The sequence below is a fragment of the Mesoplodon bidens genome, assembly GCF_964165515.1.
Source record: "Mesoplodon bidens genome assembly, chromosome: 1".
Taxonomy (NCBI): Eukaryota; Metazoa; Chordata; class Mammalia; order Artiodactyla; family Ziphiidae; genus Mesoplodon; species Mesoplodon bidens.
In genome coordinates, this window is record NC_138176.1 from 191,661,284 (window position 1) to 191,949,641 (window position 288,358).

Consider the following 288,358-nt stretch of genomic DNA (forward strand, 5'->3'; position numbering starts at 1 on the left):
TGTGCATGAAAGGGACGTGAAAAGCTGGCTTGGAAGATGAGTATTGAGGGAGAGTGGGAAATACAAGTGACCAAGTCACAATCAAACCTGAAACCCAAGGCGGGATATTTGTTTGATTTAATAAAAGAGAGATTCATCATAGATAACTTGATAGCAAGTGGAAGACATTAGGAGGATGAATTTGGCATATTTATGATCGTCAGGAGCTTGGGGAATGGAGTTAGGAGTGACTTGGGTTAGGAGCTGGATTGCAGAAGGATGTGCCATCCTGCAGATGGGGAAAAGAGAGAAGCCTGTTGCAAAAATCCAGACATAATATTTAGTGAAGCTAGTGATAGGAAGAGAGAGGAAGGGAAAAAAGCAAATTGAATAGATTTGTCAAAGGCAAATAGATAAACATGAAAAGAAAGAGTTCAGGGAGAGAGAGAAATGGAAGATATTAGAGAGAGAAAAAAATAGCAGGAACTGAAATGCCAAAGCTTATGGGGCACTGAGTCCTAACTGGTGTTAAAAACAACTTTATGTCAAGTTTTAGAAAGCATGTAACATTGATTAATTCAAGGTCCAGTGCAAATACCTTCTCTAAGAAACCTTTCTAACCTTTTTACATTAATCAAGATTTCAACAAAATGATTGATTAAAAAACCTTCCTTCTTCTGAACTCTCATCACTCTTTTAATATGATTCTCTTATAAAATAAAAAAACAAGAGCCATGTTTTATTCTTTTATGATGTCCAGTGCTTATCATGGTACCTGGTACATTTAAGCAGTTCAATAAGGGCTTGCAAATCGATGAATGAGGTAGGAAAGTGTGGTTTTCCGATTACAGGTGAAAGAATCCTTACTAACATTGATAGAGCTAAAAATTATATTGCTGAAAGGAACTTTGGGAAATCATTTCATAATTCGAATTCTACCTGAGAAAATATAATCTAACATTTTGTAACATTCTTGGAAAGTGATAATTCAGCCTCTGCTTAAACAACTTTAGTGAAGAGGTAGTTTACTAAATTTTGGGGTCGGTAAATTGTTTCAAACTTCTTCCTGTGTTGAGCCCAAAGACTCCTTATTAACTCTACTCATTGCTATTAGAAATGTCTAATGGCAAATTAATGGCAAATGGATCAATTCCTGCCATTATTTAACTATAGTTATTATGTTTGCTCAACACCCATTTTTTCCCCTTAAATGTAATATTCTTCATTCTTGCAACCCTTCTCCGTGTTTACTAGTTTTGAGATTCCAGTCACCTGGGTTGCTCTTCTCTAGGTAGATTCTGGGTTAATGATGACTCCTTTTAATGGTGGCAATTTTAACACATCACTTCTGGTCTGGTTCTGGTTGTAAATAGTCAACAGAACTAGAAACTTACTTTTTTTTTTAAACACTTAACTTTTTAAATTAATTAATTTATTTTATTTATCTTTGGCTTCGTTGGATCTTCATTGCTGTGTGCGGGCTTTCTCTAGTTGCGGTAAGTGGGGGCTACTCTTCATTGCAGTGCACGGGCTTCTTATTGTGGTGGCTTCTCATTGCAGAGCATGGGCTCTAGGCACACGGGCTTTGGTAGGTGTGCCACACAGGCTCAGTAATTGTGGCTCACAGGCTCTAGAGCACAGGCTCAGTAGTTGTGGTGCCCAGGCTTATTTGCTCCACGGCATGTGGGATCTTCCTGGACCAGGGCTCGAACCCATGTTCCCTGCATTGGCAGGTGGGTTCTTAACCACTGTGCCACCAGGGAAGCCCTAGAAACATTTTCATGGACACAATCTTTCTAAAAATTCCTCCTGATGCTTTGTTAACATTTTAGAATTCATATTGAGCTTGTTGTCAAACTTCTGACTCCTCTTTGTATGTGCTGAGATTTGTATGACTGTTTTTCACTATTAGATTTCATCTTTTTATATCCTGCCCATTATCTTAGCCAAGTAGTGATTTTGAATCTTAACACTATCATTCAACATCCAGCATATTCTCTATACCTTTCAGCTTATATATATAACCTCATACAAACTATTGATGAAAATATTAAATATGATGGCATCAAGATTCATGTTTGTTTTGCTTCCCATTGCATTTCTGACATCTAGTACAGTGTTTGGTAAATATTAGATTTTTAATAAATACTTTTGAGTAAATGAATAGCAGAGTTCTTCCTTTAGTCAACTAATCAACACTTTTAATGTACTCTCATTTTACCAGGTATAAACTATGTGTAAAATTAATAGCCAATATTCCTCCATATTTCTTCCAAAGGTAGAATGACGTGCTCTTTCAAATCCACTGGTTTAACTAAAAATAATTTTTGGGTAGTAGGTATTTTAAGAAGCACTGATTCCAGGAGATAGGCAGGAAAAGAAGGGGTAAAGGATCATAAGTGTTTGGGAGTCTCCTTATTAAATCCCTCCGGAGGTCCAATACACTTATCTTAGTAAAGACTATAGTAAAACCTAATAAATAAATCAGTTTAACTTTGCTAAAGTCAGAACCTCCCAGATTTATTTACCATGGAATCTTTTTTTCTTGTTAATAGCTATTAATATCTAGTAGAACTAGTGTACCATGGAACAGGTTCTGGAAGATGCTAATGTACAAACTTCTCTCAGTTAAAGTGAAAATGAAATTCATCAGGAGTGATTTGCTCTTCTTAAGCCCATCTTGAATTTTAACAGTCACCCATTCACTCTTCATGTGCTCACAAACTGGTGCTTCAAATAAGCAGAATAAGATGTTAAAAAATTTGGCTCGAGTTGACATTAAGCCATAGATTTATAACAGGGTTTCCACTCTGGCTTTGTATCATAATTACCTGTTAAGATTTTAAAGAAATGTATATGCTTGCAATTCAGCTTGGAGTTCATGCTTCCATAGGTGGATGGGGATGGGCGGGGACAGAGATACACAGGCAGAGTTACTAAGTCCTGGGGTCATCCACTGCTCTTTCCTTGTTGTAAGTTGAGATATCACACTTTCCCTGTCATCCAGCACTATTCCTGTTTTCCACACAAACCCTCAGAGACCTCTAACAATGGCTGGCAGAGACTCAAACACATTTAGAACAAGGCTCTCTGTTCTTCCCATTTGTCTTGGTCTTCAATTCCCTCATCCCAATATTTGCTCTATCTTTTCCAATCAATCCTTTGCCTTGACTTAGAAGATAAAAGCAAAATAAATATTGAGTAGCTCTGCTTTCTCTTTGTCATCTGTCAATATTATTACATTGATCCCAAGTATCATATCTATGCCTTCCAAAACTAAAACAGCCCCTTTGTTTCCTTTGGCATATTTTGCAAGTTTCAATACATTCTTGGGATTCAGCCTTCTTGAATTATTACTCACCCTTCTCAAATATTCCCATGTCTCTATTCTTTCCTCATTTTATATATGTAAACAGATGCAACAATTTTTGAAATGAAATTTTATACTGGTATCATGAAAGAAGCATTAAAATATTTTATGTTCCTTATTAACACTACCAGGAAACATTTATTAAGTATTCTTTGTTTGTTCATTCATCTATCATTGTAGCATTATGTTCTATGTCTGCTACAGGAAGAACAGGGTAAAGAAAAACTGGAAAAAGAGAATTGATCACAGAAATAGTGACCAATGTACAGCTTAGGGAAAAAAGTTGCTTTAAAATCCCTGTTATTGGCCACCAAATAATTAAATAGAAAAATTGTTTATATGATTTTTTTTTTACCTATCAAATACATCCCCACCATTACCTTCAATCAAGGTCAGAAGTTGTTAACATGTATTACAAGAACTTTTGAGTTCTGACCTCTGATTCCTATATATTTTATTCATTTCCTGTTTCATTCTCTCTCCATCCATTTTCCTTCACTAACTTTCACCAGATGCCTGAATAATTTTTTCTTGTCCTTCAAGTATCAACTTAGACAGCATTTTTCATGTGAAGCACACCCTGACGCCAAAGCTGAGTGTCTTTCCCTCACACCCCTATGAAAGTGAATACTTCTCTATTCCTATCATTAATGGTCTGTTTATCTCTTTTCTTTCTCACTGGGGCATTAGGGCTTGTGTTTCATTTATTGTTGTATCTCCAGCACCCAGGACAGCGCCTGATACTGTATTCAATAAATACACATTGAATGAAAGAAAGAAGAAAAGAGGGCACTTCTCTCTATATCTTGATCTTCCTGATAAAATATGACTTTGGGTATATCAGCAGCTTGGAGCCAGAAAAAGCTCTCTTTAAGCATCCTCAGCAACGAATGCAAATGGATGTTCTCAGCTCTCTAGCTGCAGACAATATGAGAGACAGGAAGTATATTGTGTGTTTTTTCAGATCCCAGCTGGAGCTGACAGTGCAAAGACTTTCAGAAAATAATTTTGCTATTTGTAAACTGAAGGAATGCAATATGGAAGTAAATGAGGAAGAATAAATATGGAACTACACAATGTGGTGTTAATAGTCACTGTTGGGGAGATAACTGTACTGTAAAAAGCATGATGATACATAAAGGATAAAACCATTAATTTTTCTCCTCACAAAATAATCCAAATCCAGAGCTATTCCATACATTAAATGATGAAATCTGCTCACCACAGCTTTTTGAAATTTTGTTTAGTTTATGTGAATTTTCCTTCTGCCTTATTCATGAACTCATGTGGTGTAGTTACCCTTCATAGGGGAAATGTGGCTTGATTTCACCACCAGAAATAAACTGAATTCAGATATAATTTGGAAAAAAAATGCACGGTCCTTTCCAAAATATAAATACTTAATATTAGTACTCACAGGAAAACATGAAATCTTGAGACTTATAATTCATAAAATATGAATTGACACTCCATTTAGACTACCACAAATTTGAGGACCAGAGTATTTTTGAGATTTGTTTTAAGCCTGGTCCATTTTAATTTCTAATAATAAATATGAAGTTGCCTATTTCATTTATATCTCCTGCTGTGAAATAAGCTGCTCTATGCAAGAACTCACACTGCCATCTATGACTCAGGAATCATGAGCTCAGGGTCTCTAGAACTAGGGCCCTGTCCTGCACCCCTCTGTGGCCTCAGCTCCCAGCCCAGAGACTGGTACACAGAAGGAGCTCAATATATGTTTATAGACTCAGTGAATGATGTCTTTTATTGTTCAGTGTTTGTGCATCACAGTAGATTCTTGCTGGAGTTATTGTGGTCCCTGTAGGGTTCTGCTTAACTTCCACCCCAGGAATAAACACAGGTTATATTTCTAATAAATATTTACATCCAAGGCTCTTCCTCAGTCTCTGGTTTCTCTTGGGGGTACTGTGCCCATCCTGTGACCACTGGTTTCAGCTTGCTTAGAGAGATCCTTTCCCCTCAGGAATTAAGAAAGCAAATGCTATAAGGTTCTCTGGGGATGGCTCAAAAGCTAAATGATGCTTCCAAGTGCTGCCCATGTTCTCTCACCTCTGCCCTTCTCCATGCTTGCCTTCCTGGCTCAGTTCCCCTCTCATGCCTTCAACATGGGTTCTGCTTTCTGCACAAAAGCAGAAGGTATATGTTCTTCTCTTGCCCTTTTTCTTCGACTTAGTATACTCTTTTGGGTTTGTCCCGTCTCCTATACTCCTGGTGTGGCATCATGGTGCCTCTATTGCCCTCTCCCTTTTTAAGTTCTTCTTTCTTGGGCTCCATATCTTTCCTTCTGTTTCATCTCTATCCACTGCTCCATCCATTGACTCCTTCAATGCTCTTTTCTTACTGTCACACAACTCCCTTTAAAGTCAGCTTCCAGTTGTCAGTGTCTTCTAATGAAGCATATTGAATTTGTATTGTAGCCGTTTTAATACACAGTTGATAGTCTTACAATATAAAATACATTTGGTGTTAAAAATCAATGTTCATCTATTTCATCTACCTGCAAAAGATACTTTACAAATCCCCATTTATATTTGATCCCATATAGTTGTGATGGCTGTTCTAGTCTAAGTTAACTCCTCCCAATGCATCATCATTATTTTGGAAAGGGGAAATTTATTACATTTCCTTTGAGAAAGGCCACATTAAGAGGAAGTTTCTTTGAAGTGGATAATCCAGTTTAAAAAAAAAACAGTTATACAGGTTATAGAACTGTATCTGAGATACCAGTGCAATTTTCTGAGATTTAATTAATATTCTAAATTAGTGCCTGGAATGCTTTATGTGTGGGTTAAGGGAAGACACCATTGAAATCTTGGTTGGTGCAAGGATTTATGGGTGTGTAAGACACAGGGAGTTTATTACTGCTGCTATATCTGAGGTGGATGCTTTTAGAAGCAGAATTTCTGGCCAAAAGCTACATCACATACTCTGGCAAATATGCTTCCTTATTTTGTCTCTTGATTCTTCAGTCCAAATGAATCCAAATTAATTGTATTTTTATTGATTTTATTCATTTGGCTTAGCAGAGTCATCAGAAAGGAATCATTTTTATTTTTATCTTCATTTTGAGATGTGTGTCAAGGCCACTTGTAAAATAAAAGGAACCAGATTAGTGGTGTTCAAGGTATCATTCTAAAGTCTTGAGTAGTAAACAGGGATTTAGAGAAAAGCTGCATCCAGGGTAGAGGTGTGCTCACAATGCTGCTTTCTGTTTAAGAACAGCCGCACGTTGACAGAGTACTGACTTAGCTCCTGATTTATTTTCTCCTCCTAGAATATGTGTGAATAGATTTCGTATCTCAAACTGCTTGGGCTTATCCAAACTTTCCTGGATGTTCTCCGTTTTCATTCCCATATCCTTATTGAAACCTGGTGGGGAAAAGTAAATGAAAAATAATAACAAGTGAAGATTTAAAAACCTGATACCAGTGAGAGTCAATGAATATCAGGCAAAGTATTATTATTTAAAAGTAGGTAAAATAGGAGGAAAAGAATGGAGAGTGACTCTAGCACTCCACGGAAGGTGGGGTGAAGATTAGGCTAGTGAATGACTGGAGAGAAAAAGATTTGGAAATGTTAAGTGGGAGACCACAAGGCCAGAGAAAAGTCACCTTGCTGCTTTCAAGGGGAAGTGAGGAAAACACAAGCGTGCTTGCTTAGGCTAAAGAGAATTTGCCTGTAGTGGGGAGAGAGAGAGAGAGAGAGAGAGAGAGAGAGAGAGGGAGAGAGAGAGAGAGAGAGTATTAGAATGTCAATGTATACACATAAAAAATGCACTGGAAATAACAGTATTTTTTTCTACTCCTTTTTTGTTTTGAGTAGACCAAGTAGGAATTGGCACTTCCAGTAAAGGTAGAAGGTAGAGAACAGTAAGAGGGCCAGCACAGATACTCAAAATAGTGTCATCTAACTCTGTGACCATCTAGTTAGCATCTCAATTGAGTCCCTCTTAGGTTGTTGTCCTCAAACACAGATACTGATACTATGAGAATACTGGGAAGTATTCCTGGGGAAAACTAATACAGGGACTGGGAGGTGGGAGCACGAAGGGAGAGTGGTTGAGCAAGATGGTGGGAGCAAAGTTCCAGAGGGAGAGCTAATCCCTCAAGGGCCTCGAGGCTAGTATGGTCACATCTCAGAATGGTCTGGTTAAGGGGAAGAGAGCTTTGATGTTTATATATCTAAACCTGTGGTTCTCAACCTGAGATGATTCATCCCCCAGGGAACGTTTGACAATGTCTGGAGATATATGTAATTGCCACGCTGGGAGAAATGTGATACTGGTACCCAGTGGGTAGAGGTCAGGAATGCTAAGCATCCTCCAATGCACAGGACAGACCCCTCCACCCCCACCATAAATAATTATCTGGCCTCAAGTGTCAATTGTGCTGGGGTTGAGAAACTCTGGTCTATGCCTGTCAGTCATTGGTTCAGGTCTACCACCAGGATGGACACTTAGGGTCCCACGACGACTTTCTGGCAGCTTGAGGGCAGCAGGTGCTGGCTCTTGGGAGTGAATATCCACCAAGAGTTCATGAGCATGAAGATGGCAAAGAAATCATAGGGAGCATGGGCAGAGCACTGACAGGATATGTTACAGAAGCCTGGCAAATAATATCTCTGTCTTTTCCAACCTCACAACCTTCTCTATCTCAACAGTCATCCGGGTTAATATATTGGGACTGCGAACACTGCCTTTCTTGATCGATGTCATTCTGAAACCAGGAATCAAAAAACGCAAAACACTATCATTGGGTTGGATACATAACTTGAGCTACCTCTCTCAATGCCAAGGCAAAATGTTTCTTGACATTCTCTTTCTGACTTAAATAATGAGCCACTATTTCACTCATCTTTTGCTCTGCGGCCAGGCTAATATCTCCTGAGAGTATTCTAAATTGATACTCAGTAGCTTTCTAAGGTCATTTAAATTCTTAATGAAAAGTCACTCAAGGCTATAGTACAAAATAAATACATTGTTATTGATCATGCAATAAGGTATTAGGCTAATTTAATAGTGCTTCTCCCTGAGAGGTACTTAATTCACCAGTATAGTCATTTCTTAGCCATCAGAGATCCTGCTGTTTTTCATGGCCTAGAAATAGTTATCTCTGATTTGCTGTGCTCCATGTGGCCACCTAGATATTCCAGGATGCCTCATCCCTGTTAAACTTCTTTTCCCTGTCGGCAAAGTGCAGTGACAGAATAAGGATTCATTACTCTTGAAATGACCCTTTCCACAATATCCTCTTTTTATCTCCTTAATCAGCAAAGTGGTGCTCTGAGGACTGGCGGGTTCACCGCCGAGAGGCACATTTATTACCGAGACACAAGCTGAATAATTGTGTATTTACCAACTTCAATTTAACCTCACAACTTGGCTGTCTCTTTCGACAAGGTGAGAAATAAGACCAAGGTCCTCCTCTCCCTGTAGCTCATCAATAACTATTCTCTCTCAACCAAAACTATTTTCATCATCACCCTGGCATGCATGATTTGCTTTAGCACACAGTTTTTATCTTCAAAAGGAAAAGGTATTGTTGTCTTGGCCAAAGCTTTAAGTCAACTAAAAATAGGGCAAAGGAAGGTAGCATTCCTCCCGCTGCCCCAGGAAAATGCAAGTCTATGTGCAAGGGAAGAAGAGATTTATTTATTTAGTTAGTTATTTAGAGAAGAACTGGCTAGTGGCATGCTTCAGGTCAATACATCACTTCTCTCATATGAAAAATAAATGGAAAATTATAGTAAAAATATGATATTAAAAAACATGTGTGCTCTTGGACTTCATAATTACTAAGGAAATAGTAGAAGTGTGCAGAGACATAAGTATAGGTGGATTTATTGCAACATTACCTTCAATTAAAAATTTAAAAAAATAACTGGAATGTCCATTAATAGATGATCATGGTGAATTCATACAGTGAAAATTAAATGCACCTCTTAAAAGAGTAAAGTAAGTCTATGGCAGCTGACATGGAGAGTTGTCCATGATATATTGTCCAGTGAAAAGAGAGAGTTTTAAAGATCACCTGTATAGATAGTTCCCAATTATATAAAAGAAATTTTTATTTGCATTAAAAATCTGGATGGTTATTTATCAAACCATTAACAGAGTTTTCTCTTGTAGGCAGGATGACATTGGTACTCAACCAGGAACAATTGTGTGTCTGGCAATGACTGGAGACCTGTGTGTTTTTCTCACAACTGAGGGTGGTGCTACTGGCATGTAGTGGGTCGAGGCCAGGGAGCTGCTAAGCATTCTACAATGTACAGGACAGCCCTCATTATGCCAATAGTGTCATGTTTTAAAAACCCAGGATTAGAGAGATTTACACTTTCTATTTTTATGCTCTTTGGTGTTGTAATTTTGGGCAAAAATCTTGCTTTCCTTTCATTTTAATCAAATTAATAAAATATATCCATTTTGAGAAAAAATCCCTGATTATAGCACAGTTCATTTCTATGTAGATTTCAAGCATAACACAGGTCAAATTATGTAACCTTGTTGAGGTAATTCTTAGGTCATTGTATATTGTGGATATTGTTAGCAATAATAAAAATATGTGTCATAAAATTCTATCCTTTGAGGAGGTAGAGTGGAGATGAAGGAATTAAAGGAAAAACTAACTGAACTTCAGGTAACTATCTTAATTATTTTTAGAGTATTATTTCATGCAACATATGTGTAATCTCCTTCCTGACCTGTGGGCTTTCCTCCTTGCCTGTAGTTGCTATGTTCATAAGATGCATACTAATTTAAATAACAGTCAAATCATGATCTATATAGAAAGATGTTTACTGCAGCACTGTTTATAATAGAAAAAAAAAGGAAACAACCTAAGTTGTTTCTAAGTTGTTCTAAGTATGTCAAAAGGGGAATGTCTAAGTAGATTTTGGTATATTTATACAATGGATTACTAGGCAGTCTATTAAAAAGAAGTGGATCTATATGTTCTGACACAGAATGAGATCCATGACATTGTTAAAGGAAAAGAGCAAGTTGCAAACTAATATGTCCAGTATGATCCTCTATTATAAATAGATACATATGTAATATATGTATCTATATCTATATACTTATGTGTTTATTGTGTGTGTGTGTGTGTGTGTGTGTGTTATAACTATGCCTGTTACAAATACAGGTAAAAATTCAGGAAGACTTTACACCAAACTTTTAAAAGGGTTACCAAGATCTTAAAGTTGGATGGGGGGATTATGGATGTGAGTATGGGTGATTTTACTTTATTGTACTTCTGTAAATACATACATACATAGGTAATTCCTAAACCAATGGTGCCTACCAAAGCAACTGTAATTGTTTTTTGGACAATATTTGCTAATAAAACAATCAGCAGTCTAACATATAAATTAACTATGTAAGTTGAATTTTCATTGAAATTTTGTTTAATATATACAAGTTATTAAACTATATTAAGAGGACAGGTATAGAAATTTAGTAAATATGCTGGATTGCATAATTCTTGCCTTTTTTCATCTAGGCACCACAAGTGGGTTGAGGTGCTATTTATTAGAGGAGACACTGGGTATGCTTAGCATGATGAAAAAATAGTAATAGCTAATGCATACCCAGTTTCACTACGAGCTAGGTAGGCACTGTTCTATGTGCTTAATTGTCACAACAACCCCATTCAATGAGTTATATTTTATCCCTATTTTACAGCTGAGCACACTGAGACACAGCAAGGTTAAGTAACTTGCCAAACAAATAAGGAGGAGATCCAGGATTTGAATCTAAGCAACCTGGTTTAAGTTTACCTGTATGAATCATTAAATGATTACAAAGTCCAGATTACCTAAAACAAAATTCAGTGTGACAGGTCATGCAATGTGATAAACCTGGTGCTGTGATGACACAAAAGCCAGACTGGAGCCTCACTGTAACCCTCCTACTTCAAGCAGCACTAGACCACCAGAGTAGAAGCTCCTTTTATGAGCTCAGAAAGTGAAAGGACAACATGTGAACCCTACAAACACTATCACCTACCCACCCACGCTTCAGGTTTGGTTTTAGGAAAACCTTTTATTCTTTTATTTGGCCTGGTTGAGGCAGAGTCTCTAGCAGCACAGAAGGTAACAGTGATTTAGAAAGACTGAGGTAGAGCCTTCCAGTAGGAGGAGTTGAACCAGGAGAACTCTGTCATCACCCCAATCAATATTCCTCCTTGTCAGCAGCAACCCCAGACTGGCAGAGACAAATTTTTTCTCTGAATTCAGTATGGCATCAAAGTCCTAAATGATGCATAGAATTCTGAGGCCAGCCCTCTGGGCTTAAATGTTATAATCAGAGTCAGGGCAGGCGCCTTTCACCTCAAGAGTGTGACAGGCTAGGGGTCTTACTTTTTCTTTTTTGGAAGGGCAGCACAAACATACTTCTGAAAAGACTTTCACAGTCCCCCACTGTGAATAGAATTTCTGTAACTCTGAAGCTTATGGAGGCAGATCATACAAAATACCTTTTTTCTCCACCTTTCTGTTCTTCTAAGTTTGGCAGGAAAACTTAATAATAGTCTGTAGGTGGTCTTATGAACTGAATTGAAAAGGGGAGCTTAAAGATGGTTTACGCTTGTTAAGCATGGGATGGTCCCCAACTTTCAAGAATACCACACTAGTGTTTGTTTTCTACTTTAACAAATGTTGGTATTTCTGAATTTCATCCTATCTTCTGAAAAATATAATTAATGGAATTTGGTGAAAACAAAGAGTAGGAAGGTTAATTAGACAAACTTAGGCATATCATTCTGCAGTATTTTTTGTAAATATGGTGCTGGCCAATTTGGGTCTTCCCTAAAACTCCTATGTTGAAGCTCTACCCCCAGTGTGATGTTATTTGGAGATGGGGCCTTTGGGAAGTAATTAGGTTCAGATGAGGTCATGAGGGTGGGCCCTTAAAATGGGATTAGTGTCTTTATAAGAAGAGGCACCAGAGACCTTCTTCCTCTCTCTTTCTTTCTTCACCAGTGTGCACTGAGAAAAGGTCATGTGAGGACACAGTGAGACCTTGTTGGCACCTTGATAATGGGTTTCCAGTCTTCAGAACTGTGAGAAATAAGTTCCTGCTGTTTAAGGCCCTCAGATTATGGTATCTTGTTGTGGAAGCCTGAGCTGACAGACAGTGCTCTGATCACTTCGCATTTTTCTGCTTATTGAATGAACTTTTAGTCAATACTTTTCTTATTATGCTAAGAAGATTTTATTTTCTGTTCCAATAGACCAATTTGAAAACCAGCCTTATATTGGTAGTGTCAGTATGACTGTAGAATTGTGGCCCAGTGTGAGAGGGTTTTAGATAGTCATCGTGACAATTATTCCTGACCTTGGCTCCCATTGCATACACTCAGAAAATGCCCTTATCCTTTACTGCACATTACCTTAAATGTCTTAATACATCTTAGTTTTCTAGCTCAGTTAGTCTGTCAATGTATTTTTTTTTTCTTTTTCCTGCGGTACGCGGGTCTCTCACTGCTACAGCCCCATCCGCTGTGGAGCACAGGCTCCAGATGTGCAGGCCCAGAGGCCACGGCCCACGCGCCCAGCCGCTTGCAGCATGCAGGATCCTCCTGGACTGGGGCACGAACCCTCATCCCCTGCACCGGCAGGTGGACTCCCAACCACTGCGCCACCAGGGAAGCCCTGTCAATGTATTTTGATATATGTGACCACCGAATTTGCCTTTGTGTAGAAAACTGGGAGTTGTAATCTTTAATCAAAACTTAGCAACACTGAAAAGTTGTTCTAAGAAGAAACTTTAGAGCCCTAAATAATTTTGTTATTAGAGAATGAAAAGCAAAGAAACCTTGTACTCATGGGGTAAAGAAAAAAAAACACAAAAGGAAGTTGGGAGAAGATAAAAGATGAAAGGAAAAACAAAATAAATGAACAAAAAAAGAACAAAAGGGGCTTCTCTGGTGGCCTAGTGGTTGGAAGTCTGCCTCCCAATTCAGGGGACGTGGGTTCGAGCCCTGGTCCGGGAAGATCCCATATGCTTTGGAGCAGCTGGGCCCATGTGCCATAGCTGCTGAGCCTGCACATTGGAGCCTGTGAACTGCAACTACTGAGCCCATGTGCTACAACTACTGAAGCCTGCACGCCTAGAGCCTGTGCTCCACATCAAGAGAAGCCACCACAATGAGAAGCCCATGCACCACAATGAAGAGGAGCCCCAACTCGCCGCAAGTAGAGAAAGCCCATGTGCAGCAACGAAGCCAAATAAATAAATAAATAAAAATTTTAAAAAAGAAGAAAAAACAGAAAATTGAAATACTGATTCTTTGAGAAAACCAATGAAATTGATAAACTTTTTTGAGAATGATTCAGGATAAAAGAATGCAAGCAGGCAAGTACAATGTCATGAATGAGAGACATGACATGAACACAAATACAGGTGCATTTAAAGTGTTATAAGAGAATACTACATTCAACTTCATGACAGCAAATTTGAAAATCCAGATACTTCTTAGCAAAACATTAATCACAAAAATTGATTCAACAAGAAGTGGAACCCTTGAATTGTCTGATAAATCTGGGGAATATTGATAACTGAGAAAAGATCTACCATTAAAAAAAGGCAAAAGATTTATACAGTCTGAAGAGAAACCAGAGTATCATAAAAGAGCTACTAGGACAAGATGGGTTCCAGCTGAGTTATATCTCACCTTAAAGAATAGATGATACCTGTGTAATTGAACTTATTGCAAGCTATTTAAATGATTGATAAGCCTAATGAAATATTTAAAGCCAGAATAAATTTTAATTTATTTTATTTATTTTTGTCTGTGTTGGGTCTTCATAGCTGCATGCGGGCTTTCTCTAGTTGCGGCGAGCAGGAGCTACTTTTCATTGCAGTGCGTGGGCTTCTCATAGTGGTGGCTTGTTTGTTGTGGAGCATGGGCTGTAGGCACACGGGCTTCAGTAGTTGGATCTTGCAGGCTCTGGAGTGCAGGCTCAGTAGCTGTGGTGCTCTGTGGCATGTGGGATCTTCCCAGACCAGGGCTCGAACCTGTGTCTCCTGCACTGGCAGGCAGATTCTTAACCACTGGGTCACCATGGAAGCCCGAGAATATCTTTCTTTTTTCCTGAACATTTTTATTGGAGTATAATTGCTTTACAATGGTGTGTTAGTTTCTGCTTTATAACAAAGTGAATCAATTATACATATACATATATCCCCATATTTCTTCCCTCTTGCATCTCCCTTCCTCCCACCCTCCCTATCCCACCCTTCTAGCTGGTCACAAAGCACCAAGCTGATCTCCCTGTGCTATGCAACTACTTCCCACTAGCTATCTATTTTACATTTGGTAGTGTATATATGTCCATATATACACTACCACTCTCTCACTTTGTCCCAGCTTACCCTTCCTCCTCCCCATGTCCTCAAGTCCATTCTCTAGTAGGTCTGTGTCTTTATTCCCGTCTTGTCCCTGGGTCTTCATGACTTTTTTTTTTTTTTTAGGTTCCATATATATGTGTCAGCATACAGTATTTGTTTTTCTCTTCCTGACTTCACTCTGTATGACAGTCCCGAGGTCCATCCACCTCACTAAAAATAACTCAATTTCATTTCCTTATGTGGCTGAGTAATATTCCATTGTATATATGTGCCACATCTTCTTTATCCATTCATCTGTCAGTGGACACCTAGGTTGCTTCCATGTCCTGGCTATTGTAAATAGAGCTGCAGTGAACATTGTGGTACATGACTCTTTTTGAATTATGGTTTTCTCAGGGTATATGCCCAGTAGTGGGATTGCTGGGTCGCATGGTAGTTCTATTTTTCATTTTTTAAGGAACCTACATACTGTTCTCCATAGTGGCTGTATCAATTTACATTCCCACCAACAGTGTATGAGGGTTCCTTTTTCTCCACGCCCTCTCCAGCATTTATTGTTTGTAGAATTTTAATGATGGTCATTCTGACCAGTGTGAGATGATATCACATTATAGTTTAGATTTGCATTTCTCTAATTATTAATGATGTTGAACATTCTTTCATGTGTTTGTTGGCAATCTGTATATCTTCTTTGGAGAAACGTCTATTTAGGTCTTCTGCCCATTTTTGGATTGGGTTGTTTGTTTTTTTGATATTGAGCCGCATAAGCTGCTTACAAATTTTGCAGATTAATCCTTTGTCAGTTGCTTCATTTGCAAATATTTTATCCCATTCTGAGGTTGTCTTTTTATCTTGTTTATGGCTTCCTTTGTTATGCAAAAGCTTTTAAGTTTCATTAGGTCCCATTTGTTTATTCTTGTTTTTATTTCCATTTCTCTAGGAGGTGGGTCAAAAAGGATCTTGCTGTGATTTATGCCATAGAGTGTTCTGCCTATGTTTTCCTCTAAGAGTTTTATAGTGTCTGGCCTTACATTTAGGTCTCTAATCCATTTTGAGTTTATTTTTGTGTATGGTGTTAGGGAGTGTTCTAATTTCTTTTACATGTAGCTGTCCAGTTTTCCCAGCACCACTTATTGAAGAGGCTGTCTTTTCTCCATTGTATATTCTTGCCTCCTTTATCAAAGATAAGGTGACCATGTGCGTGGGTTTATCTCTGGACTCTCTCTCCTGTTCCATTGACCTATATTTCTGTTTTTGTGCCAGCATCATACTGTTTTGATTACTGTAGCTTTGTAGAATAGTCTGAAGTCCAGGAGTCTGATTCCTCTAGCTCCGTTTTTCTTTCTAAAGATTGTTTTGGCTATTCAAGGTCTTTTGTGTTTCCATACAAACTGTGAAAATTTTTGTTCTAGTTCTGTGAAAAATGCCAGTGGTAGTTTGATAGGGATTGCATTAAATCTGTAGATTGCTGTGGGTAGTATAGTCATTTTCACAATGTTGATTTTTCCATCCAAGAACATGGTATATCTCTCCATCTATTTGTATCATCTTTAATTTCTTTCATCAGTGTCTTATAATTTTCTGCACACAGGTCTTTTATCTCCTTAGGTAGGTTTATTCCTAGATATTTTATTCTTTTTGTTGCAGTGGTAAATGGGAGTGTTTTCTAAATTCCACTTTCAGATTTTTCATCATTACTGTATAGGAATGAAAGACATTTCTGTGCATTCATTTTGTATCCTGCAACTTTACCAAATTCATTGATTAGGTGTAGTAGTTTTCTGGTAGCATCCTTAGGATTCTCTATGTATAGTATCATGTCATTTACAAACAGTGACAGCTTTACTTCTTCTTTTCCAATTTGGATTCCTTTTATTTCTTTTTCTTCTCTGATTGCTGTGGCTAAAACTTCCAAAAGTATTTTGAATAATAGTGGTGAGAGACGGCAACCTTGTCTTGTTCCTGATCTTAGTGGAAATGGTTTCACTTTTTCACCATTGGGGACGATGTTGGCTGTGGGTTTTTCATTTATGTTGAGGTAAGTTCACTCTATGCCTACTTTCTGGAGGGTTTTTATCATAAATGGGTGCTGAATTTTTTTGAAAGCTTTTTCTGCATCTATTGAGATGATCATATGATTTTTCTCCTTCAATTTGTTAATATGGTGTATCACATTAATTGATTTCTGTATATTGAAGAAACCTTGCATTCCGGGAGTAAACTCCACTTGATCATGGTGTATGATTTTTTTAATGTGCTGTTGGATTCTGTTTGCTAGTATTTTGTTGAAGATTTTTGTGTCCATATTCATCAATGATATTGGTCTGTATTTTTCTTTTCTTGTGACATCTTTGTCTGGTTTTGGTATCAGGGAGATGGTGGCCTCGTAGGATGAGTTTGGGAGTGTTCCTCCCTCTGCTATATTTTGAAAGAGTTTGAGAAGGATAGGTGTTAGCTCTTCTCTAAATGTTTGATTGAATTCGCCTGTGAAGCCATCTGGTCCTGGGCTTTTGTTTGTTGGAAGATTTTTAATCACAGTTTCAATTTCAGTGCTTGTGATTGGTTGGGCATATTTTCTATCTCTTCCTGGTTTAATATTGTGAGGTTGTACATTTCTGAGAATTTGTCCATTTCTTCCATGTTGTCCATTTTATTGGCATAGAGTTGCTTGTAGTAATCTCCCATGATCCTTTGTATTTCTGTAGTGTCAGTTGTTACTTCTCCTTTTTCATTTCGAATTTTATTGATTGAGTCTTCTCCCTCTTTTTTCTTGATGAGTGTGGTTAAGGGTTTATCAATTTTGTTTATCTGCTCAAATAAACAGCTTTTAGTTTTATTGATCTTTGCTACTGTTTCCTTCATTTCTTTTTCATTTATTTCTGATCTGATCTTTATGAATTCTTTCTTTTGCTCACTGTGGGGTTTTGTTGTTCTTCTTTCTCTAATTGCTTTAGGTGTAAGGTTAGTTTGTTTATTTGAGGTGTGTCTTGTTTCTTAAGATAGGATTGTATTGCTATAAACTTCCCTCTTAGAACTGCTTTTGCTGCATCCCATAAGTTCTGGGTCATCGTGTTTTCATTGTTATTTGTTTCTATGTATTTTTTAATTTTGTCTTTGATTTCTTCAGTGATCTCTTGGTTACTAAGTAGTGTATTGTTTAGCCTCCATCTGTTTGTATTTTTTTAACAGTTTTTTCCCTCTAATTGTTATCTAGTCTCATAGCGTTGTGGTCGGAAAAGATACTTGATACAATTTCAATTTTCTTAAATTTACCAAGGCTTGCTTTGTGAGCCAAGATATGATCTATCCTGGATAATGTTCCATGAGCACTGGAGAAAAATGTGTATTCTGTTGTTTTTTGATGGAATGTCCTATAAATTTCAGTTAAGTCCATCTTTTTAAATGTATCATTTAAAGCTTGTGTTTCCTTATTTATTTTCATTTTGGATGATCTGTCCATTGATGAAAGTGTGGTGTTAAAGTCCCCTACTATGATTGTTTTACTGTCAATTTCACCTTTTATGGCTGTTAGTATTTGCCTTATGTATTGAGGTGCCCCTATGTTGGGTGCATAAATATTTACAATTGTTATATCTTCTTCTTGGATAGATCCCTTGATCATTATGTAGTGTCTTCTTTGTCTCTTGTAATAGTCTTTGTTTTAAAGAGAATTTTGACTGATATGAGTATTGCTACTCTAGCTCTCTTTGGATTTTCATTTGCATGTAATATTTTTTCCATCCCCTCATTATGAGTCTGTATGTGTCCCTAGGTCTGAAATGGGTCTCTTGTAGACAGCATATATGGGTCTTGTTTTTGTATCCATTCAGCCAGTCTATGTCTTTTGGTTGGAGTATTTTATCCATTTACATTTAAGGTAATTATCAATGCGAATGTTCCTATGACCATTTTCTCAGTTGTTTTGAGTTTGTTATTGTAGGTCTGTTCCTTCTCTTGTGTTTCCTGCCTAGAGAAGTTCCTTTAGTGTTTGTTTTAAAGCTGGTTTGGTTGTGCTGAGTTCTCTTAGCTTTTGCTTGTCTGTAAAGGTTTTAACTTCTCTGTGAAATCTGAATGAGATCCTTCCTGGGTAGACTAATCTTGGTTGTAGATTTTTTGCTTTCATCACTTTAAATATGTCCTCCCACTCCCTTTGGCTTGCAGTGTTTCTGCTGAATGATCAGCTGTTAACTTTATGGGGATTCCCTTGTTTATTATTTGTTGTTTTTCCCCTGCTGCTTTTAATATTTTTTCTTTGTATTTAATTTTTGACAGTTTGATTAATATGTGTCTTTGTGTGTTTCTCCTTGGATTTATCCTCTATGGGACTCTTTGTTCTTCCTGGACTTGATTAACTATTTCCTTTCCCATATTAGGGAAGTTTTCAACTATAATCTCTTCAAATATTTTCTCAGTCCCTTTCTTTTTCTCTTCTTCTTCTGGGAGCCCTATAATTTGAATGTTAGTACATTTAATATTGTACCAGAAGTCTCTGAGACTGTCCTCAATTCTTTTCACTCTTTTTTCTTTATTCTGCTTTGCAGTAGTTTTTTCCACTAATTTATCTTCCAAGTCACTTATCCATTTTTCTGCCTCAGTTATTCTGCTATTGATTCCTTGTAGAGAATTTTTAATTTCATTTATTTTTTTGTTCATCACTGTTTGCTCTTTAGTCCTTATAGTTCCTTGTTAAATGTTTCTTGTATTTTCTCCATTCTATTTCTAAGATTTTGGATCATCTTTACTATCATTACTCTGAATTCTTTTTCAGGTAGACTGCCTATTTCCTCTTCATTTTTTAGGTCTGGTGTGTTTTTACCTTGCTCCCTTATGTGCTGTGTGTTTCTTTGTCTTCTCATGTTGCTTAACTTAATATGTTTGGGGTCTCCTTTTCACAGGCTGCAGGTTCGTAATTCCCATTGTTTTTTGTGTCTGTCCCCAGTGGCTAAGGTTGTTTCAGTGGGTTATGTAGGCTTCCTGGTGGAGGGGACTAGTGCCTGTTTTCTGGTGGATGAGGCTGGATCTTATCTTTCTGGTGGGTTGGTTCACGTCTGGTGATGTATTTTGGGGTGTCTCTGACCTTATTATGATTTTAGGCAGCCTCTCTGCTAATGGGTGGTGTCATGTTCCTGCCTTGCTAGTTGTTTGGCATAGGGTGTCTAGCACTGTAGCTTGATGGTCGTTGAGTGGAGCTGGGTCCTGGCATTGAGATGGAGATTTCTGGGAGATTTTCACCATTTGATATTATGTGGAGCTGGGAGGTCTCTGATGAACCAATCCTGGACTTGGCTCTCCCATCTCAGAGGCACAACCCTGACCCCTGGCTGGATCACCAAGAGCCTGTCATCCACATAGCTCAGAATAAAAGGGAGAAAAAAGGAAAGAAAATGATAAAATAAAATAAAATAAAATAAAATAAAATAATTAAAATAAAAATTAAAATTTTTTAAGTAATTAAAAAAAAGAAAGAAAGAAAGAATGAAGAAAACAACCAAACCAAAAAACATATCCACAAAGGATAACAAGCACTGAAAACAATATTAAAAAAAAAAAAAAAAGGACACACAGAGCCCTAGGGCAAATGGTAAAAGCAAACCTATACAGACAAAATGACACACAGAAGCATATGCACACACACTCACAAAAAGAGTAAAAGGGGGAAAAAATATATCCTTGTTCCCAAAGTCTACCTCCTCAATTTGCGATGATTTGTTGTCTATTCAGGTATTCCGCAAATGCAGGGTACATCAAGTTGACTGTGGAGATTTAATCCACTGCTCCTGAGACTGCTGGGAGAAATTTCCCTTTCTCTTCTTTGTTCGCACAGTTCCTGGGATTCAGCTTTGGATTTGGCCCTGCCTCTGTGTTTAGGTCACCTGAGGGCATCTGTTCTTCGCTCAGACAAGACGGGGTTAAAGGAGCAGCTGATTCGGGGGCAGTTGCTCACTCAGGTTGGGGGGATGGAGGGGTACAGGGTTCTGGGTGAGCCTGAGATGGCAGAGCTTGGGGTGATGCTGCACCAGCCTGAGGCTCTCTGTGTGTTCTCCCAGGGAAGTTGTCCCTGGATCACGGGACCCTGGCCCTGGCGGGCTGCACATGCTCCCAGAAGGAGCAGTGTGGATAGTGACCTGTGCTTGCACACAGGTTTCTTGGTGGCTGCAGCAGCAGCCTTAGAGTCTCATGCCCGCCTCTGGGGTCAGCGCTGATAGCCGCGGCTCACACCCGTCTCTGGAGCTCCTTTAAACAGCAGTCTTAATCCCCTCTTCTCGTGCACCAGGAAACAAAGAGGCAATAAAAAGTCTCTTGTCTCTTCGGCAGCTCCAGACTTTTTCCCGGACTCCCTCCCGGCTAGCTGTGGTGCACTAACCCCCTTCAGGCTGTGTTCATGCAACCAACCCCAGTCCTCTCCATGCGATCCAACCTCCGAAACCTGAGCCTCAGCTCCCAGCCCCCACCTGCCCTGGGCTGGTGAGTGCTGGGTGGCACCGATCCTGCATGCGGGAATCTCTCTGCTTTGCCCTCTGCACCCCTTTTGCTGCGGTCTCCTCTGTGGCTCCGAAGCTTTCTGCCTCCACCACCAGCAGTCTCCACCCGCAAAGGGGCTTCCTAGTGTTTGGAAACCTTTCCTCCTTCACAGCTCCCTCCCTATTGCAGGTCCCGTCCCTATTCTTTGGTCTCTGTTTTTTTCTTTTTTCTTTTGCCCTACCCAGGTACGTGGGGAGTTTCTTGCCTTTTGGGAGGTCTGAGGTCTTCTGCCAGCATTCAGTAGGTGTTCTGTAGGAGTTGTTCCACATGTAGATGTATTTCTGATGTATCTGTGGGGAGGAAGGTGATCTCCACGTCTTACTCTTCCGCCATCTTGAAGCTCCTCCTACAGAATAACTTTTTAAATATCAAAATCTGATAGAGAGATTGTGAAAGATGACTCAGACTAATCTCATAAAGATCTAGAAGGTAAATTTCTAAATGAAATGTGGATAAATAGATTTTTGTATAATTAATTTCTAGAATGTGAGGATAGTTCAATATTAGAAAAATCTAATATGTAATATATTAGTAAATTAAAAGAAAAATCCTATGGTATAATTAGACACTGACAGGAATTTGATAAAATTATTAGTGTTTATAAAAACACTAAGTAAAATAAGAATAGTAGGAAACTACCTAAATATAACAAAGGCTATTTACTTTTAAAAAACAACTAGTATTCTAAATATTAAAACCACTTCAATTAAAATGAGCAACTAGGTAGATGTGCTGGCAGTCTTTCTCACACAATACAATCCTGGAGGGTCTAGGTAATGCAATAGAGAAGAATAATAAAACATTTGCATTAAACATTAAAAATAGATAGAATTAATTCTTTCTGTTAATATAAATACATACCCAGAAAATCTAAGAAACTCTAGTAAAATGACCTATTTGGATTAATAAGATAACTTATAAGTTCACTGAGTATAAGATGAATTTACAGAAATCAATAGCTTTTCTCTATTGTAAACATTAAAACCTAAAAGAGAACAAATTTATTTACAATAGTAATTAAAACAGTAAAATATTAGAGAAAACATTTAACAAATAAGGCCAGTACCTATACTATGTAGACCATAAAGAGATAATGGAAGGCCACAGAACAAGATTTGAACAACTTGGAAGATTTGTCATGTATTTGGTTGGAAAAATGTAATGTCGTGTATTCCGATTCTCACAATATTGACATATACATTTAATGCAACTCCACTAAACATCATAGCAGATTTTCTGTGAGGTATGAGAATTAGATATAAAATTATTTAAAATTTTACGTGGCAGAATAAATCTATGAGAACAGACAAGCAAAATTTAAACTAAAAAAATAAATAATAAAAGAATAGTGATGGGGAGAATTGGTAATAGATATTAGAAGATAATAAAATAATCACTCTAATAAGGAGAATATGATTTTTCATAGAAATAGACAAAAAAAGTCCTGTGGGACAGAATTGAGAATACAGATATAGATATGACTCTATATAAAAATTTAATATATATTTAATATCTAAAAGAAATGGATATTTAACAAATGATGCTAGCTCAACTAGAATAAAATTCAAATAAAACTGAATTGAATTCTTTCTTATGCCATATATAAAAATAAATTCCTGATGGACTGAAACATAAACGTAAAGCATAAAATAATTAAAGGCCTTCAAGAGAATGAAGTGGAGTACAGAATTCCCTCTCATAGTGTCTGTTCAGTCAACAACTTAGCCATGATGGCCCTTCAAATATTATAACACTTTTAGGATGGCTTTCTCACCCAAAAACATACAAAATAAGTGAACTAACAGAGGTGATATTTCAATTATGGTATCAGGCAGAACACCATTTACTTGACACAGTAGTTTTCAGAGAGAGCATCATGTGTAATAGATTTGAATTGTGCATCTTGTTTGGATGCACCCAAAATACTTTGCCTTGCATATACCCATCAAAGGAGAAGGATGAAGGGGTAGTATTTCCTACATATTTTCAATCTGTCATGAACATATATCATTTCCGCATTTTGAAATGTTCTAGTTTCCCTTTTATGTTTATCTAAAGGTGCTTTTCTGGACAATTTGAGTAGAAGATAATCATGAACTTCCCCAAAGTTTTAAATATTGGTGGAGACAATGGGAAAGAAAGGAGAAAACAGAGTCTAAAACATACATATATTTTATGTGTGAACTATATTTACCTTTCAAATTGTTTATGATGATGATTATTATTTTAAATAGTTGAAGGTTTTTTTTTTTTTTTTTTGACCATGCTGCGTGGCTTGTGAGATCTCAGTTCCCCAACCAGCGATTGAGCCCAGGCCAAGGCATTGAAAGCCCAGAATCCTACCACTAGTCCACGAGGGAGCTCCCTTTTTTACTATTTACATATACTTGTTTTCACTGTTTACTGAATATGCTTTTCTATCTGTGAAAGTTATTAGGGTGTCTCCTGAGTTGTAATAAAACCCTTCATCATTTCCCCCCTTAAAATTAAGGGAAATAGTTTTATTGTGGCAAAAAAACACATAATATGAAATCCACATTCAATAAGATTTTAAGTATATGTCCACATCTTCGTGCAGCAATCTCTAGAACTTTCATCTTGCTTCACTGAAACTCTGTAACCTTTAAACCACAGCTCCCCACTCCCATCTGCCTCCAACTCCTGGTAACCCCCATTCTACTTTTGCTCCTATGTGTTGGAATGTTGTTAATGCAATGTTGTTTTTTTTTTTAACATCTTTATTGGAGTGCAATTGCTTTACAATGGTGTGTTATTTTCTGCTTTATAACAAAGTGAATCAGCTATACATATGCATACATCCCCATATCTCCTCCCTCTTGCATCTCCCTCCCACCCTCCCTATCCCACCCCTCTAGGTGGTCACAAAGTACCGAGCTGATCTTCCTGTGCTATGCAGCAGCTTCCCACAAGCTATCTATTTTACATTTGGTAGTGTATAATGTAATGAGTTTTTAAATGTGACAGGATTTTTTTTAAAAAATTAAGGTTTTAAAATCAGAAACAGGCTTATATGTACAATACAGGTAGAAGTGAGGGCAAGGTGAAATAATATTCTTAATATTAACTGTAAACCTAGAAGCTAGAAAAAAAATAGGGACATATTTACCAATTTAAAGCTTATGTTTAGAAAAGACACCATAACCACAGACAAGGGATTGATTTTATAATAATATTTGTTTAATACAGATGACAAAAAGCTGTCATTTATATTATGTAAATAACTCTTATTTTTTTAGATTCCATATATATGTGTTAGCATACAGTATTTGTTTTTCTCTTTCTGACTTACTTCACTCTGTAGGACAGACTCTAGGTCCATCTACCTCACTACAAATAACTCCGTTTTGTTTCTTTTAATGGCTGAGTAATATTCCATTGTATATATGTGCCACATCTTCTTTATCCATTCATCTGTTGATGGACACTTATGTCGCTTCCATGTGCTGGCTATTGTAAATAGAGCTGTAATGAACACTGTGGTATAAGAAGCAGCCACATAGCGCAGGGAGGTCGGCTCTGTGCTTTGTGACCACCTAGAGGGGTGGGATAGGGAGGGTGGGAGGGAGACACAAGAGGGAGGGGATATGGGGATATATGTATATGTATAGCTGATTCACTTTGTTATAAAGCAGAAACTAACACACCATTCTAAAGCAATTACACTCCAATAAAGATGTTTAAAAAAAGAAAAAAACTCTTACAAATTTATAAGTAAAAGGACAAGCCACATAGCAACGACAAATAGGTAGAAGATAAAAATGTACTATTTATAGAGGAAGAAATGCAAATGGTTAAGAAACATATGAAAATATGCTGAGGGATTCCCTGGTGGTGCAGTGGTTGAGAGTCTGCCTCCCGATGCAGGGGACACGGGTTCGTGCCCCGGTCCGGGAAGATCCCACATGCCGCGGAGTGGCTCGGCCCGTGAGGCATGGCCGCTGAGTCTGCACGTCTGGAGCCTGTGCTCTGCAACGGGAGAGGCCACAACAGTGAGAGGCCCGCATACCGCAAAAAAAATAAATAAATAAAATAAAAATAAAAAATAAAAATATGCTGAAACTCACTAGCTGAGAGGAAGATACAAATTATAGTAAAAGTGAGCTATCATACTACACCTAACAGATTCACAAAAGTTTAGAAAGTGAAAACTAGTGCTGGTGAGCATTTGGGAAAAGTTTATCTCCTGTACTGCTGGTGAAACTGAATCACAGTAACTTTTTGGGAAAATAATTATTAAAAAGACAACACATATTTCCTTCAACGTCCACTCTTAGAATCTATCCCACATAAATTAAAGCACCAGTATGAAAGGATATATGCTCCAAATTTACATTAGCTCATTGTTTATTCAACAATAAGTTAAAAACGAAGCAAGTGACTATCAATAGGGAAATTATTAAATTTTCATACTCATGCCATGAATGTTATCCAGCTTATATTGAATTAAAGCTATGCCAGTTGACCTGAAGAAATTCTATGCAGTATTGTGGAATGAAAAAACCATGAGGCAAAAGAATGTGAATGATGCAGTCTCATTTTTTTGGTAAAGTTGTAACACATATTTATGTGCCAATGTGTATGCATGTATACATATATATTCATGTATATGCATTTATACATGTTTGTATATGATTAAGTGTACATGGAGAAAAATACAGACGACACACTCTAGGTTGTTCATATAGGTTAATTCGGAATAGGGCTAAGTGGGAAAAGACTGTGTTTTTAAAAAGTACCTGTGATGTATAGCAAGGATGCCTCCTGTGGTACATAATGGTCAACGCTGACTTAACTAGCTTAAACAAAAAATATACATATTTAAAAAAAATTGTTTAATTTATTTATTTTATTTATTCTTTTTTTTTTTTTGACTGTGTTGGGTCCTCACTGCTGCACGCAGGTTTTCTCTAGTTGAGGCAAGCAGGGCCTACTCTTCATTGTGTTGCATGGGCTTCTCATTGTGGTGGCTTCTCTTGTTGCGGAGCATGGGCTCTAGGTGCATGGACTTCAGTAGTTGTAGCACACAGGCTCAGTAGTTGTGGCACACGAGCTTAGTTGCTCCGCAGCATGTGGGATCTTCCCAGACCAGGGTTTGGACCTGTGTCCCCTGCATTGACAGGAGTATTCTTAACCAGTGCACCACCAGGGAAGCCCAATGAAGATACATATTATTTCAAGTAACAAAAAATGTTGAAGTAGGGTAGACTCAGTTTGATTAATTCCAGGGATAAATTATGTTTTCAAGGAAAAAGATACCTTTGTCTTTCTACACTGTCATCCCCAGGATGTTGGCTTTGTTCTTGGCTATCTCTCCCTGAGGCCATAAGATGACGTTCAAAACTCCAGGCACCACATGCAGTCATAAACATGTCCATGGTTTACGTTTATTTTTAGAAATGAGGAAACCTGTCCTAGAAGCCTGCCCCAACATCAATGGCCAACAAGGACTATGGAATGTTCAGTACTGGTTTTACTGAACAGATTTACCCTGAGGCTTTGGATGGGATTCCCATTTCTGAAGTGTGGGGCCCTGAATAAAACTGGGTTAGGGTTTGCAAGGAAGCAGAGAGAAATGCCTATCTGGCAAGCAATAGTGCCTGCTACATAAGACCTAATCCAATATGTAGTGATACAGAAATGTATGTGCTTGTGCATTGTATGAATACATTCATACAATTAAATCTCAAAAAGAGAGCAAATCTCTTCACTGAGAAAAATCATAACAACTGTTCAATGTATAATTTTAGAAATGCAGTATGAGGGCTTCTTTGTAGAGCTTTCAAATTTCAACCCAAATGGAGAAAATTTGCTAGAAAACATGTAACTCCACCACCATGAGAAAGAATACTACAATGTTTTTGTGTCACTTAACTGTGTAAGAGGTTTACCATTTGCCCCACCCCAAAACAAGCAAGCCATTAATCTTCAGACAATACAAATGGCTTCCCCTCTCCCTCTTTTAAAATTTATTTAAGGAAAGCTTGGTAGCGTCTCATCAATCCCTATGCAATGTGTAGGATTATACATTGTGAACCTATTGTGTTGACTTTTAAGATAAGAGCTCTTAAGGATTTTTAAACCATCAAGCAGTATCCATCAGAACAAATAAATGAGACATTGCTCTATTCTTTTCAGGCAGGATACATTCTGTGCCCTATCTTTTCCGTGACCTACAAGGTTTTAGGAGAAGAGCTTCCAGAGTTTTATTGGCAAAGCCACTATTAGGACTTCCCTCTCTCTTCCAAGCTCTTTGAGGGTCAGCCTTAAAGCAAGCATTAAGCGAATGGCTAATGGAATTAAAGGTATAATAATAGAAGGATATAGTGAGACAATTGTATTAACAAGAAATAAATCATATTGAATGTAAGGTAAGTGTTTTTTAATTGATTGATGGGAAGGATGCGCCACAGGTTTTGTCGGGGACTAACAGCCATTTACCTCCCCATCTACAGTAAAAAGCCAAAATGTAGAAAAAAGATAAGAAAATTATGCAGTGGGAAGATAAATTATTCAGAGAAGATGGCCATTTTGTGCTGACATCACTAATGTGAAAAGGCATTAAATCTTTGACACTAGCTTCATTCCTTAGGAGCTGTGGGGTTAAAACAGTGTTTTGTACTAGAGATAAAAACTGAAATGACTACTCCTGAAGCTTTCTTCTGTGCCATGGCTTCTAAGGTGACTGGATACCTGAGGAAATAGCCAGTTCTGTGCTTTCCAAGTTGAATACCAGTCTTACACTTTGAAAGCTTACACTTTGAAAGTGCCTCTGTCTATATTATTATAACAATCTAGTTGTCAATATTTTTCACACAGTTGGCAAAGCTTATGTGCCCTGATGTCAAGGATAGAGAGCTACATGGAAGACATTTTAAGTACTATTGGGTAGAGAAAAAACTTGATGCTGAATTTCATAACTAAATGCCTTTATTGTACTCTCACTATTACCAAGTTCCCTCTTTGATTTTAGCTCCTCTATTTAGTCACTAGGACAGTCCACTTTAGACCAGCCATCCTCTAGAGACTTCTTATTGTAAGATTTGGATATGAAGTAGAATGAGTAGATTCAGTGTATGTGTGGGCAAGGGGCTGTGCTTCTTGAAACAACTACTTTGAGAATTACTTCAAATCTGCCCCCTTACCCCCATTACAGATTTTTTCTGCCTCAGATTACTTTATTAACTAGCTTAATAAACTGTAATCCAGGAAATTTATTCTCCATAATGTTAGAAACAACATGTAACACATATCAACAAAGAAATCAGTATCTCTGAACTTTGGCAGTTCTAGTTTTGCAGGGACATTTAAATTATTTGGTCTTTTTTTTTTTTTTTTTTTTTTGTATTGTTGGAAGGGAGTAGGGCTGACAATTACTGGACACCTGCTATGAGCCAGGCACAAAGTTAAGCATTTTGTAGACATTATTTAAAATTTATCCCCCACAATTATTCTTTGCAGTAAGTATTATCATTTCACAGACAAGGAAACCATAATTTAGAGGGATTAAGCTCAGATTGCTAATTAGAGGTAAGGGGTAATATTAGAACCCAGGGATGCATGAGGTTGCAAAGCCTGCGCTGTCTCCTCATACCAGACTATGGCAGTGGTGTTTTGAAGCTCTATGAAATATTGCAGTTGAGTGGAAGGTCTGACTAAGATCCTCTGAGGTTCTTCCAAACGTGATTATCATAGATTGGGTTCTCTGGAAGCAGATGTTAAGAAGTTTGGGATGCAAAATATTTATCAGGGTGAAAAAAAAAGGAGAGGAAACAGGATGGGGCAGAGGAAGTAGCCAAACTGCAATGCTAGTCCAACAACATTTTGGCCAACCCTGTGAGGAACTTTGGAGTAAACATTGCATCTGAGCATCCTGCAATGGGTTGAAATGAGCTGTCCTTTGTCCCCTGACCTTGCTTGGTCAAGCTGCTCTAGGAAGGGTGTGATCTGCAAGGAGGCTTGAAAGCTCCAGGAAGGAACTGAACAAGAGCCAGCAAGTCCTTCCTTGAAAGCGGATCTGGACCATATCTGTGTCTATCTCTCTTGTAACTTCAGAGTTTCTATAATGGGCAAGGAAATGGTTTCCTTTGTCATTGTTTTAATTGTATTATCCAATGGAATAGGGGATATGTGATGGTGAATTTGGATAAAGAACTCAGGCTTGAATTCTTTACATATAGCCTTACTCATTTTCTTCTGAAAGAGTTGGAGAGTTTTACTCTGATTTTGTGTCCAAAGACCAATGACTCTTCCAACTATCCCTCCTGATTTCTATTTCTTTCCATTGCAAAGATCAAGTTGATCGAATTTATCTTTGTTTGGCATTACTTATATCTTCCACATTTTTTCTGAATACTCAGTCCTCTTCTTGGCTGACTCAGTTATCTGTATCTTTTATATTTACTGATCTCAACATAGTTGAGATAGTCTATAGTTTTGTTCAATCGACTTTCATTTCTACTACAAATTTTAGCCAATAAGAACATAAATTTAAAAATATCCTCCCTAACTACTTTTTATGTTATAATGGCCTATGTATTAAAAAAATTGCTTATCTATGTAGTTCTCTAGATATATTTCATCATAAATTTGTCTTCAGCCAGTATTATGACCATGTAATATGACATAGTCACTACAGATCCTCCTATTGATAACCTTTGTGAAATAAGGCAGGAGTCATACTTCAGTTCTTCAAGGGTCACCACTTGCTCCATCTGAAGTACTATTTTTAATTACCTTCTAGAATTTTTGTTACTGTAGCCCATCATCCTATTTATCTTTTCTGACTTTGTGGTCAGTGTTTTCCTTGTCTAAAGCATCCACCAAGTTTACGTAAAGTTTGTTATTTCGCTGACAATATTCTTCCAACACTAATAATCTCAATGGCTGTCTTGATAATTCAACATTTTTTCTTAAGAGTATGTACCTTCTCTCATGTGTCTTCTTGGAATATGCTTATGGTGGGGAGATTGGCAACTTTCCCCCTCTTTCTGGCTCCATCATAGCTAAATTATGACTTATATGAATGTAATCATCCCAAACCATTTCCATGGTAACAAATCACCTTTAAGACTAATGTAGCACTATATGATTCTGGTAGGATTCAGGTAAACAAGGAAGGGAATTAAAACTTTTATATAGAATAATGGGAAAAAACTGATACCAAAGGTAGAATTGACTCTTTGTTAGTGGAGGGAAGTTTCATTTCTGTTTGACTTTAGACCAGGGTCTTATCAACCTCCATATTGTTGACATTTTAGGTCAGGTAATTTTTTGGTGGGACGGGAGGCTGTCCTCTGCACTGTAGGATGTTTAGCAGCATCTCTGGTCTTTAACCATTAGATGCCAGAAGCACCACTCCCTTCACTTGTGACAACCAAAAATGTCTCAGTATTCTCAAATGTTGCCTGGGGAGCAAGATTGCCCCAGATTGGAAACCACTGGCATAGACTATACTTCTCGGGGGTGGTAGTTTGGGAGAGGTAAGAAGGAGGAGTTGTAGAGCGATTTGTAAAAGGAAGAATTTCTGGAAGGCAAGGGAAAGTCAAGTCTGAAGTAGGGGGCATTGTCCATAGAGAATTTCGTTTCTCACATAGGTTTAAGTCTTAAACTACCATTCCACTGGAAATTCAATAGAAAGTTCAAGTGTACTAGAACTTTAATCTTTTCCTTCTCACACTGTAATTTTCTGAAATTTCCTTAACATTTTAATAAAGATATTTGCATTTTACTGAACAGCTAGCACCAAGTCTTGGAGACAGTCTGATTCAAATATGAGAAGAGGCTCATGGGTTTTATTATGGTGGGGGTTCAACCCTAGACCAGTCAGCTAGGGTCAAGGGAGGTTGCTCTTTGTATCATGTAAGTTTCTGGTGCAACCATGTGGCTGAGAATAAGGAGAAGCAGTTCCTAGAATAAGTATAATATTAAATTAAATTTATTGGGTTCTTACTATATGCCAGGAACCATATTAATCATTTACTTGTATCATTTCATTTAACTCTTTTAAAAATTTATTTATTTATTTTTATATAGCAGGTTCTTATTAGTTATCTATTTTGTACATATTAGTGTATATATGTCAATCCCAATCTCCCAATGCATCACACCACCAACCCCCCACCCTCCGCCACTTTCCCCCCTTGGTGTCCATACGTTTCTTCTCTACATCTGTGTCTCTATATCTGCCCTGCAAACCAGTTCATCTGTACCATTTTTCTAGGTTCCACATATATGCATTAATATACGATATTTGTTTTACTCTTTCTGACTTACTTCACTCTGTATGACAGTCTCTAGATCCATCCACGTCTCTACAAATGACCCAATTTCGTTCCTTTTATGGCTGAGTAATATTCCATTGTATATATGTACCACATCTTCTTTATCCATTCATCTGTCAATGGGCATTTAGGTTTCTTCCGTGACCTGGCTATTGTAAATACTGCTGCAATGAATATTGGGTACATGTGTCTTTTTGAATTATGGTTTTCTCTGGGTATATGACCAGTAGTGGGATTGCTGGCCCATATGGTAATTCTATTTTTAGTTTCTTAAGGAGCCTCCATAGTGTTCTCCATACTGGCTGTATCAATTTAAATTCCCACCAACAGTGCAAGAGGGTTCCCTTTTCTCCACACCCTCTCCAGCATTTGTTGTTTGTAGATTTTCTGATGATGCCCAATCTAACCAGTGTGAGGGGATACCTCATTGTAGTTTTAATTTTCATTTCTCTAGTAATTAGTGACATTGAGCAACTTTTCATGTGCTTTTCATCTTTATGTCTTCTTTGGAGAAATATCTATTTAGGTTTTCTGCCCATTTATTTTTTTTAAATAAATTTATTTATTTATTTATTTTTGGCTGCATTGGGTCTTCATTGTTGTATGCAGGCTTTCTCTATTTGCAGCAAGTGGGGGCTACTCTTCATTGCAGTGCATGGCCTTCTCATTGCAATGGCTTCTCTTGTTGTTGAGCACAGGCTCTAGGTGTGCTGGCTTCAGTAGCTGCAGCACACAGACTCAGTAGTTGTGGCTCACGGGCTCTAGAGTGCAGGCTCAGTAGTTGTGGCACACGGGTTTAGTTGCTCCACGACATGTGGGATCTTCATGGACCAGGGATCGAACCAGTGTCCCCTGCATTGGCAGGTGGATTCTTAACCACTGTGCCACCAGGGAAGCCCCTGCCCATTTTTTGATTGGGTTGTTTATGTTTTTAATATTGAGCTGCATGAGCTGTTTATATATTTTGGAGACTAGTCCTTTGTCCATTGATTCATTGGCAAATATTTTCTCCCATTTTAAGGGTTGCCTTTTCATCTTGTTTATAGTTTCCTTTGTTGTGCAAAAGCCTTTAAGTTTCCTTAGATCCCACTTGTTTATTTTTGTTTTTCTTTCCATTACTCTAGGAGGTGGCTCAAAAAAGGCCTTGCTGTGATTTATGACAAAGAGTGTTCTTCCGATGTTTTCCTCTAAGAGTTTTACAGTGTCCAGTCTTATATTTACGTCTGTAATCTATTTTGAATTTATTTTCATGTATGGTGTTAGGGAATGTTCTAATTTCATTATTTTATATTTAGTTGTCCAATTTTTCCAGTACCACTTATTGAACAGACTGTCTTTTCTCCATTGTATATCCTTGCCTCCTTTGTCATACATAGATTAGTTGACCATAGGTGTGTGGGTTTATCTCCGAGCTTTCTCTCCTGTTCCATTGATCTATATTTCTCTTTTTGTGCCAGTACCATATTGTCTTGATTATTGTAGCTTTTTAGTTTAGTCTGAAGTCAGGGAGTCTGATTCCTTCAACTCCACTTTTCTCCCCTCAAGATTGTTTGGCTATTTGGGGTCTTTTGTGTCTTGATCCAAATTATAATACTTTTGTTCTAGTTCTGTTAAAAAATGCCATTGGTAATTTGATAGGGATTGCATTAAATCTGTAGATTGCTTTGGGTAGTATAGTCATTTTCACAACATTGAGTCTTCCAAGCCAAGAACATTGTTTATCTCTCTATCTGTTGGTTCCATCTTTGATTACTTTCATCAGAGTCTTATAGTTTTCTGAGTACAGGTCTTTTACCTCCTTAGGTAGGTTTATACCTAGGTATTTTATTCTTTTTGTGGCAGTGATGAATGGGATTGTTTCCTTAATTTCTCTTTCTGATCTTTCATCATTAGTGTATAGGAATTCAAGAGATTTCTGTGCATTAATTTTGTATCCTGTAGCTTTACCAAATTCATTGATTAGCTCTAGTAGTTTTCTGGTGGCTTTCTATTTAGGATTTCTTAAATCCTAAATAGATTTAGGATTCTCTATGTATAGTGTCATGTCATCTGCAAACAATGACGGTTTTACTTCTTCTTTTCCAACTTGTATTCCTTTTATTTCTTTTTCTTCTTTGATTGCCATGGCTAAGACTTCCAGAACTATGTTGAATAATAGTGGCAAGAGTGGACATCCTTGTCTTGTTCCTGATCTTAGAGGAAATGCCTTCAGTTTTTCACCACTGAGAATGATGTTTGCTGTGGGTTAGTCATACATGGCCTTTATTATATTGAGGTAAGATCACTCTATGCCCACTTTCTGGAGAGTTTTTATCATAAATAGGTGTTGAATTTTGTCAAAAGATTTTACTGCATCGATTGAGATGATCATATGGTTTTTATTCTTGGTTTGAGTTCCATAGGCTAGAGGATTGTAGTTCTTCTTGCTTCTCTCATTTAATTCTTAACTATGTTATGAAGAAGGTAATGTTTTTAACTCTTTAAATTTATATAGATAATATAGAGGCTAAGTGATAGTAGACAATTGTGTTAGTTAGGAAAGATATGATAGAAATTATATTTGATGCCAGACAACTTGATATTAGAGCCCATATTTGTCCCCACTGGACTAGACTCCTTTCCAGAAGGCAATGTGGTGGTGCTTGGCAGAATATCCTTTAAGTGTTCATTACATTCATAAACCGCTAATCCTGGGTTATATTAGGATAAGAAGTCCAGCATTATTTCAAACATGATAATAAATTCCAATAAGGTCAAATCGTTGAACAGTTGTCCTCAATTATTAATGAACATCACATGCATGTATTTAATATGATATCTTTTATTAAAAAGCTAAATACAAATATAGGTTTTTGGTTATGTATACATATCTTGTTGAAAATAGCATCTTAATGTTATAATGGAAACTTCAACTTGCTAATAACAAAAAGGAAGAGGAAAATCTGGAGAGAGGGAGGGTGAAAACAGGGAAAGCTCTGGCCCCTTTGTTGGTCTTCATTGTGTTTCCCTCCTCCCCATCATACTCTTTTGACATTAAAAAAAATCACATAACTTACCTTGTAAGAATAGAATATAGTCCCAATCAATTGGCTTTCAACCATGGTACTATAAGATCCCCTACCAATTGGTATTCTTATTTCAGATACTGACATTTTCTCCCACCATATAACATTCCTTGAGATGTTAAACCTACTTGTACCTCTCATATATATTTCTAGTCTTAGAGCTAATACAAAGGCTGCTGGTCATTTCTCTCCCCTTCCTTGCTCCATATTCTGTCATCAATCATCTGCCTTCAAAATTTGATCTTAGACTATGGTCCACAAATCCTTGTTTTCCAGTGTCCTGATGAGAGGTTAAGGCAACACCTGAGAGCTGAGACAATGGTGGGGATTGAATTTAAGCAGTGAGAATGGGACTGTAGCCTTGGGAAATGTAGAAGTGTTGTCAAACAGCTGAAGTGGAAAAAGCACTATGGAGGAAATAAGAGAAGAATAAGATGAGAAACATAGAGGCCAGGGAACAAAGATGTGGGCCCAGTCATCATAGTTTCTGATTTTGAGGAGTCAAGGGACAAATATTTTATGGTACTACAAGCCATTTGGAAATGACTGATTATGGCTATAAAATTAGCTAAGGAATCAGATAAAGCCATGAAGGGAATGGGAGATTGGGAGAAATGGTATGGTGTGTGGCAATATAAAAGATGGAAAATCAGGATATTGAGGTCAGCAGGAGGGTATTCCAAGTATGAGATATTGGAAGTAGAACAAAATTATCCCCATGTCTCACCCCTGCTGAGATGGTGGGAAGCCCTGACTCTTACAAGAGGAGAAGAACTAGATGAAAATTATGATTTGGGTGGTTAGACCCATTTCCCAGTATTCAGTGTGGCTCTTGTCTTTTTCCTTAGAGGTTCAATGAGAAAAATTATCCTTAATTGGTTAAATATTTGAGGTTTCATTTCCAGGCCCATCATCCATTTCCTTCTTGTACACTGAAACAATATACAGTGTGATAATTTTTTTGTTTTTTTTCTGTACGCGGGCCTCTCACTGTTGTGGCCTCTCCCATTGCGGAGCACAGGCTCCGGACGCGCAGGCTCAGCGGCCATGGCTCATGGGCCCAGCCACTCCGCGGCATGTGGGATCTTCCCGGACCGGGGCACGAACCTGTGTCCCCTGCATCGGCAGGCAGACTCTCAACCACTGCGCCACCAGGGAAGCCCCAGTGAGATAGTTTTGTAGTTGAATTTCCAAGTTTAAGTTCTGTTTCCTTTATTAGCAGATACCCTTAGCAATTTACATGAAAATTTGAGCCTCTGTTTCTTCATATGTAAAAAGGATAAGGCATTAGCTTCCTTACAGAAAAGTTCTAAAGATAAAATAATATTTGTGAAAACCATTTTGTATATTGAGAAGTTATTATTGCTTTCCTTTAATATGTCAATTTCTCTTTAAGATAGGATTGGCTGACATTGCAGAGTTGTCTTTCTTATTCCCCTGTATATACTCAGTGCCAAATATACTGACTGAACCATAATGAGTGGCAAACCTTTGTGGAATAAATGTATGACTTGATTAATAAATGAAATTTACAATAAAAGTATTTGATACATAATTGAATATGGCATTGAGGCAGGGCATCTTGGATCTAACCCAAGGAACTTTAGTAATTTTTAAAGTACAAAAAGGATTTTTAGTTTAAGATATACTGATCTTTTAGGCAAGAATCTGTAGGAAAATGTTAAAGTAAAACTTTGAGTGCTATCAAAAATTTAAAATCCTTACATGAAAGGCCCTGAAAATTGTTTACTTAAGTTTTATGTAACTTATAGCTTCTTTTCCTTCTAGGGGACCATTCATTATTATGGGTCAATCTGGTGACATCACAATATCTGGCTGTTATACTAAATTGACTGTAAGAGTTCTTAATTTTTCTGGCTAATTCTTAATGTCATTTCCTGTGAATTAATTTAGCTTTGCTATTAACTAAGATTTCAGCCTGTCAGTGCAATCTTGCCCATTAAAGACAATAACCCTGGCAAGCTCTGAGGTACTATGCTTAGTTCTCCTTTGAGACAACTCTCCTTACATCTTTTGACATATTACTAATTTACAGAATCATTTATTGTCCAAAGGTATTGATTTATTGGACTTCTTAAGACTTCTATGGTCAATTCTAACCACAAAAATTTTGCTTTTAACAAAAGGAAGATTTGGTGAGACGAGTTGAAATATAGATGGTAGCAATCTAAGCTGAAGTTATGCTATTTTTTAAAATAGAAGAATAGACTATATGCAATCTTACAGGAATGTTTTAATATTTAATATACAAGATCTGTAATTTTTCATTGGTAATTGAAGCTAAATCTGAAGCATTAAAGAATTAACCACAGCAAACCGAATTTTCCAAATGAAAGATGATGTCTACAGTTGAGTAGAACTTTCTGTTGATTAATGCAATAATGGGAATGGGAGTGGAGGAAAGTTCCCTGAATTTTAATATATTTTCAAATGAGGTTTTGCATTGCCTAAAATCTGTAATAGTTAGTTTATTGAGCTATGGGCTCATGGAATAAAGAAATTGGATTTAAATGATGAGCTAGTAAATCTGCTACTTGATTCTATTATAGCTAAAGAATTTATACATTATGTTTTCCTTTAATACTATGTAGAGATTGCTGTGTAGTGGTTAGAATCATGGACTTTAGAGCTAGCCCACCTTTGTTCAAGTCGTGCTAACTATATACAATGGAGATGATGATAATAATAATAGTATTTATCCCACAGGACGTTGTGAGGATTAAATTTATTAATAAATTCAAAACACTTAGTGTCTGGCACAAAATAAGAGGAAAAAATTTGTTATCTATTGTTATTTTGTTCATGTGGCATCTGAATTAAACATCTGCAGGGCTGGTTTTCTTTTGGCCACTTTAGTGTTCTGCCTGTTCTGTGGATTGGAATGGCCATGCGTCATTTACTCAATTTCATTGTTAGGTTGACCAAGAACATGCTTTCTGTCACTGAATTCATAATATTGATAGAACCAGATTTGCAAGTAGCTATTACCTTACAACTCACTTCTAAAGTCTTATTTTGTAGATAGCTTGTTTCTTAGTTGTAGATACTACAGAAACCTATACTGCATGGTGCTAGGGTCATAGGTAACAACATTGATGAAGACTATTTTTAAATGTGGTAAAGAAAGAAAAGTCTTTTTGAAGCCTAAGATAAGCCAGTCAGATAAGATTTTAGAAACTGGGGAGTACCTAACAATGTTTAAACATGGCTAGGTTATTCCAACAAAGAAATATTAGTTGCAATGAATATTTACTGAACTCAGTGGTTGAGAGAGCTTAAACTCTTAACACAATGCCTGGCACATAATAGCCACTCTATACATTTTTGGTATTAATACAGCATGCTCTGGGCTAAGTATTTTATATATATATTTCTCATATGACTTTGTGATGAAGTAAACTGTTTTCTCCTTTTACAAATGTGGAAACTGAGGCCTAGAGAGGTTAAATAACTTGCCCCAAATCCTGTATGAGTAAGTGGAAGAACACAGACTTTAATGCAGGCCTGACTCTGAAACCCAACCTCTTATTCATATGCAGTATTGCTTCTCAATGCTTTGCGACAGTGTGGGGGAGAGCTGTAGTTGGCTTGGTAATTGCTAAGGAAGCAGTAATACACATGTAGAGACCTCACAAAAAACAGTGATGCTGTAAGTGCTTTGTTATGGCTCTGGCAAGTTTCTTAGCCTTTCCTAACTTCAGTCTTCTCACTAATAAAATAGATATAATAATGTGTACCACATAGGATTATTGTTAGGATTAAATGAGGAAACATATAAAACATACAACATATAGCAAATCCTCAACTGATAATTTTTTCCCTTCTCTTTCTCTTCTTGTACTAGGCACTGGCCATCTATTGCATGAACTGTTGATAAAATGTCTGCTGGATTCTATCTTCCAATTGACAAGTTACTGTTAAATCATTTTAGTGATATGATGAGGGGGGAGAGAGAGAGAGGGAGAGATGATAGATAGGTAGATGCCATTACAGTGGTGGGAAATTCAAATAAGAGACTCACTCAGTAAGGGCTACTCTAATCACAGTCCTGAAAGGATAGTACCCCGTTTCCCCACCATTCAACCAGATGAGGATCCATTTGGGTAATGACAAATCTCTAGAGGTTCCATAGCTTTAGTTACAGAGCCTTGGCTGTAGGAGGCATCCAGAACATATTTGTTGCTTCATTGATTCAAAGAAGAGGAAAGGAACAAGTTATTGGCTGTCTTGAATTCATGTAAAAAATCAATTTTTCAATTTTAATAATCCAATTGAGGGAGGTCATTTCTTTTTATATCTCCTGTAATTTTATAGCACATTGATCTTTGTTTAGATGATCAGAACATTTAGCCAGTGAATAGTTAAAGCAACCATCTGGAGTCTGAGAATCTATTTAAGATTAATTTAAAAACTTGAATTTAAGTGGGAGCTTCAAGATGGTGGAGGAGTAAGATGTGGAGATCACCTTCCTCCCCACAAATACATCAAAAATACATCTACATAAGGAACAGCTCCTATAGAACACCTACTGAATACTGGCAGAAGACCTCAGACTTCCCAAAAGGCAAGAAACTCCACATATACCTGGGTAGTGCAAAAGAAAAAAAGAAAAAAAAAAACAGAGATAAAAGAATAGGGATGGGACCAGCACCTCTGGGAGGGAGCTGTGAAGGAGGAAAAGTTTCCACACACTAGGAAGCCCCTTCACTCGTGGAGATGGCGAGTGGGCATGGGGGGGGGAACTTCAGAGCAGAAGGAGAGCTCAGCAACAGAGGTGCAGAGGGCAAAGTGGAGAGATTCCTGCACAGAGGATCAGTGCCAACCGGCACTTACCAGCCTGAGAAGCTTGTCCGCTCACCTGCTGGGGTGGGAGTGGGATGGGAGCTGAGGCTCGGGCTTCGGAGGTCATATCCCAGGGAGAGGATGGGGGTTGGCTGTGTGAACACAGCCTGAAGGGGACTAGTGCACCACAGCTAGCTGGGAGGGAGTCCGGGGAAAAGTCTGGACCTGCCTAAGAGGCAAGAGACCATTGTTTTGGGGTGCACAAGGAGAGGGGATTCAGAGTACCACCTAAATGAGTTCCAGAGATGGGTTTGAACCTGGGCTCTCAGCACGGACCCCAGAGGTGGGCATAAAACACTAAGACTGCTGCTGCAACCACCAAGAAGACTGTGTGCAAGCACAGGTCATTATCCACACATCCCCTCCCTAGAGCTTGTGCAGCCTGCCACTACCAGGGTCCGGTGATCCAGGGACAAATTCCTTGGGAGAACACACATTGTGCCTCAGGCTGGTGCAATGTCACCACGGCCTCCGCTGCTGCAGGCTGGCCCTACATTCCATACCCCTCCCTCCCCCTGGCCTGAGTGAGCCAGAGCCCCCTAATCAGCTGCTCACTTAACCTCATCCTGTCTGGGCAGGGAACAGATGCCCTCAGGTGACCTACATGCAGAGACGGGGCCAAATCCAAAGCTGAACCCCAGGGGCTGTGGGAACAAAGAAGAGAAAGGAAAATCTCTCCATGCAGCCTCAGGAGCAGTGGATTAAATCTCCACAATCAAATTGATGTACTCTGCATCTGTGGAATACCTGAATAGACAACAAATCATCGCAAATTTGAGGCAGTGGACTTTGGAAGCAACTGTAGACTTGGGGTTTGCTTTCTGCATCTAATTTATTCTGGTTTTATCTTAGTTTAGTATTTAGGGCTTATTATCATTGGTAGATTTGTTTATTGATTTGGTTGCTCTCTTCCTTTTTCTTTCATATATATATATATATATATATATATATATATATATATATATATATATATATATATATTCCCTTTTCTCCTTTTGTGAGTGCATATGTGTACGCTTCTTTGTGTGATTTTGTCTGTATAGCTTTGCTTTTACCATTTGTCCTAGGGTTCTGTCTGTCCTTTTTTTTTTCTGTTAGTAAAGTTTTTAGTGCTTGTTACCAATGGTAGATTTGCTTTTTACTTTGGTTGCTCTCTTTTTTCTTTCTTTCTCTCTTCTTTTATATTATTTTCTAATTTTTTATTTTTAGTAATATATTTTTTATTTTAATAACTTTATTTTATTTCATTTTTCTTTCTTTCTTTCTTTCTTTTCTCCCTTTTCTTCTAGGCTGTGGGGCTGGGTGTCAGTCTGGAGCATCGGAGGTGGGAGAGCCGAGTTCAGGACATGGATCTAGAGACCTCTTGGCCCCATGTAATATCAAATGGAAAAAGCTCTCTCAGAGATCTCCATTTCAACATGAAGACCCAGCTCCATTCAACAACCAGCAAGCTATAGTGCTGGACAACCTATGCCAAAAAACTAGCAAGAGAGGAACACAACCAGACCCATTAGCAGAGAGGCTGCCTAAAATAATAATAAGTTCACAGACACCCCAAAACACACCACCAGATGCAGTCCTGCCCACCAGAAAGACCAGATCCAGCCTCATCCACCACAACAAAAGCACCAGTCCACTCCACCAGGAAGCCTACACAACCCATTGAACCAACTTTAGCCACTGGGGGCAGACCTGGAAAACAATGGGAACTATGAACTTACAGCCTGTGAAAAGGAGTCCTGAAACACAGTAAGTTAAGCAAAATGAGAAGAAAGAGAAATACACAGCAGAAGGAGAAAGGTAAAAACACACCAGACCAAACAAATGATAGGAAATAGGCAGCCTACCTGAAAAAGAATTCAGAGTAATGATAGTAAAGATGATACAAAATCTTGGAAATAGAATGGAGAAAATACAAGAAACATTTAAAAAGGACACACAAGAAGAGCAAACAAACAATGACGAACAACACAATAATTGAAATTAAAAATTCTCTAGAAGGAATCAATAGCAGAATAACTGAGGCAGAAGAACGGATAAGTGACCTGGAAGATAAAATAGTAGAAATAACTACTGCAGAGCAGAATAAAGAAAAAAAGAATGAAAAGAATTGAGAACAGTCTCAGACACTTCTCGGACAACATTAAATGCACCAACATTTGAGTTATAGGGGTCCCAGAAGAAGAAGAGGAAAAAAAAGGGGACTGAGAAAATATTTGAAGAGATTATAGTTGAAAACTTCACTAATATGGGAAAGGAAACAGTCAATCAAGTCCAGGAAGTGCAGAGAGTCCCATACAGGGAAAATCCAAGGAGAAACATGCCAAGACACATATTAATCAAACTATCAAGAATTAAATTCAAAGAAAAAGTATTAAAAGCAGCAAGGGAAGAGCAACAAAAAACATACAAGGGAATCCCCATAAAGTTAACAGCTGATCTTTCAGCAGAAGCTCTGCAAGCCAGAAGGGAGTGGCAGGACATATTTAAAGTGATGAAAGAGAAAAACCTACAACTAAGGTTACTCTACCCAGCAAGGATCTCATTCAGATTTGCCAGACAAATTAAAATCTTTACAGACAAGCAAAAGCTAAGAGAATTCAGCACCACCAAACCAGCTTTACAACAAATGTTAAAGGAACTTCTCTAGGGAGGAAACATAAAAGAAGGAAAACACCTACAATAACAAACCCCAAAAATTTAAAAAATGGTAATAAGAACACACATATCAATAACTACCTTAAATGTAAATGGATTAACTGCTCCACTAAAAGACATAGACTGACTGAATGGATACATAAACAAGACCTGTACTTATGCTGTCTACAAGAGACCCACTTCAGACCTAGGGACACATACAGACTGAAAGTGAGGGGATAGAAAAAGATATTCCATGCAAATGGAAATCAAAGGAAAGCTGGAGTAGCAATTCTCATATCAGACAAAACTGACTTTAAAATAAAGATTATTACAAGAGACAAAGAAGGACACTTCCTCATGATCAAGGGATCAATCCAAGAAGAAGATATAACAATTATAAATACTTATGCACCCAACATAGGAGCACCTCAATACATAAGGCAAATTCTGTCAGCCATAAAAGGGGAAATTGACAGTAACACAACAGTACTAGGGGACTTTAAGACACCACCTTCACTAATGGACAGATCATGCAAAATGAAAATACATAAGGAAACAGAAGCTTTAAATGATACATTAAACAGATGGACTTAATTGATATTTATAGGACATTCCATACAAAAACAACAGAATACACTTTCTTCTAAAGCTCTCATGGAATATTCTCCAGGCTAGATCACATCTCGGGTCACAAATCAAGCCTTGGTAAATTTAAGATAATTGAAATTGTATCAAGTATCTTTTCTGACGACAATGCTATGAGGCTAGATATCAATTACAGGAAAAAATATGTGGCAAATACAAACACATGGAAGCTAAACAATACACTACTAAATACCAAGAGATCACTGAAGAAATCAAAGAGGAAATCAAAAAATACCTAAAAACAAATGACAATGAAAACACAACAATCCAAAATCTATGGTCTGCAGCAAAATCAGCTCTATGAGGGAAGTTGAGAGCAATACAATCTTACCTCAAGAAACAAGAAACATCTCAAATAAACAACCTAAAGCAATTAGAGAAAGAAGAAGAAGAAGAACAACAACAACAACAAAAACCCAAAGTTAGAAGAAGGAAAGAAATCATAAAGACCAGATCAGAAATAAATGAAAAAGAAATGAATGAAACAATAGCTAAAATCAATAAAAGTAAAAGCTGGTTCTTTGAGAAGATAAACAAAATTGATAAACCTCTAGCCAGACTCATCAGGAAAAAAAGGGAGAAGACACAAATCAATAGAATTAGAAATGAAAAAGGGGAAGTAACAACTGACATTGCAGAAATACAAAGGATCATGAGAGATTACTACAATCAACTATATGCCAAGAAGATAGACAACCTGGAAGAAATGGACAAATTCTTAGAAAAACACAACCTCCTGAGACTGAACTAGGAAGAAATAGAAAATATAAACAGACTAATCAGAGGCACTGAAATTGAAACTGTGATTAAAATCTTCCAACAAACAGGAGCCCAGGACCAGATGGATTCACAGGTGAATTCTACCAAACATTTAGAGAAGAGCTAACGCCTATCCTTCTCAAACTCTTCCAAAATATAGCAGAGGGAGGAACACTCCCAAACTCATTCTATGAGGCCACCATCACCCTGATACCAAAACCAGACAAAGATGTTACACACAAAAAAAGCACAGACCAACATCACTGATGAACATAGATGCAAATATCCTCAACAAAATACTAGCAAACAGAATCCAACAGCACATTAAAAGGATCATACACCATGATCAGTGGGGTTTACCCCAGGAATGCAAGGATTGTTCAATATATGCAAATCAATCAATGTGATACACCATATTAACAAATTGAAGGAGTAAAACCACATGATAATCTCAATAGATGCAGAAAAATCTTCCGAAAAAATTCAACACTAATTTATGTTAAAACCTCTTTAGAAAGTGGGCATAGAGGGAACTTACCTCAACATAATAAAGGCCATATGAGAAATCCACAGCCAACATTGTTCTCAATGGTGAAAAACTGAAACCATTTCCACTAATATCAGGAAGAAGGCAAGGTTGCGCACTCTCACCACTTTTATTCAACATAGTTTTGGAAGTTTTAGTTACAGCAATCACAGAAGAAAAAGAAATAAAAAGAATCCAAATCAGAAAAGAAGAAGTAAAACTGTCACTGTTTGCAGATGACATGATACTATACATAGAGAATCCCAAAGATGCTACCAGAAAACTACTAGAGCTAATGAATGAATTTGGTAAAGTAGCAGGATATAAAATGAATGCACAGAAATCTCTTGCATTCCTATACACTACTGATGTAAAATCTGAAAGGGAAATTAAGGAAACACTCCCATTTACCATTGCAACAAAAAGAATAAAATACCTAGGAATAAACCTACCCAAGGACACAAAAGACCTATCTGCAGAAAATTATAAGACACTGATGAAAGAAGTTAAAGATGATACAAACAGATGGAGAGATATAGTACATTCTTGGATTGGAGGAATCAACATTGTGAAAATGACTATACTACCCCAAGCAATCTACAGATTCAATGCAATCCCTATCAAACAATGAATGGCATTTTTCACAGAACTAGAACAAAAATATTCACAATTTGTATGGAAACACAAAAGACTCCGAATAGCCAAAGCAATCTTGAGGAAGAAATAATGGAGCTGGAGATATCACGCTCCTGGACTTCAGACTATACTACAAAGCTACAGGAATCAAGACAGTATGGTACTGGCACAAAAGCAGAAATATAGGTCAATGAAACAGGATAGAAAGCCCAGGGGTAAACCCACACACATATGGTCTCCTTGTCTTTGATAAAGGAGGCAAGAATATACAACGGATAAAAGACAGCCTCTTCAATAAGTGGTGCGGGGAAAACTGGAAAGCTCCATGAAAAAGAATGAAATTAGAACACTTCTTAACTCCATACACAAAAATAAACTCAAAATGGATTAAAGACCTAAATGTTAGGCTGGACACTATAAAACTCTTAGAGTAAAACATAGGCAGGACACTCTGTTATATAAATCACAGCACGATCCTTATTGACCTACCTGCTAGAGAAGTGGAAATAAAAACAAAAATAAACAAATGGGACCTAATGAAATTTAAAAGCTTTTGCACAGCAAAGGAAACCATAAACAAGATGAGAAGACAACCCTCAGAATGGGAGAAAACATTTGCAAATGAAGCAACTGACAAAGGATTAATCTCCAAATGATACAAACAGCTTTTGCAGCTCAATATGAATAAAGAAGCATCTCAATCCAAAAATGGTCAGAAGACCTAAATAGACATTTATTCAAAGAAGATATACAGAGTGCCAAAAACACATGAAAGGATGCTCAACATCACTTATCATTAGAGAAATGCAAATCAAAACTACAATAAACGGGCTTCCCTGGTGGCGCAGTGGTTGAGAGTCTGCCTGCCAATACAGGGGACACAGGTTCATGCCCCGGTCCTGGAAGATCCCACATGCTGCAGAGCAGCTGCGCCCGTGAGCCATGGCTGCTGAGCCTGTGCGTCTGGAGACTATGCTCTGTAACGGGAGAGGCCACAACAGTGAGAGGCCCGTGTACTGCAAAAAAACAAAAAACAAAAAACTACAATGAGGAATCACCTCACACTGGCCATCATCAAAAAATCTACATACAATAGATGCTGGAGAGGGTGTGGAGAAAAGGGAATCCTCTTGCACTCCTGGTGTGAATGTAAATTGATACAGCCACTATGGAGAACATTATGGAGGTTTCCTAAAAATTTTAAAATAGAACTACCATGTGCCCCAGCAATTCCACTACTGGGCATATACCCAGAGGAAACCATAATTCAAAAATAGTCATGTACCACAATGTTCATTGCAGCACTATTTACAATAGCCAGGACATGGAAGCAACCTAAGTGTCCATCAATGGATAAAGAAGATGTGGCACATATATACAATGGAATCTGACTCAGTCAGGAAAAGAAACGAAATTGAGTTATTTGTAGTGAGGTGGATGGACCTAGAATCTGTCATACTGAGTGAAGTAAGTCAGAAAGAGAAAACAATACTATATGCTAACATGTATATATGGAATCTAAAAAAAAAAAAGCTTCTGAAGAACCTAGGGGCTGGAGAGGAATAAAGAGCCAGACATAGAGAATGGACTTGAGGAAATGGGGATGGTAAAGGGGAAGCTGGGACAAAGTGAGAGAGTGGCATGGACATATATACACTACCAAATGTAAGATGGATGGCTAGTGGGAGGCAGCCACATAGCACAGGGAGATCAGCTTGTTGCTGTGTGACCACCTAGAGGGGTGGGATAGGGAGGGTGTGAGGGAGACACAAGAGGGAGGAGATACGAAGATATATGTTTATGTATAGCTGATTCACTTTGTTATACAGCAGAAACTAACATACCATTGTAAAGCAATTATATTCCAAAAAATATTAAAAAATAAAATAGAATAAAATAAAAATTTGAATTTAAATTATCAAAGACTAGATCTGGGCATCATAAAGGATTTTTTTTCATCAGTACCTGTTTGCTTGATTTCTTAAATGTACCAAAAACCTTAAAATTTTCTATGCAAGTGGTGAATTTCAGGTACATATTTTAAAAAAAAATTCTCAGAGCAGATTCGCTATTGGCAATACAGCAAAAACCATTTTATCATCTATTTAAAAAGTTAATATTCTGCGTAGTGAGGAAAATTGAAATTGATGACTTCAGTGATGGATATAGGTTTTCCTGGTGTATAAGAAGATGACATTGTATCCATTTCTTTAAATGCATGTATACAAAATTTTTAAGAAAAAAAATATATATTTTGTGTGTGTGTGTGTGTGTGTGTGTGTGTGTGTGTGTGTGTGGTATGCGGGCCTCTCACTGTTGTGGCCTCTCCCGTTGCGGAGCACAGGCTCCGGATGCGCAGGCTCAGCAGCCATGGCTCACGGGCCCAGCCACTCCGTGGCATGTGGGATCTTCCCGGACCAGGGCACGAACCCGTGTCCCCTGCATCGACAGGTGGACTCTCAACCACTGCGTCACCAGGGAAGCCCAAGAATATATTTTACAATTAAGTTTTTTTCAGAGCTCTAACTGAGCTTTGTGCTTATTTTTCTAGGAGCTAGGAAGTTTGGAACTAAAAGTAAAAACAGCGAAAAAAGTTTGTTGTAAACTTTTTCCATATGTAGGTAGTTGATTTGTAATAGTCCTGGTGCACCACCTAGTTCTATGCTGAATCTTCCCCACAGTTGGTTTGCTTTGTTCCCCAAATTGCAATCCAGTTATCTGAATAATAGCTATTGTTTCTGAGTACTTACTAAATGTCAGTTATATTTCTTAGTTCTTTTCATAAATCAAATCATTTAAACTCACAGCAGCATTATAGGTATTTTTCAGATGAGGAAACAGTTCCAGAGAGCATAAGTGACTTGAAAAGGACTATATGGGTAGCCAGCGGCAGAGCTGGAATTTTACCCCAGGTAGGCTTGCCTTTACAGGTTGTCATTTGCTTCTTTATTACACAGCCTCTGAAAAAGTCAGGTGCTGACCTCCACCTCAAACTCAGCATTCAGGGAACTTACTCCAGTTGTGTGGACCCTCTCGAGTGACGTATGTGCGAGGAAGAAAAGCGGACCTTCCTTTCCTTGGGTCAGGTCTCGGTCAGCTGTGTATCTGCTGGCACCACTGGGGCTTGGACAGCAATTCATTCTTAAAGTGAGCTGCAATTGCTTTTTTCTATAGCAAGGTTCATACCTCAGCCTGTCCTTGTTAAACCACCTGCATACCTTTTCTCTTCTTGGGGTTTTGGTGGTGATTAACTACTTGACTTCTGCAAAGACAAACTGATTCCCACTGACAAAGTAGTTGGTCACCTAGAAAACACCCTCCTGATGCTGTGTTAAATTCACCATTCCCTTCCCTTTTTTATTCCTATGAATTGAGAGCCAGTGTAGTGATGGAGCAGCAGGGATGACAGGACATGGGGACATTGCCAGCTGTCTCAATAATGACCCTGCTACTTTGCTCAGTCATCAACTCTTTCCTGATGCTCTCCCAGGGAAGCAGCAGGCCCTGAGGTCTCAGCCTGGGAGAGAGGTGCAGAATGAGGCTTCATGCTGGGAGTGAAGATTATGCTTTGAGTGGCATTCCTGCAGAGGCTTTAAATGGTGCCAATTTGGGATGGATTTGTCCTGGAGGGTTTGGTCTGCTAAATTCCACCTTCTCTTTCAGTGAACATCGGTGATTATCTCTGAGTGCCCCTAGAGGCAACTTCCCACGTTTCAGATACATGTGGCTCCATCCAGCAGCTCATTGCTCTCAGCTTGTTTATCGTGGGCCGTTCACTCTGCCTTCCCGATCGCTTTATCTTCCTGAGCCATTTACGCCACTTGTGCTTATAGTCTCAGATTCATGCTGAAATGCTTTGAAAATACAAGGGAAAACAAAGGTTTAAGTCAGTGGGTAGGGAAAATCACTTAGACATCTTTTGACTTAAAAGCTGCTATAAAAACTTATGTCACTATTATTCCCAAGGCTTAAAATAACCTCACTGACACCATGCTGGATAAAAGGTGCTCAAGTTCACAGCGTGGCTTGGCTGACACCAGTTAGAATCATATCCAAGAGAAAAAGCATGACGGATGGATCAGCTCCTGGTGCAGTATCTCAGCCTTGCTTGCTTGATAATTGTCAGGTAGAGATTTCCTCATGCCATAAATAGAAAGCTATTTATTTAACTTTTCTGTGAAAGAGAGAACTCTGGGATTATCTACTGTTCCAAATGCCCCCTGGTAAGTAAAAACAAATGGAATCCAAATTAAGTTGTATATTGTCATCTCTGGTATTTATGCAATTTGTGTGAAAATGTTGGAAACAGATCCCCTTGGATGTTTTTGGCTCTAGGCATGTTGTATAGGCAATAGTTGATTATTTTCTCATTAAACACAGTGTTAGCTTCTTGTTCCATTTACTCCCAGAAGGCAGAGCAGCAGCAGAAATGGAGTAGAGACTCTGGGGAGATGAATGGAAGGACGAAGAACTCTTGCCCTCTTCATTTATTCTATTTACAGCAATAGATTCCTCAGATCCTTCCGATGGGAATGAAACTGGAGATATATTAAGAGATAAATAGTGTTTTTATGAGGAAAGGTCAAAGACTATAGAGAAGAAAAAAATCAGGAATTATTTTTTTTTACTATATTAATCATTGTTTTAGAGAGGTTAAGCCAGAAGAATTTGCAGCAGTAGAATTAAATAGAAATGGCATGCATTCATTTATTCAACAAGCATTTATTGAATGTCCCACTGTGTGCCAGGCACTAGAGTGGATGAAAAGACTTAATGTTTGCCCTCAAGGAATGTGTAGCTCTGAATAGATGAACATTAAATGAATGGTAAACAATAAGCATCTTGCATTTCTTTCTTTCTCTCTCTCTCTCTCTCTATATATATATATATATAATTTTTATACATATATACATATATAATATACATAATATACATATGTAATACACATGTAATTTTTATTTTTGCCCAGACAATAGAATTGAAAGCTAAATACAGTTGTCCCTTGGTATTCTCTGGGGGTGGGCATTGGTTCCAGGACTTTGCAGTTACCAAAATTTACAGATGCTCAAGTCTCTTATATAAAATGGTGTAGTACTTGCATATAACCCATACACATCTTCCTGTATACTTTACATCATCTCTAGATTACTTATAATACCTACTATAATGTAAATGCTATGTAAATAATTGCTGGCACATGGTAAATTCAAGTTATGCTTTTTGAAACTTTCTGGAAATTTTTTCCCCAAATATTTTCAATCCATGGTTGGTTGAATCCATGGATGCAGAGACTATGATATGAAGGGTCGATTGTAAATAGAATCAGGTCTTAGAAACCTTAACTTCTCCACCTATAAGCCTCCACCCTCTCCGCCCTCACCCACCCCCTGTCCCCTTATGACCTAAACCACACAGGTAAAGGTTTTGACTTAAAAGGTACTCTAAATGCTCATTTCAAAGTGCAGAATGTTATAATAGGAGCTTAGTGCTCTAAGACACTGTCTCAGGAACCTCTTTAGCCCTTCACTTGGAGAACCCAATCAATGCTGGTGTTGTCTGGAAAGGTGCACCTTTCCATCTGGAGCTAGTTTTTTTAGTTTCTTGAAAGCCTTACTTGGCTCTCCTGTCTTGTTTTGCTTTGCTTATATTTTTTAAAATTCATGACTTTATTGTTATTTTCCCCCCTGCTTTCACTTTCATCAGGCAGTTTTTTTTTAATCATCGAGAGTTCATTTGGCTGATAGTACCAGATAATTTCATAGTAGTTTAATGAGACAGGGTTTGTTTATTTCACACAATAAGAAGTTCAGGGTAGGTCGTTCAGCGCTGCTATGATACTTCAGTGATGTCATCAGGCACGAAGCTTCTTCTATAGTTTGCTCTGTCATCCCTTCTATGTATGCCTTTATCCTCTTGCTTATGTGCTCATGGTCACAAGGTAGCTGTTGCACCTCCTGGCCAAATGTTTGCATTCCAATCAGAAAGTTGAGGAGAAAGAGAGAAGCAAAGGGCTATGCCAGCCAAATGTATCCCCTAACTTTTTTTTTTTTTTCAAATCAGGAGATACCAAGGCTCTCCCAGAAATCCCACCTAATAAAAGCTTATATCTCATGGTCAATAAGGCAGGCTGGGGCATCTGGGGATGGAGGTAGGTGTTGGGTTGCTAACCAGCGAAGGAATGGCTACACTGTGCCCTTAATTCTTCTTCTTCTTCTTTTTTTTTTTTTAAAGAAAGTTTCTAAAAAAGACCCTTTTTTAAAAAAAATAATTTTATTTATTTATTTAATTTTTGGCTGCGTTGGGTCTTTGTTGCTGTGCGCGAGCTTTCTCTAATTGTGGCGAGTGGGGGTTACTCTTTGTTGTGTTGCGCAGGCTTCTCATTGCGGTGGTTTCTCTTGTTGTGGAGCACGGGCTCTAGGCGCATGGGCTTCAGTAGTTGTGGCTCATGGGCTCTAGAGCACAGGCTTAGTAGTTGTGGAGCACAGGCCTAGTTGCTCTGCGGCATGTGGGATCTTCCCAGACCAGGAATCGAACTTGTGTCCCCTGCATTGGTAGGTGGATTCTTAACCACTGTGCCACCAGGGAAGTCCCCCTTAAGTTCTTAAACTGTAATACATGCTGTATTCAAAATTCTAGGGGTAGCCTATAGGGAAAACCTGATAAAGGATTGGGGAAAGCAACTCTGAGGTGAATTAATATTAGACCTAGACTAATGTTGGTACATGACGGTGTTCTCTCATCTAACCAAAAAAAGTGATTTCCAAAAAAACATCAAAACTTTTTAAGGAAAAATTTATTGGGACTTTTAAAAAATAAGGTTCTTGAAACTAAAAGGACATAAGCAAACTTTCTTCAAGTTTCATCATAGATTCCTATAGGAACCAACTAAAAATAAAAAGTAAATGTGAAGCTGGTGAACTTAAAAATATCTGAGCACTGATTTCTGTTAGTCTCAACCTTGATTTCTTTAAGGTTCAGGGGATTAGGGTTGTTGTAATTTTCTAACACATAATATTAATAATGTTATCAATAATGTATCATAACCAGAAGATACACATTTGCTGATGAAATGAACTGCTACTTTTTCTTCAAAATTAGATGAATCATAACGATTCGCCTTTCATTGCTAGAGTACAATGAAATCAACAAGAACGTTTAATTTTCTATTTTTGGCATTATTCCAGATACCTTTGTTATAAAAGCATTTTCACAAGGCTTTATTTACCCTATTAAATTTACAAATGTGAAATTTTTATAACCTGTATAGTATCCTTCCCTCCTCCTGCATCTGACTTTGTCTTTCTTTGCACCAAGAAAGATAATGCTTTAAGACTCAGAGAGATTAAATTTGAGAGTGACATCTTCTTGTGCACTCCCATCCATCACATCAGAGAACCCAATTATCTTAGTGATCATTGACTAACTACTGGTAAGAGAATCTCTAAAATGTTGTCCTTCCAAACCAAGTACAAAGTATAAATAAAGCTTCCAACTAACTAAAGCAACCTACAGTTTCAGCCTCTATTTGCAAAGAGATCCTTTAAAAGTTTGCTGCTCTGTTTTACTGCTTACTTTTTCAACAGAACCAATACCAGGGAGTGATCACTTGTGCACTGTGAAGAGCTGCTAGTGCTTGTAATGACTGCTGCATATCACCATGCTTACATGTACTGTTTCACCTCTGGCCTCACAGAGGGGGAATTCAGCAGGTCAATCAGAGGGAGATAACAGAGCCTTCTCTATGACAAGAGTAAAATAAATTCAGGGCCTCTAAGCAAAGAAGGTAGGGTGAATTTTTCCTCATAGGACATGTATGCCTACAGTCATGCAAATTCAGACCTATAGGACTGATAGGTTTATTTGTACTGAACCATCAGGAATGAAACTTTCCAAATCTCAGCTTTGGTAATTCTTTTCCCCAAAGATCAAATAAATCACTTTGGGAGTGAGTGAGGGAAGGAGAGAAGAGAAGGAGTTTAAGAACTGAACCTTGGATAGAAAGCCCAGAGATAAACCCATGCACATATGGCCACCTAATCTATGACAAAGGAGGCAAGAATATACAGTGGAGAAGAGACAGTTTCTTCAATAAGTGGTGCTGGGAAAACTGGACAACTACATGTAAAAGAAAGAACTTAGATCACTCCCTAATACCATACACAAAAATAAACTCAAAATGGATTAAAGACCTAAATGTAAGGACAGATACTATAAAACTCTTAGAGGAAAATATAGGAAGAACACTCTTTGACATAAATCACAAGATGTTTTTCGATCCACCACCTAGAGTAATGAAAATAAAACCAAAAATAAACAAGTGAGACCTAATTAAACGTAAAAGCGTTTGCACAGCAAAGGAAACCATAAATGAAATGAAAAGACAACCCTCAGAATGGGAGAAAATATTTGCAAGCAAAACAACTGACAAGGAATTAATCTCCAAAATATACAAACAGCTCATGCAGCTCAATATCAAAAAAACAAACAACCCCATCTAAAAATGGGCAGAAGACCTAAATAGACATTTCTCCAAAGAAGACATACACATGGCCAAGAAGCACATGAAAAGATGCTCAACATCACTAATTATTAGAGAAATGCAAATCAAAACTACAATGAGGTATCACTTCGCATAGGTCAGAATGGACATCATCAAAAATTCTACAGACAATATATGCTGGAGAGGGTATGGAGAAAAGGGAACCCTCCTACACTGCTGGTAGGAATGCAAATTGGTACAGCCTCTATGGAGAACAGTATGGAGGTTCCTTAAAAAACTAAAAATAGAGCTACCATATGACTCAGCAATCCCACTCTTAGGCATATATCTGGAGAAAACCATAATTCAAAAGGATGCATGCACCCCAGTGTTCATTGCAGCAGTATTTACAATAGCCAGGTCATGGAAGCAATCTAAATGTCCATTGACAAAGGAATGGATAAAGAAGATGCAGTACATATATACAATGGAATATTACTTGCCATAAAAAGGACTAAAAGAGTGACATTTGCAGAGATGTGGATGGGCCTAGAGACTGCATACAGAGTGAAGTAAGTCAGAAAGGGAAAAACAAATATCGTATAATGTTGCCTATATGTGGAATCTACAAAAATGGTACAGCTGAACTTATTTGCAAAGCAGAAATAGAGTCACAGATGTAGTGAACAAACATGGTTACCAAGTGGCGAGAGGGTGTAGGATGAATTGGGAGATTGGGACTGACACATATACACTACTATGTATAAAATAAATAATTAGTGAGAACCTACTGTATAGTACAGGGAACTCTACTCAATGATCTGTGGTGACCTAAATGGGAAGGAAATATAAGAAAGAGTGGATATATGTATGCGTATGACTGATTCACTTTGCTGTACAGCAAGAAACTAACACAAACTAATGCAACTATACTCCAATAAAATTAATTAAAAAAAAGACCTGAGACATGGGGCATAGTGACATTTCAAGGTTGAGAAGGGAAGGAATATTCAGCAATGCTGTATTTCTTATAGTTTAAAATAAGCAAAAGTTCATTGTTTGTAAATACCTAAGGCTTTAGTAAGTAGGTTCTTATTACAAAGGAGGCATAGAAAAGTGCAGTGATGCATCTGACCCCTAGAGCAAGTGAAAGATGGAATTAAGCTTAGAACTTAGGACCATGGTTCTATCTGTTAAGAGTGATACAGTATCCATTTTCTTATTTGTGATCATCTATTTTTTGTGACAAGCACATCACTGAATTATTAAAAACCCCCATCATCTCCTTACTTCAGGTCTCTTGAAGAACATTGATGTTCATAAAGTCATTTAACAAAGACTTATTAAGTCTCTGCTTGTTCTGAGCATGGTGTAAGGTCTGAGCAGATGAAGATGAATCAGACATGTCCCTTGAGATGTGACCTTTAGGAGCTCACATATGGAAGAGGACTCAAGGACAGACACAGAGCAATGATTAAAATACAGAGTGATCTGGACCCCAGTGAAGGAGATGTAGACTAGAATAGTGACGTGGTGTAGTAGAATGGTGACAGGCATGAACTCTGACATCAGACTCCCCAGGTTCAACTCCTGGACTCAGCTTAGCAGCACTATGACCCTAGGCAATTAACTTAGTCTCTCTGTGTCTTAATTTCCTTACTTGAAAAATAGGTATAATAATAGTACTTACTTCTTCTGTGGGGAATAAGCAATGCAACATATCTAAAGTACTTCCAACATTGACTGGTACACAGTAAGTGCTATGTGACTATTTTCATAATTGTTACATGGAAGCCCCAAAATAAGGGAGAGCAACTTTCCTCTAGTGGTGAAAATTTCATAGACTAGATGACATGATATGGGTCATGAAGAATGAGCAGAAGTTATCAAAGAGGGAGAGGGACACTCCAGGAAGACAGAGAAGCAAGTGCAAAGGTACAGTAACTCAGTGTGGCTGATGGTCCCTGGGTCTGGCGTGTGGGACGGAGAGAAGTTGAAATTAAAGTTATGGTATAGGCCTCATATGCCATGCAAAGGAGTTTGGACCTTAAAATCCTATACATAAAGAAGAAACTGAATCCTCCTAAATAAGAGTCACAGAATCTGATTCATGTCTCTGAAAGCTCACTATGGAACCATCATAAAAAATGGATTGGTCAATATTGTGAAAATGACTCTACTACCGAAAGCAATCTACAGATTCAATGCAATCCCTATCAAACTACCAATGGCATTTTTCACAGAACTAGAACAAAAAATTTCAAAATTTGTTTGGAAAAACAAAAGGCCCCGAATAGCTAAAGCAATCTTGAGAACGAAAAACGGAGCTGGAGGAATCAGGCTCCCTGACTTCAGACTATACTACAAAGCTACAGTAATTAAGACAGTCTGGTACTGGCATAAAAACAGAAAGATAGATCAGTGGATCAGGATAGAAAGCCCAGAGATAAACCCACGCACATATGGCCAACTTATCTTTGATAAAGGAGGCAGGAATGTACAGTGGAGAAAGAACAGCCTCTTCAATAAGTGGTGCTGGGAAAACTGGACAGGGACATGTAAAAGTTTGAGATTAGATCATTCCCTAGCACCATACACAAAAATAAGCTCAAAATGGATTAAAGACTTAAATGTAAGGCCAGAAACTATCAAACTCTTAGAGGAAAACATAGGTAGAACACTCTATGACATAAATCACAGCAAGATCCTTTTGGACCCACCTCCTAGAGAAATGGAAATAAAAACAAAGATAAACAAATGGGACCTAATGAAACTTCAAAGCTTTTGCACAGCAAAGGAAACCATAAAGAAGACCAAAAGACAACCCTCAGAATGGGAGAAAATATTTGCAAATGAAGCAACTGACAAAGGATTAATCTCCAAAATTTATAAACAGCTCATGCAGCTCAATAGCAAAAAAACAGACAACCCAATCCAAAAATGGGCAGAAGACTTAAATAGGCATTTGTCCAAAGAAGATATACAGACTGCCAACAAACACATGAAAGAATGCTCAACATCATTAATCATTAGAGAAATGCAAATCAAAACTACAATGAGATATCATCTCACACCAGTCAGAATGGCCATCATCAAGAAATCTAGAAACAATAAATGCTGGAGAGGGTGTGGAGAAAAGGGAACACTCTTGCACTGCTGGTGGGAATGTGAATTGGTACAGCCACTATGGAGAACGGTATGGAGGTTCCTTAAAAAACTACAAATAGAACTACCATATGACCCAGCAATCCCACTACTGGGCATATACCCTGAGAAAACCATAATTCAAAAAGAGACATGTACCAAAATGTTCATTGCAGCTCTATTCACAATAGCCCGGAGCTGGAAACAACCTAAGTGTCCATCATCGGATGAATGGATAAAGAAGATGTGGCACATATATACAATGGAATATTACTCAGCCATAAAAAGAAACGAAACTGAGCTATTTGTAATGAGGTGGATAGACCTAGAGTCTGTCATACAGAGTGAAGTTAGTCAGAAAGAGAAAGACAAATACCGTATGCTAACACATATATACGGAATTTAAAAAAAAAAAAGTCATGAAGAACCTAGGGGCAAAACGGGAATGAAGACGCAGACCTACTTGAGAATGGACTTGAGGATATGGGGAGGGGGAAGGGTGGACTGTGACAAGGCGAAAGAGAGGCATGGACGTGTATACACTACCAAACGTAAGGTAGATAGATAGTGGGAAGCAGCCGCAGAGCACAGGGAGATCAGCTCGGTGCTTTGTGACCGCCTGGAGGGGTGGGATGGGGAGGGTGGGAGGGAGGGAGATGCATGAGGGAAGGGATGTGGGAACAGATGTATATGTATGACTGATTCACTTTGTTATAAAGCAGAAACTAATTAAAAAAATAAATAAATAAACTTAAAAAAAAAAAAAATGGATTGGAAAGGTGCGAGTTTGGAAGAAAAGTTCAACCAGCATTTGTTCATTGATTACTAAGTTCTGGGCGTCCGAAATAAAAATATGTGTAGGAAATTGCCTCTCCTTTTAAAGATCTGGAACCTATCTGAGGAGGCATTGATAATACACTTAAAGCTAGTATAGTTTGATAAGTGTTCTTCTATAGTATGACTGAAGCAATATAAGAGCACTAGAGAAGGAAAATTAATTTTGCTAGGGAGGTTGGAGTAGGTATAGGGATCAGGGCACATTCCCAGGGAGATGGCACATTAATGCATAATCACATGGTGTGTTCATGGACTAGAACACATCAAGAGTGGTTTGAGATAGCACGTGACTGGAGAACAAGTAGAAAGGAAAAGTGAAAGTTTGAATGCCATATAAATTAAGGTTGGCCTTATTTAATGGGGAGTATGGAACTACTGAAGATTTCCAAAATGTGGGAAAGGCGTTATAGCTGTGCAAGAAATCTTGGGCTTTAGAGACTGACAGACTTGAGTTCAAATCCCAGTGTAGCAATTGCAAATTGTGTGACCTTGGCAAGTTCACAAAACCTTTCTAAGCCCCAGTTTCCTCATGGGTCTGATTATAGGGCCTACTCTGTCTTGTAAGGTTTAGTGAGGATTAAATGAGTAAATAAATAAATGGAAGGTACTTGGAACAGTGCCTGGGAAGTACTTACCACTAAGTAAAGAATTGTCATTATTTTAGTTATATCTGTGCTTTTGAAAGGTAGTTCTGACAGGGGCGTAGTAGCAGAGAGATTAGAATCAGGAAGACTGGTTAGGAGGTTGTAAAAGTCCAGGCAAATAGAGTGGGCAGCAATGGGCAGGGGCAGTGTCTCTGAACAGGCAGGATTGGATGTATATGAGGTACATTTCAGTGACAGAGGGGACAGGGTAGAGCTGATTGGAAGGTGGTGGGAGAGCGGATGGTGAGGAAAAACCGAGAGTGAGGTTTTTGCTAAAGATGACTCAGCTTTTTCATCTGGGTGCTTAAACAGATGGTGAGGCCATTACTTGAGATACCAAACAGGAGAAACTGTAGGTTTGGGAAAAAAAAATTAGATTTATATGAGTTATATGTAAACAGCCAGATGGAAGGAGTGGGGTGGGGGACAGATGGAAGCACAGATCTAGAGAAGAGAAGAAGGGTATAGCTGGAGAAAGATATTTTGAAATGATTTATATATAGATCAGGGGTCAGCAAACTTTATCTGAAAAGTGTCAGATGGTGAACCTTGTAGGCTTTGGGGACAATATAGTACCTGCTGCAACTACTCGACTGCCATCTTAGTACTGTAGCAGCCAAGTACAAAACCTAAATGAATGGGGGCAGCTGTGTTCCAATAAAACTTTACATAATAGGCTGCTAGCTAGATTGGTCTTTGGGTTGTAGATGGCTAACCCCTGTTATAGGTGGTAAGGACCCAAGAGTGGATGAGCTTGTGTAAGGACAGAGAGTAGACCCAGTTGGAGAGAGCTGACGCTGGAGCACAGGGAAGCACCACCACTCAGGGTGGATGGATGGAGAGGGGCCAGTGAAGTTATGGTTGGGGGTGGGTTGTCCTAGCTATAGGTCTCCTTAGTATCTTTTTCATAGCACAAGGATTTGTTGAAGACACTGCAACTAAACATTCATGCCCTGTTTAATTAATCTTAAGGGAAGGCTTGTCGGGATGTGGTAAAGAAAGGGAGAGTGATGTTAGCATTTTAACAAGTGTTCCAGAATGCCCACTTTACGAGGTTTAACCTCACATGTCCTGAACAAACTTTCATTATCCCTCATCTTTTTGTCTTACATTTTATATTCCCTTCCCCTCCCTATTCTTCCAACGTTTCTTCTTCTCCTCTCTCACTCCCCACCCTGATGTGCCCACCACAATACCAGGTGGGTACGATGATAATCATCGAGCTGGCTATTATGAGCGGTATAAACAAATGACAAATCTCTGGGTGCAGGAAAGGTAACAAGAGGCTGATCAGTAGGTCTAGTTATCTTTCCTTCATGTTTATTGCAGTCTGGTGCAGTTATTTCTAAGGGCCTGACATTGATCGACAGCTTCTATTAAGGCCTATCCAGGGCAGCTGGATTGAACAGATACATTAAATAAAGCAGTTATTGCTTTTCATTGCCTTTCTGTAAAATATCACTGCTAAATAGCTTCTGCCATCAGATGCAGTTAGGTACATGGTTTTAATTTGAGGGACTGCTTTATAACACTGCACAATTGACACTGGCCTTTGTTTCCCCTACAATAATGATTGTGTACATCCTGGAGAATTGATGGGCTGTCCTTTGAGGTGGTGTTGGGAGAAGGCGGGAGGATGAGGCTCTGGCTTTGTTGTTCTCCCTCTCTCTCTTTTTATACATGCCAGGTTTGTCACTTGTTTGCAGCACGGGCAGGAACAATGTCAAGCGAGGGCCCTTATCTCAGGATGTTGTAATGTAGGGACTGTAAGCCTTCGCCTGGAGACAAGATAAGCGCAACCTTACAAGCCTGGAGGAAGCCAGGGTGGGGGGTTGGTGTGTGACAGGGACAACAATGGAGAGCTGTCGGCGCCTGTTACAGCTCTTTCTCGTGCCACAGGAATATATGCATGTGGAACGGCGCATAACAAGCGTGAACATAAAAGTCTGGAATGTTCGTCTAATAATGATGTATTTGGAACAGGATTATGCTGCCCAATGATATTCTTGTTTTATCTCTGGGCTAAACGCTGGGGCAGCTGTGTGCTTTGGCACAGTCTTCTGTCCCTCCTTTTGTGTCCTGCATATTAATCTTTTATTGAAGTAATTAAATGTGTGCTTAATGGCAATGGGCTGGCAGAATGAATGTACAATTGAATTAGCAGTTATGATTGGGAGCATGCTACAAAATGAACTAAATGCAATTACTGTAGGCATTTCTTTCTCCAATTCAAATCTGACTACATGACATGACTTAATTAGAGGTGGTTAGATACACTTACTCCCTGATCCTCTAGTGGGCTGTTTGAATTTCGGTTAGAGATGCCACCCACCCCTATAGTTGCCCCTGGCCCTGCACATATTCAGCCTGTGCTCAGCAAAGACTCCTTCCAGATCCAGCTCTCCTGCCATCAAGATAAGGTGTGACTTTTCATAGACAAAACAGGAGCTAATGGAGACATCTTCAGCAGGTTCTCCTTTGGTAAAATCTCTGGTGATCACTGGTCCAGCTGTTTGTTCAGGTGAGTGAGGGCCAAAGTCACAGCAAGACCTGGCATACTTTGTGAACTGAGAGAGGGCAAGTGCCCCTCTATCAACAGCAAAACTTTCCTTGGAGAACGAACTACACTTTAAACCCTTAGTTTTCAGCCACTGACGTGACTCCTGGGTAGAGGGCCACCCCTGAGTTCAGAAGCGTCCAGCAGAGGAGATCTGAGCAGATTGTTAAGTTCTTGAGGTCATACTTAGGCAAGTACTGAATGTGGGTAACACATTGCTCCATGGAGAACTCTAAATAAGAAGAAATGCTAATGTGTTGTGCCATCTTTACTTAGAGCTTTTGTAATGACTCCTAAATATTAGTTACATTAATGGTTACATCCTGGCTGCACAAGAGAATTCTCTGGAGCATTTTAAAAATACTGATAGCCAAGCCCCACCCTTAGATATTTAATTGTCTGAGATGGGCTCAGGATATTGCTAGGTTATTAAATCTCTCAGATGATTCTAATTATACCAAGGACTGAGAAGCACTAACTTAGAATAACTTTACTTTTAAAATTTTATTAATTTGCTCTCTTACCTCTCTTTTTACAGTGCTCCTTGGTGCTCTACAATATTTTCTGGGAGGGAGAGGGAACTTGAGTGACGGTGAATGTCAGCAGATCATAATGGGGTAATAGATAATACTTGCCTTAATCTGATATACAAAGCTATAGGTTCCTCTCATCCCTGTGTTGAACCCGGGGCTACTTTGGAAACACAGTGCTAGGATTTATAATTCTATCAATTCTTGACCTCCCAGATCTGTCCAGCAAGCAAGGCCTCTCATTAGTCGTGCCCCCTGTTTTGCTTAGAGTTATTTACCAAGAGGCCAATCAATATTCTATGACCAGACAGTTGGGATGTGAAACTCTCATCAATCCATTCCATTTTTCTTTTCTCAAAATGGTGGATGGAAACAGGAGGGACAACTCCCTTTAAAATGGAAGACAAAATCTATTGTCACTTTTGAACACCTAAAATATACATTTTGTTTTATTTTTTTCAGAGCGTAATGAGGCAGGGTCCCTGGTCAGTGAGAGCTCCTGGGTCTATTTTACAGCCTTCCTTCTCTTTCCCAGGGCCATAAATGAATCCCTTTCAGCCCTAATGACCACAATGACTTTCCTCGATCATGTTATTGCTACTTTGGCACATTTATTGCTTTCACATGCACTAATGGATGAGTTTGGATATGTTAACAATTTATATATCATTTGATCCTAAAAAAGAAACCCAACCGAACTAACTTAGCCCTCATGATTGAGTAGCTTTTAAGGAGTATAAATGAATTTAATGCTTTAGAAAGAGCTTCTGTAAATTATGAACATGACACCTATTACATTAAGCTGCATTAAGCATTAATACATCTTCATTACTGGCAGGTTGCCAAAACCTCCAAGGTTGAAAAAGCTGCCTGAAAATGTTCAATGTGACAGTCATCTAGGCTAAGATTGATGGTTCTTTTTGGGGGTACGTAAAGGATATCTATTGACTAGGTCCCACTTCCACTTCCAGACAAAGATATGTCAGTTGTGTCAACCAGAGTTCCCCAAAGGCTGAATTTAATGGCCAGGCAAGAACTTCTGTACCCTACTTGTGCTATTCAGTTGCCATTACTGGGAGAGGTTCTTGAGTAGGGAGATGCCAGGTGTTCCAACCTTTTAAGCTAAAAGATTGAATGGGGGGCATAATGTTTCTTCCTCTGAGAGTTACATGTAATTCTTACTATCATCTCATAGTATGAAATTATTAACAACACTATTGGTAATAATCATTACCTTTTCTTTTTTTAAAATTATTTTTTAAATTTTATTTTTGGCTGCATTTGGTCTTCATTGCTACGTGCGGGCTTTTTCTAGTTGCAGCGAGTGGGGGCTACTCTTTGTTGAGGTGTGTGGGCCTCTCATTGTGGTGGCTTCTCTTGTTGCCAAGCATGGGCTCTAGGCGTGCGGGCTTCAGTAGTTGCAGTACGTGGCCTCAGTATTGTGGCACCCAGGCCCTAGAGTGCGTGGGGTTCAGTAGTTGCGGCACATGGGCTCAGTAGTTGTGGCATGCGGGCTCTAGAGCACAGGCTCAGTAGTTGTGGGGCATGGGCCTAGTTGCTCCATGACATGTGGAATCTTCCCGGACCAGGGATCGAACTTGTGTCCCTTGCATTGGCAGGCGGATTCTTACCACTGCGCCACCAGGGAAGTCCGAAGCTACCTTTTCTTGACTATTTAGTATGTACCACCACTGATAAACTATTTGTATACTTTCTGCCATCTAATCCTCTTAATGGTCCTGAGAGTTAAATATTATTATTTATTGCCCAAGGGTACAGTATTAGTTTTCTAGGGCTGCTATAAGAAAATATCACAAACTGGTGACTTAAAATAGCAGAAATTTATTTTCTCAGAGTTCTGGAGGTTACAAGACTAAAATTAAGGTGCTGGTGGTGTCATGCTCTCTCTGAAGTCTCTAGGGGAGAATATGTTTCATTCCTTTATCTTAGCGTCTGGTATTGCTGGCAATCCTTGGAATTTCTTGCCTTGTAGATGCCTACTGCCAATATCTGCCTTGGTCTTCACATAGTTCTCCCCTTGTGTGTCTGTCTTTTCTTCTTATGAGCAGATCAGTCATATTGGATTAAGGGATCATCCTACTCCAGAATGACCTCACCTTAACTAATTACATCTGTAAAGATCCTATTTCCAAATAAGGTCATATTCTGAGGTTGAGAGAGAGAGAGAGAGAGAGGTGTCCTGGGTGGGAAAACAACTAAACAATTGTGACACTTGTAGCATATTCTGTGTGACAAGAACAGTGGGTTATAATTGGGACTGCTAGAGTCTTACTAAATGTGGACATGTGTCTTAGGCTCTCAGAGATTCTATAGGCTTAGCTGTATTCTAAGTCATTTTGAGTGAGGTTATAAGTTAATGCCTTCAGTAACTGTAGATCTTAACATGTGCCTTGAAAAGTCCAGGAGTTAGTTTGACCCTAAGTGTGTGGTCCATAAGCAAAGAAATTATTTCTTTTGATGAGGGCAAAAATCTCCAGCAGAAGTTGGTTGAGCAGAGGTCACTGTATTTGACAAAACATTTATTCAGCATTTGCCCCACTGATGATAAGAGGATGGGCTCCCTGACTGACAGGAAGAGACAGAGGAAAATTAAACTAGGTTACAGGTGCACCGATAGAAACACGTGTGGAACATAGTGAGGCACAGACGAGGAGGTGACCTGGGGAGTTAGACCAGACTGCCTGGACCACCCTGGTTCAAATCTTGGTTCTACCAGTTTCTGGTTGACAGTTTAAGGTAAGTTATACATGACCTTTCTAAGTTTCAGTTTCTTAATGCATAATTGGGATAATAGTATTGACTTTATAGTGTTATTTTAAATATTAAGTGAGAATTAATAATGCCTTTTTTTGGTCATGAGTGGCAAACATGTTGCAGTTAGTTAAAGCATAAAAGGGAATTTGTCAGCTGATAGGACTTGAATGTCCACAAGTACATTTGGCTTCAACCACAGAACATCCAGGTGTTCAACGATTCCACCAAGATACTGTCTTCATCTTTGGTTCTGACTTCTTCATAGACCTCATAGGTTTTCTCATTGCAATGGCACAAAAGGCCTAATAGCAGTTCTAGGCTTTTATCCTAACAGTGGGAAGTGAATACTGCTTTACTACTTGTTCCTGAAAAAGTCCTGTGTAGGAATCTTGTTGACTAGACTTGGAAAATGTTATTCATCCTTGACCAGGAGTTGAGAAGGGAGGTGGGAACAGCCACTGGGGGAGCAGTGGTTGATGCTGGGCAGGTGGAAAACACATGTGTACAATGTAGACATGGAGAACACATGACTCTTATAGCCTCTGGGAAAGTTATCTATTACTTATTGCCTATTATTATCTGTAACTATTATTTAAACCAGCCCTACTAGGTGCTAATCCTGTCCCTAAGTAAACCTGGGCTTCCAAATATGGAGGCAGTCATCAATAGAATGTGATGAATAGTTGAATTTGAGATAGAGAATTAAAAGAGCTCAAAGTGTTCATTTCGTAAGAAAAAAGTCCAAAGAGGCACAAATTTCACCCATCTCTCAGCTATTTGTTCCATAAAATATAAAGAAGAAAAAAGGAATTATTGAATTATGTTTCAGTGTAGTCATGCTTTTTTCTTCTTAAACAACTTTATTTTTCCATTATAGAAGGAAAAATACCTCAGTTATGTAGTTCTTAGTATGTGCCAAGCACTGTTCTAACTGGTTTATTTATATTAATTCATTTAATCCTATGAGATTGGTTCTCTTATTGCCATTTCACAGAGTGAGACATTTGAATCATAGAGAAGTAAGAACCTTTCCTGAGGTCATGCAACTAGTAAGTGATAGAGCTGGGATTCCAATCAGGCAGTCTAGCTTGGGAGACCATACTCTTTACTAATATACTATATATGCTCATTTCAGAAAGTGTGAAAAATATAAAATAGCAAAAAGAAATCTCTCCTTATCCTACTGATGAAATACAAATACTAATAATTTAGTATATTTCTCCTCTTTTATTAAAAAAATTCATAGGTTATATATTTTTGCATTGTTAGAATTAAATTGTATGATGTTGAATACTTTTGTATTGCCTTAATTTCCTTACATTCCATAAACATTTCCCTCATTATCATATAGTTATTTTAAATAGTTTTTTTCTTACTTAAGAAACCAACAACATATTTAATGATTATGATGAATTAGATAAATTCCATTATAATTTCATGGAAATATGTTTTACTACTTAGTAAATAGTACAGTCAAATAACTGAAACCATAATGACAGAAATTATTTGGTTTAATTACTTCAAACAAATAGAAAACAATTGGTAATTTATACATCCCCTTACTTCCTTTTCCAGCAGACAGTGGGCCTATCTAAAACAGAACTTGGCTAGCCATCACTGATGTTAACTCTACTTACTTCTCTACAAAATACTAATGAGGCAATTGTGAGGTTTGACAATGTCACAATCTTTGATGAATTTCTATATCCTAAGTTTTCTATATGTTGGTATGGTGAATAATTAGTAGCTTACTTAAAAAAAATTTTTATTGGAGTATAGTTGCTTTACAATGCTGTATTAGTTTCTACTGTACAGCAAAATGAATCAGCTATATGTATACATATATCCCCTCTTTTCTGGATTTCCATCCCATTTAGGTCATCACAGAGCACTGAGTAGAGTTCCCTGTGCTGTACAGTAGGTTCTTGTTAGTTATCTACTTTATATGTAGTATCAATAGTGTACATATGTCAATCCCAATCTCCCAGTTCATCCCCCTCCACCCCCTCTTTCCCCTTGGTATCTGTGCATTTGTCTTCTACATCTGTGACTATTTCTGCTTTGTAAATAAGATTGTCTATACCATTTTTACAGATTCCACATATACGTGTTAATATACGATATTTGTTTTTCTCTTTCTGACTTACTTCACTCTCTATGGCAGTCTCTAGGTCCATCCACATCTCTACAAATGACCCAGTTTCATTCTTTTTTATGGCTGAATAATATTCTACTGTATATATGTACCACATCTTCTTTATCCATTCCTCTGTTGATGGACATTTAGGTTGTTTGCATGTCCTGGCTATTGTAAATACTGCTGCAGTGAACATTGGGATACATGTGTCTTTTTGAATTATGGTTCTCTCTGGGTATACGCCCAGTAGTGGGATTGCTGTGTTACATGGTAGCTCTATTTTTAGTTTTTTAAGGAACCTCCATACTGTTCTCCAAAGTGGCTCTATCAATTTACATTCCTACCAGCAGTGCAAGAGGGTTCCCTTTTCTCCACACCCTCTCCAGCATCTATTGTTTGTAGATTTTGTGATAATGGCCATTCTGACCGGTGTGAGGTGGTAACTAATTATAGTTTTGATTTGTGTTTCCCTAATAATTAATGATGTTGAGCATATTTCATGTGCCTCTTGGCCATCCATATGTCTTCTTTGGAGAAATGTCTATTTAGGTCTTCCGCCAATTTCTTGACTGGGCTTTTTTTTTTTTTTTTTTTTGATATTGAGCTGCATGAGCTGTTTGTATATTTTGGAGATTGATTCTTTGTCAGTTGCCTCATTTGCATGTACTTTCTCCCATTCTGAGGGTTGTCTTTTCGTGTTGTTAATGGTTTCCTTTGATGTGCAAAAGTTTTTAAGTTTAATTAGGTCCCATTTGTTTATTTTTGTTTTTATTCTCATTACTTTAGGAGGTGGGTCAAAAAAGATCTTTTTGCCTATGTTTTCCTCTAAGAGTTTTCTAGTGTCTGGTCTTACATTTAGGTCTTTAATCCATTTTGATTTTATTTTTGTGTATGGTGTTAGGGAGTGTTCTAATTTCATTCTTTTACATGTAGCTGTCCAGTTTTCCCAGCACCACTTATTGGAGAGGCTGTCTTTGCTCTGTCGTATATTCTGGCTTCCTTTGTTGCAGATTAGGTGACCATAGGTGAGTGGGTTTATCTCTGGGCTTTCTATCCTGTTTCATTGACCTATATTTGTATTTTTGTGCCAGTACCATACTGTCTTGATTACTGTAGTCCTGTAGTATAGTCTGAAGTCAGGAAGCCTGATTCCTGCAGCTCCATTTCTTTTTTTTTTTTCTCATGATTGCTTTTGCTATTTGAGGTCTTTTGTGTTTCCATACAGATTGTAAAATTTTTTGTTCTAGTTTTGTGAAAAATGCCATTGGTAATTTGATAGGGATTGTGTTGAATCTGTAGATTGTTTTGGGCAGTATAGTCATTTTCACAATATTGATTCTTCTATAGAACAAAAGAAAAAAGATAAAAACAAAATAGAACAAAAGAAAATAAAACAAGGAAAAAACACAGAACAACACAAAATTAACATAGATATAGAAATATAAAAAAATTAAAAATATATTAAAAAACTATTTAAAAATAAAAACAAATAATAATAAACAGAACAAAACAAACAAAAAATAGTCACAATTGTATTTTCCTGGGGTCTCAGCTGTCAGTGTTCTTGCCCACACCGTGAGTCACAGCCAACCTCTGCCTCCCCAGGAGACCCTCCAAAACCTCTAGGTAGGTCTCTGGTCCCTTTGTGGGCACTGTGGGTGCAGCTCAGACTCTGACCTGGCCCAACTCTCATGTGTACTAGTCCCCAAAGTCCACAGCTGCTAAAGCTAGTCCAGTTTCAGTTGTGGGAACACTTGTTGTCCATTCAGATATTCCATAGATGCAGGATTTACCAAGCTGATTGCAGGGATTTAATCGGTGGTTTGTGCAGCTGCACTGAAAGATTTTTGTTCCTCTTTCTTAGTTGCCCCACCCCTGGGGCTCAGCTGTTGTTTTAGCCCCACCTCTGTATGTGGGCCACCCACAGGACTCTGCTCCCGAGGCTGCCCTGAAGAGGACAGGGCATGGAGGTGGCACAACTGCCTGGGTCGTGGGGACCCCAATAGTGACACGTACATGGGAAAGCCAGCAGCCAAGGGTGTTAGAGATCTGGCCCTAGTGGGATCCTTTTCTAGCACCTGGCAGCCAGCACAAAAAGGTCAGCCCTGGTGGGGCAGGGGTCTGGCGTGTGGGTTGGGGAGAGAGGCTACGATGGCGGCTCCATCCCCTGCACATCACTCAACAGTGGCACCTTGTTTCTGTGGCAGTCTGTTTCCTCCACAAGCATTCCTGGTTGCAGGTTTCTTCCCTCCCATCCCTTCAGGCTGTCTCCTCACAGCCAACCGCAGTCCTACCCCTGGGTTTTCTCCCCAATCCCCACATTCCTGCTCTCAGCCCCCATGTGCACCGGCGGACACACGTCCTTGTCTGGGGAGCTCAGGGCTGTGGCACAGACCGTCTATATAGGTCTCACTCTGTCCTGTCTGCCACAGACCAGCCGCTTCACCCTTCTTTGACAGCCTCAGATGCTCCCCTTCTGTCCCAACTAACTTCCCTGTGGGTGAGGTGGCTTCCTCGGATGCGGGAAACTCTCCTCTGCTGCAGCTCCCCCTGGGGTGCAGATTCCATCCTGCTTCCTCTCCTGTTCTTTTTCCTTTCTTTCTTTTGTCCTGCCCGGTTATGTAGGGATCTTTCTTGTCCTTTCCAGTGTCCAAAGTCTCCTGCTAGTGCTCAGCTGGTGTTCTGTGAGAATTATTCCATCTGTAGATGCATTTTGGAGAGAGATGAACTCCGCATCCTCCTACTCCTCTGCCGTCATGGTTTCTCTGCTTAAATAGTGTTTTTAATGCCTGTTTAATATTTTAGCATGTAGATATGTAAGAATCGACTTCTTTTTTATTGGATTTTAGATTATTTCTAATTTTTTATTCCAAAAACAGCTCTGCTTGATTTTTTCTTTTATATTTTAGTATTGGTTGACTTGCCCTAACAAACATGTATTGGTTTCATGAATATGATTATGAATAGAAGTATATACTATAAAAATAAACTTCTGTAATGAGCTCACAGATTTTGATATCAGACAGATGTAGTTTGAATCTGATCTGGCAACTCAACCAGATGTATTACCTTGGATGGGTTATTTAATATTTTTAGGTTTCAGTTTTCTGACCTATGAAATAGCAATTAAGATAATACATGACATTCCTAGAACATTATGAGTCAAGAAATTATTAACATTCTATTCATAGATTTTCTTGTTGATTGTCTTTAGGAATCAACATTAAAACATTTTTTTTTGTTCTAGAAAAAGAAAATTCAGAAAATATAACAAGAAAATAAACATCTTGTGTAATAGTGCTACTTACAGTTAATCAATGTAAACATTTTCTTGTATTTCCTCCTAGTTCCTTTTCTATGGATGTATATATATGTTTAATATATATGCTTTTCTATGTATATAGATGTTTTTCTATGCATATATGTGGTAAATAATAGCAGAAATTAAACTATATATAGATTTGAATTTCTGCTTGTTTCAATTAACTTTATAATATACTATATTATCATATTATTAAATATTCTTAAGCAACATGATTAGTATAACATCTTTGAAATATGTCATGATAATAAATTATTTATTTATTGTTATTTATTTATTCATTCCCACTGCTTTTGCAATAATGCAGTGAAGAATTTCCATTTACAGAAATCAATTGTCTGCATATCTCCTTGTTTTTTAGTTTCTGAGTTCAGATATTGGGTTTTCAAAGAGGCCTTCTCTGCCCTGTCAAATTCTGGTGAGCGTTCCTGCCAGCTATATTCTAGTATATTACCCTTTAAAATGTACCTGAATTTATCTTATTCATTTATTACTCTTAATTCCTTTTGTTATCTGTCTTCCTTGTCTTCATGGGAACAGGAGCTCTATCTCTATAGTGCCCAGAGAAGTGCCTGGAATGTTGTAGAGCTTAGTGATTATATGCACAGGCTCTGAAGCCATTCTACCTGGGTTCAAATCCTGACTTGAGTATGGTGCTCCACCTCCCTTAGCCTCCATTTTATTGCTTCTGACATAAATAACATTTGATTGCCTCACATGCACTCTGTGAAGCAACAGACTCTACCTCATATGGTAGCTGTGAAGATTAAGTGACTAAGCACAAGTAAAGCATTTAGAACAGAGGTTAACACAGGATCAAAACAGAAACGTATATAACAATTCATAATATGTGCTGGGCACTGTTCTAAGCATTTTATAAATGTTAATTATTTTAATCCTCACAACCAAATTATGAACCAACTACTATCATTATTCTCATTTTCAGATGAGGGAATAGAGGCATAGAAAAGTTAATTGACTTGCCCTGTTAGACAATATTTAGACACAAGTAATCTGGCTCCAGTGTCCATGATCTTAACCACTACCTTTTAATGCCCAAAGCACTTACTAAATATTAGTTGCTATGGTTAGAGTAAGCACTTAATATATGTTAGAAAAAGAAATGAAATAAAATATCTGATTAATATCTTAGGACTTAGTTCTAGAAATAGAATTATTAAATGCTTGGTTTGAAAGAAATTATTGAGCACATGGTAATTAATATTTTCCCAGTTTTATTGAGACATAATTGACATATTTTACAGTACATAGTCCAAGGTATACAACATAATGATCTGATAGATGTATATATTACAGAATGATCACCACAGTAAGTTTAGTTAACATCCATCACCTCACATGGGTAAAATTTTTTTCTTGTGATGAGAACTTTTAAGGTTGACTCTTATAGCAGTCATCAAATATACAGCACAGTATTGTTAACTATATTCACTATGCTGTACATTACATTCTCACAACCTATTTACATTATAATTGGAAGTTTTTACCTTTTGACCACCTTCACCTGTTTCACTCACCCCTACCCCTTAATTCCCCACCTCTGGCAACCACCAGTCTGTTCTTTGTATCTGTGAATTTGAATTTTTTAGATTTGACATATGAGTGAGATATAGTATTTATCAATATCTTTCCCTACCTGACTTATTTCACTTAGCATAGTACCCTCAAAGTTTCATCCATGCTGTTGCAAATGTCAGTGATTCCCCCCCCCTTTTTTTCTGATGGCTGCATAATATTTCATTGTATATAAATGACATATTTTCTTTATCTATCCAGTGGATGGACACTTAGGTTGTTTCCATGTCTTGGCTATTGTAAATAATGCTGCAGTGAACATAAGAGTGCAGATATCTTTTTGAGAGAGTGACTGTTTCTTTGGATATATACCCAGAAGTGAAATTGTTGTATCATCTGTGGTTCTATTTTAAAGTTTTTGAGGAATCTCCATACTGTTTTCTATAGTGGTGGCACCAATTTACCTTCCCACCAGCGGTGCTCAAGGGTTCCTTTTTCTCCACACCCTCGCTGACACTTGTTATTTCTTATCTTTTTGATAATAGCAGCCCTAACAAGTATGAGGTGATATCTCACTGTGGTTTTGATCTGCATTTCCCTAATGATTAGTGACATCAGGCATATTTTCATGTACCTGTTGGCCATCTGTATGCCTTCTTTGGAAAAATGTTTATTCAGTTCCTCTGCCCATTTTTAAAATTAGATTCCTTTTTTCCCAGTTATTTAGTTGTATGAGTTCTATATATATTTTGGATATTAACCCCTTATCAGGTATATGCTTTGCAATTCCCCCCCCCATTTTACAGGTTGTCTTTTCACTTTGCTGATTGTTTTCTTTGTTGTGCTGAGGGGTTTTAGTTTGACGTAATTTTACTTAGTTTATTTTTGCTTTTGTTGCCTTGGTAATAAATACCTTTTAAGCTATTAATGTGTGTTTCCAAAAAGATACTGGAGGACAGGGAACATGTTAAGACATCTTGAGGTCCCAAAGCCAAGTATACATCATACACCACTGGATGCTCAGTAAATGTTTAACAAATGTGTGAATAAACACATGATTTCTAAAAGGTTTATATCAGTATATACTGTCACACAAAATATTAAAGTATGCTAATTTTACCAGGTCCTTTTTGAAAATAAGCACCATAATTTTCTTATCTTTTTCAATTTGATAGGCAAAAGAATAATTTATCATTTTTCCTTTGCATCTTTATTCTTCAAGTTCCTTAATTCAACAAATATTTATTGTAGGTCTACTTTTGTTGGGAACTGTTTTAAGTATTGCAAATATAGTAGTTAGTAAGATCCCTGAATAATACTCACATACCTCCACATAGGTTTGTTATGATGATTAAATAAAACAGTACAGGAAAATATTTTACAAAAATGCACCACAGCTGATTGGGGCAGGTAGGTAAAATTGCATATATGTGTGCCTACCCTCAGCAGTGTTGTTGTGCTAGGGAGATGGAAGTTGGAGTTTAGATCTTACAAGATGGAGTGGCTCAGGTGAACACCCTAGGCTTTCATTTGAGCTCCCTCAATAGATACGTGTTAAGAGTAAAGGCTACATCTTGAGAGTAAGGGAAAACCAGGAATAGAACAGCCCTCACAATGATAGATACCTAGCTTTGACTGCAACAAGGTAATCTGCCGTTACTCTGCATATTAGAAGAAATTAGATCTTTTTTGGTGGTAGATAATATCATCTGGAACCTAAACATTTTCATATACAATGTTCAGTGAGCAATCACAAATACCAAGAGTGTCAAGAAACAAGATCAAATAATTGAAAACCAAGAGAAGAAATAAAGAATAAAAGCAGACCCATAGATGATCCAGAAATTTGTCATTAGACATAGACTTCTATTTTATTTTTTGTTTCCTTAATTAATTAATTTGTTGAAGTATAGTTGCTGTACAATATTATGTAAGTTACAGGTGTACAATATAGTTATTCATAATTTTTAAAGGTTATACTTCTTTTATAGTTATTATAAAATATTGGTTATATTTCCCATGTTGTACAATATATCCTTGTAGCTTATTTTATACCAAATAGTTTGTACCTCTTACTCCCCTACCCCTATATTGCCCTACCCACTTCCCTTTTCCCACTTGTAACCACTAGTTTGTTCTCTATATCTTTGAGTCTGCTTTGTTGTTGCTATATGCATTAATTTGTTGTATTTTTTATATTCCACATATGTTATATCATACAGTATTTGTCTTTCTCTTATACATAGACTTTTAAATAACTATGATTAATACATTCTAGAAATAGGGGAACAAATGTTATATTTGAACAGAACACTTGAATCTACAAAAAAATCAACAGATAGAATACATTAATGGAAAAGTTAGATGACTTCCAAGTAAAATTTACAGTTTGTTAATAGTAATGTACCAATGTCAGTTTCTTAGTTTTGACAAATGTACCATGGTAATATAAGATGCTAACAATTGGGGAAACTGGATGAGGGATATACAGGAACTCTCTAAAATTATTTACTTATCATATATTTCATATATTTCAAATTATTAAAATATAAACTACATGAGGGTAGGAATGTTGGCTTGTTTTGATCATTGCTCTTTCTCTAGGCCCCACCTGAGTAGTGCCTGACTCATACTAGGTATTCAATGAATATTTTAAAATCAAATTAGTTTTTATATTAATATGTTTGTTTTTATTTTTATTATCTTTATAATTTATTTATTTTACTTGCCTTTAGTTTATTCTATACTTCTTATAAATTCTTAAGTTTGATGCTTATTTAGATGATTAATTTTTATATTTTCTGCTTTTCTGATATAGATTCTTAAGCCTTTAAATTTCTCTCTAATTTCCACATTGTCATAACTTTAATATGGAAAATTTCCATTACTATATTATTGCAAATATTTTCTAATTTCCATTAGAATTTCTTTTTTGACCAAGAGTTGTTTAGATTTGACTTTTTAGAATTTCCAAAGACACAGGCTTTTTCTAGTCATACTTTTGATACTGATTTCTAACTTTTTTGCAATATAATAGGAGAACATTTTTTTTTTTGGTTAATGTTTGCTTAATATATATTTTTCTAAAATTTTACTTTCAAACTGTGTCATCTGTGTCCTTAAGTTTTGGGCATATCTGTTGAATAGCATATAGTTGGATATTTTAACAAAATCTAGTCTTACAATCTTTGTTTTCCATAGAGTTTAATCTATTTAAGGGTATATATTTATCATTTAATTTTGTGTCCTCTATTTGTTCTACTTTTACTTTTTTATTATTATTTTTTTTTCCTTTTTTACCCTTTTGAGAATTGATAGTTTTTTCCTTCTTCATTCCTTGCCCCCATTTCTGCTAGTTTGGAAGTTCCTCACTGAATCAGCTGACCTTTATTCCCCTCTACATTTGACAATAAATTCCTGACCTGATGCCCCAATTCCCCCTACTATTTTTGTGTGTCTTTCCTATAAGCAATGAAATTCTTCTATGTAATTATGATACAATAATCAAAAAAATCAAGAAATTAACATTGATACATTACCATCTAATCCCCAGACTACATTTAGGTTTCATGTGATGCTCCAATATGTCCTTGAGATGCAAATGACCCAGCTTAGAATCACATATTGTCTTCATTTGTCATGTTGCTTTTGTCTTCTTCAGTTTGGAACAGTTCCTCAGTCTTTCCTTGATTTTCATGACTTGAACACTTTTGAAGATTTAGGATGTCCCTGAATTTGGATTCATCTGCTGCTTCCTCATGATTAGATTCAGGTTATGCATCTTTGGCAGGAATACCAAGAAGTGATGCTGTGTTCTTCTGATTGCATCCTGTCAGGTGGCATGTCATTTTGATTTGTCCTGTTACTGATGATGATGTTCACTAGACTAAGGAAGTGGCTGCGAGTCTTTTTTTTTTTTTTTTGCTGTACGCGGGCCTCTCACTGTTGTGGCCTCTCCCATTGCAGAGCACAGGCTCTGGACGCACAGGCTCAGCAGCCATGGCTCATGGGCCCAGCCGCTCTGCAGCATGTGGAATTTTCCCAGACCGGGGCACAAACCCGTGTCCCCTGCATTGGCAGGTGGACTCCCAACCACTGCGCCATCAGGGAAGCCCCTGCCAGTCTTTTTTACTATAGTTACTCTAGGCCTGGCATCAAGTCTAGCTGGAGAGAGTTACAAAGGCCCAGGGAAGGTTATCAGATGTCAGGCAGGGTATATAAGTTGTCAATATACAGGTAATCAACACTTATATCATCCTTACAAACTGTACGGGTACTTTAAAATACCTTAGGTCAATAATTTTCTCTCCTCACGTACATACAATTGTCCAGTTTTTCGTTTCCCTTGCATTTTTACATCAGCTTTCTTTTGGGTAGTATTTGTCTTGTATACCCTTTTGCATCTTTTAACTTTGACTTTTCTGCCTGTGTCTTAGATTTGTGGTTTCTAAACAGTTATGTAAAGTTTTTATTATTTTTTCACTTCTTATATCATCAACGAATAGTATCAAATATTCTTTGGAAACTTTGCTGGGTTTTGGTGATTGTCTTTTTAATGGTTGATTTTATAACTAATTTTTTTTTTCTTTTTGTGATACGTGGGCCTCTCACTGCTGTGGCCTCTCCTCTTGCACAGCACAGGCTCTGGACGTGCAGGCTCAGTGGTCATGGCTCACGGGCCCAGCTGCTCCGTGGCATGTGGGATCTTCCCGGACCGGGGCACGAACTCGTGTCCCCTGCATTGGCAGGCGGACTCCCAACCACTGTGCCACCAGGGAAGCCCCCCTAACTAGCTTATTTTTAATTGTCTCTTTCTTTTATCTACTGACTCCTTATAAGATCAGTTACAAAGTTAGTACATTTCCACTTACTACATTCTTTTCTTCCTCCCTTCTAATACCTGGTTCTGATCAATTATATTATTTTACTAGTTTTTTACTTTGTATTTTTATGTGTGCTTTTACCATGATTTGTTGATTTGTCAGCATTAAATTTTATCTATTGATCCCTGGCTTAAAAGGATTGTTTCTCCATTCATCTTTTTTTTTTTTTTTTTTTTTTTTTTTTGCGGTAGGCGGGCCTCTCACTGTTGTGGCCTCTCCCCTTGCAGAGCACAGGCTCCGGATGCGCAGGCTCAGCAGCCATGGCTCACGGGCCTAGCCGCTCTGCGGCATGTGGGATCTTCCCAGACCGGGGCACGAACCCGTGTCCCCTGCATCAGCAGGCGGACTCTCAACCACTGCGCCACCAGGGAAGCCCTCCATTCATCTTTTGATTGGTTGAAGTTCCTTCTCTAGTAGTTTCTTCAATAAGGACTCATGGGAATTGTATTCCTTGAGTTCTTGCATGTTAAAGTATTTACCCATTGCCTTTTACTTGAACCCAAGTAAAAGAATAAAATATTTGAATCATGTGATCTTTTCTCAAGGAATTAAATGCATTACTCTACCACCTTTCAGCATTTCATGTTGCTGTTGTTAATGTTGTTTATGGACAATCTGGTATTTTTCTCCTTCCAGATGACTTGATCTGTAGAGTCTTTTCAATTTTTATTGAACCTTGACGTCCAGTCATTTTACCTGGACATTTACCATGTTAATCATTGTGGCAGATATTGTCGATTGCTTCATAAAATTCCATCCCAGCTCTCTTTAATCATTCCATCTATGAGAGATTGCATATTCTTGAATTCCCTGAAGCTCAGGTTCTGCATGTTATTTAGCTGCCACCAAGGACCCATTTGAGGTTTGAAAAGTGGAAGAGGGCAAAATTTCTTCTGCTGCTGGCATTTTTGCTGGAAAACCCAGTAATTCAGGCATTTGCTTATTCTTTAGCTCTAGTACCAGACATGTCAGTGGAATAACCGTTTGGATGCATGGCTCATGGCTGACTGTATGTGCTAATAGAGCCAACAGTTATGGCAGTGACTTCCTGTTATGGATGAAATGTTTGTGTCCACACTCAAATTTGTATGTTGAAATCTTAACCTCCAATGTGATGATATTAGGAGATGGGCCTTTTGGGAGTTGACTAGGTTGTGAAGGTGAAGCCCTGGAGAGTGGCCTTATTGCCCTTGTAAAAGAGACCCTAGAGAGCACCATTGATCCTTCTGCCATGTCAGGACACAGTGAGAAGACAGCTGTCTATGAACCATGAAGCAAGCTACCACTAGGCACACAAACTGCCAATATCTTAATCTTGAAATTCCCAGCTTCCAGAACTGTGAGAAATAAATGTTTGTTGTTTAAGTCACTCAGTGTATGGTGTTTTTGTTATGGCAGCCCAAATGGACTAAGATACTTCTTGATCTCTGATCAGGGCAAAGGTGGTGTGTAGACTAGTGTCTGCACACTAGGCAGCTCCTTCATGAATTCTCAATTTCTTGATCATGGTAGAAGTTGCAGCCTCCTTGATGGGCCAGTTCTGTGGTGTATTCTAGAAGTTATTCCTGAAAGGTCAGACTAGAGATTACTCTTCTATAGCCCTTTCAATTTTTATTTAAGGAGGTAATCCCCATGTATTAAATTATTCTTAAAAGAGCCCAAATATTTAATGTTATCTGCAGTTGACCCTGTTTGATATAATTACTCTGTGTCATATTTCCCTGGGATTTGGTGTGGTCTTTCAGTCTGTCGAAGAGTCAGGTCTTATTCTTGGGAAGTTTTCTTGAGTTAAATTGATATATATTCTTTCTGTGCCTTTTCTTTTGTTTTTGAAGATTTCAGTTCTTCAGAGACACCAGTTACCAATACATTAGATTATTTTTGTCTCTTATAAACATAATGTTTTCTCTCTAATATGTTTTAAACATCTGTTCACTTTTATTTAATTTTGCTTATTTTTATCCCATCTTCCATGTCCTTTACTCTTCTTTAGCAGTTTGTACTATTCTCTGTGCTGTTTTCAATGCGATCTTCATTTTTCTGATATTTTTTCTTTTTACTTTTTTTCTGAGGTCTGCCAACTCATGTTTATGTTCTTTTGGCTTTCCATATCTTCCTTGAGCTATTATATTTCTTTTTGAGCTCTTGTTTTGATACAGCTAATTATGTTATTGAACTTTTAAAACTTTGGGTAATGTATTTGGTTATGTCATATCTAAGATAATATTAATTAATTAATTAATTAATTAATTAATTTTTGGCTGCGTTGGGTTTTCATTGCTGCATGTAGGCTTTCTCTAGTTGCGGTGAACAAGGGTTACTCCTGGTTGCGGTGTGCAGGCTTCTCATTACGGTGGCTTCTCTTGTTGCAGAGCACAGGCTCTAGGCGTGTGGGCTTCAGTAGTTGCAGCATGCAGGCTCTAGAGTGTAGGCACAGTAGTTGTGGGCTTAGTTGCTCCATGGTATGTGGGATCTTCCTGGACCAGGGCTCAAACCTGTGTCCCCTGCACTGGCAGGTGGATTCTTAACCACTGCACCACCAGGGAAGTCCCTAAGATAATAACTTTTGAGTGTTTCTTTGTCATTATTTTAAAAATCTTTCTTCTTTTTTTAATTCTATTTTTGTATAGATTCTGTGCTGATTACTTTTTTAAAGTTCTCTATTTTTAAAAGTGTTGAATATTTCTTGGAAACACTATTTTCAGGAGTTCCGGGTGGGAGACTGGGTAGGACAGCATTCCTGATTCACCACGTAGATTCTGTATATGCCTTCTTCCAGACTTGATTGTTCCCCAGCTGGTGGAGATCAGCAGCTGTAAGTCTGCTTACAACACAGTCTAGCTTCCATCTCTCTCACTGACATACGGCTTTCGACAAATATCTGTGCTCATGTGACTTCTTGTTGAGTTTCTTTTTACCTGCTTCTGTTTGTTACCAAGGGACATTTCCACCACCAGCCTTCACTCCCTGTTTCTATTGATCCAAACGTGGGAACGTTAGTTTTTCCTCCTTAGGTAAGCTGTTCTCTGGGGTTTTGTTTGAAATTCACAGCCATAGGCTTTTTTTATTTTAATTTAACATCTTTATTGGAGTATAATTGCTTTACACCATTGTACAGCCATAGGCATTTTTTCTCATATTCATTCAGCACTCCTCACTGAGCATCCTTGATTTTAGCAGCCATGCTCACATATTGTGGTTTAGGGTCACAGATTTCTCCTGGTTTTGTAGAAAATGGCATTTGCATTTCTGGTTTTTATTCTCCTACTTTTGCAGTGGTTTGTGGAAGTTTTGAATAGATTTAAGATCCATGGTACTTGCTCTAAGAGTGATGCATTAGATAAGGTGTGATCATAAAGACTGGAAATGAAACTAGCTTCAAAATACATGCACTAAAATCCATCTTATCTTTATATATAAAAAAATCATTTGTCCTGTAATATAACAGAATTTGGGGAATTCTGATACTCTTTATATTTATATTCTCTTCTTTTTCTCCTCTTTTCTTTTAGGACATTAGGTGTCCAGAATTGAGTTAAGCAGACTCCTCATTTTGTTGCACACTGTGACCATCTGTCCAACCAAGCCTCTCTTTTGTTTTATTTTATTTCATAATTTTCCCTTTGATTCATGATTCCCTCTCCAATTCCTCTTCCTTGCTCTACCATCACTCACTCTATTTATTCAATTACTCTTCTATAGTTTAAATATCTGTGTATATTATTAATTTGCTTTAATGCTAATGGGCTATAAATCTCATTTTGTTTCTTATATTTTTGCCAAATATTTAACTTTTCAGATCTATTCATGTTGCTCTGTTTGCACTAACTTATGACTGCTACCAGTATTCATTACATGCATTTACTTCGATTTACTTACACATTCCCCTAGTGATGAGTACTTAGGTTGCCTTTAACTCTTTGCTGCCACAAACAACAATCTAATGAGTGTACTTGTATTTGTCCTTATTTGGAACTTGAGTATACTATATTCAAGATAGCACAAGTCATTTAAAATGGTTGTTGCATAAATTTAGGGATAATATGTACATAATGAGAACAGAGTAGGCACTTGGTAAATAGTAGTGATTATTACTCCTTTAAATTTATCTATAAAGTGAGGAGTCTGGATAACTTCATCTCTAAGTTATAATTCTATTATGCATCTCTGGCATGAAACATGCTAACTGCAGGTACTTCAGCAACGTATTTTGTACACACATACATATACATTTACCTCCAGGCAGGATTGTTTCTGTATCAGAAGAAAAATCTGACCATTTTGAGGAAGTGGGTGGTTGGTTGTTTTTTCCCATGAGAAGTTCATGGTCCTTCAATAGTTTAAATTTTGGTTGTTCATTCAGTTGAAATTAAAATAATGACAAATAATGCTAGTACTTAAAGAGCTTTCTAAGCCTCTGTTTTATTTAAGAAATAGAATAGTACATGAATACTAGTGTCCCATTACAAAAAATACCATCACTTTTCATTTAAAAAAAATATACAGTATGTGAAATTCATACATTTAAAATATATTATATGTAGACACATGGGCTCTGTTTTCTACTTTATAGTAGAAGGAATGAGTAAGAGTGGTTCTTAATTAGTCAAGACCTTGCTCCAGAGGTTGAACTTCCAGGCAATTCCTCTGCCTGATGGATCTTGAACATTTGTTTTCTCCAGGTCTTCTTGGCTGAGTGCATATAAAAAGAAAAAGAGCACCAGGCTTGGAGTCAAAAAACTAAGGTCTAAAATTTGACTTTGTCACTAACTAGCTACATGACAATGGAATGAGCCACTTAAGTTCTTAGAGCGTCAATTTTTCTCATCCATAAAATGGGGGTAATTCTTGATAATCTCACAGGGCAATGGGGCTCAAGCAAATCATCTAAGTCTTTGGACCTCTCAGTTTTTGCAATTTGAAGAAAACTTGGGTGAATCTTTCAAAGAGTATTGTAATGCAAGAATTCTAGAAACCACATTATATGTGAAGGTAATTGCAAAACTGAAAAATGCTACACAAAAGGGATGTCATAAACATTCAGGTCCTCAAGGCATGGTTAGCTCTCTTTGTCTTTTGTTATGTAATTCATACTGAGCATCACGCAGCACTAACCACGTAAATGCCAAGTAAATAGATTGTTCAAAGTACTTGGTTATGCTGGGAAAAACCCTGATGATGACTTAAGGAAGGTTTTTATTCACTTACTAGTCATTTCATATTATTTACATTTTGGTTCTATTCCTGGTATTGCCCTGAATTTTCTCTGAGTTGCCCTTGTATTTCCTGCTTTCTACCTTCTGAACCAGAATAATAGATAATTGTAGCAAACAGTTAACAAGTATTTATAAATTGAATGGGTTTGATTTCTTTTTTCCACTCATTGAAACTTAGGGTAGTCCCACTTTGAGATCTACTGGTGTTAAAGATGCATATCAGTTATCAAGCGGCGTCTGTCCATCCATTCATTTAATGTTGATTGAGTACCTATCGTGTATAGGCACTGTGCTAGGTTCCGTGTATCAGTGATGAATAAGAAAAGGTCTCTATTCCCTGAGCTCACAGGATAGTGGAGAGACACACATATATTTACAATACAGTGTACTAAGTGTTATAAGTACTCTCAGGTATGAAATAGTAGAGGCAATCAGTTGAGGAGCAGTAATAGTCTGGGAAAACCAGGGAAGACTTTCAAGTAGAGATGAAGTCTATTTGTATATTGAGAGTTAAACTGGAGTGTAACTAAAAGAATGGTGGGGGAAGAACAATTTGATTAGAACCTTGAATGTCTCTCTGGAAGAGTATGACCATGGAGTAGCCAAGGAACTTAGCAGCTGCAAGGTGGAGCCAGTGACTTATTTTGAGTGTGCAAGTGAGGAATGCTTATAGTACAGAGAGCATGAATTTGAGGGTCAGTAGGCTGGGTCTGACTCCAATATCTGCCACTTTCTAGATGCATGTAACCTTAGAAAGTTACTCAGTCTTTCTGTGCTTCAATTTTGTCATCTGAAAAGTAAAAAATTAATTGTGTATACTTTATAGATGCAGAGTGGGATTTATATGAGATAGTCAATTTAAAGTGCTTAGATTAGTACCTTACATGTAACAAGTGATCGAAGTATTAGATATTATTATTATGAAGGCATGATAGGAATGAAGTAGAAAATGTAGTTAGGGGCTAGAGACATGAGGAGTTTGGATTTTGTTCTACAGGTAATGGTGAACCTTTAAAGGAATTTAAGCAGGGAAAAGATATGGTCAGATTTGTTGTTTAGCAAGGACTCTAGCTCCTGTGTGTAACATGGATGAGAGGTAATGAGATAAAGGTTTAGTGCAGTTTGTTCATTCACTCACTTATTCAGCAATGAGCTGATTGAGTGTTAACTCTGCACCAGGCACTGCTGCTGCACAATCATTCAGATGAAAGATGATGGGGTCCTGAATGGAACAGAAAGAAATGAGGATGGAGAGGAGGAGGGGGACCTGAGAGACATTTAGAAGAAGGTGTACCAAAACTTGATGCCTGATTGCATGTACAAAAGAAGATGTCTAGATTGATTTCTGTTTTTTGTGTGAGCTTTTGGGTAGAGGAAATATCTATCTGGTTATCTGGAAGTATCTGGGGTAGGAGCTAGTCTCGTGAGGGAAGGAATATGGAGCCTGAATATGGAGATGATAAAGTCATGGAAGGTGCTGCCCAGTGGGTAGAGTGTGGTGGGCTGCTCTTTAAGCTATTATGCTCTTTAAGCTATTGGCAGCCGGGAAAGGGAATTGAGCAAGAACAATCCCTAGAGGAAGGTCAAGGAGAGAGTGATAGCTAAGAAGAGATGGTCAAATGTGTGAAGAAGCCAATAAAGATAAGAACAAATAGAAAATTTAGATTTGATTAAGACCTTCAATGTTATAAGAGATCTAGGGAACTATAATTTCAGTGAAGAGGTGGAAGTGGAAGCAGGGTTGTGGTGAATTAGGGAGTGAATAGGAGGTGAAGAAGAGGGAAGTGTAGAAGGATACTAGTGTTTCAGGCAGTGGCTCTTAATCAGGCATGATTATAGTCCCCAGGGAAGGTATTGATCCTGCAGTAAGTGGTGCCTCCCACTCTTCACTCCATCTTAGCCCTGCGGGCCACCTGTCCAGAGAACCATCACCATTTCTGGTCTGATAGGAGGAGAACCACAAATGATAGCCTAATTTCTCTCAGAATGTGGGCCAAGGTCATAAGAATGAGGGGAGGAAGTACAAGGGTTCAGAATAGCCCTTGAGGGGAATGTGAGTGGGAGCTGACTCAGGACAGGTTGAGAAATAGTGTTGAGAATTCAGCTGAGATCAGAAAACGTAAATTTGCAGTGGCATTAATGTGTAGGGTCGTGTGAGTCTCTCCAGCTGTGCTTGGCAGTCTCAGTGTAGGCATAGAGGAGATGGATTCCTGGAGGAATCTGGAGTTGGAGGTTGGCAGGGGGTGCATGGCAGAAGGCACAGGGTTGAGGAAATTGAAGGTGCTGAGGAGAGAGGTTGAAATGATGCACCATGGGGTCTTGCCTCAGTAGGGAAGGTAATGAAGCCAGAGGGTGGCTGATGGACTACTGGAGAATGGGAGGATCAAGGGAGTGGGGGTCTCATGGAGGTCAAGATGCTGGTGAAAAACTGGAATAGGGTGTGAGAGAGCTGAACTTCCTTCTCTTCATCCCTATTTCCGCATGGCTGTAATTAGTTAGTGACACTGTCATGGCTCTCCCTAGTGTATATTTTAATGACTAAAAACGTTATTACAAATGGGCATTAAATATGCCATTAAAATAGTTCTGCTCTACATTCGAGCATGCTCAACAAAACATACCAGACTCAATTGACTATTGGAGTGAGAAAGAAAGGGGAAATATAGGGAGCTAGCCAAAAAAAACCCCAAGTCACTTTTTGTAAATTGCTTTAAACCATTAAATAAATTAAGCTGCTCTGGGGTATATGCACTCATTTCATGGAGTTCCAATTTAGCAATTACTGTATCTGCAGCAAAATCAATAAAATTTGCATCCACAATTATACAGAGAAAACATGTCCACGGGACTTCAAGATTGGGTCTTGATTCAGAAAATATTCTTAGATAAGGTCAACTAATAAAAATGCACCAGCTTAAACACTGAACTGTGGTTGGTAAAATTTTTTCTTTTTGATATTTTAATCGATTGTAATACATGGTTCAAACATCAAAACGATATGAGGCATGTGCTGAAAAGTCTCAGTCCCACCTTATCCCTATCCACCTAGTTTCCCTTTCTCCTGTTTTTATTCCTCCAGTGTTTCCTTATGCCAATCCAAGCAGATACAAACATGAATGTCCTTATTCCCTTGCCTTTCTTGCTTAGAAGTTTTCATACTATAAGCACTATTAAGCATCTTGATTTTGTTTCCCACTTAACAATGTATGCAGATATCTCTCTATCAGTTAAAAACATTAATTTTTTTTTTTTGCAGCTGTATAGTGTGCCATGCCGTTGATTGCCATAATTTAACCAATCCTGCTTCGATAGTTATCGATCCTTTTTCAATGTTTCATAAAATAGGTTACTTTGTATGAGTCTAAGCATATCTGTAGAGAAAGTCTCAGATGTATGATCTCTGAGTTAAGGTATAAATGCATTTGTAATTTGGGTAGCTTTTGCCAGATTCCACTCCAAAAAGATTTGCACTTTCACTAGTTTTCACTAGTTGAAAGTACTTATTGGGGTAACTAACTTAATATTAAGTTTAGCTACTAACGATACACTTTAAGGTCAAAGTAAGGTGATTTTTGAAAGGTTGGAAGGTTATTGTGAAAATAATGATCATCATGAACATAGGGCTAGGGTTGGTGTTAGTATTTCATTCTGAACCAAATCTATGAGATTTCTTGTGATGACTGAGGTAGGCATAGGGTATGACAATGCTGCATCACCAACTCTAACATTTGTGGAGTGCTTTTTAATTTACAAAGTGCTTCAATATTTAGTTATTTAACATATATTTATTAAGTGCCTACTATATGGTAGCCAGATTAAGAATATGATTATTGCTTCTCTCTTTCTTTTGCACATGCAGAGGTCCTCATAATTTGCTCACATGTACCCATTAAGAGATTTTTGAAAAATTTCATATCCCCTTATATATTTTAAGTGCAAATAGAATAGTTTAAAGGGTATATTCCCAATGTATTGTAAATATGGGCCTTTTAAATAAAATATTGTAAATATTGTGCCTTCATATGACATTGTTAAAAATTCATCAAATGTAATCTAACTACTGATTTGATATCCACCATCACCTATTTAAAAATATACAAATAAACTCTCTTTTTAACAGTCTGAATATTTACATCATTTATTTTTCTTTAGAATTCATATTTCCATTCCACTTCACCCAGAGAATTTTATCTTTATGTAATACATTTTATGCTTAAAAGTCTCATAGAATATTGTGTCATAATTCTCTGCTACAAAATAAGTATACATGTTGACATTTTAATTAAATGTTTTCCTCTAACCATCAAGTTGTAAATGTTGAAACACTATTGACTAAATTATTATTATTGTTGTTAATAGTACACAATTGGTTAAAAAAATATATTACACATTTTAATGAATAATTTAAAAACAGACTTTTTTAAATTGGGGTATCGTTGTTTTACCATGTTATGTTAATTTAAAAACAGACTTTTATCGAAAATGCATTTTTCTTATATAAGATGACTAGGGCTGTATTTTTTAAATTGTTCAACTAAATTTTAGTTTAATTGAATTGTGGATATCTCAGCATTGCTAGAATGAGACAAGGTTCAGCATAATTTCTATTCTTAGTTTTTATTTTTATAAATGAAAACACTGAAGTACTTGTTTAGTAAATGAGAAGACAGGAAGCAAGGAAGTTTTAATATAGCAACATTTCTCAATTGTCTGAAATTCTGGCATACACCCAAACCAATAATCAAAAAGTATTTTTAATGATCCATTAGCTGACAGTTCAGTTAGGGCCTCCTTCAATGTGGCTGAAAGAAAAGAATTAGAAACAGTGTTATTAACAACCATAAATATTTTCCAAGTGTCTCTTTGTTTGGCACCCTTGAGGTCTTTATGCCCTGGGGTCATGCACCTTGGGTAAGATACCTTTTTTTGTAAGAAGGGAGAAATGAAGGAGGAAGTGAGAAGTAAAAGCTTGTTCTTTTTCAGTAAGCTTTCTCTCAGGCAAAATTAATTTTAGGAAAGAGTATATGTAAATTGAGGATCTGGAAACTAATTCCTTTAAAACCTCCCCTGCACACCCATCCCTTGGAAAGCCCTTTTGTGTTTCTGAAGGTGCACATATACCAGTTTAAAGACCCCTGGTGTATCTGATCTCCTGTAGAACAAGTTCAAAACCAGGTTACCAGGTAGGTGGAAGGCCGGATCAAGGAACAGCAGCAAATGTGGGCTTCCTGCTGAGAAACCAGGCAGGATGAGAGTGAAGAGGAGAAGGAATTTCACTTTGACAGTGTTGTGGACTTTTTATGTGGTCTAGTATGTGCATCCCATAGTGAACCAGGTCTATTTAAAATGACTAGAACAAAACATAATATCACCAGAAAGTGTATTTTGTGTTATATTATAATCACTTATTTACATGCCTACTATATATGTTACGGTCTGAGATGGCCAAGACTAAGAAGTAGTATCCTAGTTAAGAACACAAGCTGTGGAGGCCTAGCGCTTTGCCTTGAACTCTGATTCCAACTAGTTTATGAACTCAGGAAAGTTATTTAACTGTTCTAAGTGACAGTTTTCTGTGTCTGCTAATAATTACACCTAGTCCATGTGCTTTTGTGAGAATTAAATAAAATAATCTAAGTAATATTCAGTATGTATTCAGCCAGGAATGCTAATTCAGCTAAATACAAGTTAATAGGGGGAGACAGCTATGCAAACATATAAGGGCCATAAAGTGTTATACAACAGATGTATGAGGTCAGTATCATTAATCCCGTTTTACAGATTCAGAAGTGGAAGAAATTTAAGTTATGTGTTTAAGATTACCAACCAGTAAGTGGAGAGCACACACCTGACTCAGAATGTTGGACCCCTCATAGCCTCTTCAAGTATGTAAAGGCAGCACATTGCTGGGTCCTATAGACTAAAATGTTCCTGTGTCATTTAGGCTGAGAGAACAGTTCTGGACGCTCAGTCAGCACCAGCTGCCTGCAGCCAAGCCTTTTGGTCCTTGGCCTGTGAATGTCTTGCCATCTCTGTAGGCCAGGGAGAGCATCCTCCTATGCATGAAGGGCATTCCAGGGTCAACAAAGTGCTTCAAGCTCCATAAAGAAAGTAGCTATATAAAGGGTGTGTGTGGGGGGGTGTATCTCATTAAGATAATAAAGCTCAAAAGCCACTTTTAAAAAGGGAGGTCGCCTGGAGGGTTACCAGGAAAAGCCAGATGCCCCAGATGTGCTGTTTAACCTCCAGTTTTCATAAAATATACACATACTATAGGAATATATCTTTAATTATTTTACTTTTAGAAAATGATGACTCTAACATTGTTTAAATAAATTAAGTCAATTCTTATTATTAGAAGCAAAGTGTCTTGCATTTTACAGGTGCTGAGGCTGGTCGGAATGGATTAACCAGGAGGCTCATTTAAACGTCTCGCCACTCTTGGCCAAACTGTATAAACTCTTTGAGTAGGATACGGTTCCAAGCGTCTACTGTTGTGCATTCATAGTGGAGAGCACCTCAGTGTATTTCCTTGTTTTGAATAAATTGTGGTATTAAATTCACAGCCTTCCTTCATCAGAAAGGGAAAATGATTTGACCCTCACATTCCTCAGAGCTGAACTCAAACTTTGGAGACACACTTCAAAGCTCTGTAAATAATATGAGTAACACTTTGGACCCTTCTGAGGTGGGAGGGATATTCCCTTTCTGAAGAACACCCAAGTCTTTAAAAAGAAATGGTCAGGTTTAAATATCTCACTGTTTTTCTTGTTTGAGGCTCCATGCTGAGGATTTTATTTTCTTTTGCAAAGCTTATGCTGCCCAAGCCCTTTTCTCAGAGGTCAGCTGGCGTTGGTGCACAGGGCCTGCTCGAAGGTTCACTGGAGCAAGTTTATTTGTAGTGCGACTGGGGGCGGGTTGAAGATTCCATTATGATGCAGGAGGCTCCCCAAGTTTGGAATATCAATGGCACTTCAAAGGGCTGGAGCTGCGAATTAGCAGTCGGGCTTCTTCTCAGGCCCCAGAATAGAATAAAATAACCCACCAAGAGATGTGTTTTAAGATAGGTAATGGGAATAATTTCCTTCAAGGGCTCTAATTGAAAAGTAGGCACCCCAGCTCTTCATCGATGGCCTCTTTCTGGGCACAGGAGACTGTCATGGATTTTGCCGAAGCCCCTCAAGGCTCCCAGACTGAAATCTTAAATGTAGTACTGGACACCTCCCCAGTCTGACAAATCCCCTCACTTCCATCAATATTAACCCTTATTGAAAAGGGTAGCCTTAGAAAAAGGGTAACTCAAAACTCTTTAGCTTAATTTATTTATTTCCAAAATGTCAAACACCATATTGATCACAAGGTTTTCTGAAGTATTATTTTCTCTAAAATCCCATCCCCTTGTCTTTCTCCATCTCTGTCTGTCCTGTAGCAAAAATAGGGGAGAAACAAAGTTAGGGCTTTTTCTCCTCAAGTCTCCAGTATGAGTCCCAATCTGGCTACAGTCAGGCAAACAAAACAAAACATACAGAACCGTGAGCCCTCTCATACTTTTGCTATATGATTATGTTTAAGTAGCTCTAGAATGATCAGTTCAACTCAGAATACTTAAGACTTTACAGCTCTAGGAATTACCACCTGTGCTGTGCCTGTGCCTCTCTCTCCAATTGTGTTTAAGAGAAAAAGAAAAACACGCACAGTGAGGGGGCCTTGGATTGCCAAGTACAATGGTTTATGCCTGGCTAGTGGTAATGGTCATGGTTGTTTCCCCAGCCCTGGTATTTTTCTAATGCCTTGAATATAGTTTTGGCTGACACCCTCCTCCCCTTTAGGAAGGGGCTGCACCTTCAAAGACAAGACAAGAGAATGGAAGTGTCCTGGACTGGGACTTATCTACAGGTGTGGTGATTACTTGACCACCCTGGTTCTTGATTTTCTCCTTGCCTTGAGGCTTTCTGTTGGCTGGAGTTGAGTGGCAGTGTCCCCTATACTGGAAAGCCTCCTTTAAATGGGGCTGCTTCTTGTTTTCATTCATTTATGTTATTTGTCTGGCTTCTGTGGGCCTTTTGATTTGCAGCCTCTGCGCCAGAATCTCACCTCTAGACTTTCACTCTGCTGGTTTTACCTAGAATGCTCATTCTCTCTCTTTACTTGGCTGACTGAATAAGATCCTGAAGGTCTCAGTCTTTGTTTTCAATCATCTGGGAAGTTTTCTTGACTTTCCCAGCCCATCCTGTGTATTCCCTTAGCATTCTGTGTCTTCCCATTATAGCTCATACTATGCTGCCTAATTATTTGTGAGTTCCCTCACTGGGCTCTAAGTTTTATGAGGGTAGAGATTACATCTATTTCATTCATTTTTTATGTCCTGAGTACCTAGCACAGCACCTGGAATCTAGTAGTTGCTCAACAAATTCTTTTGAATTAATTAATTAACTAATCAATTTATTGATTAATATGAGTCTTGAATCATTCCAAATTTCAGGGGAACATTAAACAAATGTCTCCCAATATTTATTTTCAAAATTTCCAACATATTGAAAGGTTGAAAGAATAGCAAAATAAACAGCCTTATAGCCTCCACTTAGATTCAACAATTTAAAAGATTTTTCATTCATCTAATTCTATGTAGAAATGTATGATTTTTGCTGAACTATTGGAAAGTAAGTTGTAGATATCATGACATTTTACTGCTAAAGACTGCTGCACACATCTTTTCTATAAAATTAACAACTTTATTGAGGTATAGTTGATGTATTAAAAACTGTGCATATTTATTGTATATAATTTGATGAGTTTGGACAAATGCATATACAGTGAAACCACCGTCCAGTCAAGGTAGTAAATATATCTATCACCTCTAAAAGGTTCCATGTGTACCCCTTTTGTGTGTGTGTATGTGGTAAGAACACTTAATGTGAGAACTACTCTCTTAATAAAAAAATTTAGGTGCACAGTACAGTACTGTTAACTTTAAGCATGGGTTTGACTACTTTAGAAAACTTATATAAGTGGAATCATGCAGTATATGTCCTCTGTGACTGGCTTATTTCACTTAGCATAATGTCCTCCAGGTTCATCGATGTTGCATATGACAATTTCCTTGTTTTTTTGTTTTTGGTTTTTCTTTGCGGTACGCGGGCCTCTCACTGTTGTGGCCTCTCCCGTTGCGGAGCACAGGCTCCGGACGCACAGGCTCAGCGGCCATGGCTCACGGGCCCAGCCACTCCACGGCATGTGGGATCTTCCCGGACCGGGGCACGAACCCGTGTCCCCTGCATCGGCAGGCAGACTCTCAACCACTGCGCCACCAGGGAAGCCCTCCTTGGTTTTTTTTTTAAGGCTGAATATTCCATTTATATGTATACCACAACTTCTTTGCTTATTTGTCTATAGACTTTAGGGTTGTTTCCATATCTTGGCTATTCTGAGCAATGCTGCAATGAACATGGGAGTGCAGATACCATTCCAAGATCTTGATTTCAATTCTTTTGGATATATACCCAGAAGTGAGACTGCTGGATAATAGGTAGTTTTATTTTTAACTTTTTGAGGCGTCTCCATACTCCTCATGGTGTTCCATACTTGTATCATTTTGCATTCCCATCAACATTGCAAAAGGTTTACAATTTCTCCATATCCTCGCCAATCCTTATCTTTTTTTCTTTTACAATAATAGCCATTTTAACAGGTGTGAGGTAATATCTCATTGTAGTTGATTTTCATTTCCCTGATGATTAGTTAAGTGGACCTTTTCAAATACCCATTAACCATCTGTATATCTTCTTTGGAGGGATGTCTATTCAAGTTCTTTGCCCATTTTAAAATCTGGCTACTTGTTTTTTGCTGTTGATGTGTTGGAGTTCCTTGTGTATTTTGGATATTAACCCCTTAGGAGATATGTGGTTTGCAAATATTTTCTCCCCATTCTCTAGGTTACCTTTTTATTCTGTTGATTGTTTCTCTTGCTGTGCAGAACCTTTTTAGTTTGATGTATTCCCACTTGTCTATTTTTGTTCTTATTGCCTGTTTTTGCATACATCTTTTAAAAAAAGAACAAAAATTTTTATTCTTCCATGTAACACCATACCATTATTATCCCTAAGAAAATTCCTAATTTCACAATGTCATTTAATATCCAGTTCATATTCATATTTCACTAAATGTCCCTCCAAATGAACTTTTAAAAAATTGAGGTGAAATTCACAAATTCAGATAACATAAAATCAACCATTTCAAAGTGTACATTCAGTGGCATTTAGTACATTCACAGTGTTATACAACCGTCACTTCTAATGAGTTCTAAAATATTTTTGTTCTCCCCAAATGGAGATTCACCCCATTAGGCAGTCATTCCCCATTCAGCCCTCTCCTGAGTCCCTACCAATTACTAATGTACTTTCTGTCTCTATTGATTTATTTATTCTGGATATTTTATATAAACAGAATCATCCAATATGTGACATTTCATGTCCTTCTAAATTATCTTATAGCTATTTTTTTAAAGAAATGTTAAATATGAATAGAAATAAAAGCTATCGATGCACTATTCCTTCCTTTAATGATCATTTAAAAATAAGATTTCATTTTGATCTCAAGCCTACCTGGGCACCCCCTTATCTACTACCCAGTTACAACAAAGAAAAATATCCATGTGTGCTGAGATACATGTAGTCTGCAACTCAGGAAAAGGGGCCAGTGATTTTGCCCCAACCTTTTGTGGCTCTTAGGTTATTAGGAAAGGCTGAACTTAGACTATGAACTAGTCTCCATAGTTACTGTAAAGATGCTGGTCTGTGGGAGGGAGAAGTGGAGACACTCACTGGCTGTGATTATAGGCACAGCCTATTGTCAGGTTAGCTCAGATTGGTGCAGGTGGTAGTAATATATTTGTTTAAAAGGAAGTATATTTTTTCAGGACTAATTCTATATGACCAGCATGAATCATAATTCTACATGACCAGTCTGAAACAGTTATCTTCCTTGCTTCAGTTGCCAAAGATATATTCTGCAATATTCTTTGCTCTATAAAGGAAAGCACATTTGAGAGATACAGTAATAACCACTTCCCCTCTTAACCCGCCTTCCTCACCCACCTTATTGTGCTTTCCCAGGGTGACTTCCTGTGCTCAATAGTAATTTCAGCAGACTCCTTTGGCTGAGCACCAGCTCAGGACTCACCTGCACTTTTGTTACTGGGCATGACAGCTTGAAAGAGTGGCAAGAGGTCCATGCGTTTAGAGGAACTGCTTGCCTTAGCATTTAAAATTCTACTGAGCAAATTTCCATGGCTTTAAATGACTGTATGTGGTTTGTAGGTCCAGTGTATATAGCAAGAAGGGCAGATACTTGCTATCATGCGCCCACCTCCTTGTTCTTCTGCCCATGATAGATGTTATTAGTTGGTTGCAGAATTTTTCCTCTTGAGCTTAAGCACGGCCCCAGGATATTTCTCAACAAAGGGTTCCAGGGAACCATTCAACTGTCCTTTGCAATCAAGAGGAAACCTCTTTTTCTTCCTATTTCTGTGACACAGTCTTCCCAGTTCTCAGTTTGTCAGAACAAACATGTACTTTTAGCGTTACAAATTAAAGCGTATCTCCACAGGAGGCCAAGAGTGTTTATGTTTGTTGGTTGAACTCCCATCTCCAGTAAGTCTTTAAAATGCTAATTCTACAGCTTGCTGTAGTAAAATTTATAGTAAAAATAATTATGTGAGGAGGTAGTGTGATACATAATTAATATTCAAAAGTAGACTTCCATAAATTTACACACCAAAATACTTCACCTCCCTAGAGATCTGATACTGAAAGTGATGTGGCATATCTTTTCTAAAGTAAAATTTATTATTGGATCTTGTTTTTTGAGGTCTCACTAAGTAACAGTGCAGCATTGCACACCCTGTTAAGCATGGAAATCTGTGAAGGGATGGGAGAGGGAAAATCTAAGCGCAAAGTGAAAGAGAAGTTTGGGTGGATCTTTTAGTTCAGAATCAATTGAGGCCACTTTATTCTGCTTCTTGGTACTTGGACTCCAGCCACTAAAGTTTATAGTAGCCTGTTTCCTGAAAACTGATATTTTCATGAGAGCAAGAGCAAGAGTCTGTGACCTGAAGTGAAATAAAAATGAAGTTTTTAGTCTTCCCAGGAGTCCTTTTAGTGTTGCTAAGTTGTGCCTTGGTTTTAGTTGCTGTGTATTTGATGAGTAATTCCTGAAGAAGAAATACAAATTTTAATTTGATTGAACCATAGGGTCAAAGAATTCTTTGTGGAGAAAAAATTCCATTTATTTTTTCCCTTTCTTTCTTTTAATCTATTGACTTGTGTTATTTTGCTGTGCTTTATTATCTTTATAGACTACCTGAAATCTATTTTTGGACAAACTAGGATATAAATAAATAATAGTAATAACAACCACAATAAGATACTATTTATGGAATGCTCACTTTATTTTAGACTCTGTTCTAAGCGCTTAACAATACTATTTTATTTTAATCTTCCCCTAGTACTGTGAGGAAGGTATTTTTATTCCCATTTTATACAGGGGGTACACTGAATCTCAGAGAAGCTATATGTCTGCTTAACAACTAATTGGGAATTTGAACACAGATCCTCCTGACTTGGAAGCCTGAATCCTTAACCACTGCACTGGACTTGTCTATATGCAAATGGCTGTGGTCCTTTGTAATTGTGTTTTTCTTCAAGTGCTGTCTGGATCTGCATAAACAGTTTGCTTATTTCTCTGAATCTTCCACTGGGAGATGAATCCCATTGGTTTTACCAGGATTACTCTTTTAAGATATGCTCTGATTTCAGACATTCTACTTGTTCACTTCTGGATATTATTATGTTAAAATAAATTTTGGAAAGTAGTTGATCTGACTCTACTATTTGCTAAAAAGCATTTACATCTAAGTTTGTTTACTATAAAAAACACCAAACCTTGATAGGACAATGCCAAGAAGAGTAATAAAATAACTCTTTATGGGGTATTTTCATTTTCACACTGTCTATTAGCCACTTTGTTTTATGTGGCCAGCAGATGTTGGGACTTACAGCACCTGCTAAGACAAGTTGATTCTTTATGACCGAAGCCTGGTCCCATCTCCGTGGGATTTTATGTCCCCCCTGCTGCCTTGCTGGGGCCCAGTGGAATCTGTGCTCTCAGTTCATTAGTGTAACCAGAGTCTGTGGTGGGTCTTGGATTCTCCATTCAAGAGGATCTGCTGGGCCTGCTTTGATAGTGCAGCCAAGCAACTGCTGGTTGCAATGTAAAAAATGCCAGAGGCTTCTTTTCTGTGTAGAAAAATCATCTGAAAGCCCAATAGCAGGAGAAAAGCACACGTTTTCTTGCTATAAAACCTTAAAAACAAGTTTAGGAAAGAGGGCTTAGAGAACAAATGAGCCCTGTTTCTGTCTGCCCTTGCCTAGATGAATGAACCTGCATTTGGGAAAACTGCCTCTTTACTTTTTCACTCATGGAAGAAACTTTTGACACAGGTTTACAATACCTTGTGAATGATATGCCAACCTATTCAATTTTCTTCTATTAGAAGTCATGTTGGAAAAGCAATTAAGATTATATCTCTCCATGAAAATGCAATGAAAACCTGAGGCAATATCTGAATTGCAAGTGACTTTTCCCCACTTTGGTTATCCTGGATGATTGTTTTAATGTTCCACTTTACTTTTCATTTTTATATGACCATTACCAATGAAAAATTAATAATTTCATCTCAATTTCTATTTCCCTTTTCTGCTTAAAGAAGCCTTTACATGAAATGAAGGAATTTTAGATTATATGTAGGTGCAGGATTACAGTGAATAAAAAGACAACTCCAAGAATTATTTAAACATGATTTTAAAGGGAACATATTAATGTACAAATGTTATGAAATCATAAGGTGAGCATTTAAAATAATGACTAGGGAAAATTTTAATTTATCATTCTTCAATCACATTTCTCATATAGTGTTTTGCAAGATAACTAATTTAATTCCTGTTTTTCTACCATATGTACTCAATGTTATTTGTGGCTAGGAGGGAGTATAAAGAGAGACAAGGAAGAGTTGGATTAAAATTTGTGAAAAGGGAATGAAGTTGGTGACTCCATCCTCTTTCCCTCCCTACCCCATAATTTTACTTTCTGGGGCAATAAAGGGAGAAATACATTTGAGCTCTGGGGAAATTCTATCAAGTTTAGTAGGCTTCCAGGCAGAGCACTCTAGTTTTGTGGGATAACAGTGTCAGGAGAATCTTAAACAGAGAGATTTTGTCCTTTATAATTTTTATCATGGTCTCCTAGCATATCCAATTGATCTATTATTACAAACTTGCCCACCATCTGCATGGCATCCTTCCACCATGATAAGATAAAGAGACACTTCCACTTGAACAAAAGCTGTTACTTAAATGTTCTTTGGTTGAGGTTTGCTTGTGTTTTTAAATAATGATGTCTTCTCTCAGTCTTTTAGATCTAAGGACTAGCCCTATTTATCTAGCATATAAGACTCACTGTGTCTTTCTTGTTCACTGCTCAAAAAATGTAGAATGGCAGAGAAGAGTCACATCATAAACTAACACAAAAATTTCTAGAAGAACTAGGGGAAAAGGAGAGTGAAATATGCTTATGTTGTTCAGTGGTACAAAGGTTTCTTTTGAGGGTGGCTTGCTGCCTGCCACCTATATATCTCTCAAAGATGATTCTAGTTATAGTAGACCTTGCCAGGGATGGATAAGAGTGGTTAAAGTAGTAATGTGTGAACTCAGGTGATGCTGAGGAGGTTTTTTTCTGAACTTGTGCTTGTATGAGAGAAAAACATGACAATTGTTAGTTTTTCCCTAAGACTGAAATAAGATAATTTTGCAAAATAATCACTGATACTTCCATTTGCAATCCGATACATAAATTATTAACATATAGATTTTTATGTTTTTCAGAGGGCAGGGAGGATCTAGGCAGTAGTTAATTATACATTACTACAGTTTCTCCAACAAATAAAGTAGACCTAATTGTCTTGTTGAAACTTGTTTGTGTTGAAGCTTTTGGAGACCAAAATTAAGGATATTAGGGCAATGTCCTTGGAATTTCTTGGACAAGTTCTGGCTCTGCTTTTGCCACTAATGAATATGGACAGTTGCTTAACTTTTTCTTTATAAAGCAACCACTCATGCTTTATTTATCAGAGAAGCCATACCATAGCAATAAAAATAAACAAAACAAAAATAAATAAACAAAACAAAACACTGAAACAAAATAATAATCTATTGCATTTATAATAAATTGGAAAGCAGATTAGTCTTGGACAATTTTACAGATGTGAAAATGAAATGACCAATAAATTTAAAGAAAATAAAATTAAACTCCAGGGATTAAATAAAAGCAAATAAGCCATTTATCATTTTCTTCACTTATTCGTTAGGAAAAGAGTTTCAAAAATAATAATGACTATTGTTGATTAGAGTGTGCCAGAAATTAACTTTGAGGGAAATTTTGGGGGGAGGACACTTGGCGATTTAAAGGTGTTTTACCACTTAAACCAGCAATTTCACTTTTAATAATGTATTTCAAGGAAATAGAAACAAGCACATAGATTTATGTCTCTTGAGCACAGTGCTTTTAATAATAAAATATTGAAAATAATTAGTCCTACAATAGGTGAAAAGTAAAATAATTGACTGCATATTCATACTCTGAAATACTATGTAGTTTTAAAGAATGATACAGTAAAATAATACTCAATGCCATGGAAAAGTTCAGAGTATATTCCTATGTGAAAGCAAAAACAGGTAACAAAACAATATCTAAAGCATAATTCTGAGATAGCCTCATCTACCAGAGGGCAGACAGCAGAAGCAAGAAGAGCTACAATCCTGCAGCCTGTGGAACAAAAAACATATTCACAGAAAGATAGACAAAATGAAAAAGAAGAGGACTAGATACCAGATGAAGGAACAAAATAAAACCCCAGAAAATCAACTAGATGAAGTAGAGATAGGCAACCTTCCAGAAAAACAATTCAGAATAATGGTAGTGAAGATGATCCAGGACCTTGGAAAAAGACTGGAGGCAAAGATCGGGCAGATGCAAGAAATGTTTAACAAAGACAAGAAGAATTAAAGAACAAACAGAGATGAACAATACAATAACAGAAAGGAAAATACACTAGAAGGAATCAAGAGCCAAATAACTGAGGCAGAAGAACAGATAAGTGACCTGGAAGACAGAATGGTGGAAATCACTGCCACAGAAAGGAATAAAGAAAAAAGAATGAAAGGAAATGAAAATAGCCTAAGAGACTTCTGGGACAACATTACACCCACCAACATTCGCATTATAGGGGTGTTAGAAGGAGAAGAGAGAGAGAAAGGACCAGAGAAAATATTTGAAGAGGTTAGTTGAAAACCTCCCTAACATGGGAAAGGAAGTAGTCAATCAAGTCGAGGAAGCACAAAGAGTCTCCAGCAGGATAAAACAGAGGAGAAACATTCCGAGACACATAGTAATCAAATTGACAAAAATTGAGACAAAGAAAAATTATTAAAAGCAACAAGGAAAAAGCGGCAAATAAAGTACCAGGGAATCCCCATAAGGTTAACAGATGATTTCTCAGCAGAAACTCTAAAGCCAGAAGGGAATGGCATGATATATTTAAAGTGATGAAAGGGAAGAATCTACAGCCAAGATTACTCTACCAGGCAAAGATCTCATTCAGATTCCATGGAGAAATCAAAAGCTTTACAGACAAACAAAAGCTAAGAGGATTCAGCACCACCAAACCAGCTCTACAACAAATTCTAAAGGAATTTCTTTAAGTGAGAAACACAAGAGAAGAAAAAGACCTACAAAAACAAACCCAAAACAGTTAAGAATATAGTAATAGGAACAAACATACAGATAATTACCTTAAATGTGAATGGAATAAATGCTCCAACCAAAAGACAGAGGCTGGCTGAATGGATACCAAAACAAGACCTGTATATATGCTGTCTAGAAAAGAACAACTTCAGACCTAGGGACACATACAAGGCTGAAAGTGAGGGGATGGAAAAACACATTCCATGCAAATAGAAATCAAAAGAAAGCTGGAGTAGCAATACTCATATCAGATAAAATAGACTTTAAAATAAAGAATGTTACAAGAGACAAGGAAGGACACTACATAATGATCAAGTAATCAATCTAAGAAGATATAACGACTATAAATATATTTGCATCCAATATAGGAGCACCTCAATACATAAGGCAAATGTTAACAGCTATAAAAGAGGAAATTGACAGTAACACAATAATAGTGGAGGACTTTAACACCTCACTTACAGCAATGGACAGATCACCTAGACAGAAAATAAATAAGGAAACACAAGCTTTAAATGACACAATAGACCACATAGATTTAATTGATATTTATAGGACATTCTATCCAAAAACAGCAGATTACACTTTCTTCTCAAGTGCTCATGGAACATTCTCCAGTTTAGATCACATCTTGGGTCACAAATCAAGCCTTGGTAAATTTAAGAAAATTGAAATCATATCAAGCATCTTTTCCAACCACAATGCTATGAGATTTGAAATCAATTATAGGGAAAAAACACAAACACATGGAGGCTAAACAATACGTTACTAAATAATGAAGAGATTACTGAAGAAATCAAAGAGGAAATCAAAAAATACCTAGAGAAAAGTGACAATGAAAACACGACAATCCAAAACCTATGGGATGTAGCAAAAGCAGTTCTAATAGGGAAGTTTATAGCAGTAAAATCCTACCTCAAAAACTAGAAAAATCTCAGACAATCTAACCCTATACTGAAAAGAATTAGAGAAAGAAGAAAAAACAAAACCCAAAGTTAATAGAAGGGAAGAAATCATAAAGATCAGATCAGAAATAAATGAAATAGAAACAAAGAAAAAAAATAGCAAAGTTCAGTAACACTAAAGGCTGGTTCTTTGAGAAGATAAACAAAATTGATAAACCTTAATTTTAGCTAGACTCATCAAGAAAAAAAGGGAGAGGACTCAAATCTATAAAATTAGAAATAAAAAAGGAGAAGTTACAACAGATGCCACAGAAATACAATGCATCATAAGAGATTACTACAAGCAATTCTATGCCAATAAAATGGACAACCTGGAAGAAATGGACACATTCTTAGAAAGTTATAACCTTCCAAGACTGAACCAGAAAGAAATAGAAAATATGAATAGACCAATCACAAGTAATGAAACAGAAACTGTGATTAAAAATCTTCCAACAAACAAAAGTCCAGGACCAGATGGCTTCACAGGTGAATTCTATCAAACATTTAGAGAAGAGCTAACAACTATCCTTCTCAAACTCTTCCAAAATATAGCTGAGGGAGGAACACCCCCAAACTCATTCTATGAGGCCACCATCACCCTGATATCAAAACCAGACAAGGATGTCACAAAGAAAGAAAACTACAGGCCAATATCACTGATGAACATAGATGCAAAAATCCTCAACAAAATCCTAGCAAACAGAATCCAACAGCACATTAAAAGGATCATACACCATAATTAAGTGGGGTTTATTCCAGGAATACAAGAATTCTTCAATATACGCAAATCAATCAACGTGATACACCATATTAACAAATTGAAGGAGAAAAACTATATGATCATCTCCATAGTTTCAGAGAAAGCTTTCAACAAAATTCAACACTCATTTATGACAAAAACCCTGCAGAAAGTAGGCATAGAGGGAACTTTCCTCAACATAATAAAGGCCATATATGACAAACTCACAGCCAACATCGTCCTCAATGTTGAAAAACTGAAAGCATTTACACTAAGATCAGGAACAAGACAAGGTTGCCCACTCTCACCACTATTATTCAACATACTTTTGGAAGTTTTAGCCACAGCAATCAGAGAAGAAAAATAAATAAAAGGAATCCAAATTGGAAAAGAAGAAGTAAAGCTGTCACTGTTTGCAGATGACATGATACTATACATAGGGAATCCTAAAGATGCTACAAGAAAACTACTAGAGGAAATCAATGAACTTGGTAATGTAGCAGGATACAAAATTAATGAATAGAAATCTCTGGCATTCTTATACACCAGTGATGAAAAATCTGAAAGTGAAATTAAGAAAACACTCCCATTTACCACTGCAACGAAAAGAATAAAATATCTAAGAATAAACCTACCTAAGGAGACAAAAGACCTGTATGCAGAAAATTATAAGACACTGATGAAAGAAATTAAAGATGATACAACAGAGGGAGAGATATACCATGTTCTTGGGTTGGAAGAATCAACATTGTGAAAATGACTCTACTACCCAAAGCAATCTACAGATTCAATGCAATCCCTATCAAACTACCACTGGCACTTTTCGCAGAACTAGAACAAAAAATTTCACTATCTGTATGGAAACACAAAAGACCACAAAATGCCAAAGCAATCTTGAGAACGAAAAATGGAGCTGGAAGAATCAGGCTCCCTGACTTCAGACTATATTACAAAGCTACAGTAATCAAAAGAGTATGGTACTGGCACAAAAACAGAAAGATAGATCAATGGAACAGGGTAGAAAGCCCAGAGATAAACTCAGGCACATATGGTCACCTTATCTTTGATAAAAGAGGCAGGAATATACAGTGGAGAAAGGACAGCCTCTTCAATAAGTGGTGCTGGGAAAATTGGACAGGGACATGTAAAAGTATGAAATTAGAACACTCCCTAAAAACAGACACAAAAATAAACTCAAAATAGATTAAAGACCTAAATTTAAGGCCAGACACTATAAAACTCATAGAGCAAAACATAGGCAGAACACTCTATGACATAAATCACAGCAAACTCCTTTTTGACCCACCTCCTAGAGAAATGGAAATAAAAACAAAAATAAACAAATGGGACCTAATGAAACTTCAAAGCTTTTGCACAGCAAAAGAAACCATAAACAAGACCAAAAGACAACCCTCAGAATGGGAGAAAATATTTGCAAATGAAGCAACTGACAAAGGATTAATCTCCAAAATTTACAAGCAGCTCATGTAGCTCAATAACAAAAAGACAAGCAACCCAATCCAAAAATGGGCAGAAGACCTAAATAGACATTTTTCCAAAGAGATATACAGATTGCCAACAAACACATGAAAGAATGCTCAACATCATTAATCATTAGAGAAAAGCAAATTAAAACTTCAGTGAGATATCATCTCACACCAGTCAGAATGGCAATCATCAAAAAATCTAGAAACAATAAATGCTGGAGAGGGTGTGAAGAAAATGCAACCCTCTTGCACTGTTGGTGAGAATGTAAATTGATACAGCCACTATGGAGAATAGTATGGAGGTTCCTTAAAATACTGCAAGTAGAACTACCATACGACCCAGCAATCCCACTCATCGGCATATGCCCTGAGAAAACCATAATTCAAGAAGAGTCATGTACCACAATGTTCATTGTAGCTCTATTTACAATAGCCAGGACATGGAAGCCAGGACATGGAAGCATCAACAGATGAATGGATAAAGAAGATGTGGCACATATATACAATGGAATATTACTCAGCTATAAAAAGAAATGAAATTGAGTTATTTGTAGTGAGGTGGATGTACATAGAGTCTGTCATACAGAGTGAAGTAAGTCAGAAAGAGAAAAATAAATACCATATGCTAACACATATATATGGAATCTGAGAAAAAAAAAGGTAATGAAGAACCTAGGGGTAAGACACAAATAAAGACACAGACTTACTAGAGCATGGACTTGAGGATATGGGGAGGGGGAAATGTAAGCCGTGAGGAAGTGAAAGAGTAATACTGACATATATACACTACCAAATGTAAAGTAGATAGCTAGTGGGAGGTAGCTGCATAGCACAGGGAGATCAGCTAGGTGGTTTGTGACCACCTAGAGGGGTGGGATAAGGAGGGTGGGAGGGAGGGAAATGCAAGAGGGAAGAGATATGGGAACATATGTATATGTATAATTGATTCACTTTGTTATAAAGCAGAAAGTAACACGCCATTGTAAAGCAATTATACTCCAATAAAGATGTTAAAAAAAAAAAGAATCTGCCTGCCAATGCAGGGGACTCAGGGAATCTTCCCTGGTCAGGGAAGATCCCACCTGCTGCAGAGCAACTAAGCCCATGTGTCACAACTACTGAGCCTGTGCTCTAGAACCTGTGAGCCACAACTACTGCGCCAGTGTCATGCAGCTACTGAAGCCTGCACTCCTTGAGCCTGTGCTCTGCAACCAGAGAAGCCACCACAATGAGAAGCCCGCACACTGCAACAAAGAGTATCCCCTGCTCACCACAACTAGAGAAAGCCCACATGCAGCAACAAAGACCCAATGTAGCCAAAAATAAAAATAAATAAAAATATAGATAAATTTCTTAAAAAAAAATGAGCAGAAGACCTAAATATATATTTCTCCAAAGAAGACATACAGATGTCCAAAAGGCTCATGAAAAGATGTTCAACATCACTAATTATTAGAGAAATGCAAATCCAAACTACAATGAGGTATCACCTCACACCAGTTAGAATGGGTATCATCAGAAAATCTACAACAACAAATGCTGGAGAGGGTGTGGAGAAAAGGAAACGGTCTTGCACTGTTGGTGGGAATGAAAATTGCTACAGCCACTATGGAGAACAGTATGGAGGTTCCTTAAAAAACTAAAAATGGAATTATCATATGACCCAGCAATCTCACTTCTGGGCATATATTCAGAGAAAACCATAATTCAAAAAGTCACATGCACCCAATGTTCATTGCAGCACTATTTACAATAGCCAGGACATGGAAGCAACCTAAATGTCCATCAACAGAGGAATGGATAAAGAAGATGTGATACATATATACAATAGAATATTACTCAGCCGTAAAAAGGAATGAAACTGGGTCATTTGAAGAGACGTGGATGGACCTAGAGACTGTCATACCTAGTGAAGTAAGTCAGAAAGAGACAAACAAATATATTAATGCATATATGTGTAATCTAGAAAAATGGTACAGATGAACTGGTTTGTAAGGCAGAAATAGAGACAGAAGTATGGACACCAAGGGGGTAAAGCGGGGGCAGATGTTTGGAGGTGGGATGAATTGGAAGTTTGGGATTGCCATATATACACTAATATGTATAAAATAGATAACTAATAAGCTGCTGTATAAAAAATAAATAAATAACATAAAAATATTAAAAAGAAAAAGGAAATTAAGTAGAAAAAAAGAAAAAGAAAACAAACATGTTTCTGCAAGACAAAAATTATTAGCAAGCGTATGCTGTTGGTTAGAGAATATTTAGTGTAATAATTAAAGAAGACATCTTTAATGCTTCCTATAAAAGAAAAAAAATGGAACATTGTTCTAATTTTGCAGAAAAAAATGCATAGGAAAATTATTGGAATGTTAATAGTGGCTAACTTTGGGGTACATGCATTATTATGCATAATTTTTTCTTTATTTGTGCCTTTATGCATTTTCCAAGTATTCTGCAGCAAACACATTATTTACTATGTAATTTGAATAAAAATGAATAAATGCTATGAAAAATGGTCTGGAGATCTGGTTACCTGGTGGGAAATAGCTTAAACTTTCTGGATCTGAGATTGTAAAATGAGCCCTTTTAATAAACGAGCCTACAGTTAGCTCTGTGAGTCTGTGATATCAGGTTTTTGAGTAGTAGTAACATCTCTGTTAATATCTTTGTCACTTTGGCTAACAGGTATTGAGGGAGAAGGTAAAAGGTATTATTCATTTTTAAGCATTTGGCATATTTCCAAAACACTGAATCAATTTAATGTAATTACTTTTTCATAATTATAATTTCAGAAGTGTTTCAACTTCAGTTTCAACTTTTTAATCAGCTACCTATATTCCCTGCCTGTGAACTTGGGGCTTAAAGGATAGTAAACAAAAACATTTAGGCACACTGGATTCCTGCTACTTAAAGAAAATCTGTGGAGAACACTTATTTGAAGTAAATTCTTCTCTGATAATAGAAGTAATTGCCACCAATGTCTATTATGTTAGTTGATTTGCTCATACAAAGTTGTTTAAGTGGGGCCCATTGGCATTCTGGAGTTATCAAATTCCTCTGAATGGCTGTTGGCCACAAGCTACAGTGTCTTCTTCAGGAGATCCAGTGACAATAACAAGATGGTGCCTGGAATGTGTGGTCAAACTAATAATTGTGCTTTGTCACAAATTGCTGGTGCTGTGAGTGACTCTCTTTTCACCTGTTGTGGGTAGCTTTGAGAAATTTATTACTGGAGTATTTTTTTTTCCTGAGGCTCAAGCATATTTTTATTTGCATTTCTAGATTGCCTGTGCCTCTCTTGAATTACAACTCTTCTTATTTCAGGGATGACTGTATTATTCTTTTTTTTTGGCCATGCCAGGCAGCATGTGGGATCTTAATTCCCCAACCAGGGATCGAACCTGCGCCCCCTGCAGTGGAAGCGTGGAGTCTTAACCACTGGCCCGCCAGGGAAGTCTGGGGATGTGTGTATTATTCTGATAGGTAATGTGATATGTAAAGTCTTTATCCCAATTTTGAACCATCAAAGAAATTATTTTAAATAATATTAAGAAAGGATTAGGATAAAAAGAATTGTTTTTGCTTAGAATTTTCAGTCTCTCTCTTATGTTTCTGAATTACCTCTATTTTTTATTCTGCTAGAAGTTAGGAATGTACATATAGTTTTTATTAAATTTTTAGTTAGCCATTTAGTTTTCATCCTTCATGTCTGTAGACTATTGATTTTTTTCAGTTCAAGGTCTCAGGTAACATTCTCTGGCACATAACCCAGCAGTGTATACTGACATTTCCACTGAAGTGTGGAAGAGCAACCTCTGAGATGCCTCCTGAGAGCTTGGTTTATTCCAGGTCTCAGCTGGGGCCAAGGCTGCAAGAGGTAACAGTAGCATTTTGATTGAACCAGAGTTTCTACACTGCATAGATCCAGGAGCTGAAACCAGTCATCAGCCTTATACTCTCAGTTACCCCTGACTGACTCAACAGGACTGGGGTAGGGAAGAAGAAAGGGGAGGAAAATAAAAATGGTGCTGTGCTGAGGGGAGCATTCTCATAAACTGAATTATAGATTTTGAAGTGTAGAATAACATCAAGAAACATGAAGTGTCTGAGATTTTGTCCTACATACAAGCTAATGTGTTAGTCTGTCATAGTTTTATGGATGTTGGTAGAAGATACAAGACTACTGGATTGGAGACAAAGGACCTTATTACTCACAGCAAGCACGTAGGATGGACTTCAGGTTCTTGTTCATTCCTCTTGGCCCCCAAGTTCCAAGGAGCCCTTTGGAGGCTACACGCTGCTCACACAGTGGGTTTGTGTCACAGCATAAGAACCCCGAGCTTAGCAAATTCAAGTCTTTTATAATAAGCTGCAAGCACATTGCCCAATCTTTGCCCTATAATATTTTTATTATACTGGACAGTTAGTACATTTGTCCTTTGTTCTGGATGGAGACAATATCTGTATCTCTCAAGGCTCTTCACTATACAAACGTCCATAAAAAGATAATCTAGAATGAAAGCCAGGTTAGGGTCTGTGTTCATAGGGTGTGAAGCATGAGAAACTCATAGAAAATTATCTCCCAACAAGTAAAACTGTTAACCTGTTGACTGAATGTGGTAAAAGACATATGCTGTGCTTGAAAAGAGAAAATACTGGCCAGTCAAGGGCCAAATCGAGATTTACAGTTGATTCTTCTTTTTTTTTTTTTTTTTGCAGTACGCGGGCCTCTCACTGCTGTGGCCTCTCCCGTTGTGGAGCACGGACGCTCAGGCTCAGCGGCCATGGCTCACAGGCCCAGCCGCTCCGTGGCATGTGGGATCTTCCCGTACTGGGGCACGAACTCGCGTCCCCTGCATCGGCAGGCAGACTCTTAACCACTGCGTCACCAGGGAAGCCCTACAGTTGATTCTTAACGTTTGTGCAGGCTAATAACCTCCCAGAAGACTACAACCCCACCTGAGCAGCAGCATTTTCATGGGAGCTAATAGAAAAAGACAGGTAAGGTCATGGGCACTGAGGCTCAGACCTCAGTGTAATCACCTCTCACATTTTAAAAATGAGCAGTGCTAGTATCTTCTAGTAGAAAAGATTGCCTCATGGCTGTATCAATTTATTTCTCATAAAAAAAATAAACTTTTCTATTTTTTAAAACCTGAAGTTGTTACACTTACATATGTTTTTTTTAAAACACTAGGAGCAATAGCATGTTGTTTATATCAGCTGTTATGATGAAAATACTTTCTTCCTAAGGCCTCCTTGTGTTGTTTGAGGATGGAGCAAATATAGGTGGAATATATAACAGATCAAAGGTTAATCCTAGGAGGCACAGAGACCTCTCCAACACCTTTGAAATGTTTGTGATTTTTCATTCATTCATGTACTTACTGTTTATAGACTCTGTTTCAAAAAAGTATTCAAATAGGATGACAGGAAATGGCAAAATGACCTTTAAAATAAGAAAAAGAGAACACATAGTTCTCTAAGAAATTAAATTACAGGTAATTGCTATCACAGGTTGACCAGTAACTGTGTACTACAGTGGTCATTGCAGCATTATTTATGGCAGCAAAAAAAAAAGAAAAAAAAATGGTAAAGACACTGAATATCCCCAAATAAGGAATAGGTTAAATAAGGGTTTCTCAGCATTGGCACTGTTGATCTTTTGTGTTGGGTAATTCTTTCTTATGGGATCTGTCCTATGTATTAGTAGCATCCCTGGCTTTTCCCCTCTGGATGCCAGCAGCATCACCCCCAGTCATAACAGTCAGAAACTTCTCTAGACACGGCCAAATATTTCCTGGGGGGCAAAATTGTCCCTGTTGAGAAATACTGGGTTAAATAAGTATATGAGTTATACTAAATTTCTAGGGTTGCCATAACACATCATCACAAAATGAGTGGCTTAAAACAGTAGAAATTTACTCTTTCACAGTTCTGGAGTCTATAAATCCAAAATCCAAGTGTTGGCAAGATCAATGCTTTTTGGAGGTTCTGAGGGAGAATCAGTTACATGTCTCTATCCAATCTTCTAGTAATCCTCGGAGTTCCCTGGTTTGTAGATGCATCCCTACAATCTCTGCCTCCGTTTTCACATGGCATTCTCCCCTATGTGACTGTGTCTCAATATTCATCTTTTTTATAAGGACACCAGTCATGGATTAGGGACCATTCTAATCTATGACCTTATCTTAATTACATCTGCAAAGACCCTATTTCCAACTAAGGTCACATTTACAGGTATCAGAGTTTAGACTTATACATATGTTTCTGAGGGACACAATTCAATGTGCAGCAACAGTGTACTTTTAATGACTTTTTGAGATGACTCAAGGTTTTTCAGTGTTTTTGATGCTGAATTATCACTCAATTATTGCTGATAGTTTTCATTTAGAAGTAGAGGCATCACATGTAGGTAGAGCATTTCTCAATTGTCCTTGGAAAAAAGCTGTGGAGTCACCATGAGCTTGAATGCAGATTCTTTAGACTGAATGGTAAAATATCTTAGCTCTGTAAATTGGGAGATCTTTAATAGATAGTGATTTTTTGAATTAATAGAAATACTTTTTACTCTAATGTAAACTTCATTTGGTTGGTTCTTCAAAACTTTTGCAGATCTTGAGATGAGGTATGTGTATTCTTTTTCTAAATATTTGTTATCAAGACATAGTGAGACCAGACCAAACCAGGAGAGACTTGTCTTTGACTTCTTCTGGAGAAAAATATGAAATAGTTTGCCTGATTTTGGCACAGTGCTACCTAACACACATACTCCTGACTTTGGGAAATACATGGTCAACACTTGTGATCAACTTGCTTGGGCCATGAACACCAGGCCAAATCCTCTGAGTGAAGATAGGCATTTTCTCAGAAAAACATGGGTTTTAGTCATTCTGGGAAGAAAGACTATGGTGTCTTGGAGTTGGAGAGGGAAGATATTACTCTTTCTCTGAAGTTAGATGAGGAGGTGGGACTCTGGGGATGGAGATGCATAGAAATTTCTGTTGGTGGCCCCTTCCATGTGGAGAATCCTGGAAGAACCCACCTGGTAGTAAATCATTCTGTACTGAACATATGTTAACCATAAGCTTTCATTAAAACTCTGTAATATTACATCCTGATTTTATCTAGACTTTAAGAGCTTGAAGGGGGATATGTGTTCACTGTGCAGACAGAGGAATGAAGGAGCATGTCTTCTCCACCCAGCCTTGATCCTCTCCTCTAAGCCTAGTTGATGATGGCTATGCTACTCCAAGGGGATGGGGCCCAAGTGTCTTTGAGGGCTGGTCTGTGCCAGAACAGAGAGTAGTGGTTGTGAACCAGTTAAGAAAAGAAGCATAGGCTATGACAACAAACAGAACATTTTCAGGAACAGGTAGGCATTTTGGGGAATTCCCAGATGTAGTGAGTAAGAAAATCTGAATATTCTGCATGGCAGGTTGGGGAATTAGACAATGTTATTTCAGCATCTTAGAAAGAGTGACTTTTGAAAGCTGGGGAACTTGGAAACACGTGAATTAAATACATTATGATATTCCCATATGATATATCATTCAATGATTTAAATAATATTACTGAAAATAGTTGATAACTAACATACTTTTTTGATATAATATGAAGTTAAGCAAGACCATAAACTGTATATGAAATTTGATTCTAATTTTGTTTGCTAAAGCACTGCGAGAAAGAGCCACACCAAACTGTTAACACTGATTACTTAGGAGTTTATGGAGGAGTTATAGGTGACTTTTCTTTCTTCTTTTAAATTCTCTAGTTTTCCAACATCTCAAGCAGGGAAAAAACTGCATTGTAGAAAGCAAAATTTAGTTCTGCTGGCCAAAGCAGAGCGGAAAACATAGTGAGTAATAGCATTTTTATTAGTGCTCAAGCTAGTGTTTCTGGTAGTTACTGAATAACAGTCCTGAGGAGCTAGGTGTTCTCTCACCTGCCAGATGTGGAGGCCCCATATCTCTGGGCTCCTGAGGTTACTGTTTGTGTCACACTGTGACTCTGATGTGAGCACTCTGCAGCCTCCTTTACACTTGGCTTCTACCTTCTTCTTCCCCTAAGGGAAAGTTAGCTTTTTTGTAGGCCAAGTAGCCACCCAGAAGCTGTAATGGCAGGCCTTACTACCAGCGAAATCCCACATGACAAATTCATCCTTTGTGCTGATACAATTGACTTGTCACCTCATTTTTACAGCTAATTAGCTCTTTAGTAAGCGAGGGCTAGTGTCAGAGGTCATCTGATACCTGATTCTGGTAAATTGACCGTAAATATTACTGTCCATCTGTATTTGCTGTTCAAAACACTGCTTAGTGAACAGATTTTAGATTCTTTTTGTAGGAGACCCTGCTTATTTTTGTTGGCAAGATAAAGTTTCCAGATAATGCTCATGAAACTTATCATCCCTGAAGTTATCTGGGGTTGCTGCTCAATTAGCCTTTTCAATCGGTCATGCCACCCACAGGGTGGGGATCAGGGGCTGGGGGAGCAGCCACACAGTTTCCAACTTTTCCCAGCGGTTCTTTTGTTTCCTTGTCTAAATTAGAGTCACTGAAGGAACCCTTGTTCTGACTTTGTCCGTCACTATTAAAACTTCTAGGAACATTTTATTGTTTTATAACAATAACACCAGTAATGCTAAGAGCAGCTTGTAATTACTGAGAGGGTCATTCTATGCCAGACACTGTGCTCAAAGTTTCGTGTGCCTTAAATTCCAGCATTCCCGCAAAACCCTATTTGGAGATGTTTTTAATCCCTAAATAGTGGAAGAGGAAACTAAGGATTGGAAAGTTAAAGTTTTTGTCATACAGATAAATAGAAAATCAAGGCTTTGCTCCAGTCTGCCTGACTCCGAAGTAGATCTTTCAACCCCCAAGCTGTATAGCCTTATGGATCTCATTATTAATGTGACTAGAAAGTTAAAGTACTAATTCTGAAAATATCCATGGCATGAAGTGTGTATGTGTGTGAATCGTCATTAGTTATAGGTCATTTAGAGACCAGAATTATCCAGACAATATGGGAGAGAACAATAAAAACAAATTAGAGATGGCCCTAAGGTCTTGGTTTCGAAGGGAGCCATGAGTTATCTGGAATGAGGTTGGCAATCAGAGATGAATTGGGGCAAGTCTGGTGAGCCGTGTTTTTTCTTTTGGTTCCACTTAGACACTCAGGGGAAGCATCTATGGACAAAGCAAAAGGCAGTACTGCTTTCAGATGAAACAGGTGAAAAGGACAAGCTTTTAAGGTCAATGAGAATGGATAGAGGACAGATTCCGGTTGTGTTCCAAAAATGCTGGTGAACTCATTTCTGCATAGCCAAGACTTAGTTGTTTCTAAACCCAAAATGTAATTTCAGAGAATTTAGCAGATTTCTCCACTCCCCTCCCCTCCTACATCCCTAGCTCCTTCCTGAAGGAGCATGGGTAATAAGAGAGTCTTCTTGGAAGGCATATTAAAAGGATTAGGCCATTGATCGCTAATGAGATGTCCAGGATTTAGTAACAAGTAGACAGAATCTAGGACCTTAGTTTAGCCCAGTTTATGCAGAGATGGCAATAGAAATCGAAGAATACAGTGACTGCAATTTCCTTTGTGCTAGGTTGATCAGATATATTAACACCATTTGATAATAATAAAGATATAAAATGAGCAAGATTTTACTTTTTCCCTAAAGCAGACCAGAACTGGATGTAGCTGACTGCCATGGAAATTTAGATTGTAGACTTAAAAACATGAGAGGTTAGGTATGCAAATATGGGACTACAGTATAATCAATCAGCCAACCCCTAAGTGTATTGAATAGCCTTGAGTAATAGGGTCAGCACTGTGTGTAATGCCAGATGATGACACAGTCTCTGTCCTTATCTAGGGAGACAAAGAAGGTATAGAGCAGACAAATGAGAGAACCAAACACTTTGTCATAAAGTACCTGTTGAAGAAGAGGGACTATACAGGGGAAAGAATTTTAGAAGGCAGCTGGATTATAAGAAAGAGAATTTGATTTCTGTGAAATGAGGGGCTCAGAGATGGCAGTCTCTAAGGTCTTCCCAAAGCTAATATTCTAATGTAAAGGAGGAATCTTTGTGGGCCTAAATCACTGAGGGAGATGTCCCAGAAAAAGGGGGCAAGAAATGGTCATGCATGGACAGTGTGTGAGTGAGTGAGTGTGTGTGTGTGTGTGTGTGTGTGTGTGTGTGTGTGTTAGGGAGGGGCAGTTTTGGAGGTGTGAGGTTTATGAGGAAGGGGAGGGGAGGAAGGGGAAGGATGGGTTTAGAACTGTAAAGGCTAGAAATGGAGAGGTGCAGCACCTCAGATATGACAGCAGAGGCCAGTCATTGTAAGTCTCACTTCCTTGATGTGAAGCAAGTGCACAGTTAATCAAGCCGAAAGCAAGTCATCATTTTTGATTCCTCTCTTTCCCTTACTAATCACATCTAAGTCCATCAAGAATATATACTCATATCGGTTGACTTCTCTCCCTGTCTATTACCACCAACTTACTGCCAACACCTCGCTCTGGGGAGAAATCAACAGCCTTGTGACTGGTCTCTTTGAATCTATCTACTTTAGTGTTGGTCCCCTACCATAGCGTCAGAGCAATCTTTAAAAATTATCAGCAGATCCCGTCACTCTCCTTCCTAAAGCCCTCTAAGGTCTTTGGATTGTACTTAGAATAAAGCTACTTCTCCCCCTTGTCGTTGCTTCATCTACAGGGGCTATACACCTCAGCCCAGCCTTCCTCATCACCCTCATGTCTTCATGGTCCCTTTCTCCTGGACTCATTGGCCTTATTGTCAGGCGTTTCTAGTACACTCTTGCCTCAGATTCTTTACACTTGTTCTTCCTTCTCCCTGGAATATTCTTCTCCAATATCTTCATGGGGTTTTTCACCCCCTGTTTTATTCAGGTCTATACGCAAAGGTCACTTTCCTAAGGGTCTTTCTTCAACCTGTTGTCAAAAGTGGGCTCCCCCTTTCCAATCGTGCTTTATCACAGTACCCAGTTTCAGTGATTCCATAGTATCATTGAGAATGACTTTGTGTACTAATTGACTTATTGCCTATTTCCCCCACTGGAATGTAAGCCCCAAGAAAACAGGGACCTATTCTGCATTGTTCATCTCTGTTTCTTGCCCCTGTAACAGGTACCCAATGCTTGTTGGATGAATGAAAGTGTTTAAGTAACCCATAGGAATGAAACACTGATATGGTACTGTGGTTTTGAGCACTATGGATCAACTATCAGGCAAACCTGGTTTCACATCCCCGGTCTGCCACTTTCTTGGCAACCCCATGACCCTGGGCAAGTTATATAATCTCTGTAAACCTCAGGTGTAAAATGAGGAGGAAAGTGGTGTCAACATCACTGGGTTGTGAGGTGTATTTCATGCAATAATATCATTAAAGCCCTGAGCTCAGTGCTTCATAGAATTAACTTCTTATTTCTTTTTACATTTTACATGCCTATGGTCTTCCTTTCTTTAGACCATGAAAGTCTAAGTTTCCTTTGACCAGAGAAGGACAATGGTATGTAATATATAAAGGGATTTCCCTCCCTTTATTCCTCTTTCTCCCTCTTTTCCTTCCTCCCTTCCCTCCCTCTCTCATGTTTTCTTATTCTTCTTTTCCTCTCATCTTTCCATCTCTCTCATTTATTGATATAGATGCATATGCATTTATAGCCACATGCTAATATTATACATTAGATAAATTTAAGTGTGATAGAAAGCTCCTTTTATTGTTGTTGTTATTATTAAAATTACTTTGTGAAAAAGCATATGGTTGAATAATATGTTGACTGTTAAATCTGCCCTTCAAATAAAATATTTTTTAATATATTAATAATCATTTGGATAGTACTTTGGGTTATAAATTATACCCAGTAGCATTATTTAATATGATTTTATTTGATTCGATATAATTGTCACATTCACACAAGAAAGCGAAAAGCTCAGGGCAGTGATGGAATTGTGTCCCCCCCAAAAAAAAATGTATGTCTAAGCCCTAAACTCTGATGTCTGTGAATGTGACCTTATCTGGAAATAGGGTCTTTGCAGGTGAAATTAATTTAAAGACCTGAAGAAGCGATCATCCTGGATTTAGAGTGGGTCCTAAATCCAATGACTAATGTCCTTTTAAGAGAAAAGAGAGGGAGGTTTGAGACACAGAGACACACAGGGAAGAAGGCCATGTGAAGAGAGGCAGAGATTAGAGTAATGCATTTAATTTTTAATTTTTATTTTTTAATTAATTTATTTATTTGGCTCCATCTGGTCTTAATTGCGGCATACAGGATCTTTTGTTGTGGCACACAGGCTTCTCTCTAGTTGTGGTGTGCAGGCTCCAGAGCACATGGGCTCAGCAGTTGCAGCACAAGGGGCCTCTAGTTGTGGCACGTGGGCTCAGTAGCTACAGCATGAGGGCTTAGTTGCCCCGTGGCACGTGGGATCTTAGTTCCCTGACCGGGGATCAAACCTGTGGCCCCTGCATTAGAAGAAGGACTCTCAACCACTAGACCACCAGGGAAGTCCCAAGTCAAAGAAAGTCAAAGATTGCTAGGAGAAAGGCATGGCATGACTTCCCCTCAGAGCCACCAGAAGGGTGGACACTTTGATTTAGCACTTTCAGCCTCCAGAACTACAGAGAATAAATTTCTGTTGTCTTAAGCCACCAAGTTTGTAGTAATTTGTTACAGCAGCCCTAGGAAACTAATACATTCAGTGAATTCACAAATGTGCAATACCGAGCCTAGAGACCATCCATAAACCCAGCTGGCAAACACTTAAGACAAAGGCATTTATACAGATTTTTCCAGGCTGGAGGCTGCCCTGATCTTAACAAATCTGACAAACCAAATCTGCCTTGAAAATGTACTTTGAAATTGTGCACTTCTATCTCTACAGCTTGCTTCCTGGCCCATTCATTGACCTCTTTTACATGGACCCTGAAAAAAATCTTCTAACTGGCACTCCTCCTTCCAAACATGGCTCCTACAAGTCCACTCTTCACATGGCAAGAATGGATGGATTGTCTTGAACCCTTAATGGGTCATTTTATTCTAAGTACAGTGAGAAGTCATGGCCTTACGGTTTCAATAGCTTCCCATGGAAATCAGAGTAAAATACCCTCTTCCAACCATGACCTCCAAGGCTCTTCATGACCTGGTGTGTGCCTTCTCTCCAAACCTATCTGCAGAAGATGCTTTGCTTACTGTGCTTCAGCTTTCCCACAGATCATACAACCAAAGGAGGGAAGAAATCATATCAGTCTTGTTCATCATTGCATTTTCAGTGCCTAATGAAGTCCCTGGCACTTAGTCGATACTCAAAAGATATTTGCTGAGTTGGTAGTTGAATAAATAGATGGCTTAAGGAAGGTCTCCACTCCTTTGTGAGTCTCCTTTTGATATAGCCCAGGAGTCTTTTTGATAGGAGTGCATTTGTTTTAGCAGATACTTTTGCTAGGATACTTGTCGAATCTATATATAGTCACTGTAGTAGTTCTTGCACTTGAATAGCCAACCTAGGAATGGAGCCAATTGGAATGGTAAAAAGGATATTTCTCATTAAAAATGAGGATTGGGGCTTCCCTGGTGGCGCAGTGGTTGAGAGTCCGCCTGCCGATGCAGGGGACACGGGTTCGCACCCCGGTCCAGGAAGATCTCACATGCCGCTGAGCGGCTGGGCCCGTGAGCCATGGCTGCCGAGCCTGCACGTCCAGAGCCTGTGTTCCGCAACGGGACAGGCCACAACAGTGAGAGGCCTGTGTACCGCAAAAAAAAAAAAAAAAAAAAATGAGGATTGATAAATCTTCCCATTTCTCCAAAAGCTGTCTCTTCATTTTCATTTTTCAGCCATCTTTTCCATGGCCTATGAATCGGTTCTTTTCTGTTTGTCAGGCCTCCCTATCCTCCCCCCAATCCCAACTCTAACTTGTTTACTCATTGCCCCTGGGGCTGATCATCATGACAGATTTCCCGGGTTTCCTGGTCAGCTAGTCTCTGTTCTCTTTGGCCTGTGAGAGGTACTGGCCTGGCAGGAGACTGGAAAGGCCGGAAGAGAGAGGTCAGGGTATTTCTCCCCTGCTCCATCAGTGCTCTAGGCATAGTCTCTGGTATTGGCTGCATCCCTCTAGGACTATAGTTCCTGTCAGGATACTTTTTCTCCATGGTTCCAGCACTCACTGAGCTCTGGAGACATTATTTCTTCTCCTTGCCCTTTGGAACGAATTCTAGGTAGTAACAGCTTTCCGCTAGTGCTGGTTTCCGGGCACCTCACCATCCTTTGGTGATTCCCTTAACTCTGTCCAAACCTTTATAAAGAGTTTCTTCATTAAAACCTCTTGAGCCACCTGCGTTGGATTCCTTTTTCTGTTGGAAATGGACTTTTTTTTTTTTTTTTTTTTTGCTATACGCGGGCCTCTCACTGCTGTGGCCTCTCCCGTTGCGGAGCACAGGCTCCGGACACACAGGCTCCGCGGCCATGGCTCGCGGGCCCAGCCGCTCCGCGGCACGTGGGATCTTCCGGGATCGGGGCACGAACCCGTGTCCCCTGCATCGGCAGGCGGACTCTCAACCACTGCGCCACCAGGGAAGCCCTGGAAATGGACTTTTAACACTCTATTAACTATTAGGACAGGGGAGTAAGGTTCTAGGGTTAGACAATATGTATTTTTCTTGGCTCATGACTGGTTTGCAGCTATCATCTTGTCCTGATTGATTAAAGTTCATTTTCACCTTCAGGCTAAGGTAAGAGGAAATGCTCTTTGCCAGCCACACAGGCCAATATGAAGTTGAATTAGTTGAATAACCATAGCTTCCATGTCATAGAAAAAATCCAGAATCCATTTCACAAATTGCCTTCATGTACTGTGGCAGAAACTGTTAAAGTTCACCCAATATCCATGAGTTTGACTTAGATTGGGGCCTTGTGATTGGATTCTGGCCAACGGGAGGTGGGGGTCACTGATGCAGGCCAATTTCAGGGGTAGCCTTTTAAGAGACCTCCCACTGTCCTCCCACTTATTCCTCCTTGGCCACAGTGACCTTGGAGGCCAATGTACAGATGGTCCAGTTACAAGATGGAGGAGGGCTGCTCAACATGCTTCAGACTTTGAATGACTGGCAAATACACCTTTATTGTGTTAGTCACTGAGATTTTGGGTTACCTTTGTTACCTCAGACCTGCCTAGTCTATTTTGACTCATAGGTATATAAAGTAGATTTATTCATCTCTAGTATCTTAAGCTTTTGGGGGGCCCAAATCAGCAAGAGAAAACACCTGATGTATTACTGCCTCTCCCTGACACCAGGGTCACATTAGATATGGCTGGTCAACAAGAGCACACTTCCAAGGTGGGCCCAGGGTGTCTTCTGGATCATTCTCCACACAGAGTTCCAAACAGACACTGCCAACCAAGAGGTAAAACCTATTCTAGGTTCTGTTCTTTGTGGTGAGCTTTATTTTGTGCTCTATCTAACCACTTACTGGGTTATAATTTTGAAATCTTTTGTTATTTATTTTCATTATGGAAAATAAGTACTATTTTCATAGTCCATTTTCAGTTTGATTTGTTTGTAAAATTTTGTGTGCTACCTTATTAATATTCATTAAGCCCTCACCCTAGAATCAAATAGCAAACCTTAAAGAAATTCCCGAGGGGAGTCCTTCAAGATGATGGAGGAGTAAGATGTGGAGATCACCCTCCTCCCCATAAATACATCAAAAATACATCTACATGTGGAACAACTCCTACAGAACACCTACTGAATGCTGGTAGAAGACCTCAGACTTCCCAAAAGGCAAGAAAATCCCCATGCACCTGGGTAGGGCAAAATAAAAAAGAAAAAACAGAGACAAAAGAATAGGGAAGGGACCTGCACCGCTGGGAGGGAGCTGTGAAGGAGGAAACGTTTCCACACACTAGGAAGCCCCTTCACGGGCGAAGATGGGGAGTGGGCCGTGGGGAAGCTTCAGAGCCATGGAGGAGAGTGAAGTAACAGAGGTGCAGAGGGCAAAGCGGAGGGATTCCTGCAGAGAGGATCAGTGCTGACCAGCACTCACCAGCCCGAGAGGCTTGTCTGCTCACCCACTGGGGCAGATGGGGGCTGGGAGCTGAGGCTTGGGCTTCGGAGTTTAGACCCCAGGGAGAGGACTGGGGTTAGCTGTGTGAACACAGCCTGAAGGGGGCTAGTGCACCACGGCTAGCCAGGAAGGAGTCCAGGAAAAAGGCTGAAACTGCCAGAGATGCAAGAGACCTTTGTTTCGGGGAGTGCAAGGAGAGGGGATTCCTTCCCAGTGAGCCCACAGAAGGCAGAGCACCACCTAAATGAGCTCCAGAGACAGGTGTGAGCTGCAGCTATCAGCTTGGACCCCAGAGATGGGTATGAACCACTAATGCTGCTGCCGCTGCCACCAAGAATCCTGTGTGAAAGCACAAGTCACTATCCACACACCCCCAGGAGCCTGTGCAGAACGCCACTGCCAGTGTCCCATGATCCAGGGACAACACAAGGCATACCTCAGGCTGTTACAATGTCATGCCGGCCTCTGCCACCTCAGGCTCACCCTGCATTCCAATTATGACTACCTTACCCCACCCACCCCCTGGCCTGAGTGAGCAAGAGAGCCCTAATCAGCTGCTTCTTTAACACCCTCCTGTCTGGGCGGGTAACAGACTCCTGAGTGTGACCTACACAAAGGCAGGGCCAAAACCAAAGCTGAACCTCAGGAGCTGTGCGAACAAAGAAGAGAAAGGGAAATTTCTCTGTGCATCTTTAAGAGCAGCAGATTAAATCCCCATAATCAACTTGAAAAATCCTGCATCCGAAGAATACCTGAATAGACAATGAATGTTCCCAAAATTGAGGTTGTGGACTTTGGGAGCAACTGTAGACTTGGGGTTTGCTTTCTGCATCTAATTTGTTTCTGGTTTTATGTTTATCTTAGTTTAGTATTTAGTGCTATTACCATTGGTGGATTTGTTTATTGGCTGGGTTGCTCTCTTCCTTTTTTTTAATATATATATATATATATATATATATATATATATATATATATATATATATTCTCCTTTTTCTCTTTTTGTGAGTGTGTATGTGTATGCTTCTTCATGTGATTTTGTCTGTATAGGTTTGCTCTTACCATTTCTCCTGGGTTCTCTCTGTTCATTTTTGTTTGTTTGTTTTTCTTCTTCCTTTACTTCTGAGCCATTTGGCTGGCAATGTCTCGGTGCTCCAGCCAGGTGCTGGGCCTAAGCCACCGAGGTCAGAGGACTGAATCCAGGACATTAGACTACAAGAAACTCCCTGGCCCCATGTAGTATCAATCGGCAAGAGCTTTCCCAGAGATCTTCACCTCAACACTAAGACCCAGCTCCATCCAAAGGCCAACAGCTCCAGTGTTGGATGCCCCATGCCAAACAACTAGCAAGACAGGAACACAACACCACACATTAGCAGAGAGGCTGCCTAAAGTCATACTAAGTTCACAGACACTCCAAAACACACTACAAGATGGTCCCCACCCACCAGAAGGACAAGATACAGCCCCACCCACCAGAACACAGGCACCAGTCCCATCCACCAGAAAGCCTACACAAGTCACTGAACCAACCTCACCCACTGGGGGCAGACACCAAAAATAACGGGAACTACAAAACTGCAGCCTGCAAAAAGGGGACCACAAACACAGTAAGTTAAACAAAATGAGAAAACAGAAATGTGTAGCAGATGAAGGAGCAAGGTAAAAACCAACCAGACCAAACAAATGAAGAGGAAATAGGAAGTCTACCTGAAAAAGAATTCAGAATAATGATAGTAAGGATGATGCAAAATCTTGGAAGTAGAATGGAGAAAATACAAGAAATCTTTAATAAGGATGAGAAAGAACTAAAGAGCAAACAAACAATGATAAACAACACAAGAAATGAAATTTAAAATTCTCTAGAAGGAATCAATAGCAGAATAACTGAGACAGAAGAACGGATAAGTGACGTGGAAGATAAAATAGTGGAAATAACTGCCACAGAGCAGAATAAAGAAAAAAGAAAGAAAAGATTTGAAGACAGTCTCAGAGACCTCTGAGACAACATGAAATGCACCAACATTCAAATTATAGGGGTCCCAGGAGAATAAGAGAAAAAGAAATGGACTGAGAAAATATTTGAAGAGATTATAGTCAAAAACTTCCCTAACATGGGAAAGGAAGTAGTCAATCAAGTCCAGGAAGAGCAGAGAGTCCCATACAGGATAAACCCAAGGAGAAACATGCCAAAACACATATTAATCAAACTATCAAAAATTAAATATAAAGAAAAAATACTAAAAGCAGCTAGGGGAAAGCAACAAATACCACACAAGGGAAACCCCATAAGGTTAAGAGCTGATCTTTCAACTGAAACATTGCAAGCCAGAAAGGAGTGGAAGGACATATTTAAAGTGATGAAAGAGAAAAACCTACACCCAAGATTACTCTACCCAGCAAGGATCTCATTCAGATTCTATGGAGAAATTAAAAGCTTTACAGACAAGCAAAAGCTAAGAGAATTCAGCACCATTAAACCATCTTTACAACAAATGCTAAAGGAACTTCTCTAAGCAGGAAACACAAGAGAAGGAAAAGGCCTACAAAAACAAACCTAAAACAATTGAGAAAATGGTAATAGGAACATACATATCAATAACTACCTTAAATGTAAATAGATTAAATGCTCCAAGCAAAAGACACAGACTGGCTGAAGGGATACAAAAACAAGACCCATATATATGCTGTCTACAAGAGACCCACTTCAGACCTAGGGACAAAATAGACTTGGAAATAAAGACTATTACAAGAGACAAAGAAGGACACTACATAATGATTAAGTGATCAATTGAAGAAGAAGATATAACAATTGTAAATATTCATGCACCCAACACAGGAGGACCTCAATACATAAGGCAAATGCTAACAGCCATAAAAGGGGAAATGAACAGTCACACAATAATTGTAGGAGACTTTAACACCCTACTTTCACCAATGGACAGATCAACCAAAATGAAAAAAACAAAAACAAAAACAAAAAAACCCACAAGCTTTAAAAGACACATTAGACCTGATAGACTTAATTGATATTTATAGGACAGTCCATACAAAAAACACAGAATACACTTTCTTCTCAAGTGCTCATGGAATATTCTCCAGGATAGATGAAATCTTGGGTCACAAATCAAGCCTTGGTAAATTTAAGAAACTTGAAATCATATCAAGTATCTTTTCTGACCACAACGTTATGAGACTAGATATCAATTACAGGAAAAAAAAAACTATAAAAACTATAAACACACGGAGGCTGAACAATATGTTACTAAATAACCAAGAGATCACAGAAGAAATCAAAGAGGAAATCAAAAAATACCTAGAAACAAATGACAATGAAAACACAATGACCCTAATCCTATGGGATGCAGCAAAAGCAGTTCTAAGAGGGAAGTTTATAGCAGTAAAATTCTACCTCAAGAAGTAAAATAATTGCAAGTAAACAATCTAACCTTACACCTAAAGCAATTAGAGAAAGGAGAAGAAGAAGAACAACAACAAAAAAACAAAGTTAGCAGAAGCAAGGAAATCATAAAGATCAGTTCAGAAATAAATGTAAAAGAAATGAAGGAAACAATAGCAAAGATCAATAAAACAAAAAGCTGGTTCTTTGAGACGATAAAAAACACTGATAAACCATTAACCAGACTCATCAAGAAAAAAAGGGAGAAGACTCAAATCAGCAGAATTAGAAATGAAAAAGGAGAAGTAACAACTGACACTGCAGAAATACAAACGATCATGAGACATTACTATAAGCAGCTATATGCCAATAAAATGGCCAACCTGGAAGAAATGGACAAATTCTTAGAAAAGTACAACCTTCCAAGACTGAACCAGGAAGAAAGAGAAAATATGAACAGACAAATAACAAGCACTGAAATTGAGACTGTGATTAAAAATCTTCTGACAAACGAAAGCCAATGACCAGATGGTTTCACAGGTGAATTCTATCAAACATTTAGAGAAGAGATAACGCCTATCCTTCTCAAACTCTTCCAAAATAGAGCAGAGGGAGGAACACTCCCAAACTCATTCTACGAGGCCACCATCACCCTGATACCAAAACCAGAAAAAGATGTCACAAAAAGAGAAAGCTAAGGCCAATATCACTGATGAAAATAGATGCAAAAATCCTCAACAAAATACTAGGAAACAGAATCCAACAACACATTAAAAAGATCATACACCATTATCAAGTGGGGTTTATCCCAGGAATGCAAGGGTTCTTCAATATGTGCAAATCAATCAATGGGATACACCATATTAACAAACTGAAGGATAAAAACCATATGATAATCTCAATAGCTGAAGAAAAAGCTTCCAAAAAAATTCAACACCCATTTATAATAAAAACTCTCTAGAAAGTGGGCATAGAGGAAACCTACCTCAACATAGTAAAGGCCATATATGAGAAACCCACAGCCAACATCGTCCACAATGGTGAAAAACTGAAACCATTTCCTGTAAGATCAGGAACAAGACAAGGTTTCCCAGCTCTCACCAGTATTATTCAACATAGTTTTGGCAGTTTTAGCCACAGCAATCAGAGAAAAAAAAGAAATAAAAGGTATCCTAATCGGAAAAGAAGCAGAATTGTCATGGTTTGCAGATGACATGATATTATACATAGTGAATCCTAAAGATGCTACCAGGAAACTACTAGAGCTAATGAATGAATTTGGTAAAGTACCAGGATACAAAATTAATGTATAGATATCTCTTGCATTCCTATTCACTAATGATGAAAAATCTAAGAGAGAAATTAAGGAAACAATCCCATTTACCACTGCAAAAAAAAGAATAAAATACCTAGGAATAAACCTACCTAAGGAGACAAAAGACCTGTATAAGACAAGGATGAAAGAAATTAAAGATGAAACAAACAGATGGAGAGATATACTATGTTCTTGGTTTGGAAGAATCAACATTGTGAAAATGACTATACTATCCTAAGCAATCTACAGATTCAATGCATTCCCTAACAAGCTACCACTGGCATTTTTCAGAGAACTAGAACAAAAAATTTTACAGTTTGTATGGAAACACAAAAGACCCTGAAGAACCAAAGCAATCTTGAGAAAGAAAAATGGAGCCGGAGGAATCAGGCTCCCTGAGTTCAGACTATACTACAGAGCTACAGTAATCAAGACAATATGGTACTGGCACAAAAACAGAAGTATAGATCAGTGGAACAGGATAGAAAGACCAGAGGTAAATCCACGCACATATGATCACCTTATCTTTGACAAAGGAGGCAATAATATACAATGGAGAAAAGGTACCCTCTTCAATAAGTGGTGCTGGGAAAACTGGACAGTTACAGGTAAAAGAATGAAATTAGAACACTCCCTAACACCATACACAAAAATAAACTCAAAATGGATTAAAGACTTAAATCTAAGTCCAGACACTATGAAACTCTTGGACGAAAACATATGCAGAATACCCTATGATCACAGAAAGCTCCTTTTTGACTCACCTCCTAGTGAAATGGAAATAAAAACAAAAATAAACAAATGGGACCTAATGAAACTTAAAAGCTTTTGCACAGCAAAGGAAACCATAAACAAGATGAAAAGACAACCCCCAGAATGGGAGAAACTATTTTCAAACAAAGCAATGGATTAATCTCCAAAATATACAAGCAGCTTATGCAGCTGCATATCAAAAAAAAAAACCCAACCCAATCCACAAATGGGTGGAAGACCTAAATAGACATTTCTCCAAAGAAGATATACAGATTGCCAGCAAAAACATGAAAGATGCTCAACATCACTAATCATTAGAGAAATGCAAATCAAAACTACGATGAGGCATCACCTCACACCGGTCAGAATAGCCATCATAAAAAATCTACAAACAAGAAATTCTGGAGAGTGTGTGGAGAAAAAGGAACCCTCTTGAAATGTTAGTGTGAATGTAAATTGATACAGCCACTATGGACAACAGTATGGAGATTCCTTAAAAAACTAAAAATAGAACTACCATATGATCCAGGAATCCCACTACTGAACATATACCCTGAGAAAACCATACTTCAAAAAGAGTCATGTACCACAATGTTCATTGTAGCACTATTTACATTAGCCAGGACATGGAAGCAACCTAAGTGTCCATAGACAGATGAATGGTTAAAGAAGCTGTGGCACATATATACAATGGAATATTACTCGGCCATAAAAAGAAATGAAATTGAGTTTTTTGTAGTGAGGTGGATGGACCTAGAGTCTGTCATACAGAGTAAAGAGAGTCAGAAAGAGAAAACAAATACCATATGCTAACATGTATATGTGGAATCTTAAAAAAAAAAATGGTCATGAAGAACCTAAGGGCAAGACGGGAATACACACACAGTCCTACTAGAGAATGGACTTGAGGACACGGGGAGGGGGAAGAGTAAGCTGTGAGGAAGTGAAAGAGTAATACTGACATATATACACTACCAAATGTAAAATAGATAGCTAGTAGGTGCAGCCCCATAGCACAGGGAGTTCAGCTTTTTGTCCACCTGGAGGGATGGGATAGGGAGTGTGGGAGGGAGATGCAAGAGGGTGGGGATATGGTCATATATGTATACATATAGCTGATTCACTTTGTTATACAGCAGAAACTAACACAACACTGTAAAGCAATTATACTCCAATAAAGATGTTAAAAAAATTCCCTTTGGAAAAGTTAATAATATCCCACTTAAAATATACATTTCAGTAAATATATTTGTGTTTTAAGTCAGATTCCAATCCCTGATATAAATCTCTATTTGGAAACAGTTTTATTTATTCATTTATAGAATTCCATGGTCCCAATATAAAAACGACTAAAAATCAAATGCACTGACTTTTGGTTCACAGAATCCTTTGATCTTATCTGGAGCTGCTGAACTCAAGTGAGAAAAAAGTGAGCAAAAACTCAGAAAAGATCTCAGAATACAGATCCTCTTTACAACTAGTTTCGCCCTTATACTTTGTTGGGGAAGAAGATATTTTCCTCAGTCCTTCTAGGTTCTTCTGACTGGTCTAAGAATAAATGAACATGAGACAGATTAACAGGAGAAAATCAACCAAAAGTTTAATGGCATGTATACATGGGCTAGATCTAGGAAAACTGAGTAAATTGCCCAAATGGCCAAAGCCCTCACCTTAAATGCCATCTTCAGCTAAAGACAAAAGAGGATTTTGTTAGTTTGGGATTTCAAAGGAGAGGAAGGCAATTGACATAGAGATAGAAGAGCAAATGCTTGGTAAAAAAAATGCTTGCTGAGCTATGCAGAGATAGTGGGACACAGAGAGGTATTTTAGCAAACAGACCTTGCTAGGTTCTTCCCTGTCTACCACACCTAGTTCATACCACAGTTATCTTTGGTGATACCTCTATGTACAATCTTTAGGCAGTTAGGGCAAAGGGCAAAGATTCTTCCTGAATGTTTTAGGCCTTGATTGATTCCAGCTCGAAATAATCTGCATGCCAAAGAGATATTTTGGGGTGGGAAATTTGCTCCCTTACAACTTGATATATGTCTAGAGAAAGATTTTAGTGTGTTAATTATTTCTAGAACTATTATGCACCAACTTGTTCCTAGAATACATTTATAGAAAATGGATCCACTTCCCACTATAACAGGAATATTAAGGATTCTCCTATTTTGGGTATCCCTCAGTTTCTTTTTTAGTATTTCTAAATATCTTTTAAAGTATTTTATTTAGTTTTGCTTCCTTTCTTAGTATTGTAATAAAGGAGAAGTTGGCTAACATTTGGGTGGCCATGATCAATAGAGTCTTCAATAGAGATTGACATCATTTCATGGAATGCTTGGAGGGCAGAGAGCAGATGTGGCTCTGGGCTGTCCTCACCAACCAGTCTGTTTTTGGTTCACTTATTTGATGTTCACAAGTGAAAAAAACATATGAACTGCTAAAAATAAGTTTGAACTTCACTGTCTTAATTGGTTGTCCAAAGGGCTTGTATTATAGATAGAAGTCAAAATTATTTCAGATAGTTACTGTTGCCCTAGGGTTCCACCCATTCAATTCCCACAAAAAAGACACAGCACATCCTGGTCACTTGAAGTTCTAACTTTTGAAGGAATTTCTTATAAACATGGAATCTGTCTTGCCAGATCCCTTGATCCACATTGAGCTTGTGTTCACTAATTAAGACTCAGATATCTTGGATAATCTTCAGACGTCAAAAAACAAGATCAAGAAATTACATTTGATTATCTTGCCACTCAGGTGTTCCTGTTCAAGCGTTTCCTTTGTGTCACTTTCTCCTGATCTTAAACCTGATTTGAAATCATGCCCCATCTGTAGATTCTGATCATCCTTGTCGTCTGCCATCACTGATCAATATCTTTGCTTTCTACTTTAATTTTCTCCCAGGTTTCTTCCCATTTGAAATCTATACCCACACTTTTACCCTCCTCTGCCATAGTCAAGTCTGTGCCTCTGGTTGCCTTTTTATTGAGCTGTTCCAGTCCTTAAACAGAATGGACTTAGAAACATAGACACTCCCTTTGAAGAGAGTAGATCAGAGTGTCTGATTAAATTCAGAAAGTTAATAAGAGTTTAAATATAGAATCACATAACTCTAGGTCCTCAACAGCAAAAATGTGAGCTTTCCTGACCTTGAGTGTGAGGTCACATTTCACAGTAACTAATTATTTCATCCTGGCATGACTCAGGATGGGCCATTAAAGGTAAAGATCCTTTGTGATGACCTAGATGGTTGGGATAGGGAAGGTGGGAGGGAGGCTCAAGAGGGGCATATGGGGATATATGCATACTTATAGCTGATTCACTTAGTTGTACAACAGAAGCTAACACAACACTGTAAAGCAATTATACTCCAATAAAGATATATATATATATATATATATATATATACACACACACACATATATATATATATATATATATATATATATATATATATATATATATATATATATATGTAAAGAAACAATTGTTTAACCTTCCTAACTGGCTTCTCATTCCTTGATTTATGAACATAGTTATTAAAAGTAATTTCTCATGTTCAGAGATTATTGTTCCTTATTTAGGAACTCCACAGCCATTTGTATTTAGGGAAGACTGGTCTTGCAGCAGTATTTCAGTTAACCATCATGTCCAGAAAATAATAACATCCTGGCATCACCATCTTACTTCCTAACTCTGTGATCTTTGATAAGTTTCTGAATATCTCTGCCTCAGTTTTCTCACAACATGAGCAATAATAATATTCTAATCTTTAGGACTGTCATGAGGATGAAATGAGATAACCTGTGCAGAATGCTTAGTACAGTGTTGGTACAAAGTGGGCATCAATAAAAATTAGCTATTAGTATTAGTAGAAGTTAGTAGACTTGAAGAACTTTTTACGATAGAGCAATGAATGCCAGATCTTCAGGCAGACTATCTAGATCTTGCAGGCCACTGGTGCTGGATTTAACTCCAAAAGTGAAATAGCTGTCTAATAGCTATCCGAGATGAAGAATGAGGGTAGTCATTACCAGCTGGATATTTCTTTTCATTTAAGAAAAGAAGCAGAAAAACTAGAAACCAGTGATTCAAAATCATCAACAATATAATACCAGTTAGTATTTGGAAAATGATGAATTTGTCATATCAGGCAACCATTATGCCTGTTCCTCCGGTGTCAGAAAGGGAGAAAATCCCCACTTAACTCTTTACTCACTTTATGTGTGGTTTTTCTGTGATCTCCAAACTCACAAAATCTTTCCATGTTATACAGTTTATGAGAAAATTGTTTGTTCATGCTGAATAAAATGGAAAAATATCTCAATGAATGTCATATGTGAGGATCTCTTTTAGAGCTCTCAGTGCTTTGCTGATTTTTAGTTATAGTATTACAAATGGTGCTTCATGTTTAGCTTCTGTTCTCATGACACTTGTATTCAATTCTCCTCTGTTGGGTAGCTGTTTATTGCCCATATTCTGTTTAGAAAGTTAACATCTCCTTTCTCACTCTGCTGTCCTGGGTTGGTGTGGAAAGAACATGGACACTGGAGACTGGCAAGACTAGGTCCAACATCTGGTTCTAACTCTTACAGGTTGGGTGACCTTGAGCAATAACATAAATACTTGAAGCCCAAGTTTCCTCATATGAAGTGAAGGTACTTCCTATACTTCATAAAGTTGTTTTGGGAAATTAGGTCTCGTGTGTGTGATGTGTAATATAAGTAATTGTTGCTCAATGAATGTTAATTTTCTCCCCTTCTTTCCTCCATTTGAACAGTTTTCTCCTGGTCTCTAACTACTTTTAGAGCCTAGATAATCCCAGAGAATCTTTCTCATGTTCTTCCTGCCATTCCTGGTAGATGAGCTAGAGATGATAAAGAGAATGAAAGAAAAAGCAACAACTGATGAACCCCATTCATTCCTAACCTCCATCTAATTCTGGATGCCAGTGACATTGTATGATGATATGAGCAGTTCCTGGGCCACTCTGGCACTATTCAAACATTTACATTTCTACTGTGTGTAGTGTGTATGTATCCAAATAGGAGCACATGCAACTATGTCATGCGTGAAAGCTTAATTCAAAAGAAAGGAAGTTATGGCCCTGCCGTCCACTCCCAAGGTAGCTGAGGACCGAGGCTCACACAAAGAAGATGATGGAAGAACTTTTAAAAAGCATCAGACAAAAAAGAACAAATTAGTTAATACAAATCAAACTGTACATAATTGCTTTAAGGTATTTAGAGTAGGAGAGATTAACACTGATTCAGGGACATTTATTGAGCAATTTTGGTGTAGCTGGCACTGTGCTTGGAGCAGGAGATTAAAATTAAAATGAATTAAGACATGGTCCATGCTCTCATGAAACTCTGTCTGATGAGAGAGGTGACCATATAACCAAATGAATATAGGGCACACTTAGGTGCACTTGTACAATGCCCAGAAGAAATAGCCTTTGAGTTATCATTAAAAGGACAGTAGGATTTGGTTAGGACAGAGATTGCAAACTCAAACTCCTAGAACATTCGGGAACATAATGTAAATGAAAACTTTTTTTTTTTTAAAGCAAAACAGAAATTCAGTACAAGGCATTCACTGTTCTTGGTACTTTACTTGTATTCATTCCATATTCATCCTTCTTCTTTTTGCTATTATTATCTCTATTTTACTGTTGTGGAGACTGAGGCACAAAGATTGAACAACTAGTCTAAGGTCATATTCCCTTGGAATAGCATAATCAGGACTCAAGCGTATGCAGTCTAGGTCTGATGCCCATATCATTCACCACAACTGTCACTTTTCTATAAAAAAGACAACCATGCAAGTTTACTTGATCAGTGGCAACTGATACTTAGCCTTAGGGTTCAAGAGACAATAGGGAGTTATGGAGACTCTCACCAACTATTGTTTTCAGAAATGATAGCTAGAGAATTCTCTTTTGCCTCTAGAGAAGCCAGAAATCAAGGCTCCCCTCCCCTCATTTAAAAGATCCCCAATTTTATTTTATTTATTTATTTTTGGCCATTCCCTGCAGCTTGCGGGATCTTAGTTCCCTGACCAGGTATTGAACCTGGGCTCACAGCAATGAAAGTGCCAAGTCCTAACCGCTGGACCACCAGGGAATTCTCTAAAATATCCCAGATTTTAAATGTTGGCAAATAATTTAAAAATTAAGCCCTCTATGGATCAAACAAAATGCGATCATGAGCTGCAAACAGATCACGTGCCACCAGGTTGAGACCTCTGAATTAGGCAGACAAAGAAGGTGGGGAAGATAATTATGCAGGGAGAACAGGTTACACAAAGGCATGAAAGAGATTGAGAGTAACATGAGTGCCTAGAATAGAACACCAGCAATGGATGAAGCTGGCAAGGTCTTGGTGCACATAGTCAGGAGTTTACATGTTACCCAGTTTGCAAAGGAAGCTAGTGAGAATTTTGTCCCTGTGGCATTGTCCAAGGTAGATGAATCAAGGAAGAGTTGATGGCACCTTAGCTCTTTTCTTGTTTCTCTCTTAGCTTCACCTGGTACTGAATATTCCAGTCATCCAAACTGCAGCCTCCTGAGCATACTTCTCTGACTTTTTTCACTTCCTCTGCCTGGAATGTTCCCCAGCTGGAGAATAAATACTCAGCTAGGAAGGTTTAACTCAAAGGGGCTAAATCTTTCTAAAACATTTCCTGATTGTCCCAACCTCTGTCCCTTCCTGCCCCCCAGCCCAAATGTGCAGACCAACCACTCCCTTCTTAGGATCTCTACCTTGTGTTTATCATGGCACCTGTAACGTTTTATTGCACTTCTTCCAGATAAGTCTGTGTCCCTCACTGGTGTAAAGCACTAGTATGAAACACTTTTAGGTTGAGGAATCTCTTATTATTGTCTGCATTTCTAGAGTATAAGACTGTGTTGAATACATAATAGGCACTAAAACGTTTGATGAATGAGTGAATAAATAAATGAATGAACAGATGCATAAGTGTTTCCTGAGATTATGGAGTTCCAAGCTGGATTTGAACACAGTAAAAGTTCTGAACGTATCATTTCTTAGATAGTTTGTCTGTTGACCCAAGAGAATGTTTTGGTTACTTTATATTACCATTTGGATTCAAACAGTTCATTTCTATTTCTCTCTTAATATACCAACAAATCCAACAAAACAACCTTTTTCAAAGTTGCCTGTGTGAGTGAGCTCTTGCTGTATAACAAAGCACCCCAACATTAAATACTTGAAACAATGGCCATTTATTATTGCTCTTGGGTCAGCTGTGTTGTTCCATTGGTTTGGGCTGGGCTCAGCTGTTCTCAGCTAGACTCATTCATATATTTGTGGTCAGCTGGAATTTTATCTATCTCAGTGCCAGATCCTTCTGACCACATTAACCTTGTATTCTTACTACGTTCATAATCCTATTGCTAAAATTGTGAATGATACATTAGGATCACCAACGTCAGTGACTATTGTTTCCTCAGAAGATGGATCATTCATTCATTCATTCAACAAATAGCGCTTTAAGGTCAACTCTGTGCCAGACATTGTGCCTGATGCTAGGAATAGAGAATTGAATTAGATAAATTCTCTGACATAGAAAAGCCAGAGTCTAGTGAGGCAGACAAATGTGCAGTATAAAAATTATAGTCCAAGAGTGTAACAATAGAAGTGAAACAATTAGAGAATTATAAAGTGCAGAGGAGAAAGTGATTACCCATGTGGAAGAGGGGGTCAATGGCAGAGCCAGGTAAGAAAAGCCTTCTTGGAAAAATATATGACTGAATGGTTATCTGGATATGCAATTATTCAGTACTTGTGTCTAGACACCTCTGGCCAGGATTATTAAGATTTGCTGCCATGTAATACAGCCTTAGGCTATTGATCTTTCATAGGCATAGTATGAATTTGTTATTTGAATTATGTAAATGATAAACTAGCATGCTTTTCTTTGTTAACCTTTGGTCAGTACCTGGCAGTATGGAGCAGTGCTTAGGAGTGCAGGCCCTGGACCTACATTGCCTGGGTTTGAATCTCAGCTCCATTGTTTATTAATTGTGCCTCAGTTTCCTCTTCTGTAAAATGGCGATGGCAATGTGAAGATTAAAGGCATTATTAATACCTATAAAGGTAGGGCTTAGCACATAGTAAGTGTTCATTAATTGTTAGTTCTTTTTAATGATTTGTGTTTTTTCCCCCAGACGTTTTCTCTTTTCTCCCTTATAAAGAAGGGGTAAAAATTACCTCCCCTGGAAAAGACAGCCTCTTCAATAAGTGATGCTGGGAAAACTGGACAGCTAATTACATTCATGTAGAAGAATGAAATTAGAACACTCCCTAACACCATACAAAAAAATAAACTCAAAATGGATGAAAGACCTAGCTGTAAGGCCAGACACTATAAAACTCTTCGAGGAAAACATAGGCAGAACACTCTATGACATAAATCACAGCAAGATCCTTTTTGACCCACCTCCTAGAGAAATGGAAATAAAAACAAAAATAAACAAATGGAACCTAATGAAACTTAAAAGCTTTTGCACAGCAAAGGAAACCATAAACAAGACCAAAAGACAACCCTCAGAATGGGAGAAAATATTTGCAAATGAAGCAACTGACAAAGGATTAATCTCCAAAATTTACAAGCAGCTCATGCAGCTCAATATCAAAAAAACAAACAACGCAATCCAAAAATGGGCAGAAGACCTAAATAGACATTTCTCCACAGAAGATATACAGACTGCCAACAAACACATGAAAGCGATGCTCAACATCACTAATCATTAGAGAAATGCAAATCAAAACTACAAGAGATATCACCTCACACCAGTCAGAATGGTCATCATCAAAAAATCTGGAAACAATAAATGCTGGAGAGGGTGTGGAGAAAAGGGAACACTCTTGCACTGTTGGTGGGAATGTAAATTGATACAGCCACTATGGAGAACAGTATGGAGGTTCCTTAAAAAATTAAAAATAGAACTGCCATATGACCCAGCAATCCCACTACTGGGCATATACCCTAAGAAAACCAGAATTCAGAGAGTCATGTACCACAATGTTCATTGCAGCGCTATTTACAATAGACAGGACATGGAAGCAACCTAGGTGTCCATCGACAGATGAGTGGATAAAGATGTGGCACATATATACAGTGGAATATTACTCGGCCATAAAAAGAAACAAAATTGAGTTATTTGTAGTGAGGTGGATGGACCTAGAGTCTGTCATACAGAGTGAAGTAAGTCAGAAAGAGAAAAACATATACTGTATGCTAACACATATATATGGAATCTAAAAAAAAAAATCAGTCTGAAGAACGTAGGAGAAGGACAGGAATAAAGACGCAGATGTAGAGAATGGGCCGGAGGAAACGGGGAGGGGGAAGGGTAAGCTGGGAGGAAGTGAGAGAGTGGCATGGACATATATACACTACCAAATGTAAAATAGATAGCTAGTGGGAAGCAGCCGCATAGCACAGGTAGATCAGCTTGGTGCTTTGTGACCACCTAGAGGGGTGGGATAGGGTGGGTGGGAGGGAGATGCAAGAGGGAGGAGATATGGGGATATATGTATATGTATAGCTGTTTCACTTTGTTATAAAGCAGAAACTAACACACCATTGTAAAACAATTATACTCCAATAAAGATGTTTAAAAAAAATTACCTCCCTGACAGGGTCGTTGTGAAGATTTAATGAAATTACATATATGAAAGTCACTTTGAATAGGGGCTTTCAATAGTGATAGAACATGGTAAGTACATTGGAAGTATACATTATTGTTATTTTGTTTATATCATGTTTTTCAAAGAACTAAAGCCATCTGCTCTTAGATTCTAGGAGTTCAAAAACATTTTACATCTTATTATATAGTCTTCTCTTTCACTCTGCAAAGGCCATAATTTACTTATGTATTTCCCTTTAGGAGAATGGTGGGAGGGTAGAGTTTTCTTGAGAAAAATTCCAAGGCAGTGTTTGAGAGGTGGGGCTTTACATGATCCTGACGTTGCGGTGTGCTAGGAAAACAGGTCCTCAGGGTTGACCTCTCCTGAGAGACCTGCACACTTATCTCTCCCTTGGTGATGGGCACATCACATGACAGCCCCCGCTGCATCTTCTTGTACCACTTGGTTTTTGATTATGCAGAGAAGTAGCTGATCCTTAGATTGTAGTGTTTACTCTCTCCAACAGGTGTTAGCAATTGGTTAGAAAGATGCTAACGAAAGTAATCAATAGAGTAAAGAAAGATGAACCACTGAAAAGAATATAATGAGAATGGTAGAAGTCACCTCAAATATATTGTGGTCACATAATTTTAGAATTTTCTGGCTAAATTTAAAGAGAGTTAAATAATAGGTAGAGTATTTCCAAAGAATATCTGGCACATAGTGAAAACTGAATAAATGAATGGATGAATGAATGATAAGGTTATGAAAATGCTTAGTAACATTGATTACATGCTATCAGAGAAAACCATTTAAAAACTATACTTTGATTATTCTACTAAGAATGAAGAGATTTTTCAGCTCTGTGCTATATGTGTCAGAGTTGTTTCCCTAGATCCTTAATGAATTTTATGTCGTGGTGGTCTGATGGAATTTGTAATATGAAGACCAGATATGGAACAAAGAGGGGCAGGCTGGGATCATATTCCTGAATTAAGAGAGAAATTTGACCATTAAGTATTCAAGATCTAATAGGATTGAAATGCCAGTCTATGGCAAAGCCTTGCAGAGTCATTTGTCACTGTGTTTGACTATGCTATAAGGTCTTATTTGATTCTAAGTCTTTGCAGTGTAAAGAGTACTGGATTTGAAGTCAAATAGAGCCAGATTCATGGCCAGCACATATCAGGGATGCCGTTCACATAGACTCCAATATGAGTGTTCCTTCAAGGAGTTGTACAAAACGGTGGTTCTTCTTGGATACAAATACTTGCTCTGCTACCTATTAGCTGTGAGACATAAAGCAAGTTAATCAATCTTTCTGGGTTCAGTTTCCTCTGCTGTTAATATGAGCATTAAATTGGATAACACAGTAGTATGTACAGTATCTAGCATAGTGTCTTGCTCATATTTGGTGATTTTTCCACATTGCCACTTGTTAATTAATTGTAAGAAGGCATTGACTCTGGATCTGTATTAGAATAGACATTTGTGCATCTGGATATTTTGCCTCATCCAAGAGGCAGCTTTACATAGTGTGAACAGTTAACACACAGACTCTGGGCTCAGACCTCATGGGGTTGAATTATGGTTCTGCCGCTTAACTAGCTGCAACTTTGGATGAATTAGAGAGCCTCTTCTTACTTCAGCTTCATTTTCTGTAAAATGTGGGTAAACGTAGTACCTACCTCATTGGGGTGTTATGAGGATTAAACAAATTCACCTTTGTAAAGTATTTGGAACAGTCTATAACATATATTTAGTACCACATAGATATCTGTTAAAATAAGATCTAATGGGAACATGTAGCTGTAGACTACTAAAAGAAATTGGTGAATTGTTGTGTGAGGACTGCTTTTTCCTAACAAAACAAGCTGTTTAAATTAGTAGCATGGCATCTCGATCCATTGTCAAGACATGGACTTTAAATTATTTGGTCAATTTTTTGTTAAACATTCTACCCAAGAAAATGGTGACCAGAATTATGGTTTCAGTCTGTGAACATAAGGCAAAAATAAAATTAAACAACCAAGAAGGGCTTCCCTGGTGGAGCAGTGGTTGGGAGTCTGCCTGCCAATGCAGGGGACGTGGGTTCGAGCCCTAGTCTGGGAAGATCCCACATGCCGCAGAGCAGCTGGGCCCGTACGCCACAACTGCTAAGCCTGCGCTCTAGAGCCCGTGAGCCACAGCTGCTGAAGCCCGCGCTTGGCATCAAGAGAGGTCACCGCAGGGAGAGGTCCGCACACTGTAATGAAAAGTGGACCCCCACTCCCCGCAACTAGAGGAAGCCCACTCGCAGCAACGAAGACCCAACACAGACAAAAAACAAACAAACAACAGTAAAAACGCCAAGAGTATTAAGAGTTTTCTTTGAATTGAGATATAGAGGATTGAGTTAATTGTACTCTCATTATCATCATTGGTCTTTGCAAGGGTCCCCTTTTGAATGTATGTACATATATATGAATGTATGTTTATATATGTGAATGTATATGTACATGAATGAATCTATGTGTGCTTGTATTTATTACCTTTCACCTACAACAGCTCTCTTCCCTTCTCCTTTTCATGTTGGGTAACCATTATAATGCATTTAATGTAATGTTATTGTTTGAAAGTGTATAATTGTTCTGTGTGTATATATCTTTAACTTACATAAGGGTTATCACACAATATATATTTCATTCTATTCCTAAATTTTCTTCACTCGTCACTTGACCTTAGGAGCCATTCATGTTGCTCTATGTGTACCTTGCCTCTAATTGCTCTAAGTGCTCCATGGGGTACCTCCATCACATTTGTCCTGTCTACACAGGACCTGTCTACACATGGACACCTGGATTGTTTCCAATTTCCTGTCACCACAGTGAAATTATTAGTCTATTTGTTTTTAATATTCAATGTGGAGTCCTCATGACAACCTGATGATCATTTCCTTATAGATGCAGTAGAAGCCCTCTTTTCCAAAATGTTCAGGGTAGTACTTGGTTAATTAATTGAAAAATTATTAAAACTGGAATTTGTAAAAGTCATACATAATTTAAAGATTTTATTTTAGCTTCAAATGTTTAAGTGTATTTTATTAGTCATTTAAAAAAAAAGTAGCGTAAAGGCTTTTCCTGTGTTGAATTTGTATATATACTTACTTTTCTTAAAAAATTATTTATTTTATTTATGGCTTTTTTCTATTTTTTCCTTTTCAAAAATTTATTTATTTATTTATTTATTTCCTGCTTTATTGAGATATAACTGGCATATAACATTGTGCAAGGTTAAGGTGTACAACATGTTAATTTGATACACTTATGCATTGTGAAATAATTACCACTGTAGTGTTAGCTAACACCACCATCACGTCACATGATTACCATTTCTTTTTCATGGTGCGAACATTTAAGATCAACTCTCTTAGAAACTTTCAATTGTATCATGTGGTATTATTAACTATAATGACCATGCTGTACATTAGATTCCCCAGAACTTATTTATCTCATAACTGGAAGTTTGTATCCTTTGACCACCTTCACCCATTTCCCTCACTCCCCAGCCCCTGGTAACCACCATTCTACTGTTTTTATGAGTTCAGCTTTTTTAGTGATATCATACAGTATATGTCTTTGTCTGACTTATTTCACTACTTTTGGTTTTATTTTAGTATGGGCCTGCTTTTGGAATTTATTTTCATGTTTCTTGTATAAATGACATGTCAAGTGCTTTATGTGTTTTTCTGTTTCATTTTCTTTGAAGAGAAGTAAGAGCCTCAATAAATTGTGGAGAAATCTGAGTTCAGAATTTTCAGATTTTTAAATTTTCTTTTTTTCACAGTTGTCTATCAAAATAACTTGCCTTTATCAAGTATTTCCAAAGCATTCAAATTAGTTTTCAGAATAATGATTGATATCTTTCTTTTCACTTTCACATTTAATTACTTTAAATATGTAGCCTATAGCTACACAGATGGAAACAAATGGAATTCTACAAACGTGATTTTGTTTTGTTTAAATTTGGAGAGGTCTTAGTTACTTTTCTAGTTTTTGAGCCTCAAGCTTTCTTTGCTTTAGTTACCTGGGGGCTTGGGTCTATAAGACATGACTTGATATTTTCAAAAAGCACAAAACTGGGCTTGGAAGTTTAAAAAAACAGTAGATTGAAAAGCATTTCTTATATTGCAAAGAGTTATTATATATGAGGTGGTTTTAAGCTCTGTATCTGTATTGTCTTCACAACCACAGTGAAGCCCTGTCTCTGGAACATAAGTGGAGCCCAACATAAATATTTGTTCAATAAATGAATGAATGAATTAAAACGGGGAGGCAGTTTAAGTGTGATTTCTTTTTAAACAATTAATTTTTATTAAGGTACAGCGTTGTTAGGTTTAAAAAGTACCACACGTTATATATTGCAAAATGATTACCACTATAGAGTAAGTGTGATTTCTGATGCTATTTTATGTCATCTTAAACACTGTGGTATAGAACACCGTATGTACAGGATTTCTCTGGTTTGTCATATTTTAAGAAGAATCTGATTTCTTCTTACTGCACTCTTTTTTTTTTTTTTTTTTTTTTGTGGTACGCGGGCCTCTCACTGCTGTGGCCTCTCCCATTGCAGAGCACAGGCTCTGGACGCACAGGCTCAGCGGCCATGGCTCACGGGCCCAGCCGCTCCACAGCATGTGGGATCCTCCTGGACTGGGGCACGAACCCGTGTCCCCTGCATCGGCAGGCGGACCCTCAACCACTGTGCCACCAGGGAAGCCACTTACTGCACTCTTAATAGAAACTTAAGGAGAATTTTTCGTTTGCTTTCCTAACAAAAGAGGGTTCTACTCAAATTCTCTGTAATGATTAATGGTTATACTTAAAACAGAGGTTGCTAAATGTTTTTTGTTGTTGTGAAGAATTCTTCTGTGCAGAATTTTAATCTGGTTGAATTACTTTGGTTTTTGGGAGGGTAAAACAAAATGGAATTAGAATGAATTTTTATGCCAAATTCCAAGAAATAAAACATTAATAGATGGATGTATGTAAAGTACTCACATTCTTATTTATTCATCCATTTAACAAATACTTATTACCATTCTACAATATGCCAGTCACTATGATGAAAAATTGACAATATTACTGTCCTCATGCAGCTTACATTCTAATTAGGTAGGAGCTAAAAAATTTGAAATGAGCTAATTAAATGAACAAACATAGCAATTATAATATGATAAGGGCTAGAAAGGAAATAAAAAGGGTGCAAATATAAGAAATATAGGGAAGACTGGTCTGGGATGGTTCATCTGAAGAGGTAAGATTTATACTGAGATCTAAAGGAGAAGAAGGAGCCAGCCAGGGACCTGAGAAGGATGCATTCACAGAGGGAGCCTCAGTTTTATGTGCTCTGAGACTTCTGCTAATTATTTCAAAGAAGCTCTGCGGCATATGAAATCTTTACAGATAACCCAATTTAAAAAAATTAAAAGAAATGAAACCAGTGGAGATATGCCCTAAATACCAAGGCAATTTAGGTTTTATGTAAACACTATCCATTACTATCCCCTACCAAGTCCTCCCCCGCCAAAAAAAATGGTTTAATGGGAATGTTTTAGGTCTATTTTTCTCTCAAGAATTCTTGTGTTTAATGTCTATAATGTTGGAACTCACTTTTTAAATATATATATATATATATATATATATATAGGTAGTCTGATAAAAAAAGAAAGGAAATGTACAGAGGAATATGTCACTAATTTACGAACCTAGATAATTCACTCTCAGTAGATTACGGCCAGTTTCCTACTTCGTAGATTATTCTCTTCTGTTAATTCTCTGCCTTTTCTCTTTCCACCCTCTTTTTGGTTATTACACTGCTCATTAACATTACTATTAAGCAGTTCTGAGGAGGGGAAAAATCAATCAAGGAAAGGAGCTTCAGTTTGAGACTTGGTGGGTGAGAAGTTGAATCAATTGGCTAAAATCAGATTATTTTTGGATTCTCTGGATTTCCTTTGTCCATGTTATTTCTGCCCCAATAGCATAGACTAACACAAGCTGATTATACTGTATAACATAGAAACACACACAGCAAAAGGTTTTGTGAGCACAGACATATTTAAACTAAAACTTCTAGGGGACAAAGTTACTTAAGTGATTACAATTGGAAAAGTGTTGAGGTGATGCTAGTAATACAGAGATTGTACTTGGAAAGCATGTTGTTACCTGTAGCCGTAAGATACAACATCTAAAGTAAGGGATTCATCACATCCTAGAACTAGCTGACCCTGCATCATAAAGAATAGACTAGGTTATGTTCTTGGCCTTTCCCTATTTCTGATCATACCCTTTAACCCACATAAGCTGTGTTCTTGTTAGTTAGGAAGTAGAAATAGTTCTTTTGAAATATTAGCTACAAATGTGAAAAAAAACCCAAGTACACACCCTAAGTCATGGCCATCACTCTTTTTATGTTTGTAAATCTTGTAAAAGCCTCCATGTTCTTTCTTTTCAGGCCTGAAGCTATTTCTTTTTTGAATGTCCATTGGCCTACTGTGTTCACAGGGTGCTGAGGAGCTGTTTCCCCCAGGGATGCTTGAGGACAGGGGAGGTTGAAGATCAGGTTCCATGGGTAGGTCAGAAAAGGACATGGGGGAGATTCTGTGTCCTTGGTGGGGATGTATTTGTGCTGAACTTGCGAAATGCATGAGGTCAGTGTCATCTGTTTTCAGTATTTCCTGAACAATTGATTTATTCCACATTATTAATGAACTTTGCAGTAGTTCCACTTGTCAGAGCCTACTCTGTAGGGGTCAATAATGAGAGGAAACCTGATGTTAGTGAATCCAGCTTAAGTGATTCTGTCATGCTAATGATTCAATATATCAGGAAAAATGTCAGTTCCTTCGAATATGTTAATTCCTCTGATCGTATTTGCATAAACTACAGTCAATTAAATACAAGCTCCCCCTCTAAGATAGTTAATGGAGATTTGTAAAGGATTTTTTTAAAAAAATATCTTTATTGGAGTATAATTGCTTTACAATGGTGTGTTCGTTTCTGCTTTATAACAAAGTGAATCAGTTATACATATACATATATCCCCACATCTCTTCCCTCTTGCATCTCCCTCCCTCCCACCCTCCCTATCTCACCCCTCTAGGTGATCACAAAACACCGAGCTGATCTCTCTGTGCTATGCGGCTGCTTCCCACTAGCTATCTATTTTACGTTTGGTAGTGTATATATATCCATGCCACTCTCTCACTTCGTCCCACCTTACCCATCCCCCTCCCCGTGTCCTCAAGTCCATTCTCTAGTAGGTCTGCGTCTTTATTCCCAACTTGCCCATAGGTCCTTCATGACCTTTTTTTTTTTTTTTTAGATTCCATATGTATGTGTTAGCATACGGTATTTGTTTTCTCTTTCTGACTCTCTTCACTCTGTATGACAGACTCTAGATCCATCCACCTCACTACAAAAAACTCAATTTCGTTTCTTTTTATGGCCGAGTAATATTCCACTGTATATATGTGCCACATCTTTATCCACTCATCTGTCGATGGACACCTAGGTTGCTTCCATGTCCTGGCTATTGTAAATAGAGCTGCAATGATCATTGTGGTACATGACTCTTTTTGAATTATGGTTTTCTCAGGGTAAATGCCAAAGAGTGGGATTGCTGGGTCGTATGGTAGTTCTACTTGCAGTATTTTAAGGAACCTCCATACTGTTCTCCATAGTGGCTGCATCAATTTACATTCCCACCAACAGAGCAAGAGGGTTGCATTTTCTCCACACCCTCTCCAGCATTTATTGCTTGTAGATTTTTTGATGATGGCAATTCTGCCTGATGTGAGGTGATACCTCATTGTAGTTTTGATTTGCATTTCTCTAATGATTAGTGATGCTGAGCATCCTTTCATCTGTTTGTGGGCAATCTGTATATCTTCTTTGGAGAAATGTCTATTTAGGTCTTCTGCCCATTTTGGATTGGGTTGTTTGTTTTTTTATATTGAGCTACATGAGCTGCCTGTATATTTTGGAGATTAATCCTTTGTCCATTGCTACATTTGCAAATATTTTCTCCCATTCTGATGCTTGTCTTCTTGTGTTGTATATGATTTCCTTTCCTGTGCAAAAGCTTTGAAGTTTCATTAGGTCCCATTTGTTTATTTTTGTTTTTATTTCCATTTCTCTAGGAGGTGAGTCAAAAAGGATCTTGCTGTGATTTATGTGATAGAGTGTTCTGCCTATGTTTTCCTCTAAGAGCTTTATAGTGTCTGACCTAACATTTAGATCTTTAGTCCATTTTGAGTTTATTTTTATGTATGGTGTTAGGGAGTGTTCTAATTTCATTCTTTTACATGTAGCTGTTCAGTGTTCCAAGCACCACTTACTGAAGAGGGTGTATTTTCTCCATTGTATAGTCTTGCCTCCTTTATCAAAGATAAGGTGACCATATGTGCATGGGTTTATCTCTGGGCTTTCTCTCCTGTTCCATTGATCTATATTTCTGTTCTTGTGCCAGTACCATACTGTCTTGAATACTGTAGCTTTGTAGTATAGTCTGAAGACTGGGAGCGTGATTCCTCCAGCTCTATTTTTTTTCTCAAGATTGCTTTTGCTATTCGGGGTCTTTTGTGTTTCCATACAAATTGTGGTATTTTTTGTTCTAGTTCTGTGAAAAATGCCAGTTGTAGTTTGATAAGGATAACATTAAATCTGTAGACTGCTTTGGGTATTAGAGTCATTTTCACAATGTTGATTCTTACAATCCAAGAACATGGTATATCTCTCCATCTATTTGTATCATCTTTAATTTCTTTCATCAGTGTCTTATAATTTTCTTCATACAGGTCTTTTGTCTCCTTAGGTAAGTTTATTCCTAGGTATTTTATTCTTTTTGTTGCAATGGTAAATGGGAGTGTTTTCTTAATTTCACTTTCAGATTTTTCATCAGTAGTGTATAGGAATGCAGGAGATTTCTGTACATTAATTTTGTATCCTGCTACTTTACCAGATTCACTGATTAGCTCTTGTAGATTTCTGGTAGCATCTTTAGGATTCTCTATGTATAGTATCATGTCATCTGCAAACAGTGACAGCTTTACTTCTTCTTTTCCAATTTGGATTCCTTTTATTTCCTTTTCTTCTCTGATTGCTGTGGCTGAAACTTTCAAAAGTATGTTGAGTAATAGTGGTGAGAGTGGGCAACCTTGTCTTTTTCCTGATCTTAGTGGAAATGGTTTCAGTTTTTCACCATTGAGGATGATGTTGGCTGTGGGCTTGTCATATATGGCCTTTATTATGTTGAGGTAAGTTCCCTCTATGCCTACTCTCTGGAGGGTTTTTAATCATAAATCGGTGTTGAATTTTGTTGAAAGCTTTCTCTGCATCTCTTGAGATGATCAAATGGGTTTTCTCTTTCAGTATGTTAATATGGTGTATCACACTGATTGATTTGCATATATTGATGAATCCTTGCTTTCCTGTGATAAATGCCACTTGATCATGGTGTATGATGCTTTTAATGTGCTGTTGGATCCTCTTTGCTAGTATTTTGTTAAGGATTTTTGCATCTATGTTCATGAGTGATATCAGCCGGTAGTTTTCTTTCTTTGTGATATCTTTGTCTGCTTTTGGTATCAGGGTGATGGTGGCCTCATAGAATGAGTTTGGGATAGTTCCTCTCTCTGCTATATTTTGGAAGAGTTTGAGAAGGATGGTTGTTAGCTCTTCTCTAAATGTTTGATAGAATTCGCCTTGAAGACATCTGCTCCTGGGCTTTTGTTTGTTGGAAGATTTTTAATCACCGTTTCCATTTCAGTGCTTGTGATTGGTCTGTTCATATATTCTATTTCTTCCTGGTTCAGTCTCAGAAGGTTGTACATTTCTCAGAATGTGTCCATTTCTTCCAGGTTGTCCATTTTATTGGCATAGAGTTGCTTGTAGTAATCTCTCATGATCCTTTGTATTTCTGCAGTGTCAGTTGTTACTTCTCCTTTTTCATTTTTAATTCTATTGATTTGTGTCTTCTCCCTTTTTTTCTTGATGAGTCTGGCTAATGGTTTATCAATTTTGTTTATCTTCTCAAAGAACCAGGTTTTAATTTTATTGATCTTTGCTATCGTTTCCTTCATTTCTTTTTCATTTATTTCTGATCTGAACTTTATGATTTCTTTCCTTGTGCTAACTTTGGGGTGTTTTTGTTCTTCTTTCTCTAATTGCTTTAGGTGTAAGTTTAGGCTACTTCTTTGAGATGTTTCTTGTTTCTTAAGGTTGGATTGTATTGCTATAAAATTCCCTATTTGAGCTGCTTTTGCTGCATCCCATAGGTTTTGGGTCATCATATTTTCATTATCATTTGTTTCTAGGGATTTTTTGATTTCCTCTTTGATTTCTTCAGTGATCTCTTGGTTATTAAGTAGTGCATTGTTTAGCCTCCATGTGTTTGTATTTTTAACAGATTTTTTCCTGTAATTGATATCTAGTCTCATAGTGCTGTGGTCGGAAAAGATACTTGATACAATTTCAATTTTCTTAAATTTACCAAGGCTTGATTTGTGACCCAAGATATGATCTATCCTGGAGAATGTTCCATGAGCACTTGAGAAGGAAGTGCATTCTGTTGTTTTTGGGTGGAATGTCCTATAAATATCAATTAAGTCTGTCTTGTTTAATGTATCACTTAAAGCTTGTGTTTCCTTATTTTTTTTCATTTTGGATGATCTGCCCATTTGTGAAAGTGGGGTGTTAAAGTCCTCTACTATGATTGTTTTACCATCGATTTCCAATTTTATGGCTGTTAGTATTTGCCTTATGCATTGAGGTGCCCCTATGCTGGGTTTATAAATATTTACAATTGTTATATCTTCTTCTTGAATTGATCCCTTGATCATTATTTAGTGTCCTTCTTTGTCTGTTGTAATAAACTTTGTTTTAAAGAGTATTTTGACTGATATGAGAATTGCTACTCCCGCTTTCTTTGGATTTCCATTTGCATGGAATATATTTTTCCATCCCCTCACTTTCAATCTGTATGTGTGTCTAGGTCTGAAGTGGGTCTCTTGTAGACAGTATATATACAGGTCTTGTTTTTGTATCAATTCAACTAGTCTGTGTCTTTTGGTTGGAACAATTAATGCATTTACATTTAATGTAATTATCGATATGTATGTTCCTATTACTATTTTCTAAATTTTTGGGGGTTTGTTATTGTAGGTCTTTTCCTTCTCTTGTGTTTCCTGCCTAGAGGAGTTCCTTTATCATTTGTTGTAAAGCTGGTTTGGTGGTTCTGAATTCCCTAGCTTTTGCTTGTCTGTAAAGGTTTTAATTTCTCTGTCGAATCTGAATGAGATCCTTTCTGAGTATAGTAATCTTGGTTGTAGTATCTTCCCTTTCATAACTTTAAATATGTCCTGCCAGTCCCTTCTGGCTTGCAGAGTTTCTGCTGAAAGATCAGCTGTTAACCTTATGTGGATTCCCTTGTTTGTTATTTGTTGTTTTTCCCTTGCTGCTTTTAATATGTTTTCTTTGTATTTAATTTTTGATTGGTTGATTAGTTTGTGTCTTGGCATGTTTATCCTTGGATTTATCTTGTATGGGTCTCTCTGTGCTTCCTGGACTAGATTAACTATTTCCTTTTCCATATTAGGGAAGTTTTCAACTATAATCTCTTCAAGTATTTTCTCAGTCCCTTTCCTTTTCTCTTCTTCTTCTGGGACCCCTATAATTTGAATGTTGGTGCATTTAATGTCAACCCAGAAGTCTCTGACACTGTCATCAATTATTTTCATTCTTTTCTCTTTATTCCACTCTGCAGTAGTTATTTCCAATATTTTATCTTCCATGTCACTTATCCGTTCTTCTGCCTCAGTTATTCTGTTATTGATCCCTTCTAGAGAATTTTTAATTTCATTTATTGTGTTGTTCATCATTGTTTGTTTGCTCTTTAGTTCTTCTAGATCCTTGTTAAACTTTTCTTGTATTTTCTGCGTTCTATTTGGAAGATTTTGGGTCATGTTTACTATCATTATTCTGAATTCTTTTTCAGTTAGACTGCCTATTTCCTATTCATGTGTTAGGTCTGATGGGTTTTTACCTTGCTCCTTCATCTGCTGTGTGTTTCTCTGTCTTCTCATTTTTCTTAACTTACTGTGTTTGGGCTCTCCTTTTTGCAGGCTACAGGTTCATAGTTCCTGTTGTTTTTGGTGTCTGCCCCTAGTGGCTAAGGTTGGTTCAGTAGGCTGTGTAAACTTCCTGGTGGAGGGGACTAGTGCCTGTGTTCTAGTGGATGAGGCTGAATCTTGTCTTTCTTGTGGGCAGTTCCACGTCTGGTGGTGTGTTTTGGGGTTTCTATGACCTTATTATGATTTTAGGCATTGTCTCTGCTAATGGGTGGCATTGTGTTCCTGCCTTGCTAGTTGTTTCGCAGAGGGTGTCCAGCACTGTACCTTGCTGGTCATTGAGTGGAGCTGGGTCTTGACATTGAGTTTGAGATCTCTGGGAGATTTTTGCCATTTGAGATTATGTGGAGCCTGGAGGTCTCTGGTGGACCAACGTCCTGAACTTGGCACTCTCACCTCAGAGGCATAGACCTGATGCCTGGCTGGAGCACCAAGAGCCTGTCATCCACAGTGCTCAGAATATAAGGAGAAAGAAAGAAAGAAAAAGATAAAATAAAATATAAAATTATTAAAATAAAAAATAATTATGAAAAAAATTAGAAAGTAGTTTTAAAAAAAAGAAAAGAAGAGAGCAATGAAACAAAAAAACAAATCCACCAATGGTAACAAGTGCTAAAAACGATTATAAAAATAAATAAATAAATGAATAAATATATAAATAAATATGGACAGAGAGAACCCTAGGACAAATGGTAAAAGCAAAGCTATACAGACAATATCATACACATACACACTCACAAAAAGAGAAAAAGGGGAAAAAAATATATATATATATCGTTGGTCCCAAAGTCCACCTCCTCAATTTGGGATGATTCGTTGTCTATTCAGGTATTCCACAGATGCAGGGTACATCATGTTGACTGTGGAGATTTAATCTGCTGCTCCTGAAGCTGCTGGAAGAGATTTCCCTTTCTCTTCTTCTTTGAACAGCTCTTGGGTTCAGCTTTGGATTTCACCCCGCCTCTGCGTGTAGGTCGCCTGAGGGCGTCTGCTCTCTGCACAGACAGGACGGGGTTAAAGGAGCAGCTGATTTAGGGGCTCTGGCTCACTCAGGCCAGGGAGAGGGAGGGGCACATTGTGCGGGGCAAGCCTGTGGTGACAGAGGCTAACGTGACGTTGCACCAGCCTGAGGCATTCCGTGTGTTGTCCCAGGGAAGTTGTCCCTGGATCACGGGACCCTGGCAGTGGCGGGCTGCACAGGCTTCCGGGGGAGTGGTGTGGATAGTGACCTGTGCTTGCACACAGGCTCCTTGTAGTCTGCAGCAGCAGCCTTAGCATCTCATGCCCATCTCTGGGGTCCACACTGATAGCCGCGGCTCATGCCCATCTCTGGAGCTCCTTTAAGTGGCGCTCTTAATCCCCTCTCCTGGCGCACCAGGAAACAAAGAGGCAAGAAAAGTCTCTTGCCTCTTCAGCAGCTCCAGACTTTTTCCTGGACTCTCTCCCAGTTATCTGTGGCGCACTAGCCCCCTTCAGGCTGTGTTCATGCAGTTGACCCCAGTCCTCTCCCTGGGATCCGACCTCCAAAGCCTGAGCCTCAGCTTCCAGCCCCACCTGCCCCGGGGGGTGAGCAGACAAACCTCTCGGGCTGGTGAGTGCTGGTCGGCACCGATCCTCTGTGCAGGAATCTCTCTGCTTTGCCCTCCGCACCCCTGTTGCTGTGCTGTCCTCTGTGGCTCTGAAGCTTCCCGCGACCACCCCCTGTCTCCGCCATGGAAGGTGTTTCCTAGTGTGTGGAAATCTTTCCTCCCTCACAGCTCCTGCCCACTGGTGCAGGTCCCATCCCTATTCTTTTGTCTCTGTTTTTTCTTTTTTCTTTCGCCCTATCCAGGTACGTGGGGAGTTTCTTGCCTTTTGGGAAGTCTGAGGTCTTCTGCCAGCATTCAGTAGGTGTTCTGTTGTAGTTGTTCCACACATAGATGTATTTCTGATGTATTTGTGGGGAGGAAGGTGACCTCCATGTCTTACTCTTCCGCCATCTTTAAGCTCCCTCTCCTGTAAAGGATTTTTTTATTTGTTTGTTTGTTTGTTTGCTGTACGTGGGCCTCTCACTGTTGTGGCCTCTCCTGTTGTGAAGCACAGTCTCCGGACGTGCAGGCTCAGTGGCCATGGGTCACGGGCCTAGCCGCTTCACGGCATGTGGGATGTTCCCGGATCGGGGCATGAACCCGTGTCCCCTGCATCAGCACACGGACTCTCAACCACTGCGCCACCAGGGAAGCCCCTGGGATTTTTAATTTACTTTTTTTTTTTTTGATCTCCTTCAACATAAATTCTTGAGTTAAAAAAGGGATATGGAAAACAAGAATCACAGATTGGGAAGAGGATGTAAAATACTACAGAAGCTAAAATATAAAGGAATATAAAATCCATAGGTATAAATTTTATTGTTTCTTAAGAATTCTATGCATTTGCATTTACTGCTTTCAAGCGGAGCACTTACCTTCTAAAGAAACTCGAGAACAAAGCATTGATATATTCTTTTTGTATTTTGAGTTGTGTTTTCAGTTTCTCCAGTCTCCTAAGGTAAATCACCAGTTCATTAGTTTTCTCTAAGGACATTAAATCTGGGTTTCCTATCTTTCCTCCTAACCCACAATATTTCCTTGAGGTCACCAACATGTGACAACAATGTTTATTTTAGAATCAGAATTTCTTTTGCTCTCAATCCCAAGGTGAATATATCACAATTTAAAAGTAAGATTAAGAAATCAGAATTGATTTTATTCCTTTCTCTGGGATGAACTACATAGTTATCTGATTTATCCAATTAAGTTGTTTCCTTTTTTTTTAAAACAAGCTTTGTTATTTCTATTTATTTAGAGTTCTTAATATTTTATCAGTTGGTTGTCACCTGGAATTTATTAGCTTTCTATATCTGTTTGCACTATTAGCAACTTTAATTTTCATTCAGATTGCAAACATTTTTTTTTGTATACTAATTTCCTTGGCTTTGTTTTGTAATGTGGCTCAAAATTTTACTTCTTCATCCATGACATTTAATATAGAGTACTTTATTCATGTAACTTTGTGGGAGGCAAAAAAATAAAATAAAGTAAGATAGACCTGAAATTTTATTGTTGATATTTGCTTAAGTAGTTTCATGCCTCCCTTGCAGTCCCTGAGGTAGTTTTCAGTCTCACTTAAGGTGAGATAACAATGATGTTGCTAATGGCAGTGAGTGCCATCAGTCAACACAGAGCCATAGCAGCAACATGGCCTGCATTTTCTATTTGTGCTTTAGTGCTTACCTCCCATCAGCCTGGTGACCTCTCCATTTCTCTCTTTTCTTAGGTTACAGGATGAGTTTAATAAAGTCATCCAAATCATTCCTCTTACCTAGGTTGCTGTGTTACATCTTCTTCCCCCCATTTAATTTTAAATACGTGGTGCCTAGTACTTTGAAAATTGGGACAATGAATTGACCAGACCATATTTTGCTCATTCTTTGCCCTAATACATAAAATTGGGATTAATATTTTCACATGTTCCTCACTTATGGTGAGCAGGTAAGAGTGTCTTATTACAACATCTGTAGTACTGGAAGTGGAGGTTTGTAGACCAGAATTGCAGTTCCAGTTAATAAGTGAGCTATCACCATGACTTCACTTTCTAAGATGGCCCTTGATTGTGAATAAGGAGGAGGTTTTTGTTTGTTTTTCTGGCTTAATAAATTTATTATTGCAGCACTACCCATGTTTTGTTAGTATTGGGGCTTATTCTAGTGAGGGATTACAGTCTTCAATCTTATTGCCTTACAAAGAATAATTATAAACTTAAACACAAAAGGTATGAACAAGTATTTTGTAGGGAATGTGGAGCTTTAGTTACTATTTTTTTGGGGGGGCAGGGTTGTTTTGTTTTAACACCTTTATTGGAGTATACTTGCTTTACAATATTGTGTTAGTTTCTGCTGTATAGCAAAGTGAATCAGTTGTATGTATACATATATCCCCATATCCCCTCCCTCTTGCATCTCCCTCCCACCCTCCCTAACCCATCCCTCTTGCTGAACACAAACCACATAGCTGATCTCCCTATGCTATGCAGTTGCTTCCCACTAGCTATCTACTTTACATTTGGAGTGCATATAAGACAATGCCACTCTCTCACTTCGTCCCAGCTTACCCTTACCCCTCCCCATGTCCTTAAGTCCATTCTCTACATCTGTGTCTTTATTCCTGTCCTGCCCCTAGGTTCTTCAGAACCCTTTTTTTTTCTCTTTAGATTGCATATATATGTGTTAGCATACGGTATTTGTTTTTCTCTTTCTGACTTACCTCACTCTGTATGACAGACTCTAGGTCCATCCACCTCACTACAAATAACTCAATTTCGTTTCTTTTTATGGCTGAGTAATATTCCATTGTATATATGTGCCACATCTTCTTTATCCATTCATCTGTTGATGGACACTTAGGTTGCTTCCATGTCCTGGCTATTGTAAATAGAGCTGCAATGAACATTGAGGTACATGTCTCTTTTTCAATTATGGTTTTCTCAGGGTATATGACCAGTAGTGGGATTGCTGGGTCATGTGGTAGTTCTATTTTTAGTTTTTTAAGGCACCTCCATACTGCTGTCCATAGTGGCTGTATCAATTTACATTCCCACCAACAATGTAAGAGGGTTCCCTTTCCACCCTACCCTCTTCAGCATTTATTGTTTGTAGATTTTTTTTCATGATGGCCATTCTGACTGGTGTGAGGTGGTACCTCATTGTAGTTTTGATTTGCATTTCTCTAATGATTAGTGATGTTGAACATTCTTTCATGTGGTTGTTGGCAATCTGTATATCTTCATTGGAGAAATGTCTATTTAGGTCTTCAGCCCATTTTTGGATTGGGTTTTTTTTTTCGATATTGAGCTGCATGAGCTGCTTGTATATTTTAGAAATTAATCCTTTGTTAGTTGCTTCATTTGCAAATATTTTCTCCCATTCTGAGGGTGGTCTTTTTGCCTTATGGTTTCCTTTGCTGTGCAAAGGCTTTTAAGTTTCATTAGGTCCCATATTTTTGTTTTTATTTCCATTTCTCTAAGAAGTGGGTCATAAAGGATCTTGCTGTGATTTATGTCATATAGTGTCCTGCCTATGTTTTCCATTAAGAGTTTTATAGTGTCTGACCTTACACTTAGGTCTTTAATCCATTTTGAGTTTATTTTTGTGTAGGGTATTAGGGAGTGTTCTAATTTCATTCTTTTACATGTAGCTGTCCAGTTTTCCCAGCACCAATTATTGAAGAGGCTGTCTTTTCTCCATTGTATAGTCTTGCCTTCTTTATCAAAGATAAGGTGACCATATGTGCATGGGTTTATCTCTGGGCTTTCTATCCTGTTCCATTGATCTATATTTCAGTTTTTGTGCCTGTACCATGTTGTCTTGATTACTGTAGCTTTTTGTAGTATAGTCTGAAGTCAGGGAGCCTGATTGCTCCAACTCCATTTTTCTTTCTCAAGATTGCGTTGGCTATTTGGGGTCTTTTGTGTTTCCATACAAAATTGTGAAATTTTTTGTTCTAGTTCTGTGAAAAACGCCATTGGTAAATTGATAGAGATTGCATTGAATCTGTAGATTGCTTTCAGTAGCATAGTCATTTTCACAATGTTGATTCTTCCAATCCAAGAACATGGTATATCTCTCCCTCTGTTGTATCATCTTTAATTTCTTTAATCAGTGTTTTCTAGTTTTCTGCATACAGGTCTTTTGTCTCCTCAGGTAGGTTTATTCTGAGGTATTTTATTCTTTTTGTTGCAATGGTAAAAGGAGTGTTTCCTTAATTTCACTTTCAGATCTTTCATCAGTAGTGTATAGGAATGCAGGAGATTTCTGTGCATTAATTTTGTATCCTGCTACTCTACGAAATTCATTGATTAGCTCTGGTAGTTTTCTGGTAGCCTCTTTAGGATTCTCTATGTAGAGGGTCATGTCATCTGCAAATGGTGACAGTTTTACCTCTTCTTTTCTGATTTGGATTCCTTTTATTTATTTTTCTTCTCTGATTGCTGTGGCTAAAACTTCCAAAACTATGTTGAATAATGGTGAGAGGGGGCAAGCTTGTCTTGTTCCTGATCTTAGTGGAAATGGTTTCAGTTTTTCACCATTGAGAATGATGCTGGCTGTGGGTCATATATGTCATATATGGCTGTGGGTCATATATGACATATATGGATTTTATTATGTTGAGGTAAGTTCCCTCTATGCCTACTTTCTGGAGCATTTTTATCATAAATAGGTGTTGAATTTTGTCAAAAGCTTTATCTGCATATATTGAGATTATCAAATGGTTTTTATTCTTCAATTTGTTAATATGGTGCATCACATTGATTGATTTGCATATATTGGTGAATCCTTGCATTCCTGGGATCAACCCACTTGATCAGGGGGTATGATCCTTTTAACGTGTTGATGGATTCTGTTTGCTAGTATTTTGTTGAGGATTTTTGCATCTGTGATCTTCAGTGTTATTGACTTTAGTTTCCTTTTTTTTGTGACATTTCTGTCTGGTTTTGGTATCAGCGTTATGGTGGCATTGTAGAATGAGTTTGGGAGTGTTCCTCCCTCTGCTATATTTTGGAAGAGTTTGAGAAAGAAAGGTGATAGCTCTTCTCTAAATGTTTGATAGAATCCACCTGTGTAGCCATCTGGTTCTGGGCTTTTGTTTGTTGGAAGATTTTTAATCACAGTTTCAATTTCAGTGCTTGTGATTGGTCAGTTTATATTTTCTATTTCTTCCTGGTTCAGTCTTGGAAGATTGTGCTTTTCTAGGTATTTGTCCGTTTCTCCAGGTTGTCCATGCTATTGGCATATAGTTGCTTGTAGTAATCTCTCATGATCATTTATATTTCTGCAGTGTCAGTTATTACTTCTCCTTTTTCATTTCTAATTCTGTTGATTTGAATCTTTTCCCTTTTTTTTTTTTGATGAGTCTGGCTAATGGTTTATCAATTTTGTTTTTCTTCTCAAAAAAACAAGCTTTTAGTTTTATTGATCTTTGCTATTGTTTCCTTCATTTCTTTTTCATTTATTTCTGATTTGATTTTTATGATTTCTTTGATTCTGCTGACTTTGGGGGTTTTTTTTTGTGTGTGTGTGTCCTTTCTCTAATTGCTTTAAGTGTAAGGTTAGGCTGTTTATTTGAGATTTTTCTTTTTTCTTAAGGTAGGATTGTATTGCTATAAACTTCCCTCTTAGAACTGCTTTTACTGCATTCCATAGGTTTAGGGTCACTGTGTTTTGATTGTTATTTGTTTCTAGGTATTTTTTGATTTCCTCTTTTATTTCTTCAGTTTTCTCTTGTTTATTTAGTATTGTATTGTTTAGCCTTCGTGTTTTTGTATTTTTTTCAGTATTTTTCCTGTAATTGATTTCTAGTCTCATAGCATTCTGGTCGGAAAATATACTTGATAAGATTTCAATTTTCTTAAATTTACCAAGACTTGACTTTTGAACCAAGATATGATCTATCCTGGAGAATGTTCCATGAGCACTTGAGAAAAAAGTGTGTTCTGTTGTTTTCATATGGAACGCCCTATAAATATCAATTAAGTCCATCTTGATTAATGTGTCATTTAAAGCTTGTGTTTCCTTATTTATTTTCTTTTTGGGTAATCTGTCCATTGGTGAAAGTGGGGTGTTAAAGTCCCCTACTATTATTGTGTTACTGTCGGTTTCCCTTTTATGGCTGTTAGCATTTGCCTTATGTACCGGCTGCATAAATATTTACAATTTTTTATCTATGTTGGGTGCATTAATATTTACAATTGATATACCTTCTTCTTGTATTTACCCCTTGATCATTATGTACTGCCCTCTTTGTCTCTTGTAATAGTCTTTATTTTAAAGTCAAAGTGTATGATATGGGAATTGCTATTCCAGCTTTCTTTTGATTTCCATTTGCATAGAATATCTTTTTCCATCTCATCACTTTGAGTCTGCATGTGTCCCCAGCTCTGAAGTGAGTCTCTTGTAGACAGCATATATATAGGTCCTGCTTTTGTATCCATTCAAGCAGTCTATGTCTTTTGGTTGGTGCATTTAATCCATTTACATTTAAGGTAATTATTGATATATATGTTCCTATTAGCATTTTCTAAATTTTTTGGGTTTGTTATTGTAGGTCTTTTCCTTCCTTTGTGTTTCCTGCTTAGAGAAGTTCCTTTAGCATTTGTTGTAAATCTGGTTTGGTGGTTCTGATTCTCTTAGCTTTTGTTTCTCTGTAAAGGTTTTAATTTCTCCATCGAATCTGAATGAGTTCCTTGCTTGGTAGAGTAATCTTGGTTGTAGGTTTTTCCCTTTCATCATTTTAAATATGTACTGCCTCTCAATTCTGGCTTGCAGAGTTTCTGCTGAAAAATCAGCTGTTAACCTTATCGGTATTCCCTTGTATGTTATTTGTTGCTTTTCCTTGCTGCTTTTAATACTTTTTCTTTATAGTTAATTTTTGATAGTTTGATTAATATGTGTCTTGGTGTGTTTCTCCTTGGATTTATCTTGTATGGGACTCTGCACTTCCTGGACTTGATTGGCTATTTCATTTCCCATATTAGGGAAGATTTCAACTATAATATCTTGAAATATTTTCTCAGTCCCTTTCTTTTTCCCTTCTTCTTCTGGAACCCCTATAATTCAAATGTTGGGGCATTTCATGTTGTCCCAGAGGTCGCTGAGACTGTCCTTAGTTCTTTTCATTCCTTTTTCTTTGTTCTACTCTGCAGTAGCTATTTCTACTATTTTAGCTTCCAGGTCACTTATCCATGCTTCTGCCTCAGTTATTCTGCTATTGGTTCCTTCTAGAGAATTTTTCATTTCATTTATTGTGTTGTTCAACATTGTTTGTTTGCTGTTTAGTTCTTCTCGGTCCTTGTTAAACATTTCTTGTGTTTTCTCCATTCTATTTCCAAGATTTGGGATCATCTTTACTATCATTACTCTGAATTCTTTTTCAGGTAGACTGCCAATTTCCTCTTCATTTGTTTGGTCTGGGGGGGTTTTACTTTGCTCCTTCATCTGCTGAGTAGTTCTCTGTGTTCTTATTTTGCTTAACTTACTGTGTTTGGGTATCCTTTTCACAGGCTTCAAGTTCATGTTTCTCTTTGTGTTTATTGTCTGCCCCAGTGGGTAAGTTTTGTCCATTGGGTTGTGTAAGGTTCCTGGTGGATGTGTCTTCTCATTTTGCTTAACTTACTGTGTTTAGCATCTCCTTTTCACAGGCTGCAGGTTCATAGTTCCAGGTTTTTTTGGTGTCTGTCCCCAGTGGGTGATGTTTTTTCAGTGACTTGTATAGGCTTCCTAGTGGAGGCGACTGGTGACTGTATTCTGGTGGGTGGGCTGGATCTTGTCTTTCTGGTGGGCAGGATCACATCCAGTGCTGTGTTTCGGGGTGTCTGTGAACTTATTATCATTTTACACAGCCTCTCTGTTAATGTGTGGGATTGTTTTCCTGTCTTGCTAGTTGTTTGGCGTGGAGTGTCCAGTACTGGAACTGCTGGTCATTGAGTGGAGCTGGGTCTTAGCATTGAGAAGGAGATCTCTGGGAGAGCTCTCGCTGATTGATATTATGTGGGGCCAGGAGGTGTCTGGTGGTCCTCTGAACTCGGCTCTCTCACTTCAGAGGCTCAGGTCTGACACCCAGCTGGAGCACCTCGAACCTGTCAGCCACACAGCACCCAATAAAGTTGTGGTGAGTTCTTAGATTCCACGGGAAGAGTTTTGATGAGCAACTTTAGAGAGTTCATTTATTCTCCACATTCACCTTCATGAGTCAGCTAGATTTTATACTCCAGGAAAAAAAGTCTGATTTTCCTTTTTTTCACCATGATAACAAACACAATGCTATGTAATGAAGTAAATGATGTCTATATATCTTGTAGAATATTCTAAAGGATAGTGGATCCCCTTTGCTGAAAAAAGAATGTATTATATATATTATACATATATATATATATATATATATATATATATATATATATATATATATATGAAATAAGTGGCTGAAGGTAAAAAACAATCCTCAAATTGGGATTGGTGTTTAACAGTTTGACTAAGGAAATAAATAATTTGGGTGCTTTCTTTTGCTTGCCCTCACCTATAAGTTCTTCAGGTTGCCCCTCCAAGGTTTTGCAGGTCGGTTGGCTTATTCCCTGTCCACTCTTATACCCTGGCAGTGCTGGATTCTCTGAGCACAGAGTCATCATCTCACTCTTCTGATAACCAGACTCAGCTAGTATTCTGCCATGTTAATTGGTGAGAACAGAGCACTTCCTCTGTTCCCTTGACACCAATCACCATGGATGAGGGGTCTTGTGGAGACCATGTCTTTCTGTGTGTTTTCTTATCACTTCATATGGTACACATGAAAGACAACCTGATTAGAAAACAAGAAGGAGTTTTATGTCCTCTCTCTATCAGTTATTACTAGTGCTTGATTTTGAAAGTTTATTAATTGCTATCTCTTTGATCATTGGATTTCACCGTCTTCTAAATAGGCAGGATCCAGTGAGGGGACACCTGTGTAGGCGCCCTGCAAACTGTGTGGCACTTTTCCACAGTGAGGCTCTATCTCACTTTATATCTTTGCTTCCCTCCTTCCTCTTTCTTCTTCTTTTACTTACTGTCTCCCTCCTTCTTCTTTTCCCTTCTTCTCTCCTCTTTCCCATTTCTTCCCTCCTTTTTGCCTTCCCCTACTCTCTCAGCTAAACTTCCTCCCTTCCTGTGGCCCTTCTGTCTTTCTTATCTTCACCCTGCCCCTGCACTTCAGTTCTTAAAGGATGTGCAGTTGTTCCCTAGGCTCCTATACAATGAAGTGTGTGTAGTGGGGGAGTACAATGAGGGAAAAAATACAACAAATAGGATGATAACACTAAGGGAAAAGTTAGTATGAGGCTGGACAAGGAGGGAGAAAAATGTGATTGGATAAAACATTCTCATTGTCTTTGAAGAAGAAAACATACATTCTTCAAGAAAGACAAAACTTTCCTGGTAATTAGGTCTGAGGCAAATTTCTTACCTGAATCTTACAGGAGACACACAAATTTTGTTCTTAATAAGATCCTTACAATTAAAACAATGGTGGATTTCCAGATGTTTATAGCATGCCCTAACCTAAGCTGGGGGTGTGAAGTAAGAATACCAGTTCTGTTCAGGACCAGAACATGACTTCTAGTGGCTTACCTTCTTGATGAAAAGATTTTATCCAGGGATAAATCCTAGAATACAAAATGGTAGTAATCCCTAGTTGATGTGTTCTGGGATCCCTCCTGATCATACCAGAGCCAGTCTCCTCAGTTAATACTTGACGTAGCAGCTCAATCTCACATGCATTCATGCACAATCCAGTGAACTATAATGTCTGCACAAGATCTGCTGAGTTCTCCCTCTCTTGCTCTGGTCTCTCTTTCCAAGACTTTGACCTTGAAATTATTTGAAAGCTTGTGTGCAGCCATTACAGCCAGTATCCTGCATGAGCATCATTAATGGTGTCAGAGCTAAGAGTGCTTCCCAAATGCCCTGGTTGTGCAGCATTCCCAAAGGGTCCAAGCACCACAGATTTTAGATGATGCTAGTCTTTGGAGTCCTCAATGTGCCAAAGCTGAGTTTAACTGTGGTGAGATAGGTAGAGTATGTATCTTATCTACAGTTAGTCACACTTCCTCACCAAAGTACCAGTTAGGGCTGCTTTGGCTTGTCTCAAAGAGTCTGCAGAAGAAATATCTCCTTCATTTTCTTACTTCAGACTGTTTCTATGGGGGCATTAGTGATTCATGGGGCTGGGTCACGAGATATGCATGCTCTCTCCCTTCCTCTGAAGTCAGACTCTTTCCTCAACCTCTACTAAAAATTAGTCCATTCAAATGAATGCCTGAGGGCACCCACCCCATCAGTTCACCACGTGTTTCCACACATGTCAGAGTCCCCACAGTACCACCACCCCCAGTTAAATCTTGAAGAATAAATATGAGCCTTTTGATTCAATTGAATTCAATAATTGAATTGAATAAAATAATCTTGAAGAATAAATGCAGCTATCAAATGATGTTCCATACATATAATTTTTATACCATTAAGATATACTGATTATTGTTTGTAGAGAAAATTCCAGGCTAGAAAAGATTCTCCCTAAGAATCTAAAGGACAGTGTCATGGGGAACACGGTGCTGGAATCAGGAATGATGTGACTAACAGAAATCTCTGCTCAGATTGCCCGATTTCACAAGGAGTGTAGGGGAAATAGAGTTCCAGGTGTAGTAGTTCTTTAGTGTGCTAGATATTTTCCTATGTGATTCTCTTGGCTCCGCACTTTGCCATTTGTTGGTCTCATTCTCAGGCAGGATCACAGCAATGGTTCCAGGGGTCACATCCAAAACTGACAATGTCCAGAAGAACCATGAGAGCATATCTTTCTCTCTGTCCCTTTCTCTTTCTCTGAGTGAGAAAACTTTTGCCTGCCATTGCCAAGCAGTGTCCTTGGCAGTGACACTACCCAGAGTGAACTCTTCAGTGCATTTTTAAACCAATTACTTGCAAGGGGAACAATACTAGTTTAATTGGCTTAGATTAATCACATGGGGTGGAAGCGATGTTGAGGAGTTAACCATCAGGACCACGCCAGTGCTTTTGAAATCACAGAGTCCAGTGTTTTTGAAATCACAGAGTATGTCAGTTTTCTGTGGACAATGGTTGGGTGTCGCTGGCCCTCTCCTTTTTGGTCCAGCCTGATGGACACCTACAGATATTCATTCTGTCATAAATTTAATAATTTGTGTACAGGTAGTTGCAAACTTCAGTTGTAAGTCTTTGTGGCTTTGTTATTCTTTTCTTTAAGATATTTAAACAGAAAATTATGTCAAATATTATCTCTCTCCTATTTACTCCAATACCCTTATCTTTAGCATATACATGTAAGGGGATACATTGTAGCCTGTTTAATATTGTCACTAATATAGACAAATGTTCACATCAAATTTCTATGAAAAAAGAAAACATAAAATTATATGTAGAGTATAGAAAAAAAGGATACATTTTTATGCATAGAAAACAGAGCCAGAGAGGACTCATATCAGCATAATTGTGGTAATTTGGGGGTGAAGAGCTAATGGGAGCTTGTAATTTTATCTTACTTTCTGTTTGTGTTTTTAACTTTTAAAAGAGTAAACATGCATTAATTTTTTTTTTTTTTTTTTTTTGCGGTACACAGGCCTCTCACTGTTGTGGCCTCTCCTGTTGCAGAGCACAGGTTCCGGATGCACAGGCTCAGTGGCCATGGCTCTCAGGCCCAGCTGCTCCATGGCATGTGGGATCTTCCCGGACCGGGGCACGAACCCATGTCCCCTGCATTGGCAGGTGGACTCTCAACCACTGCGCCACCAGGGAAGCCCAACATGCATTAATTTTATAATAAGAATAAAATTGTTAAAATTATGTTTACATCTGATTTCAATTTTTCTTATTTCTTCTTAAATTTTAATGAAGTGGAGTAGAGTTGATGAACATCTTCCATAGAGAACATCAACATAATTTGGGATCTTTTCAAAGTTTCCTCTTACAAATGGCCAGTTAAAACCAATGCAAGTTTCTTATTTTTTCTCTTAATTTTCAACTTGCTTGCCTTTCATTGATTCTCTTTTGGTATGGTACTGTAGTACACAAAAGTTATTTCTGAAGTCATTAACCTCTCTCCCTCATGTTTTGGATTTCTGTGACATGAATCTAGGAAGGAGATAAGATTCTTTTTCCTAAGATGAGGTTTCTATTGTGCACCGAGGTTGTGGTAATTGGTGGCATACCATGGAATAAAAAGACATTGGGTATTTACAGTCTGAAAACCTGGTTTGTGGTCTCAGCTCAGTGTTTTCCTAGTCTTAGAAACTTTTTAGAAATCTTTAACCTCCCTTGAATTTAGTTTTCTTATCTGTAAATGGTAATAACATTACACACATACATACATACAGACCTAATTGAAGTCAAAGGGCTATGTTAACAGCTAAATGTGATAACATATTTGAGAGTTTTACATACCCCAACGTGCTCTACAGATCTGAGTTGTATTTGTTCTCTGATCAAGTAGATTGGCAAAAGAATGGGGAGAAGGAAGTGCTTCAGGGAAGCAGAGGAACCTCAGTCTTCCTGAAGTATGAGACTAATGGATGGTTGATGTTAGGATACACCAAATTTGGATCAAACCATGGCTTCTTATTCACGTTTCTGCCTTTGCCTTTCCTTCTGTCTTCTTCCTCATTAAAAACTCAATTAAATATACTAGGAGAGGGGTGGAGTCAAGATGGCATACTAGGAGGATACAGAATTTGCATCTCATCATAACTAGGGCACCTACCAGGCACCAGTGGGGGACCACGGATACCTAAGGGAATGGGAGGAACCCCTAGCAACCAGGTAGGATGTGAGACTTAGGGGGAGTAAAGGGGAGGAGAAGTGAAGGCGGGACGGCACTGGTGCCCCTGAGGGGCAGCTGGGGGAGGGGAAGGGATCCGACACCCAAAGGGGGAAATTGGGAAACCATTGGGAAGGCAGAAGATCAAAAGGGAGTATGGCAAGTTTTCCCATGCCCACTTGGGCCCGCAGGAACCTGTTGAGATCCTGGGCCTGATCCTCTGCCCACCTAGGCTCCTTCCAGCTATGCGGGTCCTGAGGGAGTGGGGGGAGGGAGAAGGGGGAGCAAAAGTAAAGGCCAGGGCTTCCCTGGTGGTGTAGTGGTTGAGAGTCCACCTGCCGATGCAAGGGACACAGGTTCATGCCCCGGTCCAGGAAGATCCCATATGTCACGGAGCGGCTGGGCCTGTGAGCCATGGCCACTGAGCCTGTGTGTCCAGAGCCTGTGCTCCACAGTGGGAGAGGCCACAAGAGTAAGAGGCCCACATACTGCAAAATAAATAAATAAAGGCCAGACCTCCTGGACCGGCACCCCTGAGACGTGACTGTGGGAGGGGAAGAGGTCCTACACCCAGGGGGACCCACCCATGGTTAGGGGTCCAGAGGGGATGGGGGAGACCCTGGGGGAGATGGGGTGGTGCAAAGGAGTGGAAGGGAAAGAAGCCAGTTCTTTCCCTGTCCACTTAGGCACCAGGGAGCCTGTTGGGCTCCTGGGACTAATCATCTGCCCTCGGAGCTTCCCTCCTGCCAAACAGAGCCCAAGCCCCACCCCTAAACCCTCAACCAGAGCCCTACCTCTACACTCGGAGACCCCCTCTAACACCCCCTCCAACAGTGCTGGCCCTAAACCCCACCCACACACCCTCACTCAGGGCCCTACCTCCAAACTCTGTAACTCCACATTCCAGAGGCCTTCCTTACCATGTGCTGCTTCTCCCCTTCTGTGCAGGTCCTAAGCAGAGGCCCTGCCACATGCTTCAACAACTCCCCCCTACCCACCTAGGTCCCATCCCACCCTAAACCCCACCCCTGCCTAAGTTGCAGCCCCACCTAAATGCTGCCCACATTAGCCAAGCCTTGTTTATCTTCTCTTTCCTTTTTTCCTCTTATAGATTGGGGTTCTGTTTTACCTGTTGATTCATTGTTGTTGATCCTTTTATATTTTTATTTTCCTTAATAAATCTTTTATTTTTCTAATTTTATTTTATTCTTTATACATTATTTTTCCATTATATGAAACTTGTGGGATCTTGGTTCCCAGGTCAGAGGTAGGGCCTGAGCTCCTGTGGTGGGAGCTACAAATCCAAACCGCTGGACTCACAGACAACCTCAGACCCCAGGGAATATCAATCAGAGTGAGTCCTTGCAGAGCTCCTCATCAGAGCACCAAGACTTAGCTCTATCCAACTGCCTGCAAACTCCAGTGCTGGAGGTCTCAGCCATACAACCAGTAAGACAGGAACACAGCACCAACCATCAAAAAAACAAAAAAACAAAAAAACGAAAGAACAAAAAAAAATTTGTTACAGAAGAGGAAACAAAATAAAAACCTACCAGACAAAATACCTGAAGATGAAACAGACAACCTACCTGAAAAAGAATTGAGAGTAATGATAATAAAGATGATCCAAAATCATGGAAGCAGAATGGAGAAAATACAAGAGACATTTTAAAAGGATCTAGAAGAACTAACGAGCAAACAAACAGTGATGAACAACACAATTACTGAACTTAAAAATACTCTAGAAGGAATCAATAACAGAATAACTGAGGCAGAAGAAGAGACAAGTGACCTGGAAGACAAATGGTGGAAATAACTTCAAGGGAGCAGAATAAAGAAAAAAATAATGAAAAGAACAAAGGACAGTCTCAGAGAACTCTGGGACAATATTAAATGCACCAACATTCAAATTATAGGGGTCCCAGAAGAAGAAGAGTAAAGGAAAGGGACTGAGAAACTATTTGAATAGATTATAGTCAAAAATATTCCTAACATGGGAAAGAAATAGTCAATAACACCAGGAAGCACAGAGAGTACCATAAAGGTACCCAAAGAGAAACAAACCAAGACACATATTAATCAACCTATCAAAAATTAAGTACAAAGAAAAAATATTGAAAGCAGCAAGGAAGAACAACAAATAACATAAAAGGGAATTCCCATAAGGTTAGCAGCTGATTTGTCAGCAGAAAATATGCAAGCCAGAAGGGAGAAGAACTACAACCAAGATTACACTACCAAGCAAGGATCTCATTCAGATTCAATGGAGAATTTAAAACCTTTATAGACAAGCAAAAACTAAGAGAATTCAGCACCACCGAACTAGCTTTACAACAAATGCTAAAGGAACTTCTCTAGGCAAAAAAACACAAGAGAAGGAAAATACTTACAGTAAAAAACTCAGAACATTTAAGAAAATGGTAATAGGAACATACATATTGATAATTACCTTAAAGGTATATAGATTAAATGCTCCAACCAAAAGACACAGACTGGCTGAAGAGATACAAAATAAGACCCATATATATTCTGTCTACAAGAGACCCACTTCAGACCTAGGGACAAATGCAGACTGAAAGTGAGGGGATGGAAAAAGGTATTCCATGTAAATGGAAATCAAAAGAAAGCTGGAGTAGCAATACTCATAGACTTAAAAAAAAAGACTGTTACAAGAGTCAAAGAAGGACACTACATAATGATCAAAGACTCAATCCAAGAACAAGATATAGCAATTGTAAATATATATGCATGCAACATATGAGCACCTCAATACATAAGGCAAATGCTAACAGCCATAAAAGGGGAAATCCAAAGTAATACAAAAATAGTAGGGGACATTAACATCCCATTTTCACCAATGGACAGATCTTCCAAAATGAAAATAAATAAGGAAACACAAGCTTTCAATGACACATTAAACTACATGAACTTAATTGATAATTATAGGGCGTTCCATCCAAAAACAACAGAATATGCCTTCTTCTCGAGTGTTCATGGAACATTATCCAGGATAGAACATATCTTGGGTCACAAATAAAGCCTTGGTAAATTTAAGAAAATTGAAATTGTACCAAGTATCTTTTCTGACCACAATGCTATGAGACTAGATGACAATTAGAGGGAAAAAAATTGTAAAATATACAAACACATGGAGGCTAAACAATACGCTACTAAATAACCAAGACATCACAGAAGAAATCAAAGAGGAAATCCAAAAATACCTAGAAACAAATGACAATGAAAACATGACCACCTAAAACTTACGGGATGCAGCAAAAGCAGTTTTAAGAGGGAAATTAAAAGCAATACAATCCTACCTTAAGAAACAAGAAACATCTCAAATAAACAACCTAACCTTACACCTAAAGCAATTAGGGACAGAAGAACAAAAAACCCCCAAAGTTAGCAAAAGGAAAGAAATCATAAAGATCAGATCAGAAAAAAATGAGAAACAAAGGAAAGAAACAAGAGTAAAGATCAATAAAAAAAAGCTGGTTCTTTGAGAACAAAAACAAAATTGATAAACCATTAGCCAGACTCATCAAGTAAAAAAGAGAAGACTCAAATCAATAGAATTAGAAATGAAAAAGGAGAAGTAACAACTGACACAGTAGAAATACAAAGGATCATGAGAGATTACTACAAGCAACTATAAACCAATAAAATGAACAACCTGGAAGAAATGGACAAATTCTTAGAAAAGCACAATCTTTTGAGGCTGAACCAGGAATATATAGAAAATTTAACCAATCACAAGACTGAAATTGAAACTGTGAATAAAAATCTTCCAGGAAAAAAAAGCCCAGGACCACATGGCTTTACAGGCGAATTCTATCATATATTTAGAGAAGAGATCAAACATATATTCTCAACCTCTTCTAAAATATAGCAGATGGAGGAACAATCCAAAATTCATTCTATGAGGCCACCATCACCCTGATACCAAAACCAGACAAAGATGTCACAAAAAAAGAAAACTAAGACCAATATCACTGATGAACATAGATGCAAAAATCCTCAACAAAATACTAGAAAACAGAATCCAACAGCGCACTGAAAGGATCATTCACCATGATCAAGTGTGGTTTATCCCAGGAAGGCAAGGATTCTTCAATATACACAAATCAATCAATGTGATACACCATATTAACAAATTGAAGAATGAAAACCATATGATAATCTTAATAGATGCAGAAAAAGCTTTCGACAAAATTCAACACCCATTTATGATAAAAACTCGCCAGAAAGTACGCATAGAGCGAACCTACCTCAACATATTAAAGGCCATATATGACAAACCCACAGCCAACGTCATTCTACATGGTGAAAAACTGAAACCATTTCCTCTAAGATCAGGAAGAAGACAAGGTTCCCACTCTCACCACTATTATTCAACATAGTTTTAGCAGTTTTAGCCACTGCAATCAGAGAAGAAAAAGAAATAAAAGGAATCCAAATCAGAAAAGAAGTAAAACTGTCAATGTTTGCAGATTACATGATAGTATACATAGGGAATCATAAAGATGTTACCAGAAAACTACTAGAGCTAATCAATGAATTTGGTGGAGTAGCAGAATACAAAATTAACGCACAGAAATCTCTTGCATTCCTATACACCAATGATGAAAAATCTGAAAGAGAAATTAAGGAAACACTCCCATTTACCATTGCAACAAAAAGAATAAATTACCTAGGAATAAACCTACCTAAGGAGATAAAAGATCTATGTGCAGAAAGCAATGACACTGATGAAAGAAATTAAAGATGATAAAAACAGATGGAGAGATATAGTATGTTCTTGGATTGGAAGAATCAACATTGTGAAAATGACTCTAACTACCCAAAGCAATCTACAGATTCAATGCAATCCCTATTAAACTACCACTGGCATTTTTCACAGAACTAGAACAAAAAATTTCACTATTTGTATGGAAACACCAAAGACCCTGAGTAGTCAAAGCAATCTTGAGAAAGAAAAACGGAGTGGGAGGAATCAAGCTCCCTGACTTCAGACTATACTACAAAGCTGCAGTAATCAAAACAGTATGGTACTGGCACAAAAACAGAAATACAGATCAATGGAACAGGATAGAAAGCCAAGAGATGAACCCACACACATATGGTCACGTTCTCTTTGATACAGGAGGCAAGAGTATACACGGGAGAAAAGACAGCCTCTTCAATAAGTGGTGCTGGGAAAACTGGACAGCTATGTACAATAATGAAATTAAAACACTCCAGAACACCATAAAAAAAAAAAACTCAAAATGGATTAAAGACCTAAATGTAAGGCCAGACACTATAAAACTCTAAGGGGAAAACATAAGCAGAACACTGCATGACATAAATCACAGCAAGATCCTTTTTGACCCACCTCCTAGAGAAATGGAAATAAAACCAAAATTAAACAAATGGGTCTTAATGAAACTTAAAAGCTTTTGCCCAACAGAGGAAAGCATAAACAAGACAAAAAGCCAGCCCTCAGAATGGGAGAAAATATTTGCAATTGAAGCAACTGACAAAGGCTTAATCTCCAAAATATACAAGCAACACATGGAGCTCAATATCAATAAAACAAGCAACCCAATCCAAGAATGAGCAGAAGACCTGAATAGACATTTCTACAAAGAAGATATACAGATTGCCAGCAAACACATGAAAAGATGCTCAACATCACTAATCATTAGAGAAATGCAAATCAAAACTACAAGAGGTATCACCTCACACCGGTCAGAATGGCCATCATCAAAAAATCTACAAACAGAGAGGGACCCTCAAGATGGCAGTGCAGTAAGATGTGGAGATCACCTTCCTCCCCACAGATACATCAGAAATACATCTACATGTGGAACAACTCCTACAGAACACGTACTGAATGCTGGCAGAAGGCCTCAGACTTTCCACAAGGCAAGAAACTCCCCACGTACCTGGGTAGGGCAGAAGAAAAAAGGAAAAACAGAGACAAAAGGATAGGATGGGAACTGCCCCTCTGGCAGGGAGCTGTGAAGGAGGAAAAGTTTCCACACACTAGTAAGCTCCTTCACCAGCGGAGACAGGGGGTGAGTGGGGGGGGGAGCTTCGCAGCAGTGGAAGAGAGCACAGCAACAGGGGTGCAACTGGCAAAGTGGAGAGATTCCTGCACAGAGGATCAGTGCCAATCAGCACTCACCAGCCTGAGAGGCTTGTCTGCTTACCCACCAGGGCGGGTGGGGTCTGGGAGCTGTGGCTCAGGCTTCAGAGGTAGGATCCTAGGGAGAGGACTGGGGTTGGCTGTGTGAACACAGTCTGAAGGGGGCCAGTGCACCACAACTAGCCGGGAGGGAGTCCGGGAAAAAATCTAGACCTGCCTAAGAGACAAGAGACCATTGTTATTGGTACACGAGGATAAGGGATTCAGAGCACCACCTAAATGAGCTCCAGAGATGGGCGTGAGTCATAGCTATCAGCGTGGACACCAGAGATGGACATGAGATGCTAAGGCTGCTGCTACAGCCACCAGGAAGCCTGTGTGCAAGCACAGGCCACTATCAACACCTTCCCTTCCTGGGAGCCTGTGCAGCCTGCCTCTGCCAGGGTTCTGTGATCCAGAGACAACTTCCCAGGCAGAACACATGGCGCACCTCAGGCTGGTGCAATGCCATGCTGGCCTTTGCTGCTGCAGGCTCGACCCGCATTCCGTACCCCTCCCTCCCCCCAGTCTGTGTGAGCAAGAACCCCCTAATCAGCTGCTCCTTTAACACCCTCCTGTCTGGGTGGGGAACAGATGACCTCAGGTGACCTACACATAGAGGCGGGGCCAAATCTAAAGCTGAACCCCAGGAGCTGTGCGAATAAAGAAGAGAAAAGGAAATCTCTCCCAGCAGCCTCAGGAGAAGTGGATTAAATCTTCACATTCACCTTGATGTACTCTGCATCTGAGGAATACCTGAATAGACAATGAATCATCCCAAAATTGAGGTGTTGGACTTTGGGAGCAACTGTAGACTTGGGGTTTCCTTTCTGCATCAAATTTGTTTCTGGCTTTTTATTTATTTTAGTTTAGTATTTAGAACTTATTATCATTGGTAGATTTGTTTATTGATTTAGTTGTTCTCTTCCTTTTTTTTTATATAGATATATTTTTTCCTTTTTCTCTTTTTGTGAGTGTGTATGTGTATGCTTCTTTGTGTGATTTTGTCTGTATAGCTTTGCTTTTACCATTTGTCCTTGGGTTCTATCTGTCTGTTTGGGGTTTTTTTTTTATATAGATTTTAGCACTTGTAATCTTTGGTGGATTTGTTTTTAGGTTTGGTTGCCCTCTTTTTTCTTTCTTTCTTTTTATTTTATTACTTTTTACTTTTTCAAATTTTTAATATATTTTTTAATTTTAATAAATTTTTTAATTTTTAATTTTAATAACTTTATTTTATTTTTTTCTATCTGTCTTTCTTTTTTCTCCCTTTTCTTCTGAGCTGTGTGACTGACAGTGTCTTGGTGCTCCAGTCAGGTGTAAGTGCTGTACCTCTGAGGTGGGAGAGCTGAGTACAGGACATTGGTCCACCAGAGACCTCCAGGCTCCACATAATATCAAAAACCGAAAGCTCTCCCAGAGATCTATTTCTCAGTGCTAAGACCCAGATCCACTCCACGACCAGCAAGCTACAGTGCAGGACACCCTATGCCAAACCACTAGCAAGACCAGAACACAACCCCATCCATTAGCAGAGAGGCTGCCTAAAATCATAATAAGGTTACAGACACACCAAAACACACCACCAGATGCAGTCCTGCCCATGAGAAAGACAAGATCCAGCCTCATCCACTGGAGCACAGGCACCAGTCCCCTCCACCAGGAAGCCTACACAACCCATGGAACCAACTTTAGCCACTGGGGGCAGACACAAAAAACAAAGGAAACTGTACCTGCAGTTCACGAAAAGCAGACCTCAAACACAGTAAGTTAAGCAAAATGAGAAGAAAGAGAAATACACAGCAGAACAAGGAACAAGGTAAAAACCCACCAGACCAAACAAATGAAGAGGAAATAGGCAGTCTACTTGAAAAATAATTCAGAGTAGTGATAGTAAAGATGATCCAAAATCTTGGAAATAGAACGGAGAAAACACAAGAAACATTTAACAAGGACTTAGAAGAAGTAAAGAGCAAACAAACAATGATGAACAACACAATAAATGAAATGAAACATTCTCTAGAAGGAACCAATAGCAGAATAACTGAGGCAGAAGAATGGATAAGTTACCTGGAAGATAAAATAGTGGAAATAACTACTGCAGAGCAGAATAAAGAAAAAAGAATGAAAAGAATTGAGGACTGTCTCAGAGATCTCTGGGACAACATGAAATGCACCAACATTCAAATTATAGGGGTCCCAGAAGAAGAAGAGAAAAAAAAAAGGGACTGAGAAAATATATGAAGTGATTATATTTGAAAACTTCCCTAATATAGGAAAGGAAACAGTCAATCAAGTCCAGGAAGCACAGAGAGTCCCATACAAGATAAATCCAAGGACAAACATGCCAAGACACAAATTAATCAAACAATCAAAAATTAAATACAAAGGAAAACTATTAAAAGAAGCAAGGGAAAAAGCAAAAAGTAACATACAAGGGAATCCCCATAAGGTTAACAGCTGATCTGTCAGAAGAAACTCAGCAAGCCAGAAGTGAGTGGCAGTACATATTTAAAGTGATGAAAGGGAAAAATCTACAACCAAGATTACTCTATCCCCCCAAGGATTTCATTCAGATTCAATGGAGAAATAAAAACCTTTGCAGACAAGCAAAAGCTAAGAGAATTCAGCACCACCAAACCAGCTTTACAACAAGTGCTAAAGGAACTTCTCTAAGAAGGAAACACAAGAGAAGGAAAAGACCTACAATAACAAACCCAAAACAATGAAAAAAATAGTAATAGGAACATACATATCAATAAGTACCTTAAATGTAAATGGATTAAATGCTCCAACCAAAATAGACTGGCAGAATGGATACAAAAGCAAGGCCTGTATAAATGCTGCCTACAAGAGACCCACTTCAGACTTAGGGACACATATAGACTGAAAGTGAAGGGAAGGAAAAATATATTCCATGCAGATAGAAAAGAAAAGAAAGCTGGCATAGTAATTCTCATATCAGATAAAATAGACTGTAAAATAAGACTATTACAAGAAACAAAGTAGGACACTACATAATGATCAAGGGATCAATCCAAGAAGAAGATATAACAATTGTAAATATTTATTCACCCAACATAGGAGCACATACATAAGGCAATACTAAGGCAATACATAGGCACATACATAAGGCAATACATGCCTCAATACATAAGGCAAATGCTAACAAACATAAAAGGGGAAATCGACAGTCACACGATCATAGTAGGGGACGTTAACACCACACTTTCACCAATGGACAGATCATCCAAAATGAAAATAAATAAGGAAACACAAGCTTTAAATGACACATTAAACAAGATGGACTTAATTGATATTTATAGGACATTCCATCCAAAAACAACAGAATACACATTGTTCTCAAGTGCTCATGGAACATTCTCCAGGATAGTAAATTTAAGAAAATTGGTAAATTTAAGAAAATTGAAATTGTATCAAGTATCTTTTCCGACCACAATGCTATGAGACTAGACATCAATTACAGGAAAAGATCTGTAAAAAATACAAACACATGGAGGCTAAACAATACACTACTAAATAACCAAGAGATCACTGTAGAAATCAAAGAAGAAATCATAAAATACCTAGAATCAAATGACAATGCAAACACGATGACCCAAAACCTATGGGCTGCAGCAAAAGCAGTTCTAAGAGGGAAGTTTATAGCAATACAATTTTACCTCAAGAAACAAGAAACATCTCAAATAAACAGCTTAACCTCACACCTAAACCAATTAGAGAAAGAAGAACAAAAATATCCCAAAGTTAGCTGAAGGAAAGGAATCATAAATATCAGATCAGAAATAAATGAAAAAGAAATGAAGGAAACAATAGCAAAGATCAATAAAACTGAAAGCTGGTTCTTTGAGAAAATAAACAAAATTGATAAAACATTTGCCAGATTCCACAAGAAAAGAAAGAAGATGACTCAAATCAATAGAATTAGAAATGGAAAAGGAGAAGTAACAATTGACACTGCAGAAATGCAAAGGATCATGAGAGATTAATATAAGCAACTATATGCCAATAACATGGACAATGTGGAAGAAATGCACAAACTCTTTGAAAAGTACCACCTTCCAAGACTGAACCAGGAAGAAATAGAAAATATAAACAGACTAATCACAAGCACTGAAATTGAAACTCTGATTAGAAATCTTACAGCAAACAAAAGTCCAGGACTAGATGCCTTCACAGGTGAATTCTATGAAGCATTTATAGAAGAGTTCACACCTATCGTTCTCAAACTCTTCCTAAATATAGCAGAGGGAGGAACACTCCCAAACTTATTCTATGAGGCCACCATCACCCTGATACCAAAACCAGACAAAGATGTCACAAAAAAAGAAAACTAAGACCAATATCACTGATGAACATAGATGCAAAAATCCTCAACAAAATACTACAAAACAGAACCCAATAGCACATTAAAAGGATCATACACCATGATCAAGTGGGGTTTATCCCAGGAAGGCAAGGATTCTTCAATATATGCAAATCAATCAATGTGATACACCATATTAACAAATTGAAGAATGAAAACCATATGATAATCTTAATAGATGCAGAAAAGGCTTTCGACAAAATTCAACACCCATTTACAATAAAAACTCTCCAGAAAGTACGCATAGAGCGAACCTACCTCAACATATTAAAGGCCATATATGACAAACCCACAGCCAACATCATTCTACATGGTGAAAAACTGAAACCATTTCTTCTAAGGTCAGGAAGGAAACAAGGTTGCAAGAGTGAGGGGATATGGGGATACAGGTATGCATATAGCTGATTCACTGTGTGAAACAGCAGAAACTAACACAACACTATAAAGCAATTATACTCCATAAAGATGTTAATATATATATATATGCTAGGAGAAATGTCACCCTTTAAACAGCCTATATTGGCACGGATTTCTTTTTTACCATCTCTGAAAATTGAGATGTAACCAAGTCATTTCACCTCTCTGGTAGCAGAGATGTATGGAACCATATACTTCTGTACGGCCAGAAAGGCATAATCCAATTTAGTAGAGGCAAGAAAAAAAAAGGAATGGTGGTACATTTCTACATAAATGGCTCATGTTGGCATGAGATCATCTAAAATCCTATTATTTGTCAAGTTAAAAGATGGAGATGAAAGGAGTTGGAGACATTTTCCATCACAAAGTTTGTTGCAGAATCAAGATGCAAGCCCAGGTCTTCAGAACAGAGCTCAGTGTATATCATAGTTGTCTCCTGGCTTCCCTTTCTGTACTCACCAAAAGCTTCAAGGCTAGGGTATATAATTAAACATCTTATACTTTACTCAGAAAGTATCATCAGCCGTTCCATGAGTATTACTGTGTATAGGAATAAACGGGAATGTAAAACAGTCTTAAACTGGCAAATTTTCCTATGTTCACACAGGATAAAGTCATTATCCAATCAAAGCCTTCCTTGCGTCCTATCAGTTGATTTTAAGGCTGTGTAATAAATTATATATGCTGGTCATTTTGCTTTGTAGTAGGCAGAAATATCTGATTCTGTTTATTCAGTGGTCTTAGTTTAGGAAGATGAGTCTAGGATGGCCGTCCTGAATTTTTCTTCTTGGTTATGCTCCAACCCTCACTCCAGATTTTATAGTAATTAATGCAAAGGGGGTTTTCTTTCCTTTTTTTGGATTGCAGATGTGAGTGTGTTAAAGTTTCTAGGGACAGAAAAGATAAGTGGCTGCTGCTTTGTTTTCTCTTGCTTCCGCCTTATATGAAACTATTCAGATAGATCTGCCGGAAGAGATGTAGTCACAGATGGCAGAGGTCAGTGTCTTGTGTATTCAATGTAGTCAATAATAAAGTCAGGACTTATGCTAACTGAATGTTAATAAGGAAGCACAAGGACCTTGGAAAGTCATTATGTCTGGTCATTTGCTTCATAATATTACTCCAACAGGCTCAGGAGGCCAATGCAAAGAGATTTTTAAACAAGTATCAAGAAAAGGCCATAAAAATAAGGAAACAACTGACATGCTGTATAGATCAAGAAAAGGCCATAAAAATAAGGAAACAACTGAAACACTGTATAGATTGTTAGGTTCATGTGTAGCTCAGCAGAAGGAGAATTTTAAAATGTAGTTTCTATGTAGCAGAGGGAATTTTATGATTTCTTATTGATGGAAATCTGGTCTTTATCCAAATCAAAATGTTATGGGATTTTTTCTGGTTTTTTTTTTTTTGGTCTAAATAGTATGATTCCTTCTAAATATAATGGTCTTCTACAGGCACTAATTACAGGTCCTTTGAATGAAGTTAGTTACCTAAAACTGTACTATTTTTCATGGAAGAATATTTTCATCATTGCATTTGGATAAGTTGGTGGGCAGAAGGGAAGAGTTGGTGACTGGTATAGGAAATGCATTTAAATGTAAACTAGCTCCTATCTCCCATTCTCTGCATTTTCCTCTTACACTTCATTTCTTTACCGTCTGAAGATTAACACTACATCTATGCATTCAGTCCAGGCTCAGGTTTCATCTTTTGCCTCCTTTCTAATCTTTCACTCTTTTTCCTCAGTGGATGGTTGTGCCCATGAGGCTGAGAAGGAAGACACAATGGCACAAGTTAGACACACACACATAGAAAAGAATAAACTTGTCATTACACATGATAAGGCCAGAGGGAAGTACTGTCAGTTACACTGTCAGTAGGGAAAAACGTCTCAGTTCCTCAGGGGTGGCAGGAGCACAGTGGGATCTTTTCTCCATGCTATAAGTCCTCGGAGATACCTCATCAAAGGCCTTGCTCATCAACTAATGTTACAATAAAGTTATACAATTTTGAAACTTGAAGTCACTTTAGAATTCCTATTATATGGCCTTATTATTTTACATATCCATCCACCTATATATACATCCCTCCATCTATTTAACAGTTGTAGAACTCGGATTCAACCCCTTTGGTGTTGTGTTATTTTACCAGAAGATAGTTCAAATCTAGTTTTTGTTCTTTTGGGACATTAGCAGCTGTTGATGCTCAACACTTAGATCTATTCATTCATTGGGGGTTATAAAATGGTGTTATTTCTAATTCTATCTTTCTGCTTAATTCTATCACTTTCTTTTAATTTAATGGCTGGGAACATTTTTAAAGGAGATGATTCTCCTTATATATCATTTGGTTATCTAGTGATAGTTCTGTCTTTATATTTACCCAGTATTCAGGATAATTTGGGTCTTAGGAACTCATGGGTTTCCAACATAATTTAAACATATTTGATGGTTTTCAGTTCATTGTAAGGCTTATACTTGTTGGAGTTTAAATTGTTTCATCTTTGGCCAGTGGGGCCTCATAAATTAGTTTCTGAGTCTTTTTGACATGATGCTGTTAGTCTTAGATAAATTCCTTGCTCTCTGTTTGACATGTCAAGATGTTTCAAGGTCATCATGTACCTGTCCTAATCCTGACCTGAATCAGCCATATCTTTAAGAAGCCCTGGTTTCTTTTCATGGAAATGGTTTTTCAAGACCACAGCTTGGCTTCTAGAGAACTTTATTTCTACTCGAGTGGTCATTTTTATAGGCCTTTACATTGCATAGAGCTAGGACATACACATATATACACAATATATATATATATTATGTATGCATATATATATTGTATTATATAATGTTTATTATGTATTATGTAATATATTATATTATGTATACATGTTATAATATTAATGATATATAATGTGTACTGCACGTTATATAAATATGAAGATGTAAAATAATGCCAAAATAAATATTTTAGTATGTAAACATAAAATACTTATAAGTTCATATCAATATTTCCAATTTATATTTAGGATTACTGTGCTTTTATTTAACTGGATCTGTGTTATATCTCTATCCCCTTAGTTTCACACCAAGAATCTTAGCTCTCAAGGGTTAACAGAATCAGAAAATCCTCATACTTATTTAAAGTCTCCCTTTATAATACAATCATGTCAGAATAACAATATTAATACTACCACTGCCTATTATAAAAAACTAAAAGTAATTAACTAATTAGTAGTAGTAGCTGTAAATAATTAGAAATAATAAGTATTTTTTTATGTGCGCTAGTCCCATACTCTCCACACTTTTAAATGGTTGTACCGGATCTTTACTATCAGATCACATAGCTGTCACATACTGTAAGCTCTCCCTTTTAATCCTCACTAAATCTTAATTCTATAAGTAGCTATATATTTAATGCTTTCTACTAGTTTCTAGTCATCTTGCTTGTTTGAAGTTCTCTGATTCCTCAAGAAGCACTTATGAAGACAATAGTAGCTGGGTTATTATTGCCCCTGTCTTTTTTATAATTTAAGGTCAATTTTTCTAAATATAAGATCTTTGCCTCACAATTCTTTTCCTTGAGTATTTAAAATCAGTTACTCAGCTTCCTTTTACATAATGTTGTTGTTGAAAAGTCTGATGATAGGCCAATAAGCCAATCTATTATATAAGTTATGTACTCCTCAGTCTAGACTCCAAAAGAATTTTTTTGTTTTCTTTAAATTTCAATTGTTTTACTAGAATAGGTATTTCTTGGTTTTGGTCATTCTGAGTTTATATTTTCAGTATATCATGTGTATTTTCAACACAAGGTTTCAAGTCTCTTTTACTTCACGAACTCGTTCTTAAATTACAGTTTTTAGAATTTGTTTACAACATTGGTTTTCTTCTTCAGGTATTCCTACAATCTGTATGTTGGGTCTTCTTAGCCACTCTCTTTTTTTTTTTTTTTTCCCGTACACAGGCCTCTCACTGTTGTGGTCTCTCCCATTGGGGAGCACAGGCTCTGGACGCACAGGCTCAGCGGACGTGGATCACGGGCCTAGCCGCTCTGCAACATATGGGATCTTCCCGGACCAGGGCACGAACCCGTGTCCCCTCCAGCAGCAGGCAGACTCTCAACCACTGCGCCACCAGGGAAGCCCTAGCCACTCTTCAATAACTGTTTTATTTTCCTAAATCACTTTCCTCTCTTTCTTCATTTAGTTTTGATTTCATTAATTTTTTTTCTCCTCATCTTCTCTTTCTCTTAACATATTATTTGTGGGTTTATTTGTTCTTTTTTTCCTTTAATTTAGTCTTCATTTCTAAAATAATTTTTCTTAATTTCTCATCATTTCTGAAGTGTTATCTCAGCTCTGAGTGATTCTAATTTTGATTTATGTTGATTTTCTTAATGCCTTTAACTTACTTTGAAATATTTTATTACAGTTTTGATCTGTTTTTGAGTAAGTCTTTCTGGGATGCTTTTATTGTCTATAGCTATGCTGTCCAATATGGTACTCACTAACCTCATGTAGCTATTTAAATTAAATTAATTAAAAATTAATAAACTTAAACATTGGATCCTCAGACTCACTAGTCAGTAGCCACATATGTCTAACGGCTGCTTGTTGGACAGCACAGGTATAGAACATTTCCATTATTGGAGAAAATTCTTCTGGACAGTCTGGACTATAAGGCTGTTATTCTGCTCCTTATTACCTATTCTCTTACAGTAACTAATCCAAAATATAGACCTCAATCCTTTTCTGCTGATCATTTTTATGTAAATTTAATTTTTCAGAAATATTACAGTGATATGATTCATATAGCTTTTCTAACTTTACAGAACTCTCTCTTTTTGTTTTATTGTTTGTTTATTTTCATATACTATTAAAAAACATGGTAGGTTGATTTCTGAGATTCCTTGATATTTTTCCCTGGGTCCACTTTTATATGGACCATTTCATTTCTTTGTGTCTTTTGTCCCTGTCCAGCTTAATTTTGATTCCACTAGTCAGTATGACACCCTGTCCTGGAAGGGATTCCCAGCTGGTAATTTTCATGTGTGCACAGTAGCTGGATAGCTCCAGCTCTTTTACATCATTCCTTAAACCCCTTGTACATATGTACTATTGCATTGAGCAAAATCATTCCAGTGGCAGTAACTACCTTCAAATTGGCCTGCTACAATTTCCAATAATACCTTCTAGCTATTTGGAGGTTCACCTGTCCTCAGTCCATAGACGTCTATTGTTTTCCTCTGTTTCTTCCTGCACTAACATTGGTAGCATGCTCATCTTGTGACTATTGGTAGTTTGTTCCCCCTTGCTTGTGTTTTGGATAAATATCACATGGATACCTTGTCACCTTGTTTTGTTGTAAATGTAGTTCATGAGTTATTAATTTGGCTAATAGTTGCTATGGCTATTTTAATGGGAGAATTGGGAATAGTCTAAGCGTTTGCTGCTACCTCCATTGCCACCTCCTCTGATCCACTACCTCCCAATTCCTTTAAGGAATAAATTATTTGAAAATATTTATAAACTTCTCTGCTAGGAGGACTAGCTCTTCACAACTGTGTTGCTTCAGTTTGGGTTGAAGTAAAAGGTTGTTGATAGACCATGCAAGTCTTCCAGTAGTTCTTCAGTGAGGTTATTCTGGATGGGGCCCATGATGAATGACTTTTTATTTCATTTGGAACTACATTTTAAGATCTTTTCCTGCTCAAGTGCTATAGGTTTACTGGGGATACTTAATGCACGTCGCTTAATTGGCTAGCTGCTGAGTTATTGCATTTACTCCTCTTTGATTAGAATTTCAAAATAAATTTGAGATTTATTTACGTTGAAGGTTTGGTTGTAATACAAATCATATAGTATGAATAATACACCTATTAAATTTGTAAAATTCAAAGTTGAAATCATCTTTACAGATTCTCTAACATAACGTTTCTCACCTGGCACTATTGGCTTTTGTGCCAGATAATTCTTTGTTGTGGTGTTTGTCCTGTGCACTGTAGGATGTTTATAAGCATCTCTAGCCTCTACCCACAAGATGTCAGTAGCACGCCCCAGTTGTTACAACCAAAAAAGTCTCTAGACTTCCCCAAATGTCCAAAGGCAGGGAGTATGGAAGTGTAGGGTGGAGGTAGGGATTGTCTCCTGTGGAGAACCAATGATCCAATGGTTCTCTCATGCTACAGTTGAAGAACAGGCAGAGAGAGGAGCAATCATATATATAAGGTCACAGGGCTATGTCAAGATTGTTTTCTATAGTCTCCTGGGGAATATCATCCCAAAGCATAGGTAATTATGTGTAATTATACTTCATCTTTGAAACTGAATTTTGAAAAGATTTTGGAAATCAGGATAAAGACCTTTTTTGGACAAATTATTTAGATCATCTCTACTGTGGGTACTTATTGCAAGAAGAAATAGTGCTCCATGTTGGCTCTTAAAATAAAGACTAAAACACCCCACAGGCTTGTCTTTGGGCTTCAAGGAAATTTGGAAAACAGTTGCTTGGATAATAGGATCCTGTGGGTTTGTTGATTTATACTAAGGGGATTATTTTGAGATTGCTTCTCTTTTGGAATTTTCTTTGACAGAGTTAGCCAGGCAGAAGAAAAAAAATACTGGTAAATATTCAACCTTCACTGAAGACTGCTGGGAGAGTAGCCAAACTGGTGATGGAACAGTGCTCCCAGCATCTTTTTAACTGGTGAGAGAATCCTAAGTCCAAATCCTAAAGAAAGGTAAAGACTTTTACCTTTTCTCTTTAACCTGGAGATTTTTAATAATATATTGTTCCAAATCCTGTACTATCTTTAAGAAAATTGGCAGAAATGAGCAAGAGAATGAAAAATGAAAACTCCATGTACATTAATAAGTTCAGCATAGGTTTATTACTAAATATTTCTTTATGGTATCATCAATGACTCTTTTTGGTGTTTTATGAAATATTGCTTTTTCTTTCTTATGTCTTTCTCAAAACTACAAGTTTTAGATATACTAGAAGAAGAATGTGGAGAAGACTTTCATAAAGTTTGCTGCAATAAAGCTGGTCTGTAATTTCATATATTATTTTTTACAGATTATAGAATGGTATAGATGCATAAAGTAATTTTTTAGATTCGATAAAGCTTCTCTCTAATGCTGTCCTTGGATGTCAGGCAATGGAATTACCTTATGGAAAAGATACCTTAAAAAGATAACTTTTCGGGCTTCCCTGGTGGCGCAGTGGTTGAGAATCTGCCTGCCAATGCAGGGGACACAGGTTCGAGCCCTGGTCTGGGAAGATCCCACATGCCGCAGAGCAACTGGGCCTGTGAGCCACAACTACTGAGCCTGCGCGTCTGGAGCCTGTGCTCCACAACAAGAGAGGCCACGATAGTGAGAGGCCCGCGCACCGCAATGAAGAGTGGCCCCTGCTTGCCACAACTAGAGAAAGCCCTCGCACAGAAACGAAGACCCAACACCGCTAAAAATAAATAAATAAATAAATAAATAATTTTTTTTAAAAAGATAACTTTTCATTACTTTAGAAATTTATTACTCTCCCGTCATGGGAAGCCAATATAAATGCTATTTATATTGCATTTTATTTAGTGGTAAGTGGTGTTTGAATAAATTTCAGGGAAAGGAAGTGAAATAGAGGGCAAATAATATTTGTTGAGCTCATAAATGTATATATGCTATCTCCTGTAACCCCAAAGGCAGAGTAGGTATTCTTATCCCCACTTTCTGATCAGGAACATTCTAATATATTAATAATATTCTATAAGTGAAGCTCATATTTATTTTATAGTTGGCAAAGCACTTCAAAAATATTGAATGTGTATCAGGCTATTAGGTGTATCTAGTTACTAATTTGCTAGCCCTTTATTAATATATATGCATGAATGTTTATAGATTTAAAGCCCTTCAAAATTATATCATCCAATGAAGCTCCATAATGTAGGGGACCTTATAGTCTAGTTTACTTATAAACAATGTATTGTATGTAATAGATGCTCAAAAAATATTTGTTGATTGAACTGACTTCTTTGTAAAGAGCTCTTTACAACCTCAAGAAGCTGTTGTAAGAATTGAGTGATATAATGCAGCAAAGCACCAGACCCCATGCAGACACTCCATAAGTGTTCATTCCCTTTTTCTCACTGTGGTCCCCTTTCCTGAACAAGTTTCTGCTGTTCATGTACCCATCTTTGACACCCATCAGTGACTAACATTTGCTTTGAGACAAAATCTTCTGTAGCTATTCTTTCTATGCCTGGATCAATTCACTCCAGCCCAGGCATGGAAGTAACCACTGAAGTAATCAGTGACTTCTTAGGCAACTCCAATTCTAAAGCCTCCCATGTGAAATGAAGTTAGCAAATATAATTCCAAGTTCAGGACACAAAGCATGAGACGTTTGCTTGAATTGTTCAGGAGGCACTGAAAGGATCATTTTGGAAAAAAAAAAAAGGAAGGGGGAAATGAAAGTTAGAGAACAATTTTCCCCCTGGTGTGGTTACCCTTCATTAATATTCATAGAACCTACATCAGTGCTTTGGGGCTGAGATACTAAGCCTTTCCAAATGTCCATGGAAATTTTGTGTTCAGGTGCTCTTCTAGAACTCCCATTGAGTTATAAAAACTCATTTTATTTCATTGAATTTGTCCTGCAGTTTTATCCTGATGAACGTATGACAGAGAGAGAAACAGAACAATTTACTGTGCTTTCCTTTTTTATCTTTAATTTCAAGCCTAGTTCCCCTATGCACTGGGGAGACAGAAGAACCTAAGATTTTTAATATGTACAGTTATGTGCATTTTAAGAAACTTCAGAGATTAAATATGCCTTCCTGTTCTGCAGTATGCTAGCTGCTGTGTGCATAGTAATAAGGAATTGAGAACAGGGGAGAGAGAAAAGCTCCTGTATGGCAATTATACTTGGGAAAGAGAATTTAGCTTTCATCAAGTTTACTAATAATACTGAATCTTCATATGGAAATGTGACTCATTTTTCTGAGATACCTGCCATATATATTTCAGAATATTAAAGAAGGGGGGGTATGTATTTTCTCCCCCAGATCCCCCACCTCCAGTGGAAATGAATTTAACATGAAACTCTCGATACTGACAATCTTGAGGGGATGGGTTAATGAGGGTTGTTTTTGTAGGGAGAAGAAAAGTGAAAAAAGAACAGAATTTCTGTCTCTTAACTTTCTGAATGGGAAGTTATCAAGCCTTTTTGGTAAGTTATAGAATTTTTATTTGGAAGGGATATGTGTTTGAGAAAGTATTTGGGGAATGGTAAAGTGCTGATCAAATGTTAGAATATACAGCCAAAGACTGATTGTTTTTAATACAACTTGAGTTTCACCCAGTCCTCACGTAATATACCTTTGGGGTACACAAAATTTACTTGCTTCAGCTCACAGAAACGTTAGTGTTCTCCCCCACCCGCCCCCCCACACTCACATTAAATACAACAACACAATAGGGTTATACCCAGGGGCTGTCTCTCATGTGCTGAGAAACAAGTTTGTAAAGGATGACCTCCAGCTGTCCTTCAATGTCTTTGTCCCCTTCTATGTCTGTTTCCCCTATTAGCTTTTGAGTTTCTCTGGAGCAGGGACAGACTTGACTCATGTTTTTATCTCCACTGTCACCTAGCATATTACGTGGCTCATCCTTGGTGAGCAGTAAATAATTGTTAAGCTGAATTAATGTGTTCTACTTTGTCATCTAATACTGGTTATGTGATCTGGGAATATTATCAACAGCCTGTTAATTCCCTCACCTTAGTTATTATTCATGCAAAGATTCTTCCATGGTACTTAGTCCTGCTTGGAATAGAGGGCTGGGAATGTGTGAACTTTAATGTTCCTTACAGCTTCATTTCTGTTAAAATGGGCCTTGGGCTCACACAGACCCAAAGTGGGTATGAATCTTGATTTTGCTGCCTGGTTGTAGTGTTGCCTTGGGAAAGTAATTTAACTTTTAGGGTCTGAATTGGAGGTGCTCAATAAATATATGTGGAATAAATTAGTGAATTAATGATCTCTAAACCTCATTTTTATTTTCCCTAAAATGGGGCAAAAATATATACCTAACAGTGCTGTTAAATACCCTATTTAGCAAACTCAGGAAGGTAGAAAATTATTTTGATGTCTTACAAACATGCTTTTGGATATTCACGGGTCCTTTTTGTCCTGCCCTTTCTACATAGTTGTAATCTTCTGAATTATCTCTTTTTATATATTTTGTAATTTCAGGGAAGGGTAACACATTATATTATTTTATATTTATAAGGTTCCTTATGTTTCTACAACATGCTGTTTAATTTTACCTTCATAGCAACCATCTGAAGGCATTAAAGTTATCATCCACATTTTGCAGATCAGAAACCTGAGTCCCAGAAAGAATTTGATTTATCTAAACTCATGGCAATAACCAAAGTATGTCTAGAACCTAGATCTTCTGACCTAAAATCTGGTAGCATTTGCCCTTTGCCCTGGTGCTTTCTCAGTGATCAGGATTTCTAAAATGAACCAAACATTTATTTATCTCTGCATCCCAGTTCTTTTTGATGAAACACAAAGGAAAGGAGACTGGGGCCCCAACTGATTGTGTGGCTTTTATGCTAGTATATTTAAGGCACTTTTTTGTTTTTTATCTCAGCAGTTTGTTTATAGGTGGAATGAGGAAGAGGAGAAATGGAGAAATAGTCAATTCAGCCTGACAGCTATGTTTGTGTTTGCAGCTGTTGCTGTGCACACAGGGCTGCAGGGAGACCCAGTGCACTGCAGAATAGCTGGTCTCATGGTCACTGGATACCATAGGTCTGAAGAACACCACAGCCTCCCTGTGGGTGTTGGGGGACTAGCTGGAGCATGAGAAAAGTTTAGAAGAAACATGAAAGTCAATCTAGGATTTTTTCAACCTAAAGCAAATCCTCTGCAGCCCTTTTTTCATGTTAGACACATTCATTCCTAACAGACTCAAGTAAGCAGTTTATCGATGGTGGGGCTGGTGGAAGATGAGGTAGTAGAAACTACTGATAGTTTCAAGGAGTAGAATGGAATATTGGTTAAAAGTGTGGATTCTGGAGCTAATTGAGTACCTACTATGTGCAAGGTACTGGGGATATAGTCGTGGAGAAAAATCCCTGCTCTCATGGAGCTTTTCCCCCTAAAAAAAAAGGGGGAAAAGACAAATAAAATGAATAAATAAGTGATATAGTATATGAGAAGATTATAAGTGCTGCTGAGAAAAATCAGTCAAGGAAGGAGACAGAGAGTGCTATTTATCCCTCTTTTTTGGTCCGTGGTAAATTTTCATGATTCAACTTTCTAATGTGTCAACTTATAATTCTTTGGCTGCCTTGCTTTTCCTCTACCAGTTCCATCCCCTGTTTCCCAGGCAAGAGCATGTCTCTGCAGTTTGCATGGTGTGTGGATAGAGCAAGTAGTCACCAACATGATATGGATTTAGAAGTGAATAAAGAAAAAAGAACAGAAAAAAAGAAAAGAGTTACTTACAGGTAAGTAGGCATTAAAAGTCTGTATTAAAATTAAGATTGCTTTCTTTCTCTTGCTTGCTTTTACTTGCATTTTTTTATGTCAATAATATGGAACTGTGTTGTGACTTAGTCACCACACTCTGCTAGCCAAGCGTTAGGGGTGTAGAGAGGAAAGACCCAACTTCCAGCTGTAGAAAAACTTACTGCAATAAGTTATAGAGCAATATTTATATTTTCCCTACACACCTTTCCTCTTTTCAAAAGAGGTCTGGGTGTCTGTCACTAGAATGGAGTAAACACAGTGCAACACATGAAAGAAAGCCAGGACTAAGGAAAGAATGACACTGAACCACATCACAATGACAAGCATCAAACACTCCAGAAGTCTTGAGTTTTCCAGCAGTCATGGCCAAAGGGGAGAACACCTACCAATTTATGGAAGAGATGAGAGTTTTCTTACATGTAATTTCTAAAAACAATTCTTCATGTTGGACGGTCAGTGAGAGAGCAGGGAATAGTATAATGGCCAACTTCCTCATTAATAGCTTTAGAACAAAGGCTGATTTTTGTTGTTGGTGTTGGGTGTGCTTAGCATGACCAGAAATCTTTCTCCATCAGTCCCTTTCCATCCTCTTAGGTTTCTGAGGGAGAGGACAAAGGACAGGGCCTTGGAAACCTGGTTGGAACCACGTGGAGCTATAGGGTCTCATTTGCAAAGACAGGAAAGCTCAGGGTCTTTGAAGAAAGCAGGAGAGATGGTTTTCTCAGCCATTCCCAACTCTACCCTCTAGTCTTGGTCCTTCATGTTCATGACTTGCAGACATTTTTGACCATGCTCTCAAGTTAGAAATATATTTTATATTGACACCTAACACACACACACACACACACACACACACACACACACACACACCCCTGAGGCAAAAATTTCCCCAACTTTCCAAAATAATATTTTCTAATATTGTGAGTGAAGCACGGTGATTTTTAAAATTCTGTTCAATTTTATTTTTAATTGCTACTTATACCAATTAAAAAATTTAATTTTAGCTCCCATGAATCGGTCACATCCTATAGTTAGAAATATTATACTTTATTTAGTATTTTTTTTCTATTTATTTCCTTAGGATTCCAAAAAGCTTGAAAAATAATGCATTAAATCAATTGTTTTCAATCAAGAGAAGGTTTCAAATTTCAGTTTATGTCTGTCCCTAGATGATCTGATGTGTTTAGGAGGTAAAATCTCCCTTAATGATTATAATGTGCCCCCTTACTATACTATAGCCAATCCAAAGTTAGAGACACCAGGAAAAAGAAACAAAAGGAAGAGAAAGGGAACGATCTTTTTCTAAGGCTTTGAGCAGAACTGGTTTCCTGTGTCCCAGGATGTGCCACCTCTCAATAGAAGTTCTGGGTTTCAGTTAAGACATGAGCTATTAGACTACCACAACTTCCAGGAGACAAGCCATGTATTTTAATGCACTAAAGACAGCAAGTGCAAGGAGAGCCCACTTTCACTGAAGCCTGGGCTTTTAGTCCTTATATGTTTGAGAGAAAAGCTTCTGTGGTTTCAGGGCCAAAGGTCCAGATACAATAACACACATATATTCTTATTTATTTATTTATTGGCAACACACATGTATTCTTTCTTTTTTGAATTTTTATTGGAGTATATTTGATTTATAATGTTATGCTAGTTTCATGTGTACAGAAAAGTGAATCAGTTAAACATATACATATATCCACTTTTTTTTTTTTAGATTCTTTTCCCATACAGGCCATTACAGAGTATTGAGTAAAGTTCCCTGTGCTATACAGCTGGTTCTTATTAGTTATATATTTTATATATGGTAGTGTGTGTATGTCAGTCCCAATCTCCCAATTTATCCCTCCCTCCCGATCCCCTGGTAACCATAAGTTTGTTTTCTATGCCCGTGACTCTACTTCTGTTTTGTAAGTAAGTTCATTTGTACCCTTTTTTTTAGATTCCACATATAAGTGATATCATATATTAGTCTTTCTGTGTCTGACTTACTTTACTCAGTATGACAATCTCTAGGTCCATCCATGTTACTGCAGATGGCATTATTTTGTTCTTTTTTTATATATTGTATATATGTACCACATCTTTATCTATTCCTCTGTTGATGGACATTTAGGTTGCTTTCATGTCCTGGCTATTGTAAATAGTGCTGCAATGAATATTGGGGTGAATGTATCATCTCGAATTATGGTTCTCTCCGGGTATATGCCCAGGAGTAGGGTTGCTGGGTCATATGGTAGTTCTATTACAGTTTTTTAAGGAACCGCCATACTGTTCTCCATAGTGGCTGTGCATACATGTATTTTTTTTTTTTTTTTGGCTGAGTTGGTTCTTAGTTGCAGCACACGGGGTCTTCATTGAGGCGTGCAGGATCTTTCCTTGTGGTGCCAAGCTTCTCTCTAGTTGCAGTGTGCAGGTTTCTCTCTCTAGTTATGGCGCATGGGCTCTAAGGTGTGTGGGCTCTGTAGTTTGCCACACGTGAGCTTAGTTGCCCAGTGGCATACGGGATCTTAGTTCCCCAACCAGGGATTGAACCCCCGTCCTCTGCATTGTAAGGCAGATTCTTTACCACTGGACCACCAGGGAAGTCCCCACACATGTATTCTTGAGTGCAGCAATAGACTCAATCCAAACTATATCCCTACTTCATCTTCATTAAATGTCTGGTGACCCACTAGGCCCCAAGTTTTCCTGTGTGTTAACATCCTAGGGTGCATTGTAGCAAGGTGATCAGGAATTGTTTAGGTAACATCTTGGAAGTACAGAAATACATAAGACTCAAGTACAGGGTGGCAGTCTGTATGGGTGTGAGTCTTCGTTTCCACATTCAATGCTCAGATATGTTCTGTAATACCTATCACATTTGATATCCAGAGAGAATAATTTTTTAATAACCCTGCCCTATATGACAAAGTTATTTTCAGTAATAACTGTGAAAAGAAACAAAAAATAATGAACCAGAAAAGAAATGTAGATATTGACATTTAAAAAATTAAACTTGATATATATAATCATGCCAGTAAAAAATTTAAAAATAAAAAATTAAATAAATATTATAGTACAACAAGAAAAATGCTATAGATTAAAATATGTTAATTATGTTAACATTTTTTGAAAAAAGAAAAATGTGTATGTCATGGTACTAAATAATAGCATTACAGTGTCTGTAGGTTTTTAAGCCTTAACTTCTGCATATTTGTCAATGAAATTGTTAAAATTGATCACCTTTGCATATTAATGTTTAGTATACAATATTGTCAAATATGTCAATCCGTCTTTACTCATAGTTTATTGAAGAAAATTTTTTATTAATTTGACATTTGAAATGTTTCTTTCACATGAAGAAACAAATATCTAAAATAGTTAGAAAAAACTTAAACATAATACATTTATCAGAAATTCCTAAATAATACCTTTACACAATAATATTCCAGAAATTTCAATACTGTCCATATTGTCATTCCTTCAGGATCAATTTTAGAAGCTTGCAAATGTCTCCGCAGTCTAAAAATTTCCACTAAAATGTCGTCAGCAAAAGTTTATCATAACTTTCAATTATATTCTGTAAAAACTTCTGAAGTTTTCATCTTCTGCAAAAATCATAAATTGTCTGGATGTTAGTAAACATAACCATGATTTAATCCATTGCTTTGGAATGAATTACATAATTAAACTAACTCAAGTTCTATTTCTTTCTCTTTCTAATCACTGTGCCATTATTGTGTATTTAGAATCTCCTGTTTCAAGACAGGGATATGTAATATCACAGGGGTAAGGATGCAAACTGTGGACACAGCAAACTTGAACTGACTGTATAATTGGAGTTCTCTGAATTAACTTCCATGTAGAATATAATGTTTATCAATGGATAAGAAATATTGTACAATACAAATGTAATTCTTTGAAACTTATATGTATTATTAAAGCTCAACACCATCTGCAGAAATTGTTTTAAATACAGATCAACAAAAGAGTTTTCTGGGAAGACTATTTGTTATTGACTGGGGTGGACCATTGGCACCATCCCACCCCTGGTATGCTGTTGAGAACGGGTCTTTAGTTGAAGCACTGACCAATTTGAGTTCTGGTGTGAACAATAGAGCATTCTGCTACAAGGGTAACAAAAATCTTCACCCTCTATACGGTTCTTGGTCTCAAAGTGACCTGAGCCATCAGCAATTATTCTTATTGAGGGTGGAGTAGGTGTGGAGAGAAAACATTAGCTGCCCCTGGAGTCTAACCCTTTCAGGTGGGCGGCAGTGTGTTTAGAAGCAAGAAATGACTCTGTACCCAATCCCCAACATTGGATTCCCAGGTCTGTCACTGATTGGTGGTTCAAATGTGGGCAAGTTACTGAGTCTCTCTGTATAGAGTGTACTCTTCTGTGAAGTCGGGATAATAATAGTACCTGTCTCATAGAGATTTTGTGATGATTAAATGAGATAGTGCATGTAAACTGCCTAAACCATGCCTGGCACATGAAAAACACAAAAAAATTAAGTAGTAGTTTCACTCTTTTGTCTAATGGTCATTATGGGCATGATAGAAGTGTGCAAATCAACAAAGGTAATAATTTCATGGGTTTAAGCAAATGTATACAATATTTATTTCTGAGACTGATCTAATTCCAGTTTAAATGAAAGCTGGATTTATGCCATTAGCGATATTTTTTTAAAAAGGGCTACACCATCTACACATCATTCTAACTCTAGATACTCAGGTGACTGGATTGGGTCTAAATTCACATGATAGGTACATTTAATTGCATAGTAACTCAAGTTCTCAAGAAAATCCATGGCAGCAACCCAGTTATAAGGGATGACTTGAGTCTGAAGGGAGTTTGTCCCCTTTAATAATCTGTAATTATTCTTTGCCACCATCCAAGTTTAGTTTAAAAGATTTACATTATGCAAAATATTTGATTTCCCTGAACTTGCTGCCTAGCAATTCATCTTTACAGCTAGTATTCCAATTATTTTCATCCTCTCATCCTTCTGTTGAAGAACCTACCACACCTCTCTGCCCACAATGAAGTTAACTAGCAGGGTTAACAGAGTGAAACTTTGTTTCAAAGCAGTTCCCTTTGCTTTAGCTTCTAACTCTAGCACAGCTTTTAACAGAATCTGGCTTCACTACCACCTTAACCTTATTTTCCTTTACTTATCCATTAAGACAGTCTCCTCGCTGCACTGGCTCATTCTCTCTCCAGAGCTTTTCTTTCTTTTTATCTCTAACACCTTTCCTCCTTAGTACAGGGGAATATTGTCTCTAACTGTCCCCAGTGTAAGATGAAGAAACAGGCTTGGGAAGTGAAAGGGCTTGTCTAAGTTGACATGTTTAGCTTGTACCATGGCAGAGCTGGTCCTAGAATTCTGATTTCTAGTCTAGTGATTTTGTTCCTACTAGCTTTTGCAGTTAAATTTCAGAATAAAGATGAATTTCCCTTCCTTCATGCGTTTTTCTGTAACTAGGACCTGCTTTTCACTTATCTCCCAATAGACAAGAGACCCTAAAAACCCTTGGAAGTAATCAGTTTCAGGATGAGGTGTGTGTGTGTCTGTGTGTGTCTGTGTGCACATGCACACGCACATTCGTGAGGCAGACTGGGAAATAAAACTAAGGAATAGGACAATATTTACCTGATAAAGGTAATTTCGTTTTGAATGAGTATTTGAGCATATAACATTTCAGGAAGTCTTTCCCTTTTGACCTGGTTTCTTCCACCCACAGACTTGTTTACCACACGAGTATCTTTTTGTCACTTTTGGCCAGTGGTCACATAGTTTGGTAATTTTATTGCTTCTTTCTGGCATTTCAAAGAAGGGCTTTGTTTTTCTATCACCTGTTTCATTGAACAGAGGCAAGTATGGGAAGCTAATATGTTCTCACTTCGGCTTTAAGTCTGAAATTAAACATTTGTCTCTTGGATTGCATAGTAAGAGGCAATACAGAATGTAAACAAATATATTTCAATGGAATTTTGACAGGCATAGTATTTAGATATAGTTCACACATGGGATGCGGTTATTTTTAAATAACTTGTATGAACATAGTTGAGTCTAAAGGGCTTATTTAAATACTAAATATTATTTAAATGTATAATTAAATATTAAAACACAAATATCAAGGTTTCTGACCATTTAGATGAAGAGAGTACTTAGGAGACATGTCTGTAAGGAAAGATTCCTCAGGAAATTGGAGTAAAATGTAACCTTTCAAGAAACTGGGAAATTAAAATGTGTTTAAGACTTTGAACATCTGTATTTATTTCATAGGTTGGAACAAATGCATACATAATAATTAAGGAAAATGCTCAAAAGGATAGCTGATCTATGTCACTGCTAGGCTCCAAACATAGAATTTCTAAAGACAAAAGTGTGGGTCTGTGATTGGCTCACCTTTATTAGTTTGGCAAAATGAAGGAAAAATTGAGATGATATAGTTATAGATTCTCTTTGCCTCACACACATTTATTTCCCTCTTGCTATCACAGTGATCATTTAATTCATTGTAACTCTAGAAGTATTGACGGAGTGCCTACTAAGTACACAATTATGTGCCAGGTGCTTTGGGTGATTCAAAATTAAATAAGAAGCACTTAAAAAAGGGGAGCAAGACAGGCCCAGGACAACTAAACATAATATTGCTTTTATACTAGTGCTATGAATAGAGTAATCAAATCCCTCCTGACAGAGAAGAGCTTCACAGAGAAGTGGATTTTGCTAGTGGTGAAGCAGGGGAAGGTGACTCCAGGCAGAGGCCCGAGTGGCCCCAGTACCTCTAGGGAGGCTTAGAGTGTAAGCAGGATGTGAAAGAGATGAGGCTGGAAGGTAAGAGCAGGGCAGGTTACTAAAGGCCTTACCTACTTGTTAAAGGGTATAGACTCTTCTGCAAGCAACGGAGGAAGAACCATGCTAACAGAAGAGTGTGAAACACATGGAAAGAATGCTAATAGCGTTGATTTCTGAGGCCCTTTAGTCTCCTGGAATAGTAAATGGCAAAATTTCTACTGAGCCTGAGAGTTTAGTAATGAGGTTGTGATACTCTGGACAGTGTAGGTAAGTGTTGAATAGTCGCTGTAAGGGATGTGAAAGGAAGCAAACCAGTAATGAGCGAGAAGATTGGCAAATTGCGTCCAGCTAAAGATGAAAAATCTCCAATTTGTCCTATGGTTGTTGAGCATAGTTATACAAACTTTTTGTGGCAACATTCAACAATCAACGGGACGACAGTGGGGTTGATATTACTGATAATTGATCATTTCTCAGACACCTGGTTTTTTGATGTCCCCTCAGTCCACCAAATGCCTGTAGTCACTCATTTTCCATCAAGATCTCTGATGAAGGCCAGAAATGTGCTGGGTGTGTCCTGCGGGGTGAGGGTGGAAATATTTTACCAAGAACAGACATTACGCCTTTTTGACAAGAGACAAATGTTTCATTCAAATGCTGCATTGCGCATATTGGAAACTGTAATGAATTCTTGTGCACCTTTCTGCATAGTTCACAATGTCAGGCCCAGGCATTGAAACACCTCAGGCTTTCCTCACAAAATTAAATTTAATGTTACACCCTCCAGTAGAACGGTGCATAAATCAAGTATTGGATTTGCATGGACTGTAGCAAGCAGCTCCCTTCTGGACAAATATAAACCCAACTCTGAATATTATGTCAGGGCCAGGAACAAAGCAATCTAGGACTTCCAATAAAAGTCTGGTACCAAGTGTAATTCATGTTGGTATTACACTGCTCTGTGTCAAGCCTGTTATTAAAACTCTTGTTTTAACCTCCTTTTTTCATTTCAAAAGAAAATGTTTTTCTTGACCTTCCTGTATTCAGAAAACCAGTGCACAAACCAGTACTATTTATAAACTGGTGTCTACTAGCAACAACCGTGGGCATGTTTATTTTCTTTCTCCATCTACCCCACCCAACATAGAGTACAGGAAGGGGTACATATGAGTAATCAAGTGGAAAGAAACAAAACAAAGGGCGTTAAATAAAATACACATTGGGAGGTTAGGAAACATGGATACTCACTAATGTTCAACCTCTGGCCACAGTCCCAAGAGAATGCTAAGAACAGGGTCAGAGCAGACAAGTTTAAAAAATGGTTCAATAGCCAATGTTAACATACATTTGGAGGCAGAACATGCATCCAATTCAGGAAAAGTGAGCCTAAATATGCATCAGTTGGTCTTGTTTCTGGCCTCCAGCATATGCTGAGTTATACATTTTCTTCACTCATTTATTCCCCATCACAGGGTATCTGTACTATTTTTCTTACTAAAAGTAAAATCAGTGTGATGTGAAATTGAGTGAGGCCCTAAGACAAGAAACATTTTTACAAATGCAAAGTGAGTCCACCCTAAGTCCCCAAAGAACATAAATAGATCACAAACTTGCACACATTCTACTCTGTGTCAAGGCCTGTCATGTGTATTCTGGAATGTTATAGTGGTATTATAAGCAGAGCCTGCTCCTGAAGCCAAGTGCATTTACAGGAAGGCACCGCTGTCTGGAACACATAACCAGGTGAGGATGTGAGCTTGAGAGTTATGCTGATGATTTGGTATCTGCAGTGTAATTTCTCCCAGCTGCTCACAAACATCTGTTAAAATTTGGAATGCTTCAAGATTAGAATAGGTGAAAGCAGGTGCCTGGAAAAAATAAATTTATGATGGTTTAAGGATAGTAAATTAGGAATCATCCACTCATTTGTGAATGGAATACATCAATAAATATTTATTAAATGGATACAATATGCCAGTCAGTGTGATAGGTACTATGGGGGGATGTAAAAATGAATTAGACCTAGATTGTGCTTTCAAGGAATTTATATATAAAGGTATATGAGATACACAGAACTGCTGTACAAGGTAAAAGTGTCATAAGATATACAGATACAGTTCTATGTGGTGTAAGAAGAAGGATACGTAGTTTCCAATTGGAGGAAATTAGGGAAGACTGAGCAGACAGGGTTTGGTTATGCAGACTAAATTGGGGCAAGAAAGGGAAATTCAGTGAGGGTGGAGGAAGAGGGCACGGCCAAATATATGCAAAGGGGAAATCCCATGTAGAGACCATGAGTGATGAATATTGACTAATTCCACGTTACTGAACTAGTGAGTGAATGAAGACAGGTAAATGGAAATAAGATTAAAAGGTAGATGGGATGGGGGATGGCCACTGAACACTGGACTAACCAGTTTAGACTTTTAAAATTAAGCAATATGGAGCCATTGAAGATTTTTGAGCAAGGACATGACATAATCTATTATATACTTTAGGAAGATTAATGTGGTCATAGCATATAAAGTAGACTAAAGAACTGAAAGACTGGTATGAAGGAGGCTGGTTAGCCCTGGAGAGAAGTAATGAAGGCCTAAACTAGGAGAGTGGCAGTGGGAATAGACAAGAAGGGACAGAGTATTATACAAGTAGAGTCTACAAGATGACAATAGATTGGTGAGTGACAAGAGAGGGTTGACGTGATTCAGGACAGGCTACCCCGAAATATGGTACCTTGGCATATTGAAGGACTTTGAGAAAATGGAAGAAGCAGGAAGTTCACTCTGACCTCCCCCCGCCCCCCGGCCCAGCCTTCTCCCCTTAAACAGGCCATAAAACTCTCTTATGAGAGGTGCCCTCCTATACTTGGAGGAAAAGACCATCCTTATCTCTGAAGACAAAGGGACAACAATAAGAATCCTAACAAGTGTGCCTCGCTAAGTTCCCTTCAGTTTACTACAATTACTTCAAACTCCATAACCTATCATATTCCTCCAAGGCTGTCCACTTTTCATCAAACCTGCCATGAAATAGTCTTTATTTCCTTACAAAGGCTCCCGTGTGACATAAAACTTATATTAAATAAATTCGTATGCTTTTCTGGTGTTTATCTGCCTTTGTCAAATTTACTTTTCAGACCTACCCAGCCTGGGACCTATGAGGGTCAAGGAAAATTTTCTGAAGTTTTGATTGGGTGAATAGAAAAATCATAGATGGTAACAATAAAAACACAAAACCTTTACGCTTTTTTCCTTTATCTTGAAAAGCTGTATGATTTTGTAAAACAGAATGCAATGTGGTTGGCTGCTGTGTTTTCCCTGAGCTCAAGATGTAGTTTGCAGGCAACTGCTCTTGTAGTCTCCCCATTTCACACAGTCATTTGGGGAAAGTTAAGGGACTTATTCTGAGTTGGAAGAAAGAGGAGGAATAAAATGTTTCTAAATGGTTGCTGTGGTTATAAAATCAGCGTCAGAGTTGCTAGCATTTATCATGCTGATTATTTCACTAATATTTTTAGAAATCATCACAAAGAGCCAGAGTTTAACATGTCCCAAATAGAACTAATGGATAATTGCAGGTACACTGACCTCGTTGATAATGACTTAAAGATTTGTATTGGAGCAGAACAGCATCTAGTCCAATCCAAGTTTATTTTGAAAGTACAGTCAGTCTACTTCATGGATCAGGTGTCTTCTAATTGACTGAAACACCAGGCAGGCTGATCTCTAAGCCAGACTGTCAATACTCATACAGAGAAAACCAGTGCCTCCCCCCATGCCGTCTCTCAGGCCCAGTGATTAACTGTGCATTGGTCATTTAGCACAATAAATGCAAAGTCCCCAGCGACGGAGTGTTGCCACAGCCCTCCTGCTGTGGAAATAAATGCCCTCCCACCTTGGCATGCTCAGAGCAGACACAAAGAATTTGCTTTAAAAGTGCTAAGGAGCAAAAAGCACTCTTCATTTTTGAAATAGAGTCTTCTTGATAAAGTTAATCCTACCTGTCAGGCAATGTGGACTGTGCTGCCTATTATCACTGCCCTCTGACTTTGAAATACATCTACTTTAATGGGAAACAGAAAGTGATTCTTTAGTGATCATTATGATCCTGTTTTCTAAAATTTGACATGTACCACCTTTTAAAAAATGTTGCCTCCAGTTTGGAAGACATCGTATAAGCCCTAGAAATCGTGACTATGGAAGGAATGAAGGTACTCCATTTTGAAAATTTCTTCTTTGCTCTTAGAAATCAGAGAAAGAAGAAAGACAGATGGTGCAATTGTAGAGTCTATTTATCACGAAGCAAATGCTCAAAGGCCCTTGCTTTCTCTGAAGATTCCTCAACCTATTAAGGGAATGAGCTGCATTTAATTTGTCTGTCAAGTTTCTGATTTTGTAAATTTATTAAACCATTAAAACAGCTAGTATAATCTGGTTATTAATTCTAGTTGGTGCCTCTGCCTAGATGATTTGATCTAGGTTATTGCTACTGTAAAAGGGACATGGTTTCGTATAAAATGAAGCAACTGTTCTACCAAATTAGGTGATGTCATTGGCGAGGTGGGCGTGTCATAATCAGTGTCCTCACATCTCCTCTTGCTATCTCCAGAAATTATCCTCTGACCGGCAATAAATAGTTGTGGTTCTTGAGCTATTTAAGCCTGATTAAGGTATTTGTTATGCATTTGACAGTACACAATAGTGCACAGTGTCAATTTTCAACTGTCATCATCATGATTCAAAAGGGTAGAAGAGAGTGATCCCCGGGTGGAGGAAGCTGTAATAAATAATAAGGATGCCACGAACCTCTAATCCAATCACAGAGTTTAGCCAAGTGAATAAAAATTCTAGCAAGATCTTTAACCAAAAAGTTGCTAAGAAAATGATGCTAGATTTTCTGATTAACAAACATTACTTCCTGTTGTCCAGCTATGTAATATCCTCAGCTGTTAGGGGATCCTGTTGTGAATACAGATGAGAAGAATGTAATTTACTTCAGAGAGGCACCCGCACATGACCTCCTCATTAAAGGTTGGCTTATTGGAAGATTTTTAATTTGAAAAATCATTTAAGTTGAGGGAGGTGGTCCAATCAAAATTCCAGTGAATGGAAGACTTCAGCATGAGAGGAAATGCCTAAACCAGTAGTGCAGCTGGGTTACAAAATCTTATGGGCATTTTTTTTTTAACAGGCCTGACAAGTGTTCATTAGCTCTTTCATTGTCAGTTCTAAGGAGCCAAGTGACAGCAGTGAATGCCAGCCTCTCATCTTGAGAGCCTCAGAGAGTGTCAGTGTGATGTCAAACATCCAGTCTGGCTGACTTCGTCACTGAACTGTCTGAAAAACTCTCCTTCTGCTGAAGCCCATTTTTAAACAATAATGAATCAAGTAACAACAGCAACCACAACAAGAAGGACCACAGCTGAAGTTAAAACAACATCAATCACAACTTTTATTAATAACCTGCCATGACCCAGTCACTGTACTCTACACTTAGCATGGGTGATCTCTTTACTCCTGACATCGACAATGGAGGTTGATACTATTATTACCTCTGTATTACAAAAGAGGGAAAAGGTTAAGTAACTTGCATTGGCTAAATTGTGGTGGATTTGGACCTCAAACTCAGGCAGTCTGATTTTCGTTCTGTTCTCCCATCTGTTATGCTATAGCCCCCTAAATGTAAATCATATGGACAGATTTTAAAAATTGAATCTTGTTTAATCTTGGAAGAGCCTTTTTTTTACTTAAGAGTTTCCTAAAGTTATTCTGTTTATAAAGTGACTGTCATCCATTCAGTTAAAAACTAGTAAGCATCTGCTGTGTGCCTAGCACTGTGGATGATAAGAAGATGAAGGATAAAATGCAGGCCCCAACTATAGAAAATGCTCTGTATGTCTACTGGCTTAATTTAAACTAAGGTGTAGCTATATTCATCTATCTATCTTTTAGGCATAACATGGTCTTCATGGTCAATATGATGATAATGCACATATTTATATGGAGCTTAATCATTATAAAATGTTTTCAAATATATTATATCATCTATGGCTTACAATTTCCTATGAGGTAGGCAGGGCCTGTTGATTATCCCTAATTTATAGTTGAGGGAGCTGAAATTCACAAGATGAAGTTCCCTTCCCTTGGGTCTCCTGGATCTAATTCTCAGGAATGAGCTCCATCCCATGCCAATGACATCTGTAGAGGACCCTCACATTTTGTTTTTGATGCTACATATCAAGAGAGGTATGAACTTTCCCTTGCATAAGTAATAGTCCTTGCCTTAAAGACATTTTATTATATTTATTTCTTTCAGATAAGCCTGATGGAAGTCAGTCTGACTCTTAACCATGTTTAGCCCCAGTAGCAGGTCCATTTCCACCCATGATTCCGGCTGTCTCCTGACCTGCAGTGTGAGCAAATGAGATAAGTGCAAAATATTCCTACACCACAGGCTCCACGCTCTCCTCATATTCAGTCATGAAGACTAATGAATCCGAGATGATTGCGGTGGTAAAAATCCCAATGCAGTTTTTTGCTGTCCTTACTAATGAGAGAAAAATATAGTAGACCGTTGGCCTAAAGGCTCCAGATGCAATTCCTTTGTAACTTAGAGTGCATTAAAAAAGCTTCAGTCAGCAAGATAAGTTAATTTTTTATGACCTTTATAAACTCTTTTAGCCTGTATCTCAGGAGCTTCTCTTAAAGATTAAATTTTTAAAATCCTTTTAGCTCAGGCCGACACAGCATCGGAGTCTTTTCTTGCTTCAAAGGCTACTTCCAAAATCTATAAAGAAATTCTGTTCATGACAATTATTGTCAAAGTAATGATTAGGTAACATGTCATTTTTAGTTTTTACTGTTCTTGCCTCTACGATAGTAATCCAATAGAGCACACTTCTCCTTAATGTAAAAGTTGTGTAAAGGATGCATCATTCCCAGTCGACTTTGACTACATTTGCAAATTCTTGTGAAAACAAATTGAATTGTCACTGGTAGCTCCTCTTTTGCATGATGACCATTGGGTTAAAGTGGGTGCGTGGGGCACAGATATCAAGACTTCATTAAAAGAAAAAAATCTTCACCCTAAGAACTGTAAAGTTGTATTAATATATCACTGAGTCCATGAGCTTTAGTTGACCTTGTAGCACAGTTACCCAAATGTGATGGGTGTAATTGTGCAGGGGGAGGAATATTAGAGGAACGTGAAGGCTTTTCATCAATGGCATTACAGATTTCATTTATCGTACAAAACACATTGTTTCTTCTAAACTCTTTGGTTGTAGGGTATCTGTTTCTTTTAAACACTGTGTTTTTGACTAACTTGATTGGTGACTACAAGAGTCATCATCCTAGGCATCTGTCACTACTTCTATTACATCCAACCTACTGACCCAGAAAATCTGTGGTTGGCACAATTGATTTCTCCATAAGATTCATTCAGTATTTATTTTATGCTTGACATCCACCTACAAGGTCTCACAAAAACTCAGTTCCTACATCTCTGTGTCAAAGAAATGTAACCCTTTATAAAGGTGTATACCCTGAAGTGAAGGGCTGGAACAAAGCATGAGTCCTGCTTAGAACAATTCACTGAAGTAATTGGACTTATTAAGACATATATGCGCTTTAATGACTAGGCCACTGAGAACATGAGTGCCAACCTCATGTGAGTTTTGCCTTTGGAAATAACAGCACCACCAACACCACAACTACCACCACCTACTACTACTACTACTACTACAACTACTACTACTGCTGCTGCTGCTGCTACAACTACTACTACTACTACAACTACTATTACTACTACAACTACAACTACTATTACTACTACAACTACAACTACTATTACTACTATTACAACTACTACTACTAAAATAAAGAGAAAGGCTCAAATTACAGGACTTATTTTTGCCCTGTCAAACTTTACTCTGGATCAGATCTTAATCTTGGCCCCATGTTACTTTCTATCTGTCCCTCTTGGAATCGCTTCTCCTTTGCCCCAGAAAGCATCTTGGTTTCAAACTAAGATACACAAGCCACATGCTTTAAATAGATTCTTGACAGTTATCTATTACTTTCCATCTATATCTCTATGCTATCTCATTATATAAAAAGGTTACATGATTTTTTTCAAGGCATATAGATAATTAAGTGCCAGATTCAGAATTCAACCTCAATTGTTTATCTTATAAATAAATTGACATCTTCCTGTGTATCCTAAAATCTAATGATCTGGCTTGATCATGCATCATCTTATGAATTTTGTTAAGAAATGAGCCATGGGAAAGAACATGGAGGTCTGTATAAAAATTGTGGTAACGGTCTTTGCTTACTGAATTCACATAATTAAGCAGATTGAATTATTTTTCTTTGTATGTCATTAGCTGAGACTTCTCAGGTTGGCTGAACCTCAGGTCTAATCAGGGCTACTTAATATTTAAGACTTTTCAGTGCGTTTCTAGTAATCAATATCAATGTTTTATTTTTGGCAGTTTATTGGTAATATGCAGGGACCACATTTTTTGGAGAAATTCTCTTTTGGTTTGACATAGGACAATATAAAATGTTTTATTAACCATATACATGACTGTACAGAAAGCTCTTAAAGTGAATACTCTTTTAAATTTCTTTTCATTCTACTAAATGTTTTCACTCCATGAAAAGAAATGAGTGAATGTAATGATTTTGAAGAGGAAGCAGCATCATTGGTTTTATCAAAGATGAAACACTTCCAGGGATCTTGGAGCTAACTTTTTCTATAGAACCACCATAAAAGATCTGAAGATCATTATTTATTAGAAACAAAGGAACAAGGCAGAAATCGATTACTATGACACTAGATTTATGTTTCCATTGCTCACTATATACATCTCTATTTGTCCTATCTTCATGGGGAAGATATTTAATACATAATGGAAGGAGGCTGTTGCTTTTGATTTATTTTTTGTTTATTATTTTTGGCATTCCATGGAGAAGATTCTGGAAATCGATACTGTTTGTGTGTGTGTGTGAGTCTGAGTATTCTGGTCACAGTGTAGGTTAAAAGGTCCTGAAGAGATAAGGAAACTTCCTCTACCTGCTGGGTACTCTTTTAATAAGTGAAGTATATTGTGCACTCATAGAAGACAGTTGCTTTTCTTTGTTTATATGTTTTACATGAGATTTTGAGCACAGATGCAAAGGCTAATTTAGCTATAATAGCAGCAAGACAATGCTTTGTAGTCTTGAAGTGACTCTCACTTACCCTAGCTAACTGTCTCTTAGCAATTTATTAAAGAATGAGGGTATATCTTAGGTTCATGTGATAGAGAAGGTGCAAATACAGAGCTGTATGAAATTTTAAAATTATTTTGAGTGAATAAGCAGATGGTGTTATATAAAAGATGAGATAGACCTTTTTAAAAATACAAAATTAAGCTTTTGGCCTTTAAAAAAGACAGGAAGAGAGTCAGTCAACACGAATTTGTCAAGACCATGTAAACAGAAAACTGTATTTAAAGGCAGGCATATATTTTTCTGTTTTAAGAATTTATGACAATTAGATAGAAACCCAGGACTCAATGCATGCAAAGAGAATGAAAATAATAAGACTGTTCAGTGTAATGTAATCGTGGAAGAGAATGGATAGACAGAGCTGGAATACTTTTGGGACCCTTGAAAAATCTAATGAAGAATATATATTTGAACCAGTTTGTTGTTTTTGAAAACACTGGAGTGACATAACTAAAAGAGCACAGATTATGGCCTAACCTGTAGAGGGTAAATCTTGAGAAGTAGTTAGGTCAAGTATTGGCACTGCATATTTACAAGTGAGGAAACAGATTCAGAGAAGTCACATAACAGTATTAAGAGAGATATAAAACACAGATTTGGGGAATGGGAATTGATAACCAGCAGCAATAAGTAAGTTCCCTAGTGGATTTGTTGAATGTTAGATGTAAAGGAACAGATTCCTTAATGAAACTCAAACCCAGAGCCCTCTGTGCCTTTAGCAGATATGAGAACTAAGGAGAATTTCAGGCCAGAGGGCTGCTTACAAACTGGCCCTGATTTGACCCTCAGTTTTACCTTCTGGTGGAGTTGACCATCTCCTGGATCTGAATTGACCTTCTCTTGGAGTTTTCTTTGTTTATATGTTTTACATGAGATTTTGAGCACAGATGCCATAATAGCAGGAAGACAATGCTTTGTAGTCTTGAAGTGACTCTCACTTACCCTAGCTAAGTGTCTGCCACCTCTCTGCCACCTCTGGGCCAAGGACCCTTATAAAATCTACTACACAAGCATGAGCAAACCCTTACACTTGGTTACTTCTAACTGAGATAGAAAGTCTTGGTTTCAACATTAGGGTCATTAAAGGCTAAAGAAAAATAGAATTTAAGAAGTTGACAGTAAAAAGGCTGGAGTTTGACCCCATCATAACTAACTTTTCCCAAGTCTTAGATTTTTCCTCAGTATATATACCTTGCCTTCTAAGACAGCTACCTTCAGTCATAGACCCTTGCTGAAATTTTTCCTGACATTTTGCCTTTCCAGCTCTAAGTTACTTTTACGTGGTGGGCCCCATTGTGATTTCTACCACTTCAGAACTGGTTCTTGGTGATATTGCCCTTTTTTCCTGGTTCAAAGAGCAGAGAAAATTTCAAGTTGACTCTTCCTCTAGAGTTCTGGTTTGTCTGAGAGACTTGCCTCACTCATGGCTGATTGTTAGGACTATGGTGTTGATCCTTTTTCCTGAAAGTATGATAATTCCATAACGATATGCTGGATAATAAGCTCTAACAATAACAGGAGGACACTTTTTTCTACTCTATGCCTGTGTGCCAGATATAGAGGTCCAAAGAAAATTAGGAATATGAATTTGGAGTTTAGGAAAAGGAATTATTCAGGACTTGTCAGCATATAGATATAAGAGTGATGGGCGCAGTTAGATTTCCCTGGGAGAGTATTAGTAACAAAATGCAGATGGAGGACAAAATCCTAAGAAATAATAGCCGCAGTAAGGGTAGGGGATTCATAGAAGAAGACTGAGAAAGCAGAGGTGGAGCAAGCAGCAGTGTTGTAGAAATAATGTACTAAATGCCGCATTGCATTCAGGCAGGATCAGGATTATAAACACTCACTGTGCTGGCCTCAGGAGGTAACATACCCGTTTCTAAGGCTAGGTAATAACTGTAAGTTTGCTTGGAACTTTCTTTATCAAGTGAGTCCTATTTGAAAATTAGTCAACATTTTTAGCTAAGATGTTTCTTATCCAACTTTTTGCCATATCCCCCAAAGTTAGTGCATTTTGGGGGAGGAGCTGTGGAGTCTGTCTTTCCTTCAAAAGTGAGGGAAAGAATTGAATAAGAAACATTGCTATGCTTTATTTTGGCATTGCAGCAAACACTTTCACTGAATTTTGAAAATGTTTGCTCGCTCACAAAACTCAAAGTGGTTTGAGGAGCAAAAGTTTGGAGCATGAGTGTGGTGCTCCACGGACTATTCATCAGTTTATCCTTACCCTCCACTGGTCCGGTTTACATGCTCTCCCTTGTAGTTGGTCACTCCTCACTTCTGTAGCTTCCCCTAATTCAGGAGAAGTTGTTTGTTTTATCATGCAACAGTCCTGAAGTTTGTTTAATTTGTATGCCTATAAACACTCTTTATATGTTATGTTTTTATCATGAATGTTATTAACAAAATGATAGCTACCAAATATTATTTCCTATGTGCTATACACTGTGATATCTCCATTACATGAGTTACTTTATCTGATTCTCACACACACAAAACAACCTATGGGAAGTATTAACCCCATCTCATGGAGTAGAAAACTGTGACTCTAGTTTGCAACAACCAATGAGGTGGCAGAACAGGAGTTTAAATCTGGGTATCTTTGGTGTTTAAGTCCTTGGTCTTCATCACTATTTATACTCTTCCCTAATTATTTGTATGATCAATGGTTAATATATTATTCCCTACACTTTTAAGTTGTGGTCCTTGACTTGTGATTATTCTGCCTTCAAATTTGGTGCAGTCATAAATTTAGGTATAATAAATAATTGCAATTTTGTTCTTAAACTGTGCAGGCATCTCCATTAATCTTTTTATTTATTTTAATTTTATTTATTTATTTATGGCTGTGTTGGGTCTTCGTTTCTGTGCAAGGGCTTTCTCTAGTTGTGGCAAGCAGAGGCCACTCTTCATCACGGTGCGTGGGCCTCTCACTATCGTGGCCTCTCTTGTTGCGGAGCACAGGCTCCAAACGCGTAGGCTCAGTAGTTGTGGCTCACGGGCCCAGTTGCTCCTCGGCATGTGGGATCTTCCCAGACCAGGGCTCAAACCCGTGTTCCCTGCATTGGCAGGCAGATTCTCAACCACTGTGCCACCAGGGAAGCCCTCCATTAATCTTAATAAATAATAATTGAAATGCTTATCGAAAAGTTCTTAGGAATTCTATCTACTACTTTTTGAAATGTCAAGCTAAGAGTAATAGAGCATTAAATGATATATTAAAACATTCCGGAAGTCAAGTTTTATATTTAAAACAATCACATATTTTAAGGAAATAAATGATGATTACTAGTATTTCACCAAGCAAATAGGAAATTCCAAATTCCTTCTTTTGTTATTTATATTAATATGTATAAGAGTCTATCCAATGGAAAGACATATTTTTAAAAACAAATATATTTTAATGCACATTGGAATATATTGGTTGTGCCCCTTACTCTACTTTAAGCACTAAAATAGCTCAGCTGTGAATATATTACATGATCTCATCATTTCCTAATCTCCGATTTAGATTTTCAATGAGAGAAGTTAAAAGCTTTTAGGGAAGAGTGATACTTACACAGATCTGAAAAATGAAAATTGGGAATTTCTGAAGTTATGGACTTTTTAAAATGTGCCTCTCATGTGGATATAAGAGATGAGTGTATTTGTTAGAAAATAGGACCTCATAGACAAAATGCCCAATTCACAACTGAAGCCTCAATAGGTAAAGAAAAGCTATTGAAGCAGAATGTTGACTGTAGTCCTGCTAAATAAACACATCATACACTGGTAGATCTTTTGTCGCCATCTGCATGGCATTGAGTTCCACCTACTGGGAGTGCATTGGTTCTCATTTGAACTGGGCAATCATCATTTTAAAACATGCACTAAAAGAGCCTTATATATCTTAGTCACACACAATAAAAGAAAAGTTAGCCTGCCTTTATTCAGAATCAATAGACGATGTCTTCTGAATAAAAATCAGGGCATTCTAGGACATAAAATTTTGTACCCTGTATTCACTGTCTTCATATCTTTCTTCATCAACGCCCCACACCTCCAACTATAAATGTAGGTGTTTCTCAGCCTACAGTACAATTGCTCTCCTGCAAATCTTTCTTCAGGTTGGAGGCAGATCAACAATAACACACTGATAAGAGCAAATGACTGGGTTCTGAACCCCCAAACCTCTGAAACTCAAGCAAAGCCGACAAGGAGTAGTCCAAGTTCCCTTGTAGAGCGCTGATGGCTGTCATAGAGGGCTGGAACAAAGGTGCTGCTTGGGGCTAATCTGTGTCAGTTGTGTGAGTGCCCTCCCTTCTGTGGGCACTGAAACACCCTGCTGCTTGTCAAGCTCCCAGTAGATGTGAACACACCTGTCAGGTTGTCTGTGTCCTTTTTCAGCTTCTCCCACACGTGGGATGTTTTCAGGCTGCACAATCTCTGAAAACATCAGAATTGCATTCCAACATTTATCAATAACAATTTATAGCTGATGTATAGCTTTCTGGAAAAGAGTAGGAATCCACTGAAGCCTAACAATGCAGCCCTCACAAAGGTTTTTTCCAGGACCGGGATCAATGTCATCAGTGAAATTTATGGGAATGCCATGAACCCCTCTGAGATGCAGTGGCATTCTCTGCAACCTTTCTTGGATCCCATCAGTTATGGTCTAATAAGGTCTTTCCTGACATAGGAAAAGGCTTTCATTCTGTCACTACCTCTCAGGTGTACCTGTATTAATAAAAACAGCTATTTCTTTGTTCTATTGTGGCCTGCCTGAGAGACACATCTCCTGTGGCTTCATCGACCTACCTATTGGGTTCTGATAGATCCCTGTGGTTTCCTTCACTGGATCTGTTTGTTCAAGTGAAACTTAAGGGCCAGACACTAGTTTCTAAGAGCTCTCTGAGGTAAAAAACAAAAAACAAAACTTGTCCATAAAATATTTCGCATTCCCTGCATGTTTAAAACCTGTTAAATGGACATCTGATTGAATATTATCTGACTGAAACAATCCAAGGATCCATAGAAAAGGAGTAGACTGCAGTACGTTGGATACACTTTTGCTCCAAATTTTTGGCCTCCTCAACAGAAGTGGGGGTGAGGCACAGAGCTGTGGGTCTTGGGGTTTTGTGTCTCTGTCAGGTGGATTCTAGTTCATCTTGATGGTGTTTTCAAGGCTGACTTCAATATATACTAAACTTATTAAAGGCTATCTCTTTGAGAGACAGGTCTCTAGCTCACTCTTGGGAAGTTATTGATGAGATTCCAGCTTCCCTGAAAAAACACTCAATCATTTAGGGAAAACAGATTTCATTTCCATGATGTACACATACAGTATAATATACACTCTTACATAACCACATTTATATGCACACTTGTGCTTATAAAGGTATGCACATTATCCACACACACGTGTGTATGTATTTCCATGAGTCCTAGGAAAGATGTTTTAGGAATATTACATTTTAGGAATAATACATCATTACTTGTCATACTTTTTCTCTGGATGAATAATGCTTTATTTTCTTAATGTGATCATCGCAGCCTTAGGTCAGTAATGGGCTGGAGACAGAAGCCAGACTTCCTTCTAAGACTTAATTCACATCTTTGATTCAAAAAGATGTCTCAGACTATGCAAAGCAGGCTTCTGAGGTAAAGTCTGGTTAGGGAGAAAATCTAGATGGGAAGAAACGGGAAGTTCTCACTTTATCAAGGCACCATCTGTCCTGTACTAGCCTTAAACATCCTTATTGCTGGTTACTGTACCATGGACCTTACAATTTTCACCATTAATAATTTTGGTGTCAAATTTAAGACCATAAAGCCTTTATTAAATGACATAATGGTGAAGGCAATCTAAGTACCTGTATTAATTTCCTAAGGCTGTCGTAGGAAATTACCACAGACTGGGTAGCCTAAACGACAAAAATGCATTCTCTAACAGTCTGGAGGCTAGGAGTCTGAATCATAATGTCAGCAGTGCCATGCTCTCTATGAAGGCTCTAGGGGAGAATGTGATCCATGACTTTCTCTTACCTTCTGGCATTGCTGGCAATCCTTGGTGTACCCTGCTTGTAGACACATCACTTCAATCTCAGCCTCTGTCATTACATGGTGTTCTTTCTGTGTCTCTGCTTGTCTTCTCCTCTTCTTATAAGGACACCAATGATGTTGAATTAAGGGCTCATCCTAGTCCAATATGATGTCATCTTAATTACATCTTCAATGACTTTACTTCCAAATAAGATCAAAATCTGTGGGTCTGGGAAGGGCATGAATTGAGGGGATGCTGGCAACTCAGTACAGTACCTAAGAGAGTATTATGGTCCTTCACTGATACACTCCTTAATGCACCAAGTTAATATAAGAACTTGCTGTTACTTAGAAGAAAATAGAAAAGGTAAGTATGGGGAGGAGGGTAAAGATAGAGAAACAGAAAATGTTCAGAAAAGTAATGTTCAAGGGAGTAGCCACTAGCCACCTGTGGCTATTTAAATTTGAATGAATTAAAATATTAAAAATAGAAAAATTATTGTCTCAGTCTCACTAGCTATATTTCAAATGCTTGACAGTGACATGTGGCTAATATCTACTCTATTGGACAAGGCAGAAATAGAACATTTCCATCATTGCACAAAGTTCTTTTGGACAGTTCTAGTCTAGAACCCATCATGTGTAAGAGCTACAGTGGAGATTCTCAGGAAAGATGAAGATGGGAGAAAGTCCTGGGAGTAATGTTGTAGCAGGAGAGGGAACCCTGAAGGAAGGGGTGAAAGTGAAGCAAAGCACTTATAATATTATAGTGTTACCTGGGGAAACTCAACCGCTGGATGTGGCTCTCCTCTCTTGACCCTGATATTTTGCCTTGCAGAGAGCAGGTACTCACAAAATACTTGTTGAGCCATTAAAGGAAAAGATGAATACTTCAGTCAGGATGGCATATCATTGAGATTGCAATGTTGCTGACAGAAATGTATGATTTCCATGTAGATTTGTGGATGACAGTGCAAATAAGTATTAGCAAATATCCATATACTGATCTTCACTTAAAGCATGGGGACACCTGCTTTTCATGCATTACTCTTTCACTAACACCATCTGCACACTGCTCCAACTCATTGGTTCCCTAGGAACACAAATAGCTGTCTTCTCTCTCTTTCAAGGAGTAACATTATGAGTAACATTATGTTACTCATGCCCTTTGCACTTGTATTGGTTCAACAATTTTCCTTTTGACTGCCATTATGGTGCCCTAATACAAAGCCACCAGCCACTACTGTGCATGTCCAGAACTCTGTGGCAAATCCTTTTCTGACAACCATCTGTCTTCCCACAAGATGAGAAGAGCAAATTACAATTGGGTTTGAAAGGGATGGGTAACTCACCTTGTCCCTGGGGCCTTGACAGCCTCCTGTTGTAGTGCCCACTGACTGGAGGGCTGATACAGTTCATTTCCCAAGCCTGGATTTACTGTGATCCCTTGTCACAGCTCTGTGATGAGGGAGAAGTTAAGGGAATTTTCATACGTTCAGTGAATACATGTAGTAGCTCCCTGTAGTGACCCTCCAACACACACACACACACACACACACACTCACTCACTCACATGTGTTGATACATCACTATCTATTGTCATCAATATACAGAGCAGTTATTCTATAATTCCCAAAGCAAATTTGGAAGACCTCCTAATTTCACCTATTTATTTTTCTCAGCTCAATTTTGGTTGTAATGTAGACACAGACAGGAAGGAACACTTTTATTCAACATTGAATAACTCTGAGAAACCAATAGGCACATTCTAAATAAATAAATCACTAGGATGTTGCCTTTTGAAAGTATTTTGGACTGTATATCTTTTGTTATTTGAATGCAAGAGACTACTATTAAACAATATGAAAGAGACACTGTGAATGATGAGTAGCATTACATATTTATCAAGTAACTTGCCTCAATTTCAAAAGGTAACAAAAGACTTCTAATTTTCTTTTTTGGATACTGAAACATATTCTACAAATTAAATTCAAAATATTCAAAATTACATTGACTGAAAATGGATTAATGGTTACTTGGTGTCAGAGGTGGGATGGGAGTTGGAATTGACTGACTGCAAAGGGGCAGCATGAGAGTAAGAGAACTCTTCTGTATCTTGATTGTGATGGTAATTAAGCAGTTATGTATAATTACCAAAACTCAGCAGACTGTACACTTAACATGAATGATTTTATTTTATGTTAATATCTTAATTAAAAAGTTAACATAAAAATTCAAAACATTCAAATTGCAATTCAGAATTTGCAATGTGTAGAATGTGTTAAAGAATGAAGAGTTTCAATAATTGAGACTATAAAATATGTTACCATAGGGGATGTTTTTCAAGTCTATAACTAGATGAGAGTTTTCTGATGAAATATTGTTTGGATGAAATTGACTCCATACGTGGATGGAAGGCTACTCTTCCCAGCCCCTTTCCTGTTAGCTGCGGCCTTGTAATTGTTTCAGTCCAATGGACTGTTACTGGATTTGACATGAACACAAGAAAAAGCTCTCTTGTCTTCTGCCTCAGCAATACTGGAAGCCACATGCTGAGACGGCAGTGTTGAAAGAAAATAGAGCCAGTCTCAGCCAAATACAATGTGTAAACATGGGATGAAACCCCTTTACTAAACTCCACTGGACATGTAGCATCAAGAAAAAATGAACTTTTTGTTGTGTTAATGTATTGAGATTTAGTGGTTAAATTGTTACTGCAATATAACATAGCCTGTGCTGATTAAAATAATATGTTGCCATGAGTTCAAAATCCTCAGAGTTTAATGATCATGGGTCCATTTGAAGTTTGCCTCACTGGAGAGTCTGGAGTTTGGCAAACATACTACTAGTAGGCACTGTTGATAAAAGAGGAATTCAGGTGATGACCCTCTACCTGGTAATTCACACATGAGAAGAGAGAGACTGGGCAATAGTAACCTGAGTAGCCATCCCTATATGTCCTTACCATCGGGGTGTTCTGGGATATTGTGAGATTACCTATTGATACCTTCGTCAGAGACAGAATTCACCTGAAGATCCTTGACCTCTAGGTTAAAATATGTAACTATGAGCCTAGTGCTTCCCTAATAGCATAGAGCATATAAGACAGAGCAGAGAATTTATCAACTGACCTAGGATTCAAGTTGAAGCCTGCTTGTTTGTCCTTTTCTTGCTGTCTGTGCATTCCATGAATCTTACTTCCATCAGTACTTTGCTACCTCTTACCATTTTACATCAAATCGTTAACAGATAGGGTCCAGTTTCTCATTAAAGAAATGAATTCTTGGCCCTGTTGATATTATTGCCTCATCTTTTACTAAGTGTGTCAGCTGGTGAAATCTCTTTAATACTGTTCACAACCCCTCATTACTGTTAGTAAATATCCAAATGTTTTAAAAGAATGTATTTGGAAAGGGCACTGGTCGTTTGGGAGTGTAACTAAAAAACCAGTTAAGCAAATTTACAGTAGTAGTAGCTAAAAGTAAACTCAGTGAAATAATGTATTGATCAGAGGGACAAGAAAAAGTATGTAGTGAGTTTTCCTGAAATTGAAAAATGTTAAAGTTAAAGGCAGTCAGGTGGAGAAAAGTACTTTTCTAATAAGTGAAAAGACAATTTGGTAGGTTCATGCTATTGATAAAGAGAGAGACTATGTGACTATAATTATTCTGTTTTTGTCTCACAAAGAGAATCAGGAAAGGAGATGGAGGGGAAACAGTGTTTTTCTTTTCCACTGAATCCCTTTTCATTTGGGGTGAGATGCTAAACACTTTTTAATGATTATGAAAGCCTGTGGCAATTAATACTTCATCTTGCTAAAAAAGTTGAAGTCATTGCCTGAAACAGGAGAAAGACTAAAAGACAGGAGGTGATGCAATAATTTTTCCCATCTATCCCTCTCCTATATCAGAGATACAGGACATTCCAGTGTATATATATTCGTTTCTACATTCTTCCTTCTCATGCAGAATTTTTTATTTTTAAAATTTTTTATTGAAGTGCAGTTGATTTACAATGTTGTGTTAGTTTCAGGTGTACAGCAAAGTGATGCAATTATACATATATATATATGTGTATATATATACATATATATATGTATATATATACACACGTATATTCTTTTTCAGATTCTTTTCCCTTATAGGTTATTACAAAATATTGAGTATAGTTTCCTGTGTTATACAGTGGGTCCTTGTTGGTTATCTATTTTATATATAGAACTGAGTATATGTTAATCCCAAACTCCTAATTATCCTTCCCCCCCCCTTCCCCTTTGGTAACCATAGTTTGTTTTCTATGTCAGTGGGTCTATTTCTGTTCTGTAAATAAGTTTCATTCAGGATTTTGAAATAAGGAATTGGGATGCCTTAGAGTTGATAGACCTCTGGGCCTCTTGCTTTAATTCATTCTTCTGGTGTTGATCTATATTCAAGGGGTCACATGCATGCTAAGCCCCACTAAAACCCATTTAGAGCAATCAATGCTTTAGAGTTTCTATCCTGGTGCTTAAATATCATGTTACTAATATTACATACTATTCAGTAATCTGTTTAACTAATTGTAAATATTTATAAATTAGTCTAAAGTTGTTTAGAGCTTAAGTATAGCATACTCAGGGGTGAGAGTGAGTTGTGCAGTGACTGCGCAAAAAGGAGCTTCTTCCTCAAAGTCAAGGCAAGAGTTCGTTTTTTGTTAATCGATCTACAATTTGTATAAAGAGAGAGAGAAAAAAGAAAGAAAGCTATTAGGAGCTGTGTGGTGAAAAGCAGGTAGAAATATCCTACAGTGTTTAACAGGAGGAGGTGAGGAGGGAGGGACGGGGAGGTGGGGCAGGGTGGCAGGCATCTGGATACTGGTGGGAGAGGGTGTGCAGGAGGAATACTCGCTGCAGCAAACAGACACATAAGCAAATAACAACAACAACAAAACCAAAAAACCTCCCAAAACTAATTTTCAGTATTTTATCATAATTTGGGAGAGAGATCCTGGAAAGTTTTAGGGTAAGATAAAACTGATTTGAGGTCAATATAAACAATATTCTAAGCTTGAAAAAAGGAATTGATGTCTTTTAAAGTACACTATTTTCACCATTGTAGTTAGGTACATTAAGAAAAGTTATAAAAGCATTTCTAGGTTTACTTTGTTAAACTAAACAAGGGAGCCATTACACTGAGGTGATTCTAATGACTTAGAAGGCTACGTAAGCAAACCAAAACCTAAGCCTGCAAATGCCTCAAGGTTAAGAAGTGGAAACCCAAGGACAACCAATCATAAACAGCCAACTAGGCTTTCCAAAAATAATGCAACCGCTTAAGATAGAGCCGATCAAATAATTTTCTTGCTTTGCTTCCTCCTCTTCTCTCTAAAAGTTTTGCCCTAAGCTCCCATTGGTGGAGTGCTTCTAACTACTTCCTGTCTGGTGTTGCTTGATTTGAGTAGATTTTTGCTCAAATAAACTCTTACATTTTTTAGTATGCCTTAGTTTGTCTTTTAACACCTTATAACCTCAGTTCCCCAGTCTGATTTTTCTAAGAAGGTCTTAATTGGGTCAGCTGAATTCTTCCAACGAGACTTCCTCCTAAACCCTGTTTGGGGGGAGAAATACTCTCATTATTCCTAAATCCATAGAGTAAAATACATGTTTTGAGTTTCAGCATATTTTTTAAGTCTCATCAGCAGAGTTTTAATTGCATCTCTTACATATTGTGTTACTTCATTCTTTATTTTAATCAGACCGGAAAATAACAACTTGTTCTTAGTCTAATAAAAATAAATAATGAAGAATGTTTTTCAGGGTCAGAAAACCATGGGGGAGCCTCCTTCAGCCTATTTGGCTAACTAATTCTTAGGTGGCTTCTTACCCACTGCTTGCTTGCTTCCTTTGGTCACAGGTTTTTTGTTTGTTTGTTTTTGCTGTATGCAGGCCTCTCACTGTTGTGGCCTCTCATGCTACGGAGCACAGGCTCTGGACGCGCAGGCTCAGCGGTCATGGCTTACGGGCCCAGCCGCTCTGCGGCATGTGGGATCTTCCCGGACTGGGGCACGAACCCGTGTCCCCTGCATCGGCAGGAGGACTCTCAACCACTGCGCCACCAGGGAAGCTCCTGGCCACAGGTTTTTAATCCACATTCTTTCCCATTACAAGCTTTTACCACCCATGTTTAAAACTTACTGCAAAATAGGGGAATTTTCATCGTTCTCCTTGCTGTACTCCACAGTAAGTGTACTGGACTTTTGTATTTGAAGGATTTACTCTTAATCACTGTGAAGAAATAGAGGTACAAAATAACAAACATGGGGCTTCCCTGGTGGCGCAGTGGTTGAGAGTCCGCCTGCCGATGCAGGGGACACGGGTTCGTGCCCCTATCCCGGAAGATCCCACATGCCGCGCAGCGGCTGGGCCCGCGAGCCATGGCCGCGGAGCCTGTGTGTCCGGAGCCTGTGCTCCGCAACGGGAGAGGCCACAGCAGTGAGAGGCCCGCGTACAGCAAAAAAAAAAAAAAAAAAAAAAAAAAAAAAAAAAAAAAATAACAAACATGGACAGAAGTCAGCATTATTAAATCTTATACAGTCTTCATAGTGCTTGTTCATGGTCTATAGCCCTACACTTGATTTCTCTGATGCAACTGCAGAAGCATCTGGTGCTGGAAGTCTCTTGATGGTCTTTGAAGCCTGCCCATCTAGGTTGAATGTGAGATCAAGCTGCTCAATTGTAGCCCTCGAGAGATGTGGGTTGACACCATTCCAGTGCTTGGCAAGAGTCTCAGTCTTTTTCAGAACCTGTGTTCCAGTTTTTCTTCCCACTTAGTTCATCTGTTCTGCCCTGTGCCAAAGGCCCTTGTGGGATTGGTTTCTAATATTCTTAGCCATTCTTGCAGCCCTTGCCAATGCCCTCATCTCTCTGGAAGATTCCCCTAGCTGAGAGCCGAGGAAGGCCCTTGTTCTTTTGCAGGAATTCTTCTCCTGGGTTTCAGACCATCCTGCACTGATCCAGAAATTTCTTTTGCTAGCTCTCATAGCATCCTTTTCTTTTGCCTGACTCTTAATGGCCATCACCACAGCATAGTGTATTGACCAGGCAGTGCAAACCAAGCATTGGGCTGGGCACTTTATATCGGTTGTAAATGTCCTTTTGATTTTGTTTTCTTCCTTTCCAGCAGTGTGTCAGTAAGGCTGATGGTACCTTTATTGTAAGCAGATTTTTCCATCTATTATTCCAAGCAAACATCTGAGCATCATCTTTAGAATGGCTGTGTGACCCTAAAATTGGTTTTATAGCCTTCATGCTTTCCTCGTTGTTTTCTCATTCTCATAACGCTAGCAGATTTGTCCCTTTCCTCATTCAAAGAGCTCACATGTTTTCTTGGACTTTTCAATGAGTTTTGGTTCCTAATTGAAGGGAAACCACCAGTTCATAAGGTCCTCAGAAAAATGCTCTGAACCCATTGAGTGGTTTAACTCAGTAGTTCTGAAACTTCAATGTGCATGGGAAACATTTGGAGAGTTCTTGTTACAAATACAAATTCTTGGGCTCCACCCTAGTGTTTATAATTAAGTAGACCTGGGGTAGGCCCAGGAGTTTGCTTTTAACTATCATCCTGGGTGATTCTGATGCAGGTGATATGGAACTACATTCTTAGGAAACTGGTTTGACCTGCTTGGGTATGGTTCTCACCTTTGTCTACTACCTTGTGTTCTCTAGTGATCACTGCTTTTGATGTCCCCATTCATTTCCCTTAGACAGATCAGATTTATACAAGCCAGTGCAGACAGGTCAAATCCACTCCAGTCACAATTTCCATCAGGGAAGAAAAGGCTTTCCTTCCTCCCACTCACAAATAACTTTTAACACATACTCAAAAGGGTGAGTAAAGTATCTGGAGATGAAATAATATTTTAAAATGATTTGCAAGGTACTATTCAAGTCAATAAATAATTATTTTACTTATATTAAATAGTGAATGTGTACTCCTATTAAGATTGCTAAATTATATACATTATGTAATTCACATACACACAACAGTACAGAAAATAATATAAAATAGACACATATGAACACACACTACTGTAGTAACACATTAACATTTTACCATATTTTAACAAATCTTTAACGTCCACATTTTAAAACTTTTACCTCTTACGTTCTTACCTGTAAACAATAAAATATTGTTGTTTTAGGCACTTTTAAATTTTATGTGAATCATATATACTGTATGTACACCTCTGTAGATTTTTAAAAATCAACATTGATTTTGATATTCATATTGCTCCAATTAAGTTACTTCAACTTCTGTATAGTATTCCCTTCTATAGACCACAATTTATTCTTATAATGATGATTATTAGGTACTAACCAATTTTTTTTAGCAAATAAGAATACTGTTGAATCACACAGGCATACTAGAGTTTCTTTAGGTTTCATCACCTAGATGCAACATTGCTATATTCTAAGACCTGTGCATTTGTAATCTAAAATTTGTACATTTAACATAAAAGCCAAAGGAAATAATCAACGAAGCCTTTTATTTTATTAAAAATTCACATTGAAACAACCGAAATTTTTTTTTAAACTTCTTTATTGGAGTATAATTGCTTTACAGGGTTGTGTTACTTTCTGCTGTATAACAAAATGAATCAGCTATATGTACACATATATCCCCATATCCCCTCCCTCTTGCTTCTCCCTCATACCCTCCTTATCCCACCCCTCTAGGTGGTCACAAAGCACCAAGCTGATCTCCCTTTGCTATGCAGCTGCTTCCCACTATCTATCTATTTTACATTTGGTAGTGTATATATGTAAATGCTACTTTCTTGCTTCATCCCAGCTTACCCTTCCCCCTCCCCCTGTCCTCAAGTCCATTCTCTATGTCTGCGTCTTTAATCCTGTCCAGCCCCTAGGTTCATCAGAACCTTTTTTTTTTTTTTAGATTCCATATATATGTGTTAGCATATGGTATTTCTTTTTCTCTTTCTGACTTACTTCACTCTGTATGACAGACTCTAGGTCCATCCACCTCACTACAAACAACTCAATTTCATTTCTTTTTATGGCCGAGTAATATTCCATTGTATACATGTGCCACATCTTCTTTAACCATTCATCTGTTGATGGACACTTAGGTTGCTTCGATGTCCTGGTTATTGTAAATAGTGCTGCATTGAACATTGGGGTACATAGCTCTTTTTGAATTATGGTTTTCTCAAGGTATATGCCCAGTAGTGGGATGGCTGGGTCATATGGTACTTCTGTTTTTAGTTTTTTAAGGAACCTCCATACTGTTCTCCATAGTGGCTGTATAAATTTACATTCCCACCAACAGTCAAGAGGGTTCCCTTTTCTCCACACCTTCTCCAGCATTTCTTGTTTGTAGATTTTTTTTTTTTTTTGCAGTACACGGGCCTCTCACTGTTGTGGCCTCTCCTGTTGCAGAGCACAGGCTCCGGACGCACAGGCTCACCGGCCATGGCTCACGGGCCCAGCCACTCCATGGCATGTGGGATCTTCCCGGACTGGGGCACGAACCCGTGTCCCCTGCATCGGCAGGCGGACTCTCAACCACTGTGCCACCAGGGAAGCCCTTGTTTGTAGATTTTTTTGATGATGGTCATTCTGACTAGTGTGAGGTGATACCTCATTATAGTTTTGATTTGCATTTCTCTAATGATTAGTGATGTTGAGCATCCTTTCATGTGGTTATTGGCAATCTGTATATCTTCTTTGGAGAAATGTCTTTTTAGGTCTTCTGACCATTTTTGGATTGGGTTCTTTGTTTTTTTGATATTGAGCTTCATGAGCTGCTTGTATACTTTGGAGGTTAAGCCTTTGTCAGTTGCTTTGTTTGCAAATATTTTCTCCCATTCTGAGGGTTGTCTTTTCATCTTGTTTATGGTTTCCTTTGCTGTGCAAAAGCTTTTAAGTTTCATTGGGTCCCATTTGTTTATCTTTGTTTTTATTTCCATTTCTCTAGGAGGTGGGTCCAAAAGGATCTTGCTGTGATTTATGTCATGTAGTGTTCTTCCTATGTTTTCCTCTAAGAGTTTTATAGTGTCTGACCTTACGTTTAGGTCTTTAATCCATTTTGAGTTTATTTTTGTGTATGGCATTAGGAAGTGTTCTAATTTCATTCCTTTCCACGTAGCTGTCCAGTTTTCCCAGCACCACTTATTGAAGAGGCTGTATTTTCTCCCTTGTATAATCGTGCCTCCTTTATCAAAGATAAGGTGGCCATATGTGCATGGGTTTACCTCTGAGCTTTCTATCTTGTTCCATTGATCTATCTTTCTGTTTTTGTGACAGTACCATACTGTCTTGATTACTGTAGCTTTGTAGTATAGTCTGAAGTCAGGGAGCCTGATTCCTCCAGCTCCATTTTTCGTTCTCAAGATTGCTTTGGCTATTTGGGGTCTTTTGTGTTTCCATACAAATTGTGAAATTTTTTGTCTATTTCTGTGAAAAATGCCATTGGTAGTTTGATAGGGGTTGTGTTGAATCTGTAGATTGCTTTGGGTAGTAGAGTCATTTTCACAATGTTGATTCTTCCAATCCAGGAACATGGTATATCTTTCTATCTGTATGTATTGTCTTTAATTTCTTTCATCAGTGTCTTAAAGTTTTCTGCATACAGGTCTTTTGTCTCCTTAGGTAGGTTTATTCCTAGGTATTTTATTCTTTTTGTTGCAGTGGTAAATGGGAGTGTTTCCTTAATATCTCTTTTAGATTTGTCGTTAGTGTATAGGAATACAAGAGATTTCTATGCATCCGTTTTTTATCCTACTACTTTATCAAATTCATTGATTAGCTCTAGTAGTTTTCTGGTAGCATCTTTAGGATTCTTTATGTATGGTATCATGTCATCTGCAAACAGTGACAGTTTTACTTCTTCTTTTCCAATTGGATTCCTTTTATTTCTTTTTCTTCTCTGATTACAGTGGCTTAAACTTCCAAAAGTAAGTTGAATAATAGTAGTGAGTGTGGGTAACCTTGCCTTGTTCCTAATCTTAGAGGAAATGGTTATAATTTTTCACATTGTTCATTGAGAACAATGTTGGCTGTGGGTTTGTCATATATGACCTTTATTATGTTGAGGTAGGTTTGCTGTATGCCTACTTTCTGGAGAGTTTTTATCATAAATGGGTGTTGAATTTTGTCAGAAGCTTTTCCCACATCTATTGAGATTATCATACGGTTTTTATTCTTCAGTTTGTTAATATGATGTATCACATTGATTGATTTGTGTATATTGAAGAATCTTTGCATTCCTGGGATAAACTCCACTTGATCATGATGTATGATCCTTTTAATGTGCTGTTGGATTCTGTTTGCTAGTATTTTGTTGAGGATTTTTGCATCTATGTTCATCAGACATATTGTCCTGTAGTTTTCTATTTTTTGTAACATCTTTGTCTAGTTTTGGTATCAGGGTGATGGTGACCTCATAGAATGAGTTTGGGAGTGTTTCTCCCTCTGCTCTATTTTGAAACAGTTTGAGAAGGATAGGTGTTAGCTCTTCTCTAAATGTTTGATAGAATTCACCTGTGAAGCCATCTGGTCCTGGGCTTTTGTTTGTGGAAGGTTTTTAATCACAGTTTCAATTTCAGTGCTGTGATTGGTCTGTTTATATTTTCTATTTCTTCCTGGTTCAGTCTTGGAAGGTTGTGCTTTTCTAAGAATTTCTTCCAGATGGCCCATATTGTTGGCATATGCTTGTAGTAATCTTTCATGATCCTTTGTATTTCTGCAGTGTCAGGAAACAACCTACTTTTTCATAACCTCTACTTTATCCACTCTTCCTTCTGTTCAAAAAACTCTTTCAGAGCTGTAATCAATTGGTATGCATAATTTTTATTCTATTTTCTCACTTAACATAATTGAATATAAATATTTAATTCATTCAACACATTCATTCAGTAGACCTGTAATTGGTGCCTCAATGGGCCAGGCTAGCTTCTGAGGACAGAGGAAGTAATCCTGGCATTCTTGTATCTTCATTATTTTTATATAATCACATAGACCAAAATTTTATCATTTAAATAGAAATTAATATTACATAATATTAATATGCTGTGATTTGCCTATTGAATTCCTCAGGGAATTGTATTGGTTTTAGAAATGTACACATACATGACATCCATGTTAGAACTGAGAACTGAATTTGACTAATTTGATATTATCACCAGGATTGTATGTCTATATTGCTCCTGATGACTATAATGCTGGGCTTAAAATAGGTCAGAACCCAGCTATTATCATGAATAGCTCCCCTTTTCTTCCCATTCACCCTCTGCAACTCTCTGGACTCCTACTTGGTAGAGTCCAGGCTGTTAGAGTGGTTATAGATCTGGACTTTGGAGTAGGTTTGAGCACTGGCTCCCTGCTTTGTGAGATATATGAACTTGGGCAAATTAATGAATCTCTTTGTGTCTCAGTTTTCTCTTCTGTAAAATGGAGATAATAATACATTCTGTTAATATTGCTATACTAGGAAAAATTCTTGAAATACTGAGTGTTAGCTCTGGTTAAGCAGTAAAGCTCTGGTTTTTAAAAGTCAGGTTTCACTTCCTAAAGCAAGTAATCTGAGGGATATATTGGGAGACTGAAAATTAAACAAAGAGCCCCTATGGGAGAAAAATATGACTGTTTTCTTTGCAAGGAGGCTGGGGTCCATCTATCTGCATCAAATGTAGCATCTGGGCTCACGTAAGCTGTTCACTGTAGGCCCCTCCATCTGATGTCTGCCTGGAGCTGTGACTTCTCTGCCTCTAGAAAGAAAATGGGAGCCTGATAGACAGGTACCACACCCATGTACACACACACACAAATATAATTTACACACAGACCCACCCAAGAGAGGGAAAGATGGTTAAAGAAGGGAACTAAGCCAAGTAGTTATTGTTAGAATAAATTCATCCATTTGAGTATTTCATCAAATAGTTCAACAGGTTGATTCTAAAATGTAAAAATTAATCAATTCGGTCTTTTGGCTCCTCTAACTACATGTAAATACACTGGTCATTTGTTCACACTCCCAGGCCAAATAATCCAAAGTGAAAGTAAATATAAAGTAACAACCAATCTTAACAAAACCAGTTTCGAGCTCATGTCTCCTTTAGAAAATGTTCATTATCACCCATTACCTCCCTTCCCCTTTTCCTTTCTTCCTTCTTCTTCTCTCCTCTCCCTATTCTTCCATGCCAGAGAAACCTATAGTCATGGGGAAAATGAACTGATATAATTGTGCCTACATCTATTTCTTCAAACTGCTGTTTGAGTTTGGTTCAGACATGAATCACAAACATGGTGCTGGCAAAGAGTTAAGGAGTGCATTCTGTATGCAGTGGCTCCTATGAAGTCACTGATTAACATAATTAAAAGCCTGAGTTAATTGCATTACTTTCCATTAGCTTTCATTGTATACCTACCTTTCCAGGACCCTACTACCCATCCCCATGGGGATCTGATCCCACATTTATCCAAGTGAGATGGCTGCTTTCAAAACCAAACCTTTCATCAATCCCCTATTAATTAGCTAAATGCCACATTGGATTATACAGCCATGCCTGCCAGGTAGGTGAGAGCATCAGGAGAGCAGAGCCCACCATCCTCCTGGCTCATCCGCCAGCCTGGTCATTGGTATTCCAGGACAAGTCAACTTACTGTAATTTGAAATTGGTCTGCCGTCCCATTAGGAATCTGCCCGATCAATACCAAGTGAATTAGAGTCTCAGTGATCTGATTAACTCCCATTATATTCTACCCTGGCTGATTTAGAATGCATGATGAGACAATATTCCAGTTTCTTTGCTTTATCCCAGTTTAAGTGAAATATAGACATCTAAGGAAGCAGTGCCTGTGCATTTGATTTGGCTCGGCTGTAATAAAGTCAAACACCATGAGCATCTCCCTCATCAAGACAGTCTTAAGTGACTGAGGGCTGCCTTCTGCACATGGCGAGGAGCTGTGAGTGGCAAGGGGAAGAAGTAGGTGGAAGCCTCCCTGCCTGCTCATCTCTCTTCTTTTTGGCTCTAGATTCTGAAGGGACTCCTAGAAGGCATTTAATGGGGTGGTTTAGTTATTTGTCATATGATCAACATTAGCAGCTTTGTGACTGAAGCGCTGGGTCATGCGGTTAGTAGGCAGACTATAATTCTCTCCCAAAGGCACAAGAGGTTCACGACAATAGTACAACTAAGTGTTGTATGTTTTTAAACATCTTTATTGGAGTATAATTGCTTTACAATGGTGTGTTAGTTTCTGCTTTATAACAAAGTGAATCAGTTATACATATACATATGTTCCCATATCTCTTCCCTCTTGCATCTCCCTCCCTCTGACCCTCCCTATCCCACCCCTCTAGGTGGTTACAAGGCACCTAGCTGATCTCCCTGTGCTATGCAGCTGCTTCCCACTACCTATCTATTTTACATTTGTTAGTGTATATACGTCCATGCCACTCTCTCACTTTGTCACAGCTTACCCTCCCCCTCCCCATATCCTCAAGTGCATTCTCTAGTAGGTCTGGGTCTTTATTCCTGTTTTACCCCTAGGTTCTTCATGACCGTTTTTTTTTTCTTAGATTCCATATATATGTGTTAGCATGCGGTATTTGTTTTTCTCTTTCTGGCTTACTTCACTCTGTATGACAGACTCTAGGTCCATCCACCTCACTACAAATATCTCAATTTCATTTTCTGTTTGATGACTGAAAACAAGCATTGTAGCCAGGCAGTTGGGCCATGGCTAAGTGCTGCCCTTGGGGAAAATTCTTGGTACCCCTGGGGAGTGAATTTGGCCTCCTGTGCAGCAAGACTCTTTTCATGCCCTGGACAGGGCTTCAGAGAAATCTGAATAGACCTAAGTCAGTGTATGTCTGCAACAGGATCAAAACACTGCCTCTAAGACCCCGAATAGCCAAAGCAATCTTGAGAACGAAAAATGGAGCTGGAGGAATCAGGCTCCCTGACTTCAGACATACTACAAAGCTACAGTAATCAAGACAGTGTGGTACTGGCACAAAAACAGAAAGATAAATCAATGGAACAGGAGAGGAAGCCCAGAGATAAACCCATGCACATATGGTCAACTTATCTTTGATAAAGGAGGCAGGAAAGTACAGTGGAGAAAGAACAGCCTCTTCAATAAGTGGTGCTGGGAAAACTGGACAGGGACATGTAAAAGTATGAGATTAGATCATTCCCTAACACCATACACAAAAATAAGCTCAAAATGGATTAAAGACCTAAATGTAAGGCCAGAAACTATCAAACTCTTAGAGGAAAACATAGGCAGAACACTCTATGACATAAATCACAGCAAGATCCTTTTGGACCCACCTCCTAGAGAAATGGAAATAAAAACAAAGATAAACAAATGGGACCTAATGAAACTTCAAAGCTTTTGCACAGCAAAGGAAACCATAAAGAAGACGAAAAGACAACCCTCAGAATGGGAGAAAATATTTGCAAATGAAGCAACTGACAAAGGATTAATCTCTAAAATTTATAAGCAGCTCATGCAACTCAATAGCAAAAATTACAAACAACCCAATCCAAAAATGGCCAGAAGACTTAAATAGGCATTTCTCCAAAGAAGATATACAGACTGCCAACAAACACATGAAAGAATGCTCAACATCATTAATCATTAGAGAAATGCAAATCAAAACTACAATGAGATATCATCTCACACCAGTCAGAATGGCCATCATCAAGAAATCTAGAAACAATAAATGCTGGAGAAGGTGTGGAGAAAAGGGAACACTCTTGCACTGCTGGTGGGAATGTGAATTGGTAGAGCTACTATGGAGAACAGTATGGAGGTTCCTTAAAAAACTACAAATAGAACTACCATATGACCCAGCAATCCCACTACTAGGCATATACCCTGAGAAAACCATAATTCAAAAAGAGACATGTACCAAAATGTTCATTTCAGCTCTATTCACAATAGCCTGGAGATGGAAACAACCTAAGTGTCCATCATTGGATGAATGGATAAAGAAGATGTGACATATATATACAATGGAATATTACTCAGCCATAAAAAGAAACGAAACTGAGCTATTTGTAATGAGGTGGATAGACCTAGAGTGTGTCATACAGAGTGAAGTAAGTCAGAAAGAGAAAGACAAATACCGTATGCTAACACATATATATGGAATTTAAGAAAAAAAAATGTCATGAAGAACCTAGGGGTAAAACAGGAATAAAGACACAAACCTACTTGAGAATGGACTTGAGGATATGGGGAGGGGGAAGGGTAAGCTGTGACAAAGTGAGAGAGAAGCATGGACATATATACAGTACCAAACGTAAGGTAGATAGCTAGTGGGAAGCAGCCGCATAACACAGGGAGATCAGCTCGGTGCTTTGTGACCGCCTGGAGGGGTGGGATAGGGAGGGTGGGAGGGAGGGAGATGCATGAGGGAAGTGATGTGGGAACAGATGTATATGTATGACTGATTCACTTTGTTATAAAGCAGAAACTAAAAAAAAACAAAAAAAAAACAGCATCTGAAATCATGCAAGCAATTGAATTACATCCTTTAAAAGTGAACCTGTATTTCTTCCTCATATGTTTGAATTTGGTTGGTCAAGCATTGTCTGTTAGAGCTTCTTTTTCCCTTTTATTTTTTTTAAGATGTTGGGGGTAGGAGTTTATTAATTTTTATTTATTTATTTTTGCTGTGTTGGGTCTTCGTTTCTGTGCGAGGGCTTTCTCTAGTTGTGGCAAGCGGGGGCCACTCTTCATCGCGGGGCACGGGTCTCTCAATATTGCAGCCTCTCTTACTGCAGAGCACAGGCTCCAGATGCGCAGGCCCAGCAGTTGTGGCTCACGGGCCTAGTTGCTCCGCGGCATGTGGGATCTTCCCAGACCAGGACTCGAACCCGTGTCCCCTGTATTAGCAGGCAGATTCTCAACCACTGTGCCACCAGGGAAGCCCTGCTAGAGCTTCTTAAATAATTTATTATTTTTTAAAGGGTGGGATTTGTGATAAATTTATAAACTCTTTTAATGTTACCCAAATGCAGCTTATTTTAAAAATAGATCTGAGCTATTCTAATGGAACCTAATAATACATTTTCACTAGTGATCCAAAAAATCAACATGGCTTATATATGATTGTAAATGATAACTCATTAATATAGTCTACAATAAGTATCATCCCATTTTCCTCCTAGGAGTAACTTAGCAATTTAGAAGATTTTGTGTGCATGGATGAAGACATTTGACTAGACTTGGTATAATATGATCTGCTAGCTAGTTATGCAACACCTGGATTGGAAATATAGATGTATAGTAGTGGAATAACTTGGCATTGACAAATGCTAGTTTGATGACAGGTTTGGTCAGCCTAAGGTCTTATGAACTTCATTGCCATTCTCCTCTATTGATCATTACTCAGTTGAACATTTCTGAGTATCTTTTGTGTTTTGTCTCCCAATTATGGCTCATGCAAGCTAACTACAGCAAAATTATAATGGGGATTTACAAAGGGAAATAAGGTTTAAAATATCCCAGATCAAAACAAAGAAGATATTATTTTTCCTAGGTTTGAATCCTGCTATTTACAGATAGGTTAATTTATTTGCCTCTTTAAGCTAAGATGTTTTATATCAATAAAATGGAAATAAGTACTGTAAACATTATAGGATAATTTTGTGGATTAAATACAGCAATATATAAATGCTCAGAGCTTGTTAGCTTTCTCCTCTTCTTCCCACTCCCGACATGTTCAAAGAGTCTGTGAGAACATTTTTCATGTCAATCTCTACTTTAAAATGCCCCATTTTAAAATCTTAAATTGAAAAGAAAAAGAAGTCTCAGGATAAATGAGTTGTGTCAGATATTTTTCATGCATATGGTTTAAATGGAAAATTACTGGCGTATTGCCAGTCCTGTGAAATATCTCAAATTTCTCACCTGGGACAAATTGAAGCTGCATAAAAATATGATGCAAACTATATCTAAAAGCAGAATGACTGAAAGCTCTAACTGATTATTAACACAAAGCCAACTCAGAGCCTCTCTGGTAAGACAAGTGCCTGCATCAGGCCTCAGAAGTTATGGGTTCAGAAGAATTGTTTCTGGATATTTCTGACCTTCACCATGTTTGTCAGTCCCCATCTCTGCTTTACATTATGACACTAGATCTAGTCCCTTCTTTGGTTTTGATTCTATATTTCTATTCATAGATTGAGGTATAATATTCTCACATTTCATTTCTGGTCAATTAAAGCTCTCAAGTTTTATCACATCTACTATTCTTTTTTTGTGACTAATTTGTAACATGTAAAATGTAACATTTATTTTCCGTAAATAGATGTTATTATGTTCATTTCAGCTTATCATTCCAATATATTAACAACTTTTTGGATATTTATTGCTTCATTTACATAATTAATTATCTTCCTACCTTAGTATTCTTCAGTCACTCATAGAAGATGGCACACAATAGCACTAACATTCATCCTGATTACAATCTCAAAATCCATACCCTTGGTCATGAGGTTGAATAAATACCTACTTGTATTAGCATCCAACCCACATTTCTCAGTGCTACTACTACTTTAACTATTACTATTATTGCTACTCCTAGTACTGTGCTAGATCTTTTCTAGCTGTCCCTGCACACCTTACGCTTCTCCACCCTACTTTGTATACTGGGAGGCTGGCCTATATGGACCACATTAATGGGCTCCTTAGCTCTCTGGCTTCTAATTGGGTTCACCCATGGAGTACTGGCTGGAGATAGGAAGGGGGAAGAGGGGTAGAGTCAGTGTATCTTTTCTCCTAGCTCCATGCCTGCTGAATTCCCATGGGTTGGTTGCTCTACTGAGTCAGGTCCATGGCTCCCATAGGGAGAATTTATGCATCTCATGATTACCACACATTTTGTGGCAAAATGGACAGTTACCTTAAATATAGCTATTATATTAGTATCAATTTTATGTCTATTGCAAATTACTGTTATAGATTTGCTGACTTGTACATAGGCAATGCATAAAAACATACATAAAATTTTATCACCTTTGGATTGCTATATTTGATGACACCATGTTGTTGTGTTTTAGTGATAGTTTGAATGCTGCCTGAAGCTCGACATATAACCCAAATGTCACAATTAAGTTATTAACTGGGTGGGGAAAATACTCATACTTAGCACTAAACATGTTACTTTCCATCATTAATGTGTATGATAAATAGGAGCTAATCAATAGCATAGCAGTGTATTCAGTAATGATCTTTTACTGCTTCTTGGGTCATTTCAGTTCAGAGGCCTTTTACTAGTAAGCCCATAAAACTGGTGACAAGTTTCAAGTTAACAGACCAGATTTATTTGAGTGACAAGATTTATTTATTTGCGTCCCTGTCTATTCAATTCCTTGGCTCCCACTTGATGGTGAACCCCTAAAAGCAGAGATTGTCTTTTTTTAAATTTATTTATTTATTTATTTATTTATTTATTTTTGGCTGTGTTGGGTCTTCGTTTCTGTGCGAGGGCTTTCTCTAGTTGCAGCAAGCGGGGGCCAATCTTCATCGCGGTGCGCGGGCCTCTCACTATCACGATCTCTCATTGCGGAGCACAGGCTCTAGACGCGCAGGCTCAGTAGTTGTTGCTTACGGGCCTAGTTGCTCCGTGGCATGTGGGATCTTCCCAGACCAGGGCTCGAACCCATGTCCCCTGCACTGGCAGGCAGATTCTCAACCACTGTGCCACCAGGGAAGCTCGAGATTGTCTTTTATCTCTATACCCACAGTGCTTAGTATAAGACCTGACACCTGGTAGACATTCCAAAAGTTCTTGTAGAATGAATAAATGAATGGACAATATAACAAAACTATTGAGGTGATCATTAATGTTGTTTCTGAAGCCTACTGTAACAAGTGTCTTGGGGGGGTTGAACTTTTAATGTCAGACATATTCAATCTCCCTTTCAATTGAAAAGAAAGGTCATGGTTTGAAACATTATGAAACTCATGCCAGTATTTATTCAAAGCTACAAAACAGCATTTACCAATGAGATGGATACCTCCCACCATGCTAAGGGAGACTGAAGCCTGTTCCTTTGCATTCACCACTTGCAGCAAGCTTTGCTCCAGATCGCTCTACTAAATGCCCTGAGGTCAGGCTGCTAGAGCAGATCTTAGAGATTTTCACCAGCAGAGTGCAGAGCTTCCATTACTCTTCTCTTGGTGGCTTAGATGTTGGGAAGAGTGTTGGGTCTGCCCTGACTTATTTATTTATTTATTTATTTATGGCTGTGTTAGGTCTTCGTTACTGTGTGCAGGCTTTCTCTAGTTGTGGTGAGCAGGGGTTACTCTTCGTTGCAGTGCACAATGCAGTGCATTGTGGTGGCTTCTTTTGTTGCAGAGCATGGGCTCTAGGCTCACGGGCTTCAGTAGTTGTGGTCTGCAGGCTCTAGAGTAGTTGTGGCAAAAGGGCTTATTTGCTCTGGGGTGTGTGGGATCTTCCTGGCCCAGGGATTGAACCCATGTCCCCTGTATTGGCAGGCGGGTTCTTAACCACTGTGCCACCAGGGAAGTCCCTGCCCTGACTTTTGAAGAGAGATCCTGTAGATTTCTAAGGAGATGGAAATTCATGGCAGTAATAGTGAGCAGCCGTGACAAGCATGGTTTAGACATGCGAGGCATCTGCATCATTGCTTGTCAACACCCACATTAGAGAGTAGGAGAAATGTTTTGTAATGAAGAAAAAGAAGACTGTGGCAGAGGATAAAATCCAATGTGGATAATATGTTATTGCACAACTCTATGTTAAAAAAAAAAGACATGTCAACTTCATGTGTCAACAAGTGTGAAAAGGATGACTGGAAACAAGCCAAGTTAGTGTTGAGAGTTAAAAAACAATCTTTGAGACAAGTCAGTCTGACCTACTCATTTTACAGATGAGGAAATTCTGGACCCTCCTCTCCCAAATATAGTAGCCAGGGCTATTTCTACTGTTTTCGTCAGTACCATATTCATTTCCACAGTACTTAGTACCCAATGCTGTATTTAAATTTTATCAGTAATTTTAGAATACAAAATTGAATTATAGACATTATTTCCCCAAACATTTAGTGAGAATTGATTTTGTATTAACTATGGGTGATATACAGATAAACATTCCACACATGACTATCTCTGGTGATTGATCCAGCCTTATTCTTGTGATAAAAGGCAAAAATGAAGCTTCTTTAGTTTAAATTACTTATTATTTTTTTATTTACTAAAAATTATTGACTTACAATATTATATTAGTTTTGGTATACAACATGGTGATTCAATATTTTTATAGGTTATACTTCATATAAAGTTATAAAATATTGGTTATTTAGAATTAACTGTAATTTAGCCATAACTCAGACTCTATGATTATAAAAAATAATTTAAAAATTGTTCTTCCCTCACATGACAAGTAATGTCAGTTTAGTTTAAAATAAGTAGCTTTAAGGCTTCCCTGGTGGTACAGTGGTTAAGAATCCGCTTGCCAGCGCAGGGGACACGGGTTCATGCCCCAGTCCAGGAAGATCCCATGTGCCGTGGAGCAACTAAGCCCATGCGCCACAACTACTGAGCCTGGGCTCTAGAGCCCGTGAGCCACAACTACTGAAGCCCGAGTACCCAGAGCCCGTGCTCGGCAACAAAAGGATCCACCGCAATGAGAAGCCTGCGCACCACAATGAAGAGTAGCCCCCGCTCGCCACTGCTAGAGAAAGCCTGTGCACAGCAACGAAGTCCCAACACAGCCAAAAATTTTAAAAAAATAAATTTAAAAAAATGTAGCTTTTAAAAACATCAAAGAATCCAGTATTAAGAATACTATCAACTTGTCTTCAACTACTTCAACTATTCTCCTATAATTCTGCTTTCATTTTTATGAGACATTTTAATGTGACAGAGACATATTTAAATTTTTTGTTCAATAATAAATGTAACAACTCAGTGAAGCTGAGGTGCTATAGAAAGAGGTGGGGCTGGGAGGTGTAGAAGCAGAGGAATCCTTAGAACAACCAGTTAAGAGTAATAAATGATGCTCCCATCTACACTATGCTGAATACATTCCTCCACTGGCACTAGAAAGTGTTTCGGAGAAGTATTTTTCTGGAGTGGAAAGAAAAATGAACAAGAGACGTGGTAGCTAAAATGCAGCATGTAGCTTTTTGGAAGTTTATAAGGAACATCTTCCATGAAGATGGAGTCAGACAAGTGGGAGGTGACCATTTGATCAGGCATTACTCAGGAGGAATGTCTGGCCACTTCGAAGGGGTACAGAGTTCAGCAGAGCCTTAAAAGAACTGGGGGATTCATATCACTATCTAGTTAACCCCTGGGGGAAAGATCAACATTCAAATGGTTGGAGTTTGAATTGTGAAGAGGCAGCGGCAAGTGATTAGGATAGACAGTTAAACAGGGTCTGGTATACAGAAGATGCTCAATTAACAATGAATGAATCCATGGCCAGAATAAGTAGTTTGAATTTTGCTCCAGACCAATGGATTTCCAGCAGAGAGGATGGTAAGATCCATTTTGCACTTCCGAAAGATTTGCACTCTGGAGAGTGGATTCAAGTTGGAGACAGGGAGGCCAGTTGGGAGTCTTGTGCTGGTGTCCTAAGTAAATGTAGTGGTTACTAAATTAATTTTTGGAATATTATATATTTAACATTTTCTATTAATTACAATAGTTCATATAACTATGTAGTAATAATTTGTACTATGTGTCTCAGATAAACTGAGAAGTGCTTTTACCATGCTACCTGGCAATATTATGAAATTAAGGATTTCAGGAAAATAGAGTAAGAGCTCATTTACCTAAATGCAATTGGAACCACTACAAAAAGTCGGATAAAGTGAGGCATGATTAACACGTGACACACACGTATCTTAAATGTTTTACCTAACCTAAAAATATAAGTACACATTCATTTACCAGTCTTTAGATCTAGAGCCAGAAACCTTTTCATGGAGCACAGATCTTCTCATTAAAGTTATGTGTAGTCCTTTTTTATATACATCAAAGACATAATGCATTTTTATGATCTCCAAATTCATTTTTGCTCAAGTGGAGTGAGAAATGACAGACCCTGGTGAAGCAATTTGAAAACTTTCACAGTTATTTTTCCAAACTCCTATAGTTGTTTTGCCCACATTAAACATGATAGCAATATTTTATTAGCTACTTGCCTTTATGGTTTTGTAAAGCAATGACCTGATTTTTTTAATGGTGTATTGGACACCTCACGTCATCTTGGTCCACTTTTCATTTCAGCTATTATTGCAGCCACAAGCATTTTGCAGGTATAAGCTGACAGTATTCAGTCTCAGCTGTACTATTTACCAGAGCTGTCTAATGCCATAGCATGAGAGGCTTCTGATATACCTTTAGGGAAACTCCCTAAACACATGGGTTCAGCAAACTCACGCATGTGCAGGGGAGTTATGCCCCAAGGGAAACTTTCGATCAATGGGGTATGGAACTGTAGATACATTTTACATGGCTTCTTAGAGTGTTTGGGGGAATTTGGCCTCAGCCACTAACAGCAATAACCTGTTCAATAACGCACTGTTATCTTGGCTTTCTGCTCTTTATGGTTCTCCACTCCTGTGATCACATTAATTGCCTGCATGTAAAGCCTTGTCTTAGGCTTGACTTTCTGGGAGGAAAGTCAAACTAAAACACATAAGCAACACCTCTCTTTTTAAAAGTTACATTATTTTACCAAAAATTTAATTGTATTACATCTTTATAACAAGTGCAACTGGAGCAAACTAGTTTGGGAACAAACCTAATTGCCCTTGGTAAATATCCACTGTAATTATTGGGAGCCGAAGCAACAAGGAGGAGCCTGCCACCCTCCAGCAGTCAGCACTCCCTGTTTTACATGTAAAGTCTTCTTTGTAATGGGAGAAGAGGGAATCAGGGAATCTGGTGATTTTGTTATGTGGAGCTTGGTAAAAAGTCTTCTACGGAATGTCGTTCTATAATTCACCAGAATTTATATTAATAAGATGGCTTTGCTAGCCCAGGGCAAGAATGTAAAGAAGATGAAGTTTGTCTTTGGAGGTTTTAATCTACTCTTTCTGTGCTTTATCTTTTTCAGAACTATTCTTTGCGTGCTTTGTTTTTATTCACACTGGTTCTCAGGAAATACCAATACTCATTTACTCTAAGGAATAAAGTACTAATAATGCTTGATATGAAACCATCTCTACCCTACGCTCTAATACCTCCAGGAATGATTGCCATTTTTGAATAAAAATATTATACCACTAATTGTTAGCATTTAAAATATAAATGAACCTGGAGAAGAGGTATGTCTTGAGGTTGGGAGGGTGTAAAAGTAGGGAGAAGAAAACTTCTTGTTGTCTTTGGAAATCATGTTATGTAGGTGTTAATTTATACCTATTGAAATTATAAGGGTGGTTTTGTTCAAGTGGATTCCCCTATCGATTACTGTCTGCCCTCTTCACAATTCTTTTTACACAGAGATCTTTACCTGGAAATTGTTTTTATATCTCTCATTAGATAAAAATTTCTAGCAGCTACTTCGTTTTCTGTCACATGGCTCAGAGCTGATTGAAGTAATAAGAAGATTTGATTTGGACATTTCCATAAAATAGCAAATGCTTGTATCATCATTATTATGTGCCAGACATTATGATTCCCACAAGAAACCTATAAGTACTATTTTAATCACATCATAGTTGGGGAAACTGAGGCACAGAGAAGTTAAGATACTTGTCCAAAATCACAGGAAGTAAATATCAGAGCTGGCATTTGGCCCTAGTTTCAATTAAAAACAAATAAAAAAGATTAAAATGGTAAGCAAAAATCTTTGTAAAAATCCTGGGATTGTTGCATTTTAAAATAACTTTAGGATCCGACTTGCAGAAAGTTCAACCACTGAGTGAGTTTAACTCTGGGGCTGAATAGGGCTTCTGTTTGCTCTCAGAGCACACTCTTCTCTAGGGAGGAACAGCCCTTGGGACAGCCCACTTGAATGCTTCCTATAACTATCCTCCAAAATGATGCACAAACCTCCAAAGTACAGCCCATCTATCACCCTAGAACAGGGTCTGGAGCAACCCAAGAATGACTGTGCTCAGAGAACACGTTCTCAGGAAAGCCAGTTCTATGGGCTTCAGATTAAAAATACACTAATTAGTAATTTTCCAATGTCATCTGTAGTTACCAGGCATAATTTTCCTTCTGCAGCCTTATTCAAGCAGTCAGTAGAGCTCACGCTTTATAAATTATAGTAATTCCAAGACGTATAACTCTGTGGTATGTCCTGTGATCCTAACTTTTAATTCCCAGTGACGCTCTCTGCTCCCTCCATCATTGTCAATAGCGTTCAGCTTTACTTATTTTGATCTGTTTTCTATTAAACACTCTATGTAACAGAAATTTATGCTCCATTTTTTTTTTCTCTTAGAAAGAGCTTTAGAATCATGGAAATTCTGTAGTGACAAGTTTTGGCATTGATTTTTAGCATAGTCTATTCCTTGAGGGTTATGAAAGATTCATTTTATAGGAGGGTTAACAAACACTGCATTCACAGTGGCATCATAGGTTGATTTTTCTTTGCTTCATTTAATTCCCCGGTTTTTTTAAAGTTGGTGTAAAAATATTTAAGGCCCGACTTATTTATGACAACATCTTTGCAACAGAGTGTTCTTAGTGTTTATTATATTTCTTGCTAAATCAGATAGAGCAGATATAATTGCCATCAACACTATAAATATTAAGCTAGATTTTCTACCGCATTGGCAAAAAAATTCTCTTCACTGAGTTTTACACAGACCACAATTTATTTATATTTTATAGTTGTTTCTGAGAAGACTTTATAGCATTCTGTTAATTAAAACTCACTCTGACATGTAGACTCTAATAGTTAGGAAACACTGAGATTTTATCTCCTTTATGCATTTGCAGCTATATTGGTGCTGCCAATTAACCATTATGCTTCTCCAAGGTGAGTTTGATCACCCCACAATGCATCTGGGCTGTCCTCTACTTGGCTGAAATATATCATGGGATGACAGCTGCTTTACAGCGACCTCCAATGGAGTATGCTCTCCTCTGTGACCTGTCTTTAAGAGTTTGGTTTTCTGGTTGTTGGATACTCTGGAACATTTCCAGCTAAAAATGGGTGATATTTTCAACTCATTTTTAATTCTTCCAGCTCCAATTTTGCAAATAGACGTTACCCTTATAAACTTGTTTAGAAACTAAATGTAGGAAAGTTTTGCCTGAAACCCCTAAAGCCATGAAACATCAGCAGTGCGGGCCTATGCTATATGATGATATTAAATCGATAAGAAATGAACAATGTCCCATTGACCTTGCAACTAGTGTAATTGTTTCCTTGGTATGTGGTTTTCTCTATGTATGATAGAGGTTATAAAAAAATAAAAACTTGAATGAGGTAAGAGCAACTGACCTAGATAATAAAAGCAGCATTTTGTTAATTTATTGACTCTAGAATGCTCATAAAAATATGTTACATTCTTCTGATCAGTAAATATTTGTTTGGAACTTCTGTGCATGCACCGAGAACTGGGGATTTAAAGACTGAAGAAACAGGGACCCTGTCATTAAAAAAATTCTCAGTCAAATCATATTCTTATGACTACTTTTAGCTCCAGACACTGAAGAGATAATCTCGTCTCCAGATAATCTAATTTGAAGATGAGACTAGTAAATTTGAGCTAAATGGTTTATTGGCTACCTGCTCATTATTGATAGGATTGACAATAAGCTATTTTGAGAATTATGGAAAATATTGTATATGGTTTAGAGGAAAGTTCTGAACACTGGTAGTCATGACTGGCCTGTAGGTGTTTTACTTGGCATCCACAGTGGGGTTTTTGATTTGTCTATTTGTTTGTCTGGAAATATCTTTATTTGCTTTCACCTTTTTCCCATACACATGGTTGTTAGGCCATGTGGTGTTTCCCACAGGTCCCATTCCCAGCCTTTTTTTCTTTGAGAAGTCTCTCAACCTTCTGCTGATCTGATCTCACCTGTGGAGACCTGCTTCCAAGCATCAGTGAAGGGTGAAGGCCTTGAAGGAACTTTTCTTAGCATTTCTCTCCTGCCTTCAGTCCCAAGGGTTTGCCCCCTTGCACCAGGGAAAGTCCTGCATACCTCAGAGGACCTGTCTTATTTTTCCTGTTCCACTCCCAGCCTTCACTGTATCACTTGGATGTACTTGGTGAAGACACAGCTGATGGGATGGGTTCACACTTGTTCTGTGGTTGGGGCTCCTCAGAAGTTTAATCACACAAGACTGTGAAAAGTTTGTGAAAAGTTTGGCTGGTTTCTCCTTATTGCTGCCTATGGCAGATACTTCTTTTTCCTGCTTCTTTATCAAGTATGAAAATAGCTGTGCATCTCTTTAGTCCTAGGAAGGGCACATCATCTCATTTAGGTTTCTCCCTGATGGCTTAAAAACAACAAACATGATTTAATAGCTTAGCCGTCTTGTTCCAGTTATTAGAGGAGGCATCTGGCACCCCCTATAGCATCCGGTTCAGCTTTGCTTTATATTCTCTATTCCTGTTCCCTTCATCCACCCAGAACAAGGCTGTCTTGTGAATTTCTGATATCCTAACCAGAAGTAGAGGCCCTCTACAATGTCCAGAAAATTTAGATTAGTTACCAACACTAAAAGCTTAAGAGATTTATGTAACAATCTTATCTCTGGTTTCTCTTGAAAAATAAGGTGGGATGAAAAGAGTGGGCTTAAATTTTCTAGCAAAACTGTAGCTGGAGCTGAGTAATGGCTGCCCCTTTTCATATGAAGGAAGTGTAGTTTCAGCTATTTCTTTACAGGAGAATGCTTCATGGTATTATCTAATACCTGGGCACGTAAAGAAGAAGAAAGATATACTATGAATACTTCGGGCTCGTATAACATTTTAAGTCAGGCCATTTAACAAGCTCTTAATGTGGTTTCTCAGTGTGACAATAGTCTTGATCTTTTTCAAGAACAGTCATTCCTAAGCCTTTCTTGTGGGCTCATTAGTGTTCAAATCTATTTATGAAAGCAAACTTTCCCTTTCAAAGTAACTATCCTTCATCAAGTGAAAAGATTTGTTGAAATGTGTTATTTCCCCAGAGCTTATGAGATTTTCTGACAGACTTTTCTTTTTTTAGTCTTTTGTTTAAAAGTGTGTGTGTGTGTGTGTGTGTGTGTGTTTCTTATCAATAAAAGGACTATGAGAATTTTTTGGTCATTATCTGAAAGAGATGGGATAAGAGTAAGAGAAATGAAACTAGTAAATGTACATTTAATAAACTATCAGTAAAATACTTAAAGCTAAGCAATATACTCATCGATAAAAAACAAATTGTATTGCCAGTTTAAAGACATTTACTTGTACTATGCATCAAGGTCTACTCTACAGAGAATAAAATCACTTAGTCCCTACATTCTTTCCCTCGTCCCTTTATTCCTTCCAATATTCATTTGCTATTTGCCAGGCACCTTGCTAGGCACCGGAGATGTAATGGAAAGCCAGTTAGATCTGGGTTTTGCATTTATGGATGCAAAATAGGTTTACCCTTTGGGGATGTTAAATAAGTAATTATTCAAAGTGTGTGAGGTTCTATAACGTATAGTGTACTATGGAAGCACATAACATGGGTCTCATCATTACTGTCCTAGAAAATAGTATGCCAAAGTATAAAACTGGGAAGTATGTATAGAAGAATAAGGTGATCATGAGGGTTCAAAGCTGAGAAATCATGAATAAGCATTGGGGTTTAAACTTCCTGGGTATTTAGATTTATCAAAACCATATGCTGAGGGTCAGTGGAATTCATCAGAATAGAACAACCTAGATGATGTTAAGGTTGTGTTCTCACCCTCAGGTAACTTTTGATTATCCACAATTTCTAATCATAGGCTGCCTTTTCCCATGAACATTATCTGTCAGGTCACCCTTGCTCCAACCAGTTCCAGAGTTCACAAATTCTATACAATTTCTGATTTTTGTTTATTAAATCTAGAAGTCTGACTGTACAATTTCTAGAAATTAATGATAGTTCTTTTCATATCTAATTTGAAAATAATTTTGGAATGACTTTTTTCCCACACTTGTTCCTTTTCAGGAAGATAAATTTGAACTGCATAAATTTCATTAACCAAAGTCTCTTCGGGTATCATGAGATGTGACAAAGTCATACAAATTATTTTTTTAATGTTGCTATATACCTCCAATTTTTGTTCCTTTGAAAGTTGTCATCTTGAGAAGATCTCTTATTCCAATGAATACAGTCTTGGGTTTCCTTTCCAAGCCTATCACACATTCTCTTGAATATTCTGAGTAGTATGGAAAATATTGAAGAGAAAGATTTTCTTCTTGAAATCAGACAAATATATTTAAAATTCAGGCCTGTTGAAGAAGACAGGGTAATAATATTTGGACAGATGCGGCTGTTGCTGTCCCAAAACAGTTATAAGTATAAAGTCAGGAGGGTAGGTCTGTGGTTAAACATCTCTGAAGTTTTGTTTTTGTTTTTGGTTTTGGGTTTTTTTGCGGTACACGGGCCTCTCACTGTTGTGGCCTCTCCCGTTGAGGAGCACAGGCTCCGGACGCACAGGCTCAGCGGCCATGGCTCACGGGCCCAGCCGCTCCGTGGCATGTGGGATCTTCCCAGACCAGGGCACGAACCCATGTCCCCTGAATCAGCAGGAGGACTCTCAACCACTGCGCCACCAGGGAAGCCCTGAATTTAATTTTTTTTTTTTTTTTTTTCTTTTTGCGGTATGCGGGCCTCTCACTGTTGTGGCCTCTCCCATTGCGGAGCACAGGCTCCGGACGCGCAGGCCCAGCGGCCATGGCTCACAGGCCCAGCCGCTCCGCGGCATATGGGATCCTCCCAGACCGGGGCACGAACCCGCATCCCCTGCATCGGCAGGCGGACTCTCAACCACTGCGCCACCAGAGAGGCCCTGAAGTTAATTTTTAAAGATGAGCTCTACAAATCATTTGGTATACAAGAATATACATGAAAGTCCTCTAAGATTACATTGTTGAAGAACAACAGTCATTTGAATATATAAGTTTTTGTATATTTGCAAAAAGATTTAAATCTGCCTTACCAGAGGGAATTATAAGAAGCCTCAAAAATATTGATTCCAAAAATATGCACAGTCTAATAGTTTATTTGGTAGTACAATGTGGTATTATGCACATACAGCAGCTGGTAAAATAAATGATCTATATGTCTTTGTAGATTTTTGGGTTTATAATATAAAAATATCTGGATATGTTGCTTTCAGTTTAAGAATGTGCTATGATTCAACTATAAAATATATGACGTATTCTTGAGGCACATGTGTCTAGCATTTCTGAAATTTCATATATAGAATACCTTATTTTCAAGAACATGTAAGCTTTTATATAAAACTTTGGAGGTAAGGCAGGGCAATCGTGAATTACACATAGTGAGCTATTCAACCAACTTTGAAGAGCTACCTCAGGCTGAACAATTTTTGATTCATTAGAAGCAAGTGACAAAACAAGGTGGTGTGGTCTTGGAGTTAGAGAAACTTGTTTGAATCCTAGTTTACTGCATGCTGAGTAATTATCTGTGGCCTCGGACAATTTTCTGTCCTTGTTTTCCATTTATACACACACACTCACACACACACACACACACACACACACACAGAATAAAGTCCATCTTATTTGGCTAATGTATGTAATGTTCCTGGCATCTAATGGGCTCAGCAAATGGTGGTTATTATTAAGAGCTGAAGTAGAAAAATAGCAGTTACATTTACATACTTGTAATTTTCTTATAATTAAGAAACATTGTTAATATTTACTAAATGTAATTTTAATGACACTCATATCTTGCTTTCTTTTGATCAATGCCTACCATGGTGCTGATGGACAGTTAATAGATACTCCCAATAGTTTTGGAATCCATTTCCAAATCAGAACATCTAACCATCTAATCTCAAAAGTGGGAGTTGGTAGTCATTTTTATAAAGTAAAAAATATTTTTGGCAGGAGAAGTTACACTTTTCTTTGAGATCTAAAACTGTGCTACAATTAAACCTTGTTAAGGAAAGTTCTAATTTTTGTTATCATGTATCTGTGTAGACATGGGCACCCTAAAATTCTCCTACTGTCTGACTTCTGAATCAGCAGTATTATTGCTGTACTCCAAGAATATAGTACTTACTTTGCTTTTGTAATATATCCGCGTGCGAGGGCCAGATGTTTAAATTCATCCTTTCTCTCTCCCTCTCTCTCTCTCTCTTTTTTTTGTTAAAGAAATTATCATCCTGAATATAATCTCAAGGAAAGTTCTTGGGCCCTGCTTCAATTAAAAAAAAAAAAAAAACAACTCATTTCTCTTTACCAAACCAAAAGAAAGAGCTTTTTACTATATGAGAAGTATAACATTGTATTCCGGTAGAGGAAACAGGCAATCACCTTTTGATCCCTAATGTGGATGCCCAAGTTTGTAAATTTAATAAAAAGATAAAAAATGTGGCAGTGTTTTTATCTGAGGCAATAAACTCTGATTAAATCTTGCCAGTTTGATGCTAACGGTATTTCTCGGTAGCATGAAGGTGAGTGAGAGCTTTGGACAAGATAATAACGGACAGACAAATGTGAAAGAATATGAAGTTTTAAAGAGCCTTTCAGAACACTAAAGAGTTTAGGAAATTAAAATAATCAGTAAGGCTTTTCATGCTCCTCAATAGTCTTAACTGCCTAGGTTCATTCACTTCTCTGTCATTGAGTAAATCTATCTCCTCCATTGTAATGACTGTTCCTTAGTCTGTAATGGTTATCTTTCATGTTCCTTTTTATTAATTTTTTAAAATAAAGATGGGTCAGAAAGTAATATGCATATTATCTGTTGAGTCTAACAGGATGTCAGTCAGCTGAACCTCGCTGCTTTTACAACAAATGAGATAAGTTTGGGAAAGGGGGTATGTGGACAGGAGTTTATAATAACACATTAAAAAATTGTTTTTGGGGCTTCCCTGGTGGCGCAGTGGTTGAGAGTCCGCCTGCCGATGCAGGGGACACGGGTTCGTGCCCCGGTCTGGGAAGATCCCACATGCCGCAGAGCGGCTAGGCCCGTGAGCCATGGCTGCTGAGCCTGCGCATCCGGAGCCTGTGCTCTGCAAGGGGAGAGGCCACAACAGTGAGAGGCCCGCCTACCGCAAAAAAAAAAAAAAAAAAAAAAAAAAAATTGTTTTTGTCATTACGTTGAGCAGAGGCTATAGCATATGGGAAAAAACAATAGTTAATATAGGGTGTTCAAAATGCTTGGTTATGGAGACACAGCTTTAAAAATATTAATGTCTAACAGTGATCTTCAAAATCAGAAACTTTAGATATAATGTTTTATACAATATTAATAGATATTTAGTGCAATTCAGTCTAATTTATATATGCATGTTTATACATAAGTGCAGAGTATGGTAGGGTCTTCAGTTAGAAAAAATTGTAACTAATATTGAGATTAATTTATTTTATATTAATCCTGTTTGTTAGTTTATATCTATCACATATGCATGAGGATAACATTTCGATAAAGGAAGTGAGGGTTTGGGTTATCATTGTGGAGAGGAGGCCGTGACTGCCATATTGGCTTTGCCTTAAACATTTGTTCTGGTTAATGGTAATAGTAATCAGGGAATTCCAATATAACCTAATTTCTGACTTGAAGTGTAGCTTATATTTTTATTTAGATACAAAATTGAGCCAGCTTCTTTTAAGGTTTCATAGTTATAGTTATACTAAAACATATTGGTTTGACACAGCTTTCAAAACTGCACCCTCTGTTAGATAAAGGGTGCCATAATGGCTTCTGGAATGATCTGTTATTTGGGGCATATAAAAAGAAGTTATAATGCTGTTCTTTAAAATTTATGTTTCATAATAAAATGAATAATTCATTCACTCATCCACTGACAAGCAGAATACTTAAATTAATGTCTCAAAGTAAAAAAGCAGCACCAAACCAAAAAGCTAGGATTAGAGACAGAGAAAAAGCCTGGCTATTAGGGTATAATACCTTTTCAGAAGATAACTGTAATAGAAAATGAGTCTGAAAGTCATTTATAAAGAACAGGATATTAAAAGCTATAAGAAAAAAAGACCATTTATCTATCTGTGTACTATTTTGAAGACTTGAGACAAATGTCTCATCAGTGCTTTGGGCACCTTCCAATAAATTGGGCAGGGTTGATATGTGTGTGTGAGGAGGCGGGGACAGCAATCTCTTTTTCCTTTGAGCTTGTTTTATTTAAACCTTCATTCATTAATTCAACAGATGCCTATTAAGCAGGTGATATGTATAAGGCAACCTGCCAGGCTCTATAGCCTATATACAGAGATATCTAAGGCATGGAGTTTAGGTTTTGCAAGTGGAGATGACATACCTAGGTGAACTTAAGACAAGATTAATTTTTAAAATAATTCTGAAGTAAATTTTAAATTGAAATTAATTTATTCATGACCAGTTAAGGATAAATAACTAAATCTTATTCACTGTTTCCTTTTTACATGGGCAACAACACATCATCATCATCATCCCCATCTTATCATCAACATAATGAGAATGATAATAGCCAAAATGTACATCTGGCACTGTTCTGTGTGTTTTGCGCATGTTTACATATATACAAAAACCTGTGGAACAGGTGATATTATTATCTTCATTTAATACAAGAGGAAACTGAGGGACAGAGAAGTTATGTAACCTGCTTAGGGTTTCATAGGTCGGTAGTAAGGGCTGTCAGCCTTAGTCACAGTCCAAGCTTTTTGATATCAGAAATGACATAAATGCAGGCACTGCTGTTTACTCTGCATCGAGTTGGCATGATTCCCTGACAACATCTAGTGGGCATTCTCAGATGTTAGAATTGTGAGGATGTTTTCATTTTGGTTTCCCAGTTTCTTCAAAGTTGTCAGTAGTCATTTCCATATAGTTAGAAACAAGTCAAGGAACTCAGACCTTAGTTTTAAATAGTAAATTATATGGGTATGAAAGAACCTCTTTTGTTTATATTTGAACATTGACCTTTAGAAAGAACTTTGATTTTCTAAAACTAGTGTTTATCAGGGTCAGTCTAGAGAGTCACGAATCAAATAGGGAAGGTTTCTGGATTTGTTAGATTGTATTCACAATAGAAGACTTTTGGAATGGGAGCTCTGTGAACTTGACCATATCACTTCTCTGGACCTCATGTATATAAAAGGAGGGAATCGGATTAGGTCATCTCTGAATCTATTTTAGTTCTTATGTTCTGTGAGTTTGTATCTTTCTGAGCTAATTATGCTTATGAAGTTCTAGAATGAATTAAACAAAGATTTTAGTGAGGGAAATCAGCACAATTCAGATGGATAGAAAACAGCTTTACGCAAGCAGTTATCCTTGTTCCAATGACACATAGTTTTGGCTAAGTCAACTAGCTACACTGCATAAATACATTACATGGTATTTCCTACTGATTTAAAATAATTGTTTCTATTCAGAAATAGGTGTTATTTTGTTTAGTCAGGAAGTTAATTGTCATATTTACATAGTTGGTTATAATTACCTATCTGTCGACTCTGACACAAAGTAAGTTTCTTAAGACGGAATGTCTAAGTTCCAACAAGAAAACACTTATGTAAAAAACACAAAAAGGGATATAGGCAATATCAGAGTGATTACATGTTCATTTTCATGCCTCTTGAGGAACATTGTAAAAAGTGTAATATTCTTATATATCGCAGCTTTGTAGCTATTTTTGCTTCCATAGACCTTGAATATCACTTTTGAACCAGAAGTCCTGTCAGGTAATTTCCAGTGCCTGAGAATTTGTCCTACCTAAGGTGTGTGACCATAACATTTTAATATGTGATTGCAGTTTCCTAGTTTAAAAAAGGGCTGATTCAATATAGTACCATGGAGGTGAATTTATCTATTCTTTGAAAATAAGACCTTGAGCTCGTGATAACTTGATGAGGAGGTCTGATGCATGTAATAGATGAGCCATCATTCCACTGCACAAGTGTGTGAGTGTTTTCCTTCACAATACACTCTCATGAAGAGACAGTTAATGATAAAAAAGGTTACTTCCTTCTAGTTTTGTGCCCTATGGCAAGTTATCAAACACTCAACTGCCATTTTTTTCAACTTTAAAATGGAAAAGTTACTACTTAAATCTACTTTCTTAAAAAACAACTTTGATTCTTTGCTTATAACAATACATTTCTGTGACTCATTTTATATCTGCTCATATCACCTGAGTCTGAGGGGCTGCTGTGGATGAGAACTGATATTCTAGACAGAGAGGAAAGAGGTAAGTCATCTTCTCGCTCCTTGTTTGAAAGCTTTGCCCATTTGGTCTAGGAAATGGGAAGCTGAGACTTGGGAGCTATTTTTGTACCATTTTTAGTGTGCATCAAAGTCATTTAGAAGAGAAAATTGAGGCAGCAAAGTGTAACTTTTTTTAAAGCCTGCTTTAAAGAAAAATAGTAAATGGTAAGTGTCAGTGTCTTCTGAATATAAGCTTCAGGACAGGGAAGCCCACTGGGGCTTCCGGTCTTTGGTGGATCTCACTTCTGTTTGGGGAGAAGCAGGGGTGCTCTTGGTCTCGGTCCTTTATAATTCAGCCCCGTATGCACTTCAGTTCACAGGGAAAAAGAATGATCTCAAACTGACTGTTGGTCCTGTTTCCATTTCTGCAAATGCATTACTCACTTGACATGATAACAAATTTCCACTTCAACACATGCCTACCTGCACTCTCGTACATTAAACAATGTTCTCTTTACCTCACGATTTTTTAGGCAGCTTAAATAAGAAGAGAGCCCTACATTAATACTCCGTTTGAGAATGTAAATCTGTCCAAGGAAGAATATGTTCATCTACAGAGGAAACTAAATTTTTTATTTTGTGGGTTTCTAATTTACATTCAGAAAAATGTTTTAAATGTACTAAAACTATGAACAAAAATTATGATACCCATAGATTATAATCTCACATTGTTTTCTGGAAGATGGATACATACACATAGGTACACACACATACATTTTCTTTTCTGTTGAGATATCACTTGTAAACAATAAAGTGTATAGATCACAAAAAGATAATTTTATATGCATGTATTCACCACCCAGATCTCCAGGATGTTTCCAGCCCTCTGCTCAGCCCTCACTCTCTCCCCCATTCTGGAGGTAACCACTATTTTGTTCTTTACCACTATATATTATTTACCATTGCCTGTTTTTGAACTTTATATAAGTATAATCATATAATATATACTCTTCTGTGTCAGGCTTCTTTTCTGCCCAACATTATTTCAGTGAGATTGTAGTCATGTTCTGGTATGAAGCAACAGTTTGTTCTTTTTCACTGCTGTGAATCATTTCATTGTATGACTATATTACAATTTAGTTATTCATTCTTTTGTTGATGGAAATTTGGGTTGTTTCCAGGTTTTAGCTATTATAAATAATGCTGCTATGAATATTGTTATAAATGTTTTTGGTGGACATAGCCCAGGAGTGGAACTGTTGGGTCACAGGATATAACCGTGTTTAGATTTAGTAGATGGGCTAAAAGTTTCCCCAAGGGGTTACTTCAGTTTACATTCCCATCAGCCATATACAAGAGTTCCACGTTGTCACTACATTTGCTATTACAGGGTAGATCCTTTTACTTTTCACCATTTTGGATGATGTGTGGTAGTATTTCACTGTGGTTTTAATTTGCATTTTTTCAGCTGACCAAGAATGTTGAGCTTCTTTTTATGTTTATTGGCCGTATACTTCACTTTTGTAAAGTGCCTGATCAAATGTTTCCTCCATTTAAAATAAATTTGGGTTGTCTGTCTTTTTCTTATTGATTTCTAGTTCTTTACATATTCTAAATGAGTCATTTCTTGGATACATGTATAGTAATTATTTTTTTCCAGTCTGTGGCTTGCAGTTTCATTTTTTAAATGGTGCCCTTCAAAGAGTGGAAGTTTTAAATTTCATGCACAGCAATTTATTTATCTTTTTTCTTATGGCTAATTCTTCCTTTTCTACTTTAAGAAATATTTGCCTATCTCAAGATCTTGAAGATATTCTCCTCTGTTTTTTTTTTTCAGAAAGTTTATTAGATACCTTTTACATTTAGGTCTGTAATCCACCTCAAACTAATTACTGTGCATGGTGTAAAGTAGCGGTCAAATTTCATTTTTTCCCATTAATTTAAGAGACTATCCTGTCCCCACTGGATTGCAGTGACACCTTTATTATAAATCAGGTGACTGGATCAGGGTGGGTCTGTTTCTCTGCTCTGCATCCTGTCTTTTTGGTTTACTTGTCTACTCTTGGGCTGAAACCTCACTGTCTTAGTTATCTGCTTTATAATAAGCCTTGAACTCTGGTAGTAAGTCCTGCAGCTCTGCTGTTCTTAATCTTCTAGATTTTTCTTGACTATTCTAAGCTCTATTTATTTCTGTAAATAAATACTTGAAAGCTTTAGCTGTGAACATTTTTTAAAGAAATTTTTGGGAATTAATATGAAAATTTCCAAAGCAAAATACTGACCCTCAAAGTGATTCTGATTGTATGGTATTTGGCGAATAAATGGATTCTTGAGATCTTAATTTCTATTGAGATAGAATAGAACTAAAAATAGTCATCAAGCTCCCTGGATGGCTAAAATGCAAGTGACTGTAAACTTTTTGAATTCAGTACTAATGCATTAATGTCACTAATTTAGGGATGGGGCAACCTCGAGGTTCACCTAGCTTAAGCCCTCTGTAACACAAATGAAAAACTGCAGGTTAGGTGACTTTCCCAACATCTGCCTCCAGATTCACAAACCAGTTATCTTTCTGCTAAAGCTTGCCATCTTTTAATCAGGCCTACAATATTTCAGGAAGCATTTGCCTTGGTACATATGTCTCTTGCATCTACCGGAGGAAAGAGACGTGTGACCTTAAGAATGTTAGACTCCAATAAAGGTGAAAACAGTTTATAAAAACTGTTCCTTTGTGATGTACAGAGATGCTTAATTAACTAGAACTTCATTGAAAATTGTAGGGTAAATCTTTAAAAACTTAATCCAAGTCCCTGTGAATTATGTCTCCCCTGATTGTGCAGGCCAAAAGATTTTAAATCAGCAAGACACATCTTGATCTGAGAACAATGGTACTGTTTGCACACTCTGTGCATTCAGTCTCCTTTGCTTCGAGAGAGGAGAACTCCTCTTTAATTCCATTAGCAACAGCCAGATTTTGGAGGCAGAACATTAACAGTCTACAATTTAAAAACATTTCAGCTAATATGAACCTGAACAGATGAGGTACATCACTGACAATGGATCTCCCCCATCTTCAGTATTCTCCCTGAAACAGTTTGTTTCCCTTTCCTTTTATTTTATTTTAATCATTCTTCTGAGCCATTGTTGGGGTTGACTCTTCTTCAAGGTGTCCAGCTGAAAAATGGTTATCAGATCCTGCTGAGGCAGGGACAGAGGAACAGCAGCCCCCATTGGCTGCAGATGTGCAGCGTGGTAACTTTGGGAGGCGATGATAATTAAGGAGCATATGGTCCGTAATAAATCTGTACAGTAGTGCTAGCTGGTATTAATTGAGGGATTAAGAATAATAGCATATCCTTATAAATAGTGTGTTACAACTCAAGTTACATTTTCTAGGTTTACTGTAGCTCTGTGTAAATTTGCTGGGTTTACTTATTTGATATAGTATATGAAGCATGATAAAATTTATAGTATAATTTATGTACATGTACCCTGATCAAAATGGCTGAGAAGGGCCTGATAAAACACACTAACATCTGGAGGTACAGATGTCACTGCCATGAAGCTGAAAACTGTTTGACGGGGAGCAGGAACATATGATTGTGAGAGGAGCAAGGCTCGGAAGTGCCAGGTTTCATGTGAGTTTGATAGAAATGTGATATGAGTGCTTAACATCTTGATTGATAGTTTTAGATGAAGAAAACTATCCCCTAAACCTATGCCTATTTTGGGGGGCTTTATTTTGTTTTGGAATTCTTCTTTATTTTTACTCTTTCCATGGTGATGACTTTTACCAGAAAAGATATTGAATTTCCAAGCTTGGAAGAGAGAATTCACTTGAAGAAGGGAAAGCTGTGTTGGAGAAAGTAAATCATATTCGTGTTTTGCTCTGGCCTGCTATGGTGTCAACAGCAAAGAAGGGAGAGGTGCTGAGTTCTTCACGCATTTGCATGTGCTCAGGATCTACATATTAAGTAATATCCTCAGACCAGCTACAAAGTATACATACTACATATGCTATATAAGTATAATTATATGTAATATTACAGATATATTTGGAAAGATATCCTAATGTATTACTAACGCTTTCTGTTCACTGGAATTATAGGAGATTTTTGTTTCATTTTGACTATCTATGTATTCATCGATGAATAAGATAAAATGATGTTTTTCAGAAGAGAAATACTGAATAGGTTATTTCCTTGAAATGAGAATCACCAGGGTTCCAGTTCTAATCCATCAATCTTTCACTGACACTGTGGCTTCCTTCTGGTTCCATCAAGGTTAAAGGATGACCACTACTTTTCCTTTTCCCTTCATTATCATCATATCAAAATAAAATGAAACATAATATTCTTGTTAGTTAAAATAACAGACTTCCTAAGTGGACTAGTGCAGAATATTTCATCTGACAACTATTATAAACCTAAATGAGCAAAAACATTTGGGACCTTCTAAATTTATAAGATAAAAAATATAAATTTATAAGAAAAAAAATGTCTATTGGAAAATTCTTGAGGCCAGACTTTGGGGATTCCTAAAGGATACTTCCTAGAAGAAGCATCACCTCAATGTCAAGTCAGTCAGTTCGTTCTCTGATGAATCAACTTTCCACTGGTTGTAGATTTGGGAGAATAGTTTTAAAATTCATATATTTTGCCCCCACTGGAATAGTCAGAGACAGAGCTGATTTTAAGAGTGATGGCTTAACCGTGTGTCCTGGGCTAGGACTTTGGAGACTTAGATGAAAAACTTATGTCAATTCCCATAATCCTCTTTACAAGATCAAAGTACATATGCCATCTTAGATAATATAAATGTATGTATATAATAAGTGAATGGTCTGCCCATTCATTTGTTGGATGTAATGTTGGGTTGGGAATAAAAGGAGCAAAGTAATTAGGGCAATACTGAGTTTCCCTCATACAGTGATGGAAGATGATTATATTGCCATAATGTTTGGAGTTAAACAGTAACCTTAGCTAATCAGCAACCCATTTTTCACCCTGTGTTATTCTGTCTTTCCTGGCTTCCTCCTAACCATACTGTAGATGAATAGCTACACCCTCAGATTTACTATTCCGCCAGTGCCTAAGGAAGCAGCTGCTGGTGCTGTGATGATGCATGCAATCTAGAGATGCTAGGCTTTTAATTCTGCCTATTGGGGAATTTTTTTTTTCTTACTGGTTTCTAATGAGCAATTTTATATTTAATACTGGCAGTGCTGCATTACAGCCTGAAGAATGGTTAATGGTCCAAAAGATTTGATTTGTTTCACATGGGAGCATAATCCACCCTCAAGGAAAGCTTAAATGCTGCCATGGAAAACTGAGTTAGCATGGAAATGCCAGGGAGAATTTTTGAGTTACTTCTGAAACAAGGAGAAAGAGAGGAGAGAGACAGACACAGAGAAGTGGACCCAGACAGACAGATGTACACAGTAGGTAGCACACTAAGTTCTCTTCCTGGGGCTGGAAGGGGTTCTTTAACTGTATAAATACAACAGAAGGTGTTAGCTAAGAGACCAAGCATATACTCTATAATGATCTTAACGATACACATGAAACTGTGTATATGCATATGTGCCCATAAAATTACTGTACATGTTGCACACATAATAGTAGAACTAAGTTCTGATTTTTAAACTACAAATCTTTGTTCACTCTCAGTATTCTCAAGTTATGGCTATGTTAAGTATCAAACTAACAGATGTCACCTCCAACATTATCAACTATGTTTAAGATGTATAATTACTATTTTCTTGGGATTTTGCTCCTCAAATCAAAGAGCTGCTGATACAGTCAGACAGCCAGGCACAAAAAATTTCTCTCTTGTTAGATATAAAAATAATACCTTTTTTTGAGAAAATGCATATCTAATATTTGGGAAAACTTTATAGCTCTAAAATGTTCAGTAAATTGATAATTGATTTCAGAAGAAATTGCAGTAAACAGTATAAGAATGTTGCCTGAAGCATACACACAAATGACACACATCTCCAGAACTTATATTCAGATAATAAAACTAGAGCACTCTCAAAGATAGCAGGATCCATGATTAACAATGCAAAGTAAAAAATAAATGACTAGATTGCTAAGGTATTAGCTAGATTCATTGCCTGTCTTGCACAGGAAGGAACAGTTGTAAGTATTAAATTCTCCCTGCTTCCCAACCCCACCCCCAGAAACAAAACCCCACCAGATAGGAATGCATCAGGAATTGATACTGGACCCAAAAGGGTAGGGACCATCTTTAGGTTGGAATCAGAGATAAAATTCTTTCTCAAATTTTGGAAATAAATCTGAAAGATCTTGTAGACCTGGGAGCTGAAGCTGACATTTTGAGCACATACAAGATAAGTGAGCAGAAAACATGAGTCTATAGAACAAGGAGAAGCAAGCAGATGGAAGGACAGGCACCATATGGCCCCTGAAGAAAAAAGAAGGAAAGAATAACAGTCATGTGTCTTGACTGGTTTCCAGATCCAGGTTCCTTGAGACCCTGCTCCATTATTTTTAATATGGCATTGTTTCCTGGGTTTAATTCTTTTGCATGTGAAGAAATGGAGCTGGAAGGAGGCTATGAAATCCTTTAGCTTAACACTTGATTTTACAGATTAGTAAACAGAAGTTTATTGAGGTTAAAAGTAGAAAACTTGCTCAAGATCAAAAGTGATATAATAATCAGTTCTCTTCTTGACTATCATCCTTAGCATGGACACAATACAGTCCAAGTGAATATTTATTATCAGTAACAATAATGATATTTTGCAAATACATGAATATTAATAATATTTTTACTTCTAAAAATTGAGAATATTTTCTCTACAAGTTTTCAGGGAAAAATTTGCTTTCTGATGGATAGTCTGGAACATTTTTTCACTATGAAAAAACATGACCTTCCATGATCTTTCCCAAGTTGTATTTCTAGACTAATTTGCTCTATTCGTATTTGTAGACTCTGTGCTCTAGTTACTTTATTCCCTTAGGATGTCCAGTTTTATTGTTCTTAAAAATTAAAAGAATATATAAAATAACGTTATTTATTTTTGTACATACATTTGAGCGTAACGTTTCTTTTTCCTAGAGCCGCAGCTCTTCTCTTCACTCTGGTTGTGTATTAGAAGTTCCTGGGAGCTTTAAGAAATATCGATGCCCAGACCTTTCAGAGGTTCTGATTTAATTCATCTATGCTGTGGTGTCACCTAACTGAAGTATAATTTATGTACAATAAAATTCATCCATTTAACTATGCAGCCTGATGAAATGTGTTAACTGTATATAGTGGTGTAACCTTCAGCACAATCAATACTTAGAACAGTTCTATCTCCCTAAGTTTCTCTGTGCCTTTTGTGGTTGGTCCCCCTGCCACTGATACCTGACCCCTGGCAACCACTGATCTGCTTTCTGTCACCAAAGTTTTGCCTTTTCTAGAATTTCATATAAATGGAATCATAGAGCGTGTATTCACTTAGGTGTGACTATTTCTACTTATCACATATTTATGTTTTTGAGACACCTCCATGTTGCCCCTTTTTATTGCTGAGTAGAATTTCATAGTATAGGATAAGTCACAGTTTAATTCTCTTTTTACCAGTTGATGGAGAGTATAGTTGTTTCCAGTTATTTGTTATTATGAGTAATTTTCCTAGGGATATTGGCAACAAGTCTTTGTATGGATCCATGTTTTTATTTTTCCAGGAGTGAGATTGCTGGGTCATGTAGTGAGTCTGTGTTTACCTTTATAGATACTGCCATATTCTTCTCAGAGAGGCTTATACCATTTCCATTCCCACCAGCAGTGTGTGAGAGGTCCATTTGTTCCACAACCTTACCAACACTTGGCATTTTTGTTTAACTTTAGCCATTCTAGTGAATATGTAGTGACACCCCAGGCATCAGTATTTTTTTAAAAACAACACATATTTATTAGTTTACAATTTTGGAGATTAGGAGTCCAAGATGTGTCTCACAGGCTAAACTCAAAATCTTGGTAGAACTGCATTCCTCTCAGGAGCCTCTAGAGGAAAATATTTCCTTGACCTTTTCAGCTTCTAGAAGCCGCCTGCATTACTGTGGCTTCCTTGCATCTTCAAAGTCAGCAATGGCTGGTGGAATCTTTTTCACATGTTATCACTCTGACACTAGCTCTTTCAGGCATCAGTATTTTTAATTAATATTATTTCAAACATCAGTATTTTAAAAAACATTCTCAGGTTATGCTAATGTCAGCTATGAATAAAAATAACAGTCTTACAATGTCTTTTCATGACATCTCTCAATATTTAAATTTTACCCTTTCTTCAGGCCCTAACTCAAATCTTGACTTTTCCATAAAAACTTTTCTCATCCAAGATAGGAGTAATTTCATCTTTCCTGAAACCCCATACCACTATTACTTAGCACTTGTTGCTTTGCATTATAGTCATTTATGTATGCAGTTATCATATCTGCCAGACTCTAAAATCTTTGAGGTTGAAGACTTTTTTATTAACCTAATTTTTGCAGGCCTTAATGAATATTTTTAAAATGAGTTCTGAATATTTGAAATATTTACTTCATATTTCATCCAACAGTGGCCATATTAAGATCACAGACTCTGGAGCCAGACTGTCTTCCTTTCAATAGCGGTTTTGCACTTTATCACCTCTGTGACTTTAGGCAAGCTAATTAATCTCTCTGTATCTCAATTTTATTAGGTAAAAATAGGGCTATAAATGGTACCTATCTCAAAGGTCTGATAATTAAATTAATTAATAGTCATACAACATTTAGGATTGTACCTAGTGCATGGTAAGCAGTATGCAAGTGTTAGCTATTTTTAGAGTGTGTAAGTGTGTTTCTGATCTGTGGTGTATGGAAGGGTTTGGAAGACGAGTAAAAAAAAAGCAGGTATATTAAAAAGAGAGGGGAGTGTGAGAGAAAAGAGAGAGACTAGAATTCTTCCCCAAATGTTGGCTTTGGGCAAATTGAAAATCAAGTATCCTTTTAACTGTCCTCAGACCAGTTCTCTAGTTGGGGCTTTGGAGTCAAGCACTATGATGTTCAGCACATGGCTGATTGTGGAGATTCTTTTTCCTCAGTCAGGCTATAGTAACTTGTTGTTTGATCTCTGGCCAGTGGATTCTGCTTTTGGTTAAGTCGGTCTATCAAGATATTGAGCTGTTGACTGGCTACTTGCTGTCTTCAGTAGTTATCTGGGTGTCCTCATGGCTGGCAGCATTCTTTTTTGCTATGACCAGTTAATAATGTCTCCCTGGTCTGGAATTACATTTTACTGAGGATGATTTGGTCTTCAAGACCTTTCTTTGTGGTCAGGAGGTTTAAAGTTGCTATATCTTATCCCTTCATTCCTTTTCCATGCACAGAGCCCTATTACCATAGAAACAGGAAGCCCAGCTATTATAGTAATCATAGTGATGGATGTTTCTTGGGTTATTACAGTGTATTAAGCATTGTGTTAACACAGTGCACAGGTTATCACATCTAGTCCCCCTTATGTTACAAAGAAGAAACTCTTGCTCTCCCCAAATTTTGAAATTGATGCTCAGAGAGGCTAAGTAACTTATCTAATGTCAAAGTGCCAGTTAGAGCCTAAACTATATTCATTTTCTCATTCATTCATTCATTTTTCAGTAGAATATTGGTACCTAGATTTCATAGTTTCAACTCTAGCAGAAGGAACATACTATTTTTCAAAGACACACACGTATTAGTTACCTGAAAGAATTCCTCTTCCCCCAACTCTCTTTTTTAAGTTCTTATGTTTTGCTTTAGGTCTTTTGTCTGAATCTTGCTTGTCTAGAAGTAAAATTAGAAAACCTGAAATACAATACAAGGAAGTCAAAGTAAGAAAACAGATTGGTGATGCCCTCTCAGTCCTGTTTGACAGTGCCACCTTGAAACAATTTAGCATGCCCTGATTTCCTATATTGTGTTGGATCGAAGAAAACAGACATCTTCAAATTCAGAGACATGTGCTGAAGGGAGTGGTGTAGATTTAAACTCCAAACTCATAAACAAGTTTTATGATCCCGATTCGAGTCTGACATTCCAAGAAATGATCCTTTTGGGTGGGCATCCCAGAGGATTTTCCTGCTTTTTGTGAGTCCCCAAACACTTTTGGGGAATGTATAATGATTACTACCCCCATCAGCTGGTCAGACATTAATGAATAAAAGTGCTCCAGTATCTTTAACATGGAATCAGTGGTATTTTTAGTCAGAGCAGTTACTGGAAATTTGGTCAGGTTTGCTTCTCAAGAATTTAACTAGGAATTTTTGTTTGTTTGTTTCACCTCTCTTCCACATGACAATGTATCTTTTCTTCCATTATAGGGAATAGAGTGGTGTTTGTGCATTCCAGGGTATACATTTTCAAAGGAGCTGATTAGGATGATTTCTAATTGAAACAAATAAAATACTTTATTGAATCCTGGAAACAACAGCCTGTTCATACTCAGATTTTATTAATGCTGTAGGAGGAAAAGGACCACTGGGATTATTTAAGTTTTACTGTTGCTGCCAGGGTGGGTGGAAAGAGAGCAGCTCTGAGTGAGGAGACATCTTTCTTCAAATGCTATATCTCTGGGGCCTGGCCAGGTTGGGGGCAGTTCTTTCTTTAAACATTGAATATTTTGTAGCTACCCTATAGTCTACCAGATGTTCCCCGGCTCCTCTTGGCTGGACCTGGCCTCTGTAGGGCACATTGTCTGCTGTTCTTGCTGCTCTTAGGTCTGGCTGGGAGCTCTCTGCAGGATTAGAATATGGTGCTAATGAGGCCTGAGCCACAAGTTTGATCCAGGTGTGAGTCAATCATCTTTGTATAGAGAAAAGCTTTGTCCTTTAGCCTCAGTTTGCACCCAGTCCCTGCCAGCCATTCTGCAAATGAATCAGAAGGGGAACCAGGTGAGTGAGTGCATGTTGACAAGTGAGGGATTCATTTCCTACAGGAAAATCAATGCACAGGACTTACTCTACCCAAGGTAGAATGATCAGCCTCTTTACAAGTATGGACCAGTAGATGGTAATTAATAGGAGGCAGGCACTTCAAGTCAAAGCATGAAGCTACGCAAAGGTATCTGCTATGACATATTTACACTAATATGTATAAAATGGATAACTAACAAGAACCTGGTATAAAAAATAAATAAAATTCATAAAATTAAAAAAAAATGTATCTGGTATGGACACAAATCCAAAGAGGCACAGTTTTTATACCAAGGCTGTTTAAGAGGAAAATGAGGAAGTTAACTGAACCTACACTTACTGAGTGCCTAAAATGGCCAACCCTTCTTCAGGTTGCTAAGTGGGGCAACCTCAAAGTGCTGTCCTCAAAGAACTTAATGCTGGTAGGAAGTAGAAATGAAATAGGTACACAGATAACTATAACACAGAAAACATAAGGTGAGTTATGACAGGTATAAACAAAATGCCCCAAGAATTCTGGGAGGGAGAGATCACAATGACAGAATCCACCATTAGTCTACCCAATATTCATCTCCCTCTTTTTTTTTTTTCTAAAAAATCTTTGATTTTTTTTAGTATCCACTGTTCTCCACATAATCATGGGTTCCAGGGGAACTGAGTTCATGCCTAGCCTCAGAGGATTTAAGTTGATTAGTCTAAGCCAATCATGGGAATTCCATTATTCTCTCCTGTGCATAGTTTAGGAATGGTTATGCCCCAACTCTGGCCAATAATGATTGTGGGGAGGGCTTCTGGGAAACGTATCCTTACCCTCTAGCAAGAGAGGGAATGGATCCCCTTTCTTTTTCCTTTGCATGTTGCCATGACTGATGTGATGTCTGGTACTGCTATAGTCACCTCAACATCCCAGCCACCTTAGGAAAAAGTCAACACATGGAGGAGCTCAGAGTAAAAGTTCAGCAAGTTTGAGTCAGGTTTTCTGTTACTTGAAGGTGAACTTTGTATAAGTTGTACTCACTCAGTGGAAGTGAGGAAAATTCCATGAGAAAGCCAAAGTTCAAGGTGAGCATTGAAGGAAGGATACAATTTTGATCATTGGAGTAAAGAGATTAAAACATTTTAGGTGATGGGGTGGTGATAGTGATATGGGGATAATTTAGGTTAAGAAAAAAAAATCAAGAAGAAAGGCACAGAGATTTGAAAGTTTAAAATATGTTCTTCTAGACTGTAATTTGATATTTTCATACCTACTTCATTCTATAAGGGATATAGACCATTTACAAGAGACTTATTGTCAGAAATAATTTAAAAGGGAAAATAATGGGAAGATTGAAAATACATATCATAATAAAAGTTCAACACCTACTTTGGAGAGAGTGGATTGACGAGAAGGGAAATAGACACAGCCAGGAAAGTTCTAAAATCCTACACAGTCACTAGATTTGAATATGACTTTTAAATTTCTAGTGACCAATATGCAAAGGAAAACTGGTTAATTACTTAGGTCTCATTTCATAATTGGAGAAAACATGACAGTTCCTCAAGAAAATTTATTTATGTGAATATTTATATGAGGAACAATGGAAGATATAAAGGATGACGTACCCACCAAATTCTCTACAGTGAATTCATCATTGGTTCCAACGCTCTTTTCAACTGAGAACAAATCAGAATATATAAAATACTTGGTGGAGTCTTGAGAAAAAGGCAGAAAAGATAAGTTGAGCCATACTGTGGAGCAATTTGAGTGACAGGATAAGGACTTTGGAATTTATTTCATTGCCAATGGGAAAATGTAATGTTTGACTGAGCATTAAAAGAAAATGATCATAGCTGCTCTCCTGTAGGGTTTAACCTATTAATGTGAGTGGCATCAGAAGAAGACAATCATGGGCACAGAAAGGAAAGAAAACAAACTAATATAATTTTGAGTATGTATTTGTTAGATGCTAGGAATTATTTATGGTGGTTTAAATAATTATGATATCTCATTTAAGAAAACCTATTAATGACCATATGAGTTTTCCCCTTTATTCTGTAAATGTGGTGAATTTTGTTGATTGATTTTTCAAATGTCAAATTATCTTTTTATTCCTATAAGAAACTCAATTTGATCATTATGTATTAACCTTAAAAAATAGCACTTGGCTTCAATTTGTTAATATTGAATTGCAGACTATTTTCAGTTTTTAATTCTTTAGAAGATTTTAGGATTGGTGCTATTTATTCCTTAAATGATAAGAAGAATTCACTGCTAGCCAGCTGAGCCTGAAGATTTCTTTAAGGGAAGGTTTTATATATATATATATATATATATATATATATATATATATATATATATATATATGCTCTTATTTTATTTTTCTTCTTGTGTCACTTTTCCTAAGATGTGTTTTTCTAGGATTTTATCCATTTCATCTATATTATTAAATGTTAGCGTACTTTTTTTTGACCTTGTACCATAGATGCTTATATTTTATCCTTTTAATTCAGAGAAAGGAAAAACACATGACAAACACACACACACACATGCACTTGCACAAGCGAGCAAAGTATACATTTTTAAAAATATCCTTGTATTTGTCTTTACTTTCTGTAGGGTATGTAATGATGTCCCCTTTTTCATATTTGATACTGATAATTTTTACTTTCTGTTTTCTTGATCAATTTTCCTGAGATTTATCAATTTTATCTTCCATAGGTTTATTTTTCAAAAAACTAATTTTTGGCTTGTTGATTTATTTGGCTGCACCAGGTCTTAGTTGTGGCATGGGGGATCTTTGCTGTGGCATGAGGGATCTTTTAGTTTTGGCATGCAGTATCTTTTTTTTTTTTTTTTAGTTGTGGCATGTGGGATCTTTTAGTTGCAGCAAGCAGGCTCTTATTTGCAGCCTGCAGGACCTAGTTCCCTGACCAGGGATTGAACCCGGGCCCCCTGCATTGGGAGTGTGGAGTCTTAACCACTGGACCACCAAGGAAGTCCTGCAAATATGTTTTTTATTTAGTTAACATCTGCTGTTATCTTTATTATTTTTATCCTTTTTACTTCCTTCATACATAATTTGCTGCTCTTTTAACTTTTTGAGATCGATATTTAGATCACTAAGTTTCAACTTTTCTAGTAAGTGTAAATAAGGCAATAAGTTGTCTTCTATACACAGTTGTAGCTATATCCCACAAGTTTTTCTTTCTCTCTCTTTTTTTTTTTTTTTTTTGGTCACACAGTGTGGCTTGCAGGATTTTAGTTCCCCGACCAGGGATTGAACCCGGGTCCTCAGCAGTGAAAGCAGAGTCATAACCTCTGGACCACCAGGAAATTGTCCCCACAAGTTTTAATATATTATATATATATATATTTTTTAAGTCAAAAATACTTCTAATTTTCATTGTAATTTTTTCTTTGTAATTTCCTTCAGTTAATTATATGTGCCTGGGTTAATTTCCAAACATTTGAGTTTTTAAAAGCTATTCCTTTATTAATGATTTCTACTTTAATTCTGTTGTGTTAAAAGAATGTATTTTGAATGACTAAGATTCTTTGGGATGCATTGAACTCTACTTTTTGGCTAACCAACTGGCAAAATTTGGTAAAAATATTCTATGTAAGTTTGGAAAGAATGTATAAATTGCATTTATTGGATGCAGTACTCTCATGTCAATTAGTTCAGGCTTATTAGTCTCATTTCCAATCTTCTATAGCCTTACTGTTTTTTGTCTGCTTATTCTATCAGTTACACATATAATTATGTGACATGTAATTACTTGTAAATATATTATGCACTATGATATTTTATATATGATATATAATGATTCTATTATATAATATTAATGTTACCTATAATAGTTTTGACTGCAATTTCATTTCTTAGAATAAAACTGAAAAATAGGTGGAAAGATTAAGTTTATGTCTTTATGCATTTTTCCTCTTAGACTTGTGCAATCTCACTTAACATACAAATTTCAAGCAAAGTTTTAGTGAGGCTACAGTTATCTTTTCTAACAGAATAAGGTTTTTTTGTGAACTCCAGCCTAGATATCAAACGCATATGATTTTGCAGGCAATAATCTGAAAGATTTGGGATTTCTGAAGTGACTAGTTTCCTTGTATAGTGGTAAAAAAAAATTATAGGGAAGACCCATGCTTTTGGAAAGGCAGCAGAAAAGCATGACCTGGCAGGGAGGGGACAATTCTTAGCTTTTCAGGTATGTGAATGGGACTGAAGGAGTGGTTTTGACTCTTGCAGTGATCTCTCTTCCCCTTTATGCTATAACACAGCTTCTCTTGGGCCAGGATTTGGGCTCTATTACTACGCAGCTACGTGCATGGAAGAAAGAGTCTGAACTCAGTTGATTTTTAAAATGCCGTGTTCATTTTAAAAAGAAACTGAAGAAACACAGCAGGTTTCCTTACAGTCAGCTTCAGGCCCTTTGCCACATGGAATAGCTCTCCGTCAGTGGCCAGGAGCCAAAACTTGCATGGAGGGGTAAGCAATAAAATAAAAATCACATTTTCAAGATTTCTTTTCCCTGATACCCTGGGCCATATTTGATTAATGGACTGCACTTATTTTAAAGGTGTGATTGCACACATGTTACCTATACTGCGCCACTGTGCACATGGCAGAAACAAAGCTCATTATGAATTCTGAACCACAACAGGAAATTAACACATCATTAATATGCATAGGTGCAGATACCTGTCTGTTGTTTTATAATGATATTTCATTTATATAGTGCTGGCACTTGACAGACACAAAAGACTCACTCCCCAACTAGAGAGATTCCTAAATAAAACTAGCAAGTTATTGCAGAAGTAATCAGACAGAGCGAAGGAGTTCAGGTTCTTGTGTCTCTTTATGAGGCCAGTTCTTGAGTTCCATTTCAAATGTCTCTCCATGTGGACTAGCTTAACTTATTCCTTTCTTCTCTCACTGAGAGCAGATACACCTGTTTTTAATTTCCTTTCTTTTTCCTCCCTTAATTTTGTTTAATCTGAAAATACAGTTTGCTGCTGTTTTGGTTCTGCCAGCTTGAAGCAGCCTCAAGGAAATTAAACCGCATGGGGTGCGGGACCAAACTGCTCGTACACATTTCTTCGTATACAGATGGGCCACCTTGAGTGGGGATGGCCTATGATGAGACTCAGAGTGCCTAACTACCAGGAAGAATTGGATCGTATGGAGTCATATTTGAATTTCCTGAAGTTATCATTTCACTCCCCTACTTCTATCCATCCTGAACAGGAAAAACTCAACTCTTTCAGATGACACACAGAGCAGAGCATTCAAGGCCCCCGCCCATCTCTGTAAGTACAATCCTGAACCTTCACTCTAGCCATGTAAAGCCCCTTGATGCTTTCCAAAGCACTGTAGTGCTCTATTCTGTTTCCCTCCTCTTTGCCATCACCCATTATCCTCCCTCAGTCTGGAACATACATCCTCTCCTTCTCTGCTTGGTGACTTCTCCCCAAGGATTTGCTTTTCTGTGAAATCTTTCATGAATTCCCACAGAGAGTTGCCCCATTTCTTTTTCATGTTTCTATCGTATCTTGGTATTTCATTTATTACAACATCACGGACATCATATGATGAATTCTTTTTATATCTCTAGTCCTAGTAGTCTGTGATTGCCTGCAAGGGAAGGGCTGTGTTTATTTTCATTGTATCTCCAGTGCCTAGCGCAGAGCCAGGAAATGATAGGTCTTAAGTAAAGATATATTGTGTGTGTACCCTGTGAATTTGGAAGATATGTGAGAGATAAGAGAACCTGTGCTAACAGAACACATCAGAAATATTGGGTTGTGTATTTGAGGTTATGAAAAAAAATCCATCTGATTAGAGGCATCTCTAAATATCACCTACAAGTTACTGAATTGAAACGTGTTGTTGCTGTCTGTTCCACCCTCTCTTTAAGTCAGGTAGGAATGGCTCTTCTGGGAATGGTTGTAGCAATTCTATTGTTGAGAGAAGGGATCTTTAGCTGGATTCCCTGGGCAGGGGTTGCATGCCTGAAGGGCTCACTAGCTACTCTGGGCTCCAAAATATGTCAGTTTGGCCTATCTTATGTTTAAAAATGAATTAGTTTTACACATTCAAAATTCTGGAGATTTCACATGAAGGTCTGCTTTTCTTTCTTCTCTTAGAGCAAAAGGGCTACAGCTGTGTCACCTTCTCAAAAAAATCAAGTGAACGTATGCTGTCCATGTGCCATAGACCCATCACTCTCATCTCACCTGTCTCTTCCGTTATGTTAAATGCCACACACCCATTGAGTTTGTGTGGAGAGTTAGTCTGTGTGAACTTAACGGTATTCTGGAAAGGAACACGTCCTCAGATTTCATCGTAATTCCAAAGAGGAGTATGAATCTAAATAGGCTAAAACTAAGTAATTTGAATAAAAACACACATAAGAGAATGCTATTGAGCCAAGAGAAGAGTACTAACATAGAACAGACATCACAAAATTATAATTAAACTGGATTCCATCATTCGTCAGTGCCTATCAAGGGTTGAGTGGGAAATCAAGTGGGTTTTGAGTGGTGGATAGAGTTGTTATCTTCCCATGGTTAAAATAGCTAAACACACACACACACACACACACATACACCCTGAAAATATACCTGCTAAGGAGAGAGAGCAAATATCGGAAATGTCACGCCAGTGATTTTAAATATTAAATATTTTCAATGAATACCTTAATGAGTGAAGATGGCTAAGATTAGGATGACCCATAGAATAATCACAGAACTCAAATCCATTTAGATAATTATCCAAATTACAAATAAATCTGGAATTCCCATTTTCTTGAATTTGATCTTAATTTCAGAGAAAAGCAATCTTTTGCTATTAACTGAGTAGAATTTCATTCCACTCTACTGTTATGTTTATTATTAAGGACAGACTTTTAAATATGAAACTGGGGGCTTCCCTGGTGGCACACTGGTTAAGAATCCGCTTGCCAATACAGCAGACACGGGTTTGAGTCCTGGTCCAGGAAGATCCCATATGCTGTGGAGCAACTAAGCCTGTGCGCCACAACTACTGAGCCTGCGTTTTAGAGCCTGCGAGCCACAGCTACTGAGCCCGCGAGCTACAACTACAGAAGCTCACTTGCCTAGAGCCCGTGCTCCACAACAAGAGAAGCCACCACAATGAGAAGCCCATGCACCGCAACAAAGAGTAGCCCCTGCTCGCCACAACTAGAGAAAGCCCGTGTGCAGCAACGAAGACCCAACACAGCCAAAACATAAATAAAAATAAATAAATTAAAAAAATATATGAATCTGGGATTGGCTTATTGTGCTTTATCATTGCTTTTTAGCTTAATGGAAAAAATCCCTCTTTAATCCCCATGTCTGAACATATTTAAGAAGGAGTGTAATATATTACTAATTTGGAATATGTTTGATGTGCCCAATTTTGATTTAAGTTACATAATTCAGGGAAGACAAACTTTATTCTTTGTTTCTGAGAGTCCCACCTACTAGAGATTTTGGTAAATGAATGTCTATCATTGAATTAAAACATAGGGCTTCCCTGGTGGCGCAGTGGTTGAGAGTCCGCCTGCCGATGCAGGGGACACGGGTTCGTGCCCCGGTCCCGGAGGATCCCGCATGCCGCGGGGCGGCTGGGCCCGCGAGCCATGGCCGCGGAGCCTGTGTGTCCGGAGCCTGTGCTCCGCAACGGGAGAGGCCACAGCAGTGAGAGGCCCGCGTACAGCCAAAAAAAAAAAAAAAAAAAACAAACAAACAAACAAAAAAAAAACATAGTTATGATTTAACTGGGGATTTAGAACTCACTTTTTTCTCCTTAACTATAGTAAGTAAATTCTAAGTAATAGATATGAAAAGTAAATTCTATTTTAAAGAAAGGATAATTCAACACCTTTCTCAGTAACTTTCTCATTATTGCAAATCTTTAGTAATATAACATTCTTCCTTATTTTAGAGCAGGAATCATTCATGCCAAAGATAAAGCTCATTTTCTTATCCATATATAAATAATACATATGATCCTGTCATTATGTCATTTGCATTAACTGAAAAAAAGTAAGACTATAGCCAGAAATTTCTTAAGGTAAAAAATATTCCTGGGAGGACTGAATTCAAAGGCTTAAGAAAACTTAAGAATAAAATGGAAGATGTCAACTAGTTGCTTTCAGGTAGTATTTCACTTCATTTCAGACACTCAGAGCAAATCAAAAAATCAAAAGATATTTATTGCTGGCTTGAAGTTATATAAAATAACATCATGACTTGGCTATGATATTGATTGAGTTTTCTTAGAGATATATAATTTAGTTTTATGGTAAATTTGGTAATGGAAATTGTCAAGTGACAATAAAGCACTCTATTAATTCTTATTAAGTTTACTATGCTTATCTCAGAAGATAGGGCCATTGTTTTATGCTTTATAGAAATTATTATTACATATTCAAAAAAGTTGTTACCCTATCTAACACTCTTCTCAATTATACTGTTATTAAATTGAGACATATTCTGTCACCAAAATCCATAACACCTCTTTCACCTTAAAATATTGGCTAAATTGATAAGTGGTATGCAGTGTACAGACATGGGCTCGGCTATCCCATGGTGGTATCCTCATTGCCCTCCAGAGGCCACCTAATGGAACCCCTGAGTATTCTATGGCAATATCTGCTCTTGTTCACACAAGCCACTTAATATATTTCATCAAATCTAAGACTTCATCAATTATGTCACACTAATATTTTATGTTCCATTAAGAGATAAAAAATGCTGCCAATTAAACTGAGGCCGACTATTGATTATAAGACGTTTCTGATTTCAATCAGAGATGATAAAATGTGAAAAGAAAATATGTCTTAGAATGATAAGAGAAGAATATTAGAAAAGAATATTAGCTGTATTCTTTAAGCTCTCCACTTCAGAGGCCTCTCATTTCCCCATCTGAGTCACACAGTTTTGGAAAATGGTAATATGGCCATGTCTGTCGGGGATAACTGGTGATACAGTGTGCTTTTCAGTGTGTTGACTGTTAATATGGAAAAAAAATAACCTGTCAGTTATTAAAAGATATATTTTCAGTCTAAATATTCTCCAGAAAGGTGGTAACTAAAGTCAGGGCTGTGTAACAGAATGTTCTGAAGAGTAAAACTTTTCTTCATCCCTTATTAGTATAGACCTTGGTTGTTCAGAATCTGTAGATCTCTTTTCAGGCATCCCTATATGCCCCTAGAGCACTTGGACCCTGGCATTTAACTATATTCCCATAGTTGTACCTGAAGCTTTGTAGGCATGTTGCATCTCTCAATGATGAGAAATAAAGGTACTAAAAGTGTTGCACACACACACACACACACACACACAGGCACTCAGAGCTCTATATCTAACATCTGTTTAGGGAAACTTAGTTATGTGTCAGACATTGTTTGTACATTTTATAGGCATTAAATCTGAATCTTACAATATTCATAGGTAAATGCTAGTATATTTATTTTACAAATAAAACTGAGGCTTAATAAAATTGCTACTTGTTCATGCTATGCAATTAAAAATTAGTGAAGCCAACATTCAAACCCAGCTGTCATAATCCAAAACCAGTTTGTTTTTTTTAACCACTGTGATGCCTCTCCCAGACACATCACGATTATTTTTTAATATTTATTTTATTACATTGTTTTATTTAGTTTTACTGAAATATGTTCCAAAAGAGCCTTCTGGTAATATACCTCCCTCTCACACTCATATAATTCTTACACCAAACCGCACAGAGATGGAGGAGAGAAAAGACAAGGAGAGGAGGAGATGAACATTTCTATGCTACCAAATGGTTTTAACAAAAAAAACCTAGAAATCAGGAGCTTTAAGTATGATTTTTCTGCTCCTGTTTTCATTTGGCTAATTAAGTTCTTAATGTGCTTCAGTATGTCTTGAAAGGAATGATTCTTTGTAACAGTTTAGATAAGCATGTGTTCTTCCCCACTTTCTTTGTTCTTTTCCTCTTTTGAATTAAATAAGTGGTTTTATTTGATAGGAAGCAGGATGTAAGGTTAGATCTATTGCTATTGATCCTTTAGTGTGTTCCTAATGTCATTGTTTTACAGAATGGGTGATCAGAGATTCAGGAATCTACCCGAGGTTCAGTGGATAGTATTGGATGTGGGGGAAATGAGTGCTACTAAATAATATAGTTTGTGAGATGTCAAGGTACAGAATTTGGATGATTCCAGCCCCCCAAATTTAATGACAATGTGCTCATCTTTTTAATGGAAACATTACTAGGAGGCTCCTGGCTACATAATCCATCATACTGCAGAAGACTTGCTGACTTATGCTTTGTGACGGGCCAGTGAGAAAAATATACAAACTCATACACCAATGTTGCAAATCAATTCTACGGCAAAGTGGAAATAACTCTTGTACCAATAAGCAGTAGGACCTACAGGGAAAAAATCGTTCTCTGTATTTCCAACTTGCAAATAGAAAGAGAAGCCATCAATCATGCTGGAGAGCTTCCATTTCAGGGCCTTTGTTCTTAAAGACAAACCAGATGAAATCAGGCAAGACCAGAATATGCAAAGGCCTTTGGATTTTTCTAGTCTTGGTGCAGGAAGAAAGCAAGGAGAAGCAAGACATTCTCTTTTTCTTCTACATGTGAAACTTGAGTCCAGCAAAGGCATGTACATAGACTCAGTTTATTGTCAAAATGACTAATTAATCACTTTACAAATGACTATTAATCATACATTAATGAGATATTCTCTTTTCTCTAGCAAATACAGGTTCTGTGGAAATCCTTTCTCCTTGGTACCCAGAGCAAACCGAAAGCATGCAGAACTCAATTAATCTCGGAGCAGCATGGGGTGTTTGAAACAGCTCACAGTTTGAAAAGAAGCAAATAGCAAAGACATTTAAACTGTCCATATTTCACTGTGTAAATTCAGAAGCACTTAATCATCTCCTACACATTCTTTTGTTCCCTTTCTTTCTCTGTCATGTTATAACTGTGTTTTAAACCTCCCTTAGTTCTTCCCCCAAATCGTACACTGAAGCACAAACCAGAAAGAGTGGGGCTTCTAATAAATTGATTCTCAGTCCTCCTGGATAAACAGACAAGGAAGAGAGACAACGTGCATGTAGATATGACATACCAGCAAAGAAAATGCCTGTATCTACTTGCGTAAATTATGACTTGAATGCCATTGCTTACTAAGCACCATGTAGATTAGAGTTCCACTTCCTGTTCCAGATTTCCAGACTGACCTATGGAGAAAAAGCAATGAAGTTTGACTCAGTTAAATTATCTGCAAGCAAAGGCCTCCATTTTTTTTTTTTTTAACAATTGAATGCTTTAGTTCATACAACAGACATTTACTGAGTACTTACTGTGTTCCAGGTGCTAAGGATACAAATAAGAATCAGTTTCATTTCTTCCACTATGGAGCTCACAGCATAGTGATTGAAATGTTGTTTGCTTAGGGGCAGTAAAGGAAGAAGGAAGAGCCAGAGTGAGCCATCAACACACAGAAGAGCATGATGTGCTGGGTGTGGTAAGGAATAAAGAAAGTCTAGATATTGCCTGCCTAGGAGAGGAGGCTGAGCTTATAGAGCAATTGATGTTGTAAAAGAAGTTGAGGTCGGATTGTGAAGAGTGTTGTACACTTTTCTAAATGCCTTGGAGAGCGACCAGAGTTTTTGCTCAGGGAACTGACATGATTTGTGTCAGGACTTTGAACTTAAGATCATAACTGAAAAAACTTGTGGGTCCTGCAATGGGTCTGAGCAGACTTTGCATGTGAGAGGGACTTGAATAACTGTATGCATGAAGAATGATTGCAATCAATTTATTTCATTAATGGCCCTAATTCTTCATCCCTCCCTAGATCCACACCCTGTTCACCATGGAATTTTGCAGTGTCCTCCCTTGGGCAGGGCTCCTTCCTGCTGGTTTTGGCCACATGATTTATTGACAAATTGTCACTTCTAGATCAATCTAAAGTAAAGTTTCAACTCCAAGTCACCTCCTTCCTTTTGCACTCTCAGGCTGTGTTTGGATAGCAAAATATGGTCAGCTGCCCAAGCTTCAGGGGGCTGGGTGGGGTGAAGAAGAGGAATGTGCTCTGGGCCATCAGTAAGGGTAAAGCAGAAGGGAAAGATATACTTCAAGTCTAGTTCCAATTCTCCATCAGCGATGGCTGTCACTCATTTTGCTGTTTTATAGTCTAAGAACAAATATATTTTGCTGCCACAAAAAATTGATTTTCTTCTCAGGATCCCTTAGTCTCAAGAATACTGAAGTTTATATGTTATTCCTCCTAAAATAAAAACCTTGACCTAATTACACTAAGTTATAACTTGCCTCCTTCCTGGGCCTGGGTTACATTTACAAATTCTCTCACTTTAATCGAAAAATTTCCCTGTGAACCATATGGGACAAATGTAACCAATTAAAATAGTTTCTCTGATTCTTAAAAAAAAAATGTCCTGCTTAGTGTGCGGGGCGGGGTAGGGGGGTTGGTGGTGGTGGTATTGGCATGTTGGGTGGGGAGGATTGGTTCATCTCTCAGCCTTTTCTTACTTTTTCCTCCCTTCCTTTTAATTTTAAATGCAAAAGGAACACATAAAAAGGGCTCTTCTGTTTTTGTAAAAGTCAACTTTAAAAGGTATAGTTTAATAAATAATAATATATAATAATTATATTATATAATGTATAATAAATAATGTATAATAAAATACACTCAATTTAAATGTACATTTGATGAGTTTTGACAAATGACTTATCCGTATGACTACCACCACAATTATTATATAGAATACTTCCAGCACCTGAAGAGTTGTCTTGTGCCCCATCGCAGGCAATCCCTAACCCCAAACCCCAGCCCCAGGCAACCACTGGTCTGTTGTCAGTGCAGACTTGACTTCTCTTTTCGACCGTCTCATAAAAATGGACTCCTACATTATGTACACACACATTGGATTTTCTTTTCTGTTTAGCATAATGATTTTGAGATTACTTTCTTATAGTTTTTGTTTTTGTTTTACAAAATCTTCATCGGACCCCCAATCATAAATACGTTGTTATTTTTTCCTAGAAATTTTAAAATTTTATATCTAACATTTAGGTCTATGATCCATTTTGAATCATATTTTGTATATGGTGTGAGATGTGAGTCGAAGATCACTTTTTTTGTATATGACTATCCAATTGTTCTAGCACCATTTGTTGAAAAGAGTATCCTTTTCTAATGTTTCTTTTTTGTTAAAAATCATTGACCATATACATATGTGTGTTCAATTTTGGATTCCCTATTCCATTCCATTAATCTTTATATCTATCCTTACTCCAATACTGTTGTTTTACAGTGAGTCTTAAAATCAGTCCTCCAATTTTATTCTTCTTTTTCAAAATTTGTTTCAACTTCTCTAGGTACTTTTCATTTCCATATACTTATTAGAGTCAGCTTGTCAATTTCTACCAAAAAAGAAAACAAAAAAACCTGCTGGGATTTTGATTTGTATTCCATTGAATGTCTCCATCAATCTGAGGAGAATTGACATGTTAACAACATTTGGACTTCTGTACATGAACAAAATACATCTTCATTTATCTAGGACTTCTTAAATTTCCCCCAATAACGTCTTATGCTTTACAGTGTACACTTCACTCTTATGTTTTATAAATTTTTTCTCTACATATTTTATTTTTGATGCTATTTAAATGGTACTGCATTTTAATTTTAATTTCCCATTGTTGTTAATATATAAAATAGAACTGATTTAAAGAGTTTTTAAAAAATTAACAGACTTTTTTTTTAGAATAGGTTTAGACTTAGAAAAAAAATTGAGCAGATAGTGCAGAGAGATCCCTCATATAACACTACTCCCTGCATAGAGTTTCCCCTATTATTAACATCTTATATTTGAATGGTACATTTGTTATAGTTAAAGAACCAATATTGCTACATTATTATAAACTGTGAAATCTACAGTTTATTCAGAATTTCTTAGTTTTTACATAGTGTTATTTTTTTCTATTCCAAGATACCACATTGCATTTATTTGTCATGTCTCCTTAGGTTTCTCTTGGCTATGACAGTTTCTTAGACTTTCCTTATTTTTGATGACCTTGACAGTTTTGAGGAGTACTGTTCAAGTATATTGTAGGAAGCCCCTCTATTAGAATTTGTCTGATGGCTTTTTATCATGATTAGACTGGGGTTATGGGTTTTAGAGAGGAATACTACAATGGTAAGGGCCATTTTCATCACATCCTATCAAGGGTATATACTTGATTATGATTTATGAGAGTTGATGTTGATCTTGATCACCTGGCTAAAGAAGTGTTCATCAATTTTATCCACTGTAAAACTACTCTTTTTTTTAACCCCTTTCCATTCTGTACTTTTTGGAAGGAAATCACTATGCATAGCGCATACTTAAGGAGTGGGGAGATAAGGTCCCCCTACTTTAGGATGGAGTTTGTACATAATTTATTTGGAATGCTTCTGTATGGGATATTTGTCTCTTCTTCCTCATTTATTAATTTATTCAATCATTTATTTATGTCAGTATAGACTCATGAGTATTTATTTTATACTCTGAGTTATAATATAATACTACTTTATTTTGTTGCTCAAATTGTTCCAGGCTTGGTCATTGAGAGCTCTTTCAGTTGGTTCCTGTGACCCTTTGACCTACACCCATCAATTTTTTGAGCACTTCCTTACCTATGTACCTATGAGATGTTCAAGGCTCATCTTGTATATTTCTTGTCCCAATCCTAGAATCAGCCATTTTTCCAAGGAGCACAGATTCTTTTTTTTTTTGGATCCGGATACTAAGTGTGCCTGTTGCTACTGAGGTGTTGTTTGTTTTACATTCTTTCAGCTAGTAGAGCAAAAAAAATGTGTGTATATTTACTTGTATTTATACCCACACATAAATATTTCTATATGTAGCAATCTGTATATTAAGTCAAAAATGAATTCTTACTGATGCCTCCAATTCTAATCCATTGACACATGGATCATTCTAGCCTCCTCCCCTTGCTTATCTGTCAATTCCCACTCCAGCAGTGAAAAACCTGGCTTTCACCATGTTCTAATCATTTTGTTCAATTCTAGTATGTGTGTGTGTGCATATATATATACACATACATACATACATATAACAGTATCAGAATTGTTAATCCCTTCCTCTATAAGAAACGGCTTTATCAACTAGGTTACATTTATGTGCAGTACTATTTGCCTTTAGTCTTATAGACTTCATTCATGTCCAAAGCTACTTATGTCAGTACCTTGTCCCCAATCTTGTTTTATACCATTAGAGTCTCTTGTTACGATATCTATCCTTCTCTGGGATCCTCTGACCTCCTAAATGATTTTTAAAAATTTATGCACATTGACATTCACTCTTTGTGCTTTAGCATACTATAGGTTTTGACACATGTATAACCTAATGTATCCAGTGTTACAGTGCCATAAAGTACAGTTTCACTACCCTAAAAAGCCCCTCTACTTCACATATTCATCCCTTCTTCTGTTCGTTCCTTTCTGCCCCCACTCCAGGCAACCACTGATATGTTTGCTATCTCTCTAGTTTTGGCTTTTCCAGAATGCTATGTAATTGGAATCATATAGTATGTAGCCTTTGCAGACTGGCTTTCAACTAGTAATATGCACTTAAGATTTCTCCATGAATTTTTGTGGCTTGATAGCTCACTTCTTCTTATTGCTGAATAATATTCCATTGTATGAATATGTCACAGTTTGTTTATTCATTCATCTACTGAAGGACATCTTGGTTGCTTCCAAATTTTGTCAACTATGAATAAAGCTGCTGTAAACATTCAAGTGCAGAGTTTTTTGTGGACATATGTTTTCAACTTATTTAAGTAAATACTTAAGAGCATGATTGCTAGATTGTATGGTAAGACTATGTTTAACTTTGCAAGAAAGTGCCAAAATGCCTTCTAAAGTGGCTTACTATTTTGCATTTCTATCAGCAATGAATGAGAATTCCTGTTGCTCCACCTCCTTGCTAGAGTTTGGTGTTGCCAGTTTATGGGTTTTGGCCATTTTAGTAGGTGTGTAGTTCTATTTTGTTGTTTTAATTTGCAATTTCCTAATGACATTATGATATTGAGCGTATTTTCATATGCTCATTTTCCGTCTGTGTATTTTCTTTAGAGCTATATCTGTTGAGCATTTTTAAGTTGGGTGTTTGTTTTCTTATTGTTTTGTTTTAGGAGTTGTTTGTGTATTTTAGAAACAAGTCCTTTATCAGATATATGCTTTGTTATCATTTTCTCCCAATCTGCGGCTGGTTTTTTGATTCTCTTAAAGGTACCTTGCAGAGCAGAAATTTTTTAATTTAATAAAGTTCAACTTCTTCTTTCATGGCTTGTGCCTTTGATATTTTATCTAACATGTCCTTCGTCAAACCCAACATCACCTGGATTTTCTCCTATGCTATCTTCTAGAAGTTTTGTGGTTTGGGGTTTTACAGTTAAGGTCCCTGAACCATTTTGGGTTTATTTTTATGAAAAGTGTAAGGTCTGTGTCTAGATTCATTATTTTGCATATAGACATTCAATTATTCCAACACCTTTTGTTGAAAAATCTATCCTCTCCTCATTGAATTGACTCTACTCCTTTGTGAAAGATCAGTTGTGTGCATTCATAGAGGTGTCTTTCTGGGATTTTGATTCTATACTATTGATGTATATGTCTTTTTTCCCCAAACCATGCTGTCCTGTTTACTGTAGCTTTATAATAAATCTTGCAGTCGAGTGATGTCACTGCTCCAACTTTGTCTTCCTCTTCAGTGTTGTGTTGACTATTCTGGGGTCTTTTGTCTTCCCATATATACAGTTTAGAATCAGTTTGGCAATATCCACAGAATAACTTACTGGAATTTTGATTGAGAATTCATCAACTTTATAGATCAAGTGGGGCAGAACTGACAGCTTGACCATATTGCTTCCCTGCTTCCAATCCATGAACATGGACTGTATCTCCATTTATTAAGATATTTTCTGATTTCTTTCATTAGAGTTTTGTAGTTTTCTACATAAAGATCCTTTATACATTTTAGTTTTATCCCTAAGTACTTTATATTTTGTTAAATTTATATGTACTTTAAATTAAACCAAATTCCTGGACAAAGTAGTTGACTAAAAGTTGTATTCTTGTCAATGAGATAAGGGGAACGAGGCTTGTGTGTGTCAAGGAAAGAGTTTACCTAAGAAGTACGGGAGACTGTCCTCAGTGCCCAAAGCTGAGGGCATGATGTGGAATAAGGGCTGAAGAGTTGGAGGCAAAGAAGTTTGCTTTATGGAAGTGGATCCAATTGTGTCATTTTAGGTCCAAAATTAACTTACACCTAGCCTCATCAGTCAGTTAGCATCATGTCATATAAGGTCATGATACAGAAGTTGGGACTTATGTATTTGATTGAAATATACTTAGAATATATTAGTCAGCCATGGTGATCATTTACAGATGGGGTAATTGTTTCCCATCCTCTGCAGGTCTTGCAGTCTCCCTTTCATACTACTTAAATGTATTTTGTTAAATATAACCTTTTAAAATGCAAATAATAAATGTCGGCCAGGATGTGGAGAAAAAGGAACACTTTGTAAACTGTTGGTGGGAATGTATATTGGTGTAGCCATTGTGGAAAACTGTATGGAGCTTCCTTGGAAAACTAAAAATAGAATTACCATATGACCCAGCAACTCCACTCCTGGGTATATGTACAAAAAACCCCAAAAACACTAATTTAAAAAGATACAAGCACCTCACCTCAATATTCATAGCAGCATTATTTATAGTTGCCAAGATGTGGGAGCAACCTAAGTGTCTGTCAGCAGATGAAAGGATAAAGAAGATGTGATACACACACACACACACACACACACACACAGTGAGATATTACTCAGCCATAAAAAAGAATTAAATGTTGCCATTTACAGCAACATGGATGGACTTGGAGGACATTATGCTAAGTGAACTAAGTTAGACAGAGAAAGACAAATACTGTACGATATCACTTATATGTGGAATCTAAAAAATACAATAAACTAGTGAATATAACAAAAAAGAAGCAGACACACAGATATAGAGAATGAACTGGTGGTTACTTGTGGAGAAAGGGAGGGGAGGAGCCATATAGGGTTGGGGAAATGGGAGGTAAAAGCTATTGGGTGTAAGATAGGCTACAAGGATGTACTGTGTAACACAGGGAATATAGCCAATGTTTTGTAATAACTGTAAATATAAATAACCTTTAAAATTGTATAAAATATTTAAAATGTAACCTTTTAATCTCACACTTCTAAGTTGCTTAGAAATCATCATGCAGTTGCACACTATCCTTTTTTTCTTTAGTGCTTCTAATATTTTCCTATTTAAGAGAAACCTTTCAGAGTCCACTGGAAAAGTATAAAATTTCCTTTGACCTCATTCCTTCCACAATTTTATATTCATCCACCCCTTTGCAATGAATGTATTGCTCTCTCTACATGCATGTATATATATATTTTTTTCTCCCAATTCATCACACCACCACCACCCCTGCCACTTTCCCCCCTTGAATTTAACTTTGAGCCTAATGATATTTTTATTGAGTTAATAAAGTAACACTTTAATATCAGAATTACACAAATATTAATACTTTTTCATCAGGAAAATATTTTCTAAAGTAGGCTATATTTAGCAAATGTAATTGCTTGCTTCATTTCCTATATGGTAAATTTAAACTACTTAACTACTTTCCATTTTTTCCATTTTAATTTTATTGCAATTATTTTTAGAAAATAAGTTATTTTTGTGTAGTTGTTTCAAGGAATACTTGACATCTATCAACTCTGTCTTGATCAAATTTTATTGCTCAGGTTTGTTATTGGAAATTTTCTTTGTGCTCATTATTTTTACCAAATCCAAAATTCTTGGATCAGTCTGGCAAATATAATATACTCCAAAAGATTAGATATTTCTTCAACTTTTAGGCAGCTGCAAATTTGCCATATGCAACTTTATTTTTTTATTTTTTATTTTTTAATTTTATTTTTTTTTATTAGTTTCTGCTTTATAACAAAGTGAATCAGTCATACATATACATCTGTTCCCACATCCCTTCCCTCATGCCTCTCCCTCCCTCCCACCCTCCCCATCCCACCCCTCCAGGCGGTCACAAAGCACCGAGCTGATCTCCCTGTGCTCTGAGGCTGCTTCCCACTATCTATCTACCTTACGTTTGGTAGTGTATATATGTCCATGCCTCTCTTTCGCTTTGTCACAGCTTACCCTTCCCCCTCCCCATATCCACAAGTCCATTCTCCAGTAGGTCTGTGTCTTTATTCCCGTTTTACCCCTAGGTTCTTCATGACATTTTTTTTTTTTAATTCCGTATATATGTGTTAGCATACGGTATTTGTCTTTCTCTTTCTGACTTACTTCACTCTGTATGACAGACTCTAGGTCTATCCACCTCATTACAAATAGCTCAGTTTCGTTTCTTTTTATGGCTGAGTAATATTCCATTGTATATATGTGCCATATCTTCTTTATCCATTCATCCGATGATGGACACTTAGGTTGTTTCCAGCTTCGGGCTATTGTGAATAGAGCTGCAATGAACATTTTGGTACATGTCTCTTTTTGAATTATGGTTTTCTCAGGGTATATGCCTAGTAGTGGGATTGCTGGGTCATATGGTAGTTCTATTTGTAGTTTTTTAAGGAACCTCCATACTGTTCTCCATAGTGGCTGTACCAATTCACATTCCCACCAGCAGTGCAAGAGTGTTCCCTTTTCTCCACACCCTCTCCAGCATTTATTGTTTCTAGATTTCTTGATGATGGCCATTCTGACTGGTGTGAGATGATATCTCATTGTAGTTTTGATTTGCATTTCTCTAATGATTAATGATGTTGAGCATTCTTTCATGTGTTTGTTGGCAGTCTGTATATCTTCTTTGGAGAAATGCCTATTTAAGTCTTCTGCCCATTTTTGGATTGGGTTGTTTGTTTTTCTGCTATTGAGCTGCATGAGCTGTTTATAAATTTTGGAGATTAATCCTTTGTCAGTTGCTTCATTTGCAAATATTTTCTCCCATTCTGAGGGTTGTCTTTTCGTCTTCTTTATGGTTTCCTTTGCTGTGCAAAAGCTTTGAAGTTTCATTAGGTCCCATTTGTTTATCTTTGTTTTTATTTCCATTTCTCTAGGAGGTGGGTCCAAAAGGATCTTGCTGTGATTTATGTCATAGAGTGTTCTACCTATGTTTTCCTCTAAGAGTTTGATAGTTTCTGGCCTTACATTTAAGTCTTTAATCCATTCTGAGCTTATTTTTGTGTATGGTGTTAGGGAATGATCTAATCTCAAACGTTTACATGTCCCTGTCCAGTTTTCCCAGCACCACTTAGTGAAGAGGCTGTCCTTTCTCCACTGTACATTCCTGCCTCCTTTATCAAAGATAAGTTGGCCATATGTGCGTGGGTTTATCTCTGGGCTTTCTATCCTGATCCACTGATCTATCTTTCTGTTTTTATGCCAGTACCACACTGTCTTGATTACTGTAGCTTTGTAGTATAGTCTGAAGTCAGGGAGCCTGATTCCTCCAGCTCCGTTTTTCGTTCTCAAGATTGCTTTGGCTATTTGGGGTCTTTTGTTTTTCCAAACAAATTTTGAAATTTTTTGTTCTAGTTCTGTGAAAAATGCCAGTGGTAGTTTGATAGGGATTGCATTGAATCTGTAGATTGCTTTGGGTAGTAGAGTCATTTTCACAATATTGATTCTTCCAATCCAGGAGCATGGTATATCTCTCCATCTATTTGTATCATCTTTAATTTCTTTCATCAGTGTCTTATAATTTTCTGCATACAGGTCTTTTGTCTCCTTAGGTAGGTTTATTCCTAGATATTTTATTCTTTTTGTTGCAATGGTAAATGGGAGTATTTTCTTGATTTCATTTTCAGATTTTTCATCATTAGTGTACAGGAATGCCAGAGATTTCTGTACATTAATTTTGTATCCTGCTACTTTACCAAATTCATTGATTAGCTCTAGTAGTTTTTCGGTAGCATCTTTAGGATTCTCTATGTATAGTATCATGTCATCTGCAAACAGTGACAGCTTTATTTCTTCTTTTCCAATTTGGATTCCTTTTATTTCCTTTTCTTCTCTGATTGCTGTGGCTAAAACTTCCAAAACTATGTTGAATAAGAGTGGTGAGAGTGGGCAGCCTTGTCTTGTTCCTGATCTTAGTGGAAATGGTTTCAGTTTTTCACCATTGAGGACAATGTTGGCTGTGGGTGTGTCATATATGGCCTTTATTATGTTGAGGAAAGTTCCCTCTATGCCTACTTTCTGCAGGGTTTTTATCATAAATGGGTGTTGAATTTTGTCGAAAGCTTTCTCTGCATCTATTGAGATGATCATATGGTTTTTCTCCTTCAACTTGTTAATATGGTGTATCACATTGATTGATTTGCGTATATTGAAGAATCCTTGCATTCCTGGAATAAACCCCACTTGGTCATGGTGTATGATCCTTTTAATGTGCTGTTGGATTCTGTTGGCTAGTATTTTGTTGAGGATTTTTGCATCTATGTTCATCAGTGATATTGGCCTGTAGTTTTCTTTCTTTGCGACATCCTTGCCTGGTTTGGGTATCAAGGTGATGGTGGCCTCATAGAATGAGTTTGGGAGTGTTCCTTCCTCTGATATTGTTTGGAAGAGTTTGAGAAGGATGGGTGTTAGCTCTTCTCTAAATGTTTGATAGAATTCGCCTGTGAAGCCATCTGGCCCTGGGCTTTTGTTTGATGGAAGATTTTTAATCACAGTTTCAATTTCAGTGCTTGTGATTGGTCTATTCATATTTTCTATTTCTTCCTGATTCAGTCTTGGCAGGTTGTGCATTTCTAAGAATTTGTCCATCTCTTCCAGGTTGTCCATTTTATGGGCATAGAGTTGCTTATAGTAATCTCTCATGATCTTCTGTATTTCTGCAGTGTCAGTTGTTACTTCTCCTTTTTCATTTCTAATTCTATTGATTTGAGTCTTCTCCCTTCTTTTCTTGATGAGTCTGGCTAATGGTTTATCAATTTTGTTTATCTTCTCAAAGAACCAGCTTTTAGTTTTATCGATCTTTGCTATCGTTTCCTTCATTTCTTTTTCATTTATTTCTGATCTGATTTTTATGATTTCTTTCCTTCTGCTAACTTTGGGATGTTTTTGTTCTTCTTTCTCTAATTGCTTTAGGTGCAGGGTCAGGTTGTTTACTCGAAATGTTTCCTGTTTCTTAAGGTGGGATTGTATTGCTATAAACTTCCCTCTTAGAACTGCTTTTGCTGCATCCCATAGGTTTTGGGTCGTCGTGTCTCCATTGTCATTTGTTTCTAGGTATTTTTTAATTTCCTCTTTGATTTCTTCAGTGATCACTTCGTTATTAAGTAGTGTATTGTTTAGCCTCCATTTGTTTGTATTTTTTACACCTCTTTTCCTGTAATTGATATCTAGTCTCATAGCATTGTGGTCATAAAAGATACTTGATACAATTTCAATTTTCTTAAATTTACCACGGCTTGATTTGTGACCCAAGATATGATCTATCCTGGAGAATGTTCCATGAGCACTTGAGAAAAATGTGTATTCTGTTGTTTTTGGATGGAATGTCCTATAAATATCAATTAAGTCCATCTTGTTTAATGTATCATTTAAAGCTTGTGTTTCCTTATTTATTTTCATTTTGGAAGATCTGTCCATTGGTGAAAGTGGGGTGTTAAAGTCCCCTACTATGATTGTGTTACTGTCTATTTCTCCTTTTATGGCTATTAGTATTTGCCTTATGTATTGAGGTGCTCCTATGTTGGGTGCATAAATATTTACAATTGTTATATCTTCTTCTTGGATCGATCCCTTGATCATTATGTAGTGTCCTTCTTTGTCTCTTCTAGTAGTCTTTATTTTAAAGTCTATTTTGTCTGATAAGAGAATTGCTACTCCAGCTTTCTTTTGGTTTCCATTTGCATGGAATATCTTTTTCCATCCCCTTACTTTCAGTCTGTATGTGTCTCTAGGTCTGAAGTGGGTCTCTTGTAGACAGCATATATATGGGTCTTGTTTTTGTATCCATTCAGCCAATCTGTGTCTTTTGGTGGGAGCATTTAGTCCATTTACATTTAAGGTAATTATCGATATGTATGTTCCTATTCCCATTTTCTTAATTGTTTTGGGTTCACTATTGTAGGTCTTTTCCTTCGTTGTGTTTCTTGCCTAGAGAAGTTCCTTTAGCATTTGTTGTAAAGCTGGTTTGGTGGTGCTGAACTCTCTCAGCTTTTGCTTGTCTGTAAATGTTTTAATTTCTCCATCAAATCTGAATGAGATCCTTGCTGGGTAGAGTAATCTTGGTTGCAGGTTTTTCTCTTTCATCACTTTAATTATGTCCTGCCACTCCCTTCTGGCTTGTAGAGTTTCTGCTGAGAGATCAGCTGTTATCCTGATGGGGATTCCCTTGTGTGTTATTTGTTGTTTTTGCCTTGCTGCTTTTAATATGATTTCTTTGTGTTTAATTTTTGACAGTTTGATTAATATGTGTCTTGGTGTATTTCTCCTTGGATTTATTCTGTATGGGACTCTCTGTGCCTCCTGGACTTGATTAACTATTTCCTTTCCCATATTAGGGAAGTTTTCAACTATAATCTCTTCAAATATTTTCTCAGTCCCTTTCTTTTTCTCTTCTTCTTCTGGAACCCCTATAATTCGAATGTTGGTGCATTTAATGTTGTCCCAGAGGTCTCTGAGACTGTTCTCTGTTCTTTTCATTCTTTTTTCTTTATTTTGCTCTGCAGCAGTTATTTCCACTATTTTATCTTCCACCTCACTTATCCGTTCTTCTGCCTCAGTTATTCTGCTATTGATCCCATCTAGAGTATTTTTCATTTCATTTATTGTGTTTTTAATCGATGCTTGATTCATCTTTAGTTCTTCTAGGTCCTTGTTAACTGTTTCTTGCATTTTGTCTATTCTATTTCCAAGATTTTGGATCTGGGAAATAGAATCTTGGATCATCTTTACCATCATTATTCTGAATTCTTTTTCAGGTAGACTGCCTATTACCTCTTCATTTGTTAGGTCTGGTGGGTTTTTATCTTGCTCCTTCTCCTGCTGTGTGTTTTTCTGTCTTCTCATTTTGCTTATGTTACTGTGTTTGGGGTCTCCTTTTTGCAGGCTGCAGGTTCGTAGTTCCCGTTGTTTTTGGTGTCTGTCCCCAGTGGCTAAGGTTGGTTTAGTGGGTTGTGTAGGCTTCCTGGTGGAGGGGACTAGTGCCTTTGTTCTGGTGGATGAGGCTGCATCTTGTCTTTCTGGTGGGCAGGTCCACGACTGGTGGTGTGTTTTGGGTTGTCTGCGGACTTTTTATGATTTTAGGCCACGTCTCTGCTAATGGGTGGCGTTGTGTTCCTGTCTTGCTAGTTGTTTGGCTTAGGGTGTCCAGCACTGTAGCTTGCTGGTCGTTGAGTGAAGGTGGGTGCTGGTGTTGAGATGGAGATCTCTGTAAGATTTTCACCGTTTGATATTATGTGGAGCTGGGAGGTCTCTTGTGGACCAGTGTCCTGAAGTTGGCTCTCCCACCTCAGAGGCACAGCACTGACTCCTGGCTCCTCAATTTGGGATGATTTGTTGTCTATTCATGTATTCCACAGATGCAGGGTACATCAAGTTGATTGTGGAGCTTTAATCCGCTGCTTCTGAGGCTGCTGGGAGAGGTTTCCCTTTCTCTTCTTTGTTCTCACAGCTCCTGTGTCTCAGCTTTGGATTTGGCCCCGCCTCTGCGTGTAGGTCGCCGGAGGGCGTCTGTTCTTCGCTCAGACAGGACAGGGTTAAAGGAGCAGCCTCTTCGTGGACTCTGACTCACTCAGGCCGGGCGGGAGGGAGGGGCACGGAGTGTGGGGCGAGCCTGCAGCGGCAGAGGTCGGCGTGACGTTGTACCAGCCCGAGGCGCGCCGTGCGTTCTCCCAGGGAAGCCGCCCCTGGATCCCGGGACCCCGGCAGTGGCGGGCTGCACAGGCTCCCGGAAGGGCGGTGTGGACAGTGACCTGCGCTCGCACACAGGCTTCTTGGCGGCGGCAGCAGCAGCCCCAGCGTCCCACGCCCGTCACTGGGCTCCGCGCTTTCAGTCGTGACTCGCGCCCGTCTGTGGAGCCCCTTTAAGCAGCGCTCTTAATCCCCTCTCCTCGCACACCAGGAAACCAAGAGGGAAGAAAAAGTCTCTTGCCTCTTCGGCAGCTCCAGAGTTTTCCTGGACTCCCTGCCGGCTAGCTGTGGCACATTAGCCCCCTTCAGGCTGAGTTCTCGCCGCCAGCCCCAGTCCTCTCCCTGCGCTCTGACCGAAGCCCGAGCCTCAGCTTCCAGCGCCGCCCGCCCTGGTGGGCGAGCAGACAAGCCTCTCAGGCTGGTGAGTGCTGCTCGGCACCGATCCTCTGCGGGAATCTCTCCGCTTTGCCCTACCCAGGTATGTGGGGAGTTTCTTGCCTTTTGGGAGGTCTGGGGTCTTCTGCCAGCATTCAGTAGGTGTTCTGTAGGAGTTGTTCCACGTGTAGCTGTATTTCTGGTGTATCCGTGGGGAGGAAGGTGATCTCCGCGTCTTACTCTTCCGCCATCTTACCCGGAAGTCTCCATGCATGTATATTTATTGAAAGTTGATTTCACTATTTGGGTCTGTGGGTGCCATTGTTTATCACATATTGTCAGATCTTAAAGAGCAGGTCCAACAGAGAAATATACTGAAGCAGGCATTGAATAAATCCTTTAGATGCAATAATGATTGCCTATGGAGGAGCTAGGCCAACAGGCTTAACGCCAGCAAAATGATGCCAGTGTCAGCAAAACAACAGCGACTCTAACACAATGCTATTGATATCAACATTTTAGTATTAGAGTAATATCATTGGCACTAATGGAGAATGGACATGATATAGGCTATTAGACCCCTTGCTGGCTCAGAGAAGCTCATAATTTGCCTTCTGGGGGTCAGGACATGTGGCACAATCCATAAGTCAGAGATAAATGGGCACTTCAACACTATTTGATGCATCTGTATTCTATACCATTTCTTGCTAGTGAGTATTTTAAAATGTACTTATTTTCAATTTAATAAAGATAACATTGCAAAATGTGTAATGGAAAGACTGAATTTCTTTTGTTACTTTAATTCACATAATGCTTTTTAGACTAGGAGACCTGAGAAGTTTTGGAATAAGGAGTATAATTCCATGCATTGCTATCAGTAGGTTAACACCAGGCATAGGGAGTTGCCAGCCTTGGCCTGATTCCCAGATGTTACAGACCTTCTTGCCACTCAGCATGGAGACACTTGATCTTCACTTTCAAGGTCTGTCTTCTCTCAAACATTAGGTCAAACTCTAACAGTTTGCAGCTTTCCAGAAGAATGGGATACACATAGAAGAGCTGGAAATTAAAAAAGACAAGAAACAAAAAACCCTGACCCAGCTGTAGATGTTAGTGGAGAGTTTTGAGCCTCTGGGAGGTAAATGCTCCATTGGGAGTGTTTCCCTCATGATGTTCTCTGTTCCTTAATCTTCTGGATTTCAAAAGTAATCGCCATTCTTTTCAAGACCTAGATTTTTATCTCTGTATTCTAGATTGTTGTCTGAGAGAATTCCCTCAACTACCTACTTGTTCTGATCAAGGAATAATACCAGGTCATGGATTTTATCACCAGATATCACTTGACTTTTCAAAGACAATGACACTCTCATTTAAAACATCATTAAAAATATTCTGGTCCTAAACTACCATGTATTAGTTTACCCTATAAACTGCGAATGTCATATTTTATTTTGTCCACATGTCTGAAACATCTTCATTCCATTTTTATTTATGGTCTACAGATATTTAATTTTTATCACTATATTAGGCACTAGAGATTTAATAACGAGTAAAACAGACACGATCTTGGTGTTCCACCACCAGTTAAGATGTAGAAAGAACTTCACTGTCATGGTAACAACAAGAAACCCACAGAGATAAAACCCTATTTTTCCTATGAGACTAGAAAAGAACAGTAGATACGAGAATTCCAGAAGGAAATAAGACTTTCACAGGTGGGCAATAAACTATGGTAGCTTCTATATCAGGGGCAGTTTCCTGCTCTGAATGGGGTGAATAGAAGAACAAATTTAAAACAACTATTACAAAACTGTTAAAGTGTTTATAGAAAAAAAGAGGGATGTAATGGTAAAGATGTGGTATATTTCAGCAGAGCCATGACAACTCTTAAAAATAAATAAGTAGAAATGCTAGAAATAAAATATAGAATATCTAAAATTAACATATTATTGATTGAAATTTACATTAAATTGGCCAGGAGAGGAAAAATGGGTCATAGAACTTTAGTATATATCAATAAAAGTATCTAACTGAAACAGAAAGAAAAAAAATTGAAAATAAATATAGCCAAACAAATCTTCAGGGATAATATAATCAGTCTATGGAGTCCCAGAAAGAGAAAATGGGGTAAAAAAAATACTTGAAGAAATAATAGCTGAAAAATTTCTAAATATGTTGAAAGTAATAATACATAGATTTAATAATTCAACAAACCTCAAGCACAATAAATATCAAGAAAACCATACTGAAGCACATCATAACCATATTTTTGAAAACCAAAAATAAAGAGGAAAAAATTTAAAAGTAGTTGGAGAAAAAAGACACATTATATAGAGGGTAGCAACCATAAGGGTGATGGCTTGCTTTTCTCCAGAAACAATGCAAGTCAGAAAACAGTGAAGTAGCATGTTTAGAGTGCTTGAAAGAAACAAAAACAAAAACAAAAACAAAAAACCCTAGACCTCTGTAACTAGTGAAAATATCCTTTAAAAATGAAAGCAAAAAGTAAAGATATTTCAAAAACTGAAAGTGAGAATTCAACACCAGCAGACCAGAACTATAAGAAATTCTAAATGAAGTCTTAAGGTTAAAAGGTTATGTAACCAGAAAGAAATCTGGGTCTACTGGAAAGAATAAAGAATGATAGAAATGGTAAATATCTCATCAAATATTTAAAATACCACTTTTATTTCTTATTTTTAAATTTCCATAAATGATAATTGACTGTCTAAAGCAAAAATAATAGAAATGTAGATTTAAATATATACATAGAAATAAAGTATTTAAATTTAATATAATTTTTTTGGTATGGTTGAATTTAAGTCTACCATCTTGCTATTTGTTTTCTACTTTATTATTCCTTTATTTCTCCTTTGGACCTATGCAACATATTTTTAGTGTTCCATTTTATCTTTTCTAACTTACTTCTTTGTATTATTTTCTGTGTCTCCTCTAGGGATTAAAACCTGTATCCCAAACCTCTCACAACTTAATTTGAATTAATGTTATTCCCCTTCACATATAATGTAAGAACCCTAGGATAATATTGTTCTCTTTACTTCATTATGCTCTAGTGAAGGGCCAAATAAAAAGCAGAGGTTATCAGACTGAAGAAGAAAGTAAGATCCAAATGTGTGATATTTATAAGATATGCACTATAAATATAAAGACACATATAACTTAAAAGTAATAGGATTGAAAAAATGTAACATGCATACATTAACCATAAGAGAGCTGCACTAATTTTGTGCAAAATAGAAAAGGAGAATTAACTGAAATAAATAAGGGCAGTTTGTAATAAAAAGTTTGATTTATTAAGAACAAATAAACACCCTAAATATATATAACTAATAACAGAGCTTCAAAATATGTGAAGCAATATTCAAAAGAACTAGGTGAAAAAACAGGTAAATATTTTTTTTCAGATATTGATAGAACAAATAGACAATAAAAATCCATAAGGACACAGAAGACATGAACAACACTATCAACAACCAACTTGACTTGATGGACATTTATAGAATATTTCATCCAATAATAGCAGAATATACACTCTTTCAAGTGCACCTGAATCATATGCTGGGGTCTAAAAGATGTTTCAATAAATTTAAGAGGATTTAAATCATACAGAGTATATTTTCTGACCATAATGAAATAAATTAAAAATTAATAAGAAGAAATTATTTAGAAAATCCAAAAATATTGGAAATTAAAATATTCTCCTGAGTAATATAAATGTCAAAGAAGAAATTACAAAGTAAACTAGAAAATATTTCATACTGAATGAAAATGAAAACACAACATATCGAAATTTGTGGGATGCAGCTAAAATTTTATTTAGAAAAATTACCTTAAAATGCTTATAATTAAAGAAGAAAGGTTTTAAATCAATAGCCTAAGCTTCTACCTTAAGAAGGTAGAAAAAAGAAGTAAACAATGAAACCCAAATCAAGCAGATGGAAAATACTAGAGAGTTTATATCCATGAAATGGAAATCAGATGAACAACTGAGAAAATCAACAAGGTTAAAGTTAGTTCTTTCAAAATATGAATAAAATAGAAAAATATCAATTTCTTGAGAAATTGGAAACATTCAGAGACGAGGTAGAAAGGGATGAGCTAGCAAAGGAGACAGAAGAAACAGCCAGAGAAGGAGGAGGAAAAACTATTGTGATCTCATACAGCCAAAGAAGGAAAATGTTTCAAGAAGAAAGGAGTGTCAACCAGGCTCTAGTGCTATTGAGGAGTCCACTAAGAGGAACTAGAAAATGACTATTTGATATATTGATAAAATAGATAGATTTAGATGTCTATGGTGATTAAAAAGTTCCAGTGCAGTAGGGATCCTATTTATAGTTGTCCACAGATGAGCTAAGGGGGTTAAGTAAATTCCCAGAAATTATCTCTAAAGTTTGTATGTGGCATGTGCATTTTTCTGTGGAAAAGATTTATAGGTTTCATCATATATACTCCAACAGCATGGACTGTCTGCTTCCTCTTGTTTGTGTGTGTGTGTGTGTGTGTGTGTGCACATGTGCGTGTCCCTTTTTAGATTCTGGCTCCTGCAATGCATTGCTGAAGAATATTGATATTTAGTGTCTCTTTCTCACATTAACAGAGAATGAACATTAAGCTGGTTTTATTTTCATCCTCTGATGACAAAAAAAATTCTGATAACATTTCAAATAGAATTTTTGGCATAGTGGAAACAGTGTTGAATTTAGGCTCAGAAGAACTGACTTTTCAGCCACTTCCTAGCTGTGAGATCTCAGGTAAGATGATTAAATGTACTAAACCTCAATTTCTTTGTATGTAAAATAGGCAAGATAATAATAATCTAGAAGGGTTTGAGGGAGAGTAGAATGAGATGTTGATTTAGAAAGCACTTTGAAAATTATGAACTGCTATAAAACAATAATTATCCTTTACCACATATACTTTATATGAAGAGATGTGAAAAATGGGAGAGACTATTTTATTTATTGTTGTGGTAGGTACAAGTGGACAAAGCCAAGTAAGAAGCACTTTCCTTGTGTCTCAAGGAAAATGGTGGCTGGAGCTTTCCCTCCTGCTAATATTTACCCCACTGACTCAATAAAAACAAAACAAAACTCCTTCTATTTTTGAGGTGGATGAGAGCACATCATAAAAACTATGAACTCAGGTCAAAGGTCTTCACTTATTTTTTTGGTAACTAGAACAATCTAAACAGAATCATATGCATTTTATGCAAAGCAGAATATAAGGTGAAATTTAGTTTGGGAGCAATTCTTTCAAGGCCTAAGTGTTGCCTCCTCTTCCTTTAATAAATAGTTGTTTATTAGTTTCTTATGTTTTCACTCAGAAGATGTTTGTATGCACATATGACAGGGTGATAAAATGCACTTTCCTTTCTCAATAGTAGAATGATTTTTCTTTGCCTACCTGTCAATGAAAACAAACTCTTCTGTGCTGGAATGTCTAAAAGGCTAACTCACAACTAGTTCTTCTTGAGGGGAACTTGTTTTCATTAACTTCTCCATTAATAGTACAAATCTGTAGCCTGATTAAAATATCCTATGAAATTGCCCTACTCCACTCAAATCTGGAAGTCTTTCCCTGAAGCAACTATTCTGAGATATTGCTTATGATTCTGTGAAATAAAATATGCTCCAGATTTGACAAGTAAAAATTAATTTGGAGAGGGCCCTTGGCGTCCCCTCCCTTTATGGCTGAAAAGAAGTCCCACAGCCTTGTGGGCTGTGCAGATGCTGTCATTAGAGAAGCCATCAAAATGATCTCCCCACCTGTGAGCTCTTTTGGCTTTTATCCTTGGTTATAAAAGCAGTTCCGGACAATTCCAGAGACTGTAATGAAGAATAATTTCTTGGACAATACCGGTTCTGAATCACAATTTTAAAACAATGCAAGTTTACTGAAAATTAAAATGCCTTTAAAAAAATTCAAATACAGATATGATTGAGAAAATGTTATTTTCAAAGGAATTAAATGTAATTTTATTAATATTTGGCACCTTTTGTTAGTTAAGCTACATTGATTTTAAAAAATAAGTTGGGTTATACCTGTAAACTGGCAGCTCATTTTACTGTGCAGTTATTTTCTTTCAAAGTAATCCTGTGAGAGGACTTGAATCTTACTTCAACAATGTTATCAAGTGTTCAAAATATTTTCTGAAATATATTTTGGGTTTATTGTCAGAGAATTTTTTTGCTGACCTTCTTTATCAGACTCTTCTCCAAATGAGTCTTAACAGTTTGAAGAAATGAAAGGAAGATTGTCTACCCCAGAGGACATTTTCATAAATCAACTTCAGGCTTTGAAGGCTATATTTCAAAAATGTATTCTGAACATGGTTTTAGGATTGGTAGTATGGTTGAAAATAAGTATATAATCTTTTTTACTATGTTGAAGGTAGGGTGATAACTAACCCTGACCCAAGACTTTCTCACTTTTAGTACTGAAATCCATATCTGAGAAAACCTCCCAACCCCAGGAAAATTGAAAAGATAGATGATCATTAAAAGGGGACTATTTTTATTTGGATGATAGTGATCTTAGATTCTCTTGAACTCTGTTAAGGTATATAGAACTTATAGTTTGGCACAAAACAGCCCAGAATAAAGACCAAATCTAGCTTCCTTTCCAGCTAGGTGTAGTCATGTAACTAAGGACTAGACAATAGGATATAAGTTATACATGAAACCTCTGAGAAGTGTCCTTAAAGGGGAGGAATGTGCCCTCCTTCTCCCTTCCCTGCACCTACCACCATATTAGATAATGAAATGACCTTGGGGAAGAAGGTCATATCCAGCTGGACTTGGGTCATTGTCACTGTGGAGTGCCATATTAACCTTGAATTGTTTACTTTCGTACTTCTTGACTGAGAGAAGGAGAAGCAAGTTTATATTTTTAAAGCTGCTGTTATTTGAGGTTTGTCTGTTACCCAACACTGAATCAAATCCTCTGATATGATAGTAAGAAGTTTTAACAAGAAAGATGATTTTTTTTCAACTCCTTAATGGTCAGAGGAAAACCCATACCTTACACCATGATTCTTCATCTTAGTTTTATAATGTTTATTTGTTCCCAGAATCATAAAGTTCAAATTTCAAAATTAATTTTAATTTACCTTAAAGTGTAGAGGGAGGTCAAAGTGAGGTTTGACAAGGGAAGAGGAAATCAAACAGACATTCACTTTTTTGAAGTTTTGTAGCAACTTCTCCCAAGAGATTTTGGGGATGGAAATTTTGTAGAATTTGGTGGAGTGTTGAAACTGTTCACCATCTTTTTCTTTAATGACAGTCCACCCTTCTGATTCTCCTTATAACTCTTATTATTTCTTCTCAAATTGCTTTGTGGACACTTCTTGGTTTGCTAGTATATTTTTTGATGTACTTCTTTCATCTTTAACACTGTTTTCCTCTTTTATACCATATTATTAATTGATCTCATCTACTTTTTATTGAAATAAGGTTAATTTATTTAAAGCCAAGTTCTATATACATTGGCATATCATTCTTTATTTTACCTTTATGTAATTCCTGGCTCTTCTCTTAACCCCTGACTTGTTTGCCTAAATACGTTTCCCTAAATACAAATGTGAATCAACTGTTAAATATTAGCTTGTTATTTTTAGAATACTCTATTTTCTCTTTTCTTCCTTATCTAAAAGACACCACTTTTAATTTTTCTCAGTCTGGGACAGGGGTTTCAAATGTTTTTGACCATAACCCACACGCTGCAACCCAATAATACACACACACACACACACACACAAAAGCATGTGCAAATAAAATGGACTATAATTGAACAGAAGAAAAAAGAAAACATATTTTATAGTAATTTGAATCTCATACAGTAAGAATAAGTAATCTTTAATTTTGTTTAATTTTATACACACACACACACACACGATTACTGTATGAGACACACTCTGTTTTCTAGCCTCTTCTATTCCAGTCTATTTTGTTCTCTTCTATTTTCTTCAAAATGAATATGTAACAAATCAACAAAATTAAGTTCACAATCCACTAACAAATCATGATACACAATTTGAAAAGCCCTCACTAAAAATTTCTTATCAAAAGGGAGGAGAAAGGGAGAATGTCCTTGATATCTTCCAGAACCCAAGGAGTTTTCTAAAAGGTCAGATAAAATAACAACTTCTGGTGGCTGTGTTTATGGTATCAAAACTATATTTTCAGTGTCAAGGTGAAATAGAGAATTGGCTCTCATCTGCTTTTGTATTCTAAACTACCATTATAACATTGATTATTTCTACAATTTATCTTTAGCCCAGACTTCCTGTTCCAAGTTCCTATAGTCAATTTGTAAGATACTCTGGTATCTTTCTGGTAGTGAGATGCTCTATATGTAATTCATACTATTCAAAATTCAACCTAATTGAAAAGAATACCTTCTCCCTAAACCAATCTCCCATTGTGAATTCTGTTTCTCTATTTGAGTGACATATGCAGGAACTCAAGTTAGAAACCTGTCATTCTTCACTCTGCCCTTTTCTTCATCCTCCAAACTCAATGCCCATTTTTCATTACTCACTAAGTCTTGCAAATTTTAAAGTTTGAATTTTTGTTGAATCACCCCATGTTCTTCAACCCTATTGCCTCTGTCCAGTTTCTGACTCTCCCTGCATCTTTACTTGGGTTACTATCATACCTTTGGAATCACTTGACTGCTCTAGTTTTGTCTGCCTCCAATCTCATTCCTCCACACAGGCACCACAAGGGATAATAGACATTTCAAATCTGACTATGATCTTCCTTTAATTAAAACTTTTCAATAACTTTGCAACACCTATAAGATACAATCCAAGTTGCTTAAAGTGGCCAAAAGTGCCTGGTGCTGTGGTCCTGGTTTACCTCTCCAGCCTCATCTGCTTCAGTTCTTTGCCTTGAAATTGGTGTTCTGACAGCATGGAACTGCTCTAGCTCACACAGCCTGCCGAGACTCACATCTATGCTTCGATAATGCTTTCATCTGCACCTTCTTCATTGTCAGCCTTTAAGACTAATATCAGGTGTCTTCCCTTTCGAAGACTTCACTAACATCTCCATCTAGGGTGAGTTAAATACCTCTTCCCTCTGCTCCCAAAATATCTTGTGATTTTTCTCCGATTTTACTCATCATATTGTTCTAGTTACCTGTTTAAATTTGTGTCTTCTTAATTAGGACACATAGTAGGCCTTCAATAAATATAGGCTTAATGAGTGCATGAATTAAGTAATGCATTAATGAATGAACTAATATAGTGGTAACATAGTGTGCATGGAACAAGGACACAATAGAAATAAATTTTATTTTAATTCTGAGATGAGCTGGAAAGAACCCATCCTATCCAAAAGAAAGATTTGATTCTTCGGATTTTGGTAGCTGGATAGTGTCCTTGACCTTTCACAATTCCACATATGATCTCCCTGAATAGAAGGCTTAGAGATGGTGACCTTTGCTTTAAGGCAAAGAATCCCACATCACACTGTTTTCAGTAAACTGTAAGCAGGGTTGATTCAACCATATTCCAGGAGATAGATATTGATTATATTATCACTGACAAAGGAATTCATTCAACCAACTTTACATTTTGTTACAGTATACATTATGCAAAATATACAAATTCTTAGAAAACGTGTCCATTTTAATGAGCCATTTGGTTCTAAGATTAATTTCTCACTAAAAGGAATTACGTTAACCCAACCATGTGTAATATTTGGCAGGCGGTTAACTAGCTTAAAAAAAAGGTAGCAAATGTAAACCCGCTTTCTAGAAAGCATCTTAAAGAAACGTTAGACAATTATGCCTTTTTATTTGTAATGCTAAAATTTGCTCAAATACCTTTTTATTCTTCCTGCATACCTATTCAATTATAGTGAAATCTCTATCGTATTAGAAGTATCTTTTTATTTTTTTAAATTGAGTGCATATTTCAGCACCTACTTTTGGTCATCACCTAGCATACTTGTTAACAGACATAACGTATTTTTTTAACATCTTTATTGCAGTATAATTGCTTTACAATGTTGTGTTAGCTTCAGCTGTATAACAAAGTGAGTCAGCTACACATATACATACGTTCCCATATCCCCTCCCTCTTGTGTCTTCCTCACACCCTCCGTATCCCACCTCTCGTGGTGATCACAAATCACCGAGCTGACCTCCCTATGCTATGTGTCTGCTTCCCACTAGCTATCGATTTTACATTTGGTAGTGTATATATGTCCATGAGACTCTTTCACTTCATCCCAGCTTACCCTTCCCCTCCCTGTGTGCTCAAGTCCATTCTCTACATCTGCGTCTTTATTCCTGTCCTGATACTAGGTTCGTTGGAAACATTTTTTTTTTTTTTTAGATTCCATATATAAGTGTTAGCATACGGTATTTGTTTTGCTCTTCCTGACTTACTTCACTCTGTACGACAGACTCTAGGTCCATCCACCTCACTACAAATAACTCAATTTCATTTCTTTTTATGGCTGAGTAATATTCCATTGTATATATGTGCCACATCTTCTTTACCCATTCATCTGTCGATGGACACTTAGGTTGCTTCCATGTCCTGTCTATTGTAAATAGTGTTGCAATGAACATTGGGGTGCATGTGTCTTTTTGAATTATGGTTTTCTCAGGGTATATGCCCAGTAGTGGGATTGCTGGGTGGTATGGTAGTTCTATTTTTAGTTTTGTAAGGAACCTCCATACTGTTCTCCATAGTGGCTGTACCAACTTACATTCCCACCAACAGAGCAAGAGGGTTCCCTTTTCTCCACACCCTCTGCAGCATTTATTGTTTGTAGATTTTTTGATGATGGCCATTCTGACTGGTGTGAGGTGATACCTCATTGTAGTTTTGATTTTCATTTCTCTAATGCTTAGTGATGTTGATCATCCTTTCATGTGTTTTGGCAATCTATATCTTCTTTGGAGAAATGCCTATTTAGGTCTTCTGCCCATTTTTGGATGGAGTTGTTTGTATTTGTGATATTCAGCTGCATGGCCTGCTTGTATATTCTGGAGATTAATCCTTTGTCAGTTGCTTTGTTTGCAAATATTTTCTCCCATACTGAGGGTTGTCTTTCTGTCTTGTTTATGGTTTCCTTTGCTGTGCAAAAGCTTTTCAGTTTTATTATGTCCCACTTGTTTATTTTTGTTTTTATTTCCTTTTCTCTAGGAGGTGGGTCAAAGACAATCTTCCTGTGGTTTATGTCATGTAGTGTTCTGCCTATGTTTTCCTCTAAGAGTTTGATAGTTTCTGGCCTTATATTTAGGTCTTTAATCCATTTTGAGTTTATCTTTGTGTATGGTGTTAGGGAGTGTTCTAATTTCATTCTTTTACATGTAGCTGTACAGTTTTCCAAGCACCACTTACTGAAGAGGGTGTATTTTCTCCATTGTATAGTCTTGCCTCCTTTATCAAAGATAAGGTGACCATATGTGTGTGGGTTTATCTCTGAGCTTTCTATCCTGTTCCATTGATCTATATTTCTGTTCTTGTGACAGTACCATACTGTCTTGATTACTGTAGTTTTGTAGTATAGTCTGAAGTCAGGGAGCCTGATTCCTCCAGCTCCGTTTTTCTTTCTAAACATTGTTTTGGCTATTCTGGGTCTTTTGTGTTTCCATGCAAATTGTGAAATTTTTTGTTCTAGTTCTGTTAAAAATGCCAGTGGTAGTTTGTTAGGGATTGCATTGAATCTGTAGATTGCTTTGGGTAGTATAATCATTTTCACAATGTTGGTTCTTCCAATCCAAGAACATGGTATATCTCTCCATCTGTTTGTATCATCTTTAATTTCTTTAATCAGTGTTTTCTAGTTTTCTGCATACAGGTCTTTTGTCCCTTTAGGTAACTTTATTCCTAGGTATTTAATTCTCTGTTGCAGTGGTAAATGTGAGTGTTTCCTTAATTTTTCTTTCTGATTTTTCATTGTTACTGTATAGGAATGGAAGAGATTTCTGTGCATTAATTTTGTATCCTGCTACTTTACCAAATTCATTGATTAGCTCTAGTAGTTTTCTGGTAGCATCTTTAGGATTCTCTATGTATAGTATCATGTCATCTGGAAACAGTGACAGTTTTACTTCTTCTTTTCCAGTTTGGATTCCTTTTATTTCTTTTTCTTCTCTGATTGCTGTTGCTAAAACTTCCAAAACTATGTTGAATAATAGTGGTGAGAGTTGGCAACTTGTCTTCTCCTGATCTTAGTGGAAATGGTTTCAGTTTTTCACCATTGAGAACAATATTGGCTGTGAGTTTGTCATATATGGCCTTTATTATGTTGAGGTAAGTTCTTTGTATGCCTACATTCTGGAGGGTTTTTATCATAAATGTTTGTTGAATTTTTCAAAAGCTTTTTCTACATCTATTGAGAATAGCATATGGTTTTTATCCTTCAGTATGTTAATATGGTGTATCCCATTGATTGATTTGCATATATTGAAGAATCCTTGCATTCCTGGGAGAAACCCCACTTGATCGTGGTGTATGATCCTTTTAATGTGCTGTTGGATTCTGTTTGCTAGTATTTTGTTGAGGATTTTTGCATCTCTGTTCATCAGTGATATTGGCCTGTAGTTTGCTTTTTTTGTGACACCTTTGTCTGGTTTTGGTATCAAGCTGATGGTGGCCATGTAGAATGAGTTTGGGAGTGTTCCTCTCTCTGCTATATTTTGGCAGAGTTTGAGAAGGATAGGTGTTAGCTCTTCTCTAAATGTTTCATAGAATTCCCCTGTGAAGCCATCTGGTCCTGGGCTTTCATTTGTTGGAAGATTTTTAATCACAGTTTCAATTTCAGTGCATTTGATTGGTCTGCTTATATTTTCTATTTCTTTCTGGTTCCACAGTCTTGGAAAGTTGTGCTTTTCTAAAAATTTGTCCATTTCTTCCAGGTTGTCCTTTTTATTTGCATATAGTTCCCTGTAATAATCTCTTAGGATCCTTTGTATTTCTGCAGTGTCAGTTGTTACTTCTTCTTTTGCATTTCTGATTCTGTTGATTTGAGTCTTTTCCTTTTTTTTCTTGATCAGTGTGGCTAATGGTTTATCAATTTTGTTTATATTCTCAAGGAACCAGCTTTTAGTTTTATTGATGTTTGCTATTGTTTCCTTCAGTTCTTTTTCATTTATTTCTGATCTGATTTTTATGATTTTTTTCCTCCTATTAACTTTGGGGAGTTTTTGTTCTTCTTTCTCTAATTGCTTTAGCTGTGAGGTTCGATTTTTTATTTGAAATATTTCTCGTTTCCTGAGCTAGGATGGTATTGCTATAAACTTCCCTCTTGGAACAGCTTTTGCTGCATCCCATATGTTTTGGGTCATCGTGTTTTCATTATCATTTGTTTCTAAGTATTTTTTTATTTCCTCTTTGGTTTCTTAAGTGATCTCTTGGTTATTTAGTAATGTACTCTTTAGCCTCCATGTGTTTGTATTTTTTTACAGTTTTTTCCAGTAATTGATATCCAGTCTCATAGCGTTGAGGTCAGAAAAGATACTTGATATGCTTTCAATTTCCTTAAATTTACCAAGGCTTGATTTGTGACCCAAGATATGATCTCTCCTGGACAATGTTCCATGAGCACTTGAGAAGAAAGT